This window comes from Camelus dromedarius, chromosome 2, assembly GCF_036321535.1.
Source record: "Camelus dromedarius isolate mCamDro1 chromosome 2, mCamDro1.pat, whole genome shotgun sequence".
Taxonomy (NCBI): Eukaryota; Metazoa; Chordata; class Mammalia; order Artiodactyla; family Camelidae; genus Camelus; species Camelus dromedarius.
The window spans coordinates 47,119,331-47,407,688 of NC_087437.1; the positions used below are offsets into that span (position 1 = coordinate 47,119,331).

At 38.3% G+C, this 288,358-nt stretch overlaps 1 protein-coding gene across 5 annotated transcripts; it reads left to right on the top strand.

Annotated features, from left to right (window-relative positions):
* Positions 1-3,492: 3,492 nt before the first annotated feature.
* On the top strand, positions 3,493-233,961 carry KCNMB2 (potassium calcium-activated channel subfamily M regulatory beta subunit 2). Of its 5 annotated transcripts, none has more exons than XM_064492901.1 (7): positions 3,493-3,794; positions 24,221-24,328; positions 43,442-43,547; positions 199,507-199,629; positions 215,279-215,449; positions 220,864-221,059; positions 232,208-233,961. In XM_064492901.1, the coding sequence occupies exons 3-7, from the start codon at positions 43,528-43,530 to the stop codon at positions 232,490-232,492; spliced, it is 795 nt and encodes a 264-aa protein (XP_064348971.1). In that variant the 5' UTR covers positions 3,493-3,794; positions 24,221-24,328; positions 43,442-43,527; the 3' UTR covers positions 232,493-233,961. The 5 variants fall into 5 exon arrangements, with proteins under 5 accessions (XP_064348971.1, XP_064348972.1, XP_064348976.1 ...); XM_031451424.2 differs by lacking the exon at positions 3,493-3,794 and adding an exon at positions 16,992-18,343; XM_064492902.1 differs by lacking the exon at positions 24,221-24,328.
* The last annotated feature ends 54,397 nt before the right edge of the window (positions 233,962-288,358 follow it).

Genomic DNA, 288,358 nt, shown 5'->3' on the forward strand with positions numbered 1-288,358 from the left:
TGACATTTATATTAGAGAATGCCTCTTTTATGGATCTAAACTGAGTCTTCAGAGTGAATCAGTTTCAGCTTTCACAGGAATGTAACAGGAAGGAAGCAGTTTCTAAACTAACTTTCCCGTTGTTCCTAGAAAAATACAACACGGCAAAAGCAGTTACTCTCTGTATTATTCAGAGCACAAATTATATACTCCAAAATACAATTAGCACTTGTATCTGTAACAGATAACTACACTTTCTGGTTATGTATCTATCAAATTTTCATTTTAATAGTGATGACTCATAATAAAATTATGCATTCATCATTCCATTCATTAAACTGTTTAACTTGCAGGCTGTGCATGTAAACTGCAAATTCTCTGCATATGTGATCACATCATTCTCGCCCAGGCTCCAATTCTCAACCTAATATTTGTTAACATACACACATTCTTTTCAGAACAAGTTTTTTACGTGCATTCAGAGAGCAGATGCCGTCAAAAATGTTATCAAGTTACAGATGCACAGAGTACACTTGCTGAATATGTTTGGTAATATAGTTCTGAAATATCACTTCAGTTCCTGCCTTCTGCTGCCCCAAACTTCATTCTCCAGGGAACCATCCAAAAAAGCAATGCTACGAATTACTAAATTCAATCCTCAGATCAGCTCTTTTTGATACAGGAGAATACACTTTTAAACAAATTCAGCATAGGTTCTCTCTTGTTGAAAAAAGTGTGAGCACCAAAGATACTTTATTATCTGAAACCTCATCACAGGGAGAGAACTAAGGTGACAGTTATTGGAACGTGATCCAGAAAGCAAAAACAAAAACAAGAAACACAAGATATATGTGATCCAACAAGAGAAATTTTTATCTCCTCCAAGCCCCCTCTTTTTCCTAGCCATGCATCCTTTCTTCCTACCTTCTTTTCCCCTCTTTCCCATTCCTCTTACCTCCTCTCTAATCACTCATCTCCATCTTTCTTCTTGTTCAGTAAAAGCTAGCATTTATTCTAGTATTTCTGTTCACAAGAGCCTCTACTCTCCCTTATCAACATCCCTTGCCTTATTATTGCTGCAGTCTTACAACAGCTATTCTGAACACCCCATTTCACAGGAAAGGCTCAAATAGGCTCTCAGCCAAGTTTCAAAATCAGGTGTCCTTATTCCAAAGCCTGTGCCCTCTTCCAACACCATGAAATTCTTTCCTTCCTCCTACATGGATCTCTTCTCCTCTTCTTGCCCTCCCTTCAGCTTCCTTTCCTGGTTTCCTGCTCCTTCTCCACTACCTCAACAAACCATCTTCCACCCCACCCCCACTCCCATCTGAACTGTCTTTTCCAGAAGCCTCCTTCATCATCAGAGAGGTCAGTTGGCCTCTACCCCTCCAGGGACAGAGCCTTCTTAAAGCATCACTAATCATCTCTTCCCCAGCCCCACCCTTACTTCATCAAAAATCTTACCCTATCTCCTGTATTACTAACAGCTGTTCCCTGAATTAATCACTTGTAGGATCAGAGGGAAGTATCCACCTAGGGAGGTTTTCTGATTCTCTCTCTCCCTCTCTTTCTAAATCATATTTGGTGCTGTTAATTGTTTTCAGATTGTCATTTAAACACTTCCGTACATTTGAAAAAAGTATTTGGGATGTAAAATTTATAATTTTACTCACCCATCATTTTTTAAAGAGACTATCATAAATTCATTTCCCCTGAAATAATCCTTCTTCCAGTACAAATTTTTAAATGATATGCTTTCCTATAAAAAATAAAAATAGAATTTTTTTACAAATCCTGAAGAATTACCTCCCAACAATTTCATTTTGAAATTTTTGTGCTCTTACTTCAGTGTTGTCAGTCACTCCAATTACAAACTGTGAAAATGAGGTACTAAAGACAATAATTTTATATTCCCCAGACTCTTTACAACTGTGAAATTTAATTACTCTGCTAAGAAATAATTCCTCTTGCATGATCTTGAGGCTAGTGAAAGGTTTTGGACAAAACACACACACAAAAATTTGTTTTTCTATTTTAAGAACTGAAAATTTGAAAAAGATTTTTTTTTGTCCTACCAACATAGTGGGAACAGAATTACTTTTTGGAATTTAAATTACAATATTTTCTGATTTTGATTTTGCCCCAGGGAAACCACTATAAGGATACTCAACCAGAATGAAATAGTTACAGTTTGTGATACAAGGAGATTTTTCCACTAAATCACATTTTATTCTTCAAAAGAAATTGTGACTAGTCAAGTAACAATTAAAATTCACATACAATCAGGGCATAATCAAACTGACAACCAGAACTTTAAAAAAAAAAAAAAACCAGAGAGACAAAGAGGGAAAAAAGTGTCTTTTTTCAAATCAAACATCTGAGCAATTCAGATATTGAATTCTTGCATATAACAAAAGATGAATGCTATGATCATAATAATATTTCTAGATAATAAATATTACCAGTAATTAAACAATGGTGATTTATAATCATTCCCTTTCAGATTTTGTTTTGTAGTAGTTTCCGTTTGTTTGCTTGCTTGTTAATCATACCTCACTTTCAATTCTATAGACCAGTACATTTCCCTGCATATTCTATCTGCAGCTTTTCCTAAGCCCCTCCCCTGGAGCAGACCACTTGGTTTCCATAGTAACTAGTATATAACTATTGCTCCTGGGATAACAGGAGGGGAGACGGAACAGCAGAAGAAAAGGACTAAAATTGGGTGGTTCGAGCATAACGCATCCTCTGTGTTACTGAGAGCTACCAAGAACTTTCTTCTGCTTCCCTATTTGGAAGAGTGCTTAGAACTTTTCAGAGTAGTGTTTCCAGCCAAGTTATACCCTCGTCTCTGCCCAATGGTAAGAAATTCCTCTTTCACCTTCCAGGATCATGACTGTCCAAAGTGGATCGAGGTAGTACACACATCCCCATGCCTTCCACCTGTCATTCATTCTCTCCATTTGGACAGAAGTGCAGGACGTATGTTTGCTTCAAACTGAACACAAAGCTTTGTAAATCAGTATGAAAAAATAAATGTGCTCATTGATCCATTCAGTCCATCTGATACTTAATTTGAGATTTTATGTAAATGTGTGCTCTGAATCCTACCTCAGTAATGATGAGAATGTTTCCTAGGGATTGATTCTCTTACCTAACTCAAGAGAATGCTTATTTTTGTAACTGGGAAGAGAAGGAGTCCCTTGCTGGGAGTGAGAATTGTTTGGGGAATTCTAGAATGTTTATTCCCAACTTCACTTTCCATGTAACAATAGCTATTTTCAAAAAGCAATTTTCTTTCCTGTAGTTAAAGAGAATTGGGAAATCTGATCCGTTGGCAGGGTAGTGTTTGTCTCAGTCTTGTAAGGAAGTCTGAGCCCTCTCTCCCTTTTTAATATGAGAATTCGAAAGCAGTGGGGAAGTGATGTTGGACCTATCACAGCATTGCTAACAGACAGCCTATTACAGTATTTAATAAAAACAGAAACAGCATGCCTATCATAGGCTAATAAATCCTGCTTCCTGCACGCTTTAAAAACAGTAAGAAGCAGCTTCAACGGAGCTTCGGATAACTAATTTCAAGCATGGCTGTCTAGCGTGCCTGTCACTCCTATTGTCCTTCCAAACTCTTTCAGACATTTTGAGCAGGGAGTATTAAAGCTATGAGTTAGAAAGGGTTGTGACATTAATGGTCCAGAAAGGCTTTAGGCACAAGAGGCAATGATGATTACCGGTGGCTATTTGGAGGACTGCACTGGATCGCTGTCATTAAAAATTAAACGTGGCTTTTGAGGAAGATGTGACAACTACCGGAGGTAGGATTTGCATGTAAAACAAAGGAGTCTGTTGCTGTTTCGTGGTTTTGTTTGCTCTGTGCGGTGTGGGTCGTGGATTGCAGCCAGGTGCAGAGTGAGAAGCAGAAAGGGGAGAGAGGGGAGTGGGAGACAGATCCGCTTAGAGCAAAACACAGTGGATACTATTATGTTTTATGGCAGCAATGCCTCGAGGACAAACTGTCTCCAGGCTCGTAGCCTGCTGAGTGTGCATTCCACGCTGCTTTTCCCGTGGAGTAGAATGATTAGAGGTCAAGGAGAAAAAACAGTTTGCTTCTTATCTATAGTGCCAGCTGGGCTGTTGGTAGGGTTAAGCAAAGACTTTGTTGGGTGGGAGGCATAAAGGTCCAAGAAAAATAAAGAAGAGGAAGCTGTCCTTAAGACTTGAAACCTGTTAAGCAAATATTTTATTCCCATGGTCAATGTGCTTTCATAGAGTCTAATTTTTAAAGGGGGAAATTGAAAGGTTACAAGGGATTTCCCTGATTAAAAAAAAGTACTCTGGATTTAATCTATTATAAAAGAAAATTAGGGACCTTCATCCATTTTGCATATTGAAAGGCTGATACACACTGTTTGTATGGTTTTGCTAAAGCAGAGCAAGAGTTTTAGACTGAAAAAGGGGCTTTCTGTTCCTGCTCTTGCTTTTAAACAACTGAGGAGGCTGCAGATGGAAATGATGATTCGTTAGAGGTTATGGACGTGACTTTTACCTTTTTCCCCCCCTTCTTTTTTCTTTTTTTAGTGAACAGCATAAAAACACAATTCTCCTTGAAAGATAAGAGGGGCAGTTGGGTTCCAAAGTCCAGTGGATAATGAGTAGATTTGCAAGGGAACTTATACTGCTTTGTACTTTATTATAGGATCGGTATAGCTCACTCAGAAAAGGAAATGTCAGGAAACCATACACAGAGATTCTTAAAGCAAAAATGCAACGATCAGAAACCAGTCCTTCCCCAACTTGATCTATGGTGCAAGTTTCAGTATTTGTCATTGCATGTGACCCTTAATGTGAAGTGGCAGAAATGTAGTGAGTGAATTTCTCAGTGCTGTTGTGTTATTTTCATGATGGGATTCGTAAACTCCAAGACGTAAAGATGTTGCTTTAGATTTTGAAAAACTAGTTCTGATGCATTGATTTGGTTATAATGAATGGCAAAGATACATAGAATAATTGCATGTTTATAAACAAATGTAATATTCTTCAAATGTATCTAAAACTTCTATATTAATGCAGTATTAATTAGAAATACAAATGAAAGACAATTATAGTATGTTTTCAGCTAAATACGGGAATCAAAGCTCAGTGGGGCTTTTTCTATTCTATGATGCAGTTGAGTTTGTACATTTGTGAGCTTCTGTGTATATGCTGCCATTCACAAACATACAAAGTTGAAATCATTGCCCTATAGCGTATGGCATCGATGCTTAAAGTTGTGTGTCTATTTTTCCCAGTAGTGTGATGATTGTTACTGAACCAGCCAAACTCTCTTGGCTAGTCTTTATGACCAAGAGCACATGTCCATGAAACGACTGTACGGAATTTCTGATGCAATTGATGGCTATGACATCGTTTTCAGCTTCTGTGTGGCCAGTGGAATGTGTGACCTTGACCTTGTGAAGTCCCATTCTCTAGCCAGTTGTGCTCACCAGTCAAGAGCTCATATGTAGAAAGAGAAAGCTCATAATACATAAGCAGAAACACACACACGCATTTCACTTACTGTTGTCAGAAGTTTACAACTGAATATTGTTTCTATTTTTTAAATTAATTTCATTCATTTGAAAGGGACTTTCACAGACTCTGATTTTACCAATGTCTTCTGAATCTAGTCATATCAAGCATTTATTGTAGGGGCAATTCATGGCATCAAAGTTGTCAATAGGACAAATTATTTTGTTGTGGTCATGCTTGTAACACTTTACTGATAAACTAAAATGCTTTTCACGATTTTCACAGATTTATTGGAAAAATTTCTAAATTATATCTTGTTGGTCTATATGTCAATACTGGACCCACCACAGCATGAAAAATAAAGGAGGAAAGTGCTCATTTTTTTTCTTTGTAAGCTGTGGAAAAAGCCAAAGTAGTTAAGTCAAAACAACCTGCTTTGTGTCACAAATAAATTTCATTACCTGTTTACATAAGTAGATATCAACCAAAGCATTTCCAAATGTTATTTCCTTTTAGTTTCTGCTACATCTACTAATAAAAAACCAACAATTCTCCAATTATTCAGAAGGCAAGTCTGGAATCTACCCTCACATAAAGAATAAGCAAAGCTTTGGTCAGTCTTGTTTTCTCAGTCCCCTTGAGTAGCACAGCCGTATCAGTCACCATGACACAAGTCACCAAGTCCAGGAATCGTCCTTGTTCTCTGCCTCTCATAAATACACCCAGGCATCATTCTACTTTATTGGTAGATTTCGGACAAGACATTTCTCAAACTAACATGAGCTTCCCTTTGATCATCTCTCTCCTTTCATCAAAATATGAAAAATGAATCTTCCAAAAATATCTCTGCTATTATATCAAATAAAAAAGCAGACTACAAAAATATATATACAAAGTAATCCTAATTTTAATAGATACGTCCTATGGAGAAAAAACTGCACCAAAATGTTAGCAGTAGTTATCTCAGTGTGGAATTATTGGTGTATTTCATTCTCTTCATTCATTAGTAGAGTTGCTAAATTTTTTCAAAAAGCATATAATATATTAATAGTCACAAGGAGATTAACATCATCAAAGTTTATCTATGTCTCCTTTTCCAAACACATTGCCACCTTTTCCTATTATCATATGTCATATCACACACTGTGTCTTCACCCCAAATTCCAAAGTAACCTGTGGTCCAAGCAAGACAGAGCAGAGGTCCCCTTTCCTATAAGAGACCCTTCCTTCTTGGGTTTCTTGGTACATCATGAAAAACTCAGCATCATCCTTTCTCAGAGACTGACTCCTACCTCTTAAATCAGATTTCCTAGAAAAAGAGATTGTGTGTGTGTGTGTGTGTGTGTATAATTCTATATAGATACAGTATTTTTTAATATCCTTTGCTGGCTCCTTTTTATCTCCTAAATCTTTAAATGATGCTCCATGGCTCACTTATAAATATCTTCTTTGTCTATATACTTACTCTATAAATGAGTCTCAAGACCTTAGAAACTACCTATACACAGCCCACAAATTCTAATCCCTACCCTGGACTTTTCTCCTAACTTCCTTACTTATATATTCAATTACCTATATAACATATCCACTTATATGCCTTATAAGCATCTCACACATAACATATTCGAAATCAATTTTCTCAATTTCTACACAAAATGTCCTCCTCCCGTATTTCCCCCTCATGTATATAAATGGAAACTCCATTCTTCTGCTTGCTCAGAAGACAAGTCTTGGAGTCCTCTTTGAATCCTCTCTTCTCTTCACATATCACAGAAAATCCCGTTGTCTCTACCTTCAAACTGTACCTAGAAATCAATTACTTATTATTCCCACAGCTACCTCTCTAGGCAAGTTACCATTAGCTCTAAGACTACTGCAATATTTTCACCATTGAGCCTTTGCTTCTTCCTCCTCTGCTCCCGTACACTCATTCTTCTCTGTACCCAATACCAGTGGTCATTTCAAATTTGAAGTTAAATCATAGTATCTTCTGCTCAAAAGCCTCTAACATCTTCCCACCTGACTACGGACAAAAGCCAGATCCTTACAATGGCCCACAGGCCATGCATGATCAGCAGCTGGGTTCCTCCCCGCCCCCTCCTGCCACCACTCTGTCTTTAGCACTTCACTGCGGCTACACTGACATCCTGGCTCTTCCTCAAACATGCCATGCACTCTCAAACCCCAGAGCTTTTGACTCTTCTGTGCCCAATGCCTGGAAAATTCTTCTCCTCCACGGCCACATGATTCAGGTTCTCACTTTCCTCAGGTCTCTGCCAAATGTCACTTTATCAGAGAAGACTTCACTGAAAACTTCCTTTCAAATTACACCCCTTTGCACACTTCCTACCCTCAGTCCCTGCTTTCTTTTTCTCTATAGCATAGCAAATTAGCCCTCAACATATTGTATGTTGAGTTTTTATTGTCTGTCTCTCTCCTACTAGAATGTAAACTCTATGACAGCAAGGATTTTGTTTTGTTCCTGATATATTTGCAGCACCAATCATTAAATGAATAAATAAATTGTTGAATGTAGGAATTGAATGTTTTCCCCCATCAAAATCCATTAGTAGCATTAGGCTCCAAGCAGGAGTTTTTCAACCTCAGGGTCTAAGCTTTGTGACATAACATTCTGTTGCTTTTTCCAAAAAGAAAGATACTGAACACCTTGAAGAAAGTCAAGGAGATTTATCAAGAAGATTTTCTTTCTCTTCCCTATACGGGAAAGAACTAAAAATCACATCACTGACCCCAATCTATGTCAAAGCAAATAAAAATTCAATTTACCTCAATTTGATCTTATCCAAAACATGACTTCTATTTCAAAAAGGCATTTTCACAGATCTATATGAATGACTATATATAGTCTGTATAAATAACTACAGACACACATGACCTGTGTTTTATCTGCTCTTTCTTGGTGATGGGAGAAGGGATGGCAAAGCTAGGTTGAAAGGTACAGCTGGGGTCAGTATACTTCTCTGAGCAACAAGCCCCAGTAGCAATAGGAATCCATCAATAATAATCAGCAATTGTACTATTCACTTACATTCATTTCTTTCTTTCTAAATGAATAGGATAAGTTTCATGGTCTGGTTAACGGTGACCTTTCTATCATTCATAAGGTACATGTTTTCAAATAATTACATTATGATAAAATAATATTATTTTCCAAACTGTGTCCAAATAATAATGCCTAATATTTCTATAATGCTTTATAGCCTACAGAAGTAGTGATTTGAAAAGGACACAGCATCTGAGACAAGCACGGGTTTTACAAAGAGACAGACGTGGTCTGAATCTCACCTTCTCCTCTTCATCACTATGTGACCATGGGCAAGTTTTAAAAATCTTACCAAGACTCAGTTTCCTCACTGGTCATTGGTGATAATAATACCTATCTCTTTGGGTTGCAGATTAAACATGATCATGTATGCCAGTGCCCTATTAGAGTACTTGGCACAGAGGAGATGCTTAAAAAGTTAGAGTGTTCTCATTGTCATTTCATCTTTACAGTATGTCAGAGTAGGAAATATACTTTCCATTAAACAAGTAAGAAAACCAAGGTGCAGAGGATGTAATCCTTAAAACTGCTCAAGATCAAAGAACTAGTAAGCTATTGAAATTTACTTTCCCTTCAGCCATAGAGACTCCTGATAAATAGAATGTCAGCTTAACCATCTTTAATGTATTTAGTGACTAAAGGCTGCGAGTGATTAGGGAAATTTTTTAAAAGGGAGGATCTGAAGAAGAAATTTCTCTTTCTTCTGTGAACAACGTGGGTGCCTTATATATTCCTTCCCTAAACAAAGAGTAGACTCAAATTCCAGTGAAACAACTTAAATGAATGCAAGTCTCAATCTTTAAACGTGCAGTATAAAGAAGCACTGGAACACCAGCTTCACAGCCTTGAAGACCTTGATTTGGATCCCACTTCTGCTTGTTCCTGTTGCTTAAACATTTCTGAGCCTCCCTTTCCTCAGCAAAAATGTAGATAGTAATAGTACACCATGGGGCTGTGAGGATTAAGCGAGATAATCTATGCAAGGCTGTTAACACTGTCCTTGGCACAAATTAAGTGCATAATACATATTACCTATCAGCACTTTATTATTATCTAAAATGAAACTTGAAACATTATACATATTATGACACAGTTTGGGTTTAAAGTGTCTTCTTTGGTTCTAACTTCTTGGTATGGCATGTCTCTAAGCTCACTCAATAGAAATCATGTAAGAGTCATGTAAGCATCAAGGCATTATGTAAGAGTCTGAGGTGTTTGAGCGTTTGGCCAGCACCAGACACAGAATTTCCTGAAATCTGTGATGTTTGCTTGCTTCTTACTAGGCCCCAAAATGAAAGATGCAACTTTGGAAAAATCAAGAAAATGTCTGCTTGTGTGAGATACAAACCCAATTTTACAGATTCATGTTAAAAAGGACTTTAACCAAGTGCTTTCTCTCAGCCTTATCAGGCTCCCATTTCAAGATTTCCTGTCTTCACTCTGTTTATGGCTGTATAGGCTGAATTACTGGTAAACTGACCAGATGAGTGCATCTTACAGCATGACTCTAGTGCAGGACATGCATGAAGCTGGCAATTAACATCATCAATTATTCCAGATTTACATTACTAATTTCTTAATGCAAAAGCATTTAATTTCATATAATTGATGAATAAAAATCAACACATGCAATTCAACTATTGGGAAAGTCTCAAATACTAATTTACAACATAGGCCAAACTTTTCTTTAATCAATTCTGAACTTCATCCTGCACCAAACAACTTGTCAAATTTCAGATTCTTGAAGGTTGGTTTGTGCCACTAACTATTGGATTTGCATGAGTGTTTCCTTTAATATTTTGTCATTTCTCAAATCTACCTCTTTAAGTGCAACTGGTCCCAACAGTAGTATCTCTCCCCAAAAATGTGGATATGCCATTGTCATTAAAACGTCACAGATTTTCAAGCTTTGATTGTTTTTTAAAAATCTTCAGAAGATATTACTCCTTTTTGCTCCAAGAATACTTTGTGCATAATTCTACCATGGCCCTTGGCACCCTGTACTATAATCTTTGGTTCATTTATCAGTTCCCCTCCTCCCCAGGGAAAGCCCCTGGAGGTGAAGGACTGGGTCACAGTCATAGCAGTGTTTCCAGTGCCTAGCACTGGAGTTCTTGGTGATGGTTAATGCTCAATAAGTATTTCTTGAATGAATGAATCAGTGATGTATATACCAGATGTCTTAGTGACCACTTTGACCTAAGGAGGGTAAATGACCAAGGGGACAAATCAGTCATGCACTTCAGAAATAGACTGCTGCATGGAACTCTTTTGTAATAATGAAGCCCTGACCTGCATGTGCTTACTCACCTCTCATTCACCTGTTGTCTCACCTCTTCTCTTTATATTCCTTGGGCCATATAATCAGATGATTTAGTGACTGCTTCCCCATCCCTTCCTCTCTACTGTCTGCCCACAGTCGCTACCCCATCTTTCTAAAGAGTATGGTGGAGTGTGCCATTTGAAGCCAACTTCGAGTCTGACAGCCTCAGACAGCAAATTCCAAACTCCCGCTTCATCAAAGCCAGGGTGACAGATGAGCCCCAGTGAGAATTTCAGCTCAGGGGGAGGGGAGGGAATAAATCAGCTGTCAAAATGTCAAGCCTGCTGACTTCTTAGGAGAGAAAGAGAAGATGCTTATATTACTAGACAAGAGGCCTTTGGTTTACATTTGCCAGCATTTGTACGAAATAGGGAAAAATGTCAGATGAATCTCACATGCAGGTTCCTTGTCACCTTGGTGTTTTCCTGAGTGTGAAATTAAAACTCTGGAATACTCTGGACATGGGAGCTCATTTTCAGTTTTCAATATGTCTATTTAATGAGTTAAAAAAAATAGGTAGGCAAGTAGTAAAATACAATTTTAGCTTAGATAATTAGGTTGCATACTCCTTGAGAGCAGACACTATGTCTTTATAATTCCCACGTGAATAGTACTGTATTAAATATATATGGTTTTTTAAATAACTTTTTGACTGGTATACATTCCCCTATTCACAGAGGTAAAGCCATATTACAGAAGTCAGGTAAACGTCTTATTATTTATTGGTTGCTTGACTGGAGATTTAGGGTTCCAGAAACCACACAAATCTTAATTCCACTGAATCCCCTTTGTGTACTTGGTTTAGACAGCGCTCCTGGGGAGGAGGAAGGAAAGAAGGGCTTGGGAGTCCTGATATTGCCTGTTTATTCACAGAGTCATATTACTCACAGGCATTTGTGATTGGAAATGATTTACAAAACCAATCCATGTAGGCTTCCACCAAAGGAGGATTCAGTCTGGAACTTTGTCAAAATAAATGTAAGCACCATACTACGTGTGCCTGCAATAAAGCCGTTACAACCCTATGTGTGTCTAGGGAACTCCACTGTATTTTGTGACATAGTTGAAGTATCTTCAAAATAATGAGTTTGGTTTGTCAGACTGTTTAAGTCTTTTTATTATTATTTTTAAATTTTTTACTGGAAAGCTGGCAAAGGTCATGTGCTTGACTCACTAACTCTCATCCGAAAAAGTGAAACATCTTTCAAACTGAAACTCTTAGAAAGTTAAAAAAAAAAAAAAATAGGCAGCAATTCACATGCAAATCTAGAGTCTTTCTTGCTCTGCATCAGATGCAGAGGGTCATTCTGGCCATGCTGCATAGGGCACTTTATGCGAAGGAGAAAGAAGCAGTTGGTAAATCTTGCCCATGACATAATTCTTGAATGTCTTGAGTTTGGTTGTGTATAGCATCTAAAAATTTCTGACCATAGGGAAAACTTGTAGCTCCATCAAATTGAACTATAATTTCCTCAAAGGGATTATATGTCTGTGGTAAATCTGGGTCCATTGACTGTCTCTGGATATTTTTAAAAATTTCCTAGTTTATTCCAAGTGAAAAAAATTGGGGGAAAAACAAACAAGCTGACATCCAGAAAAAAGTAATACCCAACTTTAGAGGCAAAATTGCAACAGGTTTGGTCCAGTTTCTTCCTCTCTGTGAGGATGATCAATGACTGATTCAACTTTGCTTCCTAGTGGTTTTATTTGATCCTGTGTGGTGCTTGGGAACAGCCAGGCAGGGTTCTCTGTGTAGACAACTCAAGGTAACTATTTGCTTTAAAAACATAAAAATAGAACAGCACAGGACTCAATTCTCTGTTGGAATGAATCAAAAGAAAAGAGAGAGGGAAACAAAATTCATATCAAAAGGAAAAGGAAGGCCTAGATAATATGTTGCCAAATTTGAGAAAATCTTTTTGGTTATATAAAAGACAACAATAGCCCTGATATGGAGAAAAGTGGCTAGAGAATGTCTATTACAACCTGCTTCTCAGTATTCCAGGTCTATTTCCTCATTGACAAGTGGATTTAGTGTCTGCTGAACTGAAACTGAAAAAAAAAAATAGTGTAAAGAAAACAGAAGATGAGCTCTGAGTTATATCTATATGAAAAGTTGCCGTGTGTGTAATTTTGATTTCAGATGGTGTCTAGTTTGTTTACTAGAAGATTCTTCCCCTTGGCCTATGAATGTGTTCGGGCATCCAAATCATTATTTTTTTTAAATCCATTCTCCAACCTCCCGCTCTCTAACTAATCAGTCCTTATTTCATATCTGCATTCATCCAATTCAACAAGTAATTTTTGAACATCCACTGGGGACTAGGCACTGTGATGGGTACTGGAGTTACAATGCTGAGCCAAATCAGAAACGATCCCCTCCTGCTGTAACCATGGGGGTGACAGCCCTGAATGAGAAAGACATTCATAGAGTCACACATCTCTGAGATGACTGAGCTGTTTAATGAAGAAGCACATGGGCAAAGACTACAGCATGGCCCTGCACTCACTCAGCATTTACCAAGGACTCAGTGTGTGTGTTTGTTTGTGTTTGTGTTTGTGTGAGAGAGAAAGAGAGAGAGAGGGAGGGAGGGAGGAAGAGAGAAAATTTCCTGCCCTCATGGAGCTTACATTCTTGTGAAAATTAGTACTTTCAAAAAAATTGGTAAACAAGATAAGAAGAAAGCCTGTTAGAGTAGATGGGGACTGTGTGGCTAGATGGCAGGAAGATTAAAGATAAGGCTAGAGAGGCAGAAAGAGACTGGCTAATTAGGACCTTACTGGTCATGCTAAGGCATCCAAGGTATTAAGTAGGGGGCAGGCTAGATATTTGTGCTTTGCAAAGGTTTATCTATCACAGTGTGACGATCAAAAGGGAGCCAAGCAAGAGTGGGCAGAGAGAGAAGCCAGTTGAAAGGCTATAGTAATAATCCAGATGATGGTAGCCTGGACCAGGTGGCAGCAAGGTGGCAGAAAAACAGAAGGAGAGGTGCATAGGCAGGTATATCAGAGAGTGGGTGATGGGCTAATTTTGAGAGGATATGGGTGAAGGACCACATCAGATTTCTGCCTTGAGTAACTGGATAGATGGTGAGGTTATGGAACACCGGAGCATGACTAGAGTTTCCTTTCATCAAAAAAACATTTTGAAATTGTAGTCTATATGTAACGGTCTCCACTTCCTTGCTCCCCATTTATTTTTAAGGTACCGGTGCATTATTTCTAGACACACTGCTTTTCTGCAACTGCCCTCTTCATCCTTTCCAGGATTCCTTTATCATCCAATTTGTTGGCCCTTTCACAGCCTTCAGGACCCTTGATCACTACAGTACGGCCTCACTCTCTGTCTATATTTTTCCCTTTGAAATCCTTTCTTCCCTTGACTTTAATTATGTTTAACTTCCAGGGTCCCCTCCCAACTTACAGTTCTATCTCATCTTTCCTCATTGATTGGTTCTCTTTTTTCCTTTTCTAACTTTTTTATGCTTTTTTCAATAATTGAAAATATTACCTGTCTAGCCATACATCCTACTATCTCTCCAGCTGCAATCCTGCTCCCCACCCTACATCTTACATTGCCTGCTACCTGGTAGACATTTCCCTGTGGTTACCATTTTACACTTCAAAATTCACTTGGCAAAACTAAACTCGTGTTAAGATCTTATAAAGCCACTCTGCCTCATGCTTCTATTCATTGTGCCACTGATTGCCCAGGATTTAACATCAACAATTCTTTCAATCCTCCTCCAGCTATAAACCTAATTGCACTGAGTCCTGTTGATTCTTCCTTCAAAATATCTTTTGCATCTGTGCCTTTTATTCCTCCCTATGCAAATAAGGCACCTTTATTCTCACACTTTGGTTAATATGATTGTTTGTTAACCAAGCTCCTTGCCCCAAGTCTGATGTTTTTCAAAGTGCTGTCCTTAAATCACCTGCACAAGAATTACCTGGGGAGCTTTTTAAAATATCAAGTTGTATGGCCTGCATTTAATAAGAATTTTGGGGGGTAAAGCCTGAAAATTTAACAAACATCCCAGGTAGATCTGTCATACATAAACTCTGAGAAGAAATGCTGAGATCTCTTCCTGCCTATTTTCTTCTACACAGATCTTCTTAATGGATAGTTGCAAAGCATAACCTTGATCTTGGAACTTCCCTAATCACAGTCCTTCAGCGACTCTTGCTTAACCAAGCAAATAAAGTCTCCTCCCAGGCCTGAACAGCAGATCCTCCAATATCTGGTGTCCAGATAAATTTGCAGCCTAATCTTTACTACAGCTCCCTTCTCTCACCCTGTGATACAACTGAACCATACTGCTTCCCACCCCTCAGACATAACTACCACATCCTCATGCCTGTGTCCCTTGGCCTAATGCATTTCAGACATCCAGGAAAGGCCTCTCTCCCCCTTCACTTTCACCAGTCAAACTCCTATCCACCCTCCAGTGGCCCCTCCTGGGTATAACCTTCTCTCATCCCTTTCCCCTTTCTCCTTTGCCCTTTCCAATCCGTGCCCTCCAGGATAAAATAGAAGGGACAGCTCTGGTCTTTGAACTCTTTGAGCAGGTTTTACCATTTGCCACTTCCTTATCACATAATTATACACATACATCTTTTTTCTTTTTTTTTCTTCTATTTACAAGTTTTATGAAGAGAGGAACTGTATTTTATGAAAAGGAAGATTTATGGAATAAAATAAAAGTGGACGAGTTTGGATTCCATCAAGTGCGTGTCCTTGGGCAAATCATTTAACTTCTCTGAGCTTTGCCTCTATTAGTTAAGTGGGATAGTGTCACTTATGTTATAGGATTTTGTTCCATGTAAGTCGAGGTCTCTTGCAAAACACTGAGCCATATGAGGTTTCCTGTATTCAATTATTTTCACCTACAGAAAAAATGGCAATTTTATTAGACCCAGTTGTCCTCTATATTTTAGTATACTTTTCTTTAAAATATTGTTGTGTCCCATATTTATGCTTTGCATCCACTTTATACATCAGCCCCTTGCTCATTGGGAAAAGTATATATATATACACATAAAAACAATGTTATCACTATTGGCCTGAAGAGATAGAGAGGAAAGCACTGCACCAGCACCAAGGAGGCAAACTATTAATCTACCTCAGTGCTTGCCCTTGCCTGTTCCATTTTCAAAGCAGGTGAGCAAACAGCAATTTTAACAATAAGTAAAGCAAGCTCTTTTCTAATGAGAGAGTTCTGTTAAACAAAGGTCAGCAGGGAAAGGAACAACATTCATTGTCTCTTGTTTACGGTCCATCTGGGCATCACGGAAACTTGCTCAAATTTCTCTCCTGAGCATTATGTTACCTAGAGTTTATCTAAATCACATTACACTCACCCTGGCTGGGATTCTTTATCATTAATCAGAGCAGCAATGATGTTTTCAAATGCAACTTCTAAGATAAGTACGCACATTTTGTCCCTTCATCTATATTTCTCTACCCCTGCAGTATTTATGAAAAAGCCTTTCAACCAATTAACCCAAAGGAAACTCTTACTCTGAGAAGGTCAGTGTTATGTTGGTTATAAAGGTAAATGATCTAGTAAGGAGTTGATGTTTTTATGTTTTACTTAGTGTTAACTCTAGACTTTTCAGTCCAAGGAAACCTTCTTTGTTTAATGCTCCGTTTGTAAAAATAATAATAATAATTTGTCCCAACAAGTCATTCTGTTAAAGGAGTTCCTCAAGGAGATTACAATTTACTCAGAAATCATATTGAGTTGCAGGAGTTAGGAATAAGACAAATGCCATAATAAAGGTACATAGGGCTTTGAGTATTTTAATAGACAGAGAAAGATTACAAATAGAAGCTAAGGGCAAAGCTCCAAGAAGAAACAGTATTAATAGGGTTCCAATCGCTCGCTCGCTCTCTGTCAATTATGACATTAAGCAAGTTAATTAACATCTATCTGCTTCAGTTTCTTCCTCCATAAAATGGGGCCATAATACCTGCCACCTAGAGGTTTTGTGTAAGTTACATGAAATCGTGGTGCAAAAGGGCTAGCACAGTGCGGCAGGCAGTAGCCTCTCAAGAAGTGGCACCTGTTGTTTTTGTTATTAATGTGACAATAAGCAATCATGTCAAATATTACAGAGTTCAAAGAGAAAGGGTTTTGGAGTCTGTGGTTTGGGAGTTTACTTATTCAATAGTGAAATGCAAGATCATTTGCCAAAACAAAGTAAAGCACCAAAATCAGTTTCAATGGTGTTAAAGGACTGAGAAGATGGTGAGGAAGCAAACCATTCTTTAACAAAAATTTTCCCCAAAAAGGAAAGCAAGAGTAAGGGCAGCTGCAAAGAGACAATAAGGAAGCAGGAGTAGTTTAGATATTCTTTCTTTTGACAGGCTGGCCATGGGGCCTCTTGGTAGTTGGTGAACTAGCACCTTACCTTATTTTGCAGGTTGCACACTGAATTCACACTGAATTCATCTCCCATTAGTCCTATAATTCTGTGTGGTGGGCATTATCACCCCTATTTTAAGACAGGGACACTGACGTTCAAAGGCATTGAAGGTCCTGCCCCAAGTCCCACAGCAAGTAATGGCAGAGCCAGCCTTTCTAGCCGACTCTAGTCGGTTCCTCTGACTCTAAACCCAGGGCCACACTGCCTAACTACGAACCCATCACCTGTGCCTCTGAAGCCTGCTTCACCAAGACACGGACATTTCCAGAGAGGATTTGGAGACAACAACCGTGGAGAAAAAGCTGTTCTTGATATGGTCACTGCTAACAAGACCTTAAAAATGTCCACAATGATACACATTTACTGAGCACTCTGTGGACAGCAGGCACTTTACACAACATCAGCTGAAGCTTGTGAGCCTGCAGTAAGTTCAAGGCGTTGTGCTAAGCATTTGATATGCATTCTCTCATTGATAGCTCAGAACAGCTCCAGGAATTGAGTGCTCGTATTGTTTCTATTTTACACTTGAAAAGACTGAGGCTCAGAAGGAACAGTGGACTTGTCCAAGGTAATACACCTTGTAGGCAGCAAAGTTGGGGTTCAAGACGAACCAGCCTGACTCCCAAATTTTCAAGCATTGCATTTGACACCTGCTGGCCATTTGACATATTTTCTGCCCAGATGCCAATGTGCACAGGCTCCCAGTGTGCAAGCCTGGGCTGTGAGATCCCAAAAAGGTCATGCCCAGAGCTCAAGGAAACAGCGGGAAGCACATGACTCATGCACAAAGGTCTTGCTGGCCACTGACCCAGGCAATCTGCTTTCCCATGGATTAACATCTATCTCTGCTCTCTCCTTACCCGCTAAGTAAACCCCTAATGCATGGTGCTGGCCCTCAGCCAGATGCTGACCAAGGTTTACAGATGTGATTCTAAATGGTAACTATGGAAGAATGATTCCACAGCACTCCCACCACAAGCTTCCACACTGAGAAGCAGGAAAGGAGAAAGCAGAAGTTAAGCAGAGGAGCGAAATGTCTGGTAAGAGATTTCACATTTTTTTCTTAACATATCATCAAATTGTTTTTCTATTTTTTCCTTAGTCTTATCTTTTGAATAACAAAACCAAAAAACCATTCTATTCTTCTGCCACCAATCTCTCAGATAATTCAGGCTGACAACCCATTTCAGATGAAATACAAATTATGTCTCAGTTCTCTTTACCTAATACTTTCCGTAACCCAATATATATCAGTGGCATTATAAGCTTTATTTCCTTCCCATCCCATTTTCTAGAAATCGACCTTGACCTCATCAGTGTTGTACATGAGCTGCTTTCCTATAAAGTTACCTTTCCTCTGTCTAAGTAGAATTTGGATCACAGGTCCTTCCATTTCTGTAGTTATTGTTGCTGTTTTTGTGACTATTTTAACTCAAGCAAATATAATAATTATCCTTGCTTTTCCTTAAATTATAGAAATTCAAACACTCTATTACCCTGAAATTATTATAATTTGTATTCAAAAGCAATGACCTAATAAGTTACACATTTTAAGCCTCAGTACTCGGCTAGATTTGTGAATAAATACCATAGTCAATTCTGACAGCACCCTTAATGGTGTTAAGATTTTTTTTCTTCTTTGCTAGGTAGAGCAGTTTGATGTTATCCATATTTCAAAGGTATAATAAAAGCTAAGTATTTCTTACTGGTAGTTCTTCAATAAAGATAAGCAGGAAAAAAAAAACTACCCTATGCCAAAATGTTATCTTGTCTGGATTTTTATCACTGCTTGTCAACAAACTTCCTCAAAATGATATTGAATTAATTCATATTCACAAAAGCAAATCAATTTTAATAAAACATTAAAATGCAATTCAAACTGAAACTTCACCTGAAACTTGAACTTCTAAATTGCTGTTCATCTAAAGTCAGTTATGATTTATGACAGATACATAAAATGTGAGGAGGAAAACAGATTTTCTTTATTATCCTACCTAAGTGCCATCTGGCACCATGCTAGAAAAAATAGAAAACAAACAAACAAAAATCTGGTTTGGGGCTAGTCTTGGTCTGGATGTGTTTACAAGATTAGATTGAAAAAAATTTGAAAGATGTACTACATATTAGCCAAAGTAAATTTTTAAGAATGCCTGTTGAAAACAAAATTAAAAAGCAGACACATGGGCAAGCCACTTGAATGTAAGAAATGATGGGGAATGTGCCCCAGAGACAGAAAGGGACAAAGTTTGGGGCTGAGGACAGTAATGTCACCTAGCACTGGGCATTCTCTGGTCAGCTTTAGAAATTCTTATGGTACCAGGGGGATGTTCAAATTGGTTTTCCCGAAAATAAGCCCTTGTAAGAGAATGGTAGGCAGAAAAGAGAGAGTAGATCATTGGAAGAAATCATTGAAAAAGGATGTACCAGGAGCAAATTATTTTAGCAAAAGCTATTAAAATTAATAATAGCTAACATTTATTGATTACTTATTTATGTGTCAGGTACCATGCTAAATCATCTCATCCTGATGACAAATCTATGAGTAGGTTTTCTTATCATCTCTCTTTTTCAGATAAGGAAATTGAGGCATGGAAAAGTCCAGCGACTAATCCAAAATTAGTCAGCAAGCATTAAGACTTTGATTCAATTTCAGGTGATACAATCCTGGTTCCAAAGTCTATACTTTTAGTCACCATTTCCAAGAAATTCCAACACACTATGTATTTAAAATGATAACATTAAGAAGATATGGTTCTAGGTAAATTCGAATGAACTTCTAATAAGTATTCAAACTTGAAATATTTATCAGAGTCAAACCTTGAAACTGAAGTTGGTACAAAGCACTATGCCTGTTCCTCATCCTTCGTTAGAGAAAGGAACCTCAAGTCATAGTGAGATTTACAGAGTACATAAGCATTTATATTTAAAGAAACATGTTTTTTTCTCTTATCAGGATCACCTAGAAACTTATAAGAAAATACAATTTCTTCCTTTTTTTTTTTTCTGATATAGAAAAAGTGACCTAACTGTAAATCAATTTAATTCAGTTCTTTTCAACAATCAATTATTGGGCCCTTTTCAAGAAAAAGCACTTATGCTTTTGCTTCTCCTTTTAAAAACTTGAATTCACACTACCTCTATTAAACAAGTATAATTTACATTCAGAATCATTAGCCTAGTAAGATACTAAAATTGATAAAAAGATTAGAACATGCTTCTTTGCCCTCAAGTTCCTTGCAAACTAGTATTGATTACTACTCAGAAGAAAATACTGTCTGGGTTACCGCAAGCATCTGGGTGTCATGTAAAGAACATAGGTCCATGCAAGTGACTTTATCATGGGTAGGAGTGGTCAAGAGAGGACTTCATAAGGTTGTCTAATAAATTCTTCCTCAACTATTAACAGATAAGAATGTATGACCAAGTCCAAGGGTCTTATCATTTTAACCTAGATTTCTTAAAGACAAAGCCTTCAGGCTGAAAAAAAGAGATGATGCAAATGGTGGGCTAACAGACCAGAGGAGCTGGCACATTAGAAGGGTGTCCTCACACAGTGCAGCTGAAACCCCTCCACCCCCACTACCTCCTGCTCAAGTTGGGAGGTTACAAGAACAATGAGAGTCAAAAGAAAGAATATACAAAACGTTTTATTATTTTTCAGAAATAAAACTGCTCTTCACCATCTACAACCCTTCCCTTAGCAAAGGGTCTTCTCCCCTGGTCCATCAACTCTCAATGTGCAAGCAAAGGATAAGGTTTAATCTAAGGGAATCATACAGTGTTAAGAGCATGAACTTTTATATCTGGATTTGACCTCTGCTCTTCCATTACTGACTGTGTCTTCTTAGGCAAGTCACTTCAAGTCACTTCCATCTATAAAGTGGATTCTCATAATACTGATCTTGTAGGGCTTGGGGAGGTTTGAATAAGATAACACATATATAATATGTGCTGGTATGATAAGTGTGGCTATAAATGTTCACAAAGCCCTGTGCCAACATTACATTTAATGATGTATAACAGTCTCCAGTGTATTGTGATTGTGGGGTGTGTATGTGTGTGTATTTTTGTTTACTCAGATATATTGTAAGTCTCTTGTTCTTAATACTAACTCCATCCAAAAAAATATGGTCTCTAATATCAAGCAGTTTGCAATTAAGTAATGAAAACAGCACAAGCAGTAATATACTAAAAAGTAGAATTGCTAAATCTCACCCTAGACCCATGAAGTGTTTTAGGACTGCCAAGAAGAAGAAGGCTAATTTTGACTATGCATTTGGAATGGCTATGGTATGGAATACCATAGGGGAGTGAGTATTTGACCTGTGGCTTAAAACAGGGGGTGAAGAAAGAATTAAAAGTGAAAAGGAGGAAACAGATGTCCTAAAATTTACAAAGGTAAAAGAGACACAACTTGGTGATTCATGGGACATGGGGTGTAAATAAGAGAGAGAAAAAGTGACAGATAACCAGAATTTTTAAGCCCAGGAAACTGGGAAGACAGTGTTGGTCAGTTTCATGGGGGATCACAGGGAAAGAATGGAACTGATGGAAGAGGATGAGGCTGGGTTTGGAACATGTTGAGTTTGAGGTGGAGGGACGACATCCAGATAAGGAAGCCTCCCTGTGAGGTAAATTGCTACTCAGGAGAGGGATGCAGATTTCAGAGCCATTTTCATGACTTCATTTACACTTAGGCACAATTAAAGGAAATTTGGGGGGCATGGAAAAAAAACCAAGAGAACATAGAATCACAGAAATCCAAGGAAGAGAAGACGTCACAGAGGCAGTGGGGATCAGGAGTGTCGCCCTGCAGAGAGCCTGGAGGGGGATGAAGACGGAGGGACTTTGTTGGACATGTGGTGCCCTCAAAGTTATTCAGGACTGGCCTGGATCAGAACTATAGAGAAGGCAAACTAGGAGGAAAGACAATGCATGGAATCATAACTTGAGGGACAAGGGAAGGTGTTTGATTAAGATAACAGAAGGCTGAGCACATTTGCACACTGATGAGAAGGAGCAGTAAAATGGATTAAAGTTGAAGAATATATAAAGATTAATTAATATTTCAAGACCCCAGAGCCATGGTTATCTACCATTTCTGAGCACTAGACTCAACTGGGACCCTTAAAATACTAATGTCTAGTCTTGATGTGCAGAGATTCTGATTAAATTGCTTCAGGTAGGGCGGGAACCTCTATTATTTATTAGTTCTCCCAGGTGATTTTAATATGTATTCAAGTAAGAGAGCCACTGACTTAGAAGAACTGGGCATTGGATTAAGGCCATAATAGAGGGTCCCTTTGGATGACACAGGCACTCTTCTTCCTCTAAAATGGAAGTAGGGTAACTTTGGAATGGGGAGTAGGGAAAGGGTGAATTAAGAGCAGAAACATTTTGAAGGAAGAACGTTCAAAGAACCCATAATGGATGATTTCAGTTTAAGAAAGTAGAAGGTGAGATGCTTCAAGTAAGCAGGCAGGAGTGACATTGAGTCATGAAAAAAATTTAAATGTCCTGAACAACTACTAGGATTCCACCAGGAATAAATAAGGTAATTGTCCATTTACTGCTTAATTCTCTCTACTCTTATTTGTTGGCCAATCCCTGACATAGAAAAGGCATTACTGTCTTTCTTGTTCCTCCCCAGAAAAAGAGAAGAAGAAGAAAATTTATAAACAGGGGGAACTGAGAAGAACAGAAAAGGTCTAGAGCCTCAGGGAAGACTTTAAGCAGGAGTAGCAAGAGGGAGAAAATCTAAGCCGCAGGCTCAGATCTCTGTGAAATCACTTAGATCTTGTCCACGAAGGCTTCTTGGGATCACCTTGGGCAATTCCTCCCATTTAAATGATGAGTAAACTGAGGTGCAGAGAGATTCTGTGATTCAACCAGATCAAACAGCAAGTTAGCACCACCAAGGCACCTCGAGATAAAGTCTGATACCCACACCAGCGCCTGCCGCTCCTGTGTATACTCAGCCTCATGACCTCTGTGGTTGAAGTTCCCAGTAAACAAAACGGCAGTAGCTCTTCTGGGAGGATTAATAAGAAATCCATAAATTGTTTTTAGCTCGTTGCAAGAGAGAAAAAATGTTCAATTTCTTCTTTATTGCTATTATTATGTGAACCAGATTGAATTGCTGCGTCTCTTAAGAGTTTCTTATGACTAGTGTGAAGTTTCCCATTTTAACCCAAGCCAATTTTAAATTGCCTATGGAATATACAGATAACTATAATAATTCAGTTGCCACACACAGTACACTGTTTGAAATACAACCAAAGAGAAAGAGGAAAACTTGCAAGCACAGAGAGGTAGCAAGATAGAGCCTGCAAGACTGTAAAAAGACGTGTTCCAGGTAACGAAGAAGGGGCAGTGCATGCTGACAGGATCAGTGTGTCTCCTGCGCTGTGTGGCCACAGTTCATGGACCATAGCTTTAACCCCCTGGGTCTGCATGTTTCATCTGTAAAGCCAGATGAATGAGCTAGATTATCTCTCAGGCCCTTTCCATTTCTAACCACCTGTATTTTAATTTTTGCCATCATGCTCCACAAAGGCGTCCTGAAATAGTTTAGAACAAACTACATAGAATATTGCATGGATCATATTTCCAGGTCTTTTAAAATTATAAATAAATTTATGTCTCAACTTCGTTTCTTACCTGGAAAGTAGAGGAGTGCCTGAGTCAACAGTCTCCCCTTTAGCCCTGCACTTCAATGGCCCCTTCACTTCCTTTGGTTAGTTGCACCAGGCACTAGGCTAGTTGCTATTTACCTTACATGGTTGAATGCTCTGTTCCCTCACCCCACACAGCCAGGGAGGGCATGGAACAATGACTACTCTGTCTTGGTACAAAGGCCTCTGGGCATCATTCTCTCTTCTTTTTTTTTTTCTTTTTTTTTTTTAATCCCATTCAAGCATACAGTACACTCTTGGGTCATCTCAGGAGCCCTGTGGACAGGCCAGAAAGACCCGAGAGTGTGCAACAAAGCAGAGAGTGACGTGACAGAGTGGCATGCACTAGAGGTAAGCCAGAGTATCCCAGAGAACTGTGTTTGTTTTGCATTCATCCTCTTGAATTGGTCTAGGAATTGGTGATGATTGCTATCCAGAAAGAGGCTACAATTAAACAGAAAGGTTTTGGTTTAGATGAATTGGAAAATGGCTGGAAGATGGAAAATTAGAGAACGCAATGTTACCTGCCTCTGGAAGAGAAGATGATCACTCATGGGAAAGCTTTCTTTCATAGGGAAGTGATTTCCCTTCTCTCAGTTGGATTTGGGGCTGTTTCTTGATTCTAGTGTATACGAGAAATATTTTTTAAAATGGTGTGGTGTCAGTTCATAAGCTGCAGGTTTCAATTCTAATATATTAGAATTGTGTGTTTTTTCTCAGTCTTTCAAATTCTCAATTATGTTACTGTCAGAATTTTCTTCTGTTTGATCAATTTTCTGAAAGAAGCTCTGTCTAGACATGTGAACAGACTTACTAACTTGGAGAATAGATACAAACATCTAAATTACTACAGGAAAAAGATCTTAACTGATTGTTGTATGCAACAAGTCTTTGATCTTTACTCATATTAATTATCCAAGTATGTGTTTAGATCTCTAATTGGTTTTGCATATGTAGAAATTGTCTCACACAAACATATTTAACAACAGTGTTATTTTACAGGATTTTTTTTCTCTGCAAATTAGATCACAGTATTTTTAGTGATGGGAAAATATATACAAATTCAAACTGACAGCAATTCACGGATCCCTAATATTCCAATATGCTCTGGTATATGTCACTCGCTTTGTAAAATGATTATTAATACCCTGACTGCAAAGTTGCTTAAGAAACATTTCATTTAAAATTAGCCATAGTTTTCTTCTTTTAGATTATACAGATGCATTGTTAAGATCATTTTGTTTCCCTGTATTATTTTCCCTGTTTAAAAAAAGAATTTTATATATATATATATATATATATATATATATATATATATATATATACACACACACACACACATACACAGAGACAGACAGACAGAGACGGCGAGGTGGAGAGAGAAAAATGAATATATACTGAAACAAAAAACAAAAACCAAAAAGCTTGAAAGAAAGGAAGAGGGAAGGAAGGATAGAGGAAAGACAGGAAAGAGGAAAGACAGGAAAGGAAGGAAAGAGGGAGGGAGGGAAGAAAGAAAAAAAAAGACAAGAGAAGAAAAGATAAGAAAATATTTGGCAAGTAATTAGTCAGTTCATTTGATTATCTCACATCACCGAACAGAATGCTTCAAGTCTTTCCAAAACCTTTGTATCATTTGGTTCAAATGTTCTCCTCTGAGGGGTGAATTTATTGGCAACAACTGAGGGTGCTGAGATAAGTCAGGGTGGGAACCCGAGTAATTGCCAACCAGTCAGGAGACCTTTGTCTGAGAACTTGAGGTGAATAGGAAACACTGACAGTCAGAGGGACAGAGACTTCTATTTGGAGGACATTTCTCCCAAGAACAAATGATTCATAATTAAACTGAAGATAACCCCCAGCAAAGTGATTGCTATCCTAACTTTACTCCTAGGATTCTTCGTCAAAGCAAGAGATTGCTGCTGTGGGCAAACAGGCTACACTGAGCCACACAACAGAATTCACTCAATCAACTAGCCGTCAGTCAATCAATAAAATCAAGATATTTCAGACCCAAAACCCGAGTTTTCTTCCCCTAAATGTACTGAGATAATTGGTTTTACTGCTCTTCAAAGCACATTAAGCTTCAGTGACATAATAAAGACTTTAAGCATTAGCTAACATATTTGAGAACTACAAGTGAGGCATGTGCTAAGTGATTTCTATCTTGTCTTTTAATAGAATCTTTGAAATTACTCTCTGAAGTAAGTGCTATTTTTATCCCCAGATGAGGACACTGCGACTTGACTGAAGTTCTTTGCCCAAGATAACACATCTGGTAAATAAAAGAACCAGGATGCAAACCAACACTGCAACCATGCCACCACCCACTACACTATTCCACCTCCTTACAAACAACATTGCCTCATTCTCCAGATGTCCCAGGACACTCAGAAGCCCACAACAGAATAGTAGCTCTCTGAAGATAACAGCCCTCAATATTGGGGTCTGAATTCCCAAACAGTGTCAAGGATAGCACTAGGCACACAGTAGGTACTTGAAAAATATCTATTGAATTGAATTCACAAATGAAAACTCTTTATTCTAATGCCTTTTCTTCTCACTGCTATGAAATTGAGTCTGAATTTAGAAAATTTTAGTCATAATGATAATGTTATTTGAACAGGAACAAGATGGCATTATGAATAATAGATTTCAATCTATTACGCACAGAGCTACAGCCACAGTTTAACAGGATAATGCAAGGATTATTATAAAATCTTAGGCGATTACTATAAATGGCACATGATCCCCTTTGCTATCAATAAACACAGAACAGTGCTGAGAACTAGGCTTTCCTGTTTATTTGTTTATATGTGAAAGCTCTGCAGAGTTGTACAACTGCACTAGAGGCGGGACAGCCAGCTTCTGGTCTTGGTCCCAAAACTAAATGGCTCTAAGACTCTCAGCAAAAGACCAACCCATTCAGGTCTAAATCTCTTCATGGGTAAAAGTAGAGGAGGATCAGATTAGACGATTTATAAGGTTCTTTCCACTCTAAAATGCCATCATTCTGTAATATTGCTGCATTAGATTCTAGTGTTAGCATAGCTGGAAATTCCCACTGTGTAGTTCTTCACATTTTTTAAAATGCTCTGTCATAAGCTCCAAAAGGCACTTTATGGCAAAACTCAGTAGGGAAACAAATACAGCAGCCTTTCAGCCACTGAGCTGGGATGCATATAGTGTGTATGTAAGGGAGAGGAAATTCAGTTATATGCTTTGGTATGGTCAAGGTCAAATCTAAAATAATATCACCAAGACTTACTGTACTTAGAGTTAGTGACAGCTCATATGTAAACAGAGTTTCTAGTAACATTATACATAGCCAATGTTATAGAGAGATACCTGGGAAGTACCAGTGCTGGCTTTTATGCCTACCTCTCTGAAAGCTATCTGTTGTCTCAGCTAACAAATGTTACCATTCTGGATCTGGGTTTCTCCATGTGGAAGAAGAGAGAGCTGGATTAGATATGCTGCCTAGCTCCAAAACAAGGAATATTATTGTGACAGTAAAAATATGTTTTGGTTACGGTAATCTCTTGCAGCCTTCTATGGGAAGTGGTTCCTGATAAGTGGAGGCTCTGTTGTCAGCTGAGGAGATGACAGCCGTGACCACCAGGTTTGGCACAGCTAGATGAGGACTAAACTACTCTGAATAATTAAGGGAAAGAGATTGAGAAGCCCCAGAAAGAGGATTCTGGGAAAGGAATCAGGAATCAGTAAAGCTAAGTGCTTGCACTGAAAGAGGGGGAATGGGGATGGAGAATGCCAAGAAATGTAAGGCTAAGGAAAGAGATCTGGAGGAAAATGTTGGGCTTTATAAACCCTCTCTTTTGCCTCCAGTTCTAAGCTCTCAACAAAGTGTACACTCTTCAATAATGCTTTGGTGCAAATGAATTCTATATTCTGAAGGTAAAAATGACCAAATCCATCTTCAGAGGCTGTGTAGAGGAATGGTTCACACATGGGTTAAAATGCATTCCAAGGAAATGTACTATAACAGATAAATCTCAATTTGCAATATTGATAGTGCCATAGAATGAAAGACCCCCTTCAACTGAGATGTAGCCAGACCACAGCTAGGTTCAGTTCCAGATGTGACACTTCAGCAGGGGTCTCAAATTCAAACACTTTTAGTGGCCAAGGGCAGCGAGGCCCGGATTAATAGGCATTGATGAAGGCTTGGAGCTGGAGAATGCCTGCATTGTGGAAAGGCTTTCACATTTCTTTTCCTTTTTCTTTTTTATTTAAAAACAAAACAAATAAAAAAGGCATCATGCCAAACAAAACACATCTGTGGGCCAGAACCAGACAGCTTGCAGTCTCTGAAACAGTCATTATCAAATCAAAGGACATTCAGAGGAGAGTGGTCAGGAAATGAAATAACTCACGGTCAGGCAGTATGTGAAACAATTGAGTAAACCAGATTCTTTAACTTGAAAAAGAGTAGCCCTTGGGGAACCTAATGATTGTCTTCAAAGTATTCAAATGCTGTTATATAAAGAAAGAGTTAGAGATGTTTTATCTTCCCTTAAATTGCAGAACCAGAAAATAAGGGGCAGCCATTAAGGATTAAATGAGTTAATACTTGTAAAGCACTCAGAACAGTGCACAGAGTTAGCACTGCAGAAATATCTATTATATTAAGGTTTGGTATTCAGAGTTGTTCAAGGTTTAAAAGAGTTCTGTTATGGGTGATGGGAGGGCACCTCACAGGGGTGCTTGGGGGACCATATTCTGAGGGATACAAAGCCCACACATTCTTAGAGAAAAGTGTCCCTACCTGGATGATTTTCTAGGGTAACTTGTAAACTTGGGTCCCATTAAACGTGCATAAAATATGTAAGGTGAAAGACATTTCTCCTCTACTGATTGGTCTTGCATCACATCTTACTTCTCAGATAAGACTCATCCCGGCTCTAAGATGGTAACCAACAGAAGTTGTAAATTAAGTCCCCATGAAAAATGAAGTATGGGGGAGTTATAGTCAATCCTAGAAAGTAGGGGTGGTCTCAGTGGAAGCGTGGGGACTTAGGAAAGTAACTGCCAGAGTACCCCCAGAGTCCTCCAACTAAGGAGTAACTGGCGTGGGCATAGTGATGAAGACCATCAGAACTTAGCATCTGCAAATCTCTCAGAGCCGCCTTGATAACATTTTGTCTGAACAAGTAGATGTGGACATTTTGATGTTGGATCGTTCAAAACAGAAATCCATGTCTCAAAACTCCAAAATTATGGAAACTAAGAGTCACAACAAGAAGACCAAGAAGATGACTGCAAAGTACTGGTAAAACATTGAAATTCTGATGACAATGGGCACCATGTGTCATAGAAGGATAATGACAATATAAGGACAACAGTAACCCGAACCAACTCTGACTTATGAAACTTAGTACTAATGTAGCTATGAATATTGAAGTGCTGAGAACACTGACTATAATCAAGATGGAAAAACTGGATCCAACTAATAATTGCTGCACTGTTGCTTTGTGTAAAGTGAAGCAGCTAGAGAAGTAAAAACCTGGGAAAGAAGATTTATGAAGCACCCACTTTGCATCAGGTACAGTGCCAGATGCTTTACACAAGCTATTTCATCTAATCCTCACATAAACCTTGAGAAAAAGATATTTGTGCCCATGTTATAACACAAGAAAATTAGAGCTCAATTTAGTAAACTTGCCCAACTCTCATATACTTTTGATGGATTACAAATCGATAAAAAATTACTTTGGAGAGTAATTCAGCAGAATCTATCAAAAATTTTAAGGAGCAAAATTATTGCTTCAGCAATTCCATTTATAGCCATTTATTCCTCAGGAAGACCTCCACAAGTGTGGGGGGATATTATGTACAATTGTCTCCACTGCAGTATTATTTGTAATATTGAAAATTTGCAGACAACCTAAAGGTCCTTCAGTAAAATAACAATGTATCTATATTCTAGAATACCTTGACTCCAATAAAAATATTGAAATAGATGAAGTGAAAAATAAAAAATATGGTATGTAGCAAATCAACTTTTTATTGATAAAGTGTATCTACATCTGTATGTATGTAATAAAAGGCCTGGACTAACATCTGCCAAGTGGTTGATAGTAGTTACATCTAGAGAATGAAAGTGAGGAGCTGGGATGACGAGATCATGTACTACTTCCTGCTCTTCTGTATTATTTAACTATTTTAAGTAAATATGTGCTGTTCCGTTCAAGAAAGATTAAAAGTCATAATGAAGGCAAAAATCATACAAGCAGCCACTGGCAATCAAGATTCAGCACAGTGCTTCCTCCAGAATCTACTTCTAAGTTTTACAGTGTGGCAGTCCTCTCCTGAAATGTGTTTATCTAAGGCAGAAAATGATACAAAGCAGAATTACCTGAGAGAGAAGGCAAAAATTTTCCAAGGAAAATCAATTAAAGCATGGACAGAGGCCATGGTAGCAACCATAAACATATCTTCCTGCCAAAAAAATAAACACACACTTCTAGACATGAAGATTTACACAAAACGGTGCTGTGTCATATAGTTTGTTTTCCCAAGAGTGCAGTTCTTTCCAGCAGTTCCAACTATTAAATTACCCTGACAGGCTTGGTCAGGTACACACAGCTATTGATTACACCACTTCCACATACACTTTATCAAAGTATTTATATCTCCAAATGTAAGCAGTTAGCATCTGCTCTGGCTTTTCTCAGATAGTGTCATGCTGAAAATCGGGATTCTCGTAAATCACATCATCACAGTATAAATCCCATGGTTGGCAGAATTTTGATTTTTAGAAGTACTACAATGTTTAACAACACTGAAGATTGTAATTGTTAGTGAGGGATAGAACCCTGAAACAGGCAACCAAGACAGAGAAGAACATGATTATAAGAAAATAAAAAATACTCCCAAAGTTCCAAGAATATTGAGAGTGGATAAATTAAACAAAATGATAATGAATTATCCCTTTAGAGCAGGGCAGACTCTCACTGACAGGGACGACCATAAGAATAAATTGAAGTATCCAAAGATGGTTGAACTAGCTGCCCTTTAGGGTCTTTCCTTCCCTTAGGTCCATGTCCCCTAAAACATCCATATAATAATGCAGGGAGTCTTTCTTGGGTGAGGATGCTTGGGTGAGGATATTTCAGCAAAAATTATTTTACTGAAGATACACTTACAATTCAAACTTTGCAAAAAGTCATGAAGCAGCTTTGTGCTTTAAAATGTGTATTCATATTCTACAGATTAACCACCACCTAATGGCTCCAAAGGAACAATTACAACAAAACACACTGGTGTTAGAATAATTGAGACGCATTCATTTAAAGATAAACTTCCTACTTCTTGTAGCTCTAGGTGATGAGGATGCATAATAATGCATAATCATATGAATTAACAAGATGCTTTCAAACCTTTCAGCACTTAACAAAGTAGTTAAATCATTTCCTAACCAACACATGCTGACTCTATCAAAGGTGCCTTTGGGATATCACCATTCTGGGTTCTCTTAGTCCCATCTTTACCCTTGCCAATATTTGACCAGAGGCAAAAAGGTCAGTGTAAGTAATTAGAGCTCCTGAGTGTGCATATATGTAAGTGTATATATATAAATACATTATATATAATATATGTAATATGTCTAAGTACCTCACTTAAGAAAGATATCATTTACTAGTCAATATCATCTGTTTGAAACCTACATGAGACCAAGGAAATAAAGGGAAAAAGTCCTGAGCAAGCAATAGAAATGTCAAAAGTAAAGATTAAGTAGACCACATAAATAATACATCTAGTGGTTTATGGAAGATATTCAATAAATAATCACTATATTATTATCATCATTATTGCCTCCACATGGCTATACAAAGGACCTGAAATCACTTATCCTAGAAAACTTACTTAGATTTAAAGCAGCTAAGAAGCAATCTACTGAAATGAAGGATGCATTTTGTTACAGCCAGGTCTACTTACAATAGCAAAGAGCTACAGTTAGCATTCTGACAATAAGGGAGAAAATATAGAGAAAATTATAAAAGGCAGGTATAATTCGAAAGAAAGAGTAGTGTAAGGCCATTTGCACCAGGAAAAATGGTTTAGAATACCTGAACGCCAGGGAGAATATGATTTGATCTTTGCAAAGCACACACTTCACGTTCTTAATGGCAACATCATGTTAAGAACAGCAGTTGTGGAGTTAGACAGATGTGAGTTCAAATCCCAACTTTATCTCCTTGTGGTTTTGTGATCTTGGCTAAGTTATTTAACCATTCTGATCCTCATTTTACTTCTCTCTTAAATAAGGATTGTATTGTATCTCTTCCATCACAGAAGTAGGTCTAAATGAAATGTTAAATGTAAAAGGCTAACACAGAGACCACCATATGGAACCCACTTATTAAATAGTTGCTATATTATTATTACTATGCTTTACTTAAAACATGGAAACATATAATGCATTTTAAAAGATCTCTTTAACTAGTTCAATGCTATAAAGTAATTTTATCACTTAAGGGGGTAATTTTCAGTTACCTAGAAAATTAACATATGGAAAGTCTAATTCCCACATGTTCCTGCCATGAATATAAAGACTTGGTTTATAATGTAATATATAATCAGACACAGATAGATATGAAGATATGTAATCAAAAGGCAGAAAAAAGAATAGTGTCTTTTTCTCCCCTTTATCTGGGTCAAAGCAAGTTTGCAAATGTTTCAGAGTTAAAAGACGAATAATTGTTGAAACTAGAATAGTCACTACACTTCTGTAAGTGTAACTATACTGGCTTGGAAGTGTATTTCTGCTATTTTTTTCATGACACTTCTCTGTTTATCCATTTAAAATCACAGACAAAATGCAAATCCCTCCAAGTATACACTTATAAATGCCAGTGATATCTCAAGCATCCAGTATGAGAGGATGGAATTCCTTCTTGAAAGAGTACAAAACCTTCTGATGACATTCATGCTATGATCACAGGAATATTCACTCAGTTTAACAGTCAGTATTTCACAGCTCTTAAAAGAAGTGATTAAAAAAAAAAAAGGCAGAGGGAGAAGTACAGTATAAGCAGTGCCTCCCCAGTGCTTGAAAGACACTCAAGGAGTACCCATTGAACTAATAAATATTTATCCTAACTGGAGTATTCAGTGAAATCTTTAAGATGATAGGTTGAGTGATAGATAGGTAGATGAAATTAGGACTTGGTTCAAAAGAATTGAGTCTCTATATTATACAGAACTCAGGATTTAAATGGCAGAAACAAACATATCTAAGCAAATATGAAATATACTGGCTTCTTAAGTAAAAATGTCAAGAGTTGCCCAGCCTTGGCATCGGTAGATCCAGCTGCTCCAAAATATCCTCTATTTCTTGGCTCCTTTTCTTTTGGACTGACTACATCTTCCAGAAGTCTTTCTCCATGTATTAAGAGTAGGCAGCCACCATCAGTTTCAGACTTACATAGACTTTGCCCTCAGAAAGACAGAGAGGATCTCTCTTCAAACATCCAAATAATTATCCCAAAAGGAATTCAAGGGCCCCTGCTTGGATTAAATTGGCCCTGCATTGATCACAATGACCAATTATAGTGGTTAGAAAGATAGGGCATTTTTTTGCCACCTTGGCTCATGTGACTGCATCTGTGTGGGGAAGGAGAGGAGTGCTCTTCTCTCTAGAATCCTGTGATGAGAGAAAGGAGCAATTTCCCAAAGAATAGGATGTCAAGGAAACAAAATAATAGACGTCAACTATCGTTCCCTACTGTAATTATTTTTATATCTTCTGTATGTTCTCTCCTTGAGCCTCCAAAATACTGTAGTCAGTTGTTACATGCCCCAGACCGCCTCAGGACCTATGTTTTCTCAGGGTAGGGAATGTGTTTTCCTCACCACGTGGAACACTGAACATTGTAAGCACTCTTTAATTTAAGGGGATAACATATATAAAAACACTTTGTAAGTGGTAAAGAATTCTACCAATGTAAATATTTAGGGGGATGGGATACATTTAATTGTCTTTGACCTTCTGAGAGAGTTGAAGACATCAGAACTTCTACCTCAAAATTCAGTCATCCTGAGCAATCATGCAGGACTGATTCTGCCAATGGTTTTTGTATCTATGCTTCCTTCAACTCATATCTTTTTATTGCTTGCCTTTTTTCCTGATCTATATCATAAAGGGGCTGAAAAATGAAATAATCATGTTACTACCCAGAAGTATAACTCTCACAGTACACTGTTCCCGTTCCTGACATTGAGCAAGATACCTAGAATGCAGCCACATGTGCTTTCCTTTTTGTTAGTTATCACATTTAATCTGGTCTGCACAGGCTCTTTCTTCTATAAATGATGGTTTCTCTTAATACACAGAATGAGTTAGTTTGTGGCTAATACTCCCAGTATATTTTCAGCACCTTGCAAGTCATCACTAACTTGAAAGTTCTGCCTATCAGAACTTCTAAGCTTCTCTCTTAAGGTTTTCTGGTTTTCATGTATTTAAAATTATGTTAGAGAAACAAATTATAACTCTCTAAAGGAGGACCATGCATTACACATTATTTTTAAATCATTCACCATGCCCTGCTACGAAAAAAAAAAAAGAAGCAGCTCGTAAGAGTGGATTTTTATTTAGCTTGAGAAAGGAAAAGTGAGTGGAGAAAATGTGGAAATGCTTCATTAACGATAAAACTAGAAAATCAAGTCTTATTAAAATTAACACTGTAGCAACAGAAGCTCATTGTAATTAAAATATTTCAAAGTTCTTTCTGGACTGAGATCAATAATGATGCCTTTTGCCTTTGCTAAAAGTTTCCTTTGTTCATAAATCAGCATAATAAAGGCTTTACCCCTTAGTTCCTGTCCACTTCATTATCAACAGCCATTGTGGAGGGGGAAAAAAGGCTGAACACTTGATCCTGAAGCAAAGAGTAAATGGAAAGAGAGCAAAAAGCATTAGCAAAAACCTCCTCACAAAGAAACGCTGTCAAGAGAAATATGAAATGTGGCAGTTTTCTTTTTTATAAAAAGAGGAGGAAATAAGTAATCAAATCCATGGACTTTACCAAGAACAAAACGGGCTTTGACCAAAAAGATATACTACCTTACATTACAAGTTACATAAAAGTTTTTACCTGTATCACCTTATAGAGTGTAATCATTCAACAAATTTATGAAGTGGATATTATATTTTTATCAGATTGGGAAGCTGAAATTCAGACTTCAAGTGTTTTTCCCAAGAGAGAAAGCTAGTCATCTTCTGACTTAAACATTTTGTGCTTTTTCCATTACACCATGTCTCCCCTGTTGCCCTCCACAAATGAACCACATACTTTTAAAACACTGAGGCCTTATGTGCCTCTTGAATACAATCTCAAATTTATTACACTTCCATTCTTTCTATTTTTTTAGTTGCCCCATGTATATACATGTATATATATAGGGTATAGTTTTATTCCTCAAGTATTTTTTTCTATAACTCTCCTTTTGACTAGCATCATCTAAAATATAGATGACATCTAATAATTTAGATAATGTGATTGGAATAAGACATAAATTATGGTTATAAAATAAAATAACCCCAGTTTTTTCTTATGATAGATGCTTTAGAGTATTATATAAGAAGAACTGGAAAAGCGTGTTATGCAGTAAAATGTGTCAGCATTGCCTACAATCAAATAATTTAGATCTAACACAAGCTTTATCATCAATTTGCAGCATAGATGAGAAATAAGGGCAGAAGGAAAAGTCAATGTAAATGTGCAAGCATGAAATGAGACCTCAATGAGCTTGCATCCTAATTATAGAGACAAGGAAGATCCACTTAAAACATTGATTATGTCTCTCCATGCAAGTTCACCTAACTAGGGAGGAAATGGCCTCAAAGTTCCATTACTTCAGTCATCTTTATGATACAGGTTAATCTGAACCCCTCAATTCAGTACATTGGACAGCATCTTGGCTTTAAAAAAGAGAGCCATCTACTGGCCGTGAACCTGAGCAGTCTTGGTACAGTACTGCTTGGAGTTTCAAATCTTCGGATTCTAAAATTAAGAAGAAAAACAAAATTCTTTGTGATGCTCTTTTTTTTTTTGGACATTTTTTTATCATCATAGTGAGATCTATGGATATTCATTTTAGTTCCCTTAAGCAGGACAAGCCAGTTCATGCAGCTTTGGACAAAGGTAACTGACTAGAGCTCAACAGTTCTCTTCTCTTGGGCTCTAGTCAGTTCTATATAATCCTGCCACAGTAATTACTTTGCAGATAAAGAGAACATAAAATATGGCTAAGCTTTTAAGATTACCAGAGTTTCAAATGCTTTCAAGTTTCGCTGGAAATGCTTTGAAGTTCCAATTCTAATGCTGATGTATCTTTCCAAGCAACCTCTAATAATGTGTTAAGTAAATATTCAGTGATGGAATATTGAAGGAATATTTGTAAGTGAGGTGAATTGTATGGATGTGTGAATCTACATTTTCCTGTAGATATAATTTCATAGCCTAATTGAGTCAGTTAAATGAGCAAGTGATATGATTCCACCTGAAATTCTCTTTCCTCTGTACAAAATTATTTCCCTTTTTTAAAGGTGTAATTAAAAATAAATCATGTGCTCTGATCCAACTACCGTTCTTTAGCATGTATTCCATGCAGCTAATCCTAGAAAATGTCTTGTTGCTTGAAGAAACAATCATTGTAGCATTCAAAATGGTAAAATTTTCACCATCACTCATAAAAGTTAATTCTTACATTTGTACATCAATTTATACAGTGGAAAACAAATCAGAGAGGGATAAACCTAAGATAGTAAGTTAGTTTCTAGAGTAGATAGTTGTACTTAAGCATTTTGAAGAAAGATTGTCTAATAATGTTCTAATGATCATCTAATAATGATCTCTTGCTATTGGTATTCTTCAGGAATACCTTGTTTTGAAAGCATACATAAATTAACCACTTCTGTACTTAAGACATTATCTCAGTGGATTCTCACAATGACCATTTAAAATAGATAAGGTGGGAATCACTTACCCCATTTTAAGGATGAACAAACTGAGGCTCAGAGAAATCAGTTAACTTTTCAAAGTCACGTAACTAGTGTGTGCTAGAACTGGATCTTAAGCCCAGTTCCACAGATTCAAGCCCTATTCTACACCACTATTCCTCATGTTCCTATGAACACACATTATCAGACACACCTTCTCCATGAAAGTAGGAAATAATCCACTTGCCTCTCTTCACATGTGTTCACATATTCTGCAGTGTATCTCCACTTTATTTTCCTGTGCTGAAGTGAAGACAGGGATAGGCAGGTGGACAGGTAGACATAATGTGCTTTCTGGAATGGTATTTAATCATTTGCTTAAACTTGTTCTAGCCAATAACCCTTAATTTCTGAACTTTAAAATTGCTATGTGTGTGAACAATAATAATAGCAATTGATAGTAATATATTATTTCACTTGCAATCTTTGCTCTAAAATGCTGTCAACACATATCAATTTGAGGAATAATCTCCCCATCCCAGCCTTGCCCCCACCGCATTACCTTTGATATTGTGAAACTCTGAACTTGCCATTCCTTTTTCAAAACCTCCCAATGGTTCCCTAGTTTCCTCAGGATAAAGAATACATTTCTTAGGCTGACCTTCCAAGCCATCCATGAACTAATCATCCTTTCCTTTCCAAACTCCTTCTCCAACACTTGCCTTTCTTTTTCCAGTTAAAATGAATAACTTTGCAGTTATCCAGGATAGTCCATATCATTTTACTTCACCACATTTCTGACTATAATCTCCCTTCTTTTCTAAACTCTACTCTTTCTTCAAAAACTCTACTCTTTTCTATCAAAAACTCTACTCTTTCTTCAAAGCCAGTTCAAGCGTCTGTCTGTAAGATTCCTCGAGCATCTTTCTGCTCCTCCACAAAGCCGGGTTGATGATTCTCTCCTTTGTCCACATCTAGATTAGAGTTAACTATTAGATTCTACGTTGGCACCTATCACAGGATTTTGTAATCAGTTGTTTGAGTGTATCTTTCTATGTTTTATCTTATTGCCCCTGTTCCTAGCACAATACATTGCAATATATAGCAGGTGCTTGATAAATGTTTACCAAATAATTAGTGAAAGCATGAACAGCCATTTAAGAAATACCCATTAAGAAATGGGTATTCTAAAGAAACATATGAGTAGCTAAGAAACAGAAATTCGTGATTTTTTCAAGGCACTACCACCTGAAGACCAAATGTTATTCTTACACTCTATTCTATCTAATATTAATGTAAGATTACCAAGTATCTCCAACATATGAGATCACAATCATCTCATGAGAATGAAAAAGGAGATTTATTCATCTTATGCAAAATTCTAGTGCTGTCTCTTCTGCCCTTGAGCAAGACTTGTAATCTTTTGCATTTTGGTTGTTGGAATACTTTTATCACCCCTCTTCAGTTTTGTATCTTTAAAAGTAAAATAGCAAGATGAAACAAAGGGAAATTCCAGTGTTTTTGAGGCAAATATGAATCCTTTGGATAATGAATGACATTATGGACCCCAGAGTCAGTCCTCTGAACACCACTTACATAGTAAGAAATGCAGTCACCAAATCTGAAGAACCTCATTGAGATATAGTATGAAAAGTTATGATTTTGAAGAATAAAATCTAAACAAAGGCTTGGAATAAATAAAAGAAATGGATCTAGCACCTAGTTCACTAATTTTATAATTGAATGCCTGCTTTTAGTGTTCTTTTTGATCACTTATTTACAAATTCATACAACAAAATAGGAGGTTCTCCAGAAACTATTGTGGACATTGTGAGGGTTATAATGCAAATATAACCACAAATAGAAATATTTGAGAAAATATTTACATACATACATATTTGAGGAAAGAAATATTTCAAATAACAACTCCAAAATTCATAACTTAAGGTCTAATTCATTAGTATAAATAACTGTAATCAGAGTTCATGGAAATTCTTTACATTAAATCTTAAAATCAGTTCAATATTGGAACAAAGATTTTATTTTGCAAAAATGTTATGATGCACCATACTAAATGCTATAAGCAATGCAATAAACAAGACTTAGTCTCTGCCTTCTAGATACTGAGTGTCTAATAGCAAAGGTAAAGCATTTGTACAAATAAACCCTGAGTCATGCTAAAAGAGAGATCAACATAGATCAAGTACAGAAACTCCCCATCCAGAGGAAATCAAGAACCACTTTATAGAGAGGAGTTACTCTCAGGAACAAATGGCATAATATGCATTAAAGCACTCTAAAACCATAAAATCTTGTTCCAAGGTTAGATGATTTTTTTCAAGAACAGAATGGAACATGTTACATTCTAAAGTACACATCAGGAAGGATAGCTGACTGAGGTACTTTCAGGTGTAAAAACAGGTCCACTAAGGGTACACAAACCAAGGAAACACATTTTATCACAGACAAGAAGATGCCAGGCAGAGCAGGTCCTCCTGGAGGAAGAGCCAGAAGCAGAAGCTTGTTTACAGACCCAGGTGGCAGTGAGGCCCCAGACAGCAGGGCTTGTGCCTCCTTACTCTTTGTCTCCACCACTTTAACTTGGCTCTTCACAGGGCTCCTCTTCCTCTCACTACAGAACCTCGTGAGCTTTCTTTCTCCCCTGCATATCTTTTCTCTCTCTCTGCTTTATGAGCACTTCTTCATACTCTACCTGTGCTTACCCAACTTGGCCTCAGACTCTACCTTAGGGCTGCTCTCTATACGTTGTCTTTTATACCAGGCCATGTCATACATTCCTGTGGAACTTAAGGATTGGCTGCCCTTAAATCAGGTGCCCAACCATTGTCCAGCTGGCTTTGATCATCAGGAGGAACGGGTCATGTGGCTCAAAGTATGACTGTTTGGTTTTTCTCTTTCATCCACACATTCATTAATTCACTCATCACCTTTTGTTCTATGTACTAGATGACACAATTTTTTATTAAAGATGAACAAGATTTTTTATTAAAGTCCCTGCCTTCATGATGCTTTCATTCTAGTTGGGAGAAACAATAATAAGAGTAAGAAAATAAACAAATGAGATAAATTCAGCTGGTGGTAAATGCTATGGAAATATTAAATATATAATAAGAATACCTGGGAGTGGGGAGGGGGAAGAGATGCTAATTTTAGCAGGGTAAGGTTACAGAAGGAAGTTGTACCCAATAATTAAGAGGAATAGAATGAGCAGTGTGGTTCAGTAGTGGGTTATGTAATAACCATAAGAAAAATTTAGCAAGACTACTAAGATATTACACTAGTTCTCCTCCCAACCAAGTTTAAAATGAATATATCAAGCTTAAAATATGTATACTAGCTATTACGAGCTATGAATAATCAATTTACAAACATGTAGAAGCATAAATCCAAGATGATGAAAATAAGTTCTAGTGACAGTAAGAAATGACAGCAATTGGCTAGGATTCCTACTCCACAGGATTATTGATATGGTAAAAGCCAATACGATATAAGGAATGTAAAAGCAATTTTAGACAATAAGGGATTATGATCATTACTAGTATAAAGTAGAGTGAAGGGAAGAACATTGGATCCCAAGCCAGGTAGATAACAACCAATCCTACATTTTTTGAAACTGTGAGTAATCCAAAAACGCTTATAATACGTACTCATGGTGTTCAATGGAGAGTGCATTATCAAGACTAGTTTCACTGGGAAAAACTTTATTTGCATATATTTATGTCATCCCTTTTAGGAACATCATTTTAAATCAAAGTCCCTACACTTCACCATTTATTTAGCCTTAGTGCATTGTAATTTCCACAGCTCTATCTCATCAAAATATAATTTTTATCGGAAGTTTTTGCCCAAATTTAGAGGTTACATTCTCAAGTTCTGCCAGCTTTTATGTATCACCCTAAGCTCATACAAATCAGATAAGTAGATTGACTAAAATATTTTAATTACTTTCTTATTATAGGCATGATCATGTAATTACCAGATCATGGATCATCTAGTTTTACAAATACAGTTGGAAATCATTCAACAGGTCTCTTATTTCAGATGACCTTCTCCCACATGCATCACTAATTCCCCTTCAAGTTAATTTACATTGAACTTTCCCCTGCAGAATGATTCTTTTTTTTTTCTACATCATTTTTGTATGTCTCCTTTAGATATTCCAGAAATAGAGGACTTTGTATATGATTTTGTTTATATATACATTTATAAGAAGTAAATAACAATTTCTCTTGGTGCAGAGAAAGACCTGGATTAAGTATTATTTTCATCACTAAATGGCTCACTGGCCATAAGCAAGTTATTTAACTTTTCTGAAACTCAGCTTCTCAGTGGTAGAATTTATGATTAAAAGAGAGATTGGTGTATAGAAAATTTGGGACACAAAATAAGAACTTAATGATCTTAGTCTTCTTTTAAGATGGAATAATTTTCCATAAGTACAACTGATTATAGAAGGAAAGAGAAATAATGTACTTTGAGTTCAATATAATGTATGATTTAGAACTTTTAAGTGAACAATCTTAAAGTACACATCTTTACTTGATGGATGAAATGTCTGCCTTAGTGTTATTAATACATATTAAAATGAAAGTTTCAGAAATTTAAAAAGTTATTATAAAAATTGCTGTTGTACTTACAGGATAACTGACTGTTTAATATATGATCCATCTGCTATATGCTTTTCACAAAGTAATGAAAGCAATTACATTATAATATTTGGCTAATCCTATACTAATCATTGGCTAAATCTTATTTTCTCATCTAAACCAGAATTAAGTTATACAAATATAAAAAGGAAACTCAATAATGGTAGGTTTCAGTCTCTTTTTGACTGAGAATTTATCAAAAATATTATTTAATTCAGTAGTTAAGATGGTATTCTGTGATTATAAAGACTCAGTTCAGAAATTTGAACTATTATTTTCAAATATGACTGAGTCACAAAACGTTAGAACAATAATGATTTGCCTTTGATTAGATCTTTCACCATGATGACCTCAAGAGAATAGAATTTGGCAGCAGAAGATAAATTTCCTTCCCAAACCTAAAATTTACTTGCTGTGTGATCCTGGAAAATTCCTTAACCTTTCTGAACCTCAGAACTATCATTAATAAGAGTGGGAATAACACCTACTCTACTCTCTTCACAGGGCTATTTTGAGTAACAAATGAGATAATGCACATAAAAGCACTCAGAAAACCCTGAAACCAAAATAGGAAGAAACTAGGCAGAGACAGTGGTTCCTTTCTTTGAGTTCCCAAGCAGGCTAGTCACTGCACTCCACAGTATTATAATTATCTGCTCTCATGGCCTAAAAGTGATACAATAGCAGGAGAAGAGTAGGCTGTGAGGCTCTAGACTAAACCACCTGCTCTCAGCAGCCAGGAAAACCTTGGTCAAAATCATTTATTTAAACAGAAACAGTGTTATTTTTGTGATCTTCTGTCATGTCCAGCTTCTACAAGGGAACTAACAAAGGAGATATACAGAAGGAAAAAGGCAGCTAGCCAAGAGGCTGTCCTGGCTGATGGGGTTAACACCTCTGCTTCAAGAAGGTGATGAAAGGAGTAAGCTCATGGTTGTTACATCCCAGCCAGCAGATAAGTTTAGTGGCTCCAGAGTAGTCCACTGTTCACTACGAAAATCCCTGAACAAGAGTGATAAATTGGCCCAAGGTTTGAGTAGTAAAGGATGATTACATTTATAGGCTAAGATCAGTTGGTGAGGCTTAGTGGGCGAGGTTGCCCCAGGCAACAGTTGTACTCATCTTACCAGAGAGAGCCTGTTCAACCTCACACATGTTCTCTCCCTCTCCTTCCCTCTCCAAGAACCAAAGTTTGTATTGAAAAAGAACCCCTATTTCTTGATTTGAGACCAAATAGTCGGATTTCTATTATATTAATATCAAGTAAGCCGGAGCTACTCAAATGCACTCTCCTGAGCAAAGGACAAGTTAATTATTACACCTGCTGTTTTGCACTGGCAAAAGATTTCAATACCTCCCTCCCTCCTCCTCAAAAAACAAACAGAAACCATCTGAGGCAGAGGCAGTGTTTATATACTGTATTTGTGTGCACCCATCACTGTCCTTACCTCTAACAAGGAGTGTTTGTCTGCCAACATTTTCAGATTTAGCAGCAGGGCTCTTGACAGTCTAAGAGAGGGGTCCACAGAGGAAAATCCATCATCCGATTAAGGCTTTTGGGCAAATTAAAACTCTCTGGACAGGATCCTCTTTCCTTCACTTAGTTTTCAGGGAACAGAAAGCAGATTATCTCTCCAGGCAATTATCAGCTCTAAAAGTGCTTGTGGTTTGAACTTTGGCAGAACTTGTTGAAGACAGCATCATCATAATACACTTGAACAAACTCTAATTCCAGTGGCTCTTTTGTCCCACGTGAGGCATGATGAAATTTATGAAGGTCTGTTTTCCTCCCTCAGGCTCACTCCTTTTTTTTTTTTTTTTCTTTTTCCACAGAGCCAATCTGCATCACTTAAGTCCAAACTATTATATTAACCATCCTTTTCACTAGACTAGAGAACTTCTTTTTAATTGTCCATGTCATGGCCACCATGCATCAAAGGTAGGATCATTATTTTCCACTTATTTTCTCTTCTAGACACCCAAATTCTTGTAGGAAGAGTTTTTATGATTGGGAAGAGGAGAGAGTCAGAGTCTGGGTGCAGATTTCATCAGTAGCAGTTTGATCTGGGTCTTTGACTATACCAAGCCTCAGACACTTCTTATAATACTGTATTCAGAGTTCAGTCTGACTTGTTTTCCTTACAGATGTAGGGAGGACTGAAAGGGACTTGATCCAGAAATTTGGGCATCCGATGGAAGCTGCCTGAGTAATTTTGCATTTTCAATTATTAAAGCAATATAATGTTAGTTTTCTGGGGCACTGTTGTCTCACTTAAAACATGTATAAACTGCTTTATTAGAGATTATAGCCCTACTGGGAAAGAAAGCAAAAGTGATCATTTATATGATAATGTGAGCTGATAATTTAGGAATGATTCATTCTCATAAATGTTCCAAAACTGCATGTAAGTTTATTACTTACAGAAGTCCCATTCAGAAAGTAAGGCCTTTTATAAAACAATCTTTGACCTTTTTTTCTGTATGGTAGAGTAGCATATAAAACTTAGTGAGACTTTAGGGTATAAGCCACAGCTCCCCTTCCTGCTGTTTCTCTGCTCTTTGCTTCATTCACACGGATGTGTAGTTGGCATGGGCACATTAATGGAGCAAGAGGGGATTTTGTGGGGAAATTCAAGTTTGGAATGGGGACTTGACTAGATGAATTATAACATTTCTTCCAACCCTGACTTTCTCCTGCCTTGAACAGGAGTTAGAAATATTTTCCAGCTGCAAAGACCTGCAGAGATCCAAATCAAAAAAGAATTTTGTGGTATGTCATTGGACAGGAAAAAAAAAGATAGTAATTGTGGTTATAGGTCAAACAGGGAGTCTGAGGATGAACTATTTTAGTCAACATTTTATTTCAGCTTAAAATAAATCTTGGGTCTTTAAAAGTCAGTTTTTGAAGGCAGTCTGTTATGTTATAATCTATCTCAGAAGAGGACAGGGAGGCAGGGGAAGGTGGAGGGATAGGAGATTCTAGAGCCATGTAACCAAAGATGGAATCAACAGTCTCTACTAATGAATAAATAAGCAGGGCTGATACAAGGTAAAAGTGAAACACGGTAAAAGTGGATAAAGATCTTGCCTATTTAGATAGATAGATAGACAGACAGATAGATAGATAAAAAATAGAAAAATAGGTAAAAGATAGATAAAATACATTTTTTCTAAATATTTTTCTTTTCAATGTTTTTCTAGTAGCCTAAGTTATGTATGATTACATATCCTTTACATTACCTTCACAAGAAGTTAACCATTCCTAAGATGTTATTGAATATTTTTTCTATATTTACATATATTTTGTGTCAGTTCTTAATTTTTATAGTCAAATATGCCAGTCTTTTCCTTTATGGTTTCAGGGTTTGATGTCAAGATTATAAAGTTATTCTGCTATACTTTTTCTAAGACAATATAGATTTTTTGTTTTAGAATTTTAATCTACCCAGAATTTGTTTTGGATGCTATGAGAGAAATATTCTTTTTTCTGTCAAGTGGGTATAGTAAAACAGTCTTTTTCCTTTACTGATTTGAAATGCCACACTTAGCATATAAACATAATAGTTGGGATGAAGGGTATGATCTGCACCCTATTCTGCTCCATTGGTTTATTTATCTGTTTCTCTACTGATACTGTATGGGTGTTAACTTCTTTGGGTTTTGTACTAAATTTTTCTATCTACTGGGGAAAATCATTAACCATTTTGACAGATAACCTCCTAATAAATTTTCCAGCACAGGTTAGTTATCCCAGGTTAGGCTAAGGCCCCAGGAAGTATTAGGAAACAGAGGGTATAAGAAGGACCCCTGGGCTCCAAGAAGCTCTCTCCCTCAGTAGACAGAATTTAGTGAGCTAACCACATTTTCCAGTCATCTTTCTGACCGAGGTGTCCACGGACTCTGCTTGACCCACTAGGAGACGGCAGGTAACAGAGCACCTTCCCAGGCCAAAAAAGTCATCTTGACCAGATTCAGTCCCTGCCTTTAAGGAGCACATAGCATAGCAGGGAAAAGCACCCAGATAGAAAAGGTTCTCATTCCACCTAGAAGTTGAATGAGAGGTTAAAAGCCCTGCCACCGTCATCTGAGGTAAAAGCAGGAGAGTCTTTTGAGATAGATAAAAAATTTTCAGGAAACTCTGAGCAGAGAAATGGCAGAAAGTAACTAGAACTCTGCCCACAGAGTTTGTTAGCAAACCTCAAATGAAAGCTTCTTCACTTACTTCTCACCACATATTCCTCTACAGAAGCAAACTGGTCTTTGTGGAAAGGGACCCTTGTTAAAATAATGCTATTTATTAAATGTTTATTATGTTCCAGAAACGCATACACACATAAGCGTGTGTGTGTGTGTGTGTGTATAATTTTAGAATTTATCATTTTGTTTTACATATCTATATATCGTGTGTGTGTGTGTGTATATCTTCACTTATTCATGACAAACACGCTGGGAGGTAGCTATTAGGACTTTCATTTCATATCTAAAGGCACTGAGGCTCAGTTCACAGCATCATCACACTACTTGGAGGACATTAGGTAATTACTACACTCCTCTAAGCCTCAGGCTCCTCGTAGAGAAAACAAAAGGACTGACATGAGTGATTTATTAGATAATGGATATAAAACATGTAGCACAGGGCCTGGCGCACAGACTGTGCTCAACAGCTAGTAACTGCTCAGGTCACACCAGTATTAAATGACCAAACAGTCTATGTGAATAAAGTGATTCCCCTTTGGGCTCAAATTGAACACTAAATTCTTATTAGGTTGGGTTTTTTTTTACCCATCTCCTATAGCCAAAAGAAAAAAAAAAGTGCTTTAATAAAAGAAAGGTAAGTTTATCTGAAAAGAAAATTATTTAAGATATAAGCTCATTGTGAAACAAATGTAACAGGTTTTTACGGCAACATTCCAACTGTTCAGCTTTCACCTTCCAAGCCCTTGAGTCGGGTAAGCAGGTTTCTAGACCCCAGATTTCTGACAGAAGCATCAAAAATCACTCAATTTTGTCAGTGCACTTGTTTTTACCCAAATTCACAAACATGGAAGCCTGTGAGGGTCCAGATGGATAACCAACTGCCTCCACACCCCACAGACCATCCCTGCCTCTAATCCCCAAGGACAGTCCGGATGGCTCAGAGACAGCCCACATGCCCCAGGGACTCAGTCGCTGCTTTCTTTCAGCTGAGCCCTGCCAGAATCCATCCACATCTGAAAAGGGGCTGTGTGAAGCCATCTGGAGGGGCCATGACCCAGTCAGGTCCAAGTATTATAACCTGGGCCCAGAGAAGGTGTTCAATAAGTGGACCTGCTGGTTAACTGGTTGAAGTGGCAGGGCAAGGTGCAACCTAAATTCAGAACTCCATTCTTCCATTCTCTAAAGAAAGAGGTTTGAAGAAAGTCCTAACAGTTTAAACTGTTCGTTTCGAGCTAGAAACCTTCCTAATGATCTTCTTATCTAAACCTACATAGAGGTGTGATCAAGTCAAATCTGCTTGCATATCAACACACTGAAAATGACAGGCCCAAAAGAGTGGCAGTGAGAGGGAAGTGTTGGCATGAGATTGAAATGTTATCCAATTGAGATCTGGAGAGGGTCACAAGAAATTGCATGTTCTCATCCTTCCTCTCATTCCTCTTCCCTCTCTCTTGTTCGGTGCTAGGTCATGTGACAGTCAGTTGACAGGGAAGAAGGGAGAATGGATTTTTCAAGAAGAGCAGGTGGAACAATTTTATCTGTCCATCTGTCCCTCCCCCAATCTCCCCTTCTTAAACACACTATTCAACTCAAATTGAACATCATTTTGGTTGACGATGGATTTAAGAAAAGGAGGAGATTTTCAAATATTGCAAATTTTCAATTTTCAAAAAGGGGTACTTTTTCTGTTTTATATTTATAACTGTAGTTTCTGTCATAACATAACATATAGCATAATCTCATTGAAATGTGTTTTGGAAAATTAAAAGAAAAGGGTCACCCTATTGTCCTACAAACAGCTGACATTTATTGAGAACTCTCTATGTACTAGGCACTTCACCAAGAGATTTATTCATTAGCTTATTTAATCCTCACAACAACACTGTGAAGTTAAGCACTATTATCTCCCATCTATGGCTGAACGTAAGACATAGAGTAGTTGAGTAACGTGCCCAGAGTCACACAGCTTTTAATTGGTAAAAAACAGTACACAAACCCAGAGAGTCCAATTCCAATGCCCATGCCCTCAACCACCCTACTTTTGTCTAATATTTGAATTACTTTTTAAAAGAGTTAAAGTCATACTGCACTTACAGTTTTGGAGCAGGACTAGTACATTCTTTTTCCCTAAAACAGGGAGATTTCCTAGTCCCTATTTGATTGAAAGAAAAAGCAAGTCTATTAACTTTACTTCAAAGTGTTTTATGATGTTGCATGAGCCACTAAAAGACAAAGAACATAAGATTTGTGACTAAAGGTAAACTACTTCAAAATTTTGTCTAGGAAACTTATTTTTTAAATGGTGCAGTCTAGAATGGAAAAGAGGTCAATATCTCATGAATCACCATCTGATAAGTCTTTATTTAAAGTAATTCTCATCTTCTCACAGTCAGTCCCACCGAGCTGAAAACTGCCAAGAGAAAAATCTCAAACTTCCCCAATATAATCAATATGCAATGGTTAACATAAATAAAAAGTTTGTTGGAGGAAACAGCATACATATGTGCCTGCCAAAATGAAGAGCTGATTGTGAAGTTTCACACCCCTTGTCTTTGAATTGAATTCAGAGCTCATTCCTTTCCTAGAATCATCAACTACCCAGGGAGCTTCAAGGTATGCACAGTGGAGTTAAGACTTCCATTTCCTCCAAAAACGTTTCCTGTGCTCAGCCCTGGACCTTCCTTGGGGGAGGTGGCACTCCCTATCTCTCCTTGCTTTCAACCAGTTTCCCTAAAGAAATCCATATTGAAGAAAGCAGCTCTTAGCCAGTCCTTGACATGAGTACAAAGAGGCTACCCAGCGCGAGTTTACACAGTTGACCCTCAGAATTCGCACATGACTTATAGTCAGTCGTCCTTATCCACAGTTCCTCCACATTCCCAGGTTCAACCAACCATGGACCTTGTAGTGATATGAAGTATTTATTATTGAAAAAAATCCACCTATAAATGGACCTGCTGCAGCTCAAACCTGTGTTGTTCGAGAATCTACTGTGATGCAGTGTCTTTATCAAGGACTGAGTGGCAGCTTGGCCTTGGGGGAGTGCTGGTATCTGGGTGCTGAGTTGGACTTCATGGCACCACCCCTTCCCCACTATAGGTAAATGCCTTGACTTCTTTGGTCATAGTTACTGCTCTCAACCATGAAGGCATGGACTCATACAGTACCTTCCTGTGAAGCCCTCGGGCCCTGATGTAGGGTATCAGGTCTGCTAGTCGGCAGGCTGAGATCAGGCCTAGCCTTTCCTGATGTCCTAGCTTCATTCAGAGCTTTTTATATAGTTTAAAAAAGGATTTTGATGCTAATTTTTTGGTAAGAATTACTGGGTTATGTGATTCCTTAAGTCTCAGTCCTATGTGATTTTTTAAATAATAACCCAATTCAAGTTTGTATATTTCTATGCAAAGCCAAGAAAGTGCATCCCCCTCACATCATAACATACCTTGTTTCCTAGAAGACTTTCCTTTTTGCTTTTTGCCTTTACTGGCAATGTTTATGAAGGGTCTAAATTATCTTAATCACACAAGTAACTGTAGATTTAGTTCAGGCAACATAATGCATGATCTCCCACTCTCAGCCCTCAAGCAAAGCATTTCCAAAGGTATAGTTTGACCACATTATTTCAGACTCTGGGAAGCCAAGAGTTCTAGGTGGAATACAAAGGTAATGCTGATCAGCCTCTGCCTCCCCCAAAGGACTGATCACATCTGGTTTCCTAAGGCAGATGTTCACTGAGGACACAGACATCACTTAATGTTTACGTTTATCTCAGACTCTCTTAAGGAATTATACATATGTGAGATGCATCGAAATTAGGAGAGCTTGATACTCAAATTGCTGGAAAGGGATGGCTGGATTTGCAATTATCATGTTATGTTGGCATTAGCCATTCAGGTTTCCGTATGATTTGTGTGTATTTTCCATAAAACCAGATGTTAGTAGAAAAGAATTTTTTTTAAAGTGTAGTATATTTCAGCCTCAGATGTGGGAAATACTGCAATCGTGGCAGGTCTGTAGGTTTTGGTAAACTCATTGTTTGTGCCTGCCTATTTTGTTTTGTTTAAGTCACTCCCAAACTGTGGTACATAGATCATCTATATCAGCGTCATGGCACAGAGGTATTTTTGAAAAGTGAGGGTTTCTGCTGAGTCAGAATCTCTGTAAGATGGGCCTATATTGTTAGCCTGCTCTCTGGGGCTTCTAATGTATGGCAAAGTCCTTTCCTTTTGTGTGTGACTCCTTTGGTGTAATACGGCCTCAGAAAACATCATTTGCATATTCCAAATGTTTTGACCACCAAAGGTATAAGGTTGGCAAGTCCCGTCACCATTTGATTTCTTTTGAAAAATTAATTAGGGACAGTGGAGTGGGGTTGGGATGGGGATGTTGTAGATGAGCTGTAAGGTCCCTGCCAGCTCGAACACGCTATTCCTGCTGCTGTCTGGAGTAACCCAAGCTTACGGCCAGAGCAGTTTAGTGCTTTAGGTGCTTTTCAGTTAGAGCTAATATCCATTAAATGGCATATATTCAACTTGGATAAACAGAAACTTTTAAAATATTTATGTACACATTTATGATGTGCGAAATGGAAAGTGATACATCTGGGAACAAGTACCAGAAATGAAAAAAGTGTCTAATAAAATAAGCAAACCAATAGGAAGTCATATATCACCTGACTCAGTTCCTCCTAAAGGGGCAATCGAACTAGATGACTTGAAAATCCACAGTTAAGTGTATTATAGAGTCTAGCCAGAAAATACTGCATCAAAATACATTATTTGGTCCTTTATAAGTCTGCATTTTTATTGGATAAGTTAAGATTTCCAAACTAGTTTCTAAGCAGTTTTTTTTTTTTTTTGAGTCAGTGATCTGAATTTTTCCCACTGATACCTACTCTAGAAAATAGCTGGTAACAAACTTTTATTGATTTTGACCAATGGTTACTTAATGTCCACAGTGTCTAATGTTCTGCAGCCCATAATACTCTTGATCATCTGTTTCCAATGTCCCAGCCATATATTGGCCTCTAAAGTTCCCTGCCTGAGCTACTGCCATGTCCTCCCAAAGGGTCACTCTGTTTCCTGTTTTACATCTTCCACTGTAAATTCCTAAAATGCAAATCTGATTATGTCACTCCTATGCCTAAAACTCTTTATTGTCTATTCATTACCTATTGGGATACAGACCAACCTCTTGGACATGGTATACCTGGCCATTCATTACTCGGCTAAGCCTGTATCTTTTGTAGAGGCTCACCCCCAGAGGCACTGAAATTCCAGTCATGCCCAATTCTCTGAGAACCATGACTTCGAAGATGCTGTCTTTTCCCTCTGGGATGCCCTCCTCCCTCCCTCCTTATGCACCCAATATGCCTGGCATGTTTGATCAATAGCAGAAAGGCCACTGAGGCAAGAACAAAGTAAGCAAGGGAAAGACTATTAGGAGATACAGTGGGAGGCAGAAAATAAGGTAGATCATGTAGGACTTCATTAGACTCTGAGTGAGACGGAATGTCATTGGAAGGGTGAGAGCAAAAAAGGGGCATGATCTGTTTTGTATTTTAACATAGAGTTCACTATGGCTGCTGTGGTGAGAACGGTCTGTGGGAGTGGGGAAGCATGAAAACAGCAGAAGCAGAGACATTAGGAGAATTACCCTAACCTGCCTGAGCAAGAAGTTAGTGGGGAAACACTGGAGATAGTGGGAAGTAGCCATATTCCAGATGTGTTGTGAAACTAGAGGCAACAGGATTTGCTGATGAATTTATGTAGAGTGTGATGAAGGGAGGAAATCAAGGATGACCCCCAATTTTTGGTCAGAGCAGCTGGAAAAGCAGAGTAGCCACCTATTGAAACATAACAGGAAGAACACATTCACAGGGGATGGTAGCAAATTTTAAGTTCAGTCTTGGGGGTGTTGAATTTGAGGTAGCTATTGGACATTCAATTGGGGAGGATTTATAAGCAGCTGGATGTACGAGTCTGGAATTTAAGGGAAAGGTGGCATCTAAAGAAATTAATTTGGAAGTTGTCAACATACAGGCATTATTTATAAGTAAATACAGATATAAAAGAGGAATGTAAGCATACAAAAACACTTAAAAAGTGAGATGAATGAATACATGAATGATGAATGAATTATACTGATTGAGATACCAACTTACAGAGTGAAGTGAATAATACGAAAGTCTCGCATCAGTATCACTCAAAGGATTTCCTTCTTCACCTTCTTCTCTAATGGAAAACTTGTTGGCAACTCTCATTTCCAAGAACACACCACAAATGAAGTTATTTATTAAGCTAATATAGACACAGTGAATACAAATAGCTGTTTGAATACATTGAATTACTGATGTCTTCTTATTCTGTAACTTAGTGATCATATATTTGCAAAAAGAAACAAATCAATACATCAGTATGATGAGGCTGTCAAGTTTTCGATGGATATCACAGCTAAAAGAGGTGTTTGGGCACATTAAAAATTCCTCACATCCTCACATGATAGTTGACAGTTTACGATGTGCTGTATCATCCATTCTAGCTCTCTGACTGTGAGCCTCATGACATCCATACACTGGGCATGTGGGCATTATCATCCCCTACTTAAATGTGAAGAAACTAAGGCTGAGGAGGCAAAGTCATTTATGGGAGCTGATTAATGGATCCTGGTCGTCCAACGAGTGCCCCACTTCTGCATGTCACCTTTCTGAGAATCCCGAGGTCTGTCCCATATCCTTAGTGGCAGCCCAATAAAACTTTCACAGGATGGCAAGCAGTCCTTTTCCATTTCATTGGGAAGACTGAGAAAATAACTGGTCTTTACTGGTTACCACTTAGCAGATCAGCAGCTCTGTGTATGTCACAGAACTAGGTTTAATCACTAGAATAAACACCCTCAGGCACAGAGTCCTGGGCTTTCCAAAGCAGCACTGCAGAGGAGAATGATGCCCCCGAAATGTGTCTGGACTCACCTTCCACTCAACTACCTGTCTCCTGTCAGTCCTTGCCTCCTTTGTGCTTGGATTTGAACCCTCAGATGTCAAGACATACTTTTGCACTCCACTCAGATCTGACATCTCTCCAGCATTAGCCTCCCATCTTGGACACGTTCCCTTTATGAACTAAGTTTCTAAAATCCACACACTCCTAATGCATCCAGATGCAGATGATCTATTTCAATTTTAATAACCTTTCCTCAACAACAGCAGAATAAGAATGAGTATCACTGATTTCACGCTTGCTACACACTTAGCCTTTAGCCATGTTATCTAAGTTGCACAACAATCGTAACCAGAAAGACATAATTTTACAAATGAGGAAACAAACTTAGAATCACATGATCAAACTCCTGCGGCCACACATCTGCTGTTAACTGAAAGAATTAAGATGTGAATCCAAATCTTCATTACCCCAGAATCCAAGCTCCTTCCTTAACTCTGCACTACTGCCTTCCTTCATCATGACCCTGTTTTACTCTCCATAAGACAACATCAACACAAGCTAAATTACAGTCCATTTTCTCCCTCTGGATGAGGTTAACTGCTCCTTGTTTCTTCCTTAAAAAGATCCAACAAAATTTCCCATGGTCTTCTCCCTTCTCTATCTCCATATCCCCACCACCACCCTGGGGGTTGTCAAAATCTTGTTAGAATTAGTGGAGTCCAGCAATCAACCAGATTGAAAGGAACCTCCATATGCCTAAAAGACAGAAGATCCAGCTTTGTGTCAGGTTCCAAATCTGTTTCTCAAACAGTTCCCATAAATCTGTTCCAAAATCAAAAGAAATGATTTATACTAGAAGCTCTTTCAGTTAACACATCCATCGCATTGTTCACTGCAAACCAAGGTCTCCATGTGGCATATGGCTGAACAGGAGAGAAGAGGGTCAGTGAGGTTTCCATCCCGAAGCTCAGTCTTCACAGGTGGGCCTGCAGCTACTCCCCACACAGGTGCCCGCTATCCTGGGGGCACTTACAAAGGAACAGGGTTAGTCACAGTCTCAAGCTCTTTGCCTTAAATGGGCATCACAGAGAGGAGCTGAAGTCACTGACGTTCTTATGCCTCATGCCCATAATGGATTTTTATCACATCATAAAAGAGCTCCTCAGCCACTTGGAAATCATCGCCTCGCTGAATTAATTATGATTGCAGGGCCTCTGGAATGTTCTGTTGATTGTGATGTTAATAGGTGCAAAGATACACAACTTGCAGCTCAGTAACAATTCCATTAACGTCTAGTTTAAAGTTTATTTCCATTATCATCATTATGAAGGAGAAAATGATCCACAGGACACAGCACTGGGAAAAGTAAAGCTCACTGATAAGTGTGCAGGCACCCGAAAGCCATTTGCCTCTCTCCAGGTTCATTCCTCATGAAATGTGCACAACACTGAGTTTGCACCGCAAGGTCCACTGAATAATCAAATGGAAAGTTTCGTTTGAGATAAAATTGGCATGCAAAGCATGAGTGGGGACAAAGTCACATTGTCATTTCCACTACTGACACAGTGATACAACAAACACAGCTTTCACTATGAATTGTACTCAGACTCCTGAAGTAAAAATACTGGAGGTGCTGGAGTACTGCCAAGTCAGGAATTTCACATACATGTATTTGAACGATGTGCCATCCCCACTCATTATCCTGCCACGGGTTGTGTTTTACATGGTTATGGGTAAGGTATTTAGACACCGGTTTTCACTTTTCCCTCTTTGAGCTATACTAATTGGCCCTGTTTACAATTTCCTTGGCTGCAATTCCCCCTTTTGTGTTGGCTCTGCAATATTCCCAATGTTAAAATTTGGAGGGGAAAGAAATGGCAGGAAAATCAAATCATGAAGTCTTGACAAGAACTCAGATTTTCAAACTTCTAGAGGGACAGTATTTTGATGACAAGGAATCTGGAGAAATACAACAGGACAACAGACAAGGTATAGAGACCTCAAGTTTCTAATTAGAGTCTGACACCAGCTTCAAACTCTCTACACAGTACATAGTCATGAGCTCAGATTATTTGACCGTTTAGCTACACTCTCTCAACCTGAACCCAAAGAGTAGTTCCAGGTAAAAAAGGGTTTGGTGAGATGAGCTTGGGATTTACAGAGGACTCTAGGTTTGAGTCCAATCAAGTGATAACTACCCAGAGGCACTTTTCTGATATGCAAATTGTAGATAATTAACATCTGTAAAGTACTACAGAATATAAATTGATAGATAGAGATCAAGTGATCAGAATTTTCACGGAACTGATAGATGTTCTCTTTATTCATCCATTTGTTCAGTCATTCATTTGGGTAAGGAAACTTATCGCAGGGATGCACATCAATAATAAACAAGACAGTGAGGCAGAGGTAAGAAGGAAAAGCTATGATTACAGTAGAGTTTGCTCATTTGTCAGAAGAGAGAGGTAGGAAGGGGTAAGGGAAGGGAAGAACCAACATGAAATTGGTGATACTTGAGCTGTGTTTTCAAGGTGGAATGTCAGTCTGTCAGGGGAAAGAATGAAAAGGCCAGAGTCAGAGGGAGCAGCCCAAGCAGGAGAGGAAAGGGTGAGAGTGAGCACATGCCCAGGGAATCTCATTTGATCAGAGATATGCAGGGCCATGTTGATGTTAAGCACAACTGGGGAAAGATGAAATCCTGAGGGTCTTGTGAGGCATGTTAAGGAGTGTGTACACTTTCCTGTAAGTCAGTGCTTCTCAATTCTGGCTGCACATTACACTTGAGGAGCTTCTGAAATATACCCAGACCCCATCCTAAGAGATTCGATTTATTTGATTTGGGGAACTTCCTGAAGTGGCAATTTTCAATGCTAACCAGGTGCAGCTGGGGCTGGGCTCCACACTACAGGGATAAAGTTATGCTGAGAATGTTCAAGCAGAGAAATGTCAAGGTCAGTTCTGCGTCTCAGAAAAGTGAGTCTAGCAGACGTGTGGAGAATTGATGGAGAGAGATGCAAACCAGGCAGGACACGGGCATAGTCTCCTAGAGCAGTGGTGTTCACGTTGTGGTTCACCAAAACTCTAGGGTTTTATGCAGCTTTTGTAGGAGTTACAAAGCATTTGCTTTCTATTTATTTTTAGGACTATTTAATTACTGTTAAAAAGAATAATTGACCAAAAAAAAAATCCAATGTGATGTAGAAAAAATTTTAACACGTCAGCAAAGGTTGAATTTATGTTTCCAATTTAATTCCTTATTCTCCTGAAATCTTTAATAGTTAAACAGCCTGGGATTATATGGCAAGTTGTTTTAAAAAAAAAAAAAAGTCACTAGGCTACCAGACTTTTTTTTAAAAATGATACAACCCAATCAGAACACATGCTGAATGTTAAAAATGAATGGCCAGCCATGACCTCAGATTTCAAGTATTTGTGTTTCTCAAACTCAAACATTGACCTTGTTTCTCTTATACACTTACTTTCTAAAAAAAATATTGTGGCAAAATCCATATAAGATAAAATTGACCATTTTAACCATTTTTAAGTGTACAATTTAGTGGTGTTAAGTATATTCTTATTGTTGTGCAACCCATCCCCAGAACTTTTTCATTTTGCAACTGAAACTCTATTCCCATTAAATAACTCCATTCTCCAGCAACCATTTTTCCTGTCGACTACTCTAGATACAGCAGAATCATAGTGTTTGCCTTCTTGTGACTAGCCTATTTCACTTAACATAATGTCCTCAGATTTATTAATGTATAGCATATGTCAGAATTTCCCTCCTTTTTAAGGCTAAATAATATTCCACTGTATGTACATACCTGTACAGAAACATTTTGTTATCCATTTGTCTGTTGATGGACATCTGGGTTGCTTTCCCCTCTTGGCTATTGTGAATAGTGCTGCTTTGAACATGGAGATACACTGAAGTATCTTTTCAAAACTCTGCTTTCCGTTCTTTGGGATATACATCCTGATGTGAGATTGTGGAATCATATGGTAATTCTACTTTTAATTTTTTGAGGAATACATTGACTTTTAATAAATTAAAGCTACACATTGGGAAATAAATGTATTCTTATAAAAAGGAGCTTTATCCATTTTATAAAGTTCCACATAAGAATTTATTTTTAAAGTTGAGAGAGAGGAATCTCTAGTGCTTTGGACAGAGAGGAGGGTGGTAGGGGAGGGACCACAGGACAGAAATTGTAGGAATTGAGGCAGAAGCAGATCAGAGAGGTTAAGAAGGTTATGTGTTAAGGTCTCTGGAATCTCCCTCCCAAACATCTTTAATTATTGTGGCCCTGTAGAGGCTTCTAGGTTGTATGAAAATAACACAAAACTCTCTGGATAGCATAATCTTAGGGTCAGTGAATGTCCCTGTCCGCAGCTGACTTAGAAGGAAAGCTGCTAGAATAATTATAGAAAAGTAAAAACTTACATTATTTTCAAGGCCTCTTCTCACTAAGGCCCCTCCTTTTAAGTCACAGGATAAAGAAAGTATACAGAAAGTTTCCTTATTCTCTCTTGCCTGGGGGTCTCGTCTCCTTCTCTGCAATTCCAAAACTTACAGCACCACCAGAAAATTCTCCATTACCTAAATTTTACTTATCAGTATAGAAGGTTCCTATCAGAAGTGAACTAACAGTGCTGCTCTCAAGGAATTAGTTGGGACCAGGAAAGAACAAAGGCAACAAAAAGAAGCCATTATGCAAATATCTGGCCAGTAATTGCCTGCCTACCTTGAGTAGCCTTGGCAAAGAATGGAGGAGAGTGGCTGACTTGAAGGGTTTTCTGCCAGACTGAACTATTAGGTCTCTCTGTAGTTAATAACAGACCGCTGCATAATTTTTCCTCAGTGGGCCTCCTGACTGTTGTGATATGGTTGGGGGGAGGAGGGCGTGAGAAGGATGGATCAAGGATAACATCCTAGTCATCAGCTCAGATGCATTAGCTGGCATGGCAGAGGCCTGGAATGGGTAAAGAGTAGGTTTGGGGGATCAGAAAAAATCACCAGTCTGGAGTAGGTTCAACCTGTAGCTGTAGGGCAGCATGAAGTCAGAGTGAAGCAGGCCTCAAACCAGAATGGTTTGTCCAAAACTCTTTTTTCTAGATCACCTACGATGTGCCTAGAATAATCCTGGTTGCAAGGAAAGATTTAGTGAATAGAATAAACATGATCCAAATCCTCCAGCATTTTCTAGAGGATGTGATAGGCAAGTTACTGGCAGTTGTGATTAAAGGAAGTCAGTGAGAAGTAGGTTTTGCCACAGAACACTGTGGGACACCTAGGACAAGCCCCTACTTGATCTTTGGGTATTGGGGGAGGCTCTCCAGGGGAAGTGGCATCTCAGTAGAGCCTGAAGGATGAGAAGGAGTCAGCCAGGGGAGGAGGAGGAGGAAGTAGCATGTACAAAGGCCCTGTGGCAGTAGAGGTTGGCATGGTGGGTAAAAGACGGTAGTTCCGTAGGATAAACATGAAATGAGTCAGGAAATGAGGTTAGTGAGGCTTTTACACTTTAGTAAGCACCAAAGTCACCTGGAAGGCTTGTTAAAGCACAGATAGGTAGGCCCAACCAAAGAGTTTATGATGTTTAAGCTCTAGAGAATTTGTATTTCAAATAAGCTCCCAAGTGATGTTGATGTAACTGGTCTGGGGACCACATACTGACCACTAATATAGTGGAGTTGGGGATTGAAGCACATCCCCCTAAAATGGCCATTATAGTAAAAATGGCAGCAGCCTGGACTAGAGAGGTAGGAGTGGTGATGGAGAGGTATCGAGACTGTAGAACTGACAGTTCTCAATGACCAACTGCGTATCAAAGGCAACGGAGTGTCCAGAGTGTAGAGCCAGAAGGATTGTGTTATTCCCTAAGATAGGGAGGAAAGGAGAACCAGATTTGGGGCAGAAAATGACATTTGGGTCTTGAGAATGGTGCTTATGGGTCACCTAAGTAAGAAGTAATTAAATGGATGTTATTTCAAAAGTAGATATCAAATGTATGTTATTTAGGAGCCAAAGGAAATTTTGAAAGGCTAGAGACACAAGCTAAGTAAGATTCTGGGAAGGTATGGCATAAGCATTAGAGATAGAGATTGAAGCTGTAGTAATGGCCCAGAGAGAACGTGTAAATAAGAAAAGAAGCAGCTGAGAACCAAATCTTGAAAGGAAAATAAAACAAAGAAACAAAAAATAAACAGACAAATAGTTTAAGGAATGAGCAAACATAAAAGCCAAAAAGGGAGACCAAAACAGTCAGAGAGGCAACCAGAAATGCTCGAGAAATGCACAGAATAGGAGAGAGAATTAGTGCAGAAGGAGAGAGTGCTCTACAAATGGAGAGGACAAACAAGACAGGGTCACAGGCATCCACCGGCTTTAGGAACGAGCAATGTTGTGGACTTAGGGAGGATGCTGTAGTTGAGGGGTAGCTGGATGTAGTACCAAGCTGATGAGACCATATTCTGCACAGTTGAAATTCTATTGTGAATTGGAAATTCAACTGCTGATCCTTTAGTTTAAGTACCTTAATTCTATGTATGGGGACTTTTGAAAATGTCATGTCTGTGTGAAAGCAAACTCGGACGCTGGTAAGTGAAACTGACATTGCACATATATTGGTCTGAAAGCAAGAGAGTTCCTGTAACATAGTTCAAAGCCTCAGAACAAGAGTCTTCACACCGAGGAGACGCAGAGCCATTTCAGGACAGCTGTGGCAACCTTTTTTTGGAGAAACTCAGCAGGCTGGCCCGACAGCTATGACTCTGCTCACTTCTTTCCCTTAGGAGCATCTTATTTCTGCTCTTTTTCTCTCATCACCGCATCCTCAACATGCCTTCATCCCTGCCCACCCCTTTCTAACAGTATTAGCCCTCTGGGGCAAAGCAAATGGGAGTGCTGTTCCCTGTTAAATGAAAGCACTGCCTGGGGGTGAGAGAACCAGACCATAGAACAGACATGCAGCTGGAATGAAGTGGGAGAACAGCATGGGGACAAGACAGACTAAGTAAGATATATCCAGAGAAGTTATAAAATTAATTCCAAAATAGGAAAGCTAACACCACAAACAGAGGTTAACTGAATTATCATTCAATACAGAAACATGCTGAAAGAAGAGATGAAACCTGGGGGGAAAACACCCAGAACCATGAATATTTTATAGCACACAGCCAGCAGCATTTTACTCTCTGCTCATAACCTAAGTGTACCCTATAGTTTAAGTTCAAGAATTCGAATATGAGTTTAAATGTTTTATGGATTTTTTAATAAACTGAAAAATTATAAATGTAATTCACAAGTTTGGGTTGACAATATTTGATTTTTAAACTTAGAGAAATCCAAAAAATTCTCATTTTAACTAATACCTGCTAGCATTCCCCTTACTAAATCATTCATCTGATTTGTTAGCAACAAATAACTTAAAGTTATTTGCCTTATGAGAAAGTCCAGAATGTGATCCCATTGGTGGCTAACTTATTTGATGCAAAGTAAATTACTTAATCTATCAGTTTCCTAACAAGTAAAATTACCCAATTTGGTTAGATGATCTCTAAGGCCCTGGCTAGCCTAAGAATTCTGTAAACATGACACATTATACTGATAACTCTAATATAATAGCTTATCACTAACAGAATCATAAGGTTGACAGAAACTTAGACGTTATCAAATTCAACCCACTCGTTTTACTGATAAATAAAAGGAAGTCCTAAAAGATTGAATACTTTGGCTACTTTCAAGTAGCTTTTTAGGATGAGATCCAGAGTCAGATTTAGGACCAGTGCTATTTCCACTGCAGCACATGGCTCTTACAGAGAGGTGAAGGTGACACTAAGGATGGAACACAGAAACCAATGGTGAGTTAGGTGCATGGAAAGGGACAGCACAATAGATTTCGTAGAAGAAAGATCTTTCGACTAAGTTCTAAAGAATCTGACGTGTATGGGATGACTGAGGGGAAACAGGTAATAAATGAAGAAATTAAATGGCAAGAAAGACTGTGGGTGAGGTATATTACCGCATGTTTAAAATTCCTTTCCCTTAGAGCCTCTTCAAACCTCTGGTTGTAACAGCTGCTCACTTCTTGTTCCTAAAGTGTCCACATTTCAGGCCTATAATTAGAGCGGTTTGTTTTTCATTCTCAGCAATGGAAGCATTGTATTTTAGTTGAGAATTTCTATATAGGATCAACAAGGTTGAGAATAAAGTCAATGCAATGATCTCTTCAGTTTGCATCAGTCCTTCAAAACATGCGCAGAAAATGTGTGTTCATATGTGCCAGGTTTGCAAGTTGATTTATCAGCAAATACTGAAAACAAAGAAAGCATTCATAATTTCTGAGGTTAAACCAGTGAATATCTAACATGAGTAACTTTCTTCTATGCTCTGGAATCTTGTTAACACTGTCCTTTAAAACCAGATTTTCTTTAAAGGCTTTAATGAAAAGAGTATTCCAACGTACGTGGGATGTGTGTTGCTACTCAGCTTACAGGAATGTCATACCTGTGGTAGTTCTAGAGTTCTCCTATAAATAAAATGTGAATATGGATGTAGTGGGAGACACACAGAATACAAAGGGAGTAGGAGAACTTAAAAGTATGGGTCCATGCTATGAATAATTCTAAACAAACATGAAAATATATTTTGAGGAGATAAAAGTATAGTCACTGGATATAGAGGCTCAAAGGGAGGTATGAGCAAAATAGACAAGATAAGAAAATTAAATTCAAACTTCTAAAGGAAAACAACTAACAGCAAAATGGTTTGGGAAGAGCTAGAAAGAAGGGTTTTACAATTTCACCCACAGGCTGGTAAAAATCATTTGATCTGTCAGGACCTAGTGTTAAAGTTGAAATGCTCACGTTCTTTCTTATTCTCTGGATAGAACAACCCTGAACTATATGTAGGATTGGTTTGATAATTCCCATTTCATAGATGGAAAAATTGAAGAAGAGAATAAGCTCTCATGATATGCCTACAGATTTACACCAAATGATTTGTGAAAATGGAAAACGGAACCTAGCTATCTTATCTCCAACCCATTCCTTTCTCATTGGACCAGGTGCAATGGATGACCAGAGGAAAAATTCCATTTTCTTTCCCAGAGAGATTTTAGAACTAGATAGACATCCATCTCTCTCACTGGGGAAATGGGGGAATATGTATTGCACAGGGCAGGAGAAGCAGTCATATTTTTGTTTGTTTGTTTGTTTGTTTGTTTACTTAGATATTGGAATTTTTATGGTGATTCTTGGTTTGTGTGTGTATATTCTAAAAGGAACATAGAAACAAGTAAGAATTATACAAATTCTTATGATATAGAATTACTAGGATTTTTGAATATTTGCTTTTAATAGTGTTTGTTATTTTTTTTAAATCACTGTGTTTTTCCAAAGAAATGTCATCACTATTTAAGAGTCATTTTCTTGTGAGAGAAACAGGAACCTTCTGTTTCTCATACGCAAAACCATGATTACTTTCAGAGGTACAGAGGAGTCCCTTACATACAAGCATCCTCTTCCTTTCCCACTACATGCTCTACCTCTCAGCTGAGAGCAGATAAATTGTGGGGAAATTTTCTGGCAAAATAAAAGGAACAATGGTCATCATTTATTGAGCATCTGCCATGTCTTAAGTAAGAGCTTTAATAAATGTCTCATTTAATCTTCACGGCAACCCTAGGAGATAGGAATTCTCATTGACTGTTTTTATGAACTCCCATGGGGTTATATATGCTGTGGTATATTCCTACACTCAAATATTGTGCAGCCCTTAAAATAATATTTTCAAATACTTTTTATGTACATGAGATTATAATGAAAGGTATGTAAGAATTAAGTTCTCAATCTTCAATGTGCCACTAGAAAAAATATGCCCAAATGCTAACAATAGCTAGATTGAGTAGTAGGATGATTTTTGTTTTACTTTTTTATGCATAGTTTTGAAAATAAACAATATTTTTATTTTTGTCATGCTTTTAGAAGTTATATCCAGGAAATACAATAAAAAAGATATAGCATTTTAAGTACAAGGACATGATTCCTGGCTGGCATGACCTAGGAAAAGATAACATTTGAAACAGACACTGAAAGATAAGTAGGACTTACATAGGTCCAGACTGGAAACAAAGTCGGGGGTGGGATGCACTCCAGGCAGGGAAAGGTAAAGAGAGCAAGACTGATAAAAAGTTTTGGGCATTTGAAAGGAAGTTGTGAGAGAAAAGTCCCAGAACAGGTGGAAGCCCGTTTGGCAATGCCATTGCTTGCTTGATTAAGGAGTTTAGAGTCTGACAGACTGGCAAACTTTTGAAGGTTTTTTGGTAGGACAGTGCCATGATCAAAGAAATGCATTAGGCCTTAATCTGTCATATATATACACAATGAATGGAAGATGCAAGGGAGGAGAGACAGGAAGAATAATTACAAAGTCATTGAACTAATTTAGGCCTGAGATAATAGGGCTCGAATTAGCATGATGGCAGTAGAAATGACAGGGGAGGAACAGATGGAGAAGAAGTTCCCCTCTTCACTGCTCCAGCCTGACTCCCCACTCCTGCTTCTTTTGCTCCATCCATTTCGGCCACACTGGCTTGCCCTCTGCTCCTGGAAAGAGCTAAAGGCCTTCTTGCCCATATCTTGCTCCCTCAACCCTTCTCCTTCTGACTCCTTTGTTCTTACTTCATCCTTTGGGTCTCAGCCTAAGTATTTCTTCCAGGAGTACTGTCCTGCTCCTTTCAGCCAGTCTAGACCAGGTCTTCCTGTTTTACTTCCTGAAAGCACCCTGCACATTTTTTCATTGTTTTTATCATAATCGATAGGTAAAACTAACATTTATTGTGCGTTTATGATGTCAGTTACTGTGTTAAGTCCTTTACAAATATTATCTCATCTTATTCTCAAAATAAGTATTAGTATTATCTCCTATTTTCCAGGTGAGGGAACTAAAGATCAGAGATGTAGTTAACTATGGAATTCAGGAGTGACTGCTCTCACTCATCAGATGTACCAAGTCACCTGTGGGGGGTAGTTTAATATAGTGATCATCTGCATAAGCATGGAGTCTAGAGTCAGAACGACTGGGTTATTTTCTTGGCTCTGACACTAGATATGAGACTCCTGAAGCAAGTTGTTTAATCCCTCTGGACCTCGATTTCCTCATCTGTAAAATGGAATGATATCATTTCTTCTCTCACAGAGTTGTTACAAGGATTAAATAAGTTAAACACTTAGAACAAGATGGGCAGGTAGTAAGTGTAGTTTAACTGAAAACTGCCATTTGTTGTGTAATAACTTGTTTAGAACCTTCCTCCCCATCTCTTCTTCAGGGACATAATCTGTCCCTGAGAGGTAGAGGTTGTGTTGATCATTGTACTGAGTGCCTAGCATAGTACCTGGTCACAGTGGCTGTTTGGTAAGTATTTAAACAAGTGGAAAGCTGACTTCAGAGAGCTTACCCACCAACACCATCACTATGCACTTTAAATTTTATGATGCATATTTCATTACTATTTTGTTTAATTCTAACCACAAACTCAAAGAAGGCAGGGGGGAAAAGCATTATCCTCAATGTTGAGTCTCAGAAAATTATTTGCTCAAGTTCATATAACTAATAAATGGTACAGCCAAAAGAAGAACCTAGCTCTCTGATTGCCCGAGGCCACAGAGTGCCTTAAAGACAACCCAGCTGAGACTCAACACATATGGGGTTGAACCAGTCACCACTGACTGATGATGCTCTCCTGAGTTGCCCTCAGTTTAAGCACTGACCTTGCTGTGACTCCTGAAAACCTCTCTAACTGCTCCCTCAGCTTTGCTCCATATCCTCATCTGAGGCAACTACTGGCCTCTCCTTGTCCAAGCATCTCTTACTGATCCCACTAGTCACCCCAAATCTGAGTAAAGTTATCACAGACCAAGCCTGACACCAACCTAGAGTGCTTTGATTGGACTATACCAAGGTGGGACATTGATTCTTTCTTGGTTGGATATAAGAAAGAAGTTTAAATGAGTTAAGTGGGTTGCAAGCCTGGTTAACCAGAAGAATGGTGGTCACATTAACACAAATAATCAATATAGAAGGAGTATGTTTGAGAGAACATAGAATCAATTCAACATCAGACTTTAAGTCTGAGACTCCAGTAAGGACTCTAAATGAACAATGGCTATCTAACAATTGGAAGTGGATTAGCATTCAGGAGAGATTTCAAGATAGAACTTAGGAATCATCTATGCCAAAGGAATGGCTGAAGCCAAAGAACCCAAATCCTGCACAATATTTAGTGCAGGGCTTTTCAAACTGTGTTCCGTGGTGTGTCGGTATTCCTTAGACAGGCAGCAGAGAAAGTCCAGCTGCCTAGGCTTTGAGCTTCAGGCACTGCTTCAAACAACACAGGATCACATTTATCTGATTTATATTGAATTTCTGAGTCAGAGTTTGTTTAATAAAATAAAATTTTGCAGCTAAAAGAAATGTCTGCAGCACTGATTTAGTAGGTATTGTCTCTCCCTGTTCTAATGCCTTTGCCTCTTGCAGCATCACAGTCCCCACACAGAGAGACACATGGCAGTGATAAATCGTTGCCTTGAATTTAGTTTTGATAGTGAACAAACACTTGCCACCAGGGACTCTGAATAATATTCAGGTGACTCATATCTAGCGTGTGATTTAGAAAATATTTCGATGTTTTAATCCGGTTCCAGTTCAATGAATTAGTTACAGGTTCAAACCAGTTCACTAGGGTTTAATGAAAAATTAAAAAAAAAACACTTTGTTTCATTTCTCAGTTCAGTAGAAAATAAAAACAGTAATGTTTGGATTTGATTTAAGGATCAGCAAATTTATATAATTCATTCCAAGTTTTCCTTCATGGTTTGCCTCTGTACTCACTGTAGGGGAAAATGCCCTGTAGATATCTACAAATTAATACTGATGGACTGTATGCAAGCCCTGCACTTAAAATGACTGGTCAGAGCCAACCACGATGTCATGGAGCAAACCCTAGGTAGCCCTTTCCTTGAGTGCTGAGCAAGACTTAGGTAGAGTTTCACAGGGAGAACACCTGCCTAGGAGCTCTCCTGAGAGAAAGTCTCAGATCACAGGATACCCCAAAGACAATTGCACCACAGGGATGAGAAGTTACATCAGACACAGATGCCTACTTGAGAGCCTCAAGTTTCATGTGAATTAGCACCTACTTGTTATTTCTGTCTGGGCCCAATTCCCAGATCTGTTAGTTCACCCAAGGCCCCTCATCCATAGGAGACTTGAGCCATGCCAGGGCAAATTTAAACTGCTACAAGCATTCAAGTAAGGGCAGATCCTGGCTTTCCTTTAATCAAGCCTCAGAGAATTAAAACAGAAACAAAACCAAAAAAATACCTGTTTCCAGTGTATCTATTTCTTCTACCTCTTTATTGGTTGATACCCAGCCCATGAACAGCTCAATTTTTTAAAAAATGTTTCTCATTATTGCCTTAGATTTTTGAAAATACACAAATTCATTTTAGCAGCTGCAAAATGTCTTCACAAAAGTGTCTAAAGAAAATGGCTCAATTCCACTGCAGAAAATGTGTAATATTGCCTAGAGTCAATTTCTCCATTTTAAACATACTCATTGAGATGATTCATCATTTATTCAGTGTGATCCATCTGCCCTCTACATTAGTAATCTGTACAATACCTTGAATTGGGGGGCCTCTCAGAAGAAATCAAATAGCTTTCCATTTTCTAACCTACACCAACAGCTCTATCAGGAACAGGGAGAGCAGCTTGCCTTCTTTAGGCTGTACATTATGAGGCCTAGAACAGTGTGAAATAGGGGAGGAGGAGATGGGGCTGGCAGACAACCTTGGGTTCAAATCCCAGCTCTTCACCTACTTGTTATGCAGATTTGGGCAAGTTACTTAATTTTTCTGAACCTGCCTCCTCCTCTGCAAAATGGACTGTCGGGTGGATTCAAAGAGATAATATGCCTCATACCTGGCACATAGAATATGTTCAGTACACCTTTGTTCACTTTCCTACCCTGCTCAGATAAATCAGGGGTCTTCTGCTCATGTCCTTTCATGTGTATTTGCTGCAAAAGGTAAAACCTCAACAGGATTTACCCTAAAAAATGAGACTTGAGTTCAACCTAAGATACCACTGAGAAAAACAGAAAATAGTAGGAAAAGCTTCTGCAAACGTCCATTGCTGGTAATGTTCACTCAGGCAATACATAAGATTGTGCAAAAAAGCAAAGAGGACCTGGAATTAGGCAGACTTGAATTTGAACACCAGTTCTGCCACTGATTAAATGTCAGAACTGAGCAACTTATTTAACATTTCTGAACATTTGTTCCTCATCTATAAAGTTAAAATTATAATAAAGGCTTCTATGTGCAGTTGTGGGAAGGACTGAATAAAATAATGTAAGTAAAATGCCTGGCACATGGTAAGCGTTTACTGTAACTATGTTACCTTACGCTGGCCAATGGTGCAATCTGAGATTATAAAAGCAATTTATATATGCTTACCTATCCTTTGTAAAATAATTAAGTACTATTAATACCAACTTGTTAATTGCCTCATTGAGGTTTAAAGGCTTGAGTCAGCTAGATTACTGACAAACTTTGAGATTTATTTAATTCCCTCTTTATTAAAAGCCTAAGCTTTAAAAGTGACCAGAAAGGAAAGCTGGAAGCCTTTATATTCATTCATTATTGTCCTGATCTCTTGGTTATCGGGTATTGTTTTCTCTTAAATATCCCACTATGAAGAAAATACTAAGATCAGTTTATACTATGTCATTTCATTAATTTTGCCTTTGAAATGAGTTCAAAGTCTGATTGCATGGCTTTGAATATCCATTTAGAGAATTATACTAGAATGTCCTAGGAGGATATTTTCATGTTCAGTTCGGATCTTCATCTCCAGATTGATGCTGAAACTCAAAACCCCTAGTCCTTTTTTAAGGAATTTTCACATTTGTTCTCTCAGTGCATCAGACAAATATCTCATTTTGACTTATTTCAGTTTCATAATTGCATTCTCCAGAAAACAACTTTCCCAAATGTTCAGATACCTCCTCAACTTTGTCCCTGAAAACCTTTTGTCAACTTTCTCTCATCAGGGTGACCATTTGATTTACAGTCGTAGGTGGAAAAGAATAGACCCACAGCTGCTTATTATGCTGCTCTATCTCCACCTGTATTATATGAGCCGTTTCAACCCTGATTATGCTAATCGGGTAACATTGTATTTGAATAAGTTGTTGCTTCTCAAAGACTAAGAATGACATTAAAGAGATAGCACTCAGTGCAATCAAATATTCTGCTCCTGTATTTCAGTCACTAATTTTCCAAAGGAAAACCAAGAATATAAATTTTGATACAAGAACAAAAGTGAAACTTGAAATCTAGAAAATGCTAAAGAAGCCAGCTGTAATTGTACAGAAACAGCAGTGTGAATCTTCCGGCCAATGTCTGTGAGTGCAAACTAACTATTTAGCTAGTTTTAATTAGGTAAACAGCTTAGCGCTAAATTAACTATATAAGATTTCATTCCATGTTTCAACATTTTCAAAATACATTCATACCCATACTTTAAATGTGAGTGATTCTAGAGACTGGTTATTATGTGATTCATAGAGCCAGCCTTCCCTAGCCAGCCCAGCCACCACCTTTCTTCACCCTCCTCCTTAAACACTTCTCTCTTGGATTCTGCATTAATACTTAACGCTGTAAGGAGAACTGAGCATGAGGAGTGAAGAGCACTGGGCTTTCCTCTTTGAATCAGACTCTGTCCCCACTTGATCTTGTAATAAATATTTCCTACAAAGGAAACCTGTGATAGGAAAAATAACGATTCTGGTTTTCACCAATTAAAGTGCATTTATCATTTAACTTCCTATAACACAGAACACAAATCAGAGAATAAATGTGGTCAAATAGTGGTGAAGGTACGTTAACCATCACTTCTGAGATTAGAGAATGAGGTTTGATGATTGTGATCTAGCGATGTTCTCAGTGAATTACAGTCTAAAACTATAGAAAAAACAATGAGTTTTTGTAAATTCCAAGTTCAGAGTATGATTCCAATGAATTGAAGAACCATTATTGGAAGATGCAACTGCAAAATTTTTTTCCCATATGTTCAAGGAACATATGTTCCATATGTTCGACTCTCCTGAGGGAGGTCATTTTCTGGCTTCTGTATTAAGGAGGACTATATTGTCTCCTGGGATTGGGGGAAGGGAAAAGCATGCTAAAGAAAGGGAAATGCTCAAATGCCTATGTCTTTTGAAGAATTCTAGTTGAGTTGCCCTGGACAGAATACTTCCAACTGTGTGTGTATTTTTTAACCATTACATTTATATCTGAGAAAACACACTAAGTTTTAAATTGCTCATAGTCTAAAAATATGGACTGATTTCCCTATAAGATCTATAGTCTACTTAAGTACCTTCTCCTGATATGATTGCAGAAATACAATATTCACTTGTTTAACTGAAGTAAATTTAATTAAATTTAATGTATGTAATGAATATTTTCATTCAGAACATTCCTTTTTGCTAATATTTTTTAAATCTCCTAATTATCTGCATCATAACCCCGAACTCCTTATTCCAAGTCCCAGTTATTTTTCCAAATTTCTATTCCTTGACTTCCTTCCTGCATTTTTAGTACCAGCCATATTGAATTACTCACTGTAATTCAGTGTTTATAGAATGTGTTAAATTTTCCTACAGTTGTACATATAGTCACACCACTTTCTCTCCCTGGATTTGTTTATCATAAATAGTAGGTTCTGTGGTATAGAGACGCAAGGATGAACCGAAAGCAGTTCTGTAGGAAAAATTAACAGAGGCAGATGGTATAATTAATCTCTCTCAGGGTCAGAGGAACAGGGGGTGGCAAAAGACAAATTCTTTATCAAAGTCTGGGGGGCTGGGTCAAGATCAAAGTCAAGACCCTATCTGTAGGGTCTGATTTGGTTGGGGTGAGGATGGGAGGTTTGGGAAGCATTAAGATACTGAAATCACATTGGGACTCTCTGCCATGGATCAGAGAGATCCAGAAAAACATAAATAGGGTCCTGCTCTGAGGAATACAGCTACTAATATTCTAAGATCACAGTCATCTTTGTTATAAAACATTTATTGAGTACCTGCTATGTGAAAAGCTTTGTACCAGCTACTGATAGATACATAAAGATCAATAAGACAAATTATTTGACCTCAAAGAAATATGCAATGAATACAGATAATTCAAGAAGTGAATGAAAGGCCAAGGAGATGTGGTGAGGTTACAAACTGAACCCCCTCAAGAAGTTTGGGCCCATTTAGAGTGAACAAGGGATATTTTGTACCCTTCAAGGGCAATTTGCATTACAAATCATTACACAGTAACCAGCTTATGTGGGCAATGGTTTTGAGAAATCTAAAATGATGCAATAATATTTAATATACTCCCAATGTTAATAAGCATTACCAAGATATTCACTTTTATAGTTATGCCCTAATATAGTTCTGGATCTCTATGCTAAGGGAAGGTCTCACCCTATCCCAGTGTCCACCATATTGCCTCTCTCCTGCCCTTACTTCCATATATGAATGACCACAAAGTTCACTTCCCTGAAGTTGCTTTAAGAGACTCTGCTACCACTGAACCATTTGTGTTCATGTGAGGACCATGGCAAGCAAGGTAGTGTCAAGGGATAACCTGCGAAGGCTTTAATTCCTTCCTTCGCTAACAATTTCCATCAACACTCCAAGAATCCCCTGCTAACTAAACCTACAGTCTAGGTTAAAATGTATGTTTGAAACAATATCAGTTTCAAAATAAGTGTCTTAGCACCACCTTCCAACAAGATTGCCACCCTTGAAAAGCTCCCCTATAAAGTAACTGTTAATGGCAAGATCATGGACTATTGAGATCTTTCAATTACAGTCACAGAGAGAGTGACCCCTTCCAAACTCTTTGCTATGCTTTTTCACATGAACCCCAACCAGGCTTAGGGTGGGTCTAGAATATCACAAATTCTTTGTTGAAAACAGTTGTGTTAGCCTCTGGTGCTTAGAGCTATACCATGGGCTTCAGATACTAGTTTACAGTAAACCCAAGGAAGTGACAGGATAACAGACATCATGCTATTTCCTCCATCCTTCTTCTTTCCTTTTTTTTCTTATCTTTACCTTCTCAGACACAAAATGGAAGCTATTATATGTATCAGTAGATGCAAACTGATGTGGAGGATAGGGGCCTGTGCTTCAGATCTGCTGAGAAACCTGTTCCGTAATATTAGTGAGCTCTGGTCTTGAGGTCAAAAATGCCAGAAGAGTTTTCAGAAAAATTTCCGTGAGAGCCTAACCAATCAGCTTTCGTGTTTTAAGAAGAAAATTACAATTATCTGGAACACCTTCTTCATCAGTACTGGTCATTGTGTGAGGCATTATTTACAAGCAAAAAAACCAAACCAAAAAATTCAATAAAACTACACAGCATCCCTAAGTCAGAGGAAGTTTTTCCACTGACTCCTGATGGAAGCTTAACTTTCAAAAGGGTTCAGATAAATGAACTTCAAAAAAGGCTGAGACATTTTCTATTGTTCTTAACATGATCTTTGGAGGTGAAAATTACTTCTCACTCACTACCCAACCTTCTTGGCTGTTTTCCCACTTGAGTTTCATTCCTCTCTATGGCTGATAAGCCTCTCAGTGCCTTCTGAAATTTCAGGGAAAGACATCATTCACAGTGGTGCTTCCTGCCTAACACGGGCCAAAAAGGGACTGACAAGTTATTAGTGTTGTCAGTCACCGTTTCACTGGGAAAACAGGCGGGGGCACCCATGCTTCTTAGCCAAAGGAGCCTGTATGCATTTCACCCCACTGTCCACAACAAGCCAACAAAACGACTCAGCTTCTGCATGTCCAGCTGGCATTCCTTGATCCCCTTTTGCTGCCACATTTTGGTACAAATAGCACACAGTGGTGTTAACCAAGAATTCCAAGAGCAGAGACACAGTTAAGGCAAAAAAAGGGGGGGAGGCATTTATTTGGGGTTTATTAGGACTGCAGCCCAGAAGACATATATCCTGTAAAACAGGCAACATTTATAAAGGCAAAAGAACACAAGGTTACATAAAGTGTTCATCAGGAATTAGGATTGGAGCTGGCAAGAATTAAGGGTACTTGTTAAGCAGGGATTGGGTGGGGTTTGAAATGATTAAACAGCTGTGAAGTGAGGAGGCGGGTAGGAACCTCAAAACTACAAGGTTGCAGCTAGCAGCTGCTAGCAGATATTGTTTTAAAAATAGCTGCTGGTGCCCTTGAATGTGATACAGTTCAGAGAATTCAGGTTCTCAGTGATGCAAGAACCTGTCTGAAATTGCATCCACAATGGCCACCTGGCTCCATTTTGGATGACTGAACCATAGTTACTCCATTTTGATTTTTAAATGATCTTAGATATGTCACTAATGGACACTGGATGGATGCATGCATGAATGGATAATGGGTCCTGACTGCAGCCAGAGTATTTAAAGAACTAGAGAAGGAAACTCAAACTCAGATGTGCCATTTGTTGCAATTCAAATTAAGGGATTTGGTGAAAGAATGTGGGACTAAAGCTACTGAAAAAAATTTAGCTTTTGGATTTCAGATTCTCTTGCCACTTCTCTGGCTAACTAATTTGTGTTTAACTAAACGTTTTAAATAGCATTAATATCATTCTTAATCCATACAAGAATCACCAGCATACCGAATCTAGTTGTTAATTCTATGGAGGAAACAACGATTCTAGCCACAGCTTCGTATCATGCATGGTTTCCAATTTTGCCTAGAAAATGCTTTCCTTTAAAATAAAAATATGGCCTGTTTAGTTTGCATTCACTGCAACAGGTTGACAATGCAACAGGTTTGAGAGCAGTTTAATTGAAGTCATGAATTATTCTGTATCATCTGGGAGGCAAGACCATGTTATTCTGATGCTTTTGTTTCTTTTGGAAACAAAATAGCATGATGCCTCAGGCACTGCACACATCTCGAAACAAGGCACCAAACACAGGGCCCTGTGTGACTGCTGGGTGTGTCCCTCTGCCTTTATCCCATAACAACAACACTGCAGCGCAGAGTGTCTAGATCAAGGGGAAAAGGCAGCACACAGAATATGCTCTTAAACCCTCGGATCAAACTAAGACCCCGAATTTGGTCCGGTGGTGCAAAACCCAATGCTACACTCCTTAAAAGCCAAAATAAACAACTGCCATCCTTCTGATACAGGATCTGAAGGAGAAATGTTTAAGAAGGCAGGATGAAGGTAACAAATTTATGTAGCAACCACAGGCCTCTACTTACTTGAACTGGCGAACTCTAACAGAGGCCTTTGAGGTGGGAGGTCGTGGTCTCCTGGGGTGAAACAGATGGAGGCAGTGGAGGGCCCAGTGGTGAAAGTCTGAGCCCAGCGAAAAGGAAAAGTTTCCCCTCTTCCACCCAATGTGGAATATATTGAGGCTCCTGGACTGGAGATCAAAGGGTGCTGGTCTCTGCTTTGGTGTACGATTTTTCAGCTCTGGGACACAGCAGGAGACAAAGCCTGGAGAAGGGCCAGCAGTGCCCATAGACAAAGACTTGATTGAGCAAATGCTCAACAGCCCAGGTGATGAGCCAAAATACCTGCTTGGGGAGGGTACTTGACCAGTGTGCTTGAACTGGGGAGAGCTAAGAGCACAATTGGGAGACAAAACATTAATTTGTTTTGCTCCCTACCAATAGGCTGATGAGGCCATACAGGTTATTTAGACAAGTCTCCAACAGACATGGGTTTCCAGCTTTCAAGTGTTATGGTATCCCTCACACAGTTACGCATACAAAAACATATACACACGTACAAAAACATACCTTCTTCACAATGAGCTCAGTTTTCACACCAGACAGAGGGAAAAGCAAAAGATAGCTTTAGATGCAGCAGCAGTGGAATAGCTCTGAGAGGCTCCACTTCATAGATTTCTGTAAATTAACAGAAATATCATTTGGCATCCTGCAATATTCTCCACACCAAGGTTCTCGTCACTTATAACACAGCTCTCACCAGTCTCCTTCTTCAAAATTCCTTCTTCACCCCGACTGTGTGGTCAGGTCAGAGAGCTGGAAAACCTTCCACTCAGATATGCATTCTGTGTCTCCTTCACACACCAATCATTCACCCCTGAGTCCATATGGCCACATTTAAATATTTATATTTTGGCATAAAATTATTTCTTTAGCTTATTATCATTGTAAAAATCACTGTGTGGTCAATGTTTTATTATTATAATTATAATAATCAAATATTTTAATTATTGCTCATTGCCTACTAATTCATAGTCATTAGTATCACAAACAATTGTTACTGCTAGGGTTTCATAATTCTGTTGACATCACTGTTTCCAAGATGCAGAAAGGATATTCCACCTGTACACCCCACACAGTCTGTGGTTTGTTCATTTTTACCAAACTACAAAGTAATGTTGGACTTAAGGTTTAAAATTAGATCTAATAAATAATTCATTATTTGAGTAGTTGATGTGATCAGAACCTGCAAGTCAGATACAACAATAAATCTGTGTCTCATTTCTTCCCAATTTTCCAACCCCAAGTCAGGGATTCAGGGCAAATTACTTCTCAAACAAAATGTCCCTTCAATTTAGATGAATTATGCTTCTCAGAGGTATCATTTACAAATGCAAATAGAGGAACCCATTAATTAGTTGCCTTGTGAGATCACTGTGTGTTGGGGACTTAAAAATGATGAGAAAGAAAAATGCACTCCCCAAGCCTCTTAGTATCTTGAACCTTCCAGTGTTGTATTCCTCTTCAGGAGAAACAAATATGCAAAATTTGTGTAGTAACCCAAGGGAGCCATATGGGGCCTCTTTCTAAGAATCATCTTTCTCTACCATTGGGGTCTCTTCTGAGCATTGCTTTTTCTTTTCCTGAGGTCAGCAGTTTCTTGTGACACAGGGGTGGGCAGAATTATCTTATGGCACAGGGGTGTTTTGGGGAGACATGTCTCGTGACACAGCAGAATTGTCACTGGTGGAGGGCAGGTGAGCAGAACCTTCATCAGTACCTAATAAGCTTTACAGGTTACTTAATGACACTGATCTTAAGTCTCCTCATCTTTTACAGAGAAAGTTTCTAAGGTCCCACACCATCTGATTCTAACATTCTATGGGTTGGTGTATGTAAATAATCTAACATAAGTAAAATGCAGGTCACAAGGATAGTTAATGGAGAAACCACTAACATATTCATAGCCAGAAACTGGGGCCACTAGTCAGTCACAAGGGTGATAGAAGAAACCCAAGGCTCATGATGAACCCTGCATATGGTGATTATTTTCCATCTCTGATAGACCATTATTCCCCCTTTCTAACATCTTTTTGGACATTCTTCTTGGTGGTTCTATGAGATGGGCTTCAAACTTAACGATATCCTTACAGTGATTTCAGTCAATTCTACTCCTCCTATTGTCTCTGTTTCTACTGAAGGTTCCCAGCAACCTCTTAGCTGCACCGCTTAAATGTATGAGGTGCCTCTCTGTCCCTGGAAACTCATCCAAACATAGCATGATCCCGCCCATTGTACTTCCGCAGTTCATTGCAGATGTGCCCTTTCACCGTCAGCACCTTAGTTCAGACCTCACTGTGGATTTCCACGATACCTAACTTATTCATTCACCCCTTCCCTTTCTCCTGTGGCCCAGTCTGTAAATGGCCACCAGAGTTATTATTTTCCAAAGGGTAGGTCAAGGCCTATTATTCTTAAATATATTCAATTGTATCTCAGCCTCTGCATAAAATTCAAACTCCCTAGACTGCTTCTGATTCCCACAACCTAATTTCAACAAAACTTTTTTTCATTTGTTTCCCACTGTCCTTTATTTACATTTCTCCTGGGTTTATTCCCCTCTAGATTGCTTTCACCATTATCTCTACATGTCTAAATCTACTCTTACATCAAGGCACCAATCAAATGCTACCTCTTCTCTAAAGCTTTTCCACATCCTCCTGCTGGAAGCAATCTTCTCTACCTCCAAACACCTACAGTGTTTAATCTACACCTCTCTTATGGTACTTCTCACTTTTTATGTTAAAATATTTTTTAAACATTTTTGACAAGAATGTAAACTTCTTAAGCAACTAATGTAGAGTGTGGATATATTATGGCCCCAATTCATATGTAGATTTAAGTTACTGAGTGTCTTATTAGAGGAGACAGATGTGAAAAAAGTACTTTTCATCCAGGAAGTATATTGGAGAGAACATATGAATTAGATGGATGGTTTAGACAGGCTATTCTGGTATAGACTAACAAATTGTCATAGAACCCCCTCCATACAAGCCTTCTAAAATGACATTGGTTTATTTATGGCCCTTCCCAACATTCAAGTTGCTGGTCAGATATTTTTTTAATGTCTATGAATCCAAGTAGCATCTTAAAATATTCCTTACTTTTATGTTTATGACAGAGGCAAAGTCATGTTAGAATAATCCTAGCTGACATGTACCAGTTCTTTATTATGCACTGTTTAATATATTAAAAGCTTGTCACTGATTCTTTCATTTAATTCTCACAACAACCTGATAAGATCACATGATTTTCACTATTTTTAGATGAGAACATTGAGGCACAGATATGTTGAATAAATTGTCCAGGATTAAACAGCTAATAAATGGAAATCCCAGAAAGTGAGCCAAAGTAACTTGAGACTAGAACATAACCATTATACTACACTGTCCCTGGTAGAGAAGAAAGAATATTGGAGTTGGAGTTGGACAACTGTTTAATTCTGCCTCTGTTATTTACTACTGGCTGTGTTATTTTGAAAAATAAACCACTTACCTGTCTGAGACTCACCTCATTATCTATAAAACAGTTAAAATAACACCTACCGGGCAGAGTTCTTAATAAAAATAAATAAAACAGTATCTCTGTAATCCAACCCCAGGTTCCTTACCCTCAGGAGTAGCATCCCTCTTCGGGAAAAAAGAGGCTTTTCTCAACCTAATCCTAAGTTGTCCATTCTCCTGCTGCACGTTCCTTCGGAACTTCCACTCTCCATGAATCATCACTAACATCTAAGGCCTCCTGGGACATTAGAAAAATAGGACCCCCTAGAGCACTTTCATAGCTATGTCCACCTCTATGAAACATCAGAAGAACCTTTGAAATAGAAGTTTTTCTCTATCTTCCGGTCAAATTTTTTGTGTAACCTGCAGAACGTTCCCCTATTATTTCTGTATGGAATAAAGGCTGGAATCAGTGAGCAGTATAAGGACGTATTAACCTCATGGCTAAGAGTGGGAGAGGAAAAGATTTCCTCCTGCAGTTATGTATTTAAGTGTCTAGTATGCCTACCACAGAACAGGTGTTCAATAACTATTAGTTGTCTTTCTTTGTCCTAGACGGAAAGCAGTGCCACGTACTAGTGAAAGATTAAACAGGAAAAGAAAAACCTTCACATTTTTGTGGACTTTACAGATTGCAACTTACTACAGTCTAATGAAATGGGCACAAGATGTAACTTCTATTGACAAGTCTCAAGGCTTGAAAAAATTTTTTCCTTTGCTTGTTAAAATTTGGATTAAAATTTTAATATTACTTACAACCAAAAATTAATTCCCAACTCACAAAGCCAAACTTCTCATTTTCCAATAAAGACCAACATATCAATTTGTCTTTCATGGATTGTTCTTTGGGTGTTGTGCCTAAAAACTTACCACCAAATGCAAGGTCACCTACATTTTCTCCTATGTTTTCCTCTGGAAGTTTTATAGTTTTGCGTTTTACATTTAGGTCTATGATTCATTTTTAGTCAATTTTTGTAGAAGATGTAAAATCTGTCTAAGTTGGTTTGTTTGCAATTGCTCCAGCACTATTTTTTGGAAAGATTACCTTTTCTCCATTGCTCTGTCTTTGCTCCTTTGTTAAAGATCAGTTGACTATATTTATTTAAGTCTATTTCTGGGCTTTCAATTCTGTTCCAGTGATGTATGTATCTATCATTTCACCAATACCTCACTATCTTGATTACTTTAACTTCATAGTCAGTTTTGAAATCAAGTAATATGAGTCTCATTCTTCAGTACTGTGTTAGTGATTCTAAGCTTTTTGCCTTTCCAAATAAAGTTTAGAACAGTTTGTCAATATCTACAAAATAGCTTTCTGGGATTTTGATCGGTGTTATGTAAAATCTATAGATGAAGTTGGAAAGAACTGACGTAATACTATAGGGTCTTCTAACCAATGATCATGGAGTATCTATTTATTTGGATTTTCTTTAATTTCTTCCTCAGAGTTTTGTTGTTTTCCACATATAGTTCCTGTATATTTTGTTGAATTTATACCTAAGCATTTCTCTTTTTTGGTGGAATATTAAGTAGTACTGCTTTTCTATATTTTCAAATTCCATTTGTTTGTTGCTGGTATATATAGGAAAGCAACTGACTTTTGTACATTAACCTTGCATCCTGCAACTTTGCTATAATCACTTAATTCCAAGAGATTTTTTTTTTGATGATTCTTCAGGATTTTCTGTGTAGACAATCATATCATCTATGAACAAAGAAAGTTTTATTTCTTCTTTCCCAAACTATACGTTTTAATCCTTTTTCAGGTCTTCTTGCAGTAACTAGGGCTTTCAGTATGATGTTGAATGGGAGTGGTGAGAGAAAATTCTTCCCTTGTTCCTGATCTTAGAGGGAAAGCATTCAGTTTCTCATCATTAAGTATGATGTTAAGTGTATATTTTTTGTACTTATTCTTTATCAAGTTGAGAACGTACTTTTCACCTGCTTTATTAGAGTTTTTATCATGAATGGGAAGATCTCATTTTTAAAGACTCTACTCTTCCTCATAACTTCTATTTTCCATCTCTGTATGTTTCCAAATTATGCTTACTTACTCATTTTTATTTTCATACCCTTAGCTTCTAAAATGGTATAATTAAGCCATCTGGAGATTTTTATAAGACTTACTAAATAGCTGGGATTTTGCCCCCAGGTAAAATAAATTACTGAAATCATGTGTAATAACATACACTGGTTTATTCTAAGTATCTCTAAGATTTGTTTGGGGAAAAACATTCAAGATGGAGCTTCTGGTTTTTACAAACATGACTTTCAGCAAGTCAATGCTATAGAAATCCACACATGGGATACTCTGACATTGACATCGTGAGAGTCAAATTCTTCTCTAAGTAAAAAAGCAAAGATTTTTCCTTTTCTAAAAAGGGTTTACTTATTCATGAGAAATAGCAGTCTTAATAAGTTGAAGGTAGAAATAAAAATCAGAGTTCTAGCCAGGTTCATTTATTAAGTAATCGTGCAATCTTGGACAAATCATCTGACATCTCTCTAGTTCTATGGTCTCATTTGTCAAGACAAATGACAACCACACCTACCACCAACCACCACTGTGTGCTTCCTATTTACTTCATGGTATTAATTCAGGGTTAAACAAGCAGTTGTGAAACTGCTTTTCTATAATTTTAAGCACAACAGAAAATGGAAAGCATTATTATTATTAGAAGGAAGGAGTTCTGACATTCTCTCATCAGATTTTTACACTTAAACTCCATCATTAATGCAGCTACCTTTTCTGAGATTTCCAGTTTTTACTGGAACTTCACTGCTAGGGTAAAAATCATGCAGGGTGATCAAGACACTAAAGGCTAAAGTTTTCAAACGTATCACCAATTTCAAGTCTGGCCTGATCACACTAGCATGCAAATACAGTTGTTGTGTCGATTAGTCTTATTTGATCCACTTCTTCTCCAGTCAAATGAGGAGCATGTTCATTTAGAGGAGCTCATGGTAGTGGGTGTGAATTAGATGGTCAGAATATTTGGCTATGCTAAATGGTGTGGAAACAATGAACTCTAGTTTTCCCCACTCAGGCAAGATATTTGACCCAGCAAGTTATTTGCAGAGTCAGTTATCTCGTCACATAGCTAACACTGAGCTCCAACAACGTGCCAGATACCATGCCGGAAATACAGAGATAAAAAGACAAGGTCTCTATGTACGTACAAACCATGAAATACAACTCAGCAATTTGGTAAAAACTACTGCAAGCAACAACCTGGATGAATCTCAGGGAAATTATGCTGGGTGGAAAAAAAAGCCAATTTCAAAATGATATTTACTATATGATTTTATTAAGTAGCATTCACGAAATAACATAATTACAGAATTGGAGAACAGATTAGTGGTTGCTAGGGGTTAGGGATGAGAATAGAAAGGATGGAGTGACTATAAAGAGGTCACATGAGAGAGTCTTGTGATGATGGCACAGTTAAGTGTCTGACTGGAGTGGTGGTTAGAAAGGCTAAACGTGATAAAATTGTACAGCACTATGTAAAACACACACATATACATATACACAGAGTTCATTATAACTGATGGAAGCTGAATGAGCTCTAGGGATTGTACCAGTATGTCAATTTCTTGGTTTTTATATTGTACTCTAGTTGTGTAACATACTCACATTAGGAGAAACTAGGGGAAGGGAGCACAGAACTTCCCTGTACATTTCTCTGCAACTTCCTGTGAATTTATAATTATTTCAAAATATAAAGTTCAAAAAAGACAAGGTTCCCATAGAATGTACATCAAGAGTGAACTATAGTGTAAACTATGGACTTTGGGTCATTATGATGTGTCAATGTAGGTTCATTTTTTGTAACAAATGTATATTTCAGTGGGGGATGTTGAAAATGGGAGAGGCTATGCATGTGAAGGGGTAGGGGGCATATGGAAAATCTTTGTACCTTCCTCTCAATTCTACTGTGATCCTAAAACTGCTCTTAAGTCTTAATTTTAAAAAATCCAAAAGAGAATAATATTTTGTGACATGTGAAAATTATAGAATATTTAAATGTTAGAGTCCATAATAAAGATTTATTGGGACACATACACACACAGACAAGGTCCCTCCTCTCCAGGAGCTACAAGTGAGGTCTCCTTGATCTTCCTAGCTTGTAGGAACCAAAAAGTTCCACTAATGGAAAAGCCTCAAATTTCAGTCCATCCAGCCTGACTCTCTCAGGGTCTTACCCTGTTATTTCTGAGAACCTTCAAGGATTCCTCATATGTGCTCCTTCCTCTTCCTTAATCTCCGCTGCTTACCAAGTCACCACTGCCTAGTTCACAGATCTGTCCGTGAAAATGCTAAGTCTTTTTTGAATACCATCATCCCTGAAAATCTCAGACTCTGTTCATAGAGCTACTACAGGAACAGTCAACTGTCTTCTCCATTCCCCTTCACACTCCACACCTTTAGACATCCAAACAATAAGCCACATTCCCCAGTATAACCAGCATGTGAAATATATCCCTAAGGGTCCCGCAATTCCGCCATTTCACCTCCAGTATCTGGTTGTCAATTCTTTAGGGTCTGATAGGAATGAAAATGCCCAAGGCGAAAATAAAGTACTTAATCAAAGTACTTAATCAGGGAAGACATCCAAGAAGGTAGTGCTTGACTGACACTTTAAGGTAAAGGAGAAACTCTCCTGGGAAAAAGGAGGTAAGAGAGAATTCCAGGCTAAAGGAACCTATATGCAAAGACACTAAGAAAGCACAGTGTGGCCAAGAAAGAGAAGTGGTACATTATTGGAATACTGATGTTGGAGGAGGGGCAGGTGGCAGAGATGAGGACAGGAAACCAGTTCTGATGATTTCCCAGGGGCATCTCCCCCATGTTGCCATGTGACTGAGGAGCATACTCAGACACAAGTACACCTGTACCGCTGTGCTATGTAACACCTAGAGCTGAGATTCACCCTAGAACTCAACCAGCCCGACCTGGCAGGCTAACCTCAGCATGAGTGTGGCAGTGAGATGACTGAGGCTAAGGAGGGGCTGCTTTTGCTTCAGTCACTCACAGGCTGTCGAGCTAAATGAGTGTTGCATCATCAGCATTTCCTCTCGGCTTTATGTCAGGTTCCGCTGTAGACCCACCCTTCCTTTTGCACCCTATCCAAAGCTGTGAGGCAGAGCGTGGTGTTATAGAGGCACTGGACTCACAACACATGATCTCAGTATGAATCGAAGTTCTACATCCCTTTCAAGCTGTGAGCACTTAGCAAGTTCACTTTACTGTGCTTTGGTTTACCCACCTGTAAAATGGGGGTAAGTTCCTACCACACAGAACTCTAATTAAATTAAATGAAGAAGCCTTTCCCAGGCCTTCACCCCTATGAGATATGTTCTTGTTTTTTATAATTTTGCTTTTCTTTTTCTAATGGTAGTTCCCCTCCTTTATCCAAGATCTAAGAAGTGTCATCTCATTTCCATTCATATTTGAAAGTCTACTAAAGCAAACCCCTAAGGTGACAATTCTAGTGCCAGTCATTTTTGGGGGGGTAGAAAGAAACAACAGTGGGGAGGAAGTTAATTAAGACTGGGAAGGAAAGGCAGCCAGGGAAGGGGTGATATCAAACCAGCTACTTCTTCAGGTCATTGAAGTAGACTTGCACCAGGAAAACCTTAGAAGCCAGTGTAGAAGGATACTTCAAAGGAAGCAGGAATTTTTTATCCAGTCACTGGTTATGGGTGCTCCTGGTGGAGTAAAATGTCACTTCTTAATGGATCTTCTGTCCTGCTAAGCAGGCCTGAGAAAGCCCGAAGGCAAAACACATACTTGCTCATGGCAAGCAGATGGAAATTGTGCACTGAGATGGTAAGGGAGGGGATCAGGGTGAAGCACCGAGAATAAAAGGCAATTAATAATTCTTAGCGTGTACATTTACCTTCCAACACAAGAAAAAGTGTTAGGTATTTAACAATTTTAACAGCAGAATTTGTGGCACCACTTTTGGTGGGGAAGACAGATGTTTTACAGGGTCCTCCTGGAAGTACATAATGAGGGCACATATTTTTTCCAGTAGGAGTAAGGCAGGCCTCCATCTGTGGCATCCATCTGCATGCGTTAACCTGCATCCAAAGTTATCATCACTTTCGAAAGAGAGTTTGTGATATGAACACAAGGAAATGTGGTTTGTATCACAAAAGGTGACAGTGTCCAAAGAAGTGGGTCTGGGAATATTTGTTTCCTTAGGGTATCTATCTCCCTGCCTAGATGACAGTCCTGGAGAGATAGTTTCAAGATCACAGGGAAAGCAAATCGCTATAGGGCAGAGCCCAAGGCACATTACCACCTGAGCTGCACTGCAAGGCTCTGGAAACAGACAAGGATCTGGCAATAGCTCAATATCTGTGACACAGGTTGTAATGAATAATCAGGCACATTAATTTGTTTCCTCCAAATTAGAAAGCTTGGTTTAACTCCTGGCTTCATTTTGGTCCAGACATCATAATTTAGCTACACAGGCCAGAAAAGAGTAGGCTGAATCTCTGAGGGGCAGATGGCATCTGTTCCCCTGACTTACAGGGGCATAAAAAGGAAACAGTTAGGGGATGGTGGGGTGTACCCTGCAGAAAAATGACATTCACTTTCAAGAAGTCAGGATCTGCTCTTTGAGGGGTGCTGAAGCATCTCCTTGAGACCAGCAGATCTGAGCACTAGTCTGCAGGAGAAAGGGTGGTGAAATGCTCTCTGACATCAATCTCCCAAACCACAACTCTGGAGAGTAAGCTAATAATGTGTCAGGCTGTTAATGAACTTGGTCTGGCCATAGTGACAGAGTTCATTAGACAACATTTATCCTCCACTCAAGAAGGAGAAAAATGACTTCAATAAAAACTACACCAGCTCCACAGATACATAATCTTTATTAAAAAGGCATTTTCAGTAGTAATATTCATTACATTTTTACATAATTAATCTGGGTCCACCTCTCCCTATACTATATTATAGTTGGACAAATGCTAGTAAGCTTTAAGGAAAACAAATATGATCTTACAGCTATACTGTAATTGAAAAAAGATGTAATAAAGAAGACAACTATAAACTCTGTTTATATTTTGATTCTGCTGGGTCAATTTATAATCTAACCAGATCAAAGTCAAGGTCCAGCCTGCCTTCTGATGAATCATCCTGGGTTGCATGTATACTGATGCCTGTGGAAGAATAAGCTAAAAGGAGAAGATTCCTCTCAGGAAGCTGAAGTTTGTTACTTGTGTGCTTCTTCTATCTTTCCCTTTTTATATTCTGGAAATACACTCGAAGCAAAATTTGGAGACTAAAATGAATGAGAAAAAAAAGTGCATCAGGATCTGGCAATGTCTTATGGATGCCAAACACCTGAGTTAAAAATCCTAGTGCCACCACTTTTAAGCATAGAAAAGTTATTCAAACTCTCTGAACCCAAGTTTCATCATGTATGAAACATGAACTAGAAACCCTACATGAGAGTGTTTTGAGAATTAAATGAAATCTATGTTATTCATCTACAACATGCTAAGTGCTTAAAGACAGTTCGTGTTGTTTTGGATAATCAAGTCTGTTTTATTTATTCGATAAAGCTTAACTGAACGTCTAGCATGAGTCAGATGTTAAGTTTTAGGTTCTGGGGATATAGAAATAAACAGTGTGGATGTGATCCTGACTGCTCTTGTGGTCTTGTTCAAGACATTCTTCCCCATCTAAAAATTACAGATATTCTCAAACATTGCCTTCTATTACTTTTACATTTTTATTATTCTCATTTAAAATTTATTTCAATTGGAGGTGCTTTACATATGATGAGAGGTAGGAATCCAACTTTTTTTTATTATAATGAGCCAATTCTCCCAACACCATCTAAAAATCTATGAAATAATCTGTGAGATTAGTTAGACAATTTCCCCTTTTATTCTATTTCCTAAAAACATTTCCATAAGATAGAAACTACCTATTTTTTTGTAAATTTGGTTCTCATCTGTGAAATATGCTAAACCTAGAGGCTTCAGGTTATAGATCTAAGCAAGTCTCTTTCTTCTTAGGCCAATTTCAGCATTTCATACCTTTCCAGAAATGCATCTATTTCCTTTCATTCAAGCTTACTGCCATGCAATGATTCACTATATTCTTTTTATTTATTTTTTATTTATTTTTTGTTGTGACAATTTTCCTTATTTCATATTGGACTTTAAATATTTTCATCTTTCTAAAAAATGAGTCTTTCCATAAGTTGATATTTCTTGTTTGTCTTTTCAAAGGTCTTATTGATGTACACTTATAAAACACTTTAAACTTAAGGTCAGTAAAAGCATCTCATGTCAACATATGAGGAACACAGCTAAAATATTTATAGGAAAATTTATAGTTTTGAATATATTTATCACAAAATAAGAAGAACCAGAAATTTGAACTGAACACTCAACTCAAAGGAACAATAGAACAAACCCAAAGAAATAAAGAGGAAAGAAACAATAAAATTAATGACAAAAATCAATGGGATATAGAAAATTAACACAAAATAGCAAAATAGCCAAAATTAACAATTTATACTTTTAAAAATGCTTTTACATAAATGATATCTCTTGGGGAATGACTTTACACTGTAGACCAGCACTTGGATTTAAAAAAAAAAAAAAAGCTCGAATTTTTGTTATTTGCTTTCATTGTTTTTAAAATGTTTTTTTAAATTTTGTTGAGGAAAACCACAGAGGCGAAGATATTTCAATCAGCAAAAGGTAAAGTGGACCTTTATTACTGTTCTGATTGAAAGATGATATAGGACACTTGTCTAAAACGGTGGGCTCCATGTTCAGCCTGAAAAGGTTCGATGTTTGGCTTTGCCACCTCTTTGCTGTGTAATCTCAGGCTCTCTAAGTCTCAGTCTCCTCATTTACAGCATGAGGAGATAATGGCTTCTACCTCAGAAAGCAGTCAAAGGAATTAAATGAGATAAAATAAAGCAGTATATAATGTGCTTAGCATTATGTTCAGTAAATGTTAGCTCTCTCTGTGTGTGGGTCTTAGTAAACTGTGTTATATTTAAATACCCCCTTTGATGAAAAAGAAAATCTTGGACAAACTAAGAATGTATGCTTGAGTATTAATTTTAATTCTCTCATAAATGTGATAGCACTGTGTAAATAATAATAGACCTAAATCCAGTCTTCAAGTGGTGTAGGGCAGCTTCAAACCACAGGTGAGGAATTCAGTGACAAAGAGCTGATGCAGAATGATCTCTAAGTCTCATTCACAAGAAGACAGTGGAATGAGAAATAACATACTACAGCTCTAGCCCATATGGAGTGCTGAGAAATTCCAAGAGAAAGCTTTTTAGAGTAACTGGGAAAGAACTATGAGAACAGTAGAGACCCTCCCTTGTTGATTTCCCTTTGAGCTTCTTCAGCCTTTTCTACAGAGTAGTCTCAGGGAAAGACAGAATGAGAAAGGGAGAAAATGTGGGAAGCGAGACAGTCCCACAGAAGTGGTGATAGTGCTGTTGATACTGGGCCAAGGAGTGAGGTTTCCAGAAAGGTAGGGAGGGCCTAGGCTCTGGGCTCCAGGCAGGAGCAGCTAAGAATACCTTGTTGGGCCCTCAGTCCCAGGAAGCACACTTCTGAAGCAGATACCTGGGTCCTCTGAGACTTTCCCCAGAGCCCCACGCTGTAAAGTTATTTTTGTAAAGCACGTTCACGGAAACTTCTCAGACTTCTTGAATTTCACAACTTGCCATCAGAATTCACTCTCTGCACAGGGAAGACAGGAGGTCTGCATCCCAGCAGCTGCCAGTCTCCTTTAACACGAGATGGAACAGTAATGAAACCAAGTGGGATTGGCACATTGTCTACATAGGAGACCCACAAAAGGCGTATTGTTATCTTTTTGAATATGGCATCAACTGTCTCATATTCAGACATGCAGATATACTTAAAATGTGATAAAAGCAGGCGTACGTGTAAACATGACCTAGAAAGTGCCAACTAAGACTTCAGTTATATTACATTAATACAAATGGGAATCTCTGTAAAATTTCTTCTGAGATAATTTCATGGTGTACTAAATGTGAATGAAACTATTTCTGACAACTAAACTCCAGCAGGAATGGAAGGTAGGAGTTTCAGAAATGATTCTCTAGGAACAGGCAAGTTCTTTTCTTTAGTATGTTAATAAGCATTAATGCTAATAAATGCTGAATTGAAATGATATTCCTACAGAGTGGAAATTATCACCTGAGAATTCATCTGAATAATGGTATTATAGCATATGTCAGGAAGGTGTTAATCAGCCTAATAAAAAAGGTGGCAAGGTGTTCTCACAACCATCTCAAGGAATGCTGTACTCATCTCAGCCCATATTCTAAGTCTCAAGTGTGAAGTTTAAATAGCACATATCAAAATGATCAAAACATGCCTTCCTTGAAGTAGCAGAGACAAGAAGCAGGTGCAGCTGAAGGGAAAAAAGGAACCTAGTAAAACCCAAATGCAGGCTGGACCTCTCATAGTTCGCCTTGGCTGAGTATCTACTATGTGCTGGCGCTCTGCTTGCCTGCCAGCTGCTCTGTGTCTCTCTGTACCTCAGCTGTCACTACATCCCTGCAAAATGCAAAAACTAAGGTTCACATGGTGGAAGCAATTTGCCTAAGGCCACACAGCCAGGACATGGCAAGGCACTTACTAATTCCAGATCCCATATACTTTCCATACTGTTATGCTACCCAAAAAAGGGCTCAGCTCAAACACGGTCTCTGAGCTCATTTGTCCAGGCTCCCAGGGATCACACCTACTCGCTCTGCATCCTTTATGAAACAGCATAAGCATTGTTTTAGTTGCTCAGTCACTCCAGCTTGGATTTAAAGTCTCTTGCTCTCAGCCTAGGGCTTAATGCTTGGCTGTGGAGTGACCTGGAGAGAAACCCCTCCTCTGCCCCTATGTGACATTGGTCAAGATATATCATTTCTCTAAGCCTTGGGTTTTCACCATAAACTGGGGATAGCTACACCCACTTCATAGGAGTCCATTTTTAAATGAGGTAAGTTAGCACACAGCAAACTTTCCAGCAATGCATGAAGGCTGCCATCATGATGGTGGCCTGTCGTCAGCTATGCTTTTGCTCATAATTAACACTTTGTTCCACACTTTCCCAAGTTTCTGACCTTGGCCTGGCTCCATTTTACCATTACTTCCATCTTGGAACTGGTAATTTAGAACCCAATAATACATGGAAAGAGTCCAGGAAAGAGAAATAAGGAAAGCAAGAGAAGAAAAATGAAAGGCTGGGAGTAAAAACAGCTATTATTGGCTCCAAAACTTAAGATCTTGTCAAAAAGATGCCATTTCCCAGCCCATTTCTCAAACTTCCGAAGTGTGTACTTTAAGAAACAGGTTTTCCTCACGACACCAAAGGTCCAGTAAGCTGCTAGTCTTTTCAGCACTGAGGAGTTCAGTCAAAGCCATCTGTTCATGAGTCATAAACTGACCTTTATTATTGAATCAGGGCAAAATTATCCCTTCCTTGTAGCCTTCTCCCCTTTTTTCTGGTACCCAACTAGAAAACCTATCTTACCAATTACTCTACGAAGACTTTTCTAGGTCCTGTGCAGATCCCTTTCTCCCATTGTTTCCCTTTTCTCTGAACATCTATGTTACCTTCTCCAGCAATGGTTTAAAAGCTGAATTTCTCCACTGGTTAATTGACATATGGTTGGTTGCCTCCCAATCTAGATGGAATATATGCCAGGCAATGGAAAGAAAGCCCAGGGGGTCATGCCTTCTGCTTTTGTTACTTTACTCCAAGCCTCCTATAGCTACACGTGCAGTGTACATAACATATTACTCAGTAAATGATGCTCAAAATAACAATAAACTTAAAGGACTTCTCAGACAACTATACCAAAGGCTTATGATATGTCCAGAATGTTATCTCCCCAAATTAGGATACCCTCACTAAGTCTGGCATGCACTGTGCTGAGTGAACAGAAATTATGCTTGGCAGATAGCTCCCACCCCATCAGACCATTGTGAACCCCAAGTTACTTCTTCAGGCAGATGCTTGAGCTCAGGCCTCAACAAAAATCCAATAGTGAAATGAAGGACATTCAAAAGTCATACATTTCCTTCTGGTCCCTCTTCCTGCTAAAGGAGCTTTGCAAAGCAATGAGCTAAGAGTGTTTTTAACATTTCAAATAGCAAAGTCAGTTCATCCGTGAAGCACTCACTCTGGAATTCTATTCATGTTTCCAGAATGGAGGCCAGATCCAGTGTGACAACTGCCAGGTGAAAATCACAGAAGCATAATATTACGCAATTTGATTTCAAGGCAGAAAGTTCTAAATCTTCAGGTTGCCAGCCAAATAAAACAGCTGTGAAGAACAAACCCACATTTACATATGGAGACCCCTCATCTTTAAATACCTGGATGAATGTTATGAACTCTGAAAGTTAAAGCTCTCGACGTGCTCCTAAAAACTATCATTCTTAAAAGTTTAAATTTCTCTAAGTAGAAGTATTGGTCATTTGATGTTAATTTCATAGAACCTCAAAATGTTGGATCTGAGATATCCATGAGATATTATTTGGTGAAACTCCCTTTGTTTGTAGTAAAGAAATTGAAACTTAGAGGAGCACATAATTTGTCCAAGCTCACCCAGTTAGCTAATATCACAGCCAAGATGCAATCCCAAGTTGATCAGTCTGTGTGTTCCATAGCTCAGCTGATCTGCACACTCAGATCCATAATGGAAACCATATGTGTTTTGTGAACAAGCTACTCAACTTCTCTTGGATTGAGTAGTTCCCATTGTGTAGGGAAGTTATGTTAATTAAATGACACAGTGGAAGTAGCACACGGACTATCATAGGACTTTATAAATAGTTGTTGCTATCATCATTATCATTACAGTTATTACCCAACCTACAATTTAAGCCTCACACAATTTCCTGTCATGAGTGAGCCTGGTTGTATTTTTAGGAGACCCCTTCTGAGCAGTGAATGGAGCCTGAAACTGACATCCCCACAATTAGCTAGGGTTCCAACAGACCTTGCTCTAGCTGCTTTTCAAAGCTGCAGCCTTCCCATCCTGCCTCATGGCCATGAGAAAGAGTATAGGTTCCAAACTGGAGAGTTTTGAGTCTTAATCTAGTTCTGCCACTTATTACATGGCTGACCTTGAATTAATTACTTAATTGTACTGAACTTCAATTTTTTCCATTCTTAAGTGAAGAAAATAGTACCTACATTGCAGAGTATGTAGAGAAGATTAAATAAAATAACGTAGTGATGTCACCAAGATAACAAAGTAGGTCATTAGCTCCCCCTCACAAGAAGAATAATCAAAAACTATTCAAGAACAAGACACCGCTGAGAGAATCCTAGAACACAGGGGTGAGGGTGAAGCACCCCACTGCACCAAAGAAACCAAGACAGACTGCATTAGAAGGGTTAAGAGAAGTGGCTACACCTTGACTTCATTGCCCCTCCCTCAGGCCAGCATAGCACCACTGGGAGAGAGCTCACCTGAGATTCTAGTTCCTCCCAACGGGGGACAGCCAGCATTGAGGTCACTTTGTGGGAGCCCCTATTCTGATTTCACACCATAGGGATTGTAGGAGAATCTTTAGGCTCAACCTCTGGGAATCTGCCTGTGACTGAGAAGTGGGGAGGGGCTTGCAAAAACCAGCACATAGATCTTCCAAGACTGAGTTCAGACCTGCAGTGCCCCAGTAATAATCCCAACCGGCAACTTTGCTCATCGGCAGAACCAAATCAGGGGCACTCTGACTGGGGATCTTGGTGGGATGCAGATCTGCCTGATTCAGATCCTCAAATAAGTTTTTCCAGCCCTAGAGCCTGGTGTGCCCATGCCCAGGCAAAGGAGCTGAACACAGCCCTACCCACTTTGGAGAGTGTCTCTGGCCTCATCTGACCAGAAGGGCTGGTGGAAACTGCTGGAAGCTGAGTGGCCCAGTGGTGCTCCAGCCAACAGGTGGGCAGGCAGAGCTGATTGCCCCCAGAGTAAAGCCAGTGCCAAGCGTGGAAGGTTCACATGCTATGCACAGGATTAATTCAAAGCCAAGGCTTAAGGTAGCTCCCAGAAGGTCTCCCAACCAGGGAGCCTATTGGAAATTGAGAGTAGCCTAGAGCAGCCCCTCGCCTATCTGTCCTGGTAGGGAAGCTGAGACACAGCCCTGCAACTGTGAAGAATGTCTTCAGGCCCCATCTGAACAGAAGGCCTGGCAACAACTCCTGGAAGCTGTGCAGCCCAGTGGTTCTCGAGCCTAGAGAAAGGCAGGCAAAGCAAAGCCAGTGGCACTGTCGGCCAGGGAACTTGGGGTGTGGGTCAGCTTAAGTTAAGACAACAAAGAGCTTTACAGGCTTTAGAACTGATTCCCACAGTGTGCCCAGGCAGGGAATTTGTAGCCCTACTTATTGATGAATACAGCCTTCAGCCTGTCTGACCAGGGAGCCTAACTGGAGCACACAGGAAACTGTGGAGCCCATTCAACAGCCCTACATAGAGTAGCATTCGAACAGAGAACAGCCTATGGCTTCCCCCATCTGAGAGCAAAACAAGTGGCCTCACCTGACCAGAGAATTCAGTGCATACTCTGGCCCAAGTTGGTTCTCCACACAATGAGCTGTACATGTCCTGGGGGTCCTGTCCTGCTGCCCTAGCAGGGCATGGAAGCTAATTCATACCTTATCTACTACTGAATATAGTACCCAGCCCTAACCATATGACTCCAAATAGTCAAAGAAATCCTAAGAAAGAGGAAAAAGCAGAAGACATCACACTTACTGGTTTCAAGCTATACTATAAAACTATAGTCATCAGAACAGTATGGTACTGACATAAAAACAGATAAATAGAACAAAGGACCAGAATCAAGAGCCCAGAAATAAAAACGGCCAAACATATACAATCAACTAATATTTGACACAAGAGCCAAGAGTACTCAATGGAGAAAAGATACTCTTTTCAATAAATGGTGCTGGGATAAATGGATATTCACATATAAAAAAAATGAAACTGGTATCTTACACTACTCACAAAAATTAACTCAAAATGGATTCAAGACTTAAATGTAGGACCTGAAACCATGAAACTCCTAGAAGAAAATATAGGAATAAAGCTATGACATGTCTTGGTAATGATTTTTTGATTATGACAACTAAAACACGAACAACAAAATCGAAAATAAACAAGTGGTACTACATCAAACTAAACAGCTTCTTCACAACAGAAGAAACCAACAACAAAATGAAAAGACAACCCACAGAATGGGAAAAAATATTTGCAAATCATATATCTGATAAGGGGTTAATATCTAAAATACACAACAAACTCATTCAATTCAATAGCAAACAAAAACAAAAACAAAAAAACCCAAATAACTCAATTTTTAAATGGGCAAAGGATCTGAATAGACATTTCTACAGAGACGATATATGAAAGGCCAACAAGTACATGAAAAGGTGCTCAGCATCACTACTCGTTAGGGAAACACAAATTAAAACCATGATGAGATATCATCTCATACCTGTTAGAATGTCTGTTATCAAAAAGGCAATGCTGGTGTGGATGTGAAGAAAAGGAAACCCTTCGCACTGTTAGTGGGGTTGTAAATTGGTGCAGCACTATGGAATACAGCATGGAGGATCCTCAAAAAATTAGAAATAGAGCTACCATATGATACAGCAATTCCACTTCTGAGAATATATCCAAAGGAAACAACATTAACTTGAAGAGATTTCTGCACCCCTGTGTTCACAGCAGCATTATTTACAATATCCAAGACATGGAAAGAACTTAAGTATCCATCAATGGATGAGTGGATAAAGAAGTTGTATTATATATGTATACAACTGAATACCATTCAGTCATAAAAGACAAGGAAATCTTACCATTTGTAATAACACTGATGGACCTTGAAGGCATTATACTAAGTGAAATGTCAGACAGAGAAAAACAAATACTGTATGATCTCACTTATATGGGAAATCTATAAAACAAAAACAAAACAAAATAAAACAAAAACCCCAAACTCAAAGAAAAGGGATCAGACTTGTGGTTACCAGAGCCAGAGGGTTGGGGAAGGAGAAACTGGAGAAAGGTGGCCAAAGGCACAGACTACCAGTTATAAGATAAATAAGTACTAGGGATGTAATGTACAACATGATGACTGTAACTAACACTAATGTATGGTAGATAGGAAAGTTGTTAAGAGAGTAAATCCTAAGAGTTCCCATCACAAGGAGAATTTTTTTCTTTTTTCCCCCTCCTTTTCATTGTATCTATATGAGAATATGGATGTTAGCTGAAACTATTGTGGTAATCCTTTCACAATATACATAAATTAAACCATCATGGTTTATGCCCTAAACATATACAATAATGTATGTCAATTATTTCTCAATAAAACTGAGGGCAAATAGGAAAATAATAATAATAGTGCACGCAAAATGCTTAGTAAAGCAACTGACTATAGTGGGCACTCAATAAAATCAACATTATTCTTATTATAACAAAAGTTGCCCATCACTGTGATGAGTCTTCTGTCTTGGGTGCTGAACTTCTACCATCATGACTGGAGCTCTGACATGAAGCCTAGTGCACCTGGCTGAGACCAAGCTCTCACCAGGACCCTTTCCCAAGAATGACAGTGTGGAACCAGGAAACAGCTACCCACTTGACTCTGAGCACCATAAAAGCTTATAAATTCTAGCAGCCATGTCACTCACAAATGAGAAAACTCTCTCTTTTTGATTAATGCAGTACTAATAATTTCTTAGTCCATTTGGGCTGCTGTAAGACAGACTGAGTGGCTTATACACAACAGTTATTTCTTCTCACAGTTCTAGAAGTTGGAAGTCCAAGATCAGGGTGCCAACACGGTCAAGTGAGGGCTGTCTTCTGGCTTGCAGACTTCTCGCTGTGTCCTCACATGGCAGAAGGGTCTGGGGAGCTCTCTGCAGCCTCTTTTATAAGTGCATTAACCCCAGTCAAAAGGGCTGAGCCCTTATGACCTAATCACCTCCCAAATATCCCACCTCCTGATATCATCACTTCAGGAATTAGGTTTCAACATAGGAATCTGAAGAGGGGATACATGGACCATACCTGTAACAGGTTAAGTGTTCAGTATTTTTCATGTATAATCACTAATTTTCTAATATAACTCACGAGCTGGTTTGATGAATCTCATTTTACACTTGAGCAAACTGAGGCTCAGAGAAGTTAAAATGACTTGCTCGGGGTCACAGAGGCAGTAACTGGCAGGGCCAAGACTCTAAGCCTGCTCAGTTTTCACCGGGCCCTGTTGCATCCTACACACAGTGCCTGACACTCGCAGATGAAGTCAAACCCATTCCCAGCCTCTTGCACTCCCTCTGCTGAGGTCCTGGTGAGATCCATCATAATAACCTGATTCCTCAGACAGATCCTCCCATCTCCCCTTAACAGCCTCGCATTGCCCCCACAGGGGCTATAAACATACAGAGCTCTGTATTGGGGCTGAGTGATTTTTTCTGTAAAGAGCCAGACATGAAATATTCTGAGCTTTGTGGGCTCTACAGCCCCTGTTGCAACCGCTCTGCTCTGTAGTGAGCAGCAGACACCAATAAGACACCGACAAGACACAGAAAAGACACAGACAAGACACAGACAGATAAGCATGGCTGTGCTCCAGTAAAACTGGGTTTACAAGAATAGGCAACTGCCTGGATTTGGCCTGTGGGCCATAATTTGCTGACCCCTGTTCTCTGTTGGGAGAACATCATGTGGGAGCTTGTTGAAAAAGCAGAATCTCAGAATTCTGTAAAACAGTGAAAAACTAGAAAAAAATTAATTTGTTTCAAAGGGACTGATAAAGTTACAGTAACTACATATGGCACTGGAATACAATGCAGCCATTAACAATGATGATTTTTATTTGCTTAGAAAGTTGTCACAACAAGTGAGATTTGAAGCTTACAAAGTAGCATATATAGTATGTAAAATTGAAATGTGAATGTATGTGTATATAAGAAGAGATAGATGTCCTTATGTTTGTATGAAGGATGTTTACCCAAATGTTAACAGTGATTATTTCTGATTTTTTTCAACTTTTTAAAAATGTTTCAGTAGTTTTTAATTTTATCAGTGAGCACAAATCAATTTTATAAAATCAATAAAATTAGCAAAATTTTAAAAAAAGAAAAAAAGCAGAATCTTAGACTTCACCTCAAATCTATTGGATCAGAATCTGAATTTTTAGAAGACCCCCAGGTCATTCACATGTATATTAATGTTTGAGAAGCTCTGTTCTATATGTCTTCAACTCATTGAGCACCTCCTATAATCCAAGCACTGCTCCAGGTGCAAAACATACTTGATCTAAAATCCTCTAAAATCCAAAGTAGCTGCTATTATCCAATTTTACAGATGAGGAAACAAAAGTTCAGAGAAATTAAATAAACCAAGAAGGTTACAGACAGCATTGAGATTTAGCTAGAAATTAAATAATTGCTACTGAAACTCTTCTTAGAAATGGTCACACAGAATAGTTCAGAGGCACTAACTCTGAATTTGAATAAATATTGTTTTCATGATTATGAGCACAGAGGTTTTTATTCTGAAGGACTGAGAGTATTACATAGTCACAGAAATAATTTTCTACTCTCACAGATAATCCTAAAAACAGACTATCTTTTGCCAAACTATTCCCTTCACATACTTTCCTTTACTCAGCTTTATCTAACATCGTAAACTCTTCAAAGGGCCATCTCTTTACTTAGGTAGTATTCTGTGCATTTTTCTATTGATTCTATCTTTCTAATGCTTCTTCAGAATTTTTTAAAAGAATTTGAGGTAACTTAGAGATACACATAAAATACAAGACAGAAAATGAAATAAGCCATGATGCACATTGTTGAGGGCTATACAATATGCCCAAGGATGAAGGCCATATACAAAATGCACTCCATAAAGTCCTTTACCTTTTTCTTGGTGTTTTACTAAAAACTGTAATCAGAGCTTTATCATCTATTACATAATACAAAGAGGCTAAACTTGGAAAACACTCGCTTGTCAATCATATCATTTAATTTCTATTTGCTCACATATTAAAAGTGGATAATAATATCTCAGAGAAATGTTATCAAATAAGAAATATGAAAACTGTATTATTTCACTCCAAATTTTAGTGACCTTTTAATCACTATAATAGTTACTGACGTAAAATATAATGTTGTCATAAGAACTAAGATTTATTGATCACTTATTATGCTAAGATCTCTAAATGGATTGTTTCTTTGAGTCTTCACAACAACCCTAAGCTACTAAAATTAGCCTTATTTAGAAATGATAAAATGGGTCTAAGAAAAGTAACCTGGCCTTCTAGTGTATCGCAAACATAGTGGTTTAAAAATAATAATATTTATTTGTTCCCAATTCTTCGGGTTAGCAATATGGCCTGGGCTCAGCTGGGATGGTTCATCTCTGCTCCGATGGTTCATCTCTGCTCCATGTAGTGATGGCTGGGCTCATACATATCTAGAAGGGCTGGGACAGCAGGGCTTCTCTCTCCACGTGGTCTGTGTGGTGTCTCATCTTCATGGAGGCTAGCCTAGATTTCTTCACTTGGTTGTAAAAGGGTTCCCAGTAAGCAGCCACAAAAAGAAAGCCTCAATGAATAAGCTGTCTTCAAACCTCTGTTTGTGTCACATTGCTGATGTCCCAAGCCTAGGGTCAATATGGGATGGAACTCAACAAGGGTATGCACACACAAGAGGCATGATTTCCTGAGAGTCATTAATGTAATAGGCTAACTTCCCAGCATATAAATGAGTGTCCCTGTGTGAACCCAAGACAATGTGAATTCAAGTCCCATGCTCTTAATCCCACCATACTCGCCTTCAGGAAAATCCCCCCTAATATTTTCTAGATGATGTCAATTTCTTTATAAATTCCTAAGCCACCTCCTCCTAAAACATGAAGACATTACTAATCTTACCTCCAAATGATTTTTCTGACTTAGAGCTACCATGAACCTCATTGAAAATTTCAAAAAGTACAAATTAAAGGGAGATTATTTTTTACTCCTTAAACCATTTATATTATTAGAAAGATTGAATTTAACATAACTGCTCTGTAGAGACCCAGCTGATACCAAAAGTGGCATCAGTGCATCAGAAGACAATACTATTACCTCACTTTGTACACTTTACGTGTCAACGCAGGACTTCCAGAAAGAAAGTGCATTTGGGCTTTCCCTGTGGGCATCTGGAATGTTAGCAATGGGGGAGGAGGGTCAAGTGTGGAAAGCCACTCTAGAGACAGGATATGGAGAGCTCTCTATGCCATACTGAGGAGCTGGGGAACTTCAATGGGAGTAGAGAATGGATGACAAGGTCAGATTGGCATTTTAGGAAGATATCTCAGGCAACAGAGGGGAAGGTGGATTAGAGTGAGCAGAGACAAAGAAAGAGACTGATTGAGAGGTTTTTACACTAGTCTGAGTGAATGGCTGTAAAAACTCAAGTCCAAGTGACAGAGGGGATGGTTCCAATGTCAGGCAACATGCCCATACACTCCTGTTTGCTACAGGATATGTTATTCTGTTTCATCAAGAACGGCTGATTAATAGAATGATTGTAGTGGGGTGGAGAGATCGGATACAAAGATTGGTCTGTTTGCTCTGTAACTATCAAGGATCCTCTGTACCCAGAGGATCGACAAAGGACTCCTCATGCCCTGAAATTTATGTCCTCTATTCCTCTTAATATAAATCTCCCACAGTTAAAAGAAAAAAAAAGAAAGAAAGAAAGAAATTGCACTGTCATGTAAACAATAGTGGCATCCTTCTTGGAGAAAATAATGGAAGAAAATTAATGTAGCATTAGATTAAGCTCTATTAGTATAATTATACAATGGCTGTCCTAAAGAGATATGTCATGCAGACAATCTCTATTGTTACAAAGGACAATCTATACAAAAGAACAAAGGAAATAATTTTAATAAAACATTTTGCCCTAAGCAAGAAATGTGCTTTATGTATCATATATGAGAAAGGACTGTTGTTCGATATAAAGTGCAACTATGACCTTGCCATAAGAGTGCTCATTACTTAATGCCACTGAAAGTAAATTAATGGACTCCCAAAAGGTGTAAAATTCATTCTGCTTTGTGGCATTTGTTTGCTGACAGAGGAGTTGAAGAGGGATCTTTTCATATGATTATTTAAACAAAGAGCTTCAATGAATTCAAAGCGACCTTTCAGGTTTCACCAAAGGGCATTTCTCATAGAAAGGATTCATTTGAGAGGGAAGTCCCACCTTTGAAAGAGTTTATTCATAAGGGAAGACGGGTTCATGTGCCACCTGCAAAATTCAACAATTTGTGCTTTCAAATAGTTATAGCTATTTTAGATTTCTCTAATCAAATTTAACATTTGTCTAAAAAAAAAGCTGAGTTGTGAGTTGGCAACCCAGGAAGAGAACTGATTCATTTAAAGGTTTCATTTGTACTTCATCAAGTCTGAATGCTTTATGTGACATTAAAGCTCTTTATTATATATGTCTCCTTCTTTTGTTTCCTGTCACTCAAAACCGCACACTTATAGCTGCTTACCTTATCTTTATAGGCCACTTTACAGTTTATAAATTGCCTTTACCTCTCATTAGATGTTCTCGGTGACCTTGAGGTTAGGCAGAACAAATATCGGTATTATCATTTGACATATAAGCAATTTTAGCTTTAAAGTATCTAAGTGACTTGCTTAATATCAGGAACTTACCGATGGCAACAGAGCAGCAAACAAGACAGGCAAAGTTCTTGCCCTCAGGGAGTTTGTCTTCTAGAGTGAGGGTACACAAATATATGAGTAAATAAACAAGTAATACAATGTCAAGAGAATAATAAGTGGCAAGACTGAGACCACATAAGTCATCTGTCTCAGAGCTGAGCTTCCCCTAGCAATCATCCATCAGAAGAAAAACTAGAGAGTGGCTGTCCTGGCACAATATTCCATATTAAGGATCTCTAGTATGACTCTAGCTAATCCCACTGCCCAAAGAGCAGCTGTGTAGACCTCTACATTTTAGCCTACTTGTCTATTCATCATAGATGTCCATGTGTCGCTGGGGAGCTTCAGACCAGGGAAGTAGATGTCAGTGTTCCAGAAAGGTTACTTACAAACGTGGCTTGTGGACACCAGAGAATGGCAATTACAAAGCACCAGCATGGTTCACTGAGAACAAGTCAGACGAGCCAGATCAATGGTACTTGCATTTGCAGCAAGGTCATGAAAGAGGTAAGTGAAGATGAAGCCAGAGACATACTGTGTCTACATCTTAAGAGCCACTTCAAAGTCCTTTCTTAGGAATCAGGTTGGCAATAAATACATAAATGAAAATTCTGTGAAGACCCTTCATGAAATAAACATGTAAACAAAACATCTTTGTGGAGAAATGTGGCCTGCATGGCAATATAGTTAGGGTGATTTAAAATTAGTTAAATAAGCCTACCTAAAAATCATGGTCCATTGCTCAATTCACAGGAAGGGTGAATAAGGGAATGCTTCAATCCTTGATCACAGCCAGTATTTTCAGCAATTATTTAAATGAGAATGTCAACATAAATTCCAAAGAAAAAAAGGCAGAGGGAAAGCGTATGTACATGTTAAAAGGAAATAATCAGAATCTAACTTTACTGCTAAGTGGAGATGGTCACTCAATTCCAAAACCTTTATTAAATGCCACCAGGAGTAAGGCACTGTGAGGAATGCCAAGCAAGGAACCTGTAATCCCCTCCCAGGGTTCCGGTGAGCAACCACTGCTCTCCCACTGCTTTTCCCCATTACCACCTTGTCAGGGGCTGAATTGTGTCCTCAAAATTTGTATGCTGAATTTCTAACCCCCAGCACCTCAGAATGTGACTGTATTTGAAGACAGGATCTTTAAAGAGGTAATTACATTAAAATGAGGTCATTAGGCTGAACCCTAATCCAATCTGACTGGTGTCCTTATAATAAGAGGAAATTAGGACACAGACACATATAGAGGGAAGATGTGGAGACACTTAGAAGACGACTGTCGACCAGCCAAGGAGAGAGACCCTAAAAGAAAACCCTGCCAACATCTTGATTTCAGGCTTCTAGATTCCAGAATTGTAAGAAAATAAATTTCTCACAATTGTTCAAGCCACCCAGTCTGTGGTACTTTGTTACAGCAGCTCTAGAGAAATAGATACAAACCTCCATCAGAATCTCTACCACGCCAGGCCTCTGCTCCCCAGAACCTCATTCCTGAATATCAACTTTCCTGCCCAAACTTCCATTCCTGTCCCATCCCCAGGGTTTCTGCCCCCCGCCCCCCGAGGCTGATGGAGCAGCAGCCTCTGGGGAATAATTACTGAGATGATTATTAAGGAAGAAGTGTCCTCTGCTGCCCCTAGGAGCTTTTAAAGAAGGAAAGAATGTGTCTATTTTCATATAAAAACATTATTACACATGGACTAGTCATGCTGGGTTCAGTTGACTTATAAACATCCATAACATAACCCATTCGTAAAGCAAAGATCTCTCTCTGGATTTGCAAACTCAGCTGTCTGTTCATTCACTGAACATGTGTCTACTGAGCCCTTGCTCTGCACCAAGCCCTCCGCTAGACCTTTCCACATTTATCACATCATGGAAGCAAGTGTGAGGGCAAGTCAAGGGGAGATGGGGATAAGTGGAGCCTTCCAGGAATTGGGAAGTTGTTCAGAGGATCAAAGGCACAGAAGGGTCTGCAGTGTCTTCAAAGAAGAGAAAGAAGTTTGTCGCAGCTGGAGTAAAATGTGTGTTGAATAAAGGAACAGGAGATGAGGTCAGGAGGTATATTGGAGTGATGCATAAGAGTTTTTTCTGCCACACTTAGGCGTTTTGGACCCCATTCTGTACATAATGGAGAATTAATAGATATTTTTAAGGAAACACAAGATGTGATTATCTTTAAAATTACAACCCTGGCAGAAGTGAGGTGAGATGGGGGTAAGAAAGAAGTGTCAAGGGGCTAAGTTCAGAAATTCTTTAGAGACTTGAAATAATGAATCTCATTACTCATGAGGTCCTAAAGTTATGAATCTGTGCATCAATCTAATAGAATTGCTCCAGTGTGTGCATCTGAACCACAACTCCTACATATATATATGTGGACATTTTTGTGTACTTATGAGCTGACCCAAATTCAATTCATCAGCACTAAAAATAAAACTATTATTGCTTTTAGTAACTTACTGCGATTGTCCATGTCTTCTGTTCTTCAATGGCTAGTGATTATAATATTAAATGGTTTATATATTAATATGATTTTAAAAACGCTTAAGATTTTATAAAATGGCACGTTTCTATTACCAAATCACAGGGGCAGAAGGTTCATTTTTCCTTTAGTAATGAAGCACTCATCTCAAGAGGCCCAATTCATAAAAAGACATTTACATAGCTTAGTAAGGTTTTTTTTTCCTCTCTTTCTTCTGCTTTTTATGAGAAGAAAGAAGGAATAGGCGAGGAATCTAAATCAAATGGAAAATTAAAGCCAAGGTAAAAATAAAATGAAAATCCTTAATGATTGGTGTAGTGAATCGGGTGGGTGGTGTGGTAGGAAAAAAGGAAATCACACGGGCTTGTAGGAAAAACCTCTTTCAAACATAAATGAAGATGGATGGGCACGTGACCCACAGGGGACTTCAGACTGCTTCTTGTTTTATAAATAGCAGCTGCCGCCTTTTGTTACATTCCTAAAATAGCTTGCATGTTGTTAATAGAAGAGAACAGACAAGTGAAGTGTATCCTGGCAGATTTCGTCAATGAAAATAATTAACCTTCAACAATAAAAGAGAGGAGAGGAGGGAAGGAGGGGGAAGAGTGTGGAGGCTGTGAAGGTAATAACTAAGAAAAGTAAAGCAGGAATCCTAGTGCAAGCCAATGGATGTCATGGGTGACGGCTGTGACCATGCAGGGGTGGAGTTTAGTCATGGGGACAATATTGTAATTCAAAATGTTGACTGAGACTTCACTGTGTGCAACATTCCACAAATTGTGCTAAATTCTGCACATGATTCAGAGATGAATGAGAGGCAATTCCTAGCTTCCAGAGACTTATCATTGAGAAGGAGCAATTAAACAAGAAGAGCAACACCTATAATGCAAGACAGGATATGAGATACATTGTGAGACATAAAATCACAGGGCTCTGGGAGTCAGAGGTAAACAAGAAACACTTGGGTGATCCGGAAAAGCAACATGGAAGGAGTCATGCGTGAGTCCTTTCTTAGAGGATGAGTAGGACTGTAGTAGAGTTTAATACAGGACTGTAATATAAAAGATGAAAGGGATGAGCAGTAGAGGGAGGCTGTATCCCACGCAGAGGGTAAAATAGCAAGAGACAGCAAACCACAGAGATAAGGGAAAGGAAGCAGATACAGTTGAGAAAAGTTTTGTTTGTAGGCAGCCAGAATAGGTTTTTACTGATTTTTCTTGACTAGAAAAAAATTTTTTTTATTTGAGGAAGAGGAATGAAGTTGAGCTTTTTCATCGGAAAGTTAATTATAAAATGGGCAACTAACCTTCTCCATCCCCACTCACATGGAGCCAGAAGCATCACTACTGCCAATATTCACGAATTTGGCAAAGTAAAGGAAAATGAATCTCTAAGAGATTCTCCAAGCAGCCTTTAAACTCCTTCCTCCTCCCCTTGGAATCCTCAAGGGCAGTCAGGGTAAGTCTTTGTTGGTGAGGAGAAGGGCTGTCTTGTGCACTGTAGAATGTCCAACAGCAGCATCCCTGGGCTCTGCCCTCTAGATATCAACATCTAGATATCAACAATCAAAGACCTTCCAGAAGCGAGTGGAGACTAAAGAAGTGAACGATATTAAATAAAATAAATTAAATTTAATAAATTTCCACTTATTAAAATGGAAAAATTTTAAACCAGAAGTTTCCTTAGAGGTATAACAATAACAACAACAAAAGTTTCAATGCTACATGCCAGAGTTCTAAAGTCTTTACTGAATTGATGTTAGGTGGATCTAAAATTAGCTGAATTAACCCATCAAAGATCTTGGGCCATTGTTCAGCTCATGGGAGAGATGTACAGCAGAGGGCCTAATCCCTATAAAGTAGCTACAATTATTATCCCCATTTTACAGGTGATAAAACTAAGGACCAAAACCATACAGTTCTTAAGTTTTGATTCCAAGATTTGAACAAGATCATCTGACTTCTAGCCAAAAAGTGTAATCACTCTGCTGTATTGCTTCCACTGTAAAGCAACTCGTTTGTTAATTTTAAGTAGGAAGCTGAGGCTTGGAGAGGTGCCATGATTTGCCCAAGGTCACCCACTTGTTGGTAACTGCTCTGTGACTAAAATCTAGGTCTTCTGACTCACTCTTCAGAGGTTTTCCACTTAAAGAGTGCTCCAGGGATGTGCACAAAGGAGATTGCTTCCTCCTCCTGGGAGACCTGAGTGTAGGAGAGGTTCAATAAAGTAGCAGGTAACAATAGAATCGCCCCAGTTTCATATTCAATCTGATGCCTGCATTAAAAGAATTGACTCTTGAAAGTGCCCCCCGCCACACACGCGCACGCGCGCATGCGCGCACACGCAAACACACAGGCTACAAGGAAATAGAACACATGGTTGATGTTGGTTTAAACCTGCAGTGATCTAAAGAGATCTAGTCAAAGTCAAAATGCCCACGTTGTTTCTTAAAAACATTTAAGCCCATCGAAAGAAAACTTTCTTGCAATTAAAGTTTCCAATTCAGGATAATTCCACTAAAATTCAAACCTAAAATATAAGAAATATTTTTCAGTTGCTTTGAGAGTTCACATAGGTGTTTTGACTCTCCTTTAATTGTATAACCTTCTGACATTTAGAAAGAGAAAGAGGGTCTGAATACACCACCACTGCCCAACCTCTAGAGAGGCAGACTGGCCACACCTGACAGGTGTTCCCATCTGCTAGGCAGAGAAAATGAGTGGTCTAGACTCATTATCTCAGCCTTCGGTGTCTCAGAGCAGCAATCTCTGAGCTTAGGGAGAAATTACAGAATACAGACAGAAGGTGAAATTGATGATCCACAGCACAGTTTTCTGATCAATCAAAAGATCAGGGGCTTAGTAAGGAGCAGGAAAAGGCTTCACTGAATGAGAAAGTGTACATTTGAGCCCACTTCACCTTGTTATGTGTCAATCCTTGTTTCCCTGAAAACAGAGCCTAGGAACAATTAAGTGCACCTTTGTGAAATAGTAGCTCCTGTGCTTATAAATAAGCATGTATCCTATCTGTGTGCTCTGATTTAATCAATTTGTGATTTATAGTAATGTAATCACTGACAACACAGAGCCAAGAACTGGCAACATGACTTCAGCCATTGAGTAGCTATGGAGACAGAGACACTGCATATTCTGAGCCACATGTACAGAGGGGGCCACAGCTTTGGCCAAGAGATCTTATGAAGTCTGCTCTACTAATAAAAAACAGAATCATTCTTTCATCGTCTCTCACTGGGCATGTTACCAGATCACTGGAGATCAGAGTCTGCTTGCTCCTAGTACGCTTTTTTCTCTGAAGGACTGTTGTACAGTGCTGGGTGATGTGGAATTGTGTTACTCGGGAAATAACCCAGTCAAATGTGATGTTTTATTGCTTTCATGCATCAGAAGTTACAATTTACTAAGCATTATCTATGGACCAGGTCAATACTGAGCACTTTATGTGTAAAAGCTTACTTTGTTAACTTTCCCACATCCCTATAAGGAAGTGTCATTTCCTCATTTTACAGAAGAGGAAATGGGTTTGTGTCTTTTCCAGGTGTATATGGCTAATCAGAGGCAACTGGGATTCGATTAGATTAGCGTGTCAGGCTTCCAAATCAGTATTCTAACTGCCGTGTACTACATAACAACAAATACATATCAAGCACCTGTACAACCTCTGACGCTTCTGTGAGCAATAATGTTGTCTTTGTCCTTAAAGAGATTGTAGTTGGGCTAGGAGAACAGGCAAGCAAAAGAATGACTGCAATGGAACTGCTAGCCTCGACAGACGGGAAGGTTGTTCACAGAAGGGTAGAGGAGCGGCACCTGACATGCATAAAGGTCTGTGCTAACACTGGTCGCATGATTTCATATGTCCATAGTGAAATACCATAGTGAACATTTGCTTTGTGCATGCTGAGGAAGTTGATAATGTAGTCTAAACTAATGTCTTCCATATCTTCACTTAAATTTGGAGAATTCTTCAAATTCTTAGCAATATTCACATTGATGAGTCTCCTACAAACACTGCCCTTTCGGTTTCTGAAACACCTCTCCTTCAGTGATATTGTCCACCTTCCTATCTCAGCCACTCATTCCCAGGGTCACATCTCCAGGCTTGTCCTTACCAAAACCTGCAACCTGACCACAATTTAAATTTGAAGACTCCCACTCTCTGACCACCACCTCCTGTCTCTCCAGCTCATCCTCTTGTACTTGCCAAAAACCATTGGTGGCACCAAGATCTACAATCCATTGATAATACTGTCCTTTTGTTGTCTCTTGCCTCGTCCCTGTCCTTATTTCACCTTCTCTTGTAGCCAGCTTAAAGTCCACAACCCATTATGATTCATCATTCTTTTTCAGGCATCCTCAATTCTCTTGCCCTCTCATATTTCATCAGACTTGGCAAAACTTCAACCCAGGGTAAATTCAGCTCTCTGCTTATTCTGCACTTGTACCCATACTGTTGAAAATAGTTGGATACAACAATGGAATATAGACCCACTTTGTATTCATGACCATAAACCTCAAATGGGTCTAAGAGCAAGCATACTAGGTTTCCCCAGCCTATTGTCAAGTGTAGTTCTTCTGTTTCATATCTTACTAGTTCTCTTATCTCTAGCCACTACTCCGCATCTTCATTCTCAACTCATGATTGATCTTAATTCCTACTTCAATAAAAAATGGAAGCAACCATAAGAGAACTCCTTCAAGCTCCCACCATCACACCAACCCACCTTCTGTGTTCCTAACTCCTGACTTCCTTCCTCATACTATAGATAAACTGCCCAGGCTACTATGGGGGGGGAGGGTAGTCTTTCACTTGTGTACTGGATTCCAGGCCCACTCAAGACAGTGCTCCAACACTGCATCCTTAAATTTTTTCTTCTCCATGGAACCTTTGCCATCAACCTAAAGGCAAGCTACTATTCTCCAATCCTCAAGAACCCTTCCTTGACTCCACTTCCCCATAGGAAGTGCCTTATTTTTCTGCCTTTACTGTAAAGTTTCTTTAAAAGTCTGTCTGTAATCACTCTTTCCAATTCTTCTTTTTCCTTTCTTTCTTAAATTCACTTCAGTTAGACTTTTGCCCAACATAACTCCACCAGTTATTTTCATCAAGTTTACCAAAACCTCTATTTGTTAGATCAAAATGTCAGTTTTCAGGTCTCACTTTATTTACATCTCAGAAGCATCTGATACAGGTGATTTCATCCTGCCCTCCTCCTTTCTTCACTTGTTTCAGAACGCCATGCTCTTAGTCTCCTTTGTTTTTCTTCATCTCTCCTACCTCTTCTCTCTTTCTACACTCACTCCCTGGATGGACTTAACCAAACGCCAAGGCTTTAAATATCTTCTATAAACTCACAACTCCTTACATTTCTACCCCAGACTCCAGACTCAAAGATCTAACTGCCTACTTGACACCTCCACTTGGATATTTCATATATATCTTTACCTTAAGAGTTCAAATTGAATGCCTGATTTTCAATCAAACCTAATCCACTTTCATTTCTTCTCAATTAATGGTAAGTTCTCAGTTGTTAAAGTCAAAAGTTTAGGAGAGATCCTTGACTCCTCTTTCTCATTTCCTACACCTAATCCATCAAGACTGATTGACCTTACCTTCAAAAGAGAGCCAGAATCTGACACCACCGTTTCCAGCACACCAATCCAAACTGCCTTCATCTCTCACCTCAATTATGGCAGGTCTCCCTGCTTCCACCTCCCCCCGCTACAGTCTATTCCCAACAGAGTGGGGAGTGACCCTGTTAAAGGGCAAGGCAGCTCATGACACTTCTCAGCACCCACCTCTCTCAGAATAAAAGGCAAAGTCTGCACAGTGGCCTCCCAGGCCTTTCACAATCTGGCCCTCACAACCTGGCCTCATCTACTACTCTCTCCTTGCTCAGTCCAGTTCAGCCACAAGGGCCTCCATGCTATTCCTGGAACAAAGTGGGCATGCTCCCACCGCGTGGTCTCTTTCACCTGTTGCTCTCCTTGCCTGGAAGGCTCTTCTCCCAGAACTCACATGGGTCACTCCCACATTCTCAGCAAGGCTCTCTGATCACCATAAACACACTTGCAGCTCCTGCACTTCCTATCTTCCTTTCCTACCTAATGTTTCTCTAGAATACTTACTACCTTCATGTATGATGCATAACCTATGTATTTCCTTTACTAATTGCTACGCCAGAAGGGAAGGTCCACAAGTACAGAGATGTGTATTATTTTGTGTTCCCAGCACATTGGGTCTGGCACATGATAGAGATTCAGCAAATATATTTTAAATACGTTGAATGAAGGATAATATAATTTTAAAATATGATTTGGGTTTACTTTTAATTGACTCATCAGCATGTCCTATTATAAAAGCTACTCGTACTTAAAAGCCTAATGAGCCTTTTAATAAGCATTGGTAAAAACTCTGGTGTATTTAAATTGCTCAGTAGTAAACACCAGCCAAGACTTTCAGAACCTGATGAGGTTTGAAATAATGGAGTTTATTCTTCTAAGTTGAATGAAGCTAGGTACCAGCTACCATATCTCTGAGGGCACTCCAAGGAGACCAAGGTAAAGTTAAGTTTAGACGGAAGAACTTCCAGTTTTCCACCGGAATTGATTTCTGTAGATGTCAGAACTTCTGACACACCTGCTCGGGGTAGAGTCAGGACAAACCTGAGCAAGGGTGAGCACGGGTAAGTAAAGACTGCAAGCTAGCATTGGAGCACTTTTTTCTTAGGTGTTTAAAAGAAGTGTTTGCTTTGATAAATATAGGAAATCTTTGATCAGTGTTCACACATTTTCTTAGAAAACCATGTCTAAAAGTGGAATAATCTGCTCTGCTCTAGACCACTTCTGGGACAAGAAAACGGGCTCAGTTTTAGGCATACCACAAACAACAGAGGCCAGAGTATAAATTAGAGGGTCCACAGGATCATTGTGAAACAAAGACTGATACCGAAACCTTCAGATCAAGTGGATGGAGGAGTCTCTGGCCACCTGTCAGGCTGGTAGCAGCATGCTGGTTCTCAGGAGCCTCTCCATGTGGAATAACCATAATAATCATAATATCAACCATTTATTAACCACGTATTATATGTCAGGTCCACCAGGTACTTTACATGTATTATCTCATAAGTGTTCAAATACATATATTATTCCCATCCTAAAGATGAGAATGGTGAGGCTCAGAGAGGATAATCAGGGGCTTAAACTTACCCAACTAGAATGAGATGGGATCAGTATCCACATTCAAGTCTCTGACCCCAGGCCCACGTGAATGCTCCTATACTTGGCTGAAGAAGGGTTTAGAGGAAGCACTCAGGCCTGTGGAGGGGAGCAGGTGAGAGGAAGCAGGCTGGCATCATGGCAGGACTCAGGCCTCAATGAGGAACTGGAAGCCACTCAGGATACCAGTCTAGCCTGAGAGCCTGGACATACTCAGTGGTTCCAGTGATAAGACTAACCAGGTGAGCACAAATGACCAGGGCTTCACACCTGGCTGAGGGCTGCACAGGCCAATTTTTGGCAGAGAGGGGGCCAGGCCGTGGAGAAACAGACACACACAGAGATGGATAGTGCAGGTGAGGACTGACACAGGAGGGCTCCTTCACTGCCCTCCTCTCTACCTTACATCCATATTCTACCTTCACACCCTCCTCACCATCTGCTTTGCTCCTCCAGCCTCAATCATTCCCACCAAGCTCACTTTATTGCCTCTGCAAAAAGAGGGTCCTGGGGTATTGGGTTTGATTGTACCACACCCCCCTCCTCCTCAGGAGACCTCTCAGCCTCCCCTGACCATTAAGTATTCCACCCTAAGCTCTAAGTTTTTCTTTGGCACCCAGGTAACAATAACCCACAGAGTCAGACATAACCCACTTGGGGGTAAAGTAACCTCTTACAGCAGATGTCCTTAAAGCAGTACTGAGGCCTGACACAGATCCAACGTAGCAGAGTCAACATGCTTGTACTCTAAGCAATTTTCTCACATTTTGCCTGACATTCACTTATTCCTGACCTTTCCATGCCAGAGAAAGGTAATACCTCCCATTTGTTTAGCATTTTACAGGTTACAAAACATTTTCAGCTGCATTACCTCACTGAATCCTCCCAAGAGTCTGGAGGCATTATCCCTCATGTCAGATGAAGAAATGGAGATTCAGAGAAGGCAAGTAGCCTGCCCTAGGCCACAAAGCTGGTCAGCCTCAGGCAGTGGTCAGATCCCAGAGCCCCTTCACCGCAGCCGAGAGAATGGCTCAACCTCAGTGAAGAAAAGGCTTCTTTAGCCTAATTTTTGTTTCCTCATGACACAGCCTTTGCTCCCATTAATAGAATTAAAACCAAATTAAACAAAAGCAGTCTTGCCAGAACTCTGGGAGTGGGAAGTCAGACTCTCCCAGGCTGATGATACTTCATAATCCTCGGCTCAGGGACTTCTCTCCACCCTCCACTTACCTGCAGTAGTTTTATAAATAGTTATCACTTTTCTTGTGTAAAACGCTGGAAGCCATAACAAGAACATTTACATGAAGGACAACTTTAGACTTTGAACAACAAAAGAAATCACAAGAGAGAGGACAATGAGAAGGACTAGACACAAGAAGGCATGGGAAGGGGCTCACACACAGAAAGCGTGGACCTGCAGGAAGCCAGGTCAGGACTTGGCCTTCTCTCTTGGTGGGAAGCCCTCTGTGTTGGCCCAGCACCCCCTCCGCCCCTGCCCTTGGCCCCAATTGCTTTGTCTTCCCACCAGCAGCTCTGGGCTTCATCTCCCAGCCTCTTTCTGACACTCCTGGCCTGTAGTCTGTACACCACATAAGGAGAACCAGAGCTTACAAGAAATTAATGTAAAAGGCATAGAGGAAGAAGGTAGCTACATAAAGGAAGGAAGGAAGGAAGGAAGGAAGGAAGGAAGGAAGGAAGGAAGGAAGGAAGGAAGGAAGGAAAGGAAGGAAGGAAGGAAGGAAGGAAGGAAGGAAGGAAGGAAGGAAGGAAGGAAGGAAGAAAGAAAGAAAGAAAGGAAGAAAGGAAGAAAGGAAGAAAGAAAGAAAGAAAGAGAAAGGAAGGAAGGAAGAAAGAAAGGAAGAAAGAAAGGAGGGAGGGAGGAAGGAAAGGAAGGAAGGAAGAAAGGAAGGAAGAAAAGAAAAAGAAAAAAAAAAAGGAAAACTTGGCAATACTATTTAAAAAAATCAGAGAAGAATTTCTTTTTGTTTGTCATCATGGAATGTGGCAGCCTGCTGGGAATGGCTGAGCAAAATGGGGGTGCCTTGGGGTACATTCTGTGTAGGCTGATCACCTCATTCCTGACATAAGCCCACAACATAAAGAGCCACCAGTACATGAAGACTCAGAAGACCTTCCCAATGGAGGTTCTTCTGACTGTCTCTACCAGAAAAAGAAAGCACAGGAAGATATGCAAATATTTTTTGTATTCTATGCACAGGCACTCGAGTTGGTGGGGGAGAGGAGACTGACATGTCCTGGAATAATGCAGGGACATGTAGCATCCTGTTACCACAGGCTTCCTTCAGTCCCTGGCATGACTGTGACTTTCTCATCACCTTACAGGGCTCAGTTTAAATGGGACCTGCAGGCCTTTCCTGACCCCCTTTCTAAAATAGACCTTTCCATTATTTTCTACAACAGCACCCTGTTTACACATTTTTTTTTAACACTTAACAACAAGCTGTAATTGTTTTGTTCACATATCAATGTGTGTGTTTGTTTGTTTGTTTGTTGGCTGGCTCCCCCAGAAGATGTAAGCTACAATAACATGTCTACTTTCATTACTAACATGAGGTATTATTAAGTAAGGACTCATTTTACATCAGTGGAATGAACGAATAAGGATTAAAATCTTGAGCACAGTGCCTGATTTTCAGTCGATATTCCAGAAACCCAAGTTTTCCTCTCAGAGCCTACAGTCAATGGGTGCATGGATACAGGAAAATATAATTCTACACAAGGCAGACTGAGTGGCATGCCAATTTAAATACTGACAAAAGTATCTCTGGTAGTGAAAATTATATTCAAGGAGGTCTAAGGGACTGGCAGGAGAGGCCACATGTACATTTCAGGATCTCTGGAAACACAGGGAAGTCATACCCAAGTTCATGTTCACCTGCTCTGCCCTCTTTGACCCCGGGGCTCACAGTTAAAATAAAGATGACCAAAAATCAGAACCAGTGGACTGACAAGTACCTATAAAAACATTAAGATTTGACAACTCCCTAGTGCAGTAAAACCTGGGCTGTGCCCTCACCATTGCAGGGTTCTCACCATTTTATTTTGGCTTATATTTCCTTCATTTCTTTCCAACACGGAATTGAGTCAGGGTTGCTTAAAATGCCCCCATTCACAAGGTGCATTGTCCTTAGAAATGTCACCTAAAGATATATTTGAGGTCTTTTCCCCCAAGTGGTTGGAGGAGAGCATAGAGTCTGTCCTTGGCACATATCAGTAGGAAGGATGGATAGGATCCACTCCAGACTGCAGGAGACCCCCGGGGAACCCTGAAGCATCCCCCTGCACACAGACTAGCAGCTGATTGTTTCTGCCTCCCACTGCCTCTTTTTCTGGAGTGAGACTGTGCATCTCCCCTAATCCCAATAAAGTTGAGGCAAAACCTGTGGGAGAAAGATAAGGATAGAGGGAGCTGGAGATGGCAGAAGGGCTCTGCCTTTTCTTTTAATCTGACTCCACCAGAGCCTGCCTAGTAAGGCCCCAGAGGTCTCTTTAGGCCTGTCTGGCTAGAAGCACACTTATTTCAGAACTGCCCGTGTCTTCCAGCTGTGTTGACAGCTTCTACACATCCTACCCAGGCTATCTGGAGGCTGGCTGTCACTCACTTGGGCTGTTCTTTATCCAAATATTTTTTTCTTTGTTTTTGAAGTTTTATTTTGTTTTGTTTATCACTTGGGAAATTGAAAAGGCAGGAAAACAGAAACACGACTAAAATAACTTATATTACATTTTACTAAAAAAAGAAATATTAGAACCTAGTTTTAATACCAGTAATTTTTTATTTCTTTTGGCCCTTGAAGCTGCTGAGGCTATTTCTCTGACACCTCCCACCAGGGTGCTCTGCTGGCATTTATATATATCCAATCCAGGCATCCAAAATTCTCCTGGTTGTGATCACTTCTCATTTAACTACCTCATCAGTGACTCATTCTCTAATTCTCACCTCTCTATTCTCTCAGGGAAAAAAAATGTGTCCCAAGGAAGAAAGAAGTAATAGACTTGGAGTCTAAAGACTCAGTTAGACTATCTCTTAGGAAGGGGCCCCAGATGCCTTCAACAGGTGTCCCTGAAGAACACATGAAGTGTCTGAATGACACACTGAAAGATTTTTAGGCTACTCATATCTACCTGCAGGATAGGATTGAGCCAATCAGTGGAAGCTCCTCAAAGCAGATTTGGGCTCTTCTAACAGTCAGATCTCAGCTGCCTCACAAGACAACACTTGTCCCAGAGATGTTCAAGAGTATGCTAGAGCAGTGGTTCCTAAGCTTTGATGCCTAATGAAATTTCTAGGAAGTTTTTAAAAATATACAGATACCTACTGTGATACCCTACTCCAGACCCACAGAATCAGACTCTGGGAATTGGAGGCAAGAACACAGCACCTTGTACAACAGAGAACACAGATTTAAGGCCATCCTCTCACACTTAAAATAGAGTTACTTAAACTCAGAGCTTTGAGTTTTTTATTAGTAAAATGGGGCTAACAATACCAACTTTACAGAGTTGCTATAAGAAGTAATAATGAGTTATATGTGCTCAAAAATGTTACTTTTGAAAATAGCTAACTTAGTTGATGGAGTTCACATTCAGGTGCTACTGGGAATGAGTTAGAAGCCTGACAACATCTGTAGATTTAATAAAGATCCCCAAGAAACAATGGTCATATACCTTGGTCTAATCCAGTAACAACTAATGAATGGATTTTCAAGTCAGGTATAGCACTTGACAATTCATAAGGCATAATCATACACATAGCCTCATCTGGGTTTTGGTCCTCATAACAGCATGAGAGGTGGGAAAGATAATGTTATGCCAACTTTACACAGCTAAGAAAACTGAACATTAACTCATACAAGGTCATGCTGCTAGTTATCCAGAGATCTAGGGTGAGAAAGAAGTTACACTTCCTAATGCCTAGTCAGGCTCCATTATCTCCATTACCTCAAGCTTTGTTACAAGTCAATGGTTTCAGAGGCTTATTTCTTGCCTTTCCAAGTAGACAAGAGACTAGAGGACTATCTTTAATGGTTCTTTTTGCCTCCCATCCTGCTGGACAGTGTCTTACATATGATGGGAGCCCAATTAGTGTATGTTACTGGAATTAATTCACAGATTGTGTTTTGAAGAAAGCAGCACTTTTTTACCAGCATATCCCCAACTTGGAACTTGGGACATTATCCTATCTGCCACTATATCACCAGGGTTCTTGGTTCTAAAGCTTTGTTTAAATCCCTCATTTCTTAACCATTTATACTGGTCTCTTCCCAATGCCTGCTTGCTTTTCTGTTGTAGCATTTTCTAGGTGTTCCCCATCTCCAGAGTCATGTCCCTAGAAGCTCTTGCCAGTCTTCTCCATCTCCCTGGTCAAGTGGAAGGACATGAAGCAGATCTGAGTTTGAATCCCTAATTTTCTTTCATTAGGTTAGGTAATTTGGGGCAAATTACTTCCGTGTTTTAAACCTCAACTTTCTCACATGTGAAATAAGAATATTTACATACCAAGGTAGTTATGAGGATTAAGAAAGATAATGGACCAGGGTGCCTGGAAGTCAGTGCACAATAATTGTTATCAGTTATCTCTTCTGCTTCTCTAGTGGCTTCTCCCTGCAAATTTTTCTAAGCCACAAAAGCCACAATAACACAATCCTCAAGTAAAATTTCCATTTTATCACTTATCTACTCAGATCTTTCCTTCAGCATCTCCTAAGCAATATCCCCCTCAAGTTCAAATTTTAGAGCAACACTGTCCAATAGAAACATAATGCAAGCTGCAAATGTGAGCCATATATGTAAATTTGCAATTAAATTTTCTAGTAGCCACATTAAAGCAAAATAAAAAGAAACAGCTGAGATTAATTTTGATGATTTATTTTATTTAACATAATATATCTAAAATATTATCATTTTAACATGTAATTATATAAAATAATTAATGAAATAGTTTACATTATTTTTTATACTAAGTATTCAAATGCAGATGTGTAGTTTACACTTGTAGCACATCACCTTTCAGACTAGCCACATTTCAAGTGGTTAATAGTGATTATGTGACTAGTGGCTGTTATATTGGACAGTGCAGCCTAAATCTCAGTTTAACCTTCACCCTCCAATTGTTTCTCTTTGCTAATGACCCTGACTTCCCAGTCTTACCAAACATTTATCAAAAGCACTCATTTACAACATTCTCCCTTTCTTACCTAAACAAATATATAAATCCTTCACCCAGCTAGAAATTCTTCCTCCTTCCACTCATACTTTTTTCAAAACCTTGAATGTGGGACAGCTCCTCCAGGGATACTGCCTCTGTTTAACGCCACTGGGTATAAGGTAGCAGACTGAGAAGAGAGGTCCACTGATTACAAAGCAGAGTGATCTTGTTGATGAGTAAGGGCTGTGAAGTCCTGGGTCTGTCTAGGCTCTATCACTAACTGCCCTTGATAGATAGGAGCAGGGGTGGGGCTAAGACCAGTAGCTGTCAGTACTTTATAAGCTCATGGAGAAAGCCCCAAATAGCAATAATGATATATTAGCCCAAGAAACTCACAGTTAAGAATACTTCTTTTATAGACCCCATGGAGTGACTATTACCTTATGACAATGAGGCATACAGCTAGCACTACAATATTAGCTTGCGAGTGTTAGTACCATCAAAAGGCAGCCAGAGATCAAGGCAGCTATTGCTAATCCTTGCCAAACCTGCCAGCCACATCAACACTGGTTCCATTTTTAAATTAAGACATTAATAATTAATATTTTATTCACCTTGTTTTGCATAACATCATCACATTGCCTCACAGGGCTATTGGCATGCAAGTGGGAAGATTTTTGGCAGGAAGTTATTAACTCCAAATCTGGGCAGTCTTTCATTTCCTCACTATGAACTTTATCAATAATGTTTTCCCTCTTTTAAACAGTGATAGATAGAAACCAAGAGAAGAAAACTTAGTTATGCGTTTAATAGTTCAGTCAATATTTTCTAAGTAATCTATACTTTACCTTTTTAAATTATAGATAAGTGTCACCCAAGTTGCAAATTCTGGTTAAAGGAGAAACTCTCCCAGGCTTCATGGAAAAATACTGACCATCAAAACCCCATATCTTATGAAATTATTATGATGATATATTGTTTAGAAACATCACTTTTAAAATGCAAAACCACTAACTAATATTCCCTCATAAACTACCCCTAATCATTTAAATATATTAAAGACAGAGAGAGAGGCCTTAATACTCCAACACTTTTGCAAATAGGGAACTGTCACTTTTTAGTAATACCTTTTTATGTTTGTATATCCTTAGGTCCATATTTATATATGGTATACAACTTCTAGTTTGTTCATCTTTAATTGAAAGAACTTTCTCAAAACACAAATCATCAAAGAGAAAAGTTAGTTACCAGGGAGATTCCCTGATGAGTGATATCTAGAAATACTATATCTGCCTAGTTCAAGAAACCTTATATTTAAAAGAGGGAGAAATCATACCCCAACCAACTGTGGATTATGAATTTCTACTCGGAAGAAGTACAGAGAGCTTTTATTTATTTTCTAGACCATGGAAGCAAATTAGCAAGTGCCTCATATGGAATCTGTGAACAGATTTAGATGCATGGGGAATATCTCTTGAGAAGGCTTGATTTAGGAAAATAAATACCATCCAAGGACAAAGTGGCCCACTGGAGGAGACTAAGGATAACTCCGAGGAGCTCTGCATTTCTACCCAGGAATCTGCACAAGGGTGCTTTTGGAAAGGGGAACTAAGGAAACCTCTACTTCTTTGGCTGCAGCTGTGACATTTTCCAAAATAGAGGCAGTGATACTAAAGAAGAGTTGACTCCTGATTTTCCTCGGCATGATGAGAGTGAACTGCGTGGCTAATTTGGAAAGTCAAATCAGATTTTTTGGTTTACAGCTTGATAAAAGGAAGATTAATGTTCACATCCAAAAGTTTTTTTCATTGATTCTCATCATATTTCTGTAACAAGCCTCAATGTGTTTGTGAGTCTGGAGTTTCTACATGGCTGCACAGTGGGAATCAAGTAGTTATTACTAAAGGAAGACTTTTGCAAAGATAACACGAAAGGCAGTATCCAGTGGAATGCTGAAGTCTCCTGCAGTTTGTGGGAATTAGAATAATGCTCAGGAATCATATGAGTGAAACAATTAGAGGAGGAGGTGCAAATAGTGCTGCAGGGCAGAGAAGAAGTTTCAAAAACTATGCAAGTAACAAGAGGGTTGTAAAATAAACTTTGACTGCAGAATCTCAATTTTTATGATTTACTTTGATGACTGCTGTTTTTCTTCCTGTGCAACCAACAGAGAATATTAGGAAAATATTATCGTTTTGAAAGTTTCAGTACTTGCATTAAATTATTTTTGTCTTGTCTGGAAATATGTTTAAAGAGAAAAATTCAAAAATCCTTGGAAACAGAAGATTTCTATAAACAACTTATTTTTAAATAGGTTGTCTCCCTAAAGGTGAAACTACAGATAAATATACTTGGAAGGAAAAGTACCTTTGCCTGACACAATTGAAATCTTACTGGAAACTTCATGTCCACTGCTGCTAAGGTGACTCAGTTAACTAAAGTCTGAGTAATATTTCCGAAATCATTACTGAAATATGAGAGGAGGACAGAGATTAGGTTTAGGGTGACGAAATTTGGGAATCGAGAATTAAGTAGGCTACAACAACTCTTTCCTTTGCTTTTTACATTACAGATAAAAATTCTCATAGCTTAGCAGTTTTGAAGTGATAAAGAAACTAATGAGATTCTCAGTACTCAGGTGAAAGATATTTTATAGGACAATGACTTGAGGTTTAGTGTTATGACATAAATTTTGCTACTTCATCTCTAGAATAAATAAAGGTGGTGGCAACAGTTGTACTCCGAATTTTTAAAATTCTAGTAGATAATCATATTTTCCTGACAACTTTATGAAATTTGTCATCAAATCTTATTGATCTATATCACCTCAGGCTTCAAATTAAGTGAGAACAGAGTAAATAACATTATTTTAATTAAAAAACATGATAAATTTATAGGGTGAAGAACAATAGTAGAACATGCGCAGCACAAAAACAAGTAAATGTGCTAACTGTGAAGCTAAAAACTCCCTAACAATGCTTTTTTATTTATAACTTGTCCATTATACCTTGAGAGTCCATATCTCAGAGATCTGCAAGGGTATTGTTCTAATTCCAGGGACAATAAAAGAGGCAAAAAAAAAAGTTACCTAAAGAAGGAATTTGGAATTTTTTCTCTTTCACTATTGAAATTTTAGCTCAGATTTCATGTCTTTGGAAGATTTATTTATTTATACTTGCATTCTTTGATTCTTATGGAAAGGACAAGAGAAATTGTTGAATATGAGAAAAACAAAGGAAGACAAGTAAAGATGGTGAACTCCCTTCATATTCCTGTCAAAAAATGTGAATACCAATGTATATCAGCTTTGCTATCAGTGTGTATTGTTATTTGAATAGCAAATGTTCAATAAGTCTTCCACAAGTAAAAGAAAATACTCAGTAAGAAGTAAAAATACAAGAAACAGAGAAAAGGAATCTTCAACTGATTATCAGTTTTGGATTAAGTCAAACAAAAGTCTTCAGAGCATTATTGTGTATTATAAGACTTTAAAGGAGTAACATTCAGAAAATCCTAAGACTATAAAGTGTATTACAGTGCACATGTATATTGTTATAGTGAATTTGTGACATTCTTTCCTCCAAAATGGTAGTAAAAAAAATAAATATAGATTGATCTGATAAGGGCAAGCATCTTGGTAATCACAGATTTTTAAGAGTATCATTTTTTTCACATTTTATTGTGCTTTGAGTAGTGTTCAGAGAAGATATGTTTTACCAGTAATAACATCTTGGTGTTTATATAACAGTTTATTGGGTGGGGGGGATTACCTTTGTTTGTTTGTTTGTTTATATTTAATGGAGGTACTGGGGATTGAAACCAGGACCTCGTGCATGCGAAGCACACATATTACCACTGAGCTATACACTCCCCCCACCATAACACTTTAGAAGTTATAGAATGCAGTCATCCAAAAGATCTTATTTGAAACCCATATACTCTGGGAAATAGTTCCCCCTTCCTTTGTCTGAAGAAAGAAACATAGACTGAATGGTTGTGTCTTTCTGAGATCTTAAAGCTAGTAAGTAGTGGGACAGCAACTTGAATTAAGTCTTCTTGCTCTAGTCATGTTCTCCTACCACTACTCTACAATATCTCTATTGAAAGGATGAAATATTACTGTGGAAACCCCACCCACAGGGGAGAGAATGCATCAGGGGCTCCAGCAGTGGTTTAACCATTAGCTTGAGTGTAGATGGTCCTCATAAAGAAAACCCATATGTTGAAATAAGCTGAAAACATCTTATTCAAGTGCTTTCATTCATTATTGCTTTCTAATAAGCTGCTGCACTTGTCATTTTTAAAGTATTAAATTTAGCTGACCTAGGTTTCTGTGAATAAATATTGGCAAGTAATAGGGAAAATTCCTATTGTAAGAGTGGTAAACACATGTTACCTAAAATGTAGTGTGACTGGCATTTTGTGCACATTTAAATTATACAAATTTGAAATACTGTGATACAGAAAATATGAATGAAGTTTATACACAAAATTGTATATAATGAACATCCATATTTTCAAAAATCTAGAACTACACAATTTTAAATTTAGCAAGCCAAGTGAATTATAAGCTTCTTGTGCAGTCACCAAATGGCATTAATAACTGATATTCTTTGCCAGAATCATGTGAACCATATTGCTATATGTATTAAAACTTAGCTGGATAATTCTGGTGACTGTTTGGCTGTTATTTTAACATTCACTGTTATGATTATACACCTTTTTAATATACTATAACAATGTTTTTAGTCATTAATCAAATCTAGTGCAAAGAACAAACCCCCAAAATAAATCACTTTAGAAGAAAGGTCAGATATGCTAAAACACTTTAAAGAAGGACAAGCAAGTGCCAAGAAAAATAAGCCACTGATTTAGGAGAGAGAGCTCTAATAAATAATAGATAATTCTGCATCTAGTTATAAAAAAGCAGCTCTGAAAGAGGAAAAGGAGTGGAAGAGGAGGAGGAGGAAGAGAAGAAAAATGCAGAGGACAAAAGGGAATAAGGGAGGAGGAGGGAAAGAAAAGAAGGGAGAAGGAAGAGAAAGAAAAGAAAGGGAGAAATTGTCACGATGGTTGTAGATTTCTGAACTCTGACAGTGCACTCTCCTTTACACTTGTTAATTTGGGGGAAATTAGCCTTGTATTATTCAAATTATGTATTATGCAAAGTCTTTAAAAACATATCCCTCATAAAATATAACTTCCCTTTATAAAATAATATGCTCAGATTCAGCACTATGGATAGCTCACCCACAGAAAGATTTAATCCTCCTGTGATAGACCCAAGGTTAGAATGAAGCTTAAAGGTCATCTGCTCCAACCAACTTCCAGGCAAGATATAGAATCTCCTCTGAAACATATTCCAGAAGTGACCAAAGTGATCCAGAATCTACAGGTCTACTAAAAGACTTCGAGTTTGCAAAGTACTTTCATATGCATAAATTCTTCTAATCTTCACAATTATTTTGTGCAGACAGAACTATATTAATTTTACAATGAGAAAACTCAGGCCCAAAGAGTTCATATTGATTGCCTATGGATACAAAACCAGCTAGAAAAAGACCAGGTTTTCTGACACCCAATTCAGTACTTACCTCCTATCAACTAAATAATTTCATTTCACTGTATTTATCAAATTTCTTTAAATTTCCATTTTATGCCTAAACCTTAAGTAGTAGACAAATATGTTGGAAAGTGTGTGGATAAGCTTTCTTCCAGATTACCATCCTTTAACCAGAATGGTTAACTGAGTCATGACCCCTGGAACTTAGGTTCATTGAAAAAAAATTTTTCAGACATACAGTGCTAGCCCAATGGCCTTCTTTCTCAAAAAGGAAACATAGCTGCAAGGTGAAGAAGTGAAGAAATTTTTTTCTGTGTCATCATATGGCTGTTTCCTTACAGAACATAAGAATTCTAAATATTCTTCCATATCTAGTGTGACAGATTTAGGAAGAGATCTGAGAAGATACATCCAGCTAATGGCACTCCAGATAAAGAAACAAGAGATCATTTCCTTTTCCAACTCATTCTCAACCACAACATCCTCTTGATGAGTAGTGCTTAAAAAAGAAACCCAAGAAATTGTTCAAGTTTTTAAAATACTTAAAGTATTTTAAAGTCTTAAAGCTGTAGAGAGTTTGCCTGGTTGAGTGTGAAACTGAGCCTCACTGAGCTGTATTATAAGGGCCAAAGGTTCTCCCCTACAGGATTTTACTGTGACAGCCAATCTAAACTCACTTAATTAATGCTGCTTACATGCTGGGTGGATTTTTTCAAAGCAAAAATAGATTTCGTCTGATGATTTTCTTTTAAATTCTAATAGCATTCATTTCTATATAAGTACCAGTGCAGAAAAGTATTAATCAAGGGATATGAACCTAATCTGGGTGTGAACCCATCAATGTCAAATCTCTGTTCATGGAAGCAGCTGGAGTTAGGATGCACACAGCACACATTCCTTCCTTACTGAAAGTATCTAATTCCAGACCCTGATGTAAAGTAGGTACTTACTCATTTTTTTATTCTTGCTTACGTTGTTTTATCTTAGTGAGTTTCTACAACTTTAACATATTTTTAATGTATAATGTATACACAGAGGTACAAAAATATTTATACAGACTAGTTAGTTGGGATGACCATAGATTTGCAGACTAAGGAAAAGGAGGTGGACAAAGAAGATAGAAATGAAGATTATTTTGTTAGTTATACCTGTATGTTTATCCCATTAAAGTTTTAAGACTGCCAAAAGGAATATGAAAATGATGATTAAAATTAACAGAAAACAAAGAACAAAAAAAATGAGGAAAACAAAAAGGGAAAGAGAGAAAAGAGAGAATGACAAGGAAGTCTGGCCAATAATATTAATAACCATTTATTAAACAGCTCCTGTTTGCTGGGTACTGAATACTCTACATTCTTATCTCTATAGATATTGGCATTCTCATTTTGTACCAGAGGACACTGTGAGTTGAGCACAGGGCCGCAGAGCTGGAATGTTTTTGGAGGTCGGATTTCCCTATGTGCTTTCCACCATTCCACTATTTCCAAAGCTTTCAGGAAAACAAAAGGAAGTGACTGGGGAAAAAAAAAAAAAAAGAAATAAAAGGGAAAGAACAAGAAGATACTTAGTTCTCCATTTATGCCCCTTTTGCTTCCACGTGGTCATTTCAGTCAAATAGTCACACAGACACCCCAATAAATCCCCGTCAGATGCCCAGAAAAAAAACAGTAGCTATTCAAGTTGATTATCCATGTTGAAATTTAAAAAGAATACAAGGGTTTTAATTACAGAGAGAGGAATTCTTTAACTAATGGTACTCAGTTAACATTGGGCCAAAATTGTGGAAAACTATATGTAGCATAAGTGAGTCATAAAAGCTTTGAGAGTCGTGTGAATATATAAACATTCTCCATGGGTCTCATTCATGTAAACTTGTCTCTATTTACATGAGTGCATATATCTTGGCTCTTCCATGTGGACCATTGCTGGCTGAGATCCAAGTTCTTTCTAAATACTGAATACTTTTGAAAGAAATTAATCTATGAGGAAATTTCAAGTATTTATTATAAGATGTTAAAGTGAGGAATAGGGGGTTTGAATGATGGCATCAATCAACACAATTCCCAGAGTTTTAAGCCCAAAGAATATTCAGGAGGCTGGTCTAAGATATATTTCTTAAGCAACAAGAGAAAAGCTTTCCTTTATAGACCAATGAACATCATGCCCTAAGAAGAGAATACTCTCAATTTATAATGGTGGAACTTGAGAAATATAGCTTTAGTCTTTGATGAAGTGCTTTTATATTTAGGTAATTTTATTTGAAATCTCCAACCTTCATGGAAAACAATTAAGTTTCAAGTGCCATGCTGATAAGTGATACGCCCTATATTGAATCTGCTGTGTAAATTACAACGAACGTTCTCTGATGGTTCAAAACACTGGTGGCAGCCTTCAAGGAGAGAGGGCACCTAATAAGAGAGAGCTTTTCCCTTGTTTTATGCCATTTACAAAATATTTTCGGCATCATCCCCTGCACACATTCTAATTTAGAAGCATACTCTGTGTTTCAAAGCTATCTAGACCAGAGCTATACAATACGATGGTCATCAGCCACATGAAGCTAAAGTAATTAAATTTCATTTCATTTCACTTAAGATTCTTTAACCTAGTCTCACTAGTTACAGTTCAAGTGCTCAGTCTGAGCCGTATGTGGCTAGTGGCTAGTGGCTGGTGGCTACTGCATCAGTCAGTGCAGGATCACAGAACACTTCATCACTGCAGAAAAATACTCCTGGACAGTGCTGCTCTAAATAAGTATCTGCCCTTTACAAAGGTGAGAACTTTTTTTAAAGATACCTTGTAGGAAGGGAGAACAAGAAAACAATCACTTTTCCTCCTCTCCTACAATTTAAGAACATGAGACTCAAAAGTTTAACTGGCTTTCTCAAGGTAATAACACAAGTTCATGAGAGAATCACGACTCAAGTCCACCACTCTTGCATCATGCTCAGCCCCAGCCTGTTCACAGGACATTTTCATTTAAGGCTAGGAATAAACGGCACTTTTGAATGACTGCAGAATTTTCCAACTACCATCAGTTCCTGAATTCTATGAAAGGAAACTTTCACAAGTCTCCAGCCTCTTCCATTTCTATTCGCACCTCTCTGGGCACCTACCACCACCACCTTTTTTCCCTCTTCAAACTTGAACCCATGTTGGTACAAACTTTCCTTTGACCTCATCTCCAGCGTTCTCTAAGCCAAAAAGCCAGGCCCTTTCCCATAAATCCATGGTCCCAGTAATCAAAAGAGCCCCAGGCTTCCAACCCCAGCCCTCAAGCTGAGGTCCTAAACCAAGCATATTTGGGGAACCCATCCACAGACTACATCTCTATACAGCCTCTCTGGTGGCTAACTAACTCTTGAGCAGAGACCTACCCTGAGTCCCTGGCCCTTACCCCAGCAGTATCCGTGTAGAGATGGTTCCTTGGACATATTCCTAGGTGGTCACTTCCAAGTCCCAGACTTGTTGACAACCACATCATCACTGTGCAGCAGCTTCTTGGGGGTGGGAGATACTGTCCAGCCGTTGGCAGAGACCTGTCAGTAATCAAGCCTGACTTGTCTCTCCAGCCATCCAATAAGCTAGGATTGGCCTAGCCAAGAACCTGTATCAGTATGGTGAATTCTAGGTAGTATCTCATTGTCTACTTTCAAGTAATATAAATGAGAATGAATTTTAGTTTTATAAAATTTATGATTTCAGAAATGTTCAAATTAGAGGAAAGAATGTCTGAAAATAAGTTCCAGATACACACATCCACAAACATGCACATACACCCAGAAGGGTTATAATGTTTGTATTGGGGGAAGCAAAAAAGGGTGCTTTTTATAATTGTCTATAATAGCTTTTTTTGCTAACAAAACTTTTTTATTCTTATCATTTATTCCCATGCTCTTTGAACTGTTACTTAGATTTAGCATATCTGAAATAATTATAGTTAAAACAAAAGGCAAAATCAGAGTCAAAGCCATCTCCTCCAAAAATAGAATGCCAAGGACCCTGGAAGCAATGTTAAAAGGAAAAGAACCTGATCCCCCACTTTCAAAAAGAGTGTACATAGAAAAACAGATACAGAAGCAGTGGGGGAGAAGTACAAACATGGAAGGCATAACTTGGCCTTCGTTCTACCAAGCCCCTGTTTCCACCACCCCCATGTCAGACCACAGGAGATACCTTGAAGTGTCTGGGGGGAGGGGAAACCTTGGCTCATCAGGTCTCACAATCAGTTGCAGGAGGTTGAGTGTGAGCGTCCTCTGCAAGACACGCATGGGTTAACCCCTACACGTCTTGGCCCCTCCCTGCCTTTGGTGTCGCAGCCACAGGCAGGAGGTATTTGCCTGGTTCTCAAATCACCAGCTGCTTGGTCTTCAGCAAAATACTTACAGTACTGGAGATTCAATACTTTTCTCTGTAGTAAGATCATGATAATTCCAAGTGTGTGGGATTTTTTTAGTAATTAAGTGAGATAATTTATGCAAAGTGCCTGGCACAGAGTGGGACTTCCCCAAACAACAGCTGTTCCTTTTGTGATCACATGCTGCCCTTGTATGATAAGGCGACATCAGCAACCCTCCCTGACCTGTCTTTTTGAGGGCACAGAAACAACCGCATTTAGAACATCTACTCTATTTCCAAATGGGTGCAGACGAAAATTGACTAGACACAAGGTCTGGTCTTGTCTCCCTTGTCTTTCTAATCTCACAACCTTCCATGCCCAATCCAGACCAATACTACTGTGCTCTCGGGAACTTCCAGAAAGGAGGAAGTTGTTCTTTTCTGGCTTGTGGTCCTATGCCAGGTCCAGACTTCTTCCCTTGATGAACAAGAACAGATCTCTCTGTAGCCCCAAACTCTACCCGGCCCTAATGGTTAACTTGCCTTCCCAACCTTCCCAACCCCTCAGTCCTCTGCATGTCCACACTACAGTCCACATCCATGCTGCTGTGTTCTCGGGGAGAATCCAGGCTCCTCTCCATCAAAATGCCTCACAGTTAGCAGCTACTGGAGTACCACAAAACGAACACAGCTAATTTCTTCTATTTACAAGTGGAGATATGAGGAGAAAGGCCTGAAGGAGGTGAGTGGCAATGTGGTACTGATTTCCAGGGTCCAGTTTCAGGGTCTCTGGTATAAAGAGATAGCTTATAGCTCAGTTGAGGGGAGAAGAGGCACCTGCCACTTACTAGGCATGAGACCCTGGGTGAACTAGCTAAATTTTTTATTCACTGGTTTCCTCATCTGTGTAAAGGAGACAAAAGTGCCTAACTTTTAGGGTTGAGATGAGAAGATGAGATGAGAAATTAGAAGCACCTGGCAAAGTGCCCGCCTGGCCCACAGTAAGTTCCAAATAAATGACAACAGTTACTATCAGTAGCACTATTACTGCTAGTGCTACTGCCTGGAACATCAAAGGAATTACTACTGTTGCAGGTGTTGCTCTGAAATGATCATGGCAGGGAAGAGACAGCAAGAATAAGAACCTCACAGGTCCTCCCAGATGCTTGTGCCAATTCTGCAGCAAATATGATAAGTATCAACACTGGGCTGCATATTAAGATCAGTCATTTTTAAAGGTGATTCTAATGTGTAGCCACGTGTGAAAAACATAGTTCTAATGGCTGCCTTAGGAGGGTAACACCCTTACTAGAGCTTCTACAGACTCTGGTGTGTGCTCTGGTGAATGCCTGTACCCCCACGAGACTCCTCAAGACGAGAAACCATGATTTATTCATCCATGTAACTCCATCGGTAATGATGTATAATCATAATGATAGTAGATAACTTTCATGGAGCACTAACCCTACATGCCTTGCTTTGGGCTATTTTCTCATTTAATTCTCACAACACCTGTGGGGTAAAATGCTACTGTTACCCTTACTTTACACCCGAGAAAATCGAAGCACTCACAGGTTAAGCAACTTGTTTGAACAGGTAGTCCAACTCCAGAGCCTCCACTCTTTCCCATTAAGTTACAGAAACCTCCGTATCACAGAATGGACACAGAGTGGGCATTTACCAACAACAGTAACAACAGTAGCAGGAGTATCACTCGCAACTTATGTAGAGCTCCCTCTGTACCATGAACTATGTTCATCCCTTTACCTACTTTATTTCATTTCTCTCTCTCTCTCTCACACACACACACACAAACCTACAAGGCAAATCCTATTATTATTCCCTTTTATGAAGAAGAAATTGAAACTTGGTAAGAGGTTAAATAATTTCAAATGAGGTCATTCAGAGTAAGGCAGGGATTTGAACTCTGATATGTCTGATTTCTGGCTCTTAATTACTAAACAATACTGCATTTATTTGTTAATTCACCAACAGATGAATGAAAGAACAAGTGAATGAATGGATGATCATCACCAAGTCTTTTTCTATCCTTACCTTCTTTATCAATATTCTCAGCAAACATCTCTGATTTATAAGAAGCTTAACCCTCTTATAGGTTAAAGGAGGAAAAAATAGCAGTGTACTGGTTCTGTCTGAGAGTGGAGGAAGAGGAAATCAACACGAAGGAAATGAGTCTCTGCAAATTCCCAAAGATTTGGAGTTGAAGCCAATTTGTTAGTTTGCAAATGAAAGCGCTGTCTCCACTTTTCACTACTCTGTTTCATGCCTTTAAAATTTAAACAGGAGGCTTAACATCTGCTATGTGTATTGGAAAATCAGGAAGGCTGCGAACACTAAACAGAAGATGTACTGGCTATTTTCAAATGTTTCCAGTTGCTAGGCAACACACTTCCTGCTTTCCAGGCACCTTAGTTAAGTCACCTGGGCTTCAGCTCTGAGGATGTCTCGAATTAAACTTCCAGCCATAGGCTGTGACACACAAAGTATTGAAGCAGAACCACAGAAGAGACATTTGATTTTATACCATTTTTCTGGGATTTGTCACTAGCAGTTGTCACTGTCAGTGCTGGATAAATAGCAAAAGACACGTTAACACAATGGGTTTTTTTTAGAAACTCAGTTTTTTATACAGACTCCCTAACTCAATTAAACATTAGAAAGAACACTATTGAAGTAATAAAAATTACAGAATATTTTTAAATAATAGAATTTTGTTCATTCAGTTCAGTTCATTAACTTCAAATGAAATAACATAATTGTCTAGTAAAAATTCTATTTTTTTGGAAGTTGAGAATTTTTTAATTAACACATTAACACACCAGTTTAAGCAGTTCTGGTGCTTGTTTACCAGCCTCCTCAAGGTTTTATTTGTGCTTCTCATTTAAGCAACTACATGTAGATCTTATTTCATCTTCACTACAATTCTGGAAGAAAATATTTCCAACATTTTTACAGATAACTAAGATTATGTGGATAAGATCCCTGTCTGAAATTCTTAGTTGGGTTCATAGAGGAGCCGAGGATTAAAAGCAATTTCTGCCATGTGCTTAAATACCAGCCTATGCCCTGGAAATGCATGCTTACCTTTCCTGATCCCTGAAACGCCCAAACCCACGTGGCAGGAAATCAGCACAAACCAGTCACCAGGGCCCCTGTCTATGCCTTGCCTGTTCAGTCTCCCAGCCCAAGTAGATGCCCCCAGGGACCTGAAATAATACAATTAAACCAAATAAACCATTGGCATGAATTATGTGAACTTGATGACAACCTCAGGCCATCGGAATAAAGCAGGGCCCCAGCTCCATCTCATTCACAGAACAAGGCTGTCACAGAGCATCGGATTCCAGCTTACAATCACTTCTAAACTTCTCATTTCTTCCTTTCCCATCACAGTTCCTTAGCCACTCACATACCGATTCAGGAAGGAGATAGAGCAGAGTCAAGGGCTTTGGAGAGAACCTTATCAGATGGACACAATTCTCAGGTGCCTCACTGCAAACCTCAATAATCCTAAATTCTAGATTTGCATGCCAGCTACAGGAAAGCAGCCCTGTGTTTCTCCCTGGTTCACACAGAGGGTTATTACTGGGCCCAAGGCCTGAAGACAAGGTTGTTTTCACCGGGTTCCTAACTCAATTAGGGGTGTGAGTGTGTGTGTCTATACACACAAGAGCTTGCGATTATGTTACAGCAAGTGTTACAGCAACCTGAATCCAGTCGAGAGACAAAGCGACACTTGGAGAGTTGGAGAACTCAGGTTTATTACACCGGCGGGCCCAGAGGAGTTAACGCTCCAAGCTCTGGACCCCGTCCGTAGGTTTATACGAGTTTTTATAGGGTCTTAGGTTTGGATTAAGTTCGTGCCATATGCAGATAAAGTGTTAGAAATGGACTAACCAGGAGTGAGCTTTTGGGAACCAACAGGATTTTAGGGGTAGTTTCATTTTCCTAGAAGCAAACCATTTTACAGAAGCACAAAAGCGAGATAATGCTGCTGGGCCAGGGAACCAGATGGCACCAGTGGGAAAGTAGTGGCCCTGCCTGAGGGGTCCTGCTGGTCTTTTCATGGGGCTTCCCACCTCAATTCAGGCAAAAAAGAAAAGCCATTTTGCATATGAAAGCTATTCAAAACATTCAAATTCTTCCTGCTACTAAATGGGGTAGGGAGAAAAGTTTGGAAGTTTTCAGCCTTCTCTGAGGATCTTATTTATTTTATTTTACTATTTAGACCTCCTTCTAGTATCGATATAATTCAGCCTCCTATGTCTCTGGTGAGGCCCTGGCCTTCAGCTGCTTCCTCTGTTACATCTATTATGTACTAATTTATTTATTCAACCCATATTTGATATTTGTTGAGTGCCTACTATGCTTAAGGAGCTGGGGACCCAGTGACGAACTGAAAGGGCTTGAGTCCTGCCCTCATGGAGATTGCTGTCAAGGGGACATTAATTGAGCACTTACTATATACGAAGAGCAATGCTAAATATGTCACATCATTAGCTTATTAAGTTTTCATTGCACTCCATCCTCACAGTAAACACATGAGGCAGATACTATGATTAATCCCTTTTTACAGAACAGAAAACTGAGTCTCTGATAGGTGAGGAAATGGCACTTGCTGATAGTGAGTCAAAATTCAAACCCAAGTCTTCCGGAGCACAGACGCTGTATTACCACACCATAATGCCTCTATGTGAAATGGTGTATATTTATATATTTTTTAATTGTAAAGATTAAGTACCATAATAGAAGCAAAACTCTTAATATGATGCCTGACATTTAGTCATTTATTCAGTTATTAGTCATTTAGTCAATTAGTTATTAGTCATTTAGTCAGTTATTTTTATTCTCTCATTTTGCAGAGAGAGAACCTAACTAATCCTGAGCTCCTAAAACTTCTATCATAGCCAAGTGTCCTTGGTAAGTCCCAGACAGTCCCTTCCTTTTGGCCTGGCCCTGCCTCTCCTCTCAAAACAGATCCCCTACTATCCTCTAAGAACCAAGAGGCCAGACTTCACCATTCCTCATAAGAGAAGGAAGCCTGCTTCATGGGCCCAGGAAGACCTTGTCCTCACTCAGAGAAGCCCAGAGGAGGTTCCCTACTCCAGCAGCCTCTCCAGATTCAGAATATGCAAAACCTGTCCCTGTGGTCCACTGCATACAGTGGACAAAGTCCTAGATTTTGTTCATAAAACTTTAATATGCATCAGAATCCCCTGAAGGTCTTTAAATGCAGACCTCCAGGCCCAACCCCTAAATATTCTATTTTGGTAAACTTGGTGGGGGTGCAGCAAGAGATAAGCATTTCATCAGACACTCCATGAGCTTCTTATGCCAGTTATTGGAAGACCACAGAACAAGCCTCAAGATTAGCTTCATTTGTGGCTGCGAGGAATCTCTCAGACAGTAGATCCCCTTCCTCCAGGGAACCCAGTTTCACCCAGAGAATCAGAGAAGGCTGAGTCCTCAGAAAAGGCTGGAAGTTCCACTTAAAATTAAGAATAAACCAAACATCACTGCTATCATCTCTGGTCAGTCAGAAGAAATAGAGTTAAAATAACATTTTATTTAATACTTGCCACTTTCTGATGATTTTCTATGTGCCAGGCTTGGGTTTACTGGAGAAAGCACTAGTTTTGAAATATAATGAACTCCTTTCAAATCATGTTATGTTTCCTTGGGGAAAATTATTTAATTTCTCTGAACCTCTGATTCCACATCTGTGAGGCAGGAAGTTGTAAAATGCAGCGTTGTTACGGGGCTTAATGAAAATCAATTATCCGGTCTATGGCAACATGCATCCAATGTTGGTTCCCTCAGTTCTACCCTCTCCCCATCAGACAAAGTGTCTGCTGTCACTGTGACTTGGGAGTATTCAAGTAGTCTGTGTTTTCTACGTTAATGTTATGAGTGTAATGCTTCTATTGTGCCTGCTAAGTTTTAGGATATCCCTACCTTAGCAACCTTATTCAAACCAAGAGATTAATGGTGTATCTGCTTGCTCCATGTCATTTTTTCCCCAATAGGAAATAATAAGATTAACATATTTATTAGGAAGCCTAACCACCTAAATGCAGTAATCTGTAGATGTTGTATATAATGGGTGGAACTTGGGACTGATTAAAAATTCACCTGTTATTTTGGAAACCTATCCCAAGAGACTCTGCATATTACTCAATTAGTAGTGTGTACAGTCCAGTAGAAAAAGGCTGCAGAGATGTGAATGCATGTAGGTGTTACATTGATTCAACAAATATTTATTAAATATTTCCCAGTTTTCAGCCACTGGCCTGGGTGCTGAAGATACTACATTGAACAAGGCATACAAGGACTTTGCTCTCATGTCACTTCAACCTAATAGGAAAATACTACTGACAGCTGACATTTATCACATGCATTCTATATGTGAGGTACTGCAATACTGATTGTTTTACATGCATGCATGTTTCTTAAAAATGCCATAAGCAGAAGCTGCTTTTATTATCTCCATTTTACCAATGGGAACTCTAAAGCACAGAGAGGTTAAGTAACTTGTCCAAGGCCACACGCATGAGAAATATCAGAGCCAGGATTCAGATGGACCCCAGAGATTTCTGCCTCAACCACTGTGCAAACTGCCTCTTTATATAATCTGAAGTTTTAAGGGGTGTTGTATTATTCAAAGAGATTTTTATATTTTATTCTATGGGCCTCATAACACATCTATGAATTGGGAATAGCAAGTGATAAAAATTACCATTTTTGAAACTAAAACTAAACAGAAAGGTAAAGCAGCTGTAGACCAAAAGGGAGTGGACACAAGAACCCACATTTTTAATACTTTTTGTCTTTTGTATTTCTTTTACTATATATACATACATTCTGTTGGAAAAAGGGGAGGAAATTATTCAAGTATGAATTGAGTCAATTTATCTTGGATAATGTTCAGTCTCCTCATTGTAAAATTAAGGTAAAATCATAGCTTTGGCATGATTATTAAAAGAATCCATTTAGATAAAGCATATACAGTGATTGGCATGCAATGATTATTTTGTAAATGTCAGAGCCTCTTCATCTTGTGGTTATAAATTTACACTTTTATTCTTTCACACTTGATATGGGCCAATATTCATAGAAACTGCATCTCATTCCTGGGAAATTTCTTAAGTCAAATCACTGTTAATTATAGAATTATTATATTAAATCAGCTCTATAAGGCTGGTCTACATGAATGTTTAATTGGCATACAAAATAGGAAAAATAATATTGTAGCTGAAAATGAAGAAAAGTATCTACTCCTGAAGTCACCTACTCTTAGAGCAAAAGTAGTTCTTAGTGGTCACTTTAGAGATCTGGTCCAGAAAATCTAGAAACCAAAATGTAGACAGGAATTGCTTTGTCCAAAGGCCCACATCCGGTTGGAGGCAACATACTTGGGACTAGACTCCTGCTGTGCCACCCTCCCACTCCCCACCCTGCCCCACACACAGAGGGCAAGGAGAGACCGAATAAAGAGGGAGATCATTCCAGATTGGCAGGTGGCAGTTTTAATAAGCAAGGGAACTTACATACGAGACTTTCCTTGGGTGGCCTCAAGAGAAATAGGTCTCCCTACTGCCCGACAGAATCTTAAAAGTTTATGTAAAGAACTTAACTGGGTTCAGTCATGTATACCACTCAGATGGTCTCAATAACACATTAGCATCTCAAGGCTGCATTCTTGCAACGGCTCCGGCTATGAAGACAGTGGGCGGAACACATACTCCAAGGACAGGGGAGGGGATGAGAAGCCTGTGATTGCCCTTGTCCAGCTCGTGGGTCAACCAGCAGTCATGTCCTCTTGATGACCTCCTCCAGCAATGTGGTCTGCGAATGACCACTGTCATAAAAATTTCAGCCCTGTGGGGCAAACCTACATAGAAGTACCCAAGTAACAGGGCCTAGGAAGGCACAAATCTCTGATCACTAACCTTGTAGAAAAGAGTATCTGTCCACATTGTCTTATTAGAGTGTTTATTTCTTTAAGGAAAATAGAAATTCCCCCTTACATTAAAAAATCTTACAATTATCTGTTAAACTATCAAGGTCTCCACACATTTTTCTATTGGCCACGAGAAATGGAATTCTTCAAAAAAAAAAAAAACCTACTAATCAGAAAAACGTGGTATTAATTTTCTAAGAAAAAGATTCCTGATTATGATTAAATTGCATGTTCTTTCTTTCAGTAACACACACACACACACACACACACACACACACACACACACACACACACACACGAGTTGAAAGTACCAGACATGGCCTGTCTTCTTCACTGCTTCTAAACTTACCCTATATTTTATTTCAGTATTTATTCAGCAAATATTTCTTCAGAACTGCTAGTATTTGGTCCTGTGCTGGACATATGCTACAGTTCTTGCCTGAAGAAGTTCACTGGGGAGGCAGACCCTCAAACATGTGTAAGTGCTCCCCTAGACTCTAGACTTGACTCTAGTGCTTACAGTGCAGTGCGGCAGTGAAGAGAGTTGCTCTCTCTTTCTGAAACAACCAGGGAAGGCTTCAGAGAGGAAGTGAATCTGAACTAGGTCTTGGAGGACCAGTGGGAATTTGCCAAGTGAAGACTGCAGAGGCCACTTGGGACAGAAGGAAAAGCATGTGTAAGGATGCAGACTCGGGAGAAAGCATGACCTAGTTATGAACAAGGAGGACCAGTGGGCAGGAGCAAGTGAACCAAGTTTGGAAAGGTAGGTTGCAATGATATTGAGAAGGGTCTTTGGGGTCAGATGAAAGAGTTTGCACTTGTTAACCTGCTGGTGGGCAGTGTTGCTCCAGGGGAGGCTTTTAAACAGCAGTGACTAGATAAGATCCATTTTTGTAACATCTAATGTTTGTCAGCATGTGGCAAAGCTTTTGCACTTGAGGAGGAGCCCCTCTCTTTTTGAGATATTGGAGAGAGATTGGCCATGGAAATCACAGCTGAACCAGAGTCTTCTGTCTAGAAATAATGCATCTGCTGCTTTCTGAAGCTTTTCATCCCTGATTCTGAAATTCTGTATGTCTGTCCTGGCATTTCTATAACACTGAAGATAAAAATGAATATGACCACTTTGTTTATTCTGGATGTAAATTACAGAGAAATTTTGAAGTTTCCAGCCTACTTTTTCAGTCTGAAGACAAAAAAAGAGAGAGTTTGTGGCTGATTTGAATAACGACTTGTGTTCTCAAGAGCTTTGTGCTTTGGTAAGCAATGTTGGCTGATTATTGCCTCATGCATTTCTGAAACAGCTGCCTGTCTCCTTTTAGAGCTCTATTCTAGGGGGACTGCAAGAGCCACAGCAGAGATTTAACTCCTGGATACCCAGTTCATTTGGGTAGAAAAGAGATGAAAGAGCAGTGGTACAGTTTTGTTTGTTTGTTTCGGAAATGATGGTTGTTTGAGGCAAATAGTGAAAGTCTCCTTCTGGGGAACCAAATGAAAGTTTTGTGTGAGCCATTCCTCTGAAGTCCACCTTCTCAATATTTTGATATATGTCTGCCTGTGTCTTTGAGCCAATTTTATTTTCATCAAGGATTCAACACTTATTTCAATGAGGGACAAGTTAGGGCCTGCATCATGGGGCTGTCCTTCTGCTTTCTGAGTCCTACTATAAATCTAGTTTACCTGGAAAACCCCACCATGCTCCTGTGGTTGGATTTATTGCCACACCCAATAAGGAACCAGCTTCTATGCTTTTAGAGACTATATATTAAACACTCTGCACTTGGCATTCCTTAGATGCTGTGTATATTTAATGGATGGAGTTTATTGTCCTACTCTCCTCTAGTTTTAATCACATGATATAATGAAGGGCCCTAGGCTTAGTGAACTTCCCTTTCGTGGTAGGATGACAACTAAACAAAACTGACCAGGACCACGGGTGAACAGGAGCTGATTTCACAGGAAACAAGTCAGAGGTCGGCAGTGGTCCCATGGCCCTGATTGAGGTTGGAAGAAATGCTGGAATTACCCGCCAGCTCCCACGCTATATAACCATCCTCTGTAGTGCTCCCCTCTCTGTGAGGTATCTGTCCTTCCTGCCAGTTGTTCCCAATTGAATACACACGTCCCTCTTCCCAAAGTTTATAATTCAACAGTTCCCAGTGGTTCTTCTGAATTACCTATGGACTGCTCATTCCCAGTGGACAGAGCAGAGTGTTCTATAGTTTTTGTTCACATACTTCAGCAGTGATCTTGGCTTCTGTTCTACAATTAATATTTATGGTATTTCTGAATGCTTACATAATGTGCAAAATAACAATAATATCAAATATTTATGGAGCACTTATTATATGTCATGGGCATGCTAAACATCCACATGCTATCTTATTTATTTTCCTCACAAAAAGCTTATGAGTGAAATACTATTGTTTTCCCCATTTTTTATATCAACATCAAGATATGTCCAGATATAAATGGAAAATTGAAGGGAAGAAAACTAGTGTTTTCCTACTGTGTTTTTTTTATCCTTGTATCTAGTTTGACCTGGGCTTTTAGACTGGGCACCTGCCTCCAAGCCATGGCTTCCTGAATTTACCTGCCTCCTACTTTGGAAATACATTTCCCAACTGCTTCTAACCTCCTCAGATCCTGTTCAGGCCTTCTTACTCAGACCTTGAGTCCTTTGTCAATCATGCTTCTCTCAAGCTGACACTGGTTTCCTTCCCTGGCTATGGTTTGCCAGAAGTCTTGGGCCCTCCAGATAATGATGGTGCCTAGTACAACTTCAGTACAGGGACCCTACCTGAGGGCCAGCCTACAGGATTCACACTCCGCTGGGTTGGCTTCAGCTACCTCCCCCAGATAGAATTGGGCAGTTGAAGTTAAAAGTCCCCTCTGACCATATTAAGCATGATAACTGGCTTCTCTGTCTGGGAGATAAGATAGCTTCAGGGAGGCATCCTCTCAATAAACACAGTAATCCCTTAGACTTACAGGGCCCTTTTTAAAAAGTCGGCTTTATCAACTTATTCAGCAAGCATGTATCAAGTACCTGCTGTGTGCTGGCACACTCGATTACACTAAGGGGTACAAAGATGAATAAGAAAGCCTCAGGAAACTCTGGGGACAAAGCAGGTTAGTGATGGAACTTACCCAGGAAGAGAAAGGAGTCAGAAATTTTGTTGGTTCTGACATCTTTGGTTACAAAAGGGGCAACGTGATCTTTGGTGACTCCTGAAAAGTGAGAGCATCATTCCCCAAACTCTCCATCTTCTTCCAGACACTTTACTTGTTCTGCCTCAACACCATCATAGCTTCTTTATCACCAACAAATGGACATGTCTTATCCCTCTTGTAAGTAAAGCTTACCTGATCCATTTTTCCTTCAGGTTATTGTTTCTAACTTTCTGCCCTTGCAACAGCAATCCCTAGTCTGAGCCACTCTATGAAAGCCACTCTCCATCTCTTCTCTGGAAGTGCCAGAGCAGAACAACCTCTGGCCAGCTACAACTCACATACTTGGGATATAATAGTATCTTATTGCTTTGTGCCTGAGAATGAACGTTTCCTTATAATCTCCTCTCTGGTGGATATTGTTTTATTGCATCATCCTGAGTTGAGGTAAAAGAAAAATAACCTTACCAAGTACCTGAGATTTTGTCTGCCTGCCTATCTATCTATTTATCTACCTACCTAAATTTCCCCTCAATGAAGAAAAGTCTTCTCAGAAGTTAGATTGACCTATAAGATCAGAAACATTTTTTTCATCTGTTCCCCAACCCTGGAGTCAGAAGATTGCCATTAAAGCCAGTTCAGGCACTAAATTACTGTGCTACCAAAGGCAAGACATTGCATCTTTCCCGGCCTCAGTTTCTGGGTTGAGACACGAAATTAGGTAAATTCTAAATTCGAATACAATGGGCAATTGCTTCAGGCCACTTGTCAAATTGAGACAATATTAGGGTGTAGAACAAGTCCCACGTTCTTTCCCCTGCCTCACACCACCTGAGAAAGCTCACCAGGAAGCACATCGGCATACTTCAGTCTATTTTTTCCATGCATCATTTAAGTATTTTGCTGACCTAACCAAATGTAGTACATGAATTTCCTCCTGTCTCATTCTAAACTCAGTCGCAGATTTGGGGTCCTGATCCCTTCACAGAGGCAGCCAGTCCTCCAAACGGTAGTGAGATGGGGTTCAACTCGAGCTATGGTCTTCCAGAGGTAAGGGTGGGCCCCTGAGCTGACGAGCTGTCACAGCCTCCAGCCCCACCTGGCACTTTTTCACCAGCATCACTATGTTACTGACTACGCTGGGCCTAATCAGTTCTCTCCGAATGAGGGCTGCTTGCAGAGCACAGTGAGTCACAGCTTAGCCCTGCTTCCTTGCATTTTCAACACTTGCTTTATTCTTTCCCTTACAATTATCGAGTGTCAACAGTCCCTCCTTTCAACATGGCAAATCCTGCACGGGGGAGGCTGGCATTATTCCAACCAGGCCAAAGCCATAGGTTTTCCCTCACTGGTGTCTTTTAACCACAAGAGAGTTGCAAGATTTTTTAACTATTCCTGTGGGCTCCATTTCAAGATCCTTCTCTTCAGGCTCTGGCGATGCCACAGTTAACCCTGATGCCCAATGAGCAGGTTGGGAGGGCACCTCACCTTATGACTCCTAGGCGACATGCTAGATTTTTGAGCCCTTTTAGAAATGGTTAACACTGCTCTCCGAGGGCAGTGGGTGATATGTGGTTTCACTGTATTCCTTCTCCAAGTCTGATTTCTTTTTGCCTTTTCTTTGCTTCTAAAACCTGTTTTCCTCCAGGGGCTTGGGGATGTGTATGATTTTCAAGTGGAACAAGTTCACAATTTTTATATTTTCTCTTGTTCAACATCAAAAATACCATTGTAAACTAGACACATACAGCAGCTTGGTCAGCTTCTATAATCTTTATGTCCAAATATTTCTTTTTTTTCTCATGTTTTAAAATCATCAGACAGTAAAACTGACTTTTTTTAGTATTTCATTCTATGAATTTTTAGCACATGTATAGATTCATGTAACCACCATCACAATCAAGATAGTTTCCCCAACCTGCTATACCTGGGTTCCCAATCCTCCCCCCACCTTGAGCTACTGGCAACCACTGTCCTATAGTCTCACCTCTTCCAGAATGCCCTATAAATGGAACCTTATAGTATGTAATCTTTTGAATCTGGCTTATTTCAATTAACACAATGCATATGAGATTCATTCATGTTGTAGTATGTATAAAGAGCTTATTCCTTTTTATTACTGAGTATTATTCCATTGTTTGAATGTACAATAGTTGTTTATCCATTATTCCTCAAAGGATATTTAAGTAGTTTCCAGTTTATGTCAATTATAAATAATCTACTATACAAATTTGTGTATAGGTTTTTGTGTGAACATAAGTTTTAATTTTCCTGGGAGAAATGCCCTGGAACACAATTAATTAGGTCATATAGTAAATGTACACTTAGCTTTATAAGGAACTGCCATACTATGGAAAAGAATGGCTGTACCATTTTGCATTCCCACCAACAATGTATGAGCATTTCAGTTTTCCCATATTCTTTCAAGCACTGAGTATTATTGTCAGTATATTTTAATTTTGGCCATTTTAATAATAATTTTGGCCATCCTGGTTTTAATTTACATTTCCCAAATGGCTAATTATGTTGAATATCTTTTTATGTACTAGTTTTCAATCTTTACATCTAGTTTGGTCAAGTATCTAAGTCTTTTGCCCATTCTAAAAAATAAATTGTTTATTTTCTTACTGTTGAATTTTGCAAGTTCTTTATAAATTCTGGATGCAAGTCTTTTGTCAGATATGTGATTTGAAACATTTTTCTCCCAGTTCATAGATTGTATCTTCATTCTCTTAAAAGAGTCTTTACAAAGCAAAAATACTGAATTTTGATTAAGTGCAATTTATCAATTTTGGTGTCATGCCCTCTAACTTCTTGCTTACTTCCAGGTAACAAAGATTTTCTTCTGTGTTTTTTCTTAAAGTTTATAGTTTAATGCTGTAAGTTTAGAGCTATCATTCATTTAAAGTTAATTTTTATATAGGTGGAGTGAGGTTTAAATTGAGTTTCTTTTTTTACACATATAGGTGTAATTGTTTCAACACGTTGGTTAAAAAGATTGTCCTTTCTTCACTGAATTGTCTTTGCACTTTCATAAAAATATCAGTTGACTATGTGGATTAATTTCTCATCTCTCTATTCAGTTCCTTTTATCTATGTGTCTATCCTTTGACTAATACCAGATTGTATTATTACTGTAGCTTTATAATAAGTCTTGAAATTTATAATAAGTAGTATAATTCCTCTAATTTTGTTTTTCACTTTAGTAATTGCTTTGGCTATTCTAATTCCTTTGCTTTTTCATCTAACATTTAGAATCAGATTGTCTATATTGTTAAGATAGTCTGCCAGAATTTTGATTATTGCACTAAATCTATGTATCAATTTGGGAATAATCAACATCTTTATTATACTGAGTATTCCAATTCATGAACTCAGTATGTCAGTCTATTTATGCATGTCTTCTTTGATTTCTTTCATCAGCATTTTGCAGTTTTCAGCATAGAGAATAGGTATGTGTTTTTTACAAAAGTGTTTTTCATTTCCAAGTGTTCAGAGACTTCACTGATATCTTCCTGGTATTGCTTTCTAGTTTAATTCTATTATGGTCAGAGAACATACTCTGCATTATTTCAAATCCTTCCAACTTGTTAAGGTTTGTTTTGACCAAGAACATGGTCTATCTTGGTGAATTTCCCATGTGCAATTAAGAAAGAACATTTCATGCATAATCACTGGGTGACATGTTCTATACATGCCAATTAATATCGAGTAGGTGGGTAATGTTGTTTAGGTCTTTTATGTCCTTACTGATTTCCTGTCTACTATTTCCATGGCTTACTGAGAAAAAAGTCTTGAAAGTTCCTAAGAATTGTGGATTTATCTGCTTCTCCTTTCAGTTATGTCAGTTTTTGCTTCATGTATTTTGAATCTTGTGGTTAAGTACATAACATTTAGACCCGTTATTTCTTCTTAGTGAACTGTACCTTTTATTATGATGTAATGCATTACTCTTTATCCTTGGTAATTTACTTTGCTTAGAGGTCTACATTGTTAGATATTAACATAGCCACCCCACTCTTCTTTCAACTAGTGTTTGGATGGCATATCATTTCCCACTGTTTTACTTTAACCTATCCATATCATTTTGTTTGAAGTGAGTTTCTTGCAGGCAGCATATAGTTGGTTCATTATTTTTTAATCCATCCTGACAATCTCTGTCTTTTAGTTAGGTATATATACAACATTTCCATCTAATATACTCATGGAAAATTTAGGGATACCATTTTATTATTTGCTTTCTGTTCATTTCCTCTATTTCACATTCCTTTGTTTTTCATTCCCTGACTTCTTTTGAGTTATTTAAATATTCTTAGTGTTTAATTCATCTAATGTGGGGGGTTTTTTACTATATTTCAGTGTACTTTTATTTTAGTGGCTGTTCTAGGGATTACAATATACATACTTAACTTCCTGCAGGCTATATAGAATCAATTTTACCACTTCAAGTAGGATGTAAAAATCTTATCACCACAGAGGTCTCTTATCCTTCCCTACTACGTTATAATTGTTTTATATACTACATCTGCACTCACTGAAAACCTTAATGATGATATTCTAATTTTTGCTTTTAAGCATCAAATGTATTTAAAGAACTTAGAAGGAGAAGGACAAGCTACTGTATCTACCATTTTTGTTACTCTTTCCTTATTTCTGGTGTTCCAGGTTTCCTCCTGGTATCATTTCTCTTCTGTGTCTGAAGAATTTCCTTTTTGGATTCTTTTAGAACAGGTTCTGCAACAAATTCTTTTGGTTTTCTTTTGCCTGAAAATGTTTTCATTTCACTTTCATTCCTAAAGAATATTTTTACTTGTTATAGAATTGTGGGTTCACAGGCTTTTTTCCTGTGAATCAATTTCCTCCAATATTTCTTTAAATATTCTCTAATACATGCTGAATCTGAAGAACATTGAGTTTGCTTTTATTGGACCTGAGACTGTTCCATTATGACTTCCTAATCATAAGATATACACTGAAATAGATATTCCAAATATATCATGTATTTACACTTCCGCATTTGCCCTCAAGATTTCAAGTAGAAACGCTGCCACAGAAAACGTAAACTGTTCATTTATGACAATACGAGGTGTTGGGCCAAGACAGCTCAAAATGGCAGCCTGTCACTACTTTCATTAATTTGGTCTTCCTCCCATGATTAATTGAGAAGACATATTGTCTTTCTTATTATAGCTCTCATTTCACTTGATTTTCCCATCCTGCTGTAATCACACTTTCATCATTGCCCTAGCTAGAGACCACTAGCTTGCAAGTAAAAACCCATCTCCATTAATAATATGTACCATCTGCCTCCCTTGTTGGGCTGCTAATTAAACAAGAGTTAATAAGCTGATGATAGCAAAACTCTTGACTGATTAGGTATATACTGAAGTAATAAGAAATAGTCATATACCTTTTTGAAAGACCAAGGAAATATCCATTCTAGCTTTCATTATATGTTGAATCCATGTACAGGTTTCTGTACGTATTTCTCCCTTCTAAGCTGAGGTTCTTATCTGACCTTGAATGCCTTCCCCACAACTCTCCCCTGCCTTGTTCACCTTGAGACTTTCAGTTTGGTCTTTAGGACTCAAATCAAGTTTCACCTCCTTTTAGAAGGCTTTCTTTCACTTTTTTCCCCATTGTGGTAAGGCAGAATAGCAGTCTCCCTCAAAGATGTCCATACCCTGTGAACCTGAAAATATGTTACCTCACATAGCAAAAAGAACTCTGCAGGTGTGGTTAGGTAAATGACCTTGAGATTGGGAGATTATCCTAAATTATTAAGGTTGGTCCAATATAATCATGTAAGTGCTTAAAACTGGAGAAACTCTCCTGGCTGCGGTCAGAGGGAAACATAACTAAGGAAGGAAGGTCAGAGAGAGGAAACGTTGCTGGCTTTGAACATAAATGAAGGGAGCCATAAGCCAACAAATGCGGGCCACCTCTAGAAGCCTGAAAAGACAAGGAAACAGTTCTCTTCCAGAAAGGAATTCAGCCTGCTGACACCTTGAATGTGGCTCCATGACACCTGTGTCAGACCTTCAACCTACAGAAATACAAGACTTATATTCTGTAAATTTGGGTCGTTACATGCCACTGAGTTTGTGGTAACTTGTTACAGCAGCAAAAGAAAAATGATACCTGGTTGGGTTAAACGCCCTTTATATAAGCTTTTGTTATACTTCACACATACTGCTACCAATATGTAGCAGCACCTATCACACAGTACCGATATAATGTGCTTAATTGTCTGCTTTTTTTAATAGACTGTGAGTGCCTTAAAAGCAAGCATAGGTCTAATGTGGGAATGTGGTTATCTGTGAGTTCATTCATTTATCACACAAAATAGCTATTGAGTCATCCCTTCACACCTGGGACAGACTCTGATAATGACAATGCATATTAACATTGCTCTTTCATTCCAATGAGTCTCCTGCCTGAGATTTTTCATTAAAGAAATGGAATAAGGATCAGGCACAATAAAAATGGGTGACTTCACCCAGACATGGACCCTAACAACATTCATATCTTTAGATCTGGCAGTCAAAGGACATTAAAGACATATTTGTATCCACAAAATCTTTCCAGCAAATCAGTGAGGTTATTTTGGGAAATATGATGGGCCAAGGAGAAGGGGGAGAAACTGTTGAAAGGAAATGCAATTGCTTATTTTTCCACACAAAAAGTATCAGGCAGGAGGCATCAAGCAATGTTACCCATGACACCATCAGACAGATGACTATTCCAAGCCAAGTTATGAATCATGCTAGTGCTGTCTGTCCAAGAAGCAGAAGAGATTAGACTGACTTTGGGATGAATTTGTGTGTTTGTCGGCTCTTTGCAAGAGACATCTACCAGTCGCCTCTGTCAGCACCAGGTCTAGGGGTGCTCAGCTCTTTCTCATCCACTTTTCCCCTCTATACCTGCTATACTTTTATAGCAGGCAGATGCCTGCCTCCACTCCCAGTTGATGCTCCTTGAAGTGACATTTTTAATAGGGATATACTCTACCTTAAAAGAATAATAGTACATACACTTCAGACTTGGCATCTCACCTCTATTGAACTGAGAACACTCCTGGAAAGTTACCTAGGAATGCAATTCCTATTTCATCGTTTGCACCTATCTCATTCTCCTGTAAACTTACCTAATCTGTTTTCAGCATTGAGAATCAAGGGATCAAGTGTTGGTCTGTAAGGGCACATACAGATCTGGTTAAATCTTTAGAAGAGGGATTTGTTTCTTACTCTGGCCCATCACATCATTTTCCAGAAATAAAATATGGGACAAACAAAAAAAGTAGGTATCTATTAGATGCCAAGTTATAAAATCTTGAACAAACATTGCAAAAGGAAATAAGTTCCAGTCAGGTTTGTTAACCAAGGGGACACTAGGACATGAGGGAAGGAAAAAAATCTTTCAGGACTGTATTTTTACTGAAACTGGCCCAAATATTGCATACAGTAAGTGAGTGAGTCAGACCAAATATATCACGGTGTCTAGGTCTCATCAACTTTTCCAAGGCTGTGTTTCGTGTACTATACAATCAATTTGGTCCCAGCTCACAGTATTGATTAGGAAGATGCTGAAATGATTATATCTTCCAGAGTCAGTTTCAAAAGCTGCAAGCAGACCAAACTCCAGTCAGCTATTTCATTAATTCTCTACCTTCTTCTTCTATTTGTTTTGTTTGTTTAATCTCCAGCACCACCCATGATCTTGAAATCCTTTGTCTCTTTGAGCCTTTCTCTCTGCGTTCCTGTGTCTTTTGAGGGGGAGGGGCAGCTCCTATGTCTTGACTTTTATTCAAGTGGTAAGATTTTCAATTAGCTCAGTGCTGGACTGAAGTCAGCCAGGTCAAAGATTCCTTTAGAAATTTCTTTTCCTAATAAATAGTCTGATAAAATGACCGTTCTTGGCAGAATATCACATTTTTTAAAATCCCATTTCTAGGCATATTTGACACTTTTCCTCATCCCAGCGTGTTAATGTATTTGCTTCACCAGGCTGTGGAGATCAGCATCTTTAAATGGTGGTCATTCCCAAACCCTTCGTGGAAGATGATTTGGTTTTTCCCTCTTAAAGATTTTGCCTTTTGTGCCATGTATCTATCATAATAGAGTACATTATGTTGTAATTTTTTTTAAAATCACAGTGTTTTAAATCAACAGAGGTTTATTCCTCACTCATGCTACATGTCCATTGCTGGTTGACAGGGGGATCTCACTGCAGTCTCTGAGGGGGACCTAGGCTGACAAAGCAGCCACCATCTCGTCACTGCAGTGGAAAAGAGATCTCTAGAGTCTCACACAGACACATATCAAAGCTCTAGTCCAGTGTGACACATACCACTTCCATTCACAACTGGCCTCAACTAACCACAAAGAAATGAGGAAGTGCACATCTACTATTTCCAGATAAGTCAGAGACTGAACTATTTGACAACACTAATGACAATCATGTGCTGCTGTAAGAATCTGTACTTTGATGTTATAAATTCTTAAATTGTGTACCTTGCCCATCGCTTATTATCATAATAACCTACTAGATATTTTAGGTAATTGCATTTATTTTCAGAATACATTATATGTTTCCATTTTTTCGTATTTGAACTGCTTCTCTCTTTCTCCTTTGTCATTACCACCATCCTCCCAGCACACACATACATCCCACCCCATCTAATCCTCAACCACTGTAGTGGCTTCCTAACTGGTCTTCTTGTTTCTACTCTTGCCCTTGAAAGGCCACTTCCTCACATAGGACCTAGAGTGTTTCTTTTCAAAATACAACTCAAATCAAGTCTTTTAGTACTCAAGGCCTTCTAATTTCTTCCCACCAAACAATAAAATACAAGCTCTGTACCATGGCCCATGAGAGCTCCACCCTGCCTACTGCTTCAGCTTCACCAGGCACCACGTCCTCTTGCCCACTCTGCTCCAGCCACAGTGGCCTTCTTTCTGATCTTCGGATAAGCCAAGCTAATTTGCGCATCAGAACTTTTGCATTAAGCCTTCCTTCTGCCTAGAATGTTCTCTCTCCAATTTTTCACATGGCCGGCACCTCCTGCCATTCAGGTTTTATATCAGTGCACCATCTACAGAGACTGACTTAGATCACAAAATCTAAAATAGGATGCCCTCCAATCACTCAACGTTATTCATTCATTTAATAAATATTTAAGTGTCAACTGTGTTCCAGACACTATTTTAGATATTTAGATACATTCATGAAGAAAACAAACAAGTATGCTTGCTCCAGTGGGGGAAGATACAACAATACATAATAAATATATTAAATAAGTAAGTTATATATTTTATTAAAAGATAGGTTAGAGGGAGGGAAGAAAGGGAGGGAGAGAGGAAGGGAGAAAGAGAAACAGACCTAGGCGAGCACGTACTTGAATAGGCTCCTGCTGGCCAAAGATGGGACAATATTGAGCACCACTGTGTTTAAAGCCTGCCACGTCTACATGATATGTACCTCGGATAATCAAAGTCTATAATTAAACCATGAGGGGAAGTTTCTCTCTACAAAAATATCTCAGCTAATCAACAAAGCAGGAATGACAGAATTAGAGTAGCATCATTGTTCAACACTTTTTGGTCTGGATCTTTGTTGTGGGAGCTGCCTTGTGCCTTCTGCGATATTTAGCAGCATTTCTGGCTCTACCCACCAGCTGCTGGTAATTGTCTCCAGACATTGCCAAATGTTCCCTCGGAGGAAAAATCACCCTGCTTGAGAACCACTGATCTAGGAAATGAGCATCAATGGCGGTTTACATGACAGAATGAGAGACAAATAGACATTATGTGCTTTTTGATGGAAGTACAAAACACAACCCATAAAGTAATCTTTTTGTTAGAGATAGACACTAAAATACACTCAATCTTCATTATTTGCAGATTCCACATTTGCAATTTCGCCTACTCACAAAAATTTATTTGAACCCCAAAACAATATTCACAATGTTTTTGCAGTTATTCATGGACATGTGCAAAGCAGCAAAATATTTAAGTCACCTGACACACAAGCTCCCAACAGAAGTCAAACAGGGCAATGGTTTGCTTTCTTGTTTCAGTTTTCATAACTGTAAACAAGAGTCCTTTCCATTGTCAATTTAGTGCCACATTTGTATACTTTTTGTTTGTGATTTTGCTGTTTAAAATGGCCCCCAAGCGTAGTGCTAAAGTCTTGTCTAGTGTTCTTAAACGAAGAAGGCTGTGATGCACCTTATGGAGAAAATACGTGTTTAAGCTTCATTCAGGCATGTTATAGTGCTATGTGCCATGAGTTCAATGTTAATGAATCAACTACATATATCAAATATGGTATCTTTAAATAGAATTGTTATAGATTAATTGGTTGATGAAAATGTTGTGACCAGAGGCTCACAGAATTCTAACTCAATCCTCTAGTTCCCTTGGAGTAACAGTTCAGTGTTTACTAACTCAGTGTTCACAGCGACTTTACAGAACATAATTACCACAAATAATGAGAACTATGTAACAAATGTAATTATATGATTTTGGATTTCCACGCTTGAATCTTACAGAAAATAATTTTCCAGGAGGCACTCAATGTCCTTAAACAGCTATTCAATCCATGTACATAAAATACAACATATGTGCACTTTTAAATGTACATATAATGCTTACAAATCAAATAATTCTAAATAACAGAAAATGACAATTGACTGAATAACAAATGAAATTACATGATTCTGGGTTTACCTCAAAATAATCTGGGGTGAGGAGCAGTGGGTAAGAGTAGATGAAACAACACTGGCCACAGTTGACAACTGTTGAATTTGGGTGATAATATATGGAGTTTAGCTATAATATACTCTTGTATATGTTTGAAATTTTCTACAACAAGAAAATTATAAAAATAGGGCAAGAGTAGAAAAGGGATTTGGGGAGGCAGGCATCAGAAGTTAACAATTTCAGTTGAGGTCAGGATAGGTCTTATTGAGAAGGTGACATTTAGGAAAGAGATTCTCGAGAAAGTTGGCCATATAAAGAGCTGGAACAAAAGCAATCTAAGCAGAAGGAACAGTCAGTGAAAAGGTCCTGAGGCAAAGCATATCTTATATTCAAGGCATTGCAAAGAAACCAATGTGGCTGGAGTGAGCAGGAGGAGACAATGTTGGAGAGGTGATGAGAAGCCAGATCAGGGGGCTTATTAGCCCTTATAAGGGCTTTGACTTTGATTCTGCATTGAATAGGTAGCCAATGAAGGGTCTTATGATCATCTGATTTCTGTTAAGTCTAAAATCTAAACTGTAAGGAATCTGGAATAAAAGCAAAGAGACCCAGAACATTGTAGAAATCCAAGTAAGAAACAATGGTAGCTGGGCCGAGGAGTGGTAGTGGTGGAGGTAGTAATAAGTGGCTAATTCTTGATCCATTTTGAAAGTAGGATCAATAGGACATCCTCATCAACTGAGTGTGGGATATGAAAGAAAGAAAGGATCAAGATTTTGGACCTCAGCAACTACAAGGATGGGGGTTTTTAATAAATCTTATGGAGAAGAAAATATTTGCAAAATGCTGGTATAGCCAACATCAGAGATGATTCAGTTATGTCCAGTAAAATATGTATATGAGGACAAATACAATCTGCCATTTGTTTGCTGTCTGCTACACACTTGACACATTTCACACACCCTTTTCAATACTCACAACATACCTGAGACTCAGAGGGCCCAAGAGGCTTGTTCTAGGACACAAGGAAAGTCAATGACAAAACTCAGCTGCAAAACCAACATTTCTCTGGGCACCAAACAAATACCTTTTCCAGCATAACACATTTACTGAAAAATTAGTATTTTACATATGGCAAAGAAGATAACTTTCAATTAATAAAAACATTTTATTCAATAGAAATATCTATCTCATGCCAAATAAGAGGACTCAAAGTTACTTAAAAGACAGCTTATCTAAAGGAGTTAACCATTTAAGTGCCACAGGGCCATGGTGAATGTTAGCTTTAGATGTTAAAATGGCCTACTTCTAAATTCTGCCTTGTTTTGCTAGATTAAGACTCCCTCATACACACCCACTCAGGCTTGCTTGTCTTTGTCATCAAAGAACAGCCTGTACTCTCCTTTCCGGACCTTGCTGTTCTGCAGCTAAAGACAAATGTCTAAGACCAAACCCTACAAGCTGTGGAAGCACCTGACACAACACCAGAGGCTAATTCACCTCTGCCCACTCAGGAACAGGTATGACGGATGGCTCTGGGTGACATTCATAATGGGCACCAGCTTTCAGAAAAATGGCTTCTAACAGAGCCTCTTGTGTGCACAGATTCCACGAGTTCCTGGCGGACTTATAGCAGTTGTCAAGAACAAGCTGGAAACTCAGGGAGAGGAATAATACTAACAAAGTATTTTTTTAAAAAGCAAACTAGCCAAGAATGTTTAGTATTTTAAATTAATTGAGGTACTAATGCCAAACAATGATGTGTGATGCATGCATGAATGTCCCTGCCCAAGTAATAATAAAAGAAGACTGTAAAATGATGACAGAAAGGCTGTCTACCAGCTTCATTAAAGAATGGTAAAAGCTGAGTAAGACCTGGACCCAGTTTATTCCCCTCCCCAACTCTATCACCAAATACTGTTACATAGCATTCTGGCAAAATTTAGCTCCATCTCTGCCCCTAAATCAGGTAGCCAATGGCTCTAAGTATGCATTTCAGAATGTTTCAGACTAAAGCAGCTTTTCTTTACACTTTAATGAACAACAGCCTGAAAGGCTTCAATTTAGGTCTCAAACTTCCTTCTCACAACTTTGTAGAAAACATTCCCATGGTCATTATAGTACATTGTTAGTGGGGATAATAATGAGACTAATGAATGACAAATTTAAAACTTGTCTATGGTATAAAACATTCACTCAACAATCATTTGCTGCATAAATCCCATGTGGCAGGCATATTCTGGACACCTAGAAAACAAATGTGAATGATATGGCCCCTGCCCTCAAGAAGTTCCCAAAGTTGTGGTGGAAACAGAAAAAAAGATTACAATTTAATATGAAAAAAATCATAATAGATTTGTGCGTAGTGGTTTAAGAGAGCTGCATGTAAAGTGTGAGTTGAGGGTAATGTCAGGAAAGACGGCTTGGAGATGACAGGATTACTCAGAATTAGATTAAAATCCTTCTACTAAGTGGATTCCCCAGTGCCATGACTTGCCAATGAAACACAAGATACTCACTTTGAAGAGGGCTGTGTAATATGAAATAAACACATTTGCTGGTAAAACTAGTATTTAATAAAAACTCAAGTAGGTGCCAGTAAAAGTTTGTAGACTGGCTACAAATTGGCAATAATATCTCCCCACCAAGAGATCGGAGGACACTGGTGTTAATGTTGATGAGTGACAGTCAGCATGTTTGTCCATTGACAAACGACTAGTATTAACTCCTTAGTGTTAATCTCCCATTCCCGAAAACTGCTCCTACTCCACTGTTCCTTATCTCAATAAATGACATCACCACCACCCAAGACAGAAACCTACAAGTAATCCTGACAGTCTGTCACCTCCACTCTTTGTCTCCAATCCCACACCAAGTCTGCTCTCCAATTTCACTCCTCCCCTTAGTCCTAGCCACCAGCACCTCCAGCATTACAACCTGTCCACATTCATTGTTGGCCCTCTACAACCAATCTATTCTACTTTTAAATTTCAGCAAGACTGATGTTTTCAAATTTTAAATCCAACCTTACTGCTTACTTGCTTAAAACTGCAGTAGTGGCTGAGCTATATAACTCCCCATTTCTTTCTGAATACTGTCCAAGATGTTCAACATGGCCCCGAAGTCCTATGTCATCGGGCAGCTTCAGGTTGTATCACATCCTTCATTGTTTGAGCTCTAACCCACTGGTATGCTGTAACTACTCCCAATGAGCCAAACTTCCTCCTGCCTCAGGGCCTTTGCACAACCTTCCTCCTCTACACCTAGAATTCTCCATCCTAACCCAGCCCTACTTTAGACCTCAAGTCAAATTTCACTTCCTAAGAAAAGCTTTCACTAGCTCTCAATCCAGCCTAATCCCCTTCCTACCCCCATGCCCTCTCACAACTCTCAGTACTTTCACTTTACTGGAATGTAAACTCCTAATGGCAGAGAACATCTGAATTTCCCACCAATTAAACCTTCTAATTACACATTTTGTGATTATTTGACTATTGACTGTTTTCTTTTTTAAACATATTTTTATCGAAGTATAGTCAGTTTACAATGTTGTGTCAATTTCTGGTATACAGCACAATACTTCAGTCATATATTTGTTTTCATATTCTTTTTCACCATAAGTTACTACAAGATATTGAATATAGTTCCCTGTGCTATATAGTATAAAATTGTTGTTTATCTATTTTGTATATAGTAGTTAGTACCTGCAAATCTCAAACTCCTAATTTATCCCTTCCCACCTCCTTCCCCCTCTGGTAACCATAAGTTTGTTTTCCATGTCTGTGAGTCTGTTTCTGTTATGTAAGTAAGTTTGTCTTTTTTTTAGATTCCACATATAAGTGATATCATATGGTATTTTTCCTTCTCTTTCTGGCTTACTTCACTTAGAATGACATCCTCCAGGTCCATCCATGTTGCTGCAAATGGCATTATTTTATTCTTTTTTATGGCTGAGTAGTATTCCATTGTATAAATATACCATAACTTCTTTATCCAGTCATCTGTCAATGGACATCTAGGTTGTTTCCATGTCTTGATATTTGCAAATAGTGCTGCTAAGAAAATTAGAGTGTATGTATCTTTTTGAATTAAGGTTCCCTCTGGATATATGCCCAGGAGTAGGACTGCTGGATCATATGGTAAGTTTACTTTTAGTCTTTTGAGGAATCTCCATACTGTTTTCCATAATGGCTACATCAAACTGCATTTCTGCCAGCAGTGTAGGAGGGTTCCCTTTTCTCCACACACTCTCTAGCATTTATTGTTTGTGTACTTTTGAATGATGGCCATTCTGATTGGTGTGAGATAATACCAAATTGTAGTTTTGATTTGCACTTCTCTGACAATTAGCAATATTGAGCATTTTTTCGTGTGCCTATTGGCCATTTGTATGTCTTCACTGAAGAATTGCTTGTTTAGATCTTCTGCCCATTTTTTGTTTGGGTTTTTTTTTTTTTTTTATTAAGCTGTATGAGCTGATTATACATTCTGGAAATTAAGCCCTTGTCCGTCTCACCTTTTGCAAATATTTTCTCCCATTCCGTAGGTTGTCTTTTTGTTTTGCTTATTGTTTCCTATTGCCTGTTTCTCTTCTTCCCAGACTAAGTGTGTCAGGGATCATATCTAGCCCATTGTATGCCCACAATAAATATTTACTGAACAACTTTATCTCTCAACATATAGAAGGTGATGGAAGTTCATGGCAAGGTCACACATTTTTATAAAAATATACAATTTCCAGTGATCGATTGATATGTAGTTAGGAAAAAGTCATAATATGGGTGATCTATGTGTGACGGGGGCCTCTAGATTGGGAAAATGTCCTTAGATAACAGAAAAATGTGTGAGGGCCTGCATGTTGGGGAGGTGCAGAACTGGAGGATTCAGAAGAACTGAAGGCCAGACACACTTCCATAACCTATAGGCCGTGTGTCACTTAGCCTCTCACTCAGCTTCCTCATCTCTAAAACTAGAGGTAAAGACACTTTCCTGCCCACCTCAAGTGACACGTTGAGGGAGAAGCTTCTATGTCAAAGGAAAAGAGCTCCACAAAAGTAACAGTCCATTATCGTGTAGTGATGGGAATAATGTCTTATTTCCACTCTTTAAATGTTTCAAAGAATTTGCCTCTGGGGACAACGCCAGATAGCTGTTTCCTTGCAGAGCTAAATGAATTTTTCAGTTGGACAGTCTGGTCTGACCAAATTTTCCAGTGAATCACCAGAGCTGGTGGAAGCTCTCCATAGGGCAGGTGCCACTTCACAGGACATTACCCTTTCCTTGCATTCAAGAGAGATTGGTGAATATAGCTTCTGAAGATGGAGAAGCTAAATCTTTCTGACCTCCAAATTGAAGCCTCCTTTTGGAAAACAGTATGCTATTGAAACAAAGTCAAAAGGAAGAAGATGCCCTTAAAAAAAGGTCACAAATTCAAATGCTTACAGGAGCAAGCAGATAAGATAAAGGTGACAGGCAGCCTGGATAAGGGGCTAAGGACACTATAGTACACTGGAGATGAGGGGAACAGACAAAATATTGTCCAAACCAAAAGGAACAGTGATACTACATTAATTATGCTAAGGAAACAGGCATCAACCAGGCTGTCCAAGGCAAACCAGGACATACGGTCGTCCCAGCTAGGCAGCATGGCTGCTTGGCTCTAGTTAATGTCAAAAACACCAGACTACTACAGGTCCTTCCACTTTCCAAGAGAATTCAGGAAGTTGGGTTTTTATGCAAAATTTTCTGGTTTTAAATGTTGGCAACAACTTGTTTTTTAACACTGAGTGTACCACATAAAACACAAATTTAGGAAGCCCGCTTATGACCTATGTCTTTAAGTATTTTCTTCATCATTATTTACCATCATCACCATCAGTAAGACTATTGGTCTCCAAGGAGACAAGTATCTGTATCACCTGCCACGGCAGAGAGAATCTTTGGTGAACACATTAACGAGCATACATCTGCTGAGTACCTACCATCTGCCGAACAGACGCTCTCACAAGTACTACCTCATTTTAACTATCCAACATCGTGGGGTAGAGATTCTTACTCTCCTCCACTTTACTGGAGACAAATCCGAGGCTCAGTATAACAAAATGATTTAATTTCTCAAACAGCAGACCTGGGATGCAAAGTCATCAATTCCTTACAAGTAACAAGTTTAGAGGAACTTAAAAGGGTAAGAAGCAGAAGACAAGGAGAGAGAGTAGCATTAAAGCCAAAAAGAAAGGAGTGAAAGAAATAATTTTGAGATCAAGCATATAATAAGGTCTCAGTATTTATTGAATGAATGAATGAACATGTTTGTGAACTTTCAGTTACAATTTTGGCATGTATAAATAAAAGTGTATTTGAAGTTAGACCACCTGTATTTGAACATCACCTTCACCGTGTACTAGAATGTGAATTTTGGTAGATATTTAATATTCCTGACCTCAGTCCCTCCCCTATAAAATGGACATAACATTTACTTAGAGGGCTGTTTCAAGAAACAATTGGAACAACGTGTATGAAACAATTTGCACAGTGTGCAACATAGAAAAAACTCAGTGGATGTTTCCTTCCTCCCAGCTCTCTTGGAAAGAAGGGGAGACATCCCTAGTTTTTGTTTTCCCATTGATTTTATTAGCTTTCTACAAGCGCCTCTTACTTCCATCAAATGTTTCCCCATTAATTCTTTTTTCTTTACTTTCCTCCCCTTAACTGAATCTGGTTTGCCCCTAACAGAGCTTCCCTCCCTGCCTTTTTCCATGAAGGCTCTTTGCCTCTGGGCTGGAGGTAAAAGGGGAGGAGGCTGATACTCTCTGAGCTTCCCATTGTGGATTTCAGATGAAGAGTGCACCCCCTTCATTACCTATGAGACTGTAATCCCTTTAAGAGCTAGACTATATCCTCCTCGTGTTGGTTGCCCCCTCCCCACAGCCTAGCGAGGGGTCCGGCCAACAGCAGACATCAGTAGATGCATGCTGAGTAAATGAACTTGCCTTATAAGTGATTAAAATCCCTCTCTTGTGAATCCCAACTCTGCATCTAATCAGGGCTCATAGACTAGATTTAGAATTGTCCAGTAATAAGAGAGAAGTTTAATTACTCGGTAATTAATAAGCACCTGTCCAGTTCTTAAGATTATTATATGGAAGAATAAACGTAAGTTTTAACAAATTCATCTTTCTTAATTATTGTAGATGCCCTGATTTATGGATAATAGGTATAAAGAGTCTAACCAACTGTTAATATCCATCATAAAAATACATTTGACTAAGGAATAATAGCATTGAAAGTCACAGAACACCTTATAAAGGCAATTTCACTGTCAGTATGTATTTCATGGAGCACAGCCACTAAAACTACTCTGCAGTGAATGATTAGGGAAATCAGTTACATTAATTTAAGAAGATTCAAATTCTACTCACATTCATAAAACCTCTAATGGAATGGCACATTCTTCCAACAAGGCAGGGATTGTTATCAGACGGGGCTGCACCTGCACACGCAGGTCTCAGCTACAGTCAGATTGCTCTAATCTGATGCTCATCCCTTGCTTGTGGAGTCATGAGTGTGGGAAAGCAAATAACTAAAGACAGTGGATACTCCTCAAAATTTACTCCCATTTGGCCCCTAACACATCATTACCCAACCCATGGGAATAATGATCATTTTTCGGTCAAGGTGAAAATGAAAGCAAAATTTTAAATAGACGTTTTGTTTAGATTTTCTGAGATTGGGGCAAAGATGCCAATAAAGCCCCATTAAGACAGGTCGGTCACCAGCGTAATTAACATCTCGGTTGAAAACTGAGGCTCATTCTCTCTGCCTCCCTGCACAGCAACAAGGCAGTCAATGCAGAGCCCTTGTCAATGGAACAAACAGGGGTATAATGGAGACTGTCAAAAACATTCCCCAAGTGACCCAGGAGGACAAATATACCTGCAGTAGTAAGCATATGGCTGGGGATGAGGGAATCCCTGAAAGTTTTGAATTGATGCCCTCATACACCTTGCAATATTTTTTCAATATGGCTGTGGGGCACCATTTCCCATCACTGTGCTCTGGGATACACTGGCCAAGAAGTGTTAAACCCCTGACCGGACAGAGAGGGGTGGCTGGTTGGAAGGAAGGCACTGGGCTTTGCAGGTGTGTCTCACAGGCCTGTGTGGAATTCAGGGCAGAGTAAACAGCATGATTTTTGGAATCTGGGGCTGTTACAAGAAACAGCACGTTGAGGGACTACTAGGACCAAGCGTGGTCTGCAAAATGAGTAGGACCCCTAGAGGGAAAGCAAAGGGAAGAAAAGACTTAAGAAATGATAGCAGTGCAGCAGGATGTGCAGAAAGAGGGTCTCAGGGCCTGTGGCCATATCAGGCACAGTGTTCTCCCTTTCAGCACATGTCCTTTCCCAAAGTTCTAGCCCCGATTGAGAAGTTACAGTATCTAAGTTTATTAGAATAATAAATCAACTCTAGAAGTTATACACACAACTTTATATTTCTAAGTTTTTATAAAGATTTAAAAAATAAATTATAATGGTAACCCGTCACAGCCACATCGGATATCAGATTATATCAACCCCTCACCTCCAGCCCAACACTCTCTCTCAATCTCCTCTTTATGGCTCCATCCTCCAAGGTTAAGGAGGCTCAGAAATTCTCAGAGCAGTCGAGCTTTCTCATCTTCTGAATCTTCCCCGAGAAAAAGCAAACATAGGCTCTCAAGTGCTACTACAAGTGACAAGAATCCTCAGGATCCTGCTATGTTGACAAAATTCTGCAGGCACAACTGGACTTGGTCGGAAAGAGCTCTGGTTACTGTAATTCCTTAATAGTGACATTTTCCAATCCCTGCATCACGTCAATCACCAAGTTCCTCTAACAGGAGAGCATTCTGATAGCAAACTGTTTCAGTCACCCCAGGGGTGGGGAGGGAGAAACAAACACAAAACACAAAAGCCTGCCCAGCGATACAGCCCGAAAGGTTGACTTTTCATTTAGTTCTATCTCTGGAGCTCACGATGCTATAAGCTTCAGCATTAAATTTTAAGCATCTCATGTCGAAGGATCAAGGGGAAGCCGGAGAAGTTTTCACATTCAACGACCGCTGGTCTTGCTGTGGATTTTCAGCAAGAAAAAGAAGGGCATTGCTTGAGGAGAATGCAACATTAGTCAGAATGTAAAACATCTATTTCTGGAGATTTGTGAAATGATATCATTAACCGATTTTAGTTTGTGACCCTCAAGAAGGTCAGCTCTCACTAGAATACGATTTGATGTAGTGACAGAAGTTAAATCTTAACTACCAGCAGAGATGGAAAGAGACTGATCTCTTTGAAATTACTGTCATTACAATGAAACACACTTAATATAGCAAGTTAATAACACAGTATTTCACATTCAATGAAGCTATAATGGGTCTTTTATAGTTAGGCATTGTGCCTGATAAATTGTTGACATGATAAATACAGAATAATAACCTGAATGTCTTTTTGCTCTCTTAGGCCTTCAAATGAACCACTTAGTTCTGTGACTATAATACATATTTTTGGTTTTCTGGTGGAAGGTCCTTTTCTGTAACTATATAGACTGGTATATGAAGAATTAGTCTTTGAAAGAGAATTGTGATATCAATCATTAGAAGAAAGTAATGATATTTTGCATTTCTTCAGTGTTTCAGTTTTTCACTCATTCATTCAGTAAGTATTTCAGGAGCCCTTACTATGTGCTATGCTAAATATTAGGTGACTGGGGGTCACCAAAACAAACTGATCTCAATTTTCATGGAACAAAAACCTTTCACACAGCCTAGAGAAGACAGAGCAAGGGTTGATACCAATTGGCTCTGTCTCATCAAGTACTCTTTTTTTGTTGTTATACTTGGAACAGAGCCTCACTGGAGCCCCCTTATGAAAAGGGCTACATTCTGGAAGGACACACAAGGATTCTGTGGGATCCCAAGCACAGTAACAGATACAGTCAGGCTCCTAGGACCTGTAATTGGACCTAGGACAGCCATAAATCTCCACAGGCTTATTTTGCTCTTCTTTCACACCAGTTGCCAGCCACCTCTAGGGCTCAGATACTCTCTGTTTCTCTGCTCTCCTCTTATTGGGACATATCAATTATGGAGAGGCAGTAGAAGGTAGTGGTCAACAAGCAGACTCTGGAGCCCAAAAGCCCAGATTTAAATGCCAGCTCTACTACTTACTAGCTGTGTGACAGTAAAGATATTAATTAACCTCTCTGTGCCTTAATTTCCTCATCTGTAAAGTGGAAATACTAATAGAACCTACCTCATAAAGTTGTTGAAGGGCTCACTGACATACATCATATAAAGCACTTGTTACGGTGCTTCTTAGGCAATAAAAGTTGTGACAATGAATACTGACATAGGATTTAGTAAACTGCCAAGCACTGTGTTAAGAGTTTTCCTTGTATTAATTTATATAATTCTCACAACAACCCTATGATGAAAGCACTATTATTATCTTCATTTTACAGACAAGAAACTAGAGCGTTAGAGAAGTTAAATAAATTGCTGAAGATCACACAGCTGACAAGAATCCACATCTATTTCACTACAAAGCCTGGGGTCTTAATGTCTGTGCAAACATAATAGTTGGCTTTATAGCCTTTGAATCTATTAAGTTTTTTTTCTCAATCTCAGCATTGCTTGATTGAAGGGCTCCTAACTTCCACTTACCATGATCTTTCTTGGCCCTGATTCTACTTCAAGACTCTACTCTCTGTTTCTTATTTCAAATCTCAGCTCATCTTTTCATGACAAATCCCCTCAAAGTTTGCTAAACCACCTTATGTCAGTGTCTACCCTGGTCCAGTTTGCTAAGACTATAGGAAATGAGGTTACTTGGTTTAAAACAGGACCAGATAGAAGTGGCTGTGGGCATGGCAGACAATATGAATGACATTTCTAATGTACCCATTCTATGGATACAGTAATAGAGGTTTTTAAAAGTCTGGTGACTGATGTTAGTCTGTTAATTGTCACTAGAGGTAAGACTCCAGTCTGGGATTTTTGACTCCAAGACCAGTGAACCATCCATTGTTTCTGCTGAAATATTTTTCTGTGTATATGGAGGCCTAATTCTGCCTAGCTTGGATACATCACTTTATTCAAAAGTGACTATAAAAGAGTGGCCAAGATGGCGGAGTAGAAGGATGCTCCTAGCTCACCCTCTCCCACAGATACACCAAGACTGACATCCACGGACCCACCCAGCCAATAAGAGCACCTACTGAACTCTGACAGAACATCGCCTTCTTCAAAAGACAAAATACACCACGAATCTGGTAGGAGAAAAGGAAAAAAGAAAGAAGAAAAACAAACAGTGCAGGACACATCCCGCAGGGAGGGAGCAGCAAAGGAAGAATAACGCTCGATCGCTGAATCTTCCCCTCTCCAACGGAGAGGTCAGCGGGACGGAGGGGAAATCTCCGAGGCCAGATCTGTACGGAGCAGCCGTTGACCAACAGAACTAAGTTAAATGGGCACAAAGGGTCCCCGCAACCCCCAGCCCTAGAGCAAAGCAGCAAGTAGGAGACAGGACAGGCTGCCCAAGCCGAGCAGATGACTGGAGCAGGCTGCACAGAGACAATCCCAGGGGACTGCAGTGTGCTGTGTGCCATGGCTTGAAGGGTATACAGAGCAGAACAACCTGGGTCCCCCACAAAATACGAAAAAAACAAAAAGAAGCAATATGGCTGGTGTGCCCTAGGGGGAGGGGTGCCATAGCCTTTGTCTCTGAAAACCTGTGAAACCATTACAGGCACATTCTCAGGAGAAGAGAGGCAGGCTCAGCCACAGCCACCATATTCTCCAGTGCTTAGCACCCAGGTGGGGGTGGGTTCGGGACATGAATCCGTACCTAGGGGCTTAGCAGCCTCATAGACGGGACTGATACTTGTGTACAGCCCATGGCAGAGAGAATGGCTCTGCCCTGGAGCCTCTGTGAACTCGCACCTCTAAGACAAACGAACAAGGAGCAGAGTCCTGTCACAGAGAAGGGGCGAGTGCTGTTCTGCCATTTTCCCTGAGCCTGCCTATAGAGCATGAACCTGAGGCAGAGCAGGAGCTGCACAGAGCAGGGAAGGGACCTGCACATTCACTGTGCACAAGCCAGTCACTGGACTTTGGCATCGGGAGGAGATGCAACCCACCCGCAGCACCTAACCACCGCGTCAGGAGGGAGCACAACCTGCCCAACCACCTTGCAGGAGTGCAGCACCTGACCACGAGTAGGGAAGGGGTGAGACCTGCCCATCTACCATGCACAAGCATGGCTGCGACATCAGGAGGGAGCGTGACCCACCTGGCTAGTGTGCACAAGTGCGGCACCAGACCCGCAGCATCAAAAGGGGTGCAACCTGCCTGTCAACAAGCACTGGGAGCAGCACAGACCAGGGGTGCGAACAGAGGGCCTCTGGAACCAGCAAGCTAAGTTCATGCAGCAGGGTGAGGGCAGGAGCAGCGACAACCACAAAACAAAAAGGAGGCCCAATTCAATAACAAGGGCAGGATCTGACTGTCAGGTCAATGGCCACACCCCTAACCAAAGCGAAGACTTGGCAACCATCCATATTTAAGGACCTCCCAACAAAATTATTAAGAATGCACAGTCTCCAAAGGAACACATCCACTTTTTTTCTTTCTTTTTTTTTCTTCTCTGTTCTATTTTCTTTTACTTCTTCAAATTTTTACTTTTTAAGCAATTTTTTGTTTCTATTTTTAATCCCTTTTAAATTTCTCTTTTAAAATATTTTTATTATTATTTTTTAAATTTTCCTCAATTTCATTTTTATTTCTCTTTGTTTTGTTCTTCTATTATAGATTATACTGTTTTCAAATATTTTTCCCACTTTTAAGGTTTTTAAAATACATCACAACTCACTTTTAATTTGCTTCAATTTCTTCTTTTGTTATTGATTATGCTGTTTTCAAACCTTTTTCTCTTCTTCTATTAAATTTCTTTTTTTTTTTTTTTAGTTTTATTTCCACATCCACTTCAGACAGATAAATAAACTCCTTAAGGAACTCTGTCCTTAAGGAACAGAGTAGATAACTGATACTACACAAGCCATAGTGCCAGAGAGATATAAGCAAAATGAAGCCAAGGAATCACTCCCAAGTAAAAGAACAAGAGAAATCCCCTGAAAGAAAGATCAATGAAATAGACATTGATAGCCTACTAAATCATTATTTCAAAAAAGGAGTGATCAAAGTACTGAAGGAACTAAAAGAGATTGTGTTTGGAGACACAGAATATGTCAAAAAGAAAATTGAAGCTAATAAGAGGATCCAATTAAAACTGGACAACTCATTTACTGAGATGAGAGATGACCTAAAGGCTGTAATAAGTAGGCTAGATAATGCAAAGGAACGAATAAGTGACTTAGAAGACAGGACAACAGAAATCACCCAATCAGAACAGCTGAGAGAAAAACAAATAAAAACCAATGAAAACAATGTAAGGGACCTATGGGATAATATAAAGCATGCCAATCTATGCGTAAAAGAGGTCCCAGAAGGAGAAGAAAGAGCAAAGGGGATTGAAAAGGTATCTGAAGAAATCATGACTAAAAACTCCCTAAACCTAAAGAAGGAATCAGATATCCAAGTACAGGAAGCTCAGAAGGTCTCAAACAGAAAGAACCCAAAGACCCACACCAAGACATTATAATCAGGATGGCCAGGGTTAACGATAATGAAATGATCCTAAAGGCAGCAAGAGAAAAACAAAAGGTGAGTTACAAGGGAACCCCCATAAGGCTTTCAGCTGATTTCTCTACACAAACACTACAGGCCAGAAGGGAGTGGCAAGATATATTCAAAGTCCTGAATGGAAAAAAGATGCAGCCTAGGATACTTTATCCAGCAAGATTATCCTTTAGAATAGAAGGAGAGATTAAGAACTTCACAGACAAGCAAAAACTAGAAGAGTTTAGCAACACTAAACCTATGCTAAAAGAAATATTGAAAGGTCTACTCTATGTAGAAAAGAAGCAGGATGCTACAGAAAGGAGAAAAATATAACTGGAAAGGTGATAACTACCATGGATTACAATAGAATAAATATGAAATTGCAAAAGAAGACATCTAAATTATTAACAGTGGAAGAGAGGAGCAAGAAAATAGAGGGGTTTTTTTTTCTTCTTCTTTAAATTTTTGTTCTTGGTAGGATAGGTTTGAGCTTATATTACTCTGTTGAATACAAATTGTTATAGTAATGGGTTAATATATGTACAAAAATGGTTACCACAAGCCAAAAGCTTACAATAGAGTCACAAAAACTAAAAAAAAAAAAAAAAAAAAAAAATCCAAGATAATACAAAGGAAAATTATCAAACCACAAAAGAAAAAAGAAAGGAACAAAGAGGAAATACCAACTCAAGTGCAAAATTGAGTTCAAAATAGCAATAAACAGACATCTATCATTAATTACTGTAAATGTCAATGGACAAAATGCTCCAATCAAAAGACATAGAATGACAGACTGGATAATAAAGCAAGAACCTTCAATATGCTGCATACAAGAGACCCACTTTAGGGAGAAGGACACACACACATTGAGAGTGAGAGGATGGAAAAAGATAATCCATGCAAATAGAAAGGATAAGAAAGCAGGAGTAGCAATACTGATTTCAGACAAAACAGACTTTAAAACAAAGGCCATAAAGAAAGATAAAGAATGACATTTTATAATGATTAAAGGAGCAATATAAGATGAGGATATTACACTCATTAATATATATGCACCCAATATAGGAGCACCTAAGGACATCAAGCAAATACTAACAGAGATAAAGGGGGAAATTGACAGGGATACAATCATTGTCAGAGACTTTAACACCCCATTAACATCACTGGACAGATCTTCTAGACAGAAAATAAGTAAGGTAACAGAGAAATTAAATGATACAAACGAACAACTAGACTTGGTTGATATTTTCAGAACATGACACACTCCAAATATAGAATATACATTCTTTTCAAGTGCACATGTAACATTTTCTAGGATTGATCATGTACTTGGGTAAAAAAGAAGCCTCAACAATTTTAAGAAGATAGAAATTATCTCAAACATCTTTTCTGACCACAATGCCATGAAACTAGAAATCAACTACAGAAAAACAAAGGAGGAAAAAAATGACAGCATGGAGATTAAACATGTTACTAAAAAAAAAAAAAAAAAAAAAACAATGGGTCAATGATGAAATCGAAGAAGAAATCAAAACATACTTTGAGACAAAAGACAATGAAAACACAACCACACAAAACCTATGGGATGCAGCAAAGACACTGCTAAGAGGGAAGGCCTTCCTCAAAAAAAGAAGAACAATCTCAAATAAATAATCTAACTTACCAGCTAAAAAAATTAGAAAAAGAGCAAAAAAAAAAAAAAAACAAAAAAACCCCCAAAAGTCAGCAGAAGGAAAGAAATAATAATGATCAGGGAGGAAACAAATAAAATAGAGATTAAAAAAAATAGAAAAAAATCTATCAAACCAAGAGCTGGTATTTTAAAAGGATAAACAAAATCGACAAACCTCTGGCCAAGCTCACAAAGAAGAGAAAAGAGAGAGCACAAATAAGCAAAATAAGAAAGGAAAATGGAGAAATTACAACCGATTAACACAGAAATACAAAACATCATATGAGAATACTATGAACAACTATACAGACACAAAATGGATAACCTAGAAGAAATGGATAAGTTCTTGAAAACATACAGTCCACCAAGATTGAATCAAGAAGAAACTGACAACTTGAACAAACAGATCACTAGAAATGAAATAGAATTAGCAATTTAATAAACCTCCTACAAATAAAAGTCCAGGACTGGACAGCTTCACTGGGGAATTCTACCAAACATACAAAGAAGAACTCACACTAGTCCTTCTCAAACTCTTCCAGAAGATTGAAAAGGAGGGAATACTCCCAAACTCATTCTATGAAGCCATCATCACCCTGATAACAAAACCAGGCAAAGACACTACCAAAAAAGAGAAGTACAGACCAGTATCACTGATAAACATAGATGCAAAAATCCTCAACAAAATATTAGCAAACAGAATCCAACAACACAGAAAAAAGATTATATACCACAATCAAGTTGGGTTCATCCCAGGGACACAAGGATGGTTCAAAATACACAAATCAATCAATGCAACATATCACATCAACAAGAGAAAGGACAAAAACCACATGATCATCTCAATAGATGCAGAAAAAGTATTTGATAAAATTCAACACCCAATTATGATAAAAACTCTCACCAAAGTGAGTATAGAGGGAACCTATCTCAACATAATAAAGCCATATATGACAAACCTACAGCCAGCATAGTACTCAACAGTGAAAAACTCAAAACCTTCCCACTAAAATCTGGGACAAGGTTGTCCTCTCTAACCACTCCTATTCAACATAGTCTTAGAAGCCCTAGCCACAGCTATCAGGCAAGAGAGAAAAATAAAAGGGATCCAAACTGGAAAAGAAGAGGTAAAATTGTCACCATATGCAGATGACATGATACTATATACAGAAAATCCTAAAAGTTCCACACAAAAACTACTAGAACTAATAAAAGAATTCAGCAAGGTAGCAGGTTACAAGGTTAACGTACAAAAATCAGTTGCATTTCTTTACACTAATGATGAATCAACAGGGAAAGAAAGTAAAGAAACAATCTCTTTTAAAATAGCACCCAAAGTAATAAAATATCTGGGAATAAATCTAACCAAGGAGGTGAAAGAATTATACACAGAAAACTATAAACCATTGATGAAGGAAATTCAAGAAGACTTTAAAAAATGGAAAGATATTCCATGCTCTTGGATTGGAAGAATCAATATTGTTAAAATGGTCACACCGCCCAAGGCAATCTACAGATTTAATGCAATCCCTATCAAATTACCCAGGACATATTTCACAGAACTAGAACAAATCATAATAAAATTTATATGGAATCACAAAAGACCCAGAATTGCCAAAGCATTACTGAAGAAAAAGAAAGAGGCTGGAGGAATAACCCTCCCAGACTTCAGACAATACTACAGAGCTACAGTAATCAAGACAGCATGGTATTGGTACAAAAACAGAAATGCGGACCAACAGAACAGAACAGAGAGCCCAGAAATGAACCCACAAACTTTTGGTCAATTAATCTTTGACAAAGGAGGCAAGAATATACAATGGAATAAAGGCAGTCTCTTCAGCAAATGGTGTTGGGAAAACTGGACAGCAGCATGTAAAACAATGAAGCTAGAACACTCCTTTACACCATCCACAAAAATAAACTCAAAATGGATCAAAGACTTAAACATAAGACAAGATACAATAAACCTCCTAGAAGAAAATATAGGCAAAACATTATCTGACATACCTCTCAAAAATGTTCTCCTAGTGCAGTCTACCCAAGCAACAGAAATAAAAGCAAGAATAAACAAATAGGACCTAATTAAACTTACAAGCTTCTGCACAGCAAAGGAAACCATAAGTAAAACAAAACGATAACCTACAAAATGGGAGAAAATTTTTGCAAACGATGAAACCAACAAAGGCTTGATCTCCAGAATATATAAGCAGCTCATATGAATTGATAAGAAATAACCAAACAACCCAATCCAAAAATGGGCAGAAGACCTAAACAAGCAGTTCTCCAAGGAAGACATATGAATGATCAATATGCACATGAAAAAATGCTCAATATCACTAATTATCAGAGAAATGTAAATCAAAAGTACAATGAGGTATCACCTCATACCAGCCAGAATGGCCATCATCCAGAAGTCCACAAATGATAAATGCTGGGGAGGCTGTGGAGAAAAGGGAACCCTCCTACACTGCTGGTGGGAATGCAGTTTGGTGCAGCCACTGTGGAAAACAGTATGGAGATTCCTCAAAAGACTAGGAATAGACTTACCATATGACCCAGGAATCCTGCTCCTGGGCATATATCCAAAAGGAACCCTACTTCAAAAAGACACCTGTGCCCCAGTTCATAACAGCACTATTTACAATAGCCAAGACATGGAAACAGCCTAAATGTCCATCGACAGATGATTGGATAAAGAAGTGGTATATTTATACAATGGAATACTATTCAGCCATAAAAATGATGACATAATGCCATTTACAGAAACATGGATGGACCTGGAGAATGTCATTCTAAGTGAAGTAAACCAGAAAGAGAAAGAAAAATACCATATATCACTCATATGTAGAATCTAAAAAAAAAAAAAGAAGAAGACAAATGAACATAAATATAAAACAGAAACAGATTCGTAAATATAGAATACAAACTTGTGGTTGTCAGGAGGGAGAAGGGTGGGAAGGGACAGACTGGGAGTTCAAGATCTGTAGATACTGACAGATATATATAGAATAGATAAACAAGTTTATACTGTATAGCAGAGGGAAATTTATACAAGATCTTGTGGTAGTTCACTGTGAATAAGAATGTGAAAATGAATATATGTATATTCATGTATGACCGAAAAATTGTGTTCTACACTGGAAATTGACACAACATTGTAAACTGACTATAACTCAATTTTAAAAAGAAGAAATCAGGTAAAATATAAACAATTAAATTATTTTTAAAAAGTGACTATAGCCAAAATATGTTCAACAAAAGCATGTAAAAAGAAAAAAATGAGAAATATATCATCTATTTCTGTACCCTGGAGCTTAGTCCACTGTAAAAGTACATCATTCACCTAATACAATAAATTCTCTCTAGTAAATATTTGCTCTGTTTCCCTCTTGATTCCTGTATCAAGATTTCCTGCTTATAGGTAATAAGGAGAGAGAAACTTTTTATAGCTCTATCAACAAACAATTCTTGCCAGCTCAAACACTGCCAGATGCTATTTGGGGGAGGGTAGAGGAGCCTGGGGACTACTAAGACTCCCAGAATAATCTGCACAAATTCAAAGTTTAGAAAAGAAAATTGATGGCTTGTGAGTGGGAGTAGGGAACTGGGCCATGTGGGGTACAATCCATTTTCCCACTCCTCAGTAGAAAGTTTGTTTATACTAACTGACTCTCCACAAAGAGATTGAACTTTAATCTATACACTTTTTCCCAGGTTTGAAATATTCTGAGCTTTATGCTTTTAACAGTTTTGGATTAATGTCCACAAACAGAGCCTAGCTATTAAAAACTGAGAATGCAGCATCATACTTGAAGTTACCTTGGAACACAAAACTATTCCTTAGCTATCCTGAGGCCTTGTGTCTTAGTGACACCATGTCCATGATGCTGAAATATTGACTGAGACTTGTCTTCTGCTAGGAAATGTGAGACAAGTGCTTATACTTAAGAAACTCAAAAGAGACCTGTCTCTTGCTGACAAGTAATAATGATTGCAGTAAACTCAGAAGCTCTCAGTTTAGCCAGCAAATGGTTCTCCATGATTTCAAGGGGGAAAATAAGGACTTTATTAATGACTTTCTTAATGGTGGAACACTATTGTTCAAATTACTACAAGGAAAGTGTGATCTAATGAAAAAAGCATGGCCCAGAGAATCTGACAAACCTGAGTTCAAATGTTTCTTCTGACATAGTTTCTTCCTCTGACTTAGTTTCTCTCTCTGAGTTTTAGTTTCTTTATCTGTAACACTGGGAATATTAATAACTATCACACTTGTCCTGAAGAATGAATATATTAGAAAGCATAGACAAAGAAAATAAAGGTTATTTCCTTCCTTCCTTCCCTCGTGAGAAACTCCATATAAAACAAATTTCCACTACAACAGAGCAATTGGGCATCCATGATCATTATATCTGCTCTCAAACTGTAAACTCAGCACAGAGCTGTAAGAAACTTGTCCTAAGAGAATTTCTACAATAACAATTGTAATCCAACATACTGAAAGGGGGTTACAACTTTCCCTTGAACCTTTCTATATTTTCAGTAAGGTAAGTAAGAATGTTTGTAAACAACTATCTGCCAGTTGAGAGTGAAAATTTCATCTAGATACTGTTCTCTGCCATCTGGTCATTTTGTACCAAGCACACCCACCTCTCACTCCTCAGAACAGTTCTGTGAAGGCAGGAGGCTGAAGTCTTTGAAGATCTGATGCTGGCACTCACTAAGAATTTTCATAATTTGCATCTAGGAAATGCTTAAAGCCATAAACTTTGGTAATTAACTAACTTGGCATTGCTCAAAGTTTTGAGTGCAGAGAATTAATTAAAGGAAGCATTTCAAGTGTTTGCAAGGGGTAAATTGGGGTGAAATTGTGACAGCCAAATTGAACAGATTGGAATATAGACGCGTCGGAGCAGAATTGTCTGAGAATTATTTCTAACCTCTGGAAAGCTGATTAAATTTATCATTTTAGCATTTTCTCCTGCCTTTAATTTGGTGATGACACCCAGAGTAGCTATGTAACTCTGCAGAGAAGGACTCTTTCCCATAAGCACAGATATGAAAGTCACAGTAGAACTACAGCATAGCTTCCTCTGAATTCGATGTGTCTTTGAGAGCCCATGACTCTTGGACAGCCCTGGGACATGTGTTTTAAGAAGTACCCAGGTACATATTAGCTGTTAAACTCTTAAATGCCAGTCAATCAACAAATGTGCATCAAAGACCTAGAATTGCTGGGCATAGGGGACTGGGCACAAAGAAAAGATTAGACTCATTATGAAAAAATAAGTAGAAAGACAAAATCTGTACTACACTGGTAATGAGAGATACATCTATAAAATACTTTTAGAGCTCAGGGGTGGGAACTCTTATTCATTACTGAGGAAGCCACTTGGAAAAGAGATCAAATAAGAATTTAATCCACTCACTTTGCCATTAAGATCCCATGGTCTTTTTAATCAGTGACCTTGACCTAAAAAAAGAAATGGTTTGGGAAATAGGACATGGAGATATAGGAATCTTGAGAAGGAAAGGAAGAGGGGATGGAGTTTTAGTATTGTTTTTTAACCAAAAAAGATCATAAGTAGGTGATTATGTTATAATCTCATGGCATAATTTCAATATGTGGCAGCCATCTACAAAAGACCAACTTCTCAGCCAACTCAGCTTCTAAACACTTTCTACTGAAGGGGGCAACAGAATGGCCCACTGGCCATTCCAATCTGAAGGGTAAATCCAACAACACGTTATTCCTGTGCCTGGTACATGAGGGAGTTTCCTCACAAACTTTGCCCCCATCACCTACTGTCTACTCCAATTTAGGCTTCAGGAGTCACTGTGGAGACTCTCCTTGTTGCTGAGCACATACTGCACAGAAGGACCCAGATAGATCTTACAGTCAGGTTTTCTAGTAAGAATCCTGACTTTACACTGCTCTTCATACAGTGGGAGTTTATGGGTCTCCTGCTTGGCAGAGTCTAAATGAGAGAGGGAGCAGTCCTAAAGAGATTAGTAGTCAGTGGTTCCCCAGTGTAACGTCCTCATCAACTCCAGCAGACAAATTAATTTCCTGCCTCATGTAATGCTCATGTTCTTTTAAAAATCTGGCTGCACCCACCATGGCACTGTTGTCTCAATGGATTTAGTTGTTATTTTAGGGAGGAATAGACCCATCTGCCCCAGGATAGAAAAGCAAGCCCTGGCTAGTTTTGCATGACTGGTTTGGACAACTCACGTGATAAATAATTTATGCTTTTTTGCCTACCAGGAGCATGAAGGCCATTCACTTATCCCCCAACCATTGGGCCAACAAATATTTATTCATTGTCTACTATGCTTCAGGCATGCTACTCTGCAAGAGTGAGGTTTCTTCTATGTCCCAGGAAAGCCAAAGCCAGGGGATACAAATAATTAATTTAGAAACAAATAGTCAAAATAACAACAACAATAATAAATTCTTTAAAATCAAAAGCATTTACAAGGTACTATTAAACAGATTATCTGTTCTAGAGCAACTGGAGACATGGTGATGCTAACTGAGGGTATTATGGGGAAGAGGGGAAGAGGAATGTTCTTTTGGAAAGTATTACAAAATTAAACTACACATGTGTTTTATTAGAGGAAACAACCAGTCCCTGAGACTGGACAACTCAGGCCAAGTCTCGGTCACATAAAATGATGTGCCAAGGAGTTTCACCATAAAGCTAACCAGTCAGTTGTCACCTCTATTGAGCTTGTACTGTGTGTTCAGTGCTTTGCAGATGTTACTTCTCTTAGCCCTCACAACAGTCACTGGAAGTACAAATCAGAGTTAACAGCTCTCTTTTGGTCCCCTATACAAGCATATTAACTGGTAGAAGCAAATTTAAAGTCAACTTAAGCCCGAAATACATAAGCTAACTCATATTGTAAACGGTCACTGCTTGCCAAAAACCTACAGTCTACATGGGAAGATGGGTTCTACATATTTAGAAAGCTAAAAATACAGGACAGCTATGCTAGGGTGGTATGCAGCTATAAAGATGAATTAATTTTTTTAAGTTCAAGAATCTTTCCATCTATTATGGAAAAGGCATATTTACCACCCTTCAACATAAAACAAATTAAGTGCCGGAGAAGAACTATAAACACAGAGCAGTTAGAAATGGCAATAAATTCTAGTTTGGGGTAGCCAGGAAATGACACTTGAGCCTGCCTTAAATAAGATCAAATATTTTAACCAGTGGAGAAGGAAAGGAAATTTTTCCAAGAAGGCAGGCCATGTGTCCTGGGGACATGGGAGCATATGATCCATTTCAGAAATAACAAGTAGCCCAGTGTGGCTACAGCGTCTGGAATTAGTATGGAAGTATGTTGGGAGATGATATCCAAGGAGCAGGTTGGGGCCCAATTGGGGAATGCATTGACCACCATGCTAAGAAGTTTATGGTCTATCTTGGAGGCAATTTGATGTCACTTTAATGGCTTTCAACAGGAAGGAATATTATCAGATGTGCATTTTCATTAAGTGTAAGTTAGAGAATGGAAAACCAGAGGAAAGACAAGAAAATACAGATCATATCCTGGGATGACAGTTAGGAACCTATTACACTGGTGTAATGTCAGATACTGAAGTCAATGGCAGTCTGAGTACAGGGGAGGGGATATATTTGAGAAGCCCTTAATGGGCAAGATTTAACCACAAAGTGAAGGAGAAGAGTAACTGAAGACAAGGCTATGTTGTCTAGCTTAGGTACTAGACAGAGTAAACTGAGAGTAAAGATAAGGTCAATAAAGAATCAGTCTGGGGTACAAAAGGTAACTCATACATGTCTTTTGGGGAAGAGAACACTGTGGACTGAGCCAGCAATCACAAGCCACCCAAAATTGGCCCAAATGCCGTGGCCCTACGAGTGAGGGCAAGAAATCAGGGATTTTTTTTTCTAGTTCTCCTACAGCTTAACTTGTATTTTAGACTAGTTTAATCAACTGTTTGTTACTGAACCACAACATCAAAAGTAGAATGTTGAGATTTCTTTCCCCCAAAATACTACAGAGTGTTGATTGTAATCCTGTAGTAATTTTATGCCTGTAGCAAAAATACTATTATGACTTAAACTTCTAAAGTGCCTTACACTTCTAAAACATCTAGCACTCATCACGCATTCATTCAACAGCCCACCATGGGAAGTAACCATGAGGACTAAGAGTGTGTGCACTAGAGTCAGGCTGTCTTGTGAGGCTCTGCCACCCAGTCACCGTGTGACCTTAAGCAGGTTACTTAACTCCTCTGTGTCGTTTTTCTCTTCTCATCTATAAAATGTGTGTAGGAGTAATGTTGTGATGGTGACTGAATGAGTTAATTCACATAAAGCGTTTAGAATAATGCCTGGCACTAGTAAGTGTTCGATATGCTGTCATGACTTTCCAAAGGGCATGCTAATGAGTGCTGTGAGTAGGCAAGGAGTTTTTAAAGGCAGAGATTCCCTTATGAAGGAGTCTAGAAGCTGTGGGGAGAGAATCAGATGGAATATAGGGAATTTGCATTTTTTTAAAGTAAGCCCTTAAGAACTCAGTTATTTATCTTTGAACCTGATTCTACTACTCCACACTCATAACCACTGAAGTACTTGCAATAGTACCTGGAACAAAGTGGATACATCTCATACTCACTAATGAATTTATTATGTGTCCAAAGAGGGATGCTAATAAATGCCAGTAGAATTCAAAAAGAATGATTATTCTTTGATGACCACAAAGGAGGTGGCATTTGTGCTGTGCTCAGATGAATGAGATTTGATGCTGTGTCACGTGTCCCCACAGCAGTCAGGGGGTATAGGTAGAATGCATTCTTTACAAAGCATGAAGGTGAAGTGACTTGCCCAAGGTCATACCATCATGAAGCAATATTGCTGGGTTAGAAATGGAGTGCACTCAGCTTCCTGGCCAGGTCCATCTGTTTGGGCCTGCATAGACCCCCGCAGCTACAGGAACAGACTGTTTAGGGAGTTTAGCCCTCATTCTGCATTATGGGCTATAATCAGACTGACTAGAGTTCCTCTCCCCTGGCCTCTGAATAAATGGCCATTGCGTGCCCAGTGTTGGGACATCTACTTTGCAGCCATCACTGGTGATGAAATTAATGCCCAGCGCAGAGCAGATGGACCATTTCCCCATCCTGGCTGGCATACATTAGGCTTCCTCTGCTTCCCAGAGATACTAACACCAACAGCAGGGAAGGGAAGCATGACCAATAGCTCAGAGAGCACTTCTGCTGCAAGTGCAAGCAATGTTAGCAACTCCTCCAACAGAGAGGCAGCAACAGGAGACATGCCTGGGTGCCTGCAAAGCAGCGGCACCCAGTAAATGCTCCATGAAAGAACCTGACATTTAGGGGGAAAAATGGCTTCAAAATAGTCATTATGATAAATACCATATTGTGGAAATTCCTCACACTTATTTTACTATTTAGCATCATTTTTCTTTTCCATTACATAAAGGGGGTAAGAAACACCATCACCTTTTCAGGTTTGGACCCTCTAAAAGTTATACTATTTGAATTTTTGTTTAAAACTTAATGTGGAATCGGAAGATGCATATTAATATCTTAAAAATATTTTGTCTTTTGGTTGAGGTCATTTTAATAACAAAACATCAAAAAATCTTTACCCCCAGTTGGATTAAGGCCACCTTTTTATATCAAGTAAGCAAAACAAAATGTCAGTGTTGTTTCTGTGTTATTTTGTTTTGCCCAAACTATTTCAAAAATTAATTAATTTATATCTACAATATAACCTTCTTCCAAATTTTATCCAACACTGTTGTTAAAGTTAGAGGACTCCTCAAAATTAGCCTCATGACTAAAGTATCGTATTTCAGAATTTTAACTGCAGTTGATTCTGGGTGGTAATTTTTCTTTCTTCTTCTGTTTTTCTCTGTACCTACCAGTAATTGCTAAAGTTTCTTTTATAAAAAGGAAATAAATTTAAGGAAAAGAGAGAAAGCTACTGGAAGAAGAGTACAGAAACTAAGCAAGAATGGGTATAGGGAGATAAGGCTTTGAAACTGGCTATAGGGCTATGCTGATTTAAATAACAAACATAATCTAAATAAAATGTTTATAATCCAAACACTTTCTTAGAGACATGTAACAAGTAGGAAATAATATGCAAATATTGGCCATCAAACTAAAGGTTCTTTATAGGAAAGATACTAAGGGTTTTTTTTTTTTTAACTGCTTATATCATTTTCTGATCAGGATATCATCTAATAACTTGACTCACTAATTAGGATGTGCACCAGTTGAAATTCTGAGTGTTAGAACCTTGGCTTTAAGAGGTTGAGTGATTTCTTTAATCCCTTGAATTCAGTGAAAATGGGAAGGTCTGAGACCTTCAAGGTAGTATACCTTTAATTACTCAGATACTTAAGCCCTGGGTCTGTATTAACTCTAAGTCTGAATAAGCCTTAACTTACTTTTAAAGAAAACTTTGAAGCCTGGGCAAAGAAGCTAGAAATGAATCATGGTGAGTGATACTCCTGAGTGATGCTCTTTGATTCCCATTCCTTGCTTCTCTATCAGTGTTTTAAGAGCATTTTCTGTCGTGCTGGAGTACTATTGCGCATTATGCTCAGGCCATTATCTAGAATAAGCAATAGAAGTCAAATATTATATTTTTTAAAACAGAGAAGAAATAAAAATTTATTCATCCTATGCAATGCCATTTCCCCTATAAATCTTCCTTATTTGTAACAGATATTATTTGCCTGAGTCAACATTTCCTTACAGACTATCAATATCCTACTAGTTCTAGTTTTGATTCTGCAAAACAAGATGGCTCTTCACGTGGGAAAGAGAGCTGTTTCAGAGCAAATATAGTCAATATAGCTTAACATTTTACCTTTTAGTACCCAATACAGACCACCTGTGTCACTCATCTGCTAAAGCAATCCAGCTCATCTGTGAAAAGTAGGGTGTGTTACACTAGCATAGCACAATGGACAGTTTCACATCCCTTATGTTTATGCATTCATTCAACAAGTATTCTTATGAGAGCTTACTAGGTGTGGAAAATGTACCAAGCACTGAAGAAAAGCTGTAAAAAACATAAGTAAGATTCATAATGTCAGGTATTGATCCTCTGTTTGAGAGAGAGGCACAGTAAACAAACACATAGACAAAGGAATTTCAGTTGTGAAAAGTACTAGAAAGAAAAAAAAATTGGGGGGCTTGGGTATCAAACCATTTTATTGAGGAGATTCAGGGGAGGGTTGAAGGGCTGGGAGGACAATTAGATCTGACATCCTCATCCGGCAGGGATCTCTCTAGCTTCACACTCGCTGAAAGGAGAAAGAAAAAATTTTAATGGTAGAAAGCAATTGGGGAAAAGAGGAAAAGCAAGTGGGCCTCTTAGAAAGAGTGGTGATTCAAAGCTCCCTGGGATGTGATATTCAGCTGAGCATAAAAAGGTGAGAAAGATCAACAAGCCAAGAGCTGAGAGTGGAGCAATCCAGGGAACGAGAGTAGTATGTGCAAAGGCCCCGAGAAGACTTGGCAAGTCCAGTGTGGCTGGATAGAGAAAAGTAGGATATAATAATGTTAGAGAGACCACACAGGGCCTATAGAGAGTCCCTCCTGTAGCAACCTACAATGAAAAAGAACATGAATGCAAATATATGTATGCATATGTATGACTGAAATATTATGCTGTACACCAGAAACTGACACAATATAGTAAATTGACTATACTTCAATAAAAAAATTCAAATTTCAAGAGCAATGGAAATCTGTTAGCAGATTTAAGGCAAGGAAAGGCTAGTCTAATTCTCCATTTTAAAATATCTCTCTAAGTGCTGTAAGGTACAGATGGTAAGGGGAAAATCAAGGAAGCAGAGACACCAGCAATGAGGCCATTACTGAGGGCCAAATGAGAAAAATGTTGATAGTTTAAGCCAGGGTTGTAGAAGTAGTAACAAAGAGAAGAGGACTGGTTAGAGAGAGGTATTGGAGATAGAAACAATAGAATATGGAGATTGTCTGGATGCGGAAAAAGTATGGTGAAGTAGAGAAAGGAATCAGAAGTTATTCTTAAATTTTCAGCTTGAAAAACTAGAGTCTGGAGTTTGAGAGAGAAGTCTAGAGATAAAAATTTAGGAATCACTTAACTATAGGTGGTATTTAAAGCCATAGAACTTGACGACATTATCTAGGAAGCATAGACAAAACCCATTTCAACATTTGGAAAACAAGTAGAGACTGAAGAGCCACCTAAGAAAACTGAGAAGAAACAATTAGAGAGATGGAAGAAAAACCAGAAGTGTGGTGTTCAGAATTCAAAAAAGGAGAGCTGTTCAGGAGACAAGTGGTCAACTACATTGAATGCTGGTAAGAGTTCAGGTGAATTTAGAATAAAGGCCTATACATTGGATTTGGCATTGTAGAAATTAGCATAGCACAATGGACAAGCAGTTTCACATCCCTTATGGAGATTAGCATCCAAGTGGAGTATAGGAAGACTGAAGGGGAAATGAAGAAGAGAAGACAGTAGATCTATTTGACTCCTTTGAAAAGTTTTGCTATGAAGATGAGCAGAAAAATAAAGAAGTAACTAATGGGAGATGCAGGATCAAGAAAACATTTTTTGGTTTGTTGTTTTTTTTTTTTTATGGAGGATTCTAGAATCCTGCTAATTGCATTGATCAAGTAAGAGGAAGAGAGGAGACTGAATAACTGAAGGAGAGAAATCATTTCCAAGATAGGAGAGAAAAGGACCCTGAGTGACAATAAAGGGTAAGATCTTGGATAGGAGCAGGGCAAGTGTCCCACAAGGAAAAACAGAAGTGAAAACAGATGCCAGCAAGTGTATAGATCTGTGGTGGAAAAGGCAAGATCATCAGTTAGGAAACTAGACACTGTGGGATGTTTGTTTGACAAGAGAAGTGAAGCTCTGAATTAATTGTTTCAAAGAGAAACAAGCTGAATGCACTAGGGATCTGTAAGTGGTGGTTGAATGCCATTTGAAATTTAGTCATTATTTAATGTAAAACCACTGTATCAGGCTTTGTGATTTTCTTCAGAAAAGTTTGGTTGTCACTGTACAGGAACAGAAAAGATGGATAGCTGTTTTCACCCAATGCTGGAGTTTAGTCTGACAAATACAATGAATGGACAGTGAGGCAAAGGAGTTATGGAATCCTACAAGGGGGAGATACAGTGAAAGACCATGAAATCAACTTAGGTAATTACAGAGGTAAATAAAGGGAAGAGGTAAGAGGTTTACAGATAATGAAAAAAGACAGAGTGGTTGGGTAGGGGACTCATTAAGATCAAAAATTTATTGGGGAGAATCTTGGAATAAATAAGCTTCAAAACATATAGACCAGGGAGTAGGATGCTCAAAATCAAGATTTCTGAGATGATGCAGTTACTGGTGATGATAAAATTTAGGGTGTGATCATGACAGTCAGTGGCTGAGGTGGAGAGGAAGACTAGATCATACCTTTTGATTCTCAGCCATTTTTTGTAAGGGAATCAAGCCAAAAACCATACCGTGGAATGGTAGAACAAATCTCTTTGGAAGTAGGACACTGTGTGTCATGTTACACTTCTGCCATTTTCTAGCAGCATGACTTGGAAAACCCCTTAGTACCTCAGTTTTATCATCTGAAAAAAATGAAACTAATAGTAACTAAGTCAACACTCACAAGGTATTGTCACTTTTAAATAGAGTGACAGATATGAAACTTATTTTAAACTAGGAGACCATTATAAGATGCAAATCATAATTAGGATTATTTTACAGGTAAGGAAACCAAGGCTCAAGAAAACTAAATGATCAAGGTTAGACAGTGAATGAAGAATTAACTTCCCATTATATGATTCACATTCCAGTGCTCTTTCATCACACCACTTACCATTTTGCCAATCAAACACAAAATCTCCCATTTGTTAGAAACAAATGATTTTGCATATTTGGATCTTTGTGCAAATAAACTCACTGAATTACAAACTGATTTTTCATGAATTGCCACCCAAAAAGCAGACATCCTTAATACATGACCATTACAACATATTACCTCCTAGAGTCAAGGGACAAGGATCAGAGCAACTATCTTGAGTATTAATGCCCAACACAGATCATCATGAGACTAGTATGAATGCAAGAGCAATCCACGTTACCAATGATGGGAGTTCTTCTGAGTTTGCATAACCCAGAATGATATGCATATATTGAAACTAAACTTTAACAACAAACAAACAAAGAATAAAATCTCTCTCCTGGCCCACACCATTGTATTAGCCACAGGATAAAATGGAAGTAGAAGCAAAGGGTGTTTAAACTGTCATTTAACTCAGATAACTGAACCAGTGTAAGTTAGCTGTAATACTTCGTGTGACCCTATGAAAATCAATCAACGAGAACAATAAACTAAATTTAGAACAGCAAGAAAAAGAAATAGTAAATTTATTGCCCCTCCTTCACGTCTGGAATGAATAATGAAGTCCAGGAATCCTGAGTAAATTACAGTGTACGTACATTCAACTAAAATTGTTCTTGACTGCTTACAAATTATACTTTGTTCATCAGGTAATGGTGGCTTTGCCTTCTCGTGAAGTAGTCCCCAAAGAAACAATCATCCCAGAGTGTGAGACTGGGTGTTGACCCCTGGAGTCCACTCTTTTTTTCCTAAAGGGCACTGTTGTGGCTACTACAGCCCCTCAGGAGCGTTGAGCACTGTATGCTAGAAAAGGATGCCTGCCATCTGCCAACTACTCTCGTCCCCTCTTTACGAGACGGGCTGAGAGGCGACTTGTTATAGTCTTGCTCATTTTCTGTTTTGTAAAATAAAACTGCCTCCCATTTCTTGCTGACTTTTCACATTCTACCTTTTTTAATTTTTTCTAAAGAGAGCAAGAGATGTGATTAGAAAAGGACATTTACTTTAGTAAACAGGGGTCTGCTCGCCTCCTGCACAACCTGTCACCAATCCTCCTCCCACAGCCCCAACCTACTTCCTCTTCACAGATGCCAGAGTCAGGCTTCTAGAGCAGCACTGCTAGAATCTGCTTGGTTGTGTGTCTGTGCGTGTGTACGTGTGTGTTTGGAGGCCCAAGGCTGAAATTGGATCCTTCCTGATTTTGTACTAGGCAATGACTTATTAATCACTCGTCTGTTCCCTAGTCCCCAGAGAAATCCCCTCAAAAACTGCTCTCCTACACCTTCTCTCTGTTCATCAAACCCTCAGTCCCACCTCTGCTCTCCTCATGTTTAAGTGCCCTTTCTCCTACTTCTACTGAGAAGATGGCAATTCTAAGACAAATTTTCCTTATCTTTCCTACACAAATATTCTATTCTATACTCTACCTTCTTCTGTCCCCTTCTCTCTCCTTCTTTCTCTCTTCTCCAATACACCATCCCTGCAATACACCTCATGCTTTTCTTCCTTTCTGCATCCATCTCTGTGCACCTCTACTCCTCTCTGCCTCTCCAAATATTACTGAAACATAGATTCATCTCAAATCCCATCTCCCATATAAAATTTTCCCTCAGCTTTCCAGAAAAAAAGAGACATCTCCCTCTTCCAGATTCCTATGAAAAATACTTTTTATGAAAACGATTTGGCAATTAATTTAACTATCTTGTGACAACTGCACTCTTATCTTGGATTGTCATTTTATTTTCATATTTTGTTATTTTACTTTCATATTTTGTTACTTCAGCAATGTCTTTCCATGTGTTGCAAAAAAACAAACAAACAAAAACAAGCCAAACTCTTAAAAAGTAATTCTTCATGTAAAACTCTTGAAGAGATGCTAAAGGTGGGAACTTACTGTACAAGGAGCCAGTGCCTCAAAGATCCTCTTCATCCATCTACAACCCTTGTGTGAATAGGACCAGGGATTAGGTTTGGTTTTCAGATTTAGGATCAGAGACCACAACTAGAACCACTGTTCCCCATCCACCTTCTCTCTCTCTCCTCACCCACAAAATCTCAGTTAAGACCAAAATGGTATCTACAATCCAATGCCTAGGTTGTATGTGGGTTTGTGCCTCTTTAGCCCTGAGATGATGCACCCCTTACACACACACACACACACACACACACACACACACACTCCATATGGGGCCAATCCATCAGGCAGGGCTTTTGTCCAAACACTTTTTCCTTTGATCTGATCATTGGCCTAACCATGGGCTGCAGTGTCTGCATTCAATTTGGCTGATGCCCAGTCTAGCTTTTGCCAAGTCTCTTTTCCCAGGGAGGATATCCTCTCCCATTATCCACTGCATTGGGATAGAAATCTAAGTACAGACTGATTCCCCCAGAACAATTTATACAGAGATTCTTTCAGCAACTCTTTATTGAGCACCTACTCTGTCCTGAAACTCAAACCTTGATGCCTGGGCCATCTGCTTCCCTGCTACAGTTTCCCCCAATCCCTGTGCTGCCTTGGTTAATGAGTTTCTGCCTGATTCTGCTTCCTGTCCTTCTCCACCAACTCCACAGACTAAGATCCTCACATACATCCCAGCCCAGGACACTTGACACCATTTTTTCCATCTTGCAAATTTCAGCACCCTTAAGGATTTTTAAAGCCATAAAATCTTCAGAGCAGTTTGAATCCTACATACTGCACTCTGAACAGTTACCTCAAATCAAAGAAGTACTACTATATAAATCGTTTGAAAAAAAGCATATTCACCATATTCAGGGTTTTTTATTTTCTTTTCTGTAATATACATTATTGAAAGTAAAACTCGACAGAATTTTCTTGGCTGGCAAGGTCTTTTTGGTTCCTGGACCCAATTTACACATGGGGGAGGGGTGGGGGGTTCCCACACAACACCAAGCAATTCTTGGATACCAGTAAAGCGTCCTACAATTCAACTCAATTCTGACACTATTGACCCAAGGATACCATCAGATTCCACAGGTTAAGAATTCAGTCCTACAAGACTGTCCCCCACCTTCAGAGGCCACTAGTGAGCCTAGGCTATTACCTGCGCTTCTGACAGACCAGCTACTGGATGGAGGTTCCAGTGATCCCCTCTTTGGCAACTCAATCCAGATTCCAATTGCAAACTCAGGCTATCACCTGTACTTCTGTCCAACTGGCTATAAATCAGAGGTTCCCAAGACCCCCGGTGCAGATTCATCAAAGAAGCATTTTACTTACTAGATCACCAGTTTATTATAAAAGGAGATAACTTAGGAATAGCCAGTTGGAAGAGATACATAGGGCAAAGTATGGGGAAAGGGTGTGGAGCTTCCATGCCCTCTCCAGGCACACCTCTTTCCCCAGTCTCCATGTGTTCACCAATCTGGAAGTTCTCCAAACTCCATTCTTTTGGGTTTTTATGGAGGCTTCATTACATAGGCATGATCGATTAAATCATTGGTCATTGGCAATTGAGCCAACCTCCAGCCCCCCTCTTCTCCCTGAGGTCTGGGGGGTAGGACTGAAATTTCCAACCCTCTAATCACAAGGTTGGCAACCAGCCCCCATCCTTAGGTACTTTCCAAAAATCACCTCATTAACATAAAAAAGACACTTTCACTGCTCTCTCACTTGGGAAATTCCAAGGGATTTACATGCTTGCACCAGAATGGGGATGAAAACCAAGTATCTACTTTGTATTATAAATCACAGTATCACACAAGACTAGTCAGAAACAGAATGAAAAGCACTGTGGGAGACACGGATTTTAAAAGGTCAAGAGGCAGCGCTCTCAGGACACCTGCTTTGCCATTTTACTTCTATAAAGGAGCCCTGCCCTTACTAGGGGGAGGCAATGAGCATGTACTGCTCAGGCAGCGGGTCTGCATTTCTCCTCACTTATCCCACTGACCTATGTCTTAATTCCCCTTGCATTAACAAGGAGAATAATAAAAGAGCCCCAGCTCTAGCTCACAGAGCAAGAGAAAAACTAAGGCAGAATCATCAATTCAGTGTTTCTAATTTTCACCCATTTCTCTTATTTTCCCACGAGCGAAGCCTGAAAGGGAAGGACTCCCAGTGATGTACTAACATTGAACAGCAAAGTGACAGCAATACCCAAAGTTTCCCAGAAAGGCTATCTAATGTGCAAAGTAAAATAAACCTAACAAATACCACCGATCCCTCCTCCAAGGAAGAAACAGTTTCATGTACACAATCTGTGAACCTTAAACAGACCTGCAGGATAATGTTGGAAAGTAGCCTGCTGCTTGCAGTGCTAAGACTGCTTCAGTTTCCAAAGGCACCATCCTTAATCAGCCTTATAAATTTAGCTTTTCACCCCTGGTATGTATGGCCTTGAATTTGCCTTGAATTCATTGGAACCATTTGATTTTTTGACCATTATTTTCCCATTGCATTTATTTTCCCATAAATGCATTTTTAGGTTCACTAACAGTAGGGAAAGCTTTCACTGCTTAGTGGAAGTACTTTTTATCATGTCCTGTGTTTGTCCCTGCATGACCAGTTCTTATACCAGTGAAAGTGGAAAAGACCCCTGCTGGGGTCAGATAGAAATGGGGTCTGACCCAGATGAAGACCCTTAAAGATGTGCAGCTTGTGCAAAGCATGAGATCCAGTATGTAGTGAAAATAATAACTATGGAGAGAGACAACAAATCCAAACAGTGGGATACCCCCAAACATGAACAGAGCATGTGAATTACAAATCCACAGTTAGCAATGATACACAGAAGTCCAGGCAGGAAGTACACAAACATCTGATTTGGTAAAAATGTTGATTCTCCTCAAATTCACCTAAAAATTCAGAGAAATTCCAATCAAAGTCCTAAGGTCTTTTAAAACAGTAATTTGGCAAGCTGTTTCTAAAGCTTATCTGGAAGAATAAATACTAAAGAATAGCCAAGAAATTTTTAATGGAAAAAAAATGATGCACTAGTCCTCTCATATACTAAAATATATCATAAAGCTAGTTATCAAAACTTTATTGATGCTAGAATAAGAAAATTATATAAATGGACCAGAGTATAATTTAGAAACAGATCCATGTATTATATAGGAATTTAGTCTCTGATAAAGTTAGCCTTTAACAGAAAAACATCTTGTCTGTAACTCAGCCAGTGGGTTACACAATTAATTGTCCAAATCGGGACAATTTGAGAGTGAAAGGAAGTACCAATAAACAACAGCAAAAATTGGACTGCGCCGTGCCAATCCAGACAGTTAAAGATAGGACTGTCCCTGCATAGTTATTAATAATTCCCCATTCACTCTCAGAGGTGTTCCAATTCAGGCAACAAGTCCTATGGTTACTCTAGTTATAGGGTCCTGGTCACCAGGAAGGTATTCAAGAATCAAGCTCCAGGTTGAGAGAGGTTGTGATAAGAAGAAGGCAGGTACTCAGTTCTCACACAGGAACAAAAGACAATACTTAGGTTACATCTATAGGAATTGGGGGATAGCAATTAAGGCAGAAATCTAGTTTTAATGTCTTAGAAATTCAAGAGACAGAGCATCAGTGGCACTTAAGCATCAAAGTTCTGATCAGGAGAGGCTGCCTCAAGTCAGGAGCGGCCAGAAGGTGGACTAAGGGAGGCATTATGCAGAGGCCAGGAACCAGACAGAGCCTACCACAGTTTTTACTTCATTACTTTTATATACTTTATAAATATCCCAAAATTTTAGTGAAATTTGTGAGACAGATTGATCATTATTTTTACCAACATTAAAAAAACAAACCACTGTAAAATTGTTCTCAGCATAAAAGATCCAGAGGTTAAAATAAGATAAAATATGTGAAGGTGTTACAGAGAGCAGTAGTGGCCATACATGTGTTATTATTACTGAAATTTACATACAATTTTTATTGCTGGACTCATTATATGCATTATGTTATTTAACCATAACCACCACTCCAAGTAGGTTTTGCTAGCTTCCAGAAAACATACCCCACCACTGCTAATTGGCAGAGTCAGAATCCAGGTCTGTTTGGCTCTTAGCCTTTATGTGTTGTTGGTACCAAGATTACTCTTCAGGTAGATGAATAAAGATGCCTAAAAGCACAGGGTAAGTGCAACTGACACTTACTCTTGGGAAAAACAATTACACAAAGATCTAGTCAGAGATTTTAAGAGCAGAAATACTCATGAAATTATAATTATCTGTTTGCTTGATAATTTATGTGTTTACTTGATAACAGCAAAATTGCAGATTAATCTTAGACTCATCCTTTCCTCCTCTTGTTGTCACACACTATACAATAAACTCTCAGTCATTCCTGTCAGCTCTACCCTCAAAATATATTCAGCACTGCCACTGCTACCGTACTGCTCCACAAGTCGATCATCTCGTCTTGACTGTTTCTACAACCTCAAAACAGGACTCCCTGCTTCAACCCTTGCCCTCTGCAGTCTGTTCTCAACACAGCAGGCAGAGCAATTCCAGTAAAATCTACATTAATCATGTCTCTCCGATGCTCAAAGTCCTGCAATGACTCCCCTTGTCACTCAAAGCAAAGCCAAGTCCTGCCCACTGATTACTGGCCCCTTCATGATCTGCTGCCTCCTAGCTCACTAACTCACCTCCAGCCACGTCCCCCTAACTCACTTTGCCATGTGAACATTTGCCTCCTTGCTGTTCCTCAAAAACAGTAGTACAGGATCAGCTCGGCATGCTTCTGCTTGACATCCTCCTGCCTGGAATGTGAAATCTCTTACCTCTTACCACTGGCTAAATCCTTTACCATTTCAAGTCTTCATCAAATGTCAGTTTTTCAGCGAGGCTGCCTTGACTGCTGTACATAAGTTATCATCCTCCTCCTCCCACAGCATCACCCACCTTATCCTGTGGAACATTCTCCCGGGCACTTATCATCAACTGACATGATATACATATAATCTTATTTATCTTATCTCTTTGTCTCCACTTGAATGTACTAGGTTGAACCATGTGAAATTACCATTTGCATAGGTCAAAAATGATCAAATATCTATGATTTCATCTGGTTTAATTTAGTATCTCTGTAAGGCTCTGTTTCATTCTCTGCTAAATTTTCTTATGCAGATAACAATGACTTGTATGTAATAGGTGCTTAATAAATATTTGTCCAAAAAATGATTTATTTGAGGAAAGTTTTAAAGAACTAGAGCATACAGGAGTAGTCAGGGGTCTTATCTAACCAGTAATAATCGCTTTTCATCTCAGATCAATTTGGTCCTTAGTTACCATCTTGTACCCACCCAATCAGGGAGTTAGTCCACCCTGAACTCCCCTTGTGGTTTCTTTGCAACTCAAAGCCAGCGGCAGCCACACCATTTGCCTCTGTCACTTCAAAGATTTCAAAGCTCTGAGCTCTGCTGACAATTTCAGAAAGAGAAGGTATTACTTATTGCTACTGGTTGCCCTTGCATATTCAATCTTTGCACGAGGGAAAGCTGACATAGATAAGGGTATCTTCAGGCCCCAGGCAGGCTTCCAGATCCACCAGTCATGCCAGCTCTTCTGAGTGAGGAATAGGGGCAAGAGAAAAGGCTTCAAGTCCTCTCTTTCTGTTACCAATGCTCAAGGCCTAGAGATTCCTGATTTCCAGTCTTAATATTTACTGAACACATTTTATTTCCTTATTTTCTTTTACTTATCCTTGGTGATTTACTCCACTCTTTGCTTTCTTACTAATCAATATGACCCTTACATATTTGCGTAGGTGATTACTTCTTTGTAGTAGTAAAAAAATTATATCAGGCCTGCTGCTTTTTCCTCCCTTTTTGAATCTGACTTCAGAATAATCAAATAGGCTTCACCCCTTTGTTCAGCCAAATATATTTTTAACAGAACAGGACAGTCTTACACCAGAATGTGATCATTACTGAAATGCAGTGAGGAGAATGTGCTTGTCTTGGAAATGACCACAATATATGTTCACTGCCTCTTCCTCCTCACTCTTCTCACTAATCCATTCTTCAGATCAATTTCCCCTTTGGGGACTCTGCAACTTCACTAGGCACATTCATCCAAAATGTTATACCTTATTTTCTTTCACTGAAATAATTGCTGAGCTGCATGAGATAGGGAGTTCCCCACCCACCTGTTCTCATTTTCAGAGAGAAAGTCATTAAATCTTCACTTCAGTTACAGAGCAAATGTTCAGTGTGCCTCTATTAAAAAATATTAACTCAACTTCTTCTAGGGCAGGATCTTTTGCTTCAGTTACAGACCTACCCTTCATTGCTACACCTCTCTTCACACTGAGCCTTGGGAAGATGGAAGGTAAAAGAAGTAAGGATGAGCAGTGTAAGAAGCAGATCTACAGAGCACTTCCTGTGCCTGTCTTAGTCCATGCAGGCTGCTATCACAGAATACCACACACTGGGTGGCTTATAAAGAACAGAAATTTATTTCTCCCTGTTCTAGAGGCTGGGAATTCCAAGATCGAGGCACCAGAGATTCAATGTCTGGTGAGGACCTGCTTCCTGATTCACAGATGGGCCATCTTCTCACTGTGTCCCCACGTGGTGGAAGAGCTGAGGAAGCTCTCTGGGGTCTCTTCTGCAAGGACACTAACCCCATTCATGAGGGCTCCACCTCATGACCTAACCACCTCTCAAGTGCCCCTCCTCCTAATACCATCACCTTGGAGGTTAGGATTTCAACTTATGAGTTTTAGGAGGACAGAAACATTCAGTCCATAACAATGTCTCAGGCCCCTGTTCCATAGATCCCCTTTTTCTATCTCACAGTCTTGAGAAATCAGCCAGATCTGGAGGGTCCAAGGAAGAAAAGACCTGGGATTCAGGGAATCCGATGGTGTAAGACAGTGGCTCTGTGAGAAATTACACAGAGAGGAACTCTGATCCACTATGGGGCTGAAAGTCCTCTGCTCTCATTCATATTCCAGGAGAGGTGTGGGCAAGAACTACTCCTAGAAGTGCAGGAACTTCCTTTTTCTCCATTTAAACTTAGGATAACTTTACCACCCCTCTCCCTCCCATTGTTATTAAGAATGTATCCAAAATGAGCAGACAGTAGGGATAATAGCTCAAAACTATCCTGACAGTTTATATGTCATTTAAATAATTAGGGCAATGTTAAAGGTCAAATGTGTGTTTCTTCTATCTACCATCTCACTGTTTTCCTTGCCTCTTTGACCTTATTTTAACTAGAAGCTCTTCTCTAAGGTAACAAAAGATTTCAACTTCCAGAGGCTGACAGGTCTCCCACAACCAACCTCATACAAATGCAGGTAATAGAACTACTTTCTCAACCTGGCTTACTTTTCCCTATGCCAGGTAGTATTTGCAGCCCGATTCCAGAAATGCATCCAAAGTTTAGAGACATATCATAACTTTTTTTTTCTTTCTGGAGCAAGAGCTAATATGTGATTCACATGAGAAAAAAACAGGCTATTAAAAATGATCAGAAGTTCAATTAATATTCGTTGCCAATTAACCGAATTCATTGTTATGCTGAAGTACTTGATTTCTTTTAAGACATCCCACATTCCTGATGCTGGCCAAAAACAGTAAATTAATCCCTCACATCTAGTGTGCTATCTGATACCTAGTAGGTTCCGAACAAATATTATATAAATGAATGCATCAATAAATGAGAACCCACAGAAACTATTTAAAAGATAAAGGAAAGGAGAATACTTTTTTTTTAGAAAGGTTGTTGAGGAGGAATGACATAACACTTACACATTAGATTAAAGAGAACTTTAACTCCTATTTTACTGAAACCTAAATGCCCTGTATTTCACACTAAAAATAACAGCTTCTTAAAATAGAAATTCTTCTTCTTGAGAGATTATCACTTACCATAGTCAGATATATCATTTATACTAAATGGTCACCCTGCTAGAGTATTTGGGGGAACATTTTGAAATGATGAATATGGCTCTTGTCAAACATGTTATTCCTTATGTAAATGCAAATTCATTTACAACTGACAAGGTGATAAAGAAAATTAGAATCATTTTGCTTGAGTTTTGACACAGCAAGACATCAAGGGCAGCTCAGGGACTTTATCCTCCGGGGCTTTATCCTCCGGGGCTCCCAAGAACAAAAGCCAAACCTCAGCGTGTTGTCTACACCTGGCGCTTCCCTCTGAGTCCCCGCACACATCCACTGCCTACAGCCCTCTCCCCAGGATGTTTTACTTGGCATTTTCTTTATCTTTCTCAACCCCTCCTCACCTCCCCCCCATATCCATTCACCCCACCCGTGCCCCAGAGCAGCAGTCCTTTCACTACATTCCCCACTGCAGTTAATGCTGTCACCATCTACACAGTCTCCAGTGAGAAACCTGGAAATTGTTTTTACATCCTCTTTCCATCACCTTGTCGCCTTTCTATCAGTTAGCCACCAAATCCTGGCCTGACATCTCCAAACGCTGCCTGGATCTCTTCCCCCTCTGTTGTCCCTTCTTTCTTCGGCTCTTGCTTGGATTGTTGCCACCACCATCTAATTTCCTGCTTATCACTTCATCCTGCTCTAATTTAACCTCAACACTACCTTCAGAGTAATATTTCAAATATATAAATATGATCATGTTGCTTGCTCCCTTGCTTAAAAAATGTGTGATGGATTTCAAAATAAAGTTTTTTAAAATGCATAAAAGGACTGTATCATCTTCAAGATACAGCCCAGGACCTCTGCATGGCTTCTGCAAGGCAAGTGTGGAACTTTAGAATCTGGTGTGGAATTTTCAGCATTATAGGATTTCCTGTATGTATCACAATCAAACATACCAGCCAAGAATGTTAATGTGATCTCATGATACCTAAATAGAAAGAAGTTTCAGTTTTGCCATTCTCAACACTAATCAGATGACACTAGAAGTACTATATTCAGGAAAATAGAGTTTTACATTGTTTAAGAGTGTAGCCTCTAAATGCCAGCTGCTGGATTCATATCCTGGCTCCTCTGCTTTCCTGCTCTGTGACTTTGGGCAAGCTATTTAACGTTCTTATACTTTAATTTCCTCATCAGGAAGACAGGAATGATACGAGTATCTGTTGTTTAAAAATTCTGTGGCAACTAAATTAATTCAAATATATAAAGCAGTATTAAATAATAAATTTTAGTATTATTATGTCCATGATACTTTAGGGGAGACATTAATCAACGCAACATGGCCTGAGGAGGTGACTAAAATAAGATAAGAAATTGCGATCATGTTACATAAAGAACAGTAGGAAAACATGCAGTTTACAGTGAAGAAGTACTGGCAGGATAATACAGCTACACTAAAACATCTGGAGAACAATCCAGAGTGTAGAATCAGGAACAATAGTGGAACTCTGTGAAGACAGATTCCAGTTCATACTACGGAAACACTTTCCATTAAATAGAAATGTCCAACAATTGGAGGGGTTGTCTCCAGAGAAAGTGGGTTCCCTACCACTAGAGTTTAACCAATAGTTGGATAATTTCTTGTTTAGAGTATTCTAAAGGGATTGATGCATCAGATAATGGGCTGAAGAATAACTTCCAAAGATCTTATGAGTCTCAGATGACAGAAGGCTTAACCCATCAGTTAACAGGAAGTAGATGTTTACATTTGGTAAAGCCCGTAAAGCATAAATGTTTGTCACAATGCTAGCTTAGGTTGCTTTGTCATCCAGTCTCCCTCAATAAACCTGTTTCCCCAGTGCTGTGTAAACTCCAGATCTAGGATACACCCCAACATCCGAAACAATCTTTCTGGCTCCATGATTCATGATGGACAATTCTAGCCAATGTCCTCAAGTGGCAGCTATCCCTAGCTACTGCAGCTGCATTTCCTTTTATTACTTACAGAAGTTCCTTGAAAGAAACAATGGCCACTTTCCTTCTCAACAATTTGCTTTCAGTGCTTATTTTCATACTTTAATTCAAATATATAAAGCAGTATTTATATATTTATCAAAAAACATGAAAGCAATATGGCAAAAGAGAGTGTGTGAGGAGAGCTTTATTTTGATCTTATATGAAAGCAATATGGCAATATGGCAAAAGAGAGTGTGAGGAGAGCTTTATTTTGAAAGCAATATGGTAAAAGAGAGTGTGAGGAGAGCTTTATTTTGATCTTATGTTTCAGTTGAAGTAAGATGAGAAAGTTCAGAAAGAAATAAATGGGTCATCTTTTGACCTTGACACAACTTGAAGCTTTGAGGTAAATCCATTAAGAAGAGCTACTTGGTTGAGTTCCTTCTATGTGCCAATAATAATTTCGTTTTAAAAATAAAGAAACAGGCTAAGGTATGCTTAATTGCCAACTCAAAGCCACACGGTCAATAAGGAGGAAAGCAAAAAATCACACAGTGACCAATAAAGATGGAAGGCACTTGCCTCCAAGTCTGTCTCAGTTGTGCCACGACCCTCTCCTTATTTGCTCCAGGCTTACTCCTTGCATCCTAGAGCCAAGCAAGTCTTAAATCCTCTCAAATCCTGAGAGTAGGGGAGGCCAGCATCTTGTTCTCCATGGTCCTGAACCACCTTTCTCCCCTGGGAACCCACTGAGGCCAGTCTTTGAATCTGAATTGAACCTTGATGTTAGACTTTGCACTTGCACTTCACTCTTTGACCTGGATTTGTCTGCTGGCTCTGGACTAGCCAGTTAGGATGTCACCCCCTATAGCTCTAGCATTCGAACTCAGCTCCTGTTACCTGTCACTGGACTCTTCCTTACCACCGCCCCCACAAGAATGTAATAATTTAATCATTAGTTTTCAGCTGGGATGACAAGACACAGTGTGCTGTGACTGATTATGAATAGGATAGCGTAACTGGGAGCCTATTCTGCAGCCTGGCCTTGATAATGCCCATGAAGTGGAGTGCAAGAAAATATGCATCATGAAGGGGAAAGGATTAAGAATCACTGCTTTAAAAGAGAGACTCATCTTATATTAATATTTAAGAAACAAAAGGAAAGTGCAATGATGAATCCCACTGCATCAATTATCAACTCTTCCCAAACTTGCTTTTCACAGCTCTACACCCACCACTGCTATATAAACATGGACCTCTGCTTCAGGAAGCACCAATCTCTCACCCAACCCCCACATACGATGCTCACATCAGTGAGCCTATTCAACTGTCCTTTTCAGAAAGTCTTCCTAACATTTTTTCTCTTCTTTGGCTATCAGTTTCTCCCTCCTTCAATTGTTGGAGATAGATATTACAACCTTCATTTTTTACAGATAAGGAAATTGAGATTCAGAGAGGTTAATTAACTCATCCCATGTCACAGAGCAAGGAATGAAAGTGAGAGGTAAAAGAAACCCCTTCTGCTTGATCTATGTTGCCTCTTTCCAATTTAGGGATAGATGTGTGGGTTAAAGAATAAATAGGATTTCAAATTCTGTCAGTCACTTATCTTCTTGGTTAGTCTCCCGGATTCTTAGTCCTGAATGTAGAACCCAAGATCTTAAATAATGTTGCTATTAATAGCAGGGTGTATGTATATTTTTGAGTTAATCCTTATTGTGTGGTTGGCTCTATTCCTTTGATAACTATGTAAGTTTAAGAAGCTAAGCTCTAAACATTCTTAGAAATGATGAACAGTACATATATGTAAATTTAAAATTATATGTGCAGTAAAAAAAAAATGATCTATCAAGCCGTGAAAGACACTGAAGAAACTTAAAAGCCATATTACTAAATGAAAGAAGCCAGTCTGAAAAGGCTACAAACTGTACGATTCTAAACAAATGACATTCTGGAAAAGGCACAGCTACAGAAACAGTAAAAAGATCATGGTTTCCAGGGGTTTGGGGAGAGGGAAGGAGGGAGGAATGAATAGATGGAGCACAAGGAAGTTTTAGGGCAATTAAATTATTCTGTATGATACTATAGTGGTGGCTACATGTCATTACGCATTTCTCAAAGCCCATAGAATGTACAATATCAGTAGTGAACCCTAATGTAAACTATAGACTTCAGTTGATAATAATGTGCCCATGTTGATTCATCGATTGTACCAAATATGCCACACTGATGAGGGATATTCAGGGTAGGGGAGAAAAATGTGTGGATGGGGAGGGCTATGTGTGAACTCTGTATTTTCTGCTCAATTCTGTTGTGAACCTGAAACTGCTCTAAAAGAATAAAGTTCTATTAAAAAAAAAAAAAAAGAAGACAACGAAGAAGAAGAAGAAGAGGACTTCAGGATTGATAAGTTGCTGGGAAGAAGGGAAAAGGGAGACAAAAGACGGTGTCCCAACCACCCAGTGGCATTACCTCTGCATGTATGAGCGCAGGAGTGTGATTCCCAGCAGGAAGTACATCATGATGGAGCACGCCATCATGGCCAGTCCCAGGAGAATGGCCCAGTCCTCTCCTGTGTGAACGCTGTATCTACAGCTCAATTCTGTTGTGAACCTGAAACTGCTCTAAAAGAATAAAGTCTATTAAATTATTAAAAAAAAAAAAGCTACAAAATGTAGATTTGAGCTCTTTAATCAAACCCTTCCAAGGTATTTATATTATTTATGGAGCTTCCTCAGTAATTGAATCATCACATCAGGCACTTCCCAGACAACTGTGAAAATTTAGGTTTAAAAGATGACTAAATATCCAGTTTAATATTTCTCAAGAGTCTTTCACTATAGAATCCAAGCAGTTTGAATAGGTTTTTCTTCAACCTGTATCCATCAAAAAAGAATTACAACTCCTATTGCTGAGGTTTTTTTTTTTTCTTTTATCTTCAAGAACAGGCCGTTCCCACTAGGTTAAAACAGGATTTACAATTTAAAATATCTTTTCCTTTGCCTGCTTAGTGCCTTTTCCATTGTGAAAACCTACTTTTACAATTACAGACATTTGCCTTTTACCCACAGCCTTAAAAAAAATTAAAGACCACATTTATAAATGTCTATTGAATATATTTAACTGTGTGAACTAAGAAAATCAAAATACACCAAGTCTCAATACTGGCATATGGCCTAGAATACCTGATAGCTCTTCCAGCTTTAAAATGCCAATATTCAGTGACTACTCTGAATTCTGTCTCAAATCTCTTCAGTCAGAATAATGGTCTTAATTTGGCATACTAGATATATTAGGATACATAAGTAAATAAACATTTATTTATGAACGTGAATAGCTATATATATATATATAGATAAATAGTTGCTAATAATGTCAGATTCATTATTTTAATTAATCCTCACAATAAATTGATAGAAAAAAGGCCAGAAATTGAACTCAGTTTTTTCTACTTCCAGAGTTCATGTTTTCTCACCACTGTTGCATATGAAAGACATGAACATAAAACAGGGATCTTTGCTCCAATGGCAAAAAGGAAGGGCTGGGTTACTCGATTTGATGTTGAGAACACTGAGTTGAGGATGCTGGTTTCCTCCAGGAGTAGAATTTTACATATATTATCAGTAGTCAGTTCAGAGCACCTACTGGGAAAGACAAATTTGATTATAGTTCACCCAACGACCACCACAGCTGGACAGAGTAGGAACTATGAACCATATTTTCTTGCTTCCCCAAATATCTCCCTCACCAACCTGTCATAGCACCTAAAATTCCCATCGTCACAGCTCCCCTAGGGATAGAACAGTGGTTTAACCAGTGGGTTAAAGAAGGGGCTACATGAGGAGGCAGCATGGAGAGTGGAAGAAATCCTGTGGAAGAGACTGTTGGAATCCTGACAACAAAAACAAGGTTTCTGCCCAAGATGTCCAGCTCTAGAGCAATGCCTGAATCCATAAAAACCCTTTTCAAAGATCGTTGGAAGGCTTTCACTTCACCTTTCCATTTGGTGCCTACTCTCTCCTCCCTCTACTTTGTTAGATTTCCCATGAGCATTACTGAATACTGCATTTAAGGAATCAAAAGAATGCAAAATAGAGAGAAATTATATCTAACCAGAGACAAATTAGAAGTCAAGTAAGTCATAGGAACAGACCTTGATTGCAATTTTCCAAAGCAGAATAAAATAAAATTTTTCAGATGAAAGGAAACTGAGGGTCATGTCTTTCAATTTCCTCACATTACATCTGAGGAGTAGGGGGCCAGGAGGCAAAGGGCCTCAGTTAAGAGACTAGTTAATGGCAGTGCTGCTTCAATGGCTCACTCTTTCCTCCACTCTTCTCTCCATTAAAAACTAAAGACCACATTTATGAATGTCTATTGAATATATTTAATGGTGTGAACCTTTATACAGATTCCAATATCTTCTAAATCTAATGTATATTTAACCCATTCCCAAGAGGTAATAATATACTTAATTCCTACCATGTTGTACTTTTCATATATTAACTCACACATATTATTATATGATGTCATATGTAGCCATATATTAACATAGATATGTATATTAATTTGCATATATTCATGTTATATATATAGTGTACTGATACAATATGACATTCTTACATTCTAGTTTCACAAAGCACACCACATATATTAACTCAGTCTTCACAAAAACTTTATGAGAAATACACTATGATTATCATCCTCATTTTGCAGAAGAGAAAACAGAGGTGAAAGAGATATTAGAAACTTACCCAGGACCACATAGATAACAAGGAACAAAGCCTGACTTGGGACCCACCCATCCATGCTCTTATCATTATGCTTTACTTTCTTGCCCTTTTCTCACTCCTGCCATATTCTTCCACCAACTCTCATTTTCCCTCCCTAAGTTTGATATGAGGCAGAATGTGGTACTCAAAGTAGAAATGAGTGAATGTTGCCATCAACACTTAGCACCCTTAATGCATTTGATATGGATTGTGGCACTTGGTTTGCCTGGCAAAAATGTTCAGGTTGAGAGAACATGGGTTTCGGAGTCGGACAGGCGTGGGTTGAAATTCTGACTTCACACTTAATAGTTTTGTGACCTTAGACAATTTACCTCCTTTTTTGAACATCCGTTCCCTCGTCTGGTAAATAGAGAGAGATCTCATAAGGATTACTGTCAGAATCAAATGAAGCAATGCATATAAATGCATTATTTATACAGATCTAGAGAAGTACCTCATACCTTTATGTTTATTATTGTCATTTCTAGTTCTATTAAAAGCTCCTGTTATAATTTACCTCCCTTGATTTTCAATTGAAATAAAAGCAAGAGTTAAACCATATTCACCAAGAAGAGATGGATGGTTTCAGAATAAATCTGTCATTTGTACCAATCTAAAAAGCACATGTAAGTGATGAGCAGGTTTTCTCACACCAGTTGTGTATGTGTGATGCCCAGTAGAGTGAATGCTTAACAATTAAACTGGTTTTAAATATGTAGCATGGAGGGAATCAAACTGAAGATCAAATGTGATTATCCACTTGAAAAGCTCAGTAAGAAATGAATTATGGAATAGTGGACTAATTAAGACCGTGTAGAAATGTGTTTTCCATTTCTGCATAGAATTAAAAAAAAATTAAACAGAAGGGTTTGATGTATTGGTATGGCCAATCTGGAAAAAAATTTTTTTTCTCCTATTTCCTCCAAATGGAAAACAGTAGCATTTGCTGAATACCTACTCAATACCATACATTATTTCAAATCATCTGCATGGCAATTCTTTATGGTATCTGTTATTACTTCAATTTTCTTGATGAAGAAAATGAGACTCAGGGAAATTTAACAGTGTATTTAGGTTATGTAACTACTTCATTGTAGAGCTATGGTAATTATGGAGGGATTTCAACCTGAAACTAGTTTTGAAATTTTTTCAGCTAAGCCCTGAGATCATCATTTCTGATAGCTCTTATGACTGTAGATGACATGCAAAACTTATTGCATACACACTATGTCTGATCAGTCTGTCTCCTTGTCTAGAAAGACCATAAGCTCCATAAAAGAAGGGTCATACTGGTTGTATTCATCAATCTCTTCCCAATACTCAGGCTCAGTGCCTGCCATAAATTACACCTTCAATAAATATTTGTTGAATGAAGAAATGAATGCTGAATTAACTAAAAGAATAAAGTTCAGATCCACGGTCATCCTTTTCATAGGTGGCAACGCGGAGGGTGGGGAGGGCAGGGGAAGGAGTGTTTTGCCTGCAGTTCTTCAATTACTCAGTGACAGAGTGAAGATTAGAAGCCCAGAGTCTCTGAATTGCTGAACTCAATGAGCCAAGTCACTAGCAGGCTAAAGGACAGCTACATTATTTAAGCTGAACTGTGTCCTCCTGAATCTGAAGTCAAACACATGATTACATGGACAATAGTTGGCCCACATGTGTGGCAGAAGTCATAAGTGACTCCCACACCCATCTTCAGCCAGAGGCATCCATATGTGATCAATCCAGCTACTGAAAAGCAGCCTGCGATAAAAATTCAAATAATCATTCTTTCTTATTTGATTCTTCTCAAAGAGGCTACGGTGTTCAGTGGTACACTTCTTTACCTCTCCAAGTGGAGAGCAAATGGAACTATTCACTCTGTCTTCCAGGCAACAAATAGGGGAGAAAGGTCTTTACATTCCTCTAATGACGCATTGTCAAGAGACTATTCACTAGTACGTCCTAGTGCCCCAAATGATAACATTTAATGGATGGATAGAGAAACAGGAATCCAGCAAATAAATGGAATAAGCAGCTAGAGAGTGAGGGAGAGAACCAAGAGAGCATTGCCCTGTAAGTCAGCATTGTAAAACATTTTTAGAAGAAGGAAATAACCAAAAATATCAATTTCAGCAAGCTGAGAGGCTAAATAAGGTGTGGAAAGATAAGAAGCTATTGGGCATACTCACTGGGAATCATAGCACTCTTAGAAAGAGCAGTTCTGGTATAGTGCAAATGTCAATCTGTTATTCTGACTTCTCCATGAACTATCTCAGAAGCAGAAATGGGTGGCTTGGTGCCTGCAGCACCGGTAGACCACCTGGCACATTGAAGGCACTTATAAATATTGTCAGACCGACACCCAAATGAATTAATTAAGACAAGGTGTAGTAGTTCATTTTGGAAGAAAACATCCCAAAGTTATTTAAAACTTCTGTTAATAAGAAGTACCAGTGTTTTCTAAATTAAATCACCAGGTCTAAAATTATCACCATACATTTGGTTTCTCCCTCCAAAGGCCATGGAGTCAAAACAATTCAATCCCTATGGAGAACATATAATTTGCTGTCTGCAAAAGACAAAGTCTCACACATTAGAAGATTTCCTGAATTTCTGTACTTAGAGTGACCTTTTAAGTTGCTGCTGTGATGTCATTAGTGTTACAATTTTACACAAGATTAGACATGTAATAAAGTGTTAAATAGTTCCACTGGCTCCGGCTTGCTGTTTGATAAAGCAGAGTGCATTCAGAGTATCCCATATGCATAGCTCAAGGCCACTGACACTAGAAAACTGCATCTACTTTGCTCTTTCCCTGCTTCATATGCCACTTGTCCTCACAGCTATCACTTCAAGGCCTCGGCACTGATAGGAAATGAGAAGCCACTGCACGGAGAGGCACTCATAGAACCGTTAGTCTTCAGCTGAAGCTTCTAGAAGCAGAGGGAGTCTCCATAAGAACTCAAATGAAACCAGAGCCTGAGAGTGTGTAGCAGGGCATCCCATGTTATCTTCACATCAGAATCACCTGGGAAGCTTTTTTAAAAATTCTGACGCCAGGGACCCACCCCGAGAGATTCTCACTGGTCTGGCTTGAGATCTAGGCACCAAGATTTTTTAAAATTCTGTCCAATGATTCTAATGTACAGTGCATATTCAGGGGTACCACATTTATGCTCCTCTTGCTCAGTTTGGGTATCAAGGTGAATGAGGAAGTACTTCAGATTTCATTATCTCAATATCTCAGAAAACTGTTTTTCGTCTGCCACTGACCCATAAGGGAAAAAAAAAATCAATAGTCTCAATGTACAAATACAAAGCAACTTAATTGGATATTTTAACAGAAAGATAAAATCCAATTCATCCACTTTTAAAATTAACAGAGGGGAAAAGAAGTAAACTAGTGTTTAGTATGTGCCTTGATTTACTTTAGGTACTTTTGCATCTATTAACTCATTAATCTTCCAAGCAACCCAGAAAGGCAAGTAGTATTAATCCCATATTTATAGTTGAGGAAACTATAAAACTATTCCTACCTACATAGTTGAGGCAAACGAGCACACCCCATTGGACTCTCCTGCTCACATTTTCATTAGATCATGCTGGCTTTCTACAGAAAACTTCCTGAGTGATAATTTAGCAAGCAGTAGAAACTTTCTGTCCAAGTCAATGAAAGGAACAGAGGGAGCAGGACAATCAAAGGAAGAAAAGAGAGGATGTGGGGAGTGGGAAGAAGGAACCATATCCCGAGCTAATAAGGAACAATCTGGAAGAAGACAGTGGCTGCACCCAGCAGTCTTGAGCCATAGCAAAGGAGGCCAGAATCAGTACCCGTGGTCTTGTTACCAAGCAAGGGCTTGCTGCCCAAACTGCACAGAAGCCAATACAATAGCACCAGCTTTTGAGAAAAGAAAGAGCTTTATTGTGAGGTTGATCAGCGAGAAAACACGAGGCAAGGCTCTCAAATCTGTCTCCCAGGTCCAGAGATGGAGTGAAATTTAAAGGGCTACAGGAATTTCAAACTTGGAAGCTGACTGGCTAGCCTCGAATCAGTCCATATAAACTACTGATGTTCCTGGAAGCCAGATTTTCCTTATTGAAAGACTTCTCACTTCATAAAGGGCTCCAATGGCAACGTCTCTATTCTTTGAGTTCCGCAGACTAAAGAGTCTTGGTCCAGGATCATCCAAGAGACATGGGTTTCTGCCTTGTACATGCACAGTGCTGTCTCTGTAAAATAACTCCAGGTTTGATTAATCAACAGCCTGTTTTAAGAAAGCAAAACTAGTTTAAATTGGTCAATGTTTTACGTGCTGTTTCAGTCACGCTTTCCACCAAAAGATATTTAGATGGTCAAGACAGCAAACACAACCAGTATGTCACTGTGTGTCCTGCATTGTGCAATAAAGGTGCAAAAGACACAGCCCTGCCCTGGAATGCCCATGGCCTAGCAGGGGGGGCAGATTTGCATACAAGCAGGATAAACTATGCCTTGCTTTGTGAGAGGTGAGTACCAAGAAATGGGAACAGAGCTCAGGAAGCTGTTTGTGTTGGTCAGAGAAGGCTTCACAGAAGAGATGGCACCTGAGATGGCCCTGAAAACAGAGAAACTCATTTACCCAGCAGGGAAGGGAGCAGAGGGAAACCATGAACTGAGTCAGGGAAGTAGAAACCTACGGAGGTGTGTGCTTCAGAAATGGAAAGGAGCCCTTTATAAGTTCTTGAGACAAAAAAATGTTACAATCTCCCTGACTCCTACTTTCATTCAAGGCTGAGATTATATCTTTTAGGGCATCTAGTTTTCAGACCATACTCATCTGCAATCATATAGTCATGGCTCAGCCAGGTTCACCCCAGTTCCTAGGTCATTAGTGATGGAATTAGATCCAGGTTTCCTCCCCCTCAGCCCTGTGCATTCACTAACACAGATCTCTTTTTCGTACTAGGATTCCAAATTACAAAGTTTGATAAAGTGCTTTTTTGTCCCTATATCACTTTCCTAATCACAATTCAAATGAGATGTTTCTTGTCTTATAAAATAAACAGAATTGAGGTAATTACTCAAGAAGTTCAAGAGGGTTGCATTTGAGCTAAGAGAACCACCCAACCAGGTACCATTAACATATTCAACGTGTTTCTTTGAAGCCTGAAACTTTTTTTCAATCTCCATAGAACCTTTATACTGTTGTCTTTAAAGCAGCTACTCCTTTCATTTTAATTAACAACGAACTTAACAGGTTTTAAATAACAGTTTGTGAAAGAAAACTGGGGTGGAGAAACACCAAATCCGCTCTTAGAATAAGCTGAGGAGTCATTAAGTCCTTTCAACAAACGTTGGACAGTTAATTAGAATAAATACATCTTTCATCTCTCCCTTTCCATATCATCTTCAAACAACAGAGCAAGGGTATGATGGTGGAATAATGAGTCTGGAAAGTAGCCTAAGTATATTAATATCACAGCAGCCTCTCTCACTTTGAATGATTTCAAAGCATTTATTGTATGGACAGTGTGTCTATTAAATGCTGGCTAATTAACCAGTAACAAGATGGGAGCTCAGTAATTTATTGCTTTACCTGAACTTAAAGTGTGTCACTTTTCTTTGCTCCAACTCAACCCTTGAAGAGTGACCATAGTGATCAGAAGATTCCAATCAGAGTCAATGTTGAAATAGCTTCCTGAAAGTTTAAGCCAATCCTTTATGAAGTAGTTCATTCAGGTTACATTAAAATCATTTTTATTTCCTGAAGACTGACTAGTTTTAATAACAAATTGAATCCCTACTCGATTTTATCTGTTTTAAAGATTTTCAAAAGGGAACCTAAATAACTTTAAATATTCCAGATCTAAGTCTTTTAAAGAGCTAGCAGATTCAACTTCTACATATTTCTGAAACTGTCTAGGGTATCCCTTCAGGTGTATCCCTTCATTCCTGCCATTCATCCCAGGAGACCAAGGGTAGAAGTATGACTTCCTGCATCTCTACTGGTTATCAAACCCCTACCACCTCCCATGGCCTCTTTTTCCTTCTTTCTCTGATGCTGACCCAAGGGTTATAGAAGGAGAGCCATTCTTGGACCTACTTCCAAAATATATTCTTCAATTTAATGAGTCACAAAATTTTGGAGCAAAATTTTGGAGAGGGATCTCAGAAGTTATCAATTTCAAACTTTCCATGTTACAGATTAAAAACAACTAAACCCTAGAAAAGATAAGTGACTTTCTCAAGGCTAAACAGAAAAAAAAGGGGAGGGGGCCAATAACCAACTACTGACTCTGAGCACCTGCTCTGAGCCCTAGCTGCTTAGTGTTTCCTACAGACCAGCAATATCAGGATCATCGAGAGCTTGTTAGAAATGCAGACCCTTGGGCCCCACCCCAAACTCCTTAAATCAGAATCTGCATGGTCACAAGATCCCTAGGTAACCATATGCACATTGAGAATCACTGGGCTAGACTATGTGTCTTTCTCCAGAAAGAATGAGAATTGGGGACATGCAGACATGGCTCCACATTTTCTTTTTTTTTTTTTTTCACCTTTTGTTAATGTGAGCAAATAGCTCAATCTCCTAGAAGCATCATTTGTAATCTGGAAATCGTAGCATCATCTACCTTGCAGGGTTTTCATAATATAAGCAGAACACAGATATAGGCATATACATGCCTATGTCTATATAGATATAGGCATTTCATGATATATACATAGATACATAGATAAAATATGCAAATTGCCTACCATGTTGTAGCTAATATAGTATATAATAGTTGATATTATTTCTAATCTCATGTTTACCAGTAATAATGTACTCAGCCAAAAAGAAAGCCACAGGTGACTATGTACCCATGAAGAATCACCTTCCTTCCTTTGTTCTATTTGTTACATATCATTTTAGCTTTTATACGTGATTAAGATTCCTATGATATTGCATATTTCTAACTTCAAGATGTAAGAACTAATCCCCAAGCCAAGTCATAACCAAAGGAACACAATATTCCTCTATTATCTTGTAGGAACTCTCGGTCCTACAAGCCTAACCTCTAGGAGCCAAAGAACATCTGCTGCTGCTGCACGGTGATATTCTCAGGGACTCAGCAGCCAAGGGATGAACCCACAGCTGTGGCAATAGAGCGCATTTAAAATATGATCTTTCATCACCAACATGTCACATCTGTCAGCATCAAGGAAAACAGTCTGAAGAGGAACAGAGAAATAGGAAATAGAATTTTAGTATCCAAACCCAAATCAGAATTTTGAAAAAATATAGAACACTAGGCTGTGCCAAAATTATATTTATAGAGGAGATGTGTTGGAGGAAATATGATAATAACATCAATTAGAAAACCATGTTTCCCTAAGGCAGTGGGTCTCAATCCTAACAGTGCATTAGAAACAACTGAAAGGCTTTTTAAAAAACTGAATGCACAATTCTGAGGGAGGGACCCAGGTTTCAGTGTTTTTTAAAAGATTCCCAGTTGATTTTAATATGCAACCAGGGTTGAGAACAACTTCCCCACAGCAAAAGAAACTTAGTCTTATTTAAATGATCAGTCCTCTGAGAGTTATTGTTTGCTGTTGACACAGAGTCCCCCAAACTTTAAGTAATGAATCTTTAACTTCAGTATGTACCTCTTCTAGGTCTTTTCGCCATTCCTCCAAGACTTCCACCATAAGGAAAGGAGCCTCTGGACCAACATCCTCTAAGATGTTCATATGGACCAGTGGTCGGACCTCTTCAACTTACAGACACGATGAGAAAAGGTAAATCACTGGAACTCTGGGGGCTTTTCAGAATCATTTGACCCAACTACCCAGAGAGGATGCCAGTGGGAAATCATTGGGCAATTGAGCTTTGTATTTTGCAAGTGTTAATGTGGATGTGTTCTACATTGAGGGAACAGGGTTTCAGACACTTTGGCCTTCATCCTCCTTGCACTCTCCATGCTCACTCCTACAACAGCAAAGGCTGTTCTCTGTTAGAAATGCCCTTTACACGTGCACATATACATACTCGTCACTTAGCTAGCTCCACCTCTGCCTTTAGATAGGCATTCAGTCAGACTTTTCACCATCCTCTTGACCAGCACAGACTGTGTGTTGTACTCTCCCTTGAATTTTCCCCATCTACCACTGTACCTAGCACATAGTAATTACTCAATAAATACTGAACTGGAGTGATGAAAACTGCAGTTCAAGGCACTAGACATATGGTAGAGAAGGAAAACAAAAACTAAGAGAGAATGAAAAAAAGAATAGACAAGTTCATGGAACTCTCAAACTTCTTGGAAGAAGAGCCTGAGTCAGGGAGAAATGGGGGAATAAGAAAAAAGATTAAAAGGCAAAGGCAGTGTTAATAAAAGACAAAATGACAATTATGCAGCTCAAAATAGCCTTTCAACTTGGGAGTAAATGCATTCATAAAATTATCTAGCCATTTTTAAATATTTGGTTTCTTTTTTTTTTTTTTTCTGAGTTTCTCTCTTTCTTATTGAGCTGGTACTATTGCTTGGGTTTGCTGAAGCTAAATTTTAAACAGAACTTCCTATACCAACATATTGCAACTTAAGCAAGGCTTACCTGCATGCAGAATCTGACAGAAACCAGAATTGATAAATGGTGTTGGGCATAAGAAGAAGGATCTGAGGGAGGTTTACTTGAGTATGAGTTTTGAGAGCTGGTATTCCTATTTTTCCTTTTAAAAATCTGTATTTACCTACAGGTAAAATTCTTTAAAAATTCTGAAAGCAATATTGTTTTTCACAATAATTATATACTACAGCAAAAATTCAGAAGCAACTTCAATATACACAATAGAAAATCTGTTAAATAAATCATGGACTATAATATATTACTTAACACTTAAAAATGTTTTGACATAATATTAACTGAAAAATCAAGTTGAAAAATTACATACAAACTATAATTTCAGCCACAAGAAAAAAAATACATAGGAAAAAGCCTGGCAGGAAAAGTATGTTTTTCACTCCTCCATTTTCTAAATACTTTGTAATATGTTATATTATCTTAATTATGGAAAAAATAATATAATGTTTAAATTACAGCTCAGAAGGCAACTAGTGTTTGAACAAAGTCTTGTTGCTCATCATGACACAAGCAGATCAACTGAAAATTTTCTCTTTGTTTATCTCTAGGTTTTCACATGCTTTTTCTCAATGCTTAATCAAGTTATTTTCATTTGCTTTCAAGCAACTAAGTTGAATCATCTTTCAGCAAGATCTTTACCATAAAACTGTGTCATTTTAAAATTTCATATTTTGTGGAATTTTGTGAAAAAAAGTTTACTACCAGTGATGGTGCAGAACGGCAGAGATTTTGTTGCCCTACAAGAATACTATAACTGTCAATGGCCAGTCCTCCTTAGATTCTGAAGGTTTCATCAGAGCAGGTGAAGCATGATGTATTTGTTTCACCTTCTATTTATTCTCACTGAGTAATTAAATGCATTCTGCTATATATACATATATATTTTACAAACAAAAGAATTAACAGTTAAGAAGCAATTACTGTGCGCTACATGTTTTCCTAAACTGCCCTCTTCTAATTTACAAGATAGAGATTAGTATGCCATTTTACAGATGGGGAAGCTGAGGCTTAGAGAGTTTAAATAACTTCCAAGGGTCCAACAACTAGCCAGTGATGGAATCAAGATTTAAACCCAAGGCTGTACTCTCTCCCCTGCACCCCATGGCTTACATAGGCCCTTGTCAAACATGAGATATTTGGAGCAGCAGTAAACAGCCAAGCCCACAAGGGGAAAACTGTGTTAAAGTGGAGCTGAAAATTGTATATCAAAGGAGATAATAAATATGTGAATTTGATATATTGGCAATATTTGTGGAGTTAAAAGAAGTAATTAGCTTCATATTCAGCACCAATAAGATTCCATAAAACTCTTAAATTACTACTTTTATGTTTTTATATTCAAAGCATGATTTCAGCAACTATGGGATTTTAAATAATTAAAATATTGACTACAAACAAATCAGTTTCAGCAAGCTTTATTTATGGGATGGGGATGCCAAGGCTTATGAAACTAATCTGCATGACTTTGGCCTACAGTGTCAAAGACACATGGAAAAACAGCCAACAAATAAAGCAACAGAATCTACCACTAAGTCAGTATGCTTAGTTTGTTGTTGGTTCATTTGTCCATACCTCTTTCTTGACCACAATTTCATCTTCACTGCCTAATTCTCAGTCTTGTAGAACAAGACTCAGGTTTTAAAATTGACTTCTCTGCTTAAGATACTCTTGGTGGCAATAATCATGGTGATAAGGAAGATGATGGTGGCTGATAATAAATCTAGATAATTAAGGTCCTCAAGTTAATTATTCAGAAATAAATTAACTAGATTTCTGGAAGCACTGCCCAGAATGGCTCGTAATTGTTCTACCCTAAGTTTCTTATTCTGCAAACCTGGCCTCTGTATGTCCAGCTTCTTCAGCTGTGTTCCCCCAGAAATCCCAGAGGCCAGGCAGTCAAAAATCCTCAGCTCCATTCCATACTGCCTATTGTGAGACCAGAGCCAAACTTGTCAGGATATTGGCTTCCCTGGGATTCCTTAAGAGATGGAACATCAGAAAACCAGCTTACAGACAGGTAGAGAAATAAGTGGAAGCAAAAGTCCACTGAAAATTCTGAAACCTAATTTTTATAGCTCAAGGGAAGTTGAAGTCAATTTTGTATTTTTTCCATGATTTTAATTCAAAGACAGTCCTTTTTCTATATATGCAAAACACTGGTTTCTATCCTTAGCCTCCATTCCACAACCCCAGCAAGATGAAGAAATACTTTTTCTTCTCTGAACAAACCTCCTTGTTAGGTGAGCCGATGTTAATTTTTAAATTGCAGGAGGCAAATAAAACAACAGCAGCAATAACTAATTTAAAAATTAAAGAAGAGAGAGGTTATTGGCCAAAGATATTATGGCTGAGTGTTTATCAAATATTCTTTGGATTGCTTTTATTAAATACTGAATTGATACAAAGGAAAATTTATCACATGTTAACATACAGAGAATGATGGCATAATAAACATATGAGTACCCTTCATTAAGTTTAAAGAATAAACCAATCAGAATTTCTGAAGCCCTTGAGATGCTTCCCTAATAGCATCCTCCTCCCCATCCCAGCCCCCGTCCAGAGATAACTACCCTCCCGAATTTTGTTTATTATTCCCTTGCTTTTCTTCATGAGTTTGTCACATTTTTATGCTTAAACAATATATTATTTACTTCTGAATGTTTGGAGATTTTATATAAATGGAATCATACCATATGAATTGCTCTGCAACTTACTTTTTCTGCCAAACATTATGGTCCCATGATTTATCAGTGCTGATATAAGTAGCTGTAACTCATTTTCACTGCTGTGTAGTGCACCATTATATAACTATACCACCAGTTATTCTACCAGTCTATTGCTAATAGACATTGGTGTTATTTCCAGTTCTTTTTGTACTAACAATGCTGCTATAATACTTCCCGTGGATGTCTCTTTGTACACATGTACAAACATTCCTCAGGATACATACCTAACTTGGGAATGGTTGGTTCAAAAGTACACACAGCTTCCACTTCCCCAGGCGATGCCATCACTTTCCAAAGCAGCTGCAGATGTGACTTCATTGCTCTGGCTTTTTTGAGTTTTAAATTTCAACAATCCAGAGGGTTTGTGCTTTCAATTTCCATTTTTCAAATTAGTAGTTAAGACTGAACCTAGTCCTTTTCTGTGACATGCCTGTTCAAATAGGTGGCCCATTTTTCTACTGGAGTTTTGTTCTTTTTCTTATTGACTTGTACGAATTCTTTACAAAAGTCTGGGCTTTTTTTACTTAAAATTTTTTAATGGAGGATAGAATAGTAACCATTGAGAATGGTTGAAAACAAAATGAGAGAACTGGAAGATAAAGTGAAAGAAATAGCTTAAAACCCAGAGGAAAAGTATAAAGAGATGGTAATTGTGAAAGGAAGGATTGGAAAGTTACATGTGAATGTTTAGAGCCCAGGAGAGGGAAAGAGATGGAGGAAAGATATAACAGAGATTTCCTTTTCTGACAGTACAGTAGACTAAATACTCAGACCAGCCCTCCTGCAGCAACAATTTAAAATGCTGTATAAACTATTCAAAACGTGTATAAAAGTTTCTATTAACCCTTTGTTTATCGTGTGCAAATAGCTTCTCCTAGTTTACCTGTGTTTTCACTTTCTTTATGATGTCTTTTCATGAACATATGTTTTTAATTTTAACGTGTTCTCAGCAATTATTTGTAACATTTTGAAATACCCTCCTACTCCTTTACAGTTTTCTTAATATTTTGTAGGTTTGCCTTTCATAATTAAGTCCTTAATCATCTGAAGTTGACTTCTGTGTGTGGTGTGAAGTAGGTACCCAGTTTTTTCTGTATGGATAACCAATTGCCCAGCACCTTTTGTTGGATGGTTTATCCTTTTCCCAATGATCTAAAAGTATACATCTACCATATTTAGGTTTCCACATATGCATGGATATGGATCTCTAGCCTGTCCCACTGATCAATTTTGTCTACCTCAGAAAAACACCACACTTGAGCTTACAAACTTTAGCATTAGAATACATCTTGATATCTGGTAGAAAAGTTGCTCACCTTGTTCTTTTGTAGTAAGGAGTGTATTTGCTATCCTGAGATGTTTGCACTCCCATATAAACTTTAGAATCAGCTTATCCAATCGGCTACCATACTTACCAGAAAAACCCTGGTGATTTTTATTGGAATTTTATGAAAGCTATTAATTAATTTGCAGTAAATAGGCATCTTTGTCACCAAGTCTTTCTCTGAATGAATATGATTCTCTGAATGATTTGTATAATATAGGTAGAACTCACCTATAAATGATTAAGTGGTATTTCCATTATAAGGATATTTTAAATCTGTGATTCAATTTTTTAATGATTTAGAACTATTTAGATTTTCTAGTTATTTCTGAAGCAGCTTCAATAAGCAATATATTTGTAAGAATTTGCTATATATTTAATTTAAATTATATATCAAAGCTTTCAAATGTCTTGCTATAAGATTGTTTTTAATATCTTCTATTATCTTCTAATCCATTCTGTATCTGTACTTATGGTTTTCAAATTCCTGATATTTATTTGAGCCTTCTCTAATTTTTCTTATTCTCATCAGAGGTTTGTCTGTTCCATTAGTCTTTTCAAAAAATTAACTTTTGATTTCAATAATTCTTTAATATAGTACTTCTTTTATTTCATTTATTTCTGCTCATGTTTATTATTTCCTCCCTTATACTTTATTTTAATATGTTCTATTAATCTATTTATAACTTCCTAAGTTGGGTGCCTAGCACATTAATTTTCAGACTTTATTGTTATCTAATATAAACATTTAAGACTATGTCATTCTATCTATGTATTGCTTTAGCTACATTCCACTAATTGGTCTATAGTGTTTTTAATTATTCACTTCTAAATGTATCCTAATTTCTATCATGTTTTATTCTCTGACCCATGAGTTCTTTGGAACTATATTGTCATTTCCATGTATAGAGTCATCCTAGTTATTTTTTTGTTAATTATTTCTACTATTGTTGCACTAGAATCAAATAATGAGATGAGTATAAAGGCAGTACTTCTCAAAGGCTCTTTAGGTCATAAGAACAACGTAACTTATCTGAATGGTAAGTTTACATAATTTCCTGTTTCCTTCCCTATTTTTCACTAAAAACTTTTATCAAATTTAATGTGCTAATAATCAAGTAAAAAGAAATGAGACTTAGAAATTAAGATATCATTGGGAAATTGATCTGATAAGTTAAATGCAGGAATAAAAAGAAATAAATCCAACTTTTGTTTCCATAATTTTGCTCTCATCCTTATTCTCTTCTCCATAAAATATTATAAGACATCCTGTGAATTAATAAATTGACAATAATAACATTAGGTTCACAGACCAAACCCCTCTTGTTAATGACTATATTATGTGTGACTGTCATTTGTTCCCAAAAGCACATTTCTCCCAAAGAAATGTATGCCTTAAAAGATCAAAAACAGAATAATAATTAAACTGATCAAATTGCACCATATAAATATATACTCACTAGCTCAAAGAAAAACCATGAAATCTGGAACTAACAGAGGATGAGGAAACCCATACAAAGAAGCACATCTCAAAAAACATAGAAAACTGATGGCCAGAAGGCAGAAAATGTCTGTTTTAATCAACATCACTCCCAGCTCTGCCACATGAGGTTACAGGTTGTGTTCCTGGGGCAGGGATACATAGCAACTCTGCCTGTTTAAGCTCAGCTGGCATTCAGCAATCCATTGACCCAAAGATTCACCTCATAGGATCTAACAGAAGGCACTTTTCCTTGAAGTCTGGAAACTACAGCTCTCAGTGCTTGAAAACCTTGAAATTTTTCTAGAAAGAATAGTAACTGTGTTAGTGGTAGCATCCAGTGGCCACTGATAGTAAGAGAGAAGCCAAGAGTCTGTTCTAGCCATGGTTCTCTGATTTATTTGGTTTTGCTTGGCCATTGAGCCTCCTTGTGCTGGCTGTCTCACAACTAAACATACTGAAGCCATTTTTAGCCCAAAAAGGAGCATACTCCTAATAAATGCAAGGGACTGAGCCTACAAAGATGAATGTGGTCTGGCTCCAATTCTTGAGCAGCTCAATATTCACTAGGCCAGAGAGGCATAAATACAAATATCCCGTCTGTTAAGTATTATGGTCAGATTTCTGAAAGGCTTTCCCCAAGATGTGTCAGATATACATAATTCTTTATTCGTACCTTCCCTCCTTTTTCCTACACCTGCCAGTGCCCTTCACCTCTCTACAGCTTCAGGACCCACTGCAGACCTGTCTTCCTGCCCTCTCTGAGTTCAAATACCTTTGCTGACTTTTGTTTCTCCGACTACCTAAAGAGTCTCATTAAAACCCAGTGTTCATGGTTACTTCTGTACACAAATGATGGCCAGATTTAAATTTTCATCTCCTCTACCACTGCTTTTTTTTCAACCCCTCTTTATCTAATACCTGAAATGCTGAGAGGGTTTCAGAAACAGTCTCTTAGCCTCCGGATGTTAAACCACTCCACACAATCAATTGCACTAAAGTGAGTGAGCTTTTCAAAGTACAAATCTAATCACAGCACTTTCTTGCTTCAATTCTTTTAGTGGCTCCTCTAATTTCAGAAGACACAAAATCCTTTATCTCTGGCCACTACCTATCTAACCAGCCTACCTACCATCCCCCACCACTGGATCCTAGATTCCAACCACACTCAGCTACCCTATTCTCTCACATTCTGCCTGGATACTATTCCCCTCACAATTGTTTGCTCATTGGAAATTCAATCCAGTCTATTATAGGATCCTTAACCATCACCACTTAAACCAAATTATGGCCATCTTGGTTTAATTAAGCATGAATTAAAACTACATTCATGCTCATAAATCACAGTCCTGAGTCAATTTATCTATCACCCATCTACTGAATGCACATTTCAAGGAATAACCAATACAGCGATAGACAATTTGCCTAAAGCCAATTTGCCAAATACTGATCCATTTGTCAGTTGATCTTTATGGTGAATTTATCAAATTTAGTTATGTACCAAAAACTTTGTTTAATCATTGTAACCTTACATAGTTTTGTGAATTAGCTGGGACCAAAAAGGCTGCAGCGGGGCCAAATTTAGGGCCTTCAGACCCTTTTCCTCTGTCTTTTGGTCTCTGCAGCCATTATCCCTCCATCTCTCTGCTCCTCTGCCTCTCCCTCCTTGTGTCCCAGATGCCCCACCCCATGCCCTACTGCTCTCTCTGCTCCTTGGTTCCTCTCTGCTCCTGGTTTCCTCTCTGCCCCTGGGTTCCCCCTCTCTAGGATCAGCACACCAGACTGCATCATGCTGATTCTGATCTTCAACTTTCCCCTGGCAGAGGGTCTCACCATTCTTAATCAGATCCCTTCTGTTCCAATAACAGGACAAGAGCAGAGACATATTAAACATTTTGTTATAAGGACAAAATAAAGCTGTTCAAACAGAACTTCACAGAAACTTCAAAAAGCTGTTAAAAATTCCCATCCAAAATCGATTACCACAACCTTATGAATGGTTAAGAGAAACAAATCTTGGTTAATTGATAAAGCTGCCAAATCTATCAAAGTAGTCACAATGTGAAATTTGCCACAAGAATCTCAGTGATGCTAAAATGTTAGCAAAACAGCAAATGACTCTAAAATAGACTTGGAAAAAAATCACCATAAACTGAAAGGCTCCCACATGAAATGCTAAATTTTTGTTATATCTATTAGAAGAATGTATTCATAAACATATTCAAGAAAGATATATCTATGAATGTATTCATAAGAAGGATATACTTTATAATTATATTTTTAAAATATCATCTTAAACTATTCAAAGGAAAATGTATCCAAATTAATTTACTATACTTACAACAATGCTCCCTAAAATAAGTCTTTGTTAAATCTGTGATAAAGTGGGCATATTACTCCTTTAGCCAAGTGATCCTTCAATAGATTGGCAAATTGGCTAATCTTGGTGCATTAGTTCAGTAACTGATTCTTTGGCAGATCAGCCCCCAGCACATTGACTTGCTTCCTTTTTGTGCTCCTCTCCAAAAGTCTCATTACAGTGCGTTGTAATGATAGGTATCTCACCCAGCTCCCTCAGGACAGCTCTAATTCATACTTGGTATTCCCCAGAATTTGGCACAGTATGTTTCATCTTATGAAGACTTAAAGATGTTGACAAATGAATAAACGAATTAATAAATGACTTTTACCCTGCCTTAACATGAATACATTTCTTCCTGTCAGCTAAATATCAAGAGAATCTGAATTTAAATGGATGAAGGCCAAGGGGGAAATTTTTTCTTTCACATTTTACTCTTTATACCCATGTTTGTATATGCATAACCTCATACATAATTTGCTTATGAGCCACAGGACTAATGTCAAACTTTAAGAAACTATCCAAATATGGAGCTTGAAATAAAACTGCAGTGTGTTGATTTTTGCCTGGGGTAAAAATCAAGTTTTATTGGATAATTAGTTTTTTATGCAAAATATTTTGTTATACTTGGTTTTGCCTTGTAGTTTTATTAGTAACTCACATTCTCCAAAGGAATTTGGGCAGAATGCTCCCTGCATATGTAGAAAAGATTGTCAACAAGTATAAATGTTGATTTGTATCCACCGTATTGATTCATGGTTCACCAACAGAGCTTAAACATACAGCCTTGCCAGGACATGCCAAGGCTAGATCTGCTTCAGACTTATAAATCCAAATTCCTGCTCTATACCTACTGTTGAAAATCTCCTGTATTCAAAACTGAATTTGTAGTCATGCCCCAGACTCATAATTCCTCCTGAGAGCTCTACTTCAGTGAAATATACTAGCCTTCATTCCCTTATTTCTAATCCCCCAACACCCCTTTTTAAATAGATTCACAGAGAATAGACACAAAGAGCCAAAGGAAGATGAACAATCCATTCTGTTAGTAGTGGTACAGTAACCTTCAAAGTACACGGCTTCCTAGTATGAAGGGTGATGTTTAGGCCTGAGGCCCAAAATACAGCATGGTGATCCTTCCCCCTATCTTTGAAGGGAACTGAGCATGGGAGGGACACCTCGCTAACCCACTTAGTCTTAAACTGTGGACACTCCCATCCCTAACTGGGGCTTATTACCTGGAGATGGGAAAGCCAAAGCACACCAGGCCTGAACAAAAGCAAGTCCAAAAGGATGGGGAAAACAATGTGCCTCCCATGAACAGTGTACCTTCAAACTCACCCAAAATGTAGACAGGGCCTCTGACTGTCAGACTTTGGTCTATTTCACCAGTCAGATTAGTCAGTCCTCACCTGAGCTCAGGACACTATGTTTTGGGGGAATGAAACTATAAATACACAATCCGCCTCTCCATTCTTAGCCAGGGCAGCAAAAATCCCCTCTTAGGAACCTGAAGGGCAGGGAAATAAGGATCCCTGTTTTAAAACCCTCTACCATTTCCCTAGTTGTCCAAGTCAAATTCTTGGGCATAAATCTAAACTACATCTTTTTTTTTTTTAATATTTTTTATTGAGTTATAGTCATTTTACAATGTTGTGTTAAATTCCAGTGTAGAGCAGTTTTTCAGTTATACATGAACATACATATATTCACTGTCACATTTTTTTTTTTGCTGTGAGCTACCAAATGATCTTGTATATAATTCCCTGTGTTATACAGTATAATCTTGTTTATCCATTCTGCATATACCTGTCAGTATCTACAAATTTTGAAATCCCAGTCTGTCCCTTCCCACCCCTCGCCCCCTTGGCAACCACAAGTTTGTATTCTATGTCTATGAGTGTCTGTTTCTGTTTTGTATTTATGTTCTTTTTTTTTTTTTTTTTTTTTAGATTCCACATATAAGTGATCTCACATGGTATTTTTCTTTCTCTTTCTGGCTTACTTCACTTAGAATGACATTCTCCAGGTCCATCCATGTTTCTGTAAATGGCATTATGTCATCATTTTTATGGCTGAATAGTATTCCATTGTATAAATATACCACTTCTTCTTTATCCAGTCATCTGTTGATGGACATTTAGGCAGTTTCTGTGTCTTGGCTATTGTAAATAGTGCTGCTATGAATACTGGGGTGCAGGTGTCTTTTTGAAGTAGGGTTCCTTCTGGATATATGCCCAGGAGCAGGATTCCTGGGTCATATGGTAAGTCTATTCCTAGTTTTTTGAGGAATCTCCATACTGTTTTCCACAGTGGCTGCACCAAACTGCATTCCCACCAGCAGTGTAGGACGGTTCCCTTTTCTCCACAGCCTCTTCAGCATTTGTCATTTGTGGACTTTTGAATGATGGCCATTCTGGCTGGTGTGAGGTGATACCTCATTGTAGTTTTGATTTGCATTTCTCTGATAATTAGTGATATTGAGCATTCTTTCATGTGCCTATTGATCATTTGTATTTCTTCCTTGGAGAATTGCTTGTTTAGGTCTTCTGCCCATTTTTGGAATTCAGCAAGGTAGCAGGTTAAAGATTAATGATCAAAAATCAGTTGCATTTCTTTACACTAATGATGAATCAACAGAAAAAGAAAGTAAAGAAACAATCCCCTTTAAAATAACACCCAAAGTAATAAAATATCTAGGAATAAATCTAACCAAGGAGGTGAAAGACTTATACACAAAAAACTATAAACCATTGATGAAGGAAATTCAAGAAGACTTAAAAAAATGGAAAGATATCCCATGCTCCTGGATTGGAAGAATCAATATTGTTAAAATGGTCACACTGCCCAAGGCAATCTACAGATTTAATGCAATCCCTATCAAATTACCCAGGACATATTTCACAGAACTAGAACAAATCATAATAAACTTTATATGGAACCACAAAAGACCTAGGACCTAAAATTGCCAAGCATTACTGAAGAAAAAGAAAGAGGCTGGAGGAATAACTCTTCCAGACTTCAGACAATACTATAGGGCTACACTAATCAAGACAGCATGGTATTGGTACAAAAACAGACATACGGACCAATGGAACAGAACAGAGAGCCCAGAAGTGAACCCACAAACTTTTAGTCAACCAATCTTCAACAAAGGAGGCAAGAATATACAATGGAATAAAGACAGTCTCTTCAGCAAATGGTGTTGGGAAAACTGGACAGCAACAATGTAAATTAATGAAGCTAGAACACTCTCTTACACCATAAACAAAAATAAACTCAAAATGGATCAAAGACTTAAATATAAAGACAAGATACAATAAACCTCCTAGAAGAAAACACAGGCAAAACATTATCTCGTATATATTTCAAAAATGTTCTCCTAGGGCAGTCTACCCAAGCAATAGAAATAAAAACAAGAATAAACAAATGGAACCTAATTAAACTTACAAGCTTCTGCACAGCAAAGGAAACCGTAAGTAAAACAAAACGGCAATCTACAGAATGGGAGAAAATTTTTGCAAACGATGAAACCAACAAAGGCTTGATATCCAGAATATATAAGCAGCTCATACAACATAATAAGAAAGAAACAAACAACCCAATCCAAAAATGGGCAGAAGACCTAAACTACATCCTTTTTCTCACATCCTCACCATCTACTATATTCTCTCAATCAGCAAATCCAGAAGTTGTATCCACTAGATATTTCTACATACATCTTTTTCTTTCCATCTATTCTACCTCAGTCTGATCCAGCCCTCATCATCCTTTGCCAACACTACACTAATAATCCCATAATTCTTCCTAATTTAAATCTGGTTCCATCTGTAATCTGATCTCCACCCTGCAGGCAGAGTGATCAATCTGAAACTCAGTTCTGACCATGTCACTCTCTGCCAGCTTCCCATTAACTATAGGATAAAGATCTTTAAATTACTTACAAAACCCTTTATGACCTACTACCTTCCCAAACTCATCTGCCCCACTTCCTCTGTCCCACACTCATCCCAGGAATAGTGAAATTTGTGTAGTTTCTGTTAGTCACCACACAGTTGCAAATCTCCACCCTTTTGTTTATGTGATTCCTTCTGTCCGAAATACCCTTGATTCCCTGTCTCGTTTGTTTAGATCTGATTCATCCTGAAGATTCTGTTTAAGGCATTTCTCCTCCAGGAAGCCTTTTGTAACCTTTTTGCTCCCTGTCCTGCTCCCTCAAGCTGGGAAAACTACTCCTTTACTTTACTGATTCTATAAATGGCTCCTTCATTGAATTTACTACCCTATGTTGATACATTTTTATGTCAGTCTTCCTTTTGGCTAGGGACCATAGCCTCAGTAAGTAGAGGTTACCAGCACTCAAGGTAAGTTTGTGGACTTTTACTGAACTTTTTGTTCCTCCAAATCATTCATTCATTCTTTATCTATTAATCCAATTATCATCTATTGATGAATTACATGAGTATGTCCCACCTCACTCACTCACTTTCATTTTGCTGAGTAATATCCTGATTTCCCAGATGTGTTTTAGCCTGTGTGGAAACCAATCATGTTTCCTCTTCTCTACACATTCCAGAGCACATGAAGAACATTTGTTAACCATTTCCAAATTGTGATTTGTTTTTAAATTACTCACTTGAATCATTTTTATATGCTGCTTGTTCTAGTGACATAACTGACTGATTACACTGTGTCTCTTTTATGGGTATAGACTGACATAAGTAATGTGGTGTGACAGCCTACTACTCTGGAATTGAGACTATTGCTCCCTCCTTGCTGGCTTCCACCTGCAGGAAATGCAAATCTCAATGTTAGCCACCGGAATTAAATACATTTTGATAAATAATAACAGCAAAGTAGCATCAGATTACTATTTTACAGCAAGTCTTTGAAACCACTCAGACTCAGCCTGTCTCTTCTTGCTTCAAAAACCTGGCTTTAGCTGTGAATGGGCACTGATTTATTTTTTTTCATTCAGGTTCATAAAGGATCAAGTTTAAGAGCTTTGATATATCCTACATTTCCAAAGAAAATCTCAGAAAAGAATAGGAACTTAGACATGGGTGGTGGCCAGCCCACAGAAGTCAAAAGCAGGGCAGGCCAGCTGGTCCAGGGGCATTGGGCTTGGGAGCTGGAGAGTAATGAAAAAGATGGACTCTTAGAGATTCTGGCCATGAGAGGGAGTGGCCAAGAGTGAGTGAGGGTGGGAGGCAGCCAGGAAAGACATGGCCATGAAAAGATGAGGAACAAAGCCTCTATTTAGCTATGATTCTTACACTACAGAGGCCCCTCAAGTAAGATTTGTATTAACTATTTCATGAAGAGAACTAAATCATCATCATCATCATCATCATCATCTAATTGGTTAACTTTACACTCTAATAACTGGATTAATAAATACTCTACCTTAAAACCTTATAGAAATATATTAAGTCCATACACATTCTCACACCTCCAGAGGGAATCAAAATATCTAACAACCAGCCCATAATGAACCAGTCCTCCAGAATGTATATCCACCAAAAACCCCGTAAGGGCATCCTGGAGCATGAAACTGAATAGAAGCCCTGAATATACAGACAATTGTACAAGTAACAGGCATCACTTTCCTCCCCTGCAAAGTTCTACACTAGATTCTACTCTGGTTTCTTTTTCAAGCAACAAGAATGACTAGCGATGAAAATTTCAAAGGAAAAATCTGAAGTTTGCCTTTTGTTTAGTTGGCTTTCTGTCTGAAGCTTAAAATAAAAATGGCCTAAGAGTTTCTTTCTCCATTTTCAGCATTCTATTTATCCTCCTCTCCGTTCCCAGGCCCTAAAAGCCAACAGCTCCCCACTCCCACACCCTTGCAATCCAAAGCTCCCTTCTCAAAATAGAAACTGAAGGAGATCCCCACAGCTCCTTGGTTGTTGCCTGCCTTGCCAGGATCCCTGAGCATTGCCTTCCTTCCCATGCTTCTCATGTACCTCTCTAACCAGCCAGCACTCCTGCAATTCCTCACTTCTTTTCTACCTTCTCCTCCAGATCTTGTTTCAAATCCAACCCTCCACTCATAAGATTTCCATATTATTCACTTCCTTGCCATTCTGTCCTTTAGAAATTCTTTGAAGAATAGTAGCGATTTTTGGATGTTCTAATGTCCATGTCAGGAAGCTGTAGCTCCCCACACCATTTTTTAATGGGAACATTTATTAAATACATCATGTCAGTCATTCTCCTGGATAATCTACTTATGTCATCTCATTTAACCACAACAATGTAGTTACACATATTATTTCCATTTCACAAGGGAATGAGAAAGACTGAGGAATTTGTAGAGATCATACAGCTAGTACGCCATTAAATCAGGTTTTGACCTAGGAGACAGTTTAATGCCAATCTGTTTTTTCTTACCGTAGATTGCTGCTCAAAAAAACAAAAACAAAAACAAAAAAAACAACTAATAAAATTTCCAGATTTATGGAGTGTGGTCTTGATTTGACAGACATTTTTCTAAACTCACTGAAGTGTTAACCATACAAGAAAAGAAGGCTGGGTCACCACTGGACATCTCATTTCTCATAAATCTCAAGCCGACAGAGCCCTAAGCAACTGTAAGCTTGAGGAAAATGTTAACCAGGCTAACTTCTATTACTACTGAGGGGAAATAAGGTATTAAGCTGACAGATTCCTGAAATATGTTGCCATTTATTTGAATTAATGCTGTGTGTGTGTGTGTGTGTGTGTGTGTGTGTGTGTGTGTGTGTGTGTGTGTTGGGAGATAATGGTCACATGCTGGGATCCAATTGCACTCAGGTGGGTTTGGAGGGCCCCTCTCAGCCTCTCTGTACTAGGAAGGCCTGGGCAGATATTTACTCTCTAGGGGTATGATAATTAACTGTGGACATCACATAAGACTGTATTATTTTCAATCTCAGAAATATTTACCAAAAAATCAGGGACCACGACCTCCTGGACAAAAGGAAAACTGTCACAGCACTGAAAGCAGGAGAGGACCGGGCCATTCTCCTAGGACTGGCCATGATGGTGTGCTCCATCATGATGTACTTCCTGCTGGGAATCACACTCCTGCGCTCATACATGCAGAGGTAATGCCACTGGGTGGTTGGGACACTGTCTTTTGTCTCCCTTTTCCCTCCTCCCCAACAACTTACCTATCCTGAAGTCCTCTTCTTCTTCTTTTTTTTTTTAATAGACTTTATTCTTTTAGAACAGTTTCAGGTTCACAACAGAATTGGGCAGAAAATATAAAGTTCACACATAGCCCTCCCCATCCACACATTTTTCTCCCCTACCCTGAATATCCCTCATCAGTGTGGCATATTTGGTACAATCGATGAACCAACATGGATACGTTATTATCAACCAAAGTCCATAGTTTACATTAGGGTTCACTCTTGATGTTGAACATTCTATGGGCTTTGAGAACTGCATAATGACATGTAGGCACCACTATAGTATCATACAGAATAATTTCATTGCCCTAAAAGTCCCTTGTGCTCCATCTATTCATTCCTCCCTCCCTCCCTCTCCCCAAACCCCTGGAAACCATGACCTTTTTACTGTTTCTGTAGCTGTGCCTTTTCCAGAATGTCATTTGGTTGGAGTCGTACAGTTTGTAGCCTTTTCAGACTGGCTTCTTTCATTTAGTAATCCGTCTTTTAAGTTTCTTCAATGTCTTTCATGGCTTGATAGATCTTTTTTTTACTGCACATATGTTTTTAAATTTACATATATGTACTGTTCATTGTTTCTAAGAATGTTTAGAGCTTTAGCTTCTTAAACTTACATAGTTATCAAAGGAATAAAGCCAACCACACAATAAGGATTAACTCAAAAAGATACATACACCCTGCTATTAACAGCAACATTATTTATAATTGCCAAGATATGGAAACATCTTAAGTGCACATCAATAGTTGAATAGATAATGAAGATGCAGTATATTTATACACACACACACACACACTCATACACACATATAATGGAGTACAACTCACCTATAAAAAAGATGACTTTGCCATTTGCTGCCCTTCATTCACTTTTTTTTTCCACTTCAAAAACCAGAATTTTATAACTGGCATCAAAAACATCAAAATACAACAAAATATCTAGAAATAAACTTAACCAAGGAGGTTACCTATACTCTGAAAACTGAAATGACACAAAGAAATGGAAAGATTTCTTGTGCTCTTGGATTGGGAGAATCAACACTATCAAAATGGCCACGCTACCCAAAGCAATCCACAGATCCAATGCAACCCCTGTCAAAATACTCACGACATTCCTCACAGAACTAGAACAAACAATTCCAAAATTTATAAGCAACCACAGAAGGCCTCAGACAGCCAAAGCAATCTTTTGTAGGTCTCTTTTTTTCTCTTTCTTCTTTGTGTTCTCTTTTCTTATGGTTTGATGACTAGAGAAAGTCCTTTAACATTTGTTGTAAGGCTGGTTTGGTGGTGCTGAAATCTTTCAGCTTTTGTTTATCTGTGAAGCTTTTGATTTCTCCATCAAGTATGAATGAGAGCCTTGCTGGATAGAGTATTCTTGGTTAAGTTTCCCCCTTGAATCACTTTAAATATATCGCGCCACTCCCTTCTGGCCTGTAGAGTTTCTGTTGAAAAATCAGATGATAACCTTATGGGAGTTCCCTTGTATGTTATTCGTTGCTTTTCTCTTGCTAATTGTAATATTTTCTTCTTGTCCTTAATTGTTGTAAATTTGATGAGTATGTGCCTTGGTGTGTTCCTCTTTGGGTTGATTCTGTGTGGTACTCTCTGCACTTCCAGGACCTGGGTGACTGTTTCCTTTCCCAAGTTGGGGAATTTTTCTGTTATTATCTCTCCAAAATTTTTCTCAGGTCCTTTCTCTTTCTCTTCTCTTTCTGGGACCCCTTACATTGCGAATATTAGAGTGCTTCATGTTGTCCGAGAGTTCTCTTAAACTATCCTCATTCCTGTTTATTCTTTTTTCTTTTTTCTGTTCTGAAGTAGTGATTTCCACTAATCTGTCTTCTAGCTCACCGATCCGTTCTTCTGCCTCATTTAGTCTATTCTTGGTTCCTTCTTGTGTATTGTTCATTTCAGTGATTTTATTCTTCAACTCTGTTTGGGTATTCTTGATATTTTCCAGCTCTTTGCTAAAAACTTCACTTTGTGCATCTATACTCCTCTTGACTTCTCTGAACATCTTCACTATCATTACCTTAAACTCTTTCTCAGATAAATTAGCTATCACCTCATCACTTATTTCTTCTTCTGGGATTTTATCTTTTGCCTTGGCCTGGGAGGTATTCCTTTGCCACCTCATCTTTTTATGTGTTTGTGGATTCCTTCCACAGGCTTTGGGATTATTGTTTTCTTATTCCTAGTATCTGCCTCTGGTGGATGAGGCTGGACTAGAGGCTTATGCAGGTTTCCTGACAGGAGGAGCAGGTGCCTGCCCACTGCTGGGTGAAGCTTTGTCCTGGACCTCTGGTGGGCAGGGCTGTGTCTAGAGGCCTTTGTGGCTTAGGAAGTCTGATGATGGGTGTGGCTGTGTTCCCACCCTGTCTGTTGTTTGGCCTGAGGCTTCCCTACAGGCTGTTGGGTGGAGCTAGGTCTTGGTGCTAATGATCCAATCAAGATATCAGCCTCCAGGAAAGTCATGTAGATTAACACTCCTGGAATGTCTGCCACCAGCTTTATGCCCCCTGAGTGACCCACAGCCATCCCCTACATCCCCAGGAGACCCTCCAAATCCAGTAGGCAGGTCTGGCCCAGGTTCCTATGAAATCATTGCCTCTGCCCTTGGACCTGGTGCATGTGAGTTTCCATGTACGCCTCTCAGTTTCCCCCAGTCCCACGAGGCTCCCAGAGCCAAGCCCCACTGGCCTTCAAAACCAGGTGTCCTGGGGTCTCCTTCTCTTCCCAGTGCTGAGACCCGAGCTGGGCAGCCTGACATGGGGCTTAGAGCTCTCACTCCTGCGGGAGGGCCTCTGCGACTTAACAAATCTTCAGCTTGTGGGTTGCCCACCCGGGGGGTAGGGGGCCCAATTATATCACAAGCACGCTCCTCCTACCATCCTGCTGTGGTTCGCTCTTTATATTTTTGCTAGGTTCCAATCTTTTCTCGATGGTTGTTTGGCATTCAGTTGTGGTTACACTGTAGTCACAAGGAGAGGCAAGCTCGTGGTCCTACCACTCTGCCATCTTGACCAGCCTGAAGTCCTCTTCTTTACCTACTTTCTTGAAAAGAACTTTGAACAGTGCCTAGCACATAACATTTATCAATAATGTTATTTAATAACAATGATTTTTAAAAAACAGCTGTAGGTATAAACTACCTACTACGTGCCAGGGACTTGGCATTATGTTATTTGTTTAATTCTCATAACTATTCTATAAGGCAAGTAGGCATATACTCATGAAAATGGCAAAACTGAGGCTTAAAATAGATGTAATTTGCCCAAAGTCACACAGCTTTAGTATTGGCAGAGCCAAGATTCAGACTTACAACCTGCTAATTCCAGAATCTCTATTCTTGCCTCTTCACATCTCTGTCCATTCTCCACCCTCACTGCTTTTCCATCCCACCTCACTCTTCCATCACCCCACACATTAATGGTTCTCAACCGCACATTTTAACTTCCTGAGAGACTAAAAATACTGATACCCAGGTCCCATCACCATCATTCCAGAGGGTCAGATTTAATTGGTCTGGGGTGGGACCCAGTCACCAGTATCTTTTTAAGTTCCCCCAGGTGATTCTAATATGCTATCAAGGCTGAGAAACACTGCTATGCACCAACTTCTAAAAAAGAAAAAACAGATTTTAAACATTTCTTATTTGCACTAGGTTTACCAAAAATATAAAGAAGTAATTAAATACTGAGATGGCAAGTGTGTTCCCTCCTGCGTAAGCCACATGATAAATCTCCACAACCTCTCTAGCTAACTGTTGTCCATAAATTGGACACTGTGAGCACAGGAAAACCCAGCATTGCTATAACTAACGGGGTAAGTCTCACAGTGCTTCAGCTTAAAGTAACGAGGCTCTTTCAAATGAAAAATTGAGGTTTAAATCCAAAAGACAATCAAACCATTTTGTGGCACTCATTTCCCCACCTAAGTTAATACTTTCATTTTAGAAGCAACATCCAGCTGAAACACAGTAATTTACTAAAATTAAGGCAGCATCTTTCCCATTTGTGGCTGCTCTGCTCTGTTTCTCTGATGCCTTCAGCTGTGCTCCTTCTCAATGAAGGCGCTGATGCCTCAGGCCCCAAGAGTTCACTGATTTCAAAACTGCTTTCAGATACTCACATCTGCTGAGAACCATCTAAGATTTTTTTCCTCCTCGTGTAAGCAAAATCTGACCACCCACATTACAGGAAAATACAATTTGCCACCTTAGAGGCAGTCAGGGCTAGTATCCTGGCCCTGACATAAAACTGGACATGAAAAGGGGGCCCTGTCAACACATGTCCAGCAAAAAGAAGGGTTATTAATTTTCAAAGAAACATGCTGTTTTCTGACCACTATAGTAATCACCTTATATCTAGAAGCAAAACATTGATTCTGGGTGTGTTACTTCCTAATCACAAATATTACCCTTTATCATAAAATTATAAATATTTCAGAATGAAAAGCTAACCAATGGGCAGCTGGAAGGGTTTTTGTTTGTTTAATCTTTCTAATTGAGAGTCCCAGGGCACAGATAGGAGCCCCTTAATCTGCACAGAAGGGCCTCTTGTCCACTGTGTTTGTGGGCAGCAGCACAGCACCATGGAATGAGCCTGCGCATTAGAGACACTAGCTGAGTGTCCTTGCATGTTATTTGGTTTCTCTGACCATCAATTCACTCACTTTTAGAAGGAATTAATACCCAATCTACAGGGTTGTTGGGAAAACAAAAGAAGATAGTATATGTAAAGCACTCATTAGGGTTAAGGGGGATGCAACAAATGATTGCTCTTGGTATAACCAAAAGGTGGAGTTAACTTTTCTCCCTTAAAGAAATCTATCACTGTCCTTCCATCTGTCACATTGGACCTCAAGCTCCTCCACTCTTTCGCCCTCTCTCCTCCCCTTCTCCCTTATACCTCTCTGCCTACAAACTGGGCAGACATCATGAGGTGAGGACCAGGGCATGGCTGGAAGCTGCTTACAATGTAAAGATTCAGGGTTGGGTGCAGGTTGTGATTCAAAAAGATGCCTTATGCTTACCAGTGAATCTGATGAGGAAAAAATATATAACTTAAAGCAAGCATTGGAGAAGATGATACTAAATCCGAAGGAAGTCACTGGAAAAGTTCTCAGATGCCAGGCAAAGTTTATCTATGTTTATATCGTAGTTAGCCTAAGGCTGCTCTATTCAAAGGCATACATGTTAACAAGTAGGTTGTGTTACAGATTTGGAAGATTTTTCAGGTCAAGTTCCTGACAAATTATCCCCTCCCATTACACCTTCTTTGCCATTGGCATTTGGGCCTGTGCTTACTCTCCCCCTCTCTCTGTAGCGTGTGGACCGAAGAGGCTCAGTGCACCTTGCTGAATGCAACCATCACAGAAACATTTAACTGCTCCTTCAGCTGTGGTCCAGACTGCTGGAAACTCTCTCAGTACCCCTGCCTCCAGGTGTACGTTAACCTGACTTCTTCCGGCGAAAAGCTCCTTCTCTACCACACAGAAGAGACAATGAAAATCAATCAGAAGGTAGGAGCTTGGCACACACTGCATCTCATTCACCCCAAACAGCTCCACTCCAGCTCATCTCTTTCTCTCTGACGTTCCCTGAGCCACTATTTCAAAGGAAAATGCCATTAGGAAGCAAGCCCTGCCTCATCCAGTGTAGAACTCACTACAGTATTTGAATCTTGCTTAGGAAACATTTATTTTCTGTGCAACTGGTGGTCAAATCATTCCCCGATTTTGTGGCAGTGCAGATTTAGCCTTTACTTCCATTTAGAAGGATAGACATCATATCCTTATTGAGACACAAATAGATTGAGTCTTTTAAAGCAAATGTGCAGCTTAGACAGAGTTGGACAAGCCAAAAACCAGATGTTTGTTATATACCTGGGAGCCATAGGGTAAAACTCTATTTTGATTTTCCATGGCCATTGTCACTTAGTTTTGTGGTCTTGGAATGTAACTTAACCTCTCTGAGCCTCAGTATCCTTTTCTCTAAAAAGGCAATAACAATGACCATCTTGTAAGGTCATTCTGGGGATAAGGGCAGGGTACGTAAAGTGTTGAGCAGAGCACAGGCAAGATCTTCAACCCATGGTCACAATATATGTGCCTGTGTGTATATCTCCTTATATATTATGTTCATAGACGCTGAATTTTCCAGCACTGATATATTCAAGTCCACATGTTGGAGGCTCAACAAACACATATTATGTTAAAGCTGCACATAAAATTTGCATTTATAAGGCATGGGATGACCAGTAAAGTGTCAGCAGAATCAATCTGCCATTATCAATTTTAAGTTAAATATACTAAGTTTTGAATTTATGGTAACAATTTAGATGGCCAGAGTACTCATATATCAAGACAACAGGCCATTCTCCAATACAACAGTTGACTCTCATCATAAGGATCTTTCTCTTAAAAATTTTTTTTCATTACAATTATCAGCACTCAAATGACATAGACTATATGTACTGAAAAAAATGCAGTAGCTTTAAAGTGTGATACTAGAACATGGGATTTGTTTTGTGATATACTGACACAAACTAGGAAACCCACCTTGCATTTTGATTACAGTAAGTTAAAAGAATTCTTGTAAATATCTCTGAGGACACAAAAGTCTGCTCTGATTGCCTTTCCTTTGTGGTGCCCACAAACAATACCAGTCCTAACCCTGTTCTGCAAATATAGCTTAGCTCTCTCACAATCACAAAGTGTATATTTTTCACAATCCCTTAAGTCAGATTTTTAAATAAAAACTGACCTAATAGTCATGTAATGACTGAGTAAGTAATGCCTATAAAACTCTCAAGTCTCCAAGGAATTAAAAATTAGCCAAAGTTAAATAGGCATCAAAAAGTGGGACCAATATCCATTTCCCCGTTATGACATTTTATGACTGCAGCCCTGTGAACGCATTATTTAGGCTATACACAGGGAGTGAACCTTTCAGAGAAAGTCTCCGTTAAATATTTAGGACCAGTATCTTATCTGCTGTCAGCACAATACTAGGTCATTGTTTGGTTTATTTACCTTACTTTTAACTGTGAAACATGTAAGAAATGAAAAAGTACAGCTCAGACTCTTATTACAGAGATCCCCCACATAACTACCATGAGAGCAAAGAAATTAAACATTTCCTGCACTGCAGGAAATCAGAAACTTGAAGTTCTGATGACTAATATTATCTAGACCATTTCATTAATTTATTGGCATTTTGAATATCCTTTCTGTAAAATGTCTGTTCAAGTCCCTTGTTGAGTTTCCTACTGGATTGTTTCTTCTTAATATTCATTGCAGGAATTCTTCAAATCTAGATGTGAACTTTTCTGGACCATTGTGTTGTAAATATCTTCTCCCAAAATGTAGCCTTTTCACTCTCTCAGTATCTGAATGGTGTGTTCAAATAAAAGGATTTTCTAATTTCAGTGCAACCAAATTCTGACAATATTTTTTCCTTTTCTTTTCTTTTATCTTTTCTGTGTGTGTGTGTGTGTGTGTGTGTGTGTGTGTGTGTGTGTTTGGTTGTCCTGTTTAAAAAGTCTTTACCTATCCAAAGGTCATGAAGTCATTCTCCCAAATGATCTTCTGTAAGTGTTATTGTTTCTTCTTTCAGGTTTAGAGTACAATCTGCCTGGAATTGATTTTTATGTAGAAGTCAAGCTTCTGGGTTTCTTTTTTATTCATACAAATAGCCATTTGCCCAAGTCCATTTATGAAAAGATGACCTTTTTTCACTGGTTTATTTTTATGAGCCCATTTTCCCCTCTATTTTCTTGGAAATTATGATTTGTTACTACTCTTTTGAGTGTTTAGTGATTACAGCATGCAATCCTGACTAATGAGGGACATTAAAACATTTTAACTCCATTTATTTTCTTCCCAATTTATATAGTATCAACATTTTTATTCTATATCTATTTAAGCACAGGTAGATATTACTATTTTTATCTATAGTAGATACTATCTATAGTAGTAGATGTATCCCTCTGATTTTCCATTTTCTTGTTCTTCATTCCTTTCTTTATCTTTGGCCTTCTATCTGGGATCATTTTTCTTCTTCCTGAAGAAAACTCTTTAATTATTTAGGGCAGTATCTGCTCTAAATAAATCTTTCAGCATTATTTGTCTGAAAATATTTTCTTTTCATTTTCATTCTCAAAAGATATGTTCACTGAGTATAAAATTCTAAGTTGGATGTTATTTTCTTTCTTACATTTTAGACATTCCATTGTCTTCTGGTGAGCATTGTTACTATTTGTAAGTCAGCTCTCAGTCTAATTACTACTTTTCTGAAGGTAATCTTGGTCTACTTTAAAGACTATTTTCTTTGGTTTTCTACAGTTGAACTATATTATGTGTCAAAGTATACGCTTATTTCTATTTAGCCTGATTAGTGTTCCCAGGGCCTCTCCTCTCTCCCTGTGCCTTGATGTTCTTTGTCAGTTTTAGAAGGTTCTCAATAATTTCCTCATCAAATATTGTCTCTGCTCTCGTTCTCTCCCCTTTCTCCCTTTTGGACTCCAATGGACCATATGTTAGGTATTCTCATTGTATCCCCTGTGTTTCTTCATCTCTCTTTTTTATTTCCTCCTTTTTTCTCTCTGAGCTTCAATCTAGACATTGACCTATCTTCAGATTTACAGTTCTTTCCTCAGCTCTGACAAATCTCTTGTTAAACTCATCCATTGAATTCTTAATTTCTCTTATTATATTTTTAATTTCTAGGCTTTTTGGGGGGTAATATTCTAATTCTTGTATTTTAAATTCTTCAAGATAAAAAGTAAAATTGTAGTTATTTGAAAGTTTATTTTGATGACTTCATTATCAGAAGCCCCTATGTGCCTATTCTAGTTTTTTTTTTTTTCTTCTTCTTCTTCTTTTCTTGGCTGTTTTCATGTTGTCTTGTAATGTCTGGTTATTTATTTATTTTTTTTATTAGATGTCAGACATCACATCTGAAAAAAAATATTTTAAAAAAACAATTTTAAGCCTAGGTTGATTTTATGATGTCATTTTTCCAAAAATTATTTCCATTTGCTTCTGCCAGGCCTCTAGGCACACCAGCCATTCATGATCACCTCATTCTGACTACATGAGTTAAGATATTCAAGTTTGAACTGAGGTCCCTGTGAGGATCAGTCTTCTTCATGTTGACCATTTCTCCTAGAACTCAACTCATAAGAGTCTCAACCCAAAGTGAATAGTGGTCATCAGGGCCCCCACCTGATAGCCCTTCATGATAATCCCTGCTTCTAGCTCTGCAAGGCTGTCAAAAGTTCCACCCAGCCTTCTAGGATCTCAGCCTCCTTCTAGAATTGACAGACACTCCCAGGAGAAAGGTAACACCAAACAGTAGGCTCCCCTTCCTAGCCCAGTAGTTCTTCACTCTCTGGATAGCTATCCTCTGCCTTTAATCAGAAATATATGCATTGAAAATACAGTTATCTCCATGTCAAAATGTCATTAAACCATGATCTTAATGTAGCATGAAAAATATGCAGGACATGCCTGGGGAAAAAAATGGAAATATTCTCTATCTTGACCTCTCCTTCCTGTTACTCTCCCCTAAGCTCACCAAAAGTAGTAGTCTTTCCCATAGTTACCAAAAAATGGGCATGGTTTTATTGAGATACATAAGGCACTACTGACAGTTTGATCTGAGGCAACAGGAAGCAAAAGGATATCAGTCAAGCTGTCTGCTTCTCTGTAGAAAGATATCCAAAAGAGTTTTATTTTTAAATTTTCATGTTCTCTTATGTATTCTTTTTCTTTAGTTTTTAAATTCAGTGACCAGCCTCTTGTCAACATTACAACTGAAGCTGCTTAAGCTGATAAGCTGGCATGCTCTCTTGTGAAGCATCTGGCTGACTAGCAGTCCCTGGGAGCTACAAGTAGGCTCAAGAGCCCCTGACTCTCCTGGCTGCAAGGCTGTCACTGAAATCACAAACAGTGACTGAGTATTAATTCACTGTGGTTGTTAAATTTCTCAATGCTGATCTCCTCTGAGAGTTTAAAACCTTGTTTACCCAGAGATTCCCCAAAAACATGCCCATCTGGTTTAAGAGTAGATTTTTAAAGAATTGTGGAAAATAAGAAAATATATCCATTTTCGCTATGTAGTATAATACCATATATTTGGTATTTTATATATAACTGTCATGAGGAAGACAGCTATTTGGGGCGAAGAATAACTTCTATAAATCAGCCAGTTATTTAGAACTCCAAACCAGCATCACACCCTCATTTTGTCACCAAGTCTGAAGCCTTCTGGGTTCCCCAAATCCAAGGGGTATACACATCTAGACTAGGATTTCTCAGCCTCAGGACTATTAACATTTGGGGCTGAATATTTCTTTATTGTCTGTGAGGGTAGTGGGGAGACCTGTTCTGTACATTGTGGGAGGTTTAGCAGCATCCCTGGCCTCCACTCACTAGATACCTAGCATCACCCTCCCTCCAAGTGTGGCAACTAAAAATGTCTCCAGACAATGGAAGAACCACTGCTTTAGATTTTGTTTAGCTTTTAGCTTGGATGCTGAGATTCTGGAATTCTAATCAAAGCTTGTAAGCATTGAGTTCCTCTGCACAGCGTTGGTGGGATAAGAAGAAAAGGGAAGAAAATAAATTGAAGCTGAGAATTTAAATGGGAAAACAAAGAGGGATCCACAATTACTAAGTGTTTACTATATACTCCATGCTCAGCACTACACTAAGAATTTTATAAAAATCATCACATTTCATCCTGAATAAATCCCTATTCCTAAAGTAATAATAGCCAAATTTTATCAAGAGTTTACAATGTGCCAGGCACTATATAGTACTAAATATTTTACATGAGCTCATTTGTTTAATTACAGCAGCAATCCCACATATTAGGTACCACTACTATCTCCACTTCACAATAATGAAGCTAAGCTCAGAAAATGAAATAATTTTCCCAGGGTCACACATTCACTAATTAGCTCTGAATTAAAATCTAAGTCTCTTTGCTTCTATCATGCTATCTCTTAAAAAGCAAAGCATTAGAGCATCCTCTTAAAAGAATAAGGAAAAATAGATTTAAAAAAACCTAAATTCTGTAAAATATTATCCTTCTGATGGTATATTTTAGTCAATATGTGATAACCTATGCTATTTCATTATATTCCAAGAGGTGCTTAGGATTAAGCAAAAGTCATGAACAAGGAATAGAACTATCCATAGGGATAGTCAAGATTGTATATTCAATACCAGCTTACACAGAGTGGATATTAAATAGAAATTCACCCTGAAAAGAGGGGGGAAATATTCCTGGAAATTTTGACCCATGACAGCCCCATAATTATCTAAATTTAGAGATATTTATTAGACATGTTCAGAAACTCCCTATGGACCATATATTCAGAAATGCTTCTGTGATTGACAAAATTTAGTCACTGCTCACTAAAACTGAATTCTGGCACAGCTAAGGGCACCTTTGTGCAGAAATGAAGGGAAGAATGTGCTCCCAAACAGCTTGCACTGAGCATCAAGAAGAAAAGCATGCAGAGGGAACCTGCTCCTTTCCGATTGCTGAGAAGGAGGACCACCATGAAGGGCAAGGTCAGATAAGATATCTGACTTACTCTCAGCCTAACTGGATACATAATGGACCTGACGGCTCCATGGTTTAAGCTATTGTGGTTATTGACTAATCCTGAGGCTCCACATGGCTTCTATTTCATTAGTGGATTTCCTAAGTCTTTTAAGCATCTCTTCTACTCCACATCAAGCAGAAATGCGACAATAAATGTGAAAGCTCTGGGAAACAGAAAAGGAAAATCTCTGGAGGGACCTGTATCTTAAAACTGCAGGAAACCACAGTGCAATAACAGAGTGTGAATACTGTTTTCCTCTCCTCTACCAAATATTTCAAATAGTCCCACTTGCCAAAATCAAGCAGATGCTCGAAGTACAAATTTTAAAAGTTTAAACTAAATTTTGTGGGATTCACTTTTTGAAAAGTGATGGTAAGGAGCAGGAAGTCTCAAAAGGGAATGAAAAAAAATCCCAATTTACTATCTCACCTCCTCTGTCCATGACTAATGTTCAAAGAACTCAAAAGTTCAGAATATAGTTGTGGGCCACAGTACTCCAAAGCTGCCAGCTGGGAATCTCTGCATCTTTGAAGCTAGGGATTGAGTCTTCTCCAGCACAGAACACAAAGCCTGGTTCATCATACATGCTTAATAAACATGTGCACAATATTCATTGTCTGAGGGCACCGAAAAAGTTCCATCTGACTCTGGAACCAAGAGTATTTATGTTTCACACAAGCAGTGTTTTTGTTTCTATGTCCTGGGCTTTGGAGACCAGTGTGCCCTAGCTACCACAGCGTTCTGAGAACAAATTTGTGGCCCACTTCTGTGAAGGGCAGAGTCTTTACTGAGAGCCTTTTCAGCCCTGTTCCTGGTCCCATTTCATTACCCCTACCCTTTTCCTACTTCTCTGTAACGATATATTTTAAACTACGGTGTTGATGCCTATATCCAGCACACAACCTGGCACATTATAGACACTCAATAAATATTGATTAGATTTCATTAAACTAACCTTTCTCTGAAATAAGACTCTGCCCTTTTTATAATAGAACAAGTGAAGAATAAACCCTTCCTCTGAGGTGATCCTGAGAATTGAGTTCCTCCCTACCACCAAAAGGAAAAGGAAGCTGACCAGTAAGGATGACCAGCCAAACACCCACCTCTCACTGCCCCCACTCCTCCCCACAGCTTTTATTTTCAAGGTGAAGGCTTGTCACTTTGCTTCACACATGCCTAGTGAAGCATTTCTAAGCAGAAGCCCTACAGGTACTTTCTTAAAACTTCTGTCTATCACAAGAATAAAAATAACTCTATTGATATGAAAGATTCTGGGAGGCTAGAAAAAGAAAATTTTCAGTTGCTTCTGAAAAATTGGAAAGAAGATGAAATTGCTGGATCTTCGTCATAAGGGAAAGGACAGCCAGGAGAAGGTGACGAGACCCAGGCTGTTTTCTCAACTGAGAGAAGAAAGGTCATGCTGCAGGGCCATCTCTGTGTTTTCAATACTAAAGAGAACTTAAGGGAGTGGAGAAAGCACAGAGGGTTATTAACTCAATTCAGGGTTAAGAAGAGAGATGCGAGTATAAGTCTTCCCCTGAATGGCTGCCTCAGAGTTTTGCTAGGTTTATATATTCATATGTTAGGCACAAAAGAAAGAATATAACACATAGCCACAGTAAAAAATAATATTAACATATTTTGAGGGTCTTGTGTATATAAAATTACTATTCACATGTTCCTTTGTGTTTTCTGTCATGCAGTCTAAAAGTAAATCTAGCCTGTAACTTCTACCAAAAAAAAGAATGATCTAAAAATGCTAGCATTTTTATCTTTTCAATCTATATTACATTTTTTCAATTAAGCATAGATCACTTACAAAAGTTTTCATTTGCTGAAATGAATTCTATGGGTTCTAAACCAATCATGTGAAATTATCCTCTAAACATGTGGTGAAATCATAAGATCACTAAATCTTGACCCAAATTTATACCAGCCTCAGAAACATACACATGGCTATAGTTTGAAACAGAAAACTAGAATCCTAATATATGATTCAGCATAATGTCAAATCTCTTTGGATACAAAAGCAAGAAACACATGATAACAGCCATCAAACAGGACAGTTTCTGTGAAAACTATATAATTTGGTCTCCTTAAAGAGACCAAAGTGGCAGTTGGTTAATGACTTTAGAAGATCATAAGGACAAATGTGATATTCCAATAGGAAAATAAGTTAAAGAAAATTTATTGAGGTTTTATGCATATTCATCATTTAATCCTCACACAACCCTGCCAGGAAGGCTCTATTAGCCCCATTATATAGATAAAGAAGTTGATTCTGAGGAGCCAAGTAACTTGCTTACAGAAACACAGTAACACGGTAACCAGACCTCTTATGTGTTGAAAGGCAGTGGGTGGCAAGGTTAGAGAAAGCTAAAAACACAAGGGCAGAGGAAAGTTTTCTCCACTAGTAACATGGAGTTGCACTTACTTCTAAGTGCAACTGGCCCTCAGGACCCAAGTCCGATCATGTATGGGACATGTCTCATCTGGTCAGTCTAAACATAAATATTTGAGACCCTGATGGCTTAAAACTTTAATAAGCAGTTTCTGTATTACAACCTTGCTAGATGGTTTCAAAAGTAATTCATATCTCATTTTATTTGGGAGAATCTTATATAGTGATAAAATTTTTGTCATTGGCTGCTAACTGTTTCCTAAAAAAAAATTTTTTAAAGCCAAATAAATTCATAAGAGCATAAAAGAAAAAAATTCCATTTTAATGGACTGCCATTTTTATTGAGATCATTTCAATAACTTAGTACTATTAGCCACTGAAACTACTACTATAAGCTATCTTGGCACCAAAATATAAAGAAGCCTGATGCATTCATACTCTAAATTGGCTCTTTCTGAATTCAACCACAAATGGCTTGTCTTTAAAATTTTTTTAATGTTTTTGAAGCAAAGCATTGAAAAAAATTATAGACATGATCTGGGCAGCTTTGAAGAAGGAAAAATATAAAGATATTCCCTTACTGCTTTAAACTCTTTTGATCCAGAAGGCATCCAGTTGGTAGAAAATTTGCTTCAAGGCAGTCATAGGCCAATTTTCGTACTAAGTTTCTTCATATTTCACTGAGAAATTCAGCTTTCTTGGAAATACTTTCAGATGCTTGATGCTGGGCTAGTACCAGCTCTCTGCAGTGCTCACACTTATGAGTATACTCACACTTATTCCTAGCTGATTAAATTTGAAGGTGTCAACCAGCCCTTGTATGAAAACATTAAGACTTGTTTATGATAAATGTCAACATGTTCATCCTCCATTCTTAACTAACTGAAGACTCTTCCTGCTGTCTACAGACAAATAATCCAATGATTACAGCACAGTGAACAATGCAAGGTGCCAGTACACCCACTAATAAAGTCAGGGGAAAGAGTCATTCAAATATACTCCATTAGTAAAATTCATTCCATTTCTTTTATATTTTCTTCTTGTGAAATCTACAAGTCTAAATTGGTTCTGGAATTCCAGAATCCTACCCCAAAGCTCCCATAAATGTACCTCAAATTTCACCAACAGCCCACCTCATTGTTTGTCTGCTTACTGTTGTGTGAGTTGTGTACAGTACAATCTTAGGTGTACCAATCACATTGTAAAAAGTCATAGATGTAAATATTTATATCACAACTTATAAACTGGTAATACAAAATATGTGGGGTTTTTCCATAAAAGCAGTGTATTACTACAACTTTTCAACAGAAAATAATTATATTTTGAAGAGGGGGCATAGTTTTCTAATTCACATTAAAATCCTATATAGATTAGCAGTGATCTTATTACAAACCAATTTAATTCAAATAGAGCTGTTAAATTAATTATTTGATAATGTGTATAACAAGGGACAGATTTTTTTTCCCATTGGGAAGCACTCTACCATAAACAGGGGAAAGAGTAAACCAAGGACTGGCACATCTCACAGAGAAGTGACTTAAATCACTTTTTTCTTAACTTTTTAAAAGGTTAGATTCATTGTTATATCAGTTTTGTCACTGCTCATTTACAGACCAAAGAAGAGAGTAACAGAGATTTCATGTCCTTAGAGACTGCTTTTTAAATCAAGAAAAATGTATTTTTAAAAAATCCCTAAATAATAAAAAGAAAAACTACAAACTTCTTTAATTCCATCTGTATCCAGAGGAGAGAGAGAGAAGGAGAAAGAGCAGGAAGAGGGAACAGAGGGGAAAATATAACAGAGGGGTGAGGGCTGGGAGGGAGGGCAGGGAAGAAAAAGAGAGATGCAAAGAAAGAAGTCAAAGGATATAAGTACGTAGAAAAAAGAAAAAAGGAAAGATATATAGAAAAGATATATAGAAGATATATAGAAGAAAGATAAGAGGTGAAAAGATCAAAGGAAAGATATTGTAATTCTCAGATGGGTGCCAATTTAAGAGTAAACTAACTGAATTGATTTTGCCTTATTTTTCCTTGCTTTATGGAAAAAGCTACCTTGTCATGCTAACTAGGCATGAACCATTTATCACAGCTCTTTAACTATTCAATATCCCTACACCTTCCAAGATTCTTTTTTAGCAACTCGGGGATACCTGTTTTCTTGACTACAGTATCAAGTTGACCAAGATGATTTGGATGAAAAAAAATTAAGCCAAGTCAAAAAGATGAGTAAACTACTTCCCCTGAGAGAACTGGTAGCTTCTAATATTACATGGACAGCTGTGGATAGACAAAGACAGAAAGGTTGACACTCTGATTCCACGGAAAAGTATGTTCTACAGGGAATAATTAACACTCACCATGCTTTGCTATGGCAGAAAGAATCCAGTGAAGTTATCCGATTTTAATCAATATTTAAGCTGCATGAGCGAGCTAGCAAAGTACATCTTGACCGGGTACCTAAAAACATTGTTTTTATCAGTGTATGAGTTCTTAGGGTTTTAGGAGGCACTAGTTTGAATATGAAAAGAATAGCCATCAAGGTTATCTTATAGATCATTAAGTTGGCCTCAATACCCCATCCCCTCCTAGTAACACACACACACACACACAGTATCTTCTGGTGACAGTTTATCTCATTTTCCACAGTGCTCCTATATACCTAAGTGCGGAAAAAATTTCGAAGAATCCATGTCCCTGGTGAATGTTGTCATGGAAAACTTCAGGAAGTACCAACACTTCTCCTGCTATTCTGACCCGGAAGGAAACCAGAAGAGTGTCATTCTAACCAAACTCTACAGTTCCAATGTGGTGTTCCATTCACTCTTTTGGCCAACATGTATGATGGCTGGGGGCGTGGCAATCGTTGCCATGGTGAAACTCACACAGTATCTCTCCCTGCTCTGTGAGAGGATCCAGCGGATCAATAGATAAAAGCAAAATGGATGAGATCATTTTCTTTAAAGCTCAAATACTGTTTTCTTTCATTCTTCACCAAAGAACCTTAAGTTTGTAATGTGCAGTCTGTTATGAGTTCCTTAATATATTCTTATATGTAGAGCAATAATGCAAAAGCTGTTCTATATGCAAACATGATGTCTTTATTATTCAGGAGAAGAAATAATTGGGGTTTTTTGTTGGTTGGGTTTTTTTCATAATCTTGGTTCGATGCCAGAACTAATACTTCCTTCTCTCCTTCAGCCAAAATCGGGCTCAGTTATTCATTTGCCAAGCTTCCTAGAGGAATACAGACAATATCAATGTGAAAAGGTCTGTGCTCAGAATTGTCAGATCTCTTGAAGGTATTTCTGCAATATTTTTCATCATTCATTGTTTACTAAAGCTGCAGCCAAAAATATTTTTTCTTTTCTTGCTCTAAACTGAGCCCTGTAGCAAGTGAAGGGACCAGATTTCCTAACTAAAACACGTTATGCATTTTCCTTATATTTCTACCCTATCACTGTAAAGAAGGGGGAAAACCCAGCCAGCTATTTTTCTTTTACTACTTTCTACTCATAACTTTAGATTTTTTAACTGATTTCAAAAAATAAGCTGTTTTCATTAACCAGTTCAGTAATCTCTTCCTGTGATTTAAATAGAAAATGAACAGAGCCCTTTTCCATGTAAGACCTTGCTACTGTGTGAGGAGATGACATTTACCAGGAGTTTCATTACCTGTAAACTGACAATGTTGAATAGATGCTCATTACAATCCAGGAAAGTCTACATTACTAAGGTATTTGTGTGAAAATCTTTATTCCATTTCAACTGAACCATTAGATGGTAAAATTAAGATCCTACTTGCTGGTCAAGACTGGTGGACTGATTTCAATGGGTAAACCTATTGTGGCAAATTAACACATTGGAACATTGCTCTTTGGGAATTTATGTTTAAATTAATGAGTGTGTAGTCTCTCTTTCTGACAAGTGTTCCCCATTGGGATTTTAAAGCTATATGCACAGAATATTTGTCTCCTCTACATGTTTTACTTTTCTATTTACAGTTCCCTTTTTTGTTGCTAGATTTTATATACATCTTTTTTTCCTAACACACAGTTTAACTGAATAACAGATTTAAAGGAAGCCTTTGTTCACATTGCCATTCACTTGTGGTGTTTGGGGTGGGGAGGGGAGGAATGAGGGATTGGTTTTAAACAAAAACATTCCATCTTTTATTTAACATCAATATCAGAAGAAGAAGATAAACATCTATCTTTCTCATCTATATTTAAGTACCTTTTTATACTGTAGTATCAAGGTTTTCTAGGCATTGCAAAATTTTACAAGTCATATTTGTGGAATGAATGGTGAAACTAATTTGATGAAGTAGAAAGTATTCTGCAATACTGTAATTCATAGCTTGAATTTTCAAAAGCAAATAAATCCATAGGGTATAATCAGGACTTCAAATGTGTAATTTAAATTTTTTTTTAAATCCATTACATCAGCAAGATTTGAATACCTCTTGCATTCTCAGCTGACAAGCCCATGGCAGTCCAAAGACATACGATTCACTGTTTTTAAAGTTATTTAAAGAGATTATAAAGAAAATTCCCTTTTAATTACTCAAATACATATAAGCAATATTATGAATATTTAGAAAATATGATAGAAAACTTGATTCCTACTCCATCTGAAAAACATAATTCTGAAGATGATAGAGAGATCTTTGTGACTATGAAAGATAAAAATTTATAATCTTTAATGTTCCTTGGGCTTCCCTTTAAGTGATCTATGGGTGAAACACATGCAAGTAAAATTACTAGATAATTTATTTTTTATTTTTTATTTTCCTCTGGAATTTTAATTAAAAATTCCCTACTGATGAACCAGATAAAAATGTAGAAACCTCAAAATAACAACACAGAAAAGGAGTTAACTAGTGACTTCTTGAATTCCAATAAGCAACAACCTCTTAAAGTAATTTAAATGTATACACAATTAGATACTCATTATTAAAGGAGAAAGAACTGGGACTAATAATGTTTTAAATGCTTTGCATGTGTTAACTAACTTAATATTTATAACAACCCTATTACAGGGAGCACTATTATTATTCCATCCTACAGATGACAATGTTGAAGCTCAGATATTAAGTAACCTCCCCAAGCTTACACAGATACTAAGATGGCAGAGAGCTGAGAAAATACCCAACCTATAGCTTTCCCACTGTGGTAACCACTTCCATGACTTTGGGATCTTTTAGATAACACTGAGGGATGCTGAGGTTTGGAAGGGAAGGAGGACTGAACAGATAATTTTTAAGTTGAATCTGTTCCACTCTTTTACATTTGCAGCAACTGTAAGGAATAATACAAAGTATACAACACTGACTTCTCTCTTAAGAATGAGTTTGTAATCTACTAGAAGGACCAAAATAAGGCACAAGAAAAAATAGAAAACAGATCTCTAATTCACACTGGTGTGGATAATATCTACAAAGTGTTGATGTGAAGCCTAATCAGGATGTATATGTTAAATGCCTAGTAATATATGTAGTATATAATAGATGTTTACCAAATGGCAATTAATACTATTAATAGTAAAATGTAGAAGTCATATTAATAGTAGTAGTATAACCACTAGTAGTATATGGTTTCTTGGAGCTAGAATAACTTAAAATGCCATTGTGCCCAAAACTCACACCAATGCATCCTTCTAATCCTTAGCAGGGATCATCTAGACAGGGATAGTTACTACTTGAATCCTACCAGTAATGGCATAGGTTATCAGTTAATAAGACAATGTTAAAAATTTTCCTGATAATTTGAAATCTGACTCCCTATAATACCTACTCACTAAATCCACACAAAACCAGATCAATATTCTTATTACTTACTTACTCTATTAGTGTTATTTTACTAAAAAATGGAAGGAGTGTAAGGAAAGAGCAATTTCCATTTGTTTAGAACATAAGACAGAATTATGACATAAATGAAATGTATAAAGGTAGCATAAATGACATCAACTTTAAAAGGTTAATAATATAACCATTAGAACCTAAACATTCATGGATGAGTTAAACTGATGAGCTAGCTAAACCTTATAATGTCCACGTGAATTTTAATTCTGCACCACCTCTCAAGTGTGGTTTGGCCTTCTGAGAAGTAACGCTATCTGAAATTTTACCTTACGTCCTTATTCAACTTTATGACAACCAGACTGTTGTCTAAGTGACCAGATTGCTTAGGAGCATAGATGTTTTCCTAACAAAATGTTGCTACAATTGTGCCATGGGTTCGTCTTGGCTAAGGTATCATTCTCCAGTGCAGTGCCAAGGAATTGAAAGTGAATGTCATTCTGTGCATTCCAGTAGTGACTTTATGAGGAGGTGTTTCATTTAGATGGGAAGAGAAGTTGGTCTCTCAAACAACATAATAACTTAATTAGGACTTTCAGACTTGTTCTTCAGCCAAGTTCTTCTAAAACAAATTTAATCCCTAAGCCCATGCAAGTTGTCATATGACTTGTTACCAATGTAGTACGAGATCAGGCTGTGGAGAAAGCATCAAGGCCCTCTGCACAAACCCATCACCTATTAGCACTACTAGCAGACCAGAAATTTTTGTAGGTAGACATCACAACATCTCTTAATAAAAATCTCCCTCCATCCAACTCTCTGTCTCTCTCTTTCTCTCTCTCTCCCTCAGCTCTGTTTCTTCTTTTGTGTAATCTCCATATACCAGCAAAGATGAACCCCCAGCAACTACATGTTCTTAAAATCCCTTGTGTCTATAATGGGAAAAGGAGAAAAACCCAGCATTTGCATCAGTCCTCAAAAATGCCAGTTCTCTTCGTATCACCTGTTCACCACTGGGCCCACCCCCATAGTGATGGAGATCAGGGCATGTTATCTGCAGCCCCACCCGGTGGGGGTCAGATAATTCCCCACAGGAAAATGGATATGTGTTAAATAAGAGAGGAAGGGGTGCTGGGCAAGGAAAAAACAATAGGTGTCCACCACAGGCAATCTGGACAAACTCTTATCAGATTCTTCTGCCAACACAGATTTTGGTTGAAGGAGAAAAAGTGTTACATTCACAGGGAAGAGAAACTAGTGTTACTGAGAAGGTAAAGGAGCAAAACAAACCAATGCTCAGAATTTACTTTCCAATTTTCCTATGAATTGTCCATTTATCTTATAAAATTTAAAAGAAAAAAATTCTGATTTTCACTCAACGAGAGATGCAGGAAAATTTTGGTGTCAGTCAGAGACAAGAGGTTCCCTTAAGTGCCAACTGATAACATGCTAAGACGAAAGAATTGCTAAGAAATAGAAACTACTTTAAAAGGAAGGAGTGATAATATATGGGGAAAGGAGATCTAGAATTAGAAAATCTAACTTAAGCAACTATTGCTATTCATCAGTTACTGAAGAATTTCTCCATGTTTTTCTTAAGGACCTTATCCTTTGGGGTTGATAAATACCTCTTTGGACTAGCACAGATCCAACTGCCCCTTTTATTGCTTGTTTTGGAGTAAATTCATTTAAAAAGCATGTGAAGAAAGGAAGGGATAGGTTCTCCCTACCCCTTAGGGTTTCCACACAATGTGACATTTAAGAAAACAATTCCTTCTTGGACCATGCAGTGAGAGAGCTGGTCACAGAGATATCTACAGGAAGCATCACTCAGCATCTGCATCACCATGGTGACTTCAACAACTAGACATCCACATAATGCTTTCAACTTAGGTCTGTACAAACTCATCAGCCTCCTCCAGTTGGAGAGACATCAAAGCTCCGCTCTTTTATTCACTGCATTGTAAGTCCAGCAGTTTGTGAGGCAGCTGCAAACCCTAACACTTAGCTCCTTCCCGTGGTGAGCAAACAAATGGACTGTCCTGGCACCATCCTTAAGCATGACAGAAGTATCATTTTGGAACAATTAACAGTGTCTATCTCTAACCAAAAGCATTCAGCGGCTGTAGCTGACATCTAGCAATGCTGAGAAGAAAGCACAGTGTTCAGACTGGGTACTCATATTGCATGTAAAATATATTCCTTCCTTTCCAATAGCTGTGACACATACAGAATTTGGTGCAAATGCAACTCTTAGGTCCATCTCTAGAAAGTCATAATTAGCCGGAAATTTTTAAGCTTTCCCAGAAAAAGTGAGCGCCCTAAATACAGCTCAGGCAACGGTCTAACAGAAACCCTAGGAGCCAAGCCATTTGCAACAAACTGGTTTTGTGCTAACACCAACAAAGAGGCCTTCCAACTCTCAGTTTCTTTGAAAATGTCACAGTATCTGGCTGAATAAGTAACACTTTGAATACTAAAAACTCTCAAGTTAGCCCAGCAAATATCCAAGTCCATTTAGAAGATTCCACTTGGTTTGTCTGAGAAACCACATATCCAACAGTGGAAATCAGCAACTGTCTCCACTTTTAGGAATGAAATATTTTAATAGCTGAGTACCCTGAGAAACTGCCAGCATTTACCACTAAACTCAATAAAAAAAAAAAAAAATGAAGACTGGAACAAAGTGGCCCTTTGGAAGACCAGGTAAAGCTAGCAGTTTACTTTCCCTAATATCAGTGTAGTTTGTGATACCTGAACAGCAGCCGCTGGCAAGACTACAAGCCACCTTCACACGGTCACTCCTCTCATTTCCACTTCTATTTTGCATAAAGTAAATCAAACGCAGCCTAACCCTGACATTGGCAGGCATCCAGGCCTACTAATAGGAAGAGGTTTTCATTTAATAATAGACAGTACCAGCTTGATGTTCTGCCTTTATTCAGGAAGAGTTACATCCTAAGACCTAGTAACAGTTTGCTGCTGCAAGTGACTTGGATCACGGAGTGAACTGGCCCTTCAAGTCTCTTTCCCACTGTCATCTCCACACCTCTTATGCTTCAGCCATCTCATCAGTGGTCATCCCTGATGTTCCAAATTCTTTCACATCTCTGGGCTTTTGCATTTACTATTTCCTCTGCCTGAGACTCCTTTCTCTGATCTCTCTTCCAACCATTTGGCTAACTGATACTTATTCTTCAAGACTTAGCTCAAACTTTATCTGCACCAGGAGGTGATTCAGGCCCAGGCTAGGTGCCTAACTTCTATGCTTCAATGACACCCCACTGCACCCTTCTATAAAAGCACTATCACACCACATGATAGTCCTGGTTTATTTCTCTGGTATTCCTACAAGTTCTTGAAGACATGGATTTATTTTATTCACCTTCATTTTATTTTGTCTGTATATTCTCATCCCCTAGTCCAATATAATTCCTGGCACACAGGAGAGCTCAATAAATGTTACTTAAATAAATAAACCAGTAATTGAATTATTAACAAAAAGTAGGCAAATTAAGCAGGTTTCTCTGTATTGTGACTTGAAGGTCTTCCCAAATGGGAAAAAAAAAAAACAAACCTGAAAAGTAATCATTAGAGATCATTGCCTTCTCATGTAGATCTTGTGACCTGGCAGTAAAATTGCACATGGCCCTAAACGACACTGGTTTTCTCAGCCGATAATTCTTCATCACACTAATGTATCTTAGAACCATCTATCACTCCAGAAACCTAAGGGCAGGGCTATAGAAGAACATAAAAAGTAACTGCTGATAGGAGACAGATGGAGTCCTGAATTTACAGAATTTAATAATGCCCAAGAGGGAGAAGATCTAAATAAGTGATTAGCACAAAAGCTTTGGGAACATCCAGACCTGAGTTTGAATCCTGGTCCTACCATTCACTAGCTGTGAGATTTGGGTAAATACACTTAACTTACTCATGCATAGTTTCTTCATCTGGAAAATGGGAATAGTAACATCCAAATTATAAGATTAAATGAGATAATATACAAATGCTTATCAAAATGTCTAGCATATAATAAACACTCATGAAATGACAATACTTGTTTTATGATGATTAATAATAAAAGGCAGAGACCACTATTATTTTTAGGACTGGGCACTGGGAGTTCGAAGGCAAAGGAAGAAAAATGTATGTAAGCTGGGCAAAAAATATTAAGATGAGCTTCATCCCATCTATAATTTTTCCCAAGAATGGCCCCAGCCTCAGCACTTCCAAATGAAATCTCGTAACCAATGGCAGTTCCAGGGAGATTTGAAAGCAACCCTGTCAACAGAGAAATGTCAATGGGGAGTGATGAAATTGATCTGAGATACTATATCACGTGCTCCCCAGTTTCTTTGGAGGAGAAACCTCTGAAGAGGACTCCTGTTCACTCCCCAAGTGGTGAGGAAATGAATGCAGTCCTCATACAGAACCTCATCTAGGCTGTGCATGAAATTCCAGAAAACATTTTTTTTTAAATAGAGGCAGAAGAGGCTGATCAAAGAGACATCTGAGTTTAAGCGCTCCAGAGAGCCACCTCTAAAGGAAATGAGGGGTGCAGGGAGAGACATAGAGGAAGAGGAGAAAGTGAATGTATAAACTTGATACGGAGGTGCCAGTACCAAGGCTACATTAAGGAGTGCCAGACACTTGATTCCAGTTCCTGTTTTCTTCCTAGAAAAGAGTCAAGAAACTGGCTCTGCATAACCACACACGTTATCTAAATATGTTGACATTTTTACACAAAGGATTACCAGGAACTTCCTTTAACTTGAGACTAAGGACATACGTGAACTACCAACTCAAAAAATGAAGATATCCTTTATCACCTACTTTCTGTCACCAATTTCCAGCAAACTGGAAAGAGTAAGAAGAAAATGACCTAATATATGGCTAAATAGCATCACACCAGAAGCATTTTTATTCTCCCAAAAATGTAAGGATGGCTGTAAGTGGAACACTTCCTGCCCTCAAAAACAAAATAATTTGTATACTCAGGATGTCTGGTGTAGAAAAGGACCACGGAGGTTAAGATGTCTACATATAAACACACACTTGCCCTTCTAGAAGAAATAGCTTGCTCAAGTTTTCCACCAGGCAGGGCTCATCTGCTTTCTAAATGAGTTATTATCATTTAGAGGCTCTATTCTAGACATTTTAAAGGGAAGAATGTGGGGAGAAGGTAGAAGACAGAAGTTTCAGAAACTGTCTCTTCTCACAAATAAGTCAAAACCTGATTTCTTTTAAACCAGAATAGCAAACTCTGGTGAACAAAGAAAAGGTGATTTTTTTTTTTGCCTAAAATAAAACCACTGACATAAAATAAAATCATCAGCATAACTGACTGGAAATTAGTTAAAACAGCAGAAAGCTGAGAAAAACACAACACAGAGGGTGTCCTGCCATCATCTGGGATCATTTTTTCCCACCATCACCTACCATATGCTTACAGAGGTGGGAAATCAAATTGGCAGCCGCAGCAGAACATGACAAGCCCCCTTCTGCTCTTTTTGTCCACAAGCTGCTCCTTCATTCTGTTCAACCAAGTTCTGGCTATGGCTGCCCAAGAGATGTTACAAAGGTTTGACTCACCTACATGTATGTCACATTGTCAGGGGTTTTCATCACATAGGTAAAATATGCCACAAATTGTGTAATAAAATATGTCACAAGTTGTCACATTTGCAACATTTTCTAAATGTCAGTGTCATCTCCTTGGCAAATAAGAGAGTGAAGTAGGTTTTTTTAAGTCTTGGCCAAAAATGGTTGTGTTTTCTATATTCAGAGGTTATTCTGTGGCAGGATCCTTTCCTGACATGACTTACAGTACTGTTTGGGGAGGTCTTTCCTCAGAGCATAAAAGGAGGAAGAGAAAAACTTCAGAAAGATTTGCTATAGACATTTAGGATGTCTAGTGAGTAAATGTGAATTATTACTACCTAAAACTTAATTCTACAGAGTTAGGTTGGATGCCTAGCACATGGTCAAAAATAATTAAAAGGGAGACAACCATGGTAACAGGTGATGCAGAAATGAATGGACCAAGAAAAATGACCAGGTAGTAGCTGAGACCCAGAATTTACCTGCAAAGCAAGCACTGCCTTGAAAAATGGGATTTAGCATCATCTATGCCTATATCCAGTCACTATGTAAAATGTCCAATTATTGGTAAACTAGTAAAAATTACAGAAAAGAACATTATACATTATGATTTGACATATGTCAGATTCCTACAATATAACAGATATATATATAACATGCGGAAAGATATGATGCCTTCTTTAAAAACAAAAAAAACACTTGTGGAGAGGACCTGTATCATTCGATAAGTTATGCAGAAGTACTTTGGGAGGGACAGTGGAACAGTGCGGTGTAATGAGAGGAGCATTGGATGTGGAGCCAGTGGATCTACTCCTTGCCTCAGCTCTTCCCCTTTCCAGCTAAGAGACAAGTCACCTAGCCACCCTCTGTGTCCTGATTTTCTCCCTTTCCTCTCCACCCCAGATGGTTGTTATGAAGATCAAATGAAATGATGTGTGTGAGAAAACTTCACATACTTTTGCACAGCCTTTTTTTCCCCTTTTCCCAAGGAACTCCACATGTGCCAATGGCTTTAAGGTCTTCAAATATCAAATAATATTCCGAAATGTATATATTTAGTTGTGTGGGCTCTTTTCCAAGTCTCAGAGCTCTACATTTATCTGCCTCTGGATATCTCCACCTGGGGAGTCTTCAGGCATTTACAACTCAGCATGTCCAGTTGAAATGGCCCTCTTTCTAAACCCTCACAGACACTCATACTCACATGTGCCCCAATCCTCCCTGCTGTTCACACTGCACCTCTTGCTCTCCTTGGCACATGACCAACCACACTGTCACTATGTTGCACTGCCCCTATCTATGCCCTAAGCATCAACCCCTTCTTTTCCATCCACCCTGTCACTCTCCTAGTAGCTGCAGCCTCAGAATCAGCCTTTCCGCCTCCAATCGCTCCACTACCCCAACCCCAATTCATTCTTTACACAAGAAGAAACTTTAACAAATGAATATCTGATCATATCCTACTGTGAGTAGAACTATGTAATGACTTCTCATTGCCTTTGTGATGAAGCTCAAATACCTTAACTTGACCTACAAGTGGTTCATGAATTCATCCCAGTGGCATTTCCAGCCTCATCTCCCCCCACCCACATCCCCTGCTCTAGCCACACTGAATCATTTCTTCAAACCTACCAAACTTTCTCAAGACTCTGTGCCTTTTCCCCTGCTCTCTGTCTAGCCTTCCTCTTAGTGTCAGCAGAAGGACTAGTGAGAGCATGAACTCCAGAGACCAAATGCCTGGGTTCAAATCCTGTCTCCACCCTGGGCATGATACTTGCCTTGTTTTGGATTCACATTATTTGGAGGTTCAGAAAATACCAGGAGGGGAGCAGGGAAGAGAGGAAGGAAAGAGAGGTCTCCCCATTAAAGGGAAGGCTATCAGGCCAGCCACCTCTGTGCATGGCTTACATTGTATCCCACAGGGACACTCTGAAAACCAGTAAAGAACTCTTGCTTCAGAGTCATCCCACCTAAGAATTATCCACCTGAAACCTGCCTGAGAGGCAAGGTTCCTGGGTTATGAGAAAAGTTCTCTTTTTCTAGCTTTAGTGAGATATAACTGACACATAATATTGTGTAAGTTTAAAGTATACAACATGATGATTTGATACACATATATTGCAAAATAATCTGCAACAATAGGGTTAGTTAACAATTCATCATCTCACATAATTACCATTTTGTGTTTGTGTGTGATAAAAATATCTAAGAGCTACTCTCTTAGCAACTGTCAAGTAGATAATATACTATTATTAACTATAGCCAATATGTTGGACATTAGATCCCCAGAACTTATTCATCTAATAATTGGAAGTTTGTACACTTTGACCAATGTTTCCCCATTTCCACCTAATAGGACATGTGTGACTTTGTTATTGTCTTTATTTGGAGATTAAGTATGTTTTAAGGAGATGTGTAAGGGTGCCAAGGTGACCAGACATGGACTACGATGATCAGTTCTATGTGTCAACTTGGCTAGAATGTAGTTTCAGGTATTCAGTCAAACACTATTCTAGGTGTTACTGTGAAAGTATTTTGTAGATATGATTAGGTCTACAATCAGCTGACTCTAAGCAAGGGAAATTATCCTAGATAATCTGGGTAGGCCTGATTCTATCAGTTCAATGGTCTTAACAGCAGAACCAAGGTTTCCCTGAAGAAGAAATTCTGTCTATGGCCTAAAGCTTCAGCTCATGCCTGAGAGTTCCAGCTAGACCTTCCTGACAGCCCGCCCTACAAATAGACATACATGTACATATAACACATATACATATTATAAAGATACATAGATATATTTTGCTTGCATATGACTATCTTAGCAAATGCAAGAAACTGGTATTGTTATTTTCCTTCTGGGAGGGAACTTGGTGGCTAAAAGATAGGGAAGGGAGAGACATTTTTCACTGTATAACCTTTAGTAACTTTGAATTTTGAACTATTTGAATGCAAGCTACTCAAAATGTTTTTCTTTTTTTTTGTTAATTTTAAAGAGATATAATACCTTGAGAGAGTATGATTCTAATTCTTTCTTATTTCCTCTTCCCTATTCCTTATATTCAGGTCTTATCTATGCCCACCTAGGTAGATTGGCCCAAAACACAGTTTTTAAACACAAAACTTTCAAACTGTGACTCCTTAAAATCTATCCACATCTTGAAAGGTTCAATGGACAACATAATCTTAAAAGACTTTGAAATTGTTCAAGGGAGTCCATATTTGCCAAACTTTGGTGCTACAAGCAATATGAGGGAATTCATGGGAAAAAGAAAAAAAAAACTCTGTAGGGAGAATTTGCTAGTTGTTTCAATGTTATGTAGAAAAATATTGTTGAGATTCACTCTGAAATGAGCAAAACATCAAAGAAATAGGTGAGCACTCAATTGCAGCCCAATAGGAAGCGCCATTACACTGTGTTACAGGGTAATCATTCATCTTTAGTGTTTCCTGTGATTTCTGGAATATCATTTGAAGCCATGTAAGTTTATGGTGATGCACTGACCAGGACCAGTCTCTGTAGTGTGAAATGGCAGCTGTTGTCACTAAAAAATAATACTTCATTTCCATACCAGACATAATCTCCAATTCAGATCCTTACTATTAATAGATGACAAAATAAGGAACTAATTCTCCATTAATAAAATGTCAGGGAATAAAAAGCCAACATACAAATGATACACAGGGAAACTAAGAAACAGCCGCATGACCAGCATGATCCCAGAGGTCAGACTGTGGCTTTATCTATTGAATTCTTGCTTTCTTTGTTACTGATTTTATTGTAAGAAAAATGCTGTATCTGTGAATTACAGGGAGGGAAATAAGGAAATAAGTAAGTTAGCTTCTGGTGCTCCCAGAAGAAAATTAATTAAAATAACAGCTGGAACAATAAGCAAGGAAAAGTCCTTTAAAAATCAAAGATTACAGAGAGCTCAGTGGTGTCAAAGCTCTTGGGGAGTACACAGCCCACGAAAAATCATGACAACTGTAGCCAACTATCAGGCACTGTACAGTTATCTGGGTTTGCTAGCATTATGGCAATCAAATATCAACTCTCTGCAAAAAAATATAAAATCAGTATGTTTCCTATTCACAGCCTAATAGAAAATAGGTAAAACTTTCCTGAGCAAAGCACAAAGCCATAGAGAATATTGACAGATTAAACTACATCAAAATATTGACAGATTCAAAAACATCCATAAAAGTTCACAAGCAAGTGAAAGACACAGATTAATTATTTACAATTCATTTAATAGACAAATCAACTATATGTCTTATAAAGTGCTCCTAAAAATTAAGAAGAAAAACAGAAGGCAACAGATAATCAGCAAAGGATAGGCATGGGCAATTTATTGAACAGAAATAAAAACGGCTGATAAGCATTTGGAAAGATGTTTAATTACATTAAATAATCAAGAAAGCGTAACTAAAACAACAATAATATGTCACATTTCCCTCATCAGCCTGTAGAATATTTAAATGGTATGATTCCCAGTGTTACTACTGTGTAAAAATGAAAACTCTTTCTGTTTCTGTGTGTGCAAATTAGTATAGCCCTTATGGAGGACAATTTAGGAGTATTATCAAATTTTAAAATGTGAGTTACATTTAACATAGCAATCCACCTCCAAGGGTATCTCTTAGAGATATAATTATACTTAGATACATGACTGAGGATAACAATGCTGTTCACAGTAAAAAGAAAATGGAAAATGAAGGTCCATCAGTAAGGAAAGTTGTCAAATATGCTATGGTATATGTGTACCTTGGACATCTATGCAGTGATTAAAAAACTGAAGTAGACACACATGTACAAACACGCAAAGACCTGCAAGACGTAATATTTTAAAAGTGAATCAAATTTATTTCTCATACATATAAAATGGATATATGCACATCTATGTACACTATATAAATCTATAACTATATGGGGAAAATCTGAAATTATAAACACCAAAGAGTTAATGGTGGTTTCTTCTGGGGAGGAGTATTAAATAGAGGACAAAAAATGAAAGCGGGCTTCATTTTTTATTCTTTGTAATTCTATGTAACCTATATCTTAATTTCTATAACATGGTGTAGCGAGTGAGCTAAGTGACACCCTCAGAAACACGTGTCCTATTACGATTAGCCCTATGTATTCACTTGCCTAGGCTATAGCGCCTAGTTATTCAATCAAACACTAATGTAGCTGTTACTGTGAGGAATTTTGTAGATATGGTTAACATTTTGATTGTTGACTTTAAAGGTTACCCTTGATGTAGTGGATAAACCTCATCCAATCAGTTAAAGGCCTTAAGAGTAACAACTGAGATTCTACAGTAAGACTGTAAAATCAATTTCTGACTGAGTTTTGAGCATGCCCACCTGATCTACAGATTTCAGATTTGTCAACTCTCAAATGAGCCAATTCGTTGAGAGAGAGAGAGTCTTTCATAGACACAATGACATGAGGTGCCCCTCCATACTCAGGCCTGAGGGTGGAGGGGCACCCCGTCTCAAGACACATGACAGGCCTCGGGGAGGAGGTTAAGTGCACCCGAATCATGTGTCTATTAAACAGGTGCACACCCATACACAGGTCTGGGTATGGATGTGAACTTGTATGATGTGTCTATTATACGGGTGCACATAAATACACAGGTCTGTTATGGATATGTATATACATAAAATATGTATATTACACTATATATGTGAATATATATACATTATGATATAATGTATATACATTATGATATATATACATTATGATATAATATAATTTATATTATACATGTGTGTATCCATACACATGTCACTGTATGGATATATATACACATTATATATATATTATATATACACATATCTGTATGTGGATATGTATGTATTATATGTATATTATATAATTTATATGCATATATACATATATAATTTATACATATATAATTAATACATACATAGATATGATATATATACATACAAAATATGTGTATTATATAGGTGTACATCCACCCCCACGCCTGTCTAACTTACACCTCAGCTCATATGAGGAACAAATGATCTTTTTTTTTTTTTTTTTTTGGTTGAGTAAAGGTAGATTTATTTAGAGATTCATCAAGAGGCAAGAGAAAAGCCACGAGGTGTGGGGGTTGGGTGCTCAGAGTAGTGTAAAAGTATGCACACACTCCTTAGACAGAGCACGGGCAGTGTCCGAAGAGGGAGAGAGAGGGGGCTGCGGCCTTGGGACTGTCTGACGCCTGTGAGCACGTTATTCACCATGCTAATATATTACAATGGTTGAATAATGAAGGTCAAGATCTATTAGAAATCAAATCTCCCACCATTTTGAGCCTCAAGGTCCCCTGGGGGTTGAATCTTTCACCATTCTGGTGTTAACTGCTGTGCTATTCCTTGAATGGCTGTGCCCTGCCCCCTTCCTGTCTCATTCCCCCTCAGAGATTTTACTCCCATCATCTTCTTAAGGGGTTGCAGAGGGATGATGGTCCATCTTCTGAAGCTACTTCCAGGCTGAGTAGGGGCTTTGACCCTGCCTATCAAGGAGTAAAAATCCTCTGGATGCCTAATCTAGGGGCTCCAGGGGCAGGACAGTCGTTTGTTTTTGTGTCCAGAGTGCCGAGGGTATGGGCCATCATTTGATGTGGGACTGCTGTAACCCACTGTTTCCACTGACTTCTGATGAATTTTTTTAAAGATGAAGCACCTTTCTAACAACTGGACAGTCTGTAACAACAAAAAGACTTAAAAGGCATGGTGAAACATCTGTAATTGATAGAGATTTGTTTGTAATTACTAGAATTACGACTGATTACATTTAACTTAATATATTAAATAATCCTAGTTAACTTAATATCTGAGATGTCTCAGGTTTTCTTTAAAGCATCTTAAAGTTAGCTGGGGCTACAAAGAACTTTCTGAATTTGTTAGATATTTAAAATCCTGATTATGTATGAAAACTTTTCCCTTTTTTTGTAGTTTTTTTTTTTTAATGAAACTCTTACTGAAAACACACATCTTACTTTCCTACTGTATACTGAAATACTTACTTTAGGAGCTTTAATTACATATATTATCATTTTAACCCTCAAAAACCTTAAATCTCTTGCAAAAACCAAGAAGAAAGCAACTGTGAATTGGTTGTCATATCACCGTTTCCTGACTGGAAACTTTATTTTAGTTTGTTTTTGTTTTTCTTTCTAAAGCAAAGGGAGATAAACTTAGATCAGCCCAGTAATTAATGTTTTAAGATTTTATAAATGACACAGATAGTCAGTGAACTTTTTAACTTGGTTTTAAGTTTTAAGTACCAAAATTCGGAGAGACACTTTTGAGAAGGAAAAGCTGGGCTGGGCTAACAAGCTAACTCACAAATCTAAGTGTAACAAGTGTCAGATTACTGATCTGAGTTCTGCTGGATTAACTGGTAAATCTAAGTTAATTAGTGTTGGTTTGCTGATTCCCTGTTCACGTTTTTTTGCTAGCCAGCTGGATTTTCAAAGAGACATATCTGGCCTTGAAATGTTGGTTTGCTTCCTCCCTGCCTCTACTTTCGTGATAATGATGCTGCTAAAGCTGTTCCATGCCTATTGGCCGAATACCCCAAACTTGTAATTAACCCTATAAAACCTCATGCACACATCTTGGAGGTGCTAAAAGCTTCGGAGCAGAAGCCCCTTTGAGCCCGCCGGCATAATAAATCTGGGTACTCCAAACCTCCTAGTGGTGCTTGTTTCTTGGCTGGCCTGTCATTTCCGTAACACTTTTAGGTATATAGTTTCAAAAGAAAACTCCTATAGAGTTTACCCCAAAGTTCTTATTTTGTTTACTTTTTGAAAGTTTTTTTACATTGAGTTACTTTTTTTGTTGACAAATATGCAATAGATATAATAAAGTTTTGCTTGACCTCTAGTAAGCCTAGGCACAACTGAAGTATTATACTTAACATTGATGTCTCTAAAGACACGTTTATATTAATTAAACCAATAAGCTTAAGCTAGCTTCAATACCAATACCAGTACTGAATCCTTTTTAGATAACGTGAACCTGAAATTTATTTTGGCCAATTTTCTCTATGTTTGAGTATTTATATAAGTACTTAATTTCCTTTCAGCCAATTAAAGAGCTCTTTTATCATTTAATTGTGTCAATACCATACATCTATGACATACAAACCAGACACCTTATAGTTTTCATTTTAAAATTTTAGTCATGAATCTGATAGAACAAAGTAAACCCACTGGCTCCAAAAGAAGTTGGATTTAAACTGGGGGTTTTGGCAGACAGAACAAATCAAAGTTGCCCATCTAGATGGCTAAGCCTTTTTACTAATATTTATGAAAAAGAGATAAAATTTTTACTTATCCTTAGCAAATTAAGTTCCAAATTATTTATCCCCTCCACATCCCTTCTTTTTTTTTTTTGAAATTTGCATTTTAAAAAGATGGTGAGATCAGAGTTCCTGGAGAAGACAAGGTAGAATATTTGTATCTCCAAAGCATAGGAAGGGAAGTTTCTCCTAGAAAAATTTTTGTTTTTTTAAAGGCCAGAAAAAACATCTTTTTTTAATACTTGTCTCTTGAGATAAATACATTGGGGAGGTTTTGGGAGTGGTAGAAGGATTGGTGGGCTTTGTATCCTTTTTGGAGCCACACCTCTGGTCCTGTAAAGACTGGATTTGTAAAACAAAGACAGTTTTGTTTTTTCTCATTTAGCTTAGGGGAGACATTTCCAAAAAAAATTTATTATGGTTCCGAATATCAGTGATGGTCAGTTTAGTCCAACCGATGGCCTCCCATTTGGCTATCTATTTACAAACACTTTTGAGAAGCCTTCCTGGGTTTGAGAGATTTTTTTCATTAAAGCTCTTGGTTTGGCCTTTGATCTGAAGAGGCTTGCTTGTAGCCTCACGTGGTCCTGTTTCTGATAGTAACCTGACAACAGTAGCTCTGTCCGGGACGTCAGTTTCCCAGGCAGCAGGGTTTCCTTGAGAATCAATATGGGGTGGAAGGGAGACCTCCTCTGGCTTGGGACTGAGGCAGGCTTCCAAAGCCAAGAGTAGACATTTTTTTGGATGTGTGTCTTTCATGTAACGGTCTTTGAATGGGATTATTTCTTGGGACCTACTGAGCAAGTAGGTCCCTTCCCAATGAGGGGATGGGGCACTCAGCCACCAGCAAAAACTCTTGTGTAGAAGTAAATTTTTAGTAAGCACCTTGTCTGGGGCCTTCTATTGATCCCTGTTATTACACAGGATTGGGAGGACAAGGGTCCAGGGAAATCAGTCAGCACAGAGTAGGTGGCTCCCTTACCTACCTTACCTAATAAGAAGACAACTTTTCTACCTGCCACGTCAAGGGCTACCCAAGGTTCCACCGGAGAAATGACCTAGTGTCCTGTGGGAGCCAGGGAGGGTCCCAGGTCCCGTCAGTCTTAAGTCATTTCAGCCGTCATTGGTTTGGGAGCCCCAAGCCCCCTTCGGCAAAGGGGGCAGTCCCGCTACCAGTGGCCTTTTTGTTTGCATATGGGGCAGGGTCCTGGTGGACTTTTCGCATACACGGGGCATTTGTTTTCCAGTGGCCCTCCTGGTTGTACTTAAAACAGGTCCCTTTTTGGCGAGACAGTGGCTCTGATGCAGGCATCCTGGGTCCTGTCCTCACCATGGGTCTTGGTGGAGGGTAACTCTGAGATGGTGCAAAGATGAAGGCTGCCACTAAGAATTGCGCCTTTTGCTGTTGTCCCTGAATCCTTTTTTTGCCTCTTTAGCCCTGTCTCTATTGTGCAATACTTTAAATGTCAGATCCATGAGCTGATTCATGGGGATCTGGGGTCCCCAGCTGCCCAGAAGGGGCCTTAGGGGTAGATGATTGGGAAGATCTCTCCAGTGGGGTCCTTCCCAACAGGAAGCAATGGAAGAATTTTAAAAATCTCCTAATAAGATCCCTGGCCTTGGGGCTTCCAGATCCCACAAGGCCCTTCCAGTTCTCTGTTTATGAGAGAGGAAGAATAGTCTCGAGGGTCCTCACCCAATGGGTGGGTCCTACCCAACAGACTATGGGATACCTCTCCAAACAGGCAGATCCCACTGCTTGAGGCTGGCCTTCCTGCCTAAGAGTGTAGGGAGCCCTTTCCACTCTCCTGGAGGAAGCTTTTAAGCTAATTCTGGGGGCCCCTATACAAGCATACACTAACCATCAAGTTTCTGACCTTTTCAAAGGCAAGGGACATTTCTGGCTCTCAGATGCTCGGCTTCTTAAATATCAGGCATTCTTACTGGAAAACCCAGATGTCACTGTCTCTGTTTGTGGGACACTCAATCCTGCTACACTATTACTATCACCAGACAAGTCTCTTCCCTTTTGCCTATGTCATGAGACCCTATCCATTTCTCTAGGAGCTAGAAGAGATCTCACCAACCAACCCCTGGAAAACCCTGATGAGATCTAGTTCACCGATGGGAGCCACATATTCTCATGAACCTCTTAGCGATCTGCGACTGCTTTCCAAGCAACACTCTGGTGAGACTCTTCCATCGCCCTAGGGGACTATGGATCCCTGTTAGATAAACCTCTTTCTTAAATGTCTCCTGGTTGAAATCTTTTCTCTTTTAGGGCCCCCACCAAACTGTTTTAATACTAATTTAAAATGTCTCTGACATTAGGGTCCCTCTTTTGACTCCTCCTTTAGTTCACTGGACTAACACTCCAACAACTGCTTTCTAAAACCTAAACCAACAGAAAGCACAGAAATCAATGTTGTTTAAGACCCTTGTTTGCCTCTTTCATCCTTGGTTGGCTAGGATTAGCTCTATATATTTGACCTCTATCTTTTCAACCTTCTTATGAAAATTGTTTCTTCTCAACTAGAGATAAACTTCAAATGATTATATAACAAGGTAATCAACCAATCAGCCAAGACCACTTCGCTCACATCCTGCCCAAGGACAGGCAGCTAGTCTGGGACCCCAACGAGCTCCATTATCGCCCCAGATCAGCAGGAAGCAGCTAAAGGAGTCCTCGCTCTCTACATCCCCAAGATTTGGGGTCTTATGACTAGAGGGGGGAATCTTAAGTAGCAGAGGCAGAAATGAGCATTGGGCAAAGGGAGAGGAAGGGGAAAGGAAAAATCCAGAACACAAGAAACCTGAGCTCTCAGCCAGAGCGCAGGGAAACTGAGCTGTCAAACAAACAATCAATCAACCAACCAACCAATCAATCAATCACAAGGCCTGGGGGTAACTATCACTGGCCTGGGGGTGGAAGCACACCCCGTGTCATGCCTCCATGAGACGGCATGCCCCTCCACCCCCAGGCCTGTGGGTGGAGGTGAAGTGCACCCATTCATGTGTCTATTAAACAGGTGACCATCCATACATAATCCAGGTATGGATGTGCACCCATATCATTTGTCTATTATGGGAGTGCACATAAACACACAGGTCTGTGTATGTATATGTATATATATAATATGTATATTATATATGTATATAGACATATACGTACATATATTATCTAATATATATACCTCAATATATCTACATATAAAATAAGTATATAGTTGTACATACACCCCGAGGCCTGGTGGCAGAGGCACTCCCCATGTCACAAGTCTGTGAGACGGGGTGCAACTCCACTCACATTATACGAGTGCACATCCCTTCCCAGGCCTGGGTAAACACATTATACAGGTACACATCCATACCAGACCTGTGTATGGATGTACACCTATATAATATACATATTATATGTGTGTATATATTATATTATATATATTGTATTAGCTATGTACTTTTAGTAGATTATATACACATATATTATATAATATACATATATATATATATATATATATATATATGTATATATATATTACACACACACACATATATCCATACACAGACCTTGTATGGATGTGCACCCATATAAGAGACACATTATACAGGTACACATCCATACCCAGATCTGTGTATGGATGTACACCTATATAATATACATGTTATTATTATACATATATTATATAATGTACATATTATATATACGTATCCATACAGACATATGTATAATATACATATATATACATATCCATACACTGGCATCTGTATGAATATACACATATATAATATACATATTATATATGTATATATTATGTCATATGTGTATATAAACATATATATTAAATTATATATATACATATCTATACAAAGGCCTGTGTATAGACGTGCACCCATATTAATAGATACAAGACACGGGTGCACTTCGTCTCCTCCCCCAGGCCTGAGGATAGATGCACACCCCGTCTCATAGACACATGACACAGGATGCACCTCCACACTCAGACCTGTATATAGATGTACTCCTATATAATTTATACATTTTATATGTATATATAAATTTTATTATATATATTAGATTACATATGCATAGATACTGGATTATGTATGTATATATTATAGTATACACTATATATACATATATAACATATATAATATATATACATATTCATACAAAGACATATGTATATATAATACATATTATATGTGTATATATACTGTATAGTATATATACATACACACATATGTTATATAATATACATATTATATATATATACACACACCCATGCGCAAACCTGTGTATTTAGGTGTGCCTGTATAATAGACACATTATATTGGCACACATCCACATATGCAGATCTGGGTGTGAATGTGTACCCATATATAAAAAACACATTGAGGACCCTCAGTGACACATATTCTAATGTCTGAAACATAAATATTATGTTAGTTGGAAAAGGTTTTTTTGGATGTGATTGAGCTAAGCATCTTGAGATGAAAAGATCACCCTGAATTATCCAGGTGGGCCCTCAATTTCGTTGCAAGTGTCCTTATAAGTGAGAGGCAGAGGGAGTTTTGACTCAGAGAAGCTAATGTAAGACAGGCAGAGATTGGAGTAGTATGAGCACAAATCAAACACTGCAAGCAGCTACCAGAAAAGGCAAGAAACAGATTCTCCCCTGAAGTCTCCAGTGGAAGTATGGCCCTGCTGACACTTTGATTTTGTCCCAATGAAACTGATTTTGAGCCTCTGGCCTCCAGAACTGTGAGGGAATACACTTCTGTTGTTTTGAGCCATCAAGTTTTTGGTAATATGTTACAGTGGCCAAGGACACTAACATGCATGCACATATTGATAAAGTACTTATATAAAAAATATAAAAATCAAAGGCTTCTGTTAGGACTAGAGAAGTGACCATCGTATCACATAAAGAATGGGATCTTTGGATTCAGACGGCCTCTTTCTCTGACTGCCCTTTTCCTTTTCAACCTCTTGTGGACTAACCCTACTCTGCCACTCTGCTGAAACTGCTTCTTGAAGCCATTAATGAATTATTGATTCCAAAATCCAGTGGCTTTTTCCTGGTTCTCATCCAAGTGAACATTTTACTCTCTCCTGACTTCAGGGACACTGCACCCCACGTTTTTCCCCTTCTCCTCTGGTTTCTCTTACTCTCCAGAGACTGATTCCTTTCCTGTTTAGGTCTGCTCTTGATTCTCTTTATTCTTTATACTTTTACTTCTTGATGGCTCCCAGTCCCAAAGATTAAAATATCAGTGCTATTTATGCCACTCCTTTTAGTAATTCAACAGCAGTTTATGGAGGGTTTCGCCTTCTGGTTCTGAAATTTTTATTCTGACAAATGTGGAAGCTATTCCAAGACATAGTGTGCCTGTGCCAACCACCACTGGTGAAGGCACTCTCGCTAAATGCATTGTGACAGGCTTGATGGTACTGAAGAGGGGGTGCATGAAACACAGGCTCTGGAAAGGCTACTCGCTTCTATACTTAGTCAAGGAAGGCACAGTCAAGGAAGGCACCTTCTAAAACCTCTTTCTCTGTTTGTAAAGTGGAAGTAAGACCATCAACCTACTTCAGCAGTATGTGGGAAGTCTAGAGCATGACATATAAACAGCAAATACATAAACCATAAAGGAAACAAGGTTCAAACAACAGTACAAAATATAATGCACTTATTCAGACTAATTAGACCTAATTAGTAATAAGGTTACCTGTACAGTGTATGTTAATTTCTATCTGGCTCTCTTTGAGTTTGTATTGATGTTGAATGTGGTGGGTATTTGCTGTGCTCTCTCAGCTTAAGCAAGCTTAGATGAAACTGTCCTCCTGGCTAATGTTTCACATAACACCCAATGGACTGACTCCAGCAAATTATATTAAACCAAATTACAATAAGGTGGTATTTATTTATTAAGTTGGTGAGCAGTTTCATCTGCTCATTTTTTTAAGAGGCTTCATTCTCCTCCTCTGGTTCAGGAGAAACAAAACACATATTTTTGAGGCACAGACAGAAACAGAACCCTCTACACATTATCCAACAATATTATCAAAAGTATGTAGGGCTTTTGTTCCCTGGAACATCCCTTGGCTCTTATTGGGATTTTCATAGCTGCGGTGCTGATGTTGACCACCGAATGGAACTGAGGTGAAGAAGGTCACAGGGATGAACACTGAATTAAGCATTATCCGTCCCACCCTTCTTAACCTTTGGCATTGTCCCCTTTGACATCGAAACATAATTATTAACTTTACCTTTGTGTATTTAATTTGTGCGAAAAGAATTATAGAAACCAACATGGCCACCAATTCTCTGTTTTTTTCCCCTGTGGCTGTAGAGAACATGTATGGAGGGATTCATAGTTATGCACTATTCCTACACACAGCCTAAACTTGGAAATCAAAAAACCAAGGCCACTTTCTGAAAGTTAATCTAATTAAATCAAGACGTAATGGGAGGAGACAGAAAAATCTGTCCCTCTAGAAAGTCTTGCTCTTCTAAAAACTGCTATCTAACTTTTTTGGTAATAAGAATTCATCTAGACAAAAAAATGCCCTAACAGAAGTCACTGGCCAGCAGAAAAATGCTGGTCCAGAAGGCAAACCTAGAAGCATATGTCTTGTACTAGTCAGGAGAATAAAAACTGCTTAGGCAGAAAATTCTGGACCTTAGAGAAATGTTTGCTATCTGCTTAGGATTTGAGAAAATTCAATTCCAATATTACCCAACTGTGATGAACTCCAAGACCATTGATCTGTCTGCTTCCCAAGCAAGTTTTTCATTGTTAATTTTATTTCCCAGCTATCTCAAAATAAAGAATGATGCAAGTACCTTAGATTGAGACGTAAGATCATTCCCATTCCTACAAAGGGATGACCCTCCATAGTATATTAACAAGTTTCCATCTGTTTTACCCATGAGGCCTTTGCTAGTGTGGTGTTTACCCACCTGTGGGGGTACTGGTGAAAGTTCAGATTCTATAAATGTAAGATTGAGGTTCACAACCTGTGAGGCCTCCAAGGTGGTCAGTCAGCTGCCACCCACCCTGGCTCCCAGGCTACCTGTTTTCCTCTTTAAAACACCAGCAATGGACTCACCTGGAAGAAAACAATAAGCAAGTCTGGTAGGTGGCCATTACCTAGTAAATGTAATAAAAGCCATGGCTCTTGTTTATACCAGCAATATCTAGTTATAAAATATAATAGGAAAAATCTTTCTCAGTGGCAAAAGAACTGTATAAACATATAACCTGTATGAAGAAAATGATAAAATTTAACCAAAGAACATAAAAGATTTTATTAAAGAGATATCACATTCTTGAATAAAAAGATGTATTACTGTAAAGAAGTCTCAGTAAATTAACCTATAGAGTTAGTTCAATTCCCATTAAACTCAAAGAATTGGGGGGAACTTGACAATATAATTCTGAACTTCTGAGAGAATAAAAAGCTATTTAAGAAATTTGAAAAGAAAAATAATGCAGGAAGGCTGTCTCTACCAGATGGTAAAGATACAGCAATTAACCAGCATAGTACCCCGAAAGAAATAGAAAAATAAGTGGAACCATACCAAGTCCAGGAACATATCAAATTTTTGACAAAGATGGGCTTTCAAATCAGCGAAAAAATAATGACTATAACAAATGGCACTGGTATAACTAGCTATAAATTTTCAGGAAGGTAACACAGTTAAATCATATTTCAAAACTTTAAATTCTAAATGGATCAATAATTCAAATGAAACTATAAAAGTATCTGAAGAAAATTAAGTTTTCTCTTTTTAGTTTTATTTCATTGTGGTAAGAACATTTAACATGAAACCTACCATCTTAAATTTTTAGGGGGTATAATTCACTATTTGTTAGTGACTATAGGTACAGTGTTGTATAGTAGCTCTCTTAGTTAACTGAAACATTACTAGTAACTCCCCATTTTCCCCTCCTTTTAGCCCCTGGCAACCACCATTTCATTCTCTGATTCTACAAATTTGACTATTTTAGGTGCCCCATATAAATGGAATCATGCAGTGTTTGTCTTTCTGTGACTACTCATTTGCTTAGAAAAATGTCCTCAAGGTTCATCCATGTTGTCATATATTACAGAATTTCCTTCTTTTTCAAGACTAAAGAGTATTCTATTGGATGTACATACCATGTTTTCTTTATCCATTCATCTGTCAATGGACATTTATGTTGTTTTCATATCTTGGTGCTTATAAATAGCTCTACAATGAATATGGGAATACTAGCTCTTCAAGATCCTGATTACTATTCTTTTTGAATAAATACCCAGATTTTGATTTGCATTTCCTGCAACTGATTGGTGACATTGAACATCCTGTCATATAGCTGTTAGCCATTTGTATGTCTTCTTTGAAGATATGTTTATTCAAATCTTTACCTCCATTTTTTTAACATTTTTTACTGATTTATAATGATTTTACAATGTTGTGTCAAATTCCAGTGTAGAGCACAATTTTTCAGTTATGTATGAACATATATATATTCATTGTCACACTTTTTTTCTCTGTGAGCTACCATAAGATCTTGTATATCTTTACCTCCATTTTCTAACTGCATTATTAGATTTTTTGCCATTGAATTGTATGAGTTTCTTAAATATTTTAGATATTAACCCCTTATCACATATATGGTTTACAAATATTTTTCCTCATTCCATAGGTTGTCTTTTCATTCTGTTGATTCTTTCTTTTGCTGTACAGAAGATTTTTAGTTTGACGTAGTCCCATTTATTTATTTTTGTCTTTTTGCCTGTGCTTTTGATGTCATATTAAGTCACTGCCACTACCAATGTTTTTAAGTTTTTCTCCTCTGTTTTCTTCTAGGAGTTTCATAGTCTCAGGTCTTAATTTTACATCTTAAATCAACTGTGAGTTGATTTTGTGTATGGTATAATATAAAGGTCTAATTTCATTCTTTTTTATGTTCCCAGTGAGCCCAGTGTTCTCAATACATTTGTTGATAAGACTATTTTTTCACCGTTGTATATTCTTGGCACCCTTGTTAAATATAAGTTGACTACATATGTGTGGATCTTTTTCTGGGCTCTCTGTTCTGTTCCACTGGTCTATATGTCTGTCTTTATGACAGTACCATACTGTTTCAGTTAATGTAATACATTGTAATATGTATTTTTAAATATATTGTAATATATTTTTAAATCAGGAAGTGTGATGCCTCCAGCTTTGTTCTTTCTCAGGATTAGTTTAGCCATTCTATGGTCTTTTGTAGTTCCATATGAGTTGTAGAATTATTTTTCTGTATACTTCAGTTTAAAATGCCACTGGGATTCTAATAGAGACTGCATTGAATCTGTAGATCACATTAGGTTGTGTGGACACTTTGACAACATAAGTCTCAAGCCATAAACACAAAATGTCTTTCCATTTGTTTTCTTTCATCTGTGTTTATAGTTTTCAGTATACAAGTCTTTCACCTCCTTAGTTTTAAGTTTATTCCTTTTTTTTTTCTTTTGGTGTTATTGTAAATGGGATTGTTTTCTAATCTCCTTTCCAAATAGTTCATTGTTAGTGTATAGAAACACAACCGGTGTTTTTGTATGTTGATTTTGTATCCTGAAACTTTACTGAATTTATTAGTTGTAACAGTTTTTGGGTGGAATCTTTAAGATTTTTTTTATCTACAAGTTCATGCTATCTGCAAACAGAAACAATTTTACTTCCTGATTCGGAAACTCTTAATTTCTTTTCTTGCCTAATTGCTCTGGCTAGGACTTACAGTATTTAGTTGAATGGAAATGGTGAAAGAGGGAATTCTTGCCTTGTTACTGATCTTATCAGAAAAACTTCTAGTTTTCACCACTGATGATGATAGCTGTGGGCTTTTCACCATTGATGATGTTAGCTGTGGGCTTTCCATATAAGGCCCTTATTTTGTTTTGTTTTTGTTTTTGTTTCAGGGGAGGTAATTAGTTTTATGTATTTATTTAATGGAGGTGCTGGGGTTGAACCCAGGACCTTGTGCATGCTAAACATGTGCTGTACCGCTGAGCTATACCCTCCCCCACCCCTTATTTTGTTAAGTTACTTTCTTTCTGTTCCTAGTTTGTTGAAAGTTTTTAATTATAAAGAGGCGTTTAATTTTGTCAAACACTTTTTCTGAATCTATTGAGATGATCATGGACTTTTTTCCTTTATTCTGTTAATGTGTTATTCTGTTAATATATCACATTAATTGATGTTTTTAATGTCGAATCATCCTTGCAACCCAGGGATAAGCCCCACTTGGTCATGGTGTGTTATCCACTTAATGTGCTACTGGATTCAGCTTGCTAGTATTTTATTGAGGATTTTTACATCTATATTCATCAAGGATATTGGTCTGTAGTTTTATTTTCTTATAGTGTCCTTGTCTGGCTTTAGAATTGGGGTAAAATGCTGGACTCACAAAATCAGTTTGGGAATGTTCCCTTCTCTTCAGTTTTTTTAGAAGAATCTGAGAATTATTGGTGTTAATTCTTTAAATGTTTGGTAGAATTCATCTGGTTTGGGTTTTTCTTTTTAAGGAGGTTTTTGACTACTGATTCCATCTATCTACTATTATTGTATTATTATCTATTTCTCCTCTCAGTTCTGTTGATGTTTGTTTTATATATTAAAGTGCTCTGATGTTGGGTGCATATATTTATTGTTATATATTCCTGGTTGATTGACCCTCTTTATCACTATATAATGATCTTCTTTGTCTCTTGACAATGGTGACAGTTTTTGACTTAAAGTCTATTTTTTCTGATATAAGTATAGCTACTCTTGCTTTCTTTCAGTTAAAATTGGCATGGGATATCTTTTACTATCTCTTCACACTCAGCCTATGTGTGTCCTTAAATATAATGTGAGTTTCTAACAACAAGGTCCTACTGTATAGCACAATATATTCAATAGCTTGTAATAACCTATAATGAAAAAGAATATATATATGTATATATAACTGAATCACTATGCTATACACCAGAAACTAACACAACATTGTAAATCAACTATACTTCAATTTTTAAAAAGTGAGTCTTATAGACAGTATATGGTTGGGTCCTATTTTTTAATCCATTCTGCTATTTCATATCTTTTGATTGGGGAGTTTAATTCATCTACTTTTAATGTAATTATAGATAGATAAGAATTTACTACTGCTATTTTGTTGTTTCCTGTAGTCTTGTGGTACTTTTGTTTGTCTGTGTGTTCTGTTCGTTGCTTGTATTGATATGGTTTAACTTCTTTCTCTTTTTCTTTTTTGTAACTTCTATAAGATTTTTCTGTGTATGCATCATTACCTTGGGGCTTACATAAAATATCTTACAGTTATAACAGTCTATTTTAAGTTGATAACACCTTAAGCTCAGTCACATACAAAAATTCTATATCTTAACTTCTCCCCTACACTTTGCTTTGTTGTCACAATTTGTATCTATCTTTATTGTGCATCATTTAACACAATTTTAATTAGTTATTTTTAATATTTAGTCTTTTAACTTTTATACTAGAATTTTAAATGATATACCAAATACCATTATAGAAATTCAGTATTCTATATTTGTCTATATAGTTATCTTAATGAACAAGTTTCTTACTTTCTTATGCTATAATGTTGTTGTTTAGCATCCTTTCATCTCAACTTAAAGAACCCCCATTAGCATTTCTTATAAGGCAGGTCTAGTGGTAATGAACTCCTCAGTTTTTTTTTCTCTGGGAAAGCCTTTATCACTCCTTCCTTAGAAAGTAAATAAGCATCCATAATGAGCAATTATTAATAATTTTGTTTAAACTTTTGCAAGAATGGATAAGCCATAAGCTCCTCAAGGGGATTACTCCATACTTTATCACAGAGTCAAGTTCTTCACTTTGTTTAATTCAGATCTCCTCTTTTAATTTAAGCCCTTCTCCCTCTTTGTGACTCCTGGTAACATGAAATTCAACTGGTCAGCATCTTCATAAACACCCTTATTGAAACAACCCAATCCAAAAATGGACAGAAGACCTAAACAAGCAATTCTCCAATGAAGACATACAAATGACCAATAAGCACATGAAAAAATGCTCAATATCATTAATTATCAGAGAAATGCAAATCAAAACTACAATGAGATATAACCTCACACCAGTCAGAATGGCCATCATTCAAAAGTCCACAAATGATAAATGCTGGAGAGGGTAAGAAGATAAGGGAACCCTCCTACACTGTTGGTAGGAATGCAGTTTGGTGCAGCCATCATGGAAAACAATATGGAGAGCCCTCAAAAGACTAAAAATAGACTTACCATATGACCCAGCAATCCCACTCCTGGGCATAATTCCAGAAGGAACTCTAATTCAAAAAGACACCTGCACCCCAATGTTCATAGCAGCACTATTTACAATAGTCAAGACATGGAAACAGTCTAAATATCCATCAACAGATGACTGGATAAAGAAGTTGTGGTATATTTATACAATGGAATACTATTCGGCCATAAAAAGTGACAACATAATGCCATTTGCAGCAACATGGATGATCCTGGAGAATGTCATTCTAAGTGAAGTAAGCCAGAAAGAGAAAGAAAAATACCATATGATGTCACTCATGTGGAATCTAAAAGGAAAAGAGAAGACAAATGAACTTAAATATAAAACAGAAACAGACTCACAGACATAGAATACAAACTTGTGGTGCTGGGGGGAGAGGGGTGGGAAGGGACAGACTGGGAGTTCAAGATTTGTAGATACTTACAGGTATATATAGAATAGATAAACAAGTTTATATTGTGTAGCACAGGGAAACATATACAAGATCTTGTAGTAGTTACAGTGAAAAAGTATGAAAATGAATATATGTATATTCATGTATGACTGAAAAATTGTGCTGTACACCAGAAATTGATACAACATTGTAAACTGATTATAACTCAATAAAAAAAAGTTGAAAAAATTTTTTAAAAAATAAAAAAAACACCCTTATTGAAGCCAAGGACCAAATCACTGCCTTGGACCCATTTGACAGTAACTCTCAGAAGTAAAGCTTCAAATTTAAAAGGGGGACAATGGAAGGAGTTCTTCATTAACAATATGTACAGAATAAATCAGTTTAACATTTACTGTGCAACTTTACAATACATAAGCAGGACACTATGCTCCTGATTTTAGAACTCCATCCAGAGTTTATGAAATATGTTCATGAATAAACAAAGCAAAACAGGCACTAAATGGTATCTATTAACTGTTATGAACATCATAATATTATTTTTATTAATTCTCATTCCCAAGAATAGCACCTTGAACAGTGCTTTATATGTACCAAGAATTCATTAAATATTTGGGGATGAAAGTTAGGGGAGGGAGGAGGGAAATGAGGGAAAATGGAACAAAGGCATTTTTTGCTGTAGACACAAGCTTCCCACGAAACAAGTACAACCAAACACTTCCCACTTTGAAATCTAGTTCTTTAGAAGAAAGGGAATATGATCAACAAATTCAAATTCCTTGCATCACATCTAAGAATATGTCTCGTGGAGGAAAAAGTCAAACTTCAGGATAGTTTTACTCAGGAAAATCATTAAATATCAGAAATCAAGTCTATGTGACTTAAAGGATAATGTGTCTCACTTTATTAGGGAAAGGAAAAATTAAGTATAAAAAATGAAAATGGTCCTATACATGAACTGACCCCTCTCCTGGTGTCATTTGTATTCTTAACTAAATTTATTCACAGTCTGAATTGCTAGATATGGTTCAGCAAACTATGATTTTAAAAAATGATACATTGGAGAAAAAGAGGTGGGACAAAGGTAATCATTTCAAACAAATTGTTTTAAACTTGCTGAGCTTTGCCCCATTCATAAATGTTGTGTTTATGTAAAATGGAACTCACAAGAGAGCTCTTTCTTTTGCTTAACTTCTGTCCTATCACCTAATTTGCTAACATATGGTCTGAGAGTTGGACAGTTTGTGCCTAAGAACTCAAAAATACATAACACATAAGAAATACAGAATGGCTATGATCTTGATGCAGAACATGTTGCCATCTATTGTTTGTCAGAGGAAAGAGGATGAAAATTTCAGAACCTAAATGAATAAGATGAATTAGTATCTGGGTGGCATTTGCCTCGTAAACATTCCAGTAGAAATGGAGAAACAGGACAATCCATCAACATGTTAAAAAAAAAAAAAAAAGAAAAACAAAAAGAATTTTAGTTAAATAAAAATGATTTATAACCATAGAAGTTTCTACATAGATTTCATTTGAAATGAGAGACTTAAGGATAGAGATGTTTAAGGCTTCCCAAACTTTAGGTAATGGGCCATCTGGAATTTAAGTAGGTGGAAATGGCTTTTTAGTGAATGCTGAAACCAGAGAAATTAAAATTATCCTTTATAGCTTATGACAAGCACTCTAAAATGCTTCAAGAAAACCCCCAACAAATACAGAGATGACTTTAAGAACATAAGCTCCATGAGGACAGAAGTTTATACACCTTTTTCATCCACTGTATCCCTAGTGCCTAGAACCATGACTAGAACAGAGGAGGTATTCAATAAATTCTGTTTAATCAATTTTATAGGATTTAATATTATATAGCAGGGAGTAAAACTAGAGGCTCCTTGGTCTATAAGGAAAATGGAAGGAATGAATGGAGGGAGGAAGAAAGGTAAGAAGGAAAGGGAGGAAAGAAGGAAGAAAGAAGAGAAGTAGAAGGAAGGACGATTTCTCTTAGTGAATAAAACAAGTAAGTTAAATACTACGCAGTCCATAAAAATACCATCACATCACCCTATCGACTCAGTCAATCATTTAGGAATTAATTCCACCCCAGTCACCATGGCTACTCATAGTGTCTGAAAGCTCAAATCTAAAATGTTTTGATTTATGAAGTAAATTGCAACACAGTGGGCAAACAAGTAAGCCAGTGGCATATAAATCTTCCTCAATTGTAACAGTTTCACATATGTTTTTCAAATTTAAAATATATCATGGAAAAATAGAGTTAAAGTAATTTACCTGGTAGAACCAGTCACATTTAGTACAATTCAAGGAGAAAGCTGAAGGAAATTTTTGTGTCATTCTATGAAGAGCTACTGTTTTCAGCACTGTCTTACATCTATAACTTCTGAGTACACATTCTTCTTGCTGTCAGTGATGACCATCAACAAAAAAGGTGACCCTCTCAAAAAATAAATTTTGTTCTTATATAAGTGGAATGTTCACCTCAAAAGTAAAGACTTCCTTTAAATGCTGAAATCTTGGAATCAGCTTCTTCATGCTAGAATCAGAAGTCCACAAACTATCTTCCTTGTAGAGTTGCTTTGTCATTACTGATCATAAGAATCAAATAAAAGCATAATTTCAAAAATAAACTTGTCTCTCTAGTACAAAGCTGTTCATTAAACACTGGTAGTCAATCATCAGCTTGTCCTGTTATCCCATGTTCCCACAATGTAGGCGGCCTGCTGACACGGTAACTGGCTGAGGAGTTGATGGGTTTCTCCCAGGGGCAAAAAGTGCATATCGGCCCAGTGAATGCAATCTGCTGGTAGGCTGAATCCATCACTTGTTTTCAATTTGGCTATCAGAAATAATGAACTGTCACACTGAGCCTTTCCTCTGAACCTCTGGAAGTCACTTTCTCTACACATTGTGAGGCTTCTGTCCATGACAAAGAGCCTCAGGATACTGTAAAAGGAATTACATCAGGAACATACCACCTGTAGAAGGAGAAATCCAGGAGGCCAAATGATGCTGCACCTTTTGTGCCTCCTCCCAGATTTAAACAGAACTTCAGGCAAAATAGAGGTCTGGCCCTGGGGATATTTTTAGGGCTATCTGGCCACCACCTCCTCTGCCTCTCTCCCAAAGCACCCAACACCCCAGAAAAAGCTTCTTCTGGTGACTTGTCAATAGTTAAATTTCTTTGCTAGAGAAAAATATGAAAGAAAACTAATGTCTAGTATGCGTGTTCTATAGTAGGTGTTGTACACCCTCCCACATCAATTCTTACAGCCGTATGAAGCAGGCATTATTGACCTCATTTTATAGCACAGCAAACAGACTCCAAAGGGACAGAATACTTTCTCAGACTCACAGAGCTGGAAGGGTAGAGTCAAATTTCTTAACCTAAATTTATTGTGTCATTCCATCCTACACTATAGGGCAAGGTAATATAATAAGTCCATGCTAAGAAAGAAATGACTAAACAAAAAGATTAATATATGATTTTCCCATAATATCTAGTCTTAACAGGAAAAAAGAGAAAATAATACTGGGTGACTGTAAGAGTAGCCCAGTCACAGGACGTAAAAGGACTCTTGGAGCACTATGACAACCTTCACCTGTATTCAAAGTTACCCCTAAATACATCTGTAGCCTTGAGTATAGATATAAACAGAATTGTGTTGAGTTTATTCTGTTGCCAGTGGCACTAGTAAGTAAAGATCAACTATGAGTCATACCTAAGGACCATAGTAATTGGGGTCAAGGTTTTATTTGCTTCAGGAAAGACAAAAAAAAAAATTGGTCAATTCAGTAAACCTGGGATTGTCCTAGGCCCAAACAAAAGGGTCAGGGTGAGGCAGAGAAGTGAAAATAGACCAACCTAGCCTTTGGGTCCTCACAGAGCTTTCCAAGAGAACAATCTACAATGATGGAAATGGACTGTATCTGTGCTATGCAATACAATAGCCACCAGGCACATGTGGCTCCTGAGTACTGGAAATGTAACTAGCACAACCGAGGAAATGTGTTTTTAATTTTATTTAGTTTAAATTATTTAAATTGAAATAGCCATATATGGCTAGTGGGTACCATTTGGGCAGATTAGCTCACATAGCCACATGGACCCTTGCCTCCTCATGGCATCCTCCCTGATGTGTTGATCACCCAGCTTTAACCCAAGCCAGACTCAGACCCAAAAGGTGGCCTAGGCTGGACAAGCATTGGCAAGTGTCACTAAAAGTGAGGAATGTGTAAAGGAAAGAAAAGCAGAGGAAGTGTCAACAATGTCTCTGTTTCATTTTCTTTCTCTGAGTCCCTAAAATTGTCAGTTTGACATTTGTTCAGCAAAATTTCAGTCAGTGCAGGAATGAGCAAGACAGTGTTGACCCTCTAGATCACAGCCTAGCAGTGACAAAGGTGATGCTTGGGCCAGCTAGGGGCTGGTCAGGCAAGGAAGCATGGAAAGGACTCACATATGAAAAGAAGGGAAAGCAAGCAAGGCCTATTTGGAGAGGTAAAAGTAGGTTAGCATGACCAGAGCACAAGTGTTGTTATGGGCTGAATTGTGACCCCCCCAAAAAACTCGTACATGAAATTCTAACCCCCAATACCTCATAATGTGACTGCATTTGGAAATAGAGCCTTGAAAGAGAGAATTAAGTTGAAAAGGAGTCATCAGGGTGGGTCCTAATCTGATATGACAGGTTTATTTATAAGACGAAATATGGACACAGACACAAGGGGAAAAACTATGTGAAGACATCTCCATCTGCAAGCCAAGGAGAGAGGCCTCAGAAGAACCTAACCCTGCTGACACCTTTTTCTTGCACTCCTGGCCCCCAGAACTGTGAGAGAGTAGATTTCTGTTGTGATGGCAGCCCTAGCACATTAGCATGAGTATTCGTACAAGGAATAAGCCTAAAAAGTCACCCTGGGACAAGTTCATGGGTGATCTTGATGTCATGCCAAAGAATTGAAGATTTATCCTAAAAATAACTGAAGGCTTTTAAGCAGGCAAATGACATGATCTGGTTTGCTTCTTCTTTTTTTTAAGTTAATTGTATGTGTTGGATTTTAACCTGCCTTGACCCTAGTCATCTGCTGATATTTGGCTTGCTAGCCTCCAGCCTTGGTTCTGATATTACTTTAAATATTACATGACAGCAGGTATAGCTGCGATAAAACAGACAGTTATTCTTTAACTCTCTGATACTTGTCACGGGTCAGTAGACAGTCCTGTCTTAACATGTTTTCAAAGCCTGTACTCGCTGCACCTGGGTCAGACATGATTATTTCATATTCACTGAATAAAATTCCCTAAGTGCCTAAATGACTCTAAGATAGAAGAAGTTCAGCAAAAGGGGAAGGCACATTAACTCTTTCAAGTCACTAGGCTACCATTTAATGCATTATTGCAAATGCACTTTCAAATAAATAACAGGTTGTAAGAGGCATTGAGACAATTCGCCCCCTTAAGCTGACTTTAGACAGGCAGCTCTGAGCCATATGCTGGATGACTATGATGTAAGGAGGCTTTAAAACAAAAATAGACTAGAAAATTTAAGTGCAAATGAGTACTGTCATCTTGGGAGTCAATTTGCTTATTCCAAAACCCTTCCAGTTACTTAGAATACTTTGGAAACTCTCCTTCTGGACATGTCTCCAGAGCTGGGTGATGAGACCTCCAGTTCTCAAGTCTCACTTGGGATCTATCTGCAGCCAACAAAAAGGGAGAATCTGCTCCATCTGGGGAGCAGAGGGCCCACATCCAGGCTTCCTGGAAGCAGATACTTCCCAAGCTAAGATAGCCATGCTTTTGAGAGGTTGGAGGACCTGGACCTTTACCTGCACCTGCACCTGCACCTGGAAACTGGGCAGAGATCCCTTGAAGAATAAGAAGCCCCAGTGTTTATTTGGCATCTTTCATGGCATGTTGCTTTCTTGATTTCCACAATAACCATGCCTTAGGGGAGGCCAGAGGCTGAGGAAGAGATAGGAGGATATGAAGAGGTTTCCTGAACAACAGGATCATGGTTATATCATGGCACATCTGTACTTAATGAAAGGGAATATGCTACTTCTTCTGAATCCCTAACTGCCAGCCAATGAACAGAACTCATGGATCCCAATTTGAACTTCTCCTGTTCCTTGACTTTCCTCCATACAGTTTCCTCTAAATATGATTGTCCTCCTTTCTATGCATCCTTAAACCCTACTTCTTCTCTCAGGTCAATTCGAATGCTACTTCCTTTATCAAGTCATTTCTAAACTCCCCAGCAAGAATTAATTAAGTCTTTCTCTAAATTCCCCTAGCCACTCTTTCATCCTTATATATAGTACAGTCATTTATAGTCTTCTACTGAAGGATGAGCTTCCTAAAGTCAGAGGCTATATGCCATTCATTCTGGTATCCTCCAATTTCTAAAGCAATGCCTAGAATAGAAAACAAAAGCTTCTGAATAAATCAATTAAAAGGAAGAAAAATCATAATAGTGTCAGTGTCTTAGTTCAGGCTACAATAAAAATACCATGGATTGGGTGGCTTAAACAATATACATTTATTTCTCACAGCTATGGAGACTGGGAAGTTTGAGATCAGGGTGCCGGTATGGTCAGATTCTGGTAAGAGACCTTTTCCTAGTTTGCAGATGGCCATCTTCTTGCTGAGTCCTCACAGGGAAGAAAGAGAGAGATCACCTCTCTCGTCTTATAAGGACACTAATCCCATTCATGATGGTTCCACCCTCATGACCAAATTACCTGCCAAAGACTCTATCTCCTAATGTTATCACATTGGGATTATGCACCAACATAAAAATCGGAGGAGGACAAAATACTCAGTCAATGTAATATTCTCCAATTATTAGCATGAAGGGTGTGAACAGACTGTAATAGCATAAGATCAAGACCCAGAAGGACAGAAGCAAAGGAACAGATCAAGCAAAAAGGCCATGAAACCATGAGGAAACAGCTTGACACAGATTCTGAATCAGAGAGGCAGGCATACCTCAAGACACGACCAAACTAAAACCAACAATAGAGTACAGAACACAGAAATAAAGAAAACTTTAATGACAAAGCAAATTTCTACCTCAGGATCCAAGCCCCTTTATCATCTGCAAGACATGATAAAAGCTAGTTGCGTTCCAAATGTCATCTTCATATGATGGTTATTTAGAATTTAGAATATAGTTTCCCATAGAAATAATGCTAAAATGGAAATAAGTTATGCAGACAGCCTGAAATTCTATTTAATTCATGACATACCTGAAGGACATAATAAAGAGAACTATTTCAACTACAAGTGACCACCGTTTATAGAATAAATAAATGCTTTGAAAAATAAGGGGAAATTTCCCGTTTGGATTTAAATGGAAAAAGTTTATTATCTTTCCCATGAATTAAAATTAAAAACTCTGGAAAGAAATAATAAAGCAACTATCTGAAAACTGAAAAGTTAATAACAGCATGTGAAATGATCAGGGAAATCAAACCTTGAGGAATGATCAATATGGTAGTGAGTTTCATAGTTTTCTTTTCCTTTCCTATACCTCCTTACTCAGACACAGACAGCATGAATCATAGAACTTCATAGCAAAAATCTCCAAAAGAAACTTCTTTCTAGCTGAAGGACAAGAGATGGAGGTGGGAGCCTACGCGACAGAGAGTATAGGGAAAATACACCCCACACCTTACTCTCCTGGCCCTTCCTTGAAGCAAATCCACAGGCAGCACCCTGCGGCAGAAGCAGTGTGCAGGCACTAAAACTGTGAGAGAAAATCTTCTCTTTGATTAGAGAAACTTGGAAATGAGGTTGATGAGCTCTGAACAATGTAGGGAGAATCCCTGTGATTTTTCCCTTTTTCTCTTGCTGTTTCATCACTGAGGCAGATTTGGTTGAGGGAAATAGATGACAGTGCAAAGAAGATAAAACCCCAGCTTTGCAACTAGAGGTCTATGAAAAGGGGTATCATATAACTGGAGGGTTTGGGAGCTAAAGAGAAGAGAGAGGACCCCCTAAGTCTACGCATGATGTCCTGGGTTCATGCATGAGCTGCACATGTGTGGAACTGATCCAAAGCAGAAGAGCAAAGGCTTTGAGAATGAACCTACAGAACAGACCACCGCTGAGGTCACAGACTGGCCTCTGGTTGGAAAACAAGCAGAGCTTGTTCAGGTCTCCTCCTCGCTCATCTGATGCAGGTCTCACACAGGGATGGAGCCCTAAAAAGGCTCTAAAAACTAAATTGACATCAGATCCACAGCCCGCAGAAGATGGATTAGAACTTCTTGTCTAAATTGAACCAGGTTGACTGTTGACTTTCTCCAGAGCATTTTAATAGGACCCAAATACCATAATACTGTAATACTCATACTATAATACTCATAATACTATATTCAAAATGTCCAGGACACAATACATCATTAATCAAAATCTCAACTACTCTCAGTGTAAAAGACAGTCAACAGATGGCAATCCCGTGATGACCAGATGTTGGAATTACCAAAGACTTTAAAGTAGTTATTGTAAACTAAGCTCCATGAAGGAAGAGCAAGCTCTCTCAAATGAATGGAAAGACAGAAGTGCTCACCAAAGAAATAGAAACTATATACAATGACAAATAAATGCAAATTTGGGGATTAAAGAATATATTAACTAAAATAAAATATTAATGAGGTGGACTCAAGAAAAAAAAATAAAGAGTGAAAGAACTGAATAAAGATCTATAGAAATTATCCAATCTGAACAACAGAAAGAAAAATTGCGGGAAAATGAACAGAGTGACAGAAATTTGTCAAATAATCTCAAAATTCTAGAATTCAGATCATTCGAATCCTAAAAAGAAAAAAGAAAGAATTTCTGAAGAAAAAATTTCAAAAAATAATGGCTTACATTTTCCAAAATTTGGTGAAAGATGTAAATTTACATACTTCAAGAAGTTCAGTGAACCTCAACAGTATAAACTCAAAGAATAAGAATCCTAGATACATCATAATCAAATAACTAAACACCAATTTTTTCAAGAAAAAAAATAGAAAAAGTCAAGAGTAAAATATCACAATAAATATAGGGAAACAATGGTTCAAGTGACTAAAGATTTCTTATCAGAAACCATGGAGGACAAAATACAACGGAACATTTTATACACAGTAAAAGAACTACCAACCAGAGAAAATATCCCTCACAGATGAACAGGGAAAAAAGATATCATCAGGTGAAGGAAAGCTAAGAGAATTCATCAGCAGTTGATCTGCTCTAAAAGAAATACTAAAAGAAGTTTTTGAGGCAGCAGGGAAATTATAACAGAATGAAACTTGGAATTTCAGGAATAAAGAAGAAATAACATAAGTAGTAAATATCTAGGTGAAAAAGCCATACTTATATTACATTCTTTAAAATATCTATGACAGTATGACTATTAAAAGCAAAAATGATAACATTGTCTGGTGGGGTTTAAAATTATGTAGATGTCATACACATGTCATCTACAACAAAAAGAATTCAAATAATCGAAAAGCGGTCAGGAAAGGAAAAACAGGAAAATGAAAAATAGAGGGGACAAACAGTAAACAAATTAAATATTGTCGGACCTATATCCAACCATAATTGTCAATAATTACACTGAAAGCAAATGGTCTGAATATACTAATTAAAATAGGTTGTCAAAATAGATAAAATATAAGACCTATAGGGTAAAAGTACAATGATGGGAAAAGATCTACCACAGGAACACTACTCACAAGAAAGCCAGAAAGTTATATTAATATCAGACAAAAATGAAATTTTAGAACATGGAAGGTTACCAGGGATAAAGAAGATCAATACATAATGATAAAAGAGTCAATTCATACCAAGAAGATACAGCAATCCTAAATTTCTATGCACCTGAAATATAGACCTTGAAAATAACCAACACAAAAGCTAATAACTGAAAGAAGAAATAGACAAATCCACATTATATTTGGAGACTTCAACATTTCTCTCTCAACAATCAAAAGAACTGAAAGAAAAATCAGGAAAAAATATGGAAGAACGGAACACCATCATACAACTGGGCTGATTTAATTGACATTTACCAAACACTCCACTCAACAACAGCAGATTACATATTCCTTCAAATGCACATGAAACATTCACCGAGAGGACATTTTCTACCTGTAACATGAACCTTAAGAAATTTAAAAGAATGGAAATCATACAAAATATGTTTACTTACCATAATGGAACTAAACTAGATATCATAACATAGAGGTCTGAAAAAAATCCCCAAACATTTGGAAATTAAACAGTATATTTCTGAATAATCCTTGGGTCAAATAAGAAGTCTCAAAAGAAATTAGAAAATATTTTGAATTAAATTAAAATACAACTCATCAAAATTTGAGGGATATAGCTAAAGCAGTGCTTAGAGGAGAAATTTATAGTATTAAATGCTATTATTATAAAAGGAGAAAGATCTCAAATCAATAAGGTACACTTCCACTTAAGAAATTAGGTAAGAGAAAACTAAACCCCAAACAAGTAGAAAAAAAGAAATGATTACAATACCAGAAACCAATGAAAGTGAAAAAAGAAAACAAAGAAAATGAAATTAAATCAAAACTTCATTCTAAGTAACCTATAATGAAAAAAAAACCAATAAAGAAAACCAATATATGTATGTATATGCACAGCTGAACTACTATGCTAACACCAGAAATTGACACATTGTAAACTGATTATACTTCAATAATAAAAGTTGGTTCTATAAAGAAATCAATACATTTGATAAATATCTAGCCAGACAGATCAATTTTTTTAAAAAAGCAAAGATATAAATTATTTATATCATGAATAAAAGAGGATATGTTACCATTTACTTCAGAAACACTAAAAGGAAAATAAAAGAATACTAAAAAGCAACTCCATAGCTATAAATTCAATAACATGAGTAAAATCAAGCAGTTTCTGGAAAGATTCGAATAACCCAAAACCTACTAAAAAAGAAATAAATAACCTAAATATTCCTATATCTACTAAAGAAATTGAATTTGTAATTAAAATCCTCCTGGCAAAGGAAACTCCAGATCCAAATGCTTTTACCAATGAATTCTACCAATTGATTTTTGAAAAGATGCAAAGGAAGACTCAACAGAGAAAGAATAATTTTCACAACAAATGGTGCTGGAACAATAGGCATAAATATTCCCCCCAGAAAGAATCTTGACCTATATTTCACACTTTATGCGAAAATTAACTTGAAATGCATCATAGCTTTAAAATGTAAATCAGAAAACTGTAACACTTTTGAAGAAAACACAGGAAAAAATCTTTATGAACTTGGGTACAAAGAGTTTTCAGATACAACACCAAAACCATGATCCATTGAAAAAAAACTGATAAATTAGTCTTCATCAAAAGCTTGGTGAAAGACACTATTAAGAGAGTGAAAATACAAGGTACACATTGAGAGAAAATATTTGTATATCACATTCCCATGTATTGTGAATATATAAAGAACACTTGAAACTCAGCAAGAAAACAAAAAAAGGGCATAAAATTTGAACAGACATTTCATAAAAGAAGAGGTATAAATGACAAAAAAGCAAATGAAAAGATGCTCAGCATCATTAGACATTATGGAAATGCAGACTGAAACCACAAAAAGATAACTACACTTCTAAGAGAATAATTTCGGGGGGTTTTTTGAGCAACTAGAATTCTCATACATTGCTGGTGGGAATGCAAAATGGCATAACCACTTGGGAAAACAATTTGGTAGTTTCTCAGAAAGTTAAATATACATTTACCATATGATTCAGAGTCAGAAATTTCACTCCTAGTATTTATATTAAAAAGCTGAAAATTAATGTTGCAAAAAAACTTTAATACATAGTTTTAAATGTTTTAAAGAGTATTAAAGAATTTTAATACATGGTACAGCAGGACAGAATTTGGCAGGACAAGGGAACTTTTCTGTATCCTGGTTGTGATGGTGGGTACATGATTTCTGCATTTGTCTAAATGTTTTCATTAAAAAAATAAAATATAACAACATAAAAATAAAGGGAAATAAACTTCGAATGGAACAGATTCTCTAATTCTCTGTTCCTCACTCACTTCAGCATCAATAACTGCCAGAAACAGATTTGAGTACCATTTTGGTGGGAGGGGCAGAGCAGGGAAAGACAGGGCTAGGGCTGGCCTTTCTGGACTCTATATCTTTATGCTTTTATAATAAAAGATCTTTCCAGTTCATTTACTCTTTTTCCTAGTAGTGAAAATGGGGACCAGTGGGCCACTGTCTCTATAAGGAAATGAAGAGGAAAAGTTGACTTTGTTTGCATGGGCAAATCCTTCCTAAATTGGCTATTCTTAAATCAAGCATATACTGATATAGTACATTTCTTTCACTGCACCTAGAAAAGCCTGACACCATCAAAGTAAAAACTTGATTCTGCTATTTAAAAATAAAAGTCTATTACTACTTAATCAAACAACTTAACAAAACTCTCTACTCTCATGTTGGTCCTAAATTGAATAGAAACATTTTTGTTTATTTTTAAACCTAATTGTATTTTGTGGATTTCTGTAGGTTACCTAATTCTTTCTTTGAATGAGTAGAATAATTGTTTTTTAGCTTTAATTACTTCTCTTCGTATTTAATAGCCATTTGTGTGCTTGCATGTTCTGTTACATACTTGACTACCTCAGTCTTACTTGCTTATAACCATAATTTTCTATTATACAGAAAAAGAAATTGTTTCTGCTGTCTTTTTATTGTCTTAAATAGGTTTTGGTACAGTAAAATCAAATTTCCTTGGTTTAAAATATTTTACTGTATTGTCATAGCATTGAATATTCACTGACGACAATCTTCTAGAATGGATTAAAACACTGCTACAATAGTTCTTTTAGCTAGTCTGAATACTCTAAAAATTGACATTCTTAACATCTCTCTAGTATGAAACTTCAATCTACAAATCAGACTCATCAATCAGAGGCAGCTTGGGTTAGATTATTTTATCTTCACCTTAGATCCTGCAAAAACCACAGAATTGATATACTGGGCAACAGACCTGATAAAAATACAACAGAGGTTATCTCACATGACTTTAACTAAGTAGCAAAACCGAGAGGGAAAAATAAAATCTCTCCCTAGAACCTTACACAAATATGAAAGAATTCTTCAAGTATGTAAGACATGAAGACATTGGCTCAAAAATAAATTATGATTTAGAATGTAGAAAGCCATTAAATAGCACTAGAAAACAATGGGATAAACTGGAAAATACTTGGAGAAAAACTATGTAACTGAAGTTGCCTCTAAGTCTTTCTTTATTAACATACTAAGCTAAGAGATGAATCGATTCTTTCCCTTAAAACAAAGCTATCAGTCGAAAGGCTACTCTTTTTCAGAAGTTCTTGAGAAGTGACTGGCAGGTAGGTCAAAGGCATAGTGTGCTCACTTGCTCTGCCTTCATCCTGCTCTCCAGACTCCACTTTGGACATGTTATCCCTCTTTGTGCCATCACCTCAACCTCAAGCCATGCTCAGAAATCACTAACCCTGACACTTCTGTTGTCACCCTGTTATTCTGACAGGTTCTTCAACTACCTCATTGAGTATCCACACAAGGCATCTTACTCAATTATCAAAAATAATAAATATAACACAACAATACTCAGAGAGTGCTATCTATTCCTTCCTTCATTTAACGAATAGATTTTGAGCTGGTTTTAGGTATGTTGCCTCCACCAAGGGCTAGAGAAGTGATGAACAAGACAGAAGTGATCTATGTTTTCATGGACTATAAAGTCTTGTATGTAAAAGAGGCCTTAGAAAATAACTGCACAGATAATTATTAGCTGTGATATACATTCTGAAAGAAAAGTGCAGGGTGAACTGAGAGCATGTAACAGAAAGACTTCTTTGTCTGGGAAAGCTAAGAATTCCCAAAAGAAATAACATTCAACAGAGTGTTATCTATACTGTGACCTGAAGAGGGGGACAGGTGGAAGGAGGATCTGGAGCATGGACCTGGAAAGGAGTAAGGAGACAGAACTAAGTAGCAAGAAGTTGACCTGTATTATGTTATTGAATGTGCAAAATGAGAACTTGACATGTAGTCAGAGGAAACAGGTTTCTGATCCAGCTTTGCCACTTAGTTGCCATGAAACCTTGGGTAATTCACTTAATCTTTCTTATCTTCAGTATATCCATCTCTTGGGGGGGGGGGGCGAGGGTACTTTTTTTATTACAGTATCTTATCTCCAGTATATTCACCTATAAAACGAAGGTAATAACTGTCCCATAAATCTCACAATGTTGTCAATACCATCACTTAGCATAACAACTGGCACACAAAAAAATACATTCCACAATTTTTTAATGGTTTCAGTCATAATTCCTGCCAAGTTTTGTATGGGCATGAGGGCATACGGCATTAAAAAAAAAAAAAAAAAAACAGGCATATAGCTTCTACTTTTTGCATTCCATTGGTTCCAGGCTTCCATATAGGGTATCCTTCAGCTGGGAGCTAGCTCATCCCCAAACCTCTCTCCTTTCTTCTTAGGAGGTGGTAAATAGTTTCAAAATGTTAACAAGACCAAAGAAGTGTCATGAAATAGAGTTATTTAGAGAGAGTAGACTTCTCCCTAAAGAAATTCAAAGTATAACTTTAGACTGCCCTATGGCCAGGAAGCCTTATGTTTCCAAGCTACCCTGAATCTTGAGTATTAGAGACTCTGCAAAAAGGAGAAGATGGTAGGAGGTAAGTACTCCGTAATTCACACTTTTTCTAGAATTGGATTGATAATGCCAAACAAGGAATGCTAGGTAAGTACTAAACAGCAGATCTGAGGTAGTGATAAACTTAAGAAACTTCAACTGAGGCTTTGATATGAAAAGATGAACCTAACAGACTGATGTTCCTCCATCCAAAAATTGATCGAAAAAACTCACAATAATAATGACAAGACTAAATAACATTTACCTGTCCGTTGGCCTAGCTTCCAAAAGACCAGAGGACACAGCCAACAACTCAGAGTAACCTCCATTAACAGAATGAGACACTGAAAAAGCTACTAGTTTTGTGAGGCAGATGTATCTCTTTTATGTCACCTCAGGAACAGCATTAATCTTTTTGCTTTGTGTAAAAGATTCAGAATTGCTTTCTGAGTGACTATTTCACAAAAATTCCAGGGAGATAAAGCCTTTCACCTCTAGCTGCCCAGCCTGAATCAGTAGTGCCTGAAATTTACTACCACTTAAAAGCCAAGTGTTGACCTGTGTGAAATGAAAGGTTACATAATATAATGCAACAGAGGCAGGTTTCAACAGCTCAGGGTGACATCTGAGTCGACGCACATGGAACAGCTCGAAGGCATGGAAAGGGTTAAATGGCTCCGGCCGGGTACTTATTTCTAAAACACCAGAATAAAATTTGACAGGCCGTAATTACAAAGTAGATGCACAGAGAAGGATTATTTTATGTTTCAGAGATCACATGACTCAATCCCCAAGCACCAGCTGTGCCCACACTTTGTAAAATGCTTAATACCTGAGGCCCCCTATGCACACAGTCGCACGCTCGCTCGCTCTCCACAGCGCGCGCGCGCACACACCTCCGAAACAACCAGTTGCTCTTTTCTTCCTAGTGAGAGTACGCTCTTTCAAGATCCTCTCTCACTTGTAACATTCTGACTTTCCTGAATAATAAGGGGGGCCTTTCAGCTATTATATTACTAAGAAGAATGAATCAGGAAAAAAAGAAAACTGCCCATCTTCATCCTTTCATTATCCTCTTGAAAAGGGGTTTCTACCTCCACATTGTGCCTCTGCATCAAAAGACCCTGATACTTATCTCATTAGGTGGGAGCTGCGAGAACGGCTGGTAGAATCCCTGAGAATAAAAACAGAATCCGGGTAATAAAGTCTAACCTTTTTCTTTTCCTCTCCGCTTTGTTTCCCTCGTTCACAGGGTACCGCGTGCATAGGCCTCACACCCGACGCTTCTGACCAGAGTTCCTCAAGGAGTGGCGGCAGCCTGACCCGTCAACACGCAGCGCTTCTGCACAGGGCTCCGCAATTCAAGATGGCGCCGGCCCGCCGGGGCGTGTGCAGAGGCGCTGCGCCCGGCACTGCGACCTGGAGCGCGGGAGCCGCTCAGCCGCGGGAGCTCCGGGAGCCTCGCGAGAACTCCGCCTCTCCCCGCTGCGGAGAACGCGGTAAAGCAGCCTGCCCATGGCCTATCACCGGAGCGTGTGCTGCAGAGCTTGAACTCGCACATCTCCATTCTCTGATCCAAAAAGAGAGCTTTCCTTTGCTTCAGAACCGAACTTGGGGTTGTTCTGTTGGCACAAGCAGACACCAGGCAGGAGGACCCTTGTTGGAGCCGGACACAAAAGGTCAATAATACCTTGGCAGGTGGCACTGAACTAGCCCTATATTCAGACTCACCTGTTTCACTGAAACTGTTTTTTTTAACTAAAACATTAACTTAGATTATTATCTAAAGGATCTCATGCTTTTTTTTAATAGAGTTCTAAAAGCTAAAGTTTTAAAAAGAAATTATTTCTATATTCTGACAGAAGTATCTTCATCACAAACTAAGATTGTATAGTCCTTGTCTAAACAGAGTGGAGAGAGAGAGCGAGAGAGAAAGATAAGGAGGGAAAGGGAGAAAAGGAGAGAAAGGAGGAGAGAGTGAGAGCGATCTCCAGTATCCTTGCTGCCTGATGGTTTTCTCTGTTTGAGAAATGAAACTCATAGATGGAGGCAATCCTGGTGACCTTGGGCAATCTCACCTACCAAAACCTGAGTGCACTCTAAATCAGGGCAACTTGAAGCATAATTTAAATGATTTCCCAGATTTTTTTTTTATTGAAGTATAGTTTATTTACAATGTTGTGTTAGTGTCTGATGTACAGCATAGTGATTCAGTTATACATATATATATAAAGAAAATATAAAAGATATACATATATTCTTTTTCATTGTAGGCTATTACAATGTATTGAATATAGTTCCCTGTGCTATACAGTAGGACCTTGTTGTTTATCTGTTTTATATAGTAGTTAGTACCTGCAAATCCCGAACTCCCAATTTATCCCTTCCTACCCCTTTTCCCCCCTGGGAACCGTAAGTTTGTTTTCTATGTCTGTGAGTCTGTTTCTGTTTTGTAAATAAGTTCATTTGTGTCTTTTTTTTTTTTTTGATTCCACATATAAATGATATCATATGGTATTTGTCTTCCCCTTTCTGACTCACTGCATTTAGTATGATAATTTCTAGGTTCATCCATGTTGCTGAAAATGGCATTATTTCATTTTTACGGCTGAGTAGTATTCCATTGTGTGTGTGTGTGTGTACACACACACACACACACACACACACACACACACACACACACACACACACACACTACATCTTCATTACCCAGTCATCAGTTGATGGATGTTTAGGTTGCTTCCATGTCTTGGCTGTCATTATAAATAGTGTTGCTATGAACATGTATATCCTTCTTTGGGGTGCATGTATCTTTCGAATTAGAGTTTCCTCCAGATATATGCCCAGGAGTGGGATTGCTGGATCATATGGTAAGTTTGCTTTTCATTTTTTAAGGAATCTCCATACTGTTTTCTATAGTGCTTGTGCCAAATTACATTCCCACCAGCAGTGTAGGAGGGTTTCCTTTTCTCCACACCCTCTCCAGTATTTATCATTTGTGGACTTTTTAATGATGGCCATTCTGACCAGTGTAAGGTGATACTTCATTGTAGTTTTGATTTGTATTTCTCCGATAATTAGAGATATTGAGCATTTTTCATGTCCTATTGGCCATCTCCATGTCTTTATTGGAGAAATGTCAATGTCTGTTTAGGTCTTCTGCCCATTTTTGGATTAAGTTGTTTGTTTTTTGATAATGAGTTGTATGAGCTGTTTGTATATTCTGGAAATTAAGTCCTTGTCAGTTGCATCATTTGCAAATATTTTCTCACATTCCGTAGATTGTCTTTTTGTTTTGTTTATAGTTTCCTCTGCTGTGCAAAAGCTTGTAAGTTTAATTGGGTCCCGTTTGTTTATTTTTGCTTTTTATTTCTTTTGCCTTAGTAGACCAACCTACGAGTGACTTCCCAGACTTACTTAGGTTCTAATGCTCAAATCTTCCCACAAATAGACGATCACAGTGCTCTAAGTTTACCAAAGTAAGGCATTCCCTAAAAATCTTGGGTCTGCTTCCCTACCCCCATCATAAAAGCTACACTGGAGGAAAAACTTCCATGCTACATTGACTTTGGCAAAAATTAAATTCTGTGACACTCAACACCCAACAGCTCCAGGTCCTATGATAAAAAAGGGCAACTGACTCTGAGAACCTAGACACTTTTAAGCAAGAGTTCCCCAAGAGGTGGAAGTCAACCTGGTTCCCACTTAGAATGAGGAAGACTCAGACTTCCCTGAGAAAAAAAATCCATTCTCAGAGTGTCTCACACACACTCAGCTTAGGACACTAGAATCCAGATCAATTGTTGGCTTTAAGGTCCATATCTAGTACAGTTGGTACAAATCCTGGAAAATACATGCTTCTGAACTAACATTTTTCTCCCAATCTCAGAACATTTGAAGATGTCCAGATGACTTGTTTTGTCTTGTCAGCCTGTGCCTCCACACACTAGCCAATGAAGAAAGATCACCTGGAAATATAAAGCAATTGCTTAGCCTGCCTTCAGGAATCCTATAGCTCCACAACCCCCACTAGATGACATCCCTGGGCCTGGGCCTGCCACTGCTTGTATTGTAATGTGACATATAGTCACAGGCAAAGACCAGTGAGTTTTCTCTCCCAGTCTCTTCCCCATCTCTACAACCTAAGACCTCTGGCATCTCCACATCTCTCAGCTTAGCCAGCTCTAGGACACTGGCCTTGGGTACCCAGCCCTCCTCACTACAATTCAACCTTTCCACTTTCCATTCACTGCATCACTCCCACATTCAAAAAAGTTCAATAGTCCTTACCAATTTTTACTAGATCAAGCTTAATTTTTCTGACTTTCAGGGTTTTTCATAAATAGTGTCATCCCACCTGGTCAGCCTGATTTATCACAATTTGGAGGGCTCTAGTCAAGCCCATTGCTTCACAATCCAGGACAGCTACCCTTGTTCCTAAGATTTTCAAAATCTGTATCCCAGAGGAAGGCTGAAATTTTTTGTCCTAGATTGGTATATTCCAGTTTGAAAACTTTGTAGTGATGTTTCAGTGATGGAGGTGATAATTATAAACAAATCATTTTAAAGCTATTGCTTGAATTATGAATCAAGGAGAATAATTTGACTATTTAAATGTAATTAGTTTAATTAGTTATAAGAGGATGTTTCTTTTTAGATAGTGTAATAACTACCAGAATGAGTTTGCCATTTGAAATATGTGCTGGTGGGAATTAATTAAATAACCACAATAATCTTTAACACAGGTGGCTCCAAAATTTTAGTCAACATCAGAATCTCTTAGAGAGCTTGTTAAAACACAGATTTCCAGGCCCCACCCCCTAGTATTTCTGAATCAGTAAATCTGTGATGGGAACAGAGAATTTCCATATCTAACAAGTCCCTAGAGGACACTGATGCTTCTGGTGGAGGGACCACAGTTTGAAACCCACTGACCTAGTGTTTACTATATCCCAGGCCACCTTCTACATTGTTTACCTACATTATATCATTTCATAGTTAAAAGAAAAACCTAAGAGGTTGATATTGCTAATATGCATCCTACAGTTAAAGAGGTTAAGTAACTTGCCCAGAGACACTGCTAGTAAGCAGTGGAGAAAGCATTCAAAACTAGACAATCAATTCTGGGTCCTGCATGTCTCATCACAGGGCAATATGTATTGATTGTGAAAGTGTCATTTGAAATAAGTAAATATATTTGTTCCTCCTATGGACACAATATCTGTCTCTGATGGACAAGTAAGAGGCTACGCTAAAGCTACATTGTTCAAATGAAAATAGAACAGTCACCTAGAGCAGTTACATGAGTACTAGTCACCAGTGTCTTTCTAAAGGAAAAAAAGCTCAGCTTCCCTCCACTCCTAAGCCCTTTGGAAGGCAACCCCACATCCTCCAGAAGCTAGTGATGATTTAGACAGTTCTTCTGCAGAGAAAATCATCTACCCAAAAAAACAAAACACAGAAATAAACAAAAATTAAAAACCACTGACCTCTGCACACTTATCCAGGCTTCAGTAGTTTTTAAAGCTTCCCAGGTGATTCCAGTGCACAGCCAAGTTTGATATCAGCACTCCAAAGCACCTGCTGAATCTCTTCTCTGGCAGTACAGCTTTGACCAGGTTCATTCCATCAACCTTCTCTGCTGCATGCATTGAGCCAGCCTCCGCCTAGCTGACACAAACATCAGTTCTCTCTCGTATTCCGTATGCCCCTCCAACATCTCTAGCCCTGTGCAGGATGTATCAGGTCTCGGAATTTGAAGATCTATGTACAATTATATAATTATTTCTGGTTATTGTGGTGGCTGAGGAGACTGGCAAGGAGAAGCTTTGTATTTATTTCAGAAAAACTCTCTCAGTAGAGGAAAATTCTAATCAGTATGAAAACATTAAGCAGATGGCACCCATCCTTTTTTAAGTCATGTTTAATATTTTCATACTAGATGTCTCCTTATGATAGATCCTGATTCTCTGGGGTGAAATGCAAAGCTTAAGACTTTCAAAAATACTTGTGAAATGCCAACAGTTTCATCTATTAATGGTGCCTTCTGGCCTTCATTTTTATGTACCATGTATATTGCATGTAGATTCTGCCCATTTCTAAAAAATAATTTGAAGCAATATATAAAGATGTATATGAGGCCAAATAGCTGAAATAGACATAAAATAATGATCATTGATCATTAAATAGATGAGAGAACAGTGAACGAGGAATTATAAATGAGTGATACTTTCTGTCACTAAGTATTAAATTTAGTTCTGAGCTTTGTGGCAAACAATAAAAAATAGAGAAATGTTGGCTGATGCCAATTTTATCATAGAGAAGAAGGGAGGGAAGAAGGGGAAAAGCATATTTGAAAAGACTATATCCTGGAATTAATTTCTGGGTAAATTAATAAATTAAACTTATTATCATTCTGATCCTCACCCAGGAAGACAGTTGGTCCCATAACAATCAACATGCTTTTCAACTTTAGCTCCAACATCTTTGGAGTGTCACTCATGGCCTATGATGAATATGCAGACCATACTTATTTAAAGCATAGAGAATGATTTAAGTAGCTAATCGTCCTTCCACACTACCAAACATTAGCAAATATGGTTTTCAATTGTATGGTTTCAATTTATTGTATAAGACTATAAATTAATGCAGCCAATTTTAGAAAAATTAGTCTTATCTCAGTGTTCCCAACTAGGAACTAGACATGTTTTCCTAGCCTCTTTCCCTCATGATTGTTTACAAAAGAGACATTTCTGAAGTACATCAGGGTTCTATGGAATTCCTCAGTTGAAGGAACAAAATCCTTAGGTTTAGAATAGCCAGTGAATAGAAATCTTTGGTATACTAAATTGAAAATCTTTTCCAAAGAAATGAGTGAAAATTGTTCTCTATATCACTCTATGAAACATGACCAGCTTCAATAAAGTGCCTGCCTGGCATGTAACAGATGCTTAGTATGTATTTACCTTTTTTTTTTAAGTTGAAGGTTCAATTAAGTTATTCCAGGCTGTGATATCCTGACGTCATATGCAGAAGACACAGGACACCTAGACATATGGCTACATAGCAGAGCAGTCCTCTAGGTGGCACTTCCAGACCCTGGCTCACATGCCCCAAAAGGTCTAAACACATCTATCTCCAAGATTATCTACAGCTATGGGTTAGTGGACAGCTATAAAGTGAGCAGATAGCCTTCTGGTAAAATCCGCAGCAAAGTCAGACCATCTCCATGAATAAGCTCATATACCTGCCCTGATGGTGACTTGTTTGTTTGTTTCCCAGTATTGTTTCCAAGTTACTCTAAAACATGTCTAACTTAGGCTGCCCTTCTCCTTCACTGCTGTGCATTTACAAGGATTGATTAGTGCATCTATGCAAGGCTTAAGAGCTCAGGGTATCAAAATTAGAAGAGATGTCCTTTTATTTCCCAAAGCTGAACTACATACCATGGAGGCACCTAGTAACAGAGAATTCACTCCCACTTGTGCCAACCCATTCCATTTCTGGAGATCTTTGGCTTTCAGAAAAATTTGAAAAGGAGCTACAACCTATTTCCTTCTACCTGTTGGTCAAATTCCACCCATTGAGGCCATAAGAGTCTAATCACTGATGCATCTGACGATTCCTCCAACATTAAAGACAGATATTTGTCTCCTGATTATTTTCTCTTCACAAGTTTCAGCACTTCATGAAACCTAAGCTTCCTTCCCTATAGCACAAAATTCCCTTCACTGTCTTGGTCTCTTTCCTCTGAATGCACTAAGATTGCTTCTATCTTTCTTAAAATGTAATAACTTTCCACAAATGGTGCTTGAACAACTGGACATCAGAATGCAAAGAAGATAAATTAGACACCCTTCACAAAAATGTACTCAAAATCTATCATTGACCTAACTGTAAAACACAATACCATAAAACTCCTAGAAGATAATACAGGAGAATACCTAGATGGCCTTGGGTACAGCCATGACTTTTAGAGACAATACCAAAGACATGATCTATGAAAAAATCTATAAACTGGACTTGATTAAAGTTAATCAAGATGTGGACTCACTACTAAGGCTTCTAACTTACAACAGTAAAACTTATTCTCATGTTAGGCAGCAGAGCCTAACTTTCTTGGTGTATGAGGAGCATCTGTCCTTTAACCTGCTCCATGAAAAACATTCCGTGGTCAAATAAGCATACACTATACACTCCTCTTAGATATTTACAACACTCATTAGCTTTGATGTTTAACAGCATTAACACAGCATTTTCTAATTTCATTAACCCTGAAGCCTTCCACACACCAACCCTGGTACCCATCAGCATTCCACAGACCTGCAGAATGTACACGGAGGAAAATGTTTGCCTCCTGATATTTTTTTGCCTACTTATCCTGGTACTATCACTCAGAGCTGTATTTCAAATATGTTAAAGCCTCCTCCACTCGATGGGCTTTCAAGCACTGAAGACCTCTTTCATGCTCCTCTAGAACCCTCCAGAGAGGCTGGCTACACATAAGCTGAGAGTTCTTTTCTAAAGAAAGATGGCAATGCAGGCGTAAAAGAAAGAAAAATTAAGTAGAACCCCTAGTGACTTTGGAGGCACAGATGATCTTTAAACTCTTGGATCTTTCTGGCACACTCAGAGAGTTTCACAAAAGATGCTACAACAGAGAGAAGTCTTCAGTGTCAGCAGGAGGTCCCTCAAAAAGCCCTCTGAAAAACCCAGCAATTCTCCCAGAGAAGGAGGGGTGAGATACTTCTAGCAGTGGTTTACCAGATTAATTTATTGCCTCTGGAAAAATCACTTTTGGAGGCAGTACCAGTTACCTTCTCCTACTCTAAAGACCCAAGGAAAAAAAAGAAAGGAAGGAAGAAAGAAAGGAGGAAAGCAAGATAGAAAGAGAGAGGGAGGAAGGGAGAGAAGGAGGAAGGAAGAAAGAGAAAGAAGGAAGGAAGGAAAGAAGGGAGGGAGGGAGGAAGGACGGACCTCATTACTATTCAGGTTGGGCTGAACATTTCCAAAGGTTGTTTAATGAAACGGAATATTTCAAAGAAGGGTGAACTGGCCAACTCTAAAAACCTTTTTATTCAATTAATGAAAAGGAACGCTGAATTGCATGGCATGAGCAAAGTCTTTTTCTCATGCTAAACAGAAATGTGTTTGGGGAGAAAAAAATCTGCCAGGGTTTTCTTCTGTCTTTGTAGATTTTTGCCGTAGCTGCTCTGAGAAAAGAAATTTCTAAAACCGTGGGTAGCTTTGCTACTTTTTCAAGAGGTGCAAAGCAATGGGGAGAAAAAAAAACATGCGCTTTATAAATGAAGGGAAGTTTTAGATACGAAATATAGCTTAGAATTCCAATTGGACACACTCTCCAGACCTGTGCAGAGCTTTTACAAAGCTTTTGATGGATTAGTTCTATAGGTAACATAACTCAAAACACATGAGGTAGGGCATATGCTAGTAAAATTTCTTGAAATAACTTTGTATCTGAAGGCAGGATTCTTTCCTTTGAGAATAACAAGAAGTGCAGGTTAACTATAAGAAATAAAAGACCATTTGAACTTCTTTTAGACTTTACCCTGCAGCAAACTAAATAAAACTAAATATTTAATGAAATATCAGTCTAAGCCCAACCAATGCAAGCAGAAAAATGCCAAGATGGTTTTTAAACTTAATCCTTAACCCTAGGTCACTCACCCAGGGATATTGCTAATAGTGTGATAAGTGAAGCAGAGGAAAAACTAAATTCCGGGGCAGTCAAAGCTCATACATACTTAAAGCTGCAATACCGCATCAATACATTTTAACCAACCATAGGCAGCACTGACCAGAAAAGTTTGACTATGCAGTGGGTGGGTGAAGACGAAGCAGTATATTGGATTTATACTGTGAATTGTTAGTATAAGAAGATCTGACATTTTTCATATTATGCTTTGGGGGCAAAGCATTAAAATTAAAATAACAGAAAAGCAAAACAAACAAGTAAAAAACTTCATACCCATCTAACACCCAGTAGGCAGAGGGGAGGAGAGTAGTCGTTATTAATGACCTATTATATAAAGCTCTCACATGATTTCTTCCCTAGGATTAATGAAAGAGCCTCTTACACAGGACTCCTTGCCAACACTCCAGCCCACTATAATCTATCTTTTATACCACAGCCAGTAGGATCTTACAGACCTGACCATAATCACTTCTGTGCCTGAAGATCCTTGTTGGCATCCTGCTGCCTGGGAGTCAAGTACCAACTTACTGGTTTGGCATTAAAGTCCTTCTCAGTTTCCCCTTGTCCCACTTCTCCAGCCTGGACACTTGCCATGTTGCCCTCTCCTCTGTTCTCACCATTCATCCAATGCTCCATGACATGAACTTTTTATTTTATGCCCATACCTGAGCTTTCATATCAATCTTTTTCTCCTCTTAGCCCTCCCTCCAAGCCCTCCCGGGGGATTCACTCATTGATCCAAACTCTGTTCATGTCATCATTTCTATAGAGCTTTTCCTGGCTCTCCTGGGCCAAATTAATTGCTTCCCTCCTGTACCCCAGAGTATCCTTGTTCTAAATAATAATAGATGAAAATCATTAAGTACTTACTATAGGCCAGGTGCTGTTCTATGCACTTTTATTCAATTTAATCCTTATTTAATCTTCACAACCCTATGAGGCCAGTACTATTATTACTATCCACATTTTTCAAATGAAAAAAAAAAAAAAAGCACAAGAGGCTGAGTGTTTTGACAGGTCATTCAGCCAGTGAGTGGCAGATACAGGGTTCTAACACAGGCAGCCTGGGCCCATGGCATTCACTCTTGACAACACCACCCCACCACAAAGACTGAGACTCCTGGGACCAGCTGGGAGGAGACCAGGGCTCAGCCAGGCCAAAGGGGTTCCCCAAGTCAGGGGCCAGTTAAGATTGCTTCTCACTAAAACTGAGAAAATAAGCAGGGCTAAGCATTGAGGAGAAAGGCAAGCCAAGCAAACCAGAGAAGAGACTACAGGTTCGCCAAACCAAGGGAGAAGTGCAGAGGTCAGAAGCTGAGCTCTAAAATCAAAGATCAGCAAGCTGGGGACCAGGCTGGTTCCAAAAGCAGGGAAATGCCTTACTCACCCTTTGTCCCCACAGTTGAGCCCCATAAATTTCCTTTGTTTGAAAAGGTATAAATAAATCTAGCTATCAATATGCTTGAAACTTCTTGCGAGAGAACCAGGCTCATCTAGAGAGTTGTTTATCCCCTAACTCGGAATTTTGGGGGTCAAACCTTGAGGTGGTCCTGCATCAGAGGGATGTGGCTTACCCAGCCACACAGCAGACCCCAAAAATAACATCTTGTTTATAGGACTGAAGCCTTTGGTTATAAAGCACAGACTACTGACTCGTAACTAACACCAGCTTACCTGTCATTTGTTCATAATTCGTTTTTCATTTCAGGTCAGAACACACTGAAATATGCTCAGTACTAATTTTTCTTCCCTAAAATGCCCCAGTCTCTGCAAAACTGCTTTTTTCTGCAGGGATTTAAAGGAGACGGAGCAAATTTTTTCAGAACTCAAGTGCTTTCTCCACACTAGAACTTTCCTTTGTCAACCTTACTGGAAGTGAGTTCTCTCTCATCTGATCTTCTACAGAGATTTAGTCCTGA

Excerpts from the sequence above, each read along its gene's own strand:
- KCNMB2 (XM_064492901.1), top strand. The coding sequence starts at position 43,528 with ATGGCCACCATGCATCAAAG. Across the intron at positions 43,548-199,506 it reads ATGGCCACCATGCATCAAAG|GTCTTTTCGCCATTCCTCCA; the intron begins GTAGGATCATTA and ends TACCTCTTCTAG. Across the intron at positions 221,060-232,207 it reads CAATGAAAATCAATCAGAAG|TGCTCCTATATACCTAAGTG; the intron begins GTAGGAGCTTGG and ends CATTTTCCACAG.